At 38.1% G+C, this 257120-nt stretch overlaps 3 protein-coding genes and 1 pseudogene across 8 annotated transcripts; 2 read left to right on the forward strand and 2 right to left on the reverse strand.

The window, feature by feature from the left end:
• Positions 1 to 19157: 19157 nt before the first annotated feature.
• On the reverse strand, positions 19158 to 23355 carry LOC105260596 (annotated as a pseudogene).
• A 23668-nt stretch (positions 23356 to 47023) lies between these two features.
• ARG1 (arginase 1) lies at positions 47024 to 58268 on the forward strand. Its single transcript, XM_003986549.6, has 8 exons — positions 47024 to 47176; positions 50691 to 50763; positions 53264 to 53438; positions 54999 to 55158; positions 56352 to 56446; positions 56768 to 56872; positions 57313 to 57449; positions 57671 to 58268. The coding sequence occupies exons 1-8, from the start codon at positions 47120 to 47122 to the stop codon at positions 57835 to 57837; spliced, it is 969 nt and encodes a 322-aa protein (XP_003986598.1). The 5' UTR covers positions 47024 to 47119; the 3' UTR covers positions 57838 to 58268.
• Positions 58269 to 59769: 1501 nt separating this feature from the next.
• MED23 (mediator complex subunit 23) lies at positions 59770 to 104319 on the reverse strand. Of its 2 annotated transcripts, XM_011282608.4 has the most exons (30): positions 104074 to 104319; positions 103698 to 103729; positions 103450 to 103537; positions 100367 to 100491; positions 99251 to 99362; positions 97416 to 97514; positions 96714 to 96815; positions 96061 to 96130; positions 94471 to 94583; positions 92908 to 93003; positions 92346 to 92363; positions 87059 to 87259; positions 85332 to 85475; positions 83124 to 83269; positions 81880 to 82125; positions 79945 to 80087; positions 78754 to 78928; positions 77249 to 77412; positions 74469 to 74593; positions 73231 to 73436; positions 72961 to 73141; positions 71281 to 71451; positions 70628 to 70844; positions 68832 to 69068; positions 67352 to 67517; positions 66460 to 66532; positions 65244 to 65458; positions 64161 to 64281; positions 63285 to 63416; positions 59770 to 61441 (listed from the first exon to the last, which is right to left on the reverse strand). In XM_011282608.4, the coding sequence occupies exons 1-30, from the start codon at positions 104119 to 104121 to the stop codon at positions 61274 to 61276; spliced, it is 4134 nt and encodes a 1377-aa protein (XP_011280910.1). In that variant the 5' UTR covers positions 104122 to 104319; the 3' UTR covers positions 59770 to 61273. The 2 variants fall into 2 exon arrangements, with proteins under 2 accessions (XP_011280910.1, XP_011280911.1); XM_011282609.4 differs by lacking the exon at positions 92346 to 92363.
• Positions 104320 to 104438: 119 nt separating this feature from the next.
• ENPP3 (ectonucleotide pyrophosphatase/phosphodiesterase 3) lies at positions 104439 to 194320 on the forward strand. 5 transcript variants are annotated; one of them, XM_019831231.3, is made up of 26 exons: positions 104439 to 104670; positions 114788 to 114980; positions 122895 to 122970; positions 128793 to 128915; positions 130664 to 130789; positions 133772 to 133832; positions 135300 to 135397; positions 143937 to 144016; positions 146881 to 147000; positions 147520 to 147629; positions 149099 to 149164; positions 149868 to 149940; positions 157421 to 157529; positions 158585 to 158713; positions 159457 to 159488; positions 162082 to 162209; positions 168005 to 168071; positions 170728 to 170815; positions 172367 to 172545; positions 174036 to 174087; positions 175420 to 175574; positions 182434 to 182569; positions 185078 to 185155; positions 185775 to 185907; positions 187522 to 187678; positions 194066 to 194320. In XM_019831231.3, the coding sequence occupies exons 4-26, from the start codon at positions 128855 to 128857 to the stop codon at positions 194234 to 194236; spliced, it is 2409 nt and encodes an 802-aa protein (XP_019686790.2). In that variant the 5' UTR covers positions 104439 to 104670; positions 114788 to 114980; positions 122895 to 122970; positions 128793 to 128854; the 3' UTR covers positions 194237 to 194320. The 5 variants fall into 5 exon arrangements, with proteins under 5 accessions (XP_019686790.2, XP_044913983.1, XP_044913984.1 ...); XM_045058048.1 differs by lacking the exons at positions 104439 to 104670; positions 114788 to 114980 and adding an exon at positions 115001 to 115363; XM_045058049.1 differs by lacking the exons at positions 104439 to 104670; positions 114788 to 114980 and adding an exon at positions 116901 to 117508.
• Positions 194321 to 257120: the final 62800 nt, after the last annotated feature.

Raw genomic sequence — 257120 nt, forward strand, 5'->3', positions numbered from 1 at the left:
CTGGAAGCGAAGCTGGAAGTCCAAGATCAAGGTGTCAGCTGGATTGGTTTCTTCTGAGCTTCCTCTCCTTGGCTTGTAAATGGCCATCTTGTCATCCCTTTTTCTTCATGTGGCTCTCCCTCTACATGTATCTGTCCCAATTTCCTTATTTTCTAAGGGTACCAGTCATACTGGGCTAGGACCCACCCTGATGACCATTGCAACTTAACGACCCCTTTAAAGACCCCAACTCCAAATACGCTCACCTTCAAAAGCTCTGCAGGTTCGACTTCAATGTATAAATTTGTGGGGAGTTGGGGTGGGGGGTGGAAAGACACAGTTCAGCCCATAAGACTCTTCTACTCTTTCTCTTTTACTCTGCTACTTCTGACTTGTCCAGGATCAGATCAGGGGAAAGGGATGAGGGTTGAAGAGCAAATGCCTTTTTATTTAGCTGGTGCTATTGTTCCTTCTCATGAAGCTGACGAATGCCTCCTTCCAGGACAGACTTTGAACTGTTGATTTCTCTAGAAGTAATATTATCGTTTCTTTGGACACCACCTCTCCAGGAATGGCCTCCACCCTGTACCTTGACACTGGTGACACACTCTCTAACTGATCGCTCCTTTTCAGCTCTTGCCCGGCCAGTGGTACCTTCCAGCCAGTTTTCTTGCTATCCTTTGGCCCAACAGGCAGTCCTCTGGGGTCAGGTCCTTTCTAGCTGACTGAAGACTGGCTACCCTCCTGAGGATGACAAGCACAAACACAAAGGTCACACATCTTATTCCATGTCCATGGAATTGTAGTTGTTTCCCTCCACTGCAATTCACTCTCCTCCTGCTGCCATTTTCATGGGGACCCTCATTTTCATGGGGACACATGTCAGAGTCTTCCAAGGCCTTTTTATATTCCATTCTAGGAGCTACAAAGGAAGCAGGGACCATGTAGGCCATGCATTTCTGGTAAGACCAGGCTAACAGGTTTCTGTAGGACAACAAGCACTCTCTGGGGACTCCTAGCCAGAACATCCTCTCTGCAAAGACTTCTCTTGGGGCTCCCTCACTAGGCCTGAGGTGGGGATGGTAAGGAAAATGCTACAATGTTTTACTTCTACAATCTTGCTTCAAAGAATCCTCCCTCATCCTTTATATCCTAGAGGTGGCTGGTGACATTTGAGCAAAGATTTAAAGGAGGTGAACAGCAAGGGAAAAAGTGTGAGCCAGCAAAGTGTCTGACATTCCAGAGTGGGATGAGTAAGGAGAAGACAGGCAGGAGATGACATTTTTTAAGGTACTGTAAATGGTAATGCAAGATGATAACAGTAGAAAACTGGGTGAGGATTATGGTTAATTAAATTGCATCCTACCCCCACCGAATTCATATGTTGAAGATCTAACCCCATTGTGACTATATTTGGAGGTAGAGTCTTTAGAGATATCATTAAAGATAAATTAGATCATAAGTGGGGAGCCTTATCCCAATAGGACTATAATTAATGCCTTTATAAGGAGAAGAGACATCAGACTTCTCACCCTGCATGTGCACACGCGTGTATGTGTGTGCATGTGCACAGAGGAAAGGCTATGTGAAGACACAGTGAGAAGGTGCCTATCTACAAGCCAGGAAGAGAATCTTACCAGAAACCAAGCCTCAGCATCTTGATCTTGGACTTCTAGACTTCAAAACTGTGAAAAAATAAATGTCTGTTGTTTGGGTCACCCAATCTGTGCTATCTTATGGCAGCCCTCGCAGGCTGATACAGGTATATGGGAGCTGTCTACTGTCTGCAACTTTCTTATAAATCTATGATCATTTAAAAATAAAAAGCCTGGGTGTGCCTGGGTGGCTCAGTCTGTTAAGCATCAGACTCTTGATTTTGGCTCAGGTCATGATCTCATGGTTCATGAGTTCGAGCCCTGTGTTGGGCTCTGAACTGCCAGCATGGAGCCTGCTTGGGATTCTCTCTCCTGCTCTTTCTGCCCCTCCCCTGCTCATTCTCTCTCTCTCTTTCTTTCTCTAAATAAATAAATAAATAGCCTTAAAAAGTGAATAGAGAAGAAAAAATGCCCTAGAAGATAACATATCATCAGAGCGCAGAAATACAACAATAGGCTTATTTTAGGAAAAGATTCTTTTCCATCTCATTGTTTTAAGTCAACCACTGCTATTTTCTTTTTTTTTTAATTAAAACATTTTTAATGTTTATTTATTTTTGAGAGAGAGAGAGAGAGAGAGAGACAGAGAGAGAGACAGAGAGAGAGAGAGAGAGTGTGAGCTGGGGAGGAGCAGAGAGAGAGGGAGACACAGGCTCCAGGCTCTGAGCTGTCAGTACAGAGCCCAATGTGGGGCTTAAACTCATGAACTGTGAGATCATGACCTGAGCTGAAGTCGGACACTTAACTGACTGAGCCACCCAGGCACCCCAACCACTGCTATTTTCTAGTTTCATTCTTCTACATTCCTGCATTACCTCTCCTGCCTTTTTCATTGTGCTTCCATATGAATAGTTCTCCACTTTGTGAGCCCTCCTACTTCCCTCACCCGTTGTATCAGTATATTGAATGTCCTTGGTTTGTTGAACAATAGATGTTATCAGAGTGAAGCAAGGATTCTGGATCCAATATATTTTGAAAATTCTAGGTGAAGCAACATTAAGCAGGTGTGTCTCCAGTTTAAAAAAAAACAAACAAGTTAATATAAAGATCCTGGTTGTGGAACCAATCTTGCCCACCTTTAGTAGTAGGTCCTTAGGATGATGTAGCTCCTTTGTTTCAATGGGAGGGTGCCGTCACCTATTGTTCTCACCTTTGAGATCTACTCTGAAACCTAAAACATTAAAATCAAACTTCACATCCTCTGACACTTCCACTGCTTTGTGCTTTGAATGTATATTTTCTTGCCACATGTTCCCACTTTGCTACCACTGATACCTACTCATTCTTGGCCTAGCTTCCCTGTAAAGCCTTTAAATGTTCCCTCAACTAGAGTTTTAGATTAATTGCTTAATTCTCCTGTGTCAAGGGTCTGATTTATATTATAGATAATTGCGTGCTTTCTTTATTAGATTGCAAGTTCTTGTTGGCAGAGAGTTGAGGAGGCGTGAAAATATGGGGAAGGAGGAGAGATACTGAAATTAAATCAAGATGAGCTGTACTGAGCATCCCACTACAAGGGCAATGAATTTTTCCCCATCGTGTAACTGAAGGGATCTTTTCATGGCTTTTTGTGCTCTCTGTATTCTTTCAAATCGTGACTTTGGATAATTACTTTTGTAGTAGTTGATATTGTCAAAATTATGGTAAAATGTTGGTGCTTTTGTAACGATACCTGAAATGCATGAATCCTGTCTTGCCAGAAGATCTTCGTCTCCAGGAGTTCCTGGCAGAATTAAACACTCAAATATCAATAATGGTTTGTGAGTTGAAGCACCCCTTATAAGCACTTGCACAGGGCCTACTGTCCCAAGGCAAGTGCTTTGATAAAGTCTGAGGTTGAAGCGTCCAGACCAGGCTGGAGATATGAGCAGGTCTTCTTCCTTTGTCCTGAAAGGGCGAAAAGCTGACATTTAATGAGATGGGAAAGATTTCGGATGGAAACAGTTTTGGGAGGAAGAGCAGGAGTTCAGTTGTGAATGTCTGAAGTTTGAGATACCTATTAGACACCTAATTGGAGGTGTTATTAAGCTCTTTGATAAGAAGCTGCTCTCAGGGAAGATATAGGCCAGAGAAAAATTCAGTGGTCCTTACTAAATGGTTAATATTTAAAGTCATGAAGTTGGATAAGTCATTAAAAGAGTCTAGGTAGAAAAGAAAAGAGGTCCCATGATCTCTTGTATTGTTCAATCACTGCTCTTTCAGATGTATTTGGGGTTGAATCTTTTGTAGATTATGATTGTGTCGCAGGTGTGGTTGGTTATGGTTTTTATTTCATGTTGAAAAAAGTTAAAGACCCAAGCCAATTCATATAATCAAATAAAAATAGAAATGATTGAAGAATAGCTTAAAGATTCAAATAAAATCCCAAATCTTCTATGTGTATTACATATTGTTGCTTACTCACCAACATCCATTCCATGCCAACTACTTAACCTAAACTGACCACAATAATCCCATTCCCCTGCCAATAAAGGTTTAACACAAGCAGGCCCAGGACAATTCCAAAGACAAGCAAGAAGAGGCTTACCAGAGTCATCCGAAATGAAGCTTTTAGACTGCTAAGAAAACACTATGGGAAAGACAGCTAGGTTTTCTGTCTTTCCCACTCAGTCTGAACAAGAAAATTCATACTACTGCAGATCTATGTCTTATAAACATGAGTGTAACCAACCTTGGGATGATTGGAGATTGCCCAGTAAGGACCTAGGTCCTTGTTGACATCACTAGACTGTGAAATTAACCAACACAGAAATCTGGCCAACAGTTGTGTAAGCTAATAAATATCCTTACAAAATCTTAAGCCAATTTCAAAAACTGCAGCTCAAAGTATCCTAATAAATGCATCCTGTGTGTGGCATAAAATGAATTGTCTCTAGGTTCTTGAAGATTGTAAATAAATGGTATAGCTAAGTTTGGACTAATTGCATTCTTCATAAAAGCTGTGATAGTCTGCCCAAAAGATAGTTGGCTTTTGTTTGACTTCGGAGCATAGTTCATACATCTCAGAGTTAAGTTTATTTCAAGAGAAAAAAAATCTCCATAAAGTTTTTTCTGTAGTTTAACACTACCATATAATGACAAGGGGCAAGAGGTGAAGGGCGATGTTTCTAAAATAGATAATATATACTTAAGAGTGAAAGAAAGTCAAAGAAAGTGATTGTCAGAATCCATTCAGGGCCCTCCCAGACTCCCTTTGTGTCTGGACTCCAACGGTCTTCAGAGTCTATGCCATTCACTTGGCATGTGTTACCGGTGACCTTGTACATTATAATAATCTGCATCATAATTATGAACACATGCTGCACAAAGTAGCTGTGATATATATCTTGTTTAATATGCAATAATTTAATATGCAGCATATATCTTGTTTAATTCTTTTGTATTCTCTGTTCTAGGTATAATGATGTAGGGAATGAGGAAGCTGAGATTCAAAGAAGTCAAGTCACTTTCTAATGTTATCCCTTGCTGCACATATGTGTACCCCTGAGATTTACATGTTGATGTATTAGGTCCTCAGGTGATGGTGTTAGGAGGTGGAGGTTAGGCCTTTGGGAGATGATTAGGTCCTGAGGGTGAAGCCCTCATGAATGGGATTAGTGCCTTTGTAAAGGGGCTCTGGAGAGCTCCTTCATACATTCTTCTGCCACGTAAGTATACAATGAGAAGTCTGTGATCCAGAAGGGGGTCCTTACCCAGCCATGCTGGAACCCTGATCTCAGGCCCCCAGCCTGCAGAACTGTAAGTGGTTAAATTTCTGTTGTTTATAAGCTACCCAGTCTTCAGCCCAAATGGACTAAGACACCCCTTTACTAATAGCAGTAAGTCAGTCGAGGTTAGTAGGGCATCCGAGGCATTTAGTCTCAAACCTAGACAGTGCCTGGCACACAGGGGCACTCATTAAATGTTTATTGAGTGAATGACTCAATGTCCTCTAATTGTTACATTGGGTTTCATAGTGTATCACCTTGAACTCAAATCCTGGCCACTTCACTACCTTATCACCATCCTTAGATGACGGTTGTTAGGACTTTTGAATAAGAGAAAAATAATTCAATATATTTCCAAATAATCTCCTTTTATACACTGACAATGTCTTTGTGCAGAACAGCCCCACATACTGTCACCATGACAACACAATGTCCTTAGTCCCATTCAGACCATTAGACACACTTTATAAATAGAATATTCAGCTACATTCCACCCAATTTTGCCTTAACTTCTTTTGTAATAAACCCAGAGAGAATAAACAACATATTAAGTTTTGCTTTAAAATGCAGAATATGCTGCTTTCGTGAGGTTTTTATTTAATAGTTCACACAGTCATGTGAGACTTGTCATGAGCATTTAACACTTAGAAACTATTTTGTTGCCTTAACAAGTAGCCGAGAACCTTCTACCTGGTAGGTGTAAAATTAGGTGCCAGAAACACAAAGATAAACCACCACAGTTTTCCTTCCCTCGGGACACTAACGACACAACACGGGATACATTCATGTGTATGACGCATAAACCTGTAAACTTAAATTAGAGATAATACGGTCAGATAGTGTTACCTTCACTTCCTCTAATGCAAAGACAACCTATTATCAATGTCTTCTTATCGTTGCAGTCAGGTGTAGGTTCTACTCTGAGAGTCTCAGCTTATGATGACACTGAACCGTTTATAACTTGTCAGATCACAAGACAACCAATTTAGGGAAGACGAGAGATAGCACATTAATTCCAAACAGTGAGTTGTCTCCTTGCTGCATTTCAAAATACATTTGGTGAAGAAGCATTGTCCTTTACCTCGGGCAATAAAATGTGCTCCAGGAAAGTTTCCAGAAAAGAAAAAAATTCCACTTTAATTATATTTTATAATTCGTCTTAACGGTCATCTTTCAGATGTTTCTAGGGATAGGAAAAGTGTTCAGAATTGCCTAGGATTGCTAATAATAAGGATGATGATAATAGCTATTCCTGAGCACTTAGTATGTGTTAGGCGCAGCAATCTGCCTATTTAGATTCATTGTTTCATTTAATTCTTTTTTTTTTTCAACGTTTATTTATTTTTGGAACAGAGAGAGACAGAGCATGAACGCGGGAGGGGCAGAGAGAGAGGGAGACACAGAATCGGAAACAGGCTCCAGGCTCTGAGCCATCAGCCCAGAGCCTGACGTGGGGCTCGAACTCACGGACCGCGAGATCGTGACCTGGCTGAAGTCGGACGCTTAACCGACTGCGCCACCCAGGCGCCCCTGTTTCGTTTAATTCTTACAATAATCTAGTGAGGTGTGTACTATCATCAGCCTTATTCTAAAAATGAGGCATCTGGGACTTGAAAGAGATTAAGTAGTTTGTTCAGCTCCTAAATGGTGAAAGTGAAGTATAGGAATTTCTAGACCTTATTCGCACTCATCTTCATTAGTAAGAGGTACATTTTCATTTGTTCTCAAGGCAAGTGTCACATAGAACATTTGTAGCAGGATTTTTACTACAAGTAAATATTTTAGTAAGCAGAGGCATTTCTAGTCCTTTGCCATATAGCTTATTAACTGGTCTGTTGTTATGAGTAAAACCTACTTCCTCTTGCTCTGCAATACCAAAATATCTCCAGCTAGACTCTGGAACCCACAACAGTACCCCTGAGGTCATTGTGATGTTGACGTTTCTATTTAATCTCCTTCTCCTGGAGCCCTGTTCTGTATCCCTGACTCACAGCACATGCTAATGGCTCCAGGTGGCAGTGATGTAAGGAGCCTTGGTTAATAAGCCCATTAGCAGTCAGCACTGCTGTGGGTGGAAGAGAAAACAATTCTCTGTTTGGGATGAAGTAAAAAAAAAAAAAACGCATTATACACTAAAGCAACAGAAAGAACTGGGCGTATGACTGTGAAAGGCATGGTTATTATTCCCTTCCCGACCCCATACTGTAAAATACTCATTAAAATATTTTATTCCCAGCTTTCCATGACTGAGAAGTATTTCTTAACATTGAAAACAGAAGAAAAAACCCTGAAGTGAAAACCTGAAAGTTAATGGGAAAAATAGGTTTCACACAGAGTCCTGTAAATGGGCCAAGAAGAAAAATCAAAGTTGAAAGGAAGGAAGGAAGAAAGAAAGAAAAAAAGAAGAAAGAAAGAGGAGCTACTTAGGATTTCAGAGTTCATGGGTAACCCTGCAAAGTGCTGGCCACTTGAAAGCAAGTTGAATATCCAGAAGTCTGAGACTACAGAGTAGCCTAATTGCTCAAATCCAAGATGACTGAGGAAAAAAGGAGGCTGTTCTGTAAGATTTTTGTCTTCTAGGGGTGATTAAAAATATGGTCCTAATTCCCAGACACAAGGTTGGATGAACCTAGACCCAAGTGTGTCGACCTCAGTGCCAGTGACACTTTGGGCCAGGGAATCCCTTGTTATGGGGGCTGTCTTGGGCACCATGGAGCATTTAGTAGCATCTTGACCTCTGCCCACTCTCCAGTAGGTGCTGGGAGCATACTCCCCGTCCTTCGGTCATAACAATCTAAAATGCATCTGAACATTGCCATGTATCCCATGTGGGGCAAAATTGTCCCCAGTTGAGAACCAGTGGCTTAGACACTTCATTTTCCAGTTCCTTTTATGTGCGGTGACCCAACTGACCCTCCTTCAGGAGACCTGATAACACAGTGTCAACCCAAGGACCTTTACAGTCCTTCAGGTGGCTTTGAATTTCAATTCTTTCACTTGGTAGCTATGGCCTTAGTCAAATTACAAAATAATAATATCAGTAGTTATTATTAAGTGCTTATGCATTCACTTTTCAATATGAATGCTTTCAGAATGCACTGAAGGAGCCAGGAAATCTACTAGGTTCTAGGGATACAACGTTGAAATCACAAAATAATAGTGACTCTGCTGTTGTGGAATTTACCAGCCTGGCCATGAGATGGATATTAATCAAACAACTGCCCACATAGTACACAACAACCAGGTCAGATGAGTGCTATGAGGTAAAGTACCTAGCATGAATATGTGCATAGGTCCTGTGGTTAGAGAAAACAGCAGGCATTCTGAAAGATCAGTATGGTTGAACCATAGGAACCATAGGTCAGCCACTCTTTCCCTGGAGGATAGCAGGGAGTGGGGTACATGTGGCATGACATGAACACTATTAATACTCTTATATATTACACGAGGGTCTATAATGTTGTCACTTATCAAGGTCAAATGACTTGAGAGTGGGGAAGCTGGAATTTAAGACCATATCTGTTGTACTTCAGAGCCTGTGTTCTTTCACTATTTAATTATTATTATTAATATTATTACTTATCATCACTGCCTCTTCATTACACTGTCATAGTTCTTCATTTGATTTATTTTTAATAATGGAACATTTTAGACTTCACAAAGATGTAGAAAATAATAGAATAAATATCTATGTATCTGTCATTCAACTTCAGAAATCAAATATTACCAACGTGATTGGAATCCCCTGTGGTCTGCTCTCAGAAGCCAGTTCCCTCCGACAAATCATGCTCACCAGTGGTAACTACCATCCCGAATCTGGTCTGTTTTTTTCCCCAAGCATATCTTTACACATTTACTACATATACATGTAGCTAGCCTAAAACATCTAAAGTATCATATAAAATATCAAGTTATGTGTACCTTTCAATAATTTACCCCAGTGTTTTCTTTTGAGGTTTATCCCTTTTCTTTTTTTTTTAAATGTTTATTTATTTTTGAGAGAGAGAAAGACAGAGACAGAGACAGAGACAGAGACAGAGGATCTGAAATGGGCTCCATGCTGACAGCACATAGCCTGCTTCAGGGCTTGAACTCACAAACTGGTGAGATCATGACATGAGTAAAAGTTAGACGCTTAAAGAGACTGAGCCCGCTAGGAGCCCTATCCATTTTCTTTTGTAGTGTATGCATGCAGATACACGAAGCTCTAGGTCATTCACTTTCATTGCTCTGTAGTATTCAATGTATGACTGTGCCACAATTTATTTATTCATTCTCCTATTGCTGAACTGGATTTTGTTTAACGTGGTTTTTTTTTTGCCATTATAAACCGTGCTGCAATAATATTCTCGTACATATCCTCTTGCACACAAGTCTAGGAATTTCTCTGAAGACTGTATCTAGAAATTGCTACAGTGAAAGTATAAGCATCTTCAATTTTACTAGACATTGTCAACTTGACTTTCAAAGTGATACCAATTTAAAAACCCTAAGCAAGTATGTGATTTTTGTTCCATATATTCTGCAAACTTAGTCCTCTGTCAGTTATACACTGTTAAGGATTTCTGTCTGTATCTTGTCACTTATTTATTATGTCTGTTGTTATGCAATAGTCAATTCTAACATAACCAAATCTATCAATCCTTTCATTCCTGTAGTGTAGTTTGAGGAAACCAAAGAAATGAATGAGTTATAGAAATTCTTTTCATATTTTGAAAAGCAATGGTGTGTTAGCAATACGCAAGGGTTTGCTTTTAATTTCCTTTTCATGCCTTTTGTTATTGGTTTGTCTGTAGTAGTTTCTCACTTGCAATTGAGTTACGTGGCGGGAAAGGCAGAACTTGGGCCATCCACTTTGTCATTGGAGATCATGGCAGAGGTGGCACATTTGTGTCAGCAGCTGTGGCAATCAGTGGCTTTCTGATTTGACAGCTTCCAACTGTGGACAAGGGAGCAGTTCCTGGAAGCTCAGCCCATTTCTGAAGTTATTCCAACAATTCTGTGAACTGCCTCTATCCCTTAAAAAATCTGTCTTACACTGGGTGGGAGTGGAATCTGTCGTCTATCACTAAAAACCTACCAAACACAGATGACTATGACAGATCATTGCATTCTCAGTAGAGCTGAAATTAACAACAGGAAAAGAATATAACCTTTGAAATACACATTCAAATATGGTTGATTCGCATAGTCTGCACCTGATGCTATGTAAAGTGTTTGCAGTACAGACGCCAAGGATTTCCCTGTGTGAGCTTATAAATCTAAGTGTGGGGTATGAGGTGACCACGGAGGATGCAAGAAGAGATTAACGGATAAAAATAATAAAATATTAAACATGGCGGTAAAAGCTACATATAAAGCTTGCTACTCTTTGAAGCCTGACACCTTTTGAAATCAAAGAAATTGGGAGGGGAGAAAGGAGGAGACTGGGGAAAGAAGAAAGGAAAAAAGGAAGAGGGAAAAAAAGCAAAGAATATCTGACACTTTATAAATATTATTTGACCCTCACGATGTACAAACATTATCTTATTGAAAATGTCATCACAATACAGCAAATATGTTGAGAATGTTGATCTCATTTTAGAGGTAGAAACCAAGGCTCTGGGATTTAAAGCCATGTACACGTATCCCCAGACCCCTCTCTTTTTTTAACTCAATGTATGTGATGGGGTGGGGAGAGACTTAGTAAGGTTTCTGGTTATTTTTTGCAAAGTTATCAGTTGAATACCTAGTCTGTAAAATAGATTAAGATTTTGCATTGTGAGCACTTTTTCCCCTTGAACTTTAATTAGAGTTTGCTGATCTTTTTCGGCTACATAAATTCAAAATTGTATACTTTGGACATTTCTTGGACAAATCTGAAATGAGGACATGCATGTTTCCAGATATTTCTTCTCACTCCTGAAAATTGTGCTGCTTTAGCCTGATAGTTTCTATAAGTAACTCTGTGGGATGGTTAAGGGTACAGTTAGGAGGAAGAAGCCTGCCAGAATGAACTGCACATTCACGACAACACAGAATTCCCTTGTAGATTTGAACTAAGCAACCATATAAATGAGCAACCTTCTCAAGGGCATGCTGCATCACCAATGGAGTTTACTTAATTTATTTTGACAACTACTTCTAATTACTTAATATAACACACATTACATGGGCGAGAAAAAATGCGTAATAATATAACACCCCATTGCCATTTCAGATCAAGTGAGAGGTGTATGTATGTATTTGCCAGGCATTTGTGGGTGTGTAAATGTGTGTGTGTGTGTGTGTGTGTGTGTGTGTATGTTTGGAGGTTTTATTCAAAAAACTTGGAATTTCAACAGTAAAGAGAGATTAAATTCTATGTTGAATGTGAAAAGACTCTTTCATTAGTAAATACTGCCAATTTTCAGCTCTGAAAAACTGATGGATAAAATTCACTTCAGGTTAAATTATATACTAAAGCTAACTTAAATGTCAGTCCTTTTTTTCAGACATTCTGTTATGTGTTAATCTAGCGCCCCCTTGTGTAATACATTTTAATAACGAACTTTGGGAGTCTATTTCTATACTGTTTTGATTTCTAATTCTAAAGGATAATAGTCATTGGATAATGGCATTATTTTATCTTCTTTGTGTTTTTTTCCCTTCGCCTTCAAAGACATACATAATAAAAACTATCAAAAGGAGCAAGACTGAAATTTGCAGGTTTTGTGCTATGCCTATGACTGTCAGTAAACAAAAAATATGTTTATGAATCAGGACATTTCTTTAGAAAACCAGGTGCACGATCAAGAGACCAAGGGAAAATAATTTTGCAAGACAGGAAAAATAATTTTGTAAAGCTGGACAATTAGTTCTCATAGATTCTTGGAATTTTAGGGCAAGAAGAAAATGTGGAGATCTAGTGAGGGACAGAATATGGCTGGCACTTGTTTTTCCTGTATAAAGGCTGCTGTCACTGTGTGGGACTGGAACAGGCTGATGGGCACTGTTAGTGCTCCAGACAGAGCACAGATTTCTTTTTTCCCTTCTTTTCAAGTTGTTAGTTAAGTTCCAACTAGTTAACATACAGTGCAATATTGGTTTCAGGTGTAGAATTTCGTGATTCATCACTTATGTACTACACCCGATGCTCATCACAAGTGCCCTCCTTAATGCCATCACCTATTTATCCCATCCCCCATCTGCCTCCCCTCTGGTAACCATCAGTTTGTCCTCTGTAGTTAAGAGTCTGTTTTCTTGCTTTGCCTCTCTTCCCCCCCCCCCCACCGCCACTATGTTCATCTGTTTTGTTTCTTAAATTTCATACATGAGTGAAATCATATGGCATTTGTCTTTCTCTGACTGACATATTTTGTTTAGCATAATACTCTCTAGCTCCGTTTACTTCATTGCAAATGGCAAGATTTCATTCTTTTTTATGGCTGATTAATATTCAAATATATATGTATACACACATATATAGTTGATAATGCTGCTATAACATGTGCATGTATCCCTTTGAATCAGTATTTTTTTTTTAGAGAAAGAGAGAGCATGAGCAGGGGAGAGGGGCAGAGGGAGAGAGAGAAAATCTTAAGCAGGCTCCTCATTCAACGTGGAGCGTGATGTGGGACTCCATCCCACAATCCTGAGATCATGACCTGAAATCAAGAGTTGGACACTCAACTGACTGAGCCACCCAGTCACCCCCAAATCAGTAGTTTTGTATCCTTTGGGTAAATACCTAGCAGTGAAATTGCTGGGTTGTAGGGTGGTTCTATTTTTAACTTTTTAAGGAACCTCCATACTGTTTTCCACAGTGGCTGCACCAGTTTGCATTCCCACCAACAGTATAAGAGGGTTCCCCTTTCTCCACACCCTTGCCAACACCTGTCGTTTCTTGTGTTGTTAAGTTTAGCCATTCTGACTGGTCAGAGCACGGTTTTCTGACAAATTTATTTTTTAAAGAAATTGTGGTAAAAACACGAGGCATAAAATACACCATCTTAACCATTTTTAAGTGTACAATAGTATTAACTATATGAGCACTGTTGTGCAACAGATTTCTAGAACTTTCTCATCTTGCAAAACGGAAACCCTGTACCCACTGAACAACAACTCCTCTTTTCTCCTTTCTGACAATTTTTATTTTTTCAGGAAATCTCATGTGCACATCAGTATGTGAAGAGATACAAACAGTGCTGTTCTAGTCAAAGGCTGGGTGGGTGGCACCCCGTCTATTGGGCTCTCCTCTGGGTCGCTACTCAGGCTGTGTATTCTCTGAATTCTTAGGCTTCTCAGAACTATGATGGTTTGACATCACAATTACAGATTTTGCTCTTCCCCACTATTAAGGGTTGAATTGTGTCCCCCCACATTCATATGTTGAAGCCCTTACCTCCAGTACTACAGAATATGACCTTATTTGGAGATAGGGTCTTCACAGAAATGATCAGGTTAACATGAAGTCATCGGGGTGGGTTCTAATCCAACATGACTGGTGTTCTTATAAAAAGGGGGATTTGTAAAGATGAAGGCAGAGATTAGAGTGATGCACCTGGAAGCCAGGGAACACCAGAGGTTTCTGGTAAACCACCAGAAGCTAGGGGAGAGAGCTGGAACAGATTCTCTCACAGCCTTCGAGAGAACTAACCCTACTGACCCCTTCGTCTTGTACTTCTAGCCTCCAGAATGAACACACTTCTGTGGTTGAAGCCACCTGTTTATTAGTGGAGCCCTAAAAAAACTAACAGCCCACATTCGCTGTCAGTGGCACTGGGGGTTGTTACCGCTGCCTGACGTAGCATCGATAACACAGACTTAAGAGTCAGCCTGAGCAATTACAAATCCCCACGATGCAGGCGGGCCAGATCCAGGGACTCCGAGGGGGTCTGGCAGAACCAGCCAAGAGAGTCTGTGGCCTTCACACAGGATGGAGATCAAACTTGGGCTGGCAGGGAGTGAGAGCAGAGTTTGTCGAAGAGATAGAGAAGATACAGGTGGAGGGTCTGGGAGACTCAGAAAGGAAAAGGAGGATGAGTCTTGTCTTTGTTTGGGATCTGGAGTTTTTACCGAGGACAGTGATCTGGTGGATGTGTCCTCTCAGACAACCAGGAACTGGTCGAACAAGGACGAGTGCTCAGGTGTCCTTCACAAGTCACTTACACCCGGGAGCCAAGGGTCTTGGGGTCAAGGTATTTGGAGTCAGTGGTCTTGAAAAACGTTCATGGCCACCTCACCCAGACACTCCTTAGATGTCACCTATTGTGCTGGAAGACTCCAAAGAAATCATTAACTTCTTGACCTTTACGAGATAGACACACATTGAGTCATGTGTAAGGTGGGGATGCAGGTCCTAGCTAGAAGCAGGAAAAGAAGCAAAGGAAAACAAAAAAGACAGTTTTTTCCCTTAGGTTTCCCTGTCTCGCCCAGAGATATGACAACTTTGAAATGCAATGCAATTAAATATTCTATCACGGAAAGTAATTAGCTCAGTGAAGAATGTGTTTTGAAATTGCCCCTGAAGGGGAGCAGAGGATGCCTCCCCAAAATATTCCTCTTTGGCCTAAGGATTATCTTCAGCTGGTTATTTTGAAGAAACAGACACAGGAATAGTTCTGAAAATGGAATAGAAGTTACCCTTTTGGAAGGGACGTTTACACTTCTGTCCCAGAAAGAGGATGATTACATTTCTACAAAGTCTCATCAATGTTAGGGTGCCTGGGTCACTCACTCAGTTAAGTGTCCCACTCTTGATTTTGGCTCAGGTCATGATCTCGCAGTTCCTGGATTTGAGCCCCGACAGGCTCTGTGCTGACCGTGCGGAGCTGGCTTCGGATTCTCTCTCTCCCTTCACTCTCTGCCCCTCTCCTGCTTGTGCGCTCGCTCTCTCTCTCTCTCTCTCTCTCTCCAAATAAGTAAATAAACTTAAAAAAAAAGTCTCATCAATGCAGCAGGCAAGGACTTAAATTGGCCACCATACCATGTTTACTGTGCTTTGCCTGATAACTTCCCATAAACTAGACTATTTTTCCTCCTCTATACCCAGAAGATTGCTGAATATTTATTTTTATGTGGAATTGTTTTATTTTTAATTTTTAAGTTTTTATTTAAATTCCAATTAGTTAACATACAGCGTTAACTGTATCTTAGTTTCAGGCCTACAATATAGTGATTCAACATTTCCAAACAATACCCTGTGCTCATCACTTCCTAGACATCAAGATATTCCACCACAAAATTTGCATCTTTCAAAAGTAAAAGCATTTTTCTACACAGGAAAATAACACTTTCTCATTTAAAACCATTGTTTTAAAATCTTTAGTATTATCAATCAACCAGTCTACATTTAAATATCCCTATATGCCCCCAAATCATATTTAACTCCAAAATAGGATCCAATTTGAGCTCAAGTATTGCAACTGATTGTTATTTCTTTAAATCTCTTAATATGACCAGTCACATTTTAATGGCATTTTCTTTCTGAAGGCAATGGCTCACAGTGAAAAAAATACCTCAAATTCTGAATTTATCTGATTGTTTCCTTGTGGTATCATTTACTTTTTCCCTATAAACTGGAGTTAGATAGAAAGGTTCAATTAGATCCAACCCTTTTTGGCAACAGTACATTCTAGATGGTGTGTTTTACTTCATATTGGATCTCATCAGGAGGTTCATGATATCTGGTTGCTCACCTGTGGGATGCTGAGTGAGGCCAAATGTGGTGGCAACATTTGGTCCATCCGTGGTGACCAGAACTAATCCTGTGTTGTTATTTGACCCCATACATGCGTCCAGTTTCCCATCGATCAGCCTCCTACTGAGGTCAGTTCCTTGCTTGAATCAATGATTTTATTAAGTGCTGCAAAATAATGATTTTTTTACTTTTATCATTTCCTATATGTTCTGTTTATTTTTCTCCTGTTAATACGTCTTTTATTACTGAGGGTTGGGGATGTCTCAGTTAGGAACTGAGAAGGATGGAGGGAAAATTCTTTTTTCTCACCTACAAGAGTTAGTTTAATAACGGTCTGGAATGGTGGAGAGATTTTTTTTTTCTTTCCCTTTTGTTAGGATCAATATAGACTTGTGGATTTTTACAAATTCAATGCATTTTAATAAACGACAATCATGGGGCAGGGGGGTTGTTCAAACTGTCAGAAATAGAACCAGTGGAAGACACTTTAAGCTGACTCCTGGGTCTTTTTGACATGAGTCCTTAATCTTTTTTTTTTTTTTTAATGCATATTTATTTTTGAAGGAGAGAGAGACAGAGCATGTGGGGGAAAGTAACTCCTTAATCTTTGAAAGTTTTCTTGCTTGCTTTTGGGCACTAAATCTGTGCCTTTGGTATGAAAGACCAAAATCACTGTTCTGAAATGGCAAGATGAGAATGCAGTGACATTACATCTTGGATTTTCAGTAATGAAAGTTTATATATATACATATACACACACACACACACACACACACACATATGTATATATAGTACATATAATACATGTATATATATATTTAAACTTTATATATATTTAAAAAGTGAGTTCATATTAGTATTTTCAATCGAATCATAGCAATACAGCATTTTTACCTAATTCTTTATCTCAGTCCCCTTATCTTTTATCTTACAATATAAAGAAATGCTTTTAAAAACAATACCAAAAAAAAAAAACAGTATTACTACTAAAAAATGTTTTGAAAAAACTTTTGTAGATTTTCTTCTTCTTTTTTTTTTCTTTATTAGAATGCATCCCAGTCAAGGTACATTATTTTAAAGTTTCTTAAAATACATCTTTCCTAGGGCGCCTGGGTGGCTCAGTCAGGTGAGCATCTGACTCTTGGTTTCGGCTCAGGTCATGATCTCACAGTTTGTGACATCGAGCCCTGCGTCATGCTCTGTGCTGACGCTGCAGAGCCTGCTTGGGACTTTCTCTCTCCCTCTCTGTCTGCCTTTCCCCTTGCTCTCTCTCTCTCTCAAAATAAATATTTTTTAAAAATTAAAAAAAAAATCCATCTTTCCTCTGTGGAGTGACTCTAGGAATTTAATATACAATTAGGTTCATTTGTTTTGCTTTGCTTTCCACTTCAGCCATCGGGATTTACAAGAAATGCTAATTTTAGTGGGTAGTGACTCAGAAATCAGACCCAGATGAGAAGCCTCACTTTCATCGTCCACCTTGTTCCTTGTCTCTCCCCACCCTAGGCGACCATTTTTAATGATTTCTTTTTTATCCTGCCAGTGTTCATTTTTGCAAGTGCATATTTTTTTCTTATTGCCCTCCTTTTCTACCCAAAATGTAGCATGTTTTTTATTTTTCTTCTCCCTTGCTTTTATAATAACTCTATATCCTGGGGATCTCCCCACAGTGCTGTATCTCTCCCTTTTTCTTTCTTCTTTTTCTTAGTTTCTGAACTTTATAATTTTAATGAAACAAAACAAAAAGCAGATCTCACAAACAGCAAAGAGGTTGTAGAATTTCCCCACAATTTTCACGTAAGACAGTGATTATGAAACCGGTGTCCAATGTAAACACAAAACACAGCTGATTTCCTTCTTGGCCATATGCATCCAGGTGGTTTGTTTTGGAGTTACTGAATACTAACTTTTTATAAGCACCAGTCATTTTTTTTTTTTTTTGAGAACCCAATTGGTTTGTCCAGTAAGTAAACACTGTTTGCTGTACAGCATTTTCCTTTTTTAAAAACCACTGAGCTAAAATACAGAATGTTTATGTGTCTGGATCTGAACCAAAACTTTTAAGATCCTAATTATCCTGAAGAATACTGAAGACATTAACAAGGCATATCAAATACTTGTTATATACCTCATAATGGCTAAGGCAACTATTATAAAGAAAACAGCATCTCATTCAGAGGCTGCCCAGAGTTTGAACTTCATCAAAGTTTTCACACTTTTTCTGATTTGGAGTAGTTTCCCCAAATAGGGTCATATTATTAGAACAAAGTTTTATGCTCATGCCAAACAGGCTCTGGCACTTCAGAGATACATTTTTGTAGAGCAAGACTTCTTGCTCTGGACCCTGGAGACCATTGAGAAATAGGGAGGCCATGCTTAATGGATGCAGAGAGGAAGAGGCATACTTAAGCTCACGTGACCTTGAGATAAGCACAAACAAAGCTGGAACTCGGTAGCGCTGTTCATGTACCACCTGTTCCAGAAACACATTTTGCTTAAAGAAGGGAATTATACGGGGTGCCTGGGTGGCGCAGTCGGTTAAGCGTCCGACTTCAGCCAGGTCAGGATCTCGCGGTCCGTGAGTTCGAGCCCCGCGTCGGGCTCTGGGCTGATGGCTCGGAGCCTGGAGCCTGTTTCCGATTCTGTGTCTCCCTCTCTCTCTGCCCCTCCCCCGTTCATGCTCTGTCTCTCTCTGTCCCAAAAATAAATAAACGTTGAAAAAAAAATTAAAAAAAAAAAGAAGGGAATTATGGTCCAGTTTTGCAATGTTAATAGCTACCAGTTTCTCAAAGATATTTTTGGTAAAGATCATTTCCTGGCTAGCAAGGAGTTAGGAAATTGGCCTCAAATTCAGATCAACTTTCTCACTGTTAGTCAAAAACAAAACAAAACACCTCAAAAAAATGCAAAACAAGCAACAACAACAACAAAAAACCCACCAGCCAACAGGGGTTAAAATTGCACGATTAAGCTGGAAGGCAAATTATATGACATACAGAGAGGAATACACATCACCAAAATAGTTTTGAGAGCATGAAACACTCACGTTGAAACGTTTCCTCTGTATTATCCCAATTTTCATGAAAGGAAAATTGATATGTAGTTTCCTTCTTTACAGATATGAAAAAAGAAGCAAGAAGGCAAAGCCGAGAGAAACATACTACACTGCCAAGGGCCACAGTGGCGTTTGGTTGTTTTGGTCTTTGTACCAGCAACTCCCACACCCACAGGAGAGACCCAGACCCTGCTGGACTACACGTTTTTCCTTGCAGTCCACACTCGAACAGTGGACCCCACTCCTCTGGCAGCAAGTGTCTTTCCATGCCATTGCAATAACACGGCACTGCCACTGTCCCAGGGCTCTGGAAGCCTTTGTAAATGTACTGCATTAAAAGATCCACACCATTCTTGTCCAGGGATTGAACAGCCTTTTCAATATCATTAGCTTTATTTATTTTTTTTTCAACGTTTATTTATTTTTGGGACAGAGAGAGACAGAGCATGAACGAGGGAGGGGCAGAGAGAGAGGGAGACACAGAATCGGAAACAGGCTCCAGGCTCTGAGCTATCATCAGCCCAGAGCCCGACGCGGGGCTCGAACTCCCGGACCGCGAGATCGTGACCTGGCTGAAGTCGGACGCTTAACCGACTGCGCCACCCAGGCGCCCCAATATCATTAGCTTTAAAAGAGGTGCGCCCCTTCAAGACGATGCTGCCTGCTCGAGCCTTCACCGCCTGACTCTTGGTGTTGATGGGGGGATATTTCAGGGCTGCCTGTAGGGTAGCTGTCATGTTTCCTGTGATGGAGGTTAAGGGCTCTGCCTTTTTCTAACTGTATTGAGTTCCCTAATCCATCTTTTGAACAGTTTCACCATATTCTAGTGACTCTGTATCCTCATAAGGGTAGATAGAGCCAGAAAAATGGATTCTCATGCCCCACTCCTCTTGCAAAATGGCATTGGCATACCTCCAATCAAGCTGAACTGGCAGACAGTGCTTGGGGAAGGAGTTCTGCATAATATCCCTTTTGATGGCAGGAGTGTGAGGCTTTTGAGCGCTTCAAAGATCAGTCTGTGGTGCAAAAGTGGCGTGGGTGACTATGTCATTTGCAGATTTGGTAAAGTCCACTTGGTGGCAACAGGGTGACTGGTAGCATCTGGTGCTCTGTGGGCGGTGGTCACAGGGAGGGTCCCTTCGTCAGGCCCCCTCTGCAGTGATGTTTGGGGCCGTGTGCCCAGAGCCTTGAGCCTGTTTTTCCAGCTCATCCAACGTTTCTCTGAGCTGCCTGGGAGTCTTTAACAAATTTCTTTTTCTGCTTAATTGGCCAGAGTATGTTTTTCATGCTTACAACTAAGAACTCTGACCTAAATACTCTTTATGAAAAAATAATGATTAAACAATACTAAATACAAAGAGTGAGGAAAAAGAATGTACCATCTGTCCTTACTTCATCAGTAATAAATTATCTTTGACCCACTCTCTCAGCCTGTCCTTGACATTTGTTTTATCCTCATTACTTTGCTTCAAAAAAAGAAAAGAAAGAAAAGGAAAAAAAGAAAAGAAAAGAAAAGAAAAGAAAAGAAAAGAAAAGAAAAAAGCAACCAAGTTTTGAATTCTCTGTTTTGCTCCTCCCTTGTACAGGATGGTAATTGCAGATATTCAACTCGATGGGGTGTAGCCTTCTACCCAATGTCAGAATTTCCTAGTCTCAATATCCTCCCCCCCACCCTTCATTCTGGCTGCAAAGATGGCTTTGGGTATAGGAGATAGGAATGGGACAAAGAGTCAAACTATTGACTTTGGGGTTCCTACTGAGATTCTTTAAACCCCTCAATAAGGGAGATGTTCATCTTCAAAACACAATTTTCAATTTCAAGATCCAGATATTTTAGGGTACCAAGAAATTCAGTGAGTTGTCTGTTAGAAGTCCAAAAATCTCATCTTTGAGTATCAAGAGCAAACTGGGAGAATGCACACACTAATGTTTCTGCCAAAACAGAACACGGAGGATGTCATTAGCAGAGGTGTGGGTTTTATTGTACTCTAGAGGAGACATAGCTAAGGAGGGAGTGCATCTGGAGAAGACTTGGGGTGACACAGGAGGACAGAATGAGCTTTGTAGACCTGGCTGCCCAAGAGCAGAAGCGGCCAAGAAACTAATGGAACAATGAATGTCAGCAGAAGTGACCACATGACAGACCCTTGCCTGCTTCTGATACCGTGATCCTTGTCACATATCACTTAGCTCACTGCTCAGAACATGGGAGCTGGACTAAGAAACATTGCTCCTATTGCCATCACCATTTATATGAATAGGCAGGAGCGCTCCTTGGTCACCACTGGAATCAAACTCCTGTCCAGTTATAATAGGTTATTGAAAGGAGGGGACGGCTGATTTCCAAGAGAACATCGGTGCACAGTGGCATCCTGGGCACACTCAGACTTCCAGGGAAGGTCAAAGTTGGGAAGGAAGCAGAACACTGGATTCTGGGAGGCTGGGAATGCCACGCCTTGCTGGTGCCTCTGAGGGGCGCCAGCACTGAAGGAGCTGCAGTCAGGCTGCATAGATTCAGGAAGAAGGAAAAGGAAGGTGGGGGTCTGGGGGCTCCTATGAGGCCTGTGGGGCAGAGAGAAGACAGTACTGAACCCTCAGACACAGATCTGGGGAGTTAAAGCATAATGTGACTGGGACAAGGCTGGTAACCAGAAGCTTAATTTTCTCCTCTTTCTCTTGTGCTCTTTTCCAGCAGAGGTGGTCTCAGATGCTCTCCGTGACTCCCTAACCATCCAGCTTATGCCTAACCATCCCCCTTGAGGCTGGGACCCCTTCCAACTGGCTCCATGAGCCTCGCTACCTTTGTTTTTCATCTCTTGATTCCCACCCACTAGTCTGTAATGCTCGGGCCACTTTTGAGGGTTAACATACAAGCTTAAAAATAAAAATATTTGGGAATTAATACCTTTCCCCCCACCCCACCCCCCACATAGATTGTAAGCTCCTTTGAGATACGAACCCACCTTCTACAAGATGCCTTATATTATGTACTACACAAACAGGATAGTCAAATATTAACTGACTGACATCTATTTCCCTTAATTCTGATGGGAATGTTCACGGCTCTGTCCTCAGCGTCACTGGTGACAATATCAAACAGCACTAGATGTTCCAAACGTGTTTGTTTTTCTTTCCCAAGAGGACTACCTTACACTCCCCAGAGTAGTTCACCTGGTGGCTTACCAAACCACAGCCTTGTCCAATAAAGTCATCTGGCAAATGACGTCATAGATACTGAAGCTAATAACCTTTAGGACAAGCCAAGATTTCTGGCTTGACTGCTGGCTTGAAGTATCTGCAGCCCTTGTTCATGTTTTCTTAACTTCGTTCCACATTTAATTTTATTAAAAACATTGTATTGATTGGCAAACTAATGAGGTTTAATCAAATACTATATGTAAACACTTGACCCAGCTTAGACACTAACCAAGCTCTCCCATCGTGAGCTATTCTTGTTACCGAATCTTCAGAGAAATGATTTTATTCATCATTCTCTCATGTAGCCATTTACCACACCAGATGAGAAAGCAAGGACTAGTTGTTGAACTTGGCTTGATTTGATATTTTTTTGCTTGATGCATTTTTAATGTATTCCCCCCTCTTCTTTTCTCTGCATTTTCTACCTTCTAAAGTGGTCACAAATATTAGCACGGTAAGAACTATATGAAAAGAAACTACCTTCTCTGTGCATTATTCATGGCCTTCATTACTCAGAAAGGACTGGCCTAGTTTTCCATTTCCACAGGGACATTTTGCACAGCTCACATGCAGTGTGACTGTTAGCAGTCATGACAGGTAATGCTTTATTCATCTAGATCCCGACATTCACACACCCTAAAACTTAATAAAAAGCTGAAGCTCCTCTTGGGAAATTGATTTACAAGAAATTTACTGTCTATTTGGGTATTATGCCTATTCTGTGATGGATCTCTCAGGACCCTGTGATGGGACTTAAGTCAGTAAAACAGGTAGGGGACACTTCCCTGTATTGAACTTGCTTCTCCTCTACTCAAAGAGGTAGTGTGACCCTTTCCTACCTGGGAGCTCTAAATGATGACTGCCGATGACAGTGTTAGCCTGGCCCAACGGTTCTAAATTTTCATCTGTCTCCCAATCACCTGGGAGGTTTGAGAAGAGTCATAATCCAGGTCTACTTCTGCCCTCACCTTTACACACAGGTTTTAATGCACTAGGCCAGGGAGATGGTCCCAGGGAGTAGTGCACCAGGTCACTCGCTGGCAGGCAGTGCCCAGAACAGTGTGAGGAGTGCTGGTAGATGCCGTTCACAGGTTTTTTCATTCAGTGAGCGTTTACTGAGTGTTCAGGGTAAAACTGGATATCATGAACGAAAACTATGCATTCCGTGTAGGAGACAAAAGATGCAAAATACTGATGAGTAGAGGGTCTGCAAAACATGTTCACCTCCATTTTTTCCCTTCCGTGCCACATATGTGAGAGGCAGTGATTGGTGTTTCCATTTTACAGAAGAAATAACAAAGTCATTTCTCCCAGGTTCTATGGCTGCTAGGTGATAGACATAGATAAGATCCAGGACTTTTGACCACTGGGGATAGAAGGAAGAAAACTTTAATGATAGGTACACTAACCCTCTGAAAGACAAGGGCATAAAGCTGTGCTTACACAAAGGTCCATTGCTATGTTTACCACAGGGAAAAATTGGAAACAGTCTAAATAAGGATTTGGTTAAAAGAATCCAAGTATTGTGTATTCACACAATGGAATACTCTGCAGTCTTTCAAAAGGAAAAGGTAGATCTTTACTAATGGAAAAAATGTTTGTGATGCATTGTAAAGTTTTAAAAGAAACCACAGAACTCCATGTACAGAATGATCAATTTTATGGATAAACTATGCATGTATTTAAAATTCTTTGAGGCCCACACCAATGTTTACAGCAGCACTATCAACAATAGCCAAATTATGGAAAGAGCCCAAATGTCCATCAAGTGATGAACGGATGAAGAAGATGTGGTATATATAATGGAATATTATTCAGAAATCAAAAAAAAAATGAAATCTTTCCATTTGCAACAATGTGGATGGAATTAGAATGTATCATGCTAAGCAAAATAAGTCAAAGAAAGGCAAATACCATATGATTTCACTCAAGTGTGTAATTTAAGAAACAAAATAGATGAACATAAGAGAAGGGAAAGAAAAAGAAGATAAAAACAGAGAGGGAGGCAAACCATAAGAGACTTAAACACAGAGGACAAACTGAGGGTTGCTGGAGGGGTGTTGGGTGGGGGGATGTGCTAAATGGGTGATGGGTACTAAGGAGGGCACATGTTGGGATGAGCACTGGATGTTATGTGTAAGTGATGAAACACTAATGCTGAAAACTAATGAAACACTAATACTGAAACCAACACTACACTGTATGTTAACTAACTTGAATTTAAATAAGTAAATTAAAAAAATAAAATTCTTTGAGGCCATTTCCATCTACACATTGAGAGAGAGAGAAAGTGAGAGAGAGAGCACTATGGAGAGAGAGCGAGTGAGCGAGAGCACTATGAAAGGTGCAGATTACTGCTATATTTTTTGGCACCCTGGTGAATAGTTGCCATTGTAAAAATACTAGTCAATAGAGCCTTCACTTGACCCTTTATGGAACAAGAGATAATTTCTCTAAGTTGTATGTAAATCTGAGAAATATTTGGTATAGAAAGAACTGCATTAGGGGTTTTGGCCATTGGTTAGGGTCTCTTCTCCTTAGAATCACAGCTCTGTGGGAGCCTGCGTGGCTCAATTAGTTAAGTGTCTGACTCTTGATTTTGGTTCGGGTCATGATCTCAAGGTTCTTGAGTTTGAGCCTCACATTGGTTTCCGCACTGACCATGTGGAGCTGGTTGGGATTCTCTCTCTCTCTCTCTCTCTCTCTCTCTCTGCCCTTCTCCTATTCTTGCTCTCTCAAAATAAATAAATAAATAAATAAATAAATAAATAAATAAATAACTTTAAAAAATCACTTTTTTAACATTTAAAACAATTTTTAATGTTTATTTTATTATTTTTGAGAGAGAGAGAGAGAGAGTGTGAGCGGGGGTTGGGGGGAGGGCAGAGAGCAAGAGAGAGACACAGAATCTGAAGCAGACTCCAGGCTCTAAGCTATCAAGCACAGAGCCCAATGTGGGACTCGAGCTCACAAACTGTGAGATCATAACCTGAGTCGAAATCGGACACTTAACCAACTGAGCCACCCAGGTGCCCCTCACAGCTTTTTTCTTAACTATAATTATAATGCTATTCTATTTCATATGCTATAACAGAGTAACATTAATGTATGTACCCAAAACAGCAATAAAATGAAGGTATTAGTTTCTAAGAGCCAAGCATTGTAAAAAAAAAAAAAATTAAAAATTGTCATATACTTTGCAAAGGGAAATGCATTTAGGAAGAAGATTGTCTTTTGAAGGTGAATCTTTGACTCTTGAAAGGCAAGTACTGGCTGGAAGAAAGGAAAAAAAAAATAAAAACACATATGTGAAAAATAGTCCAAGAAGTTTTCCAATTCACAACTACAGAGTGCAATAAGATGATACTTTATTGACGTTTCCTTGTATGCTTTTCCAGAATTGGGTAATGTGTATTATCATTATCATTCTGCTTTTAGCCCATCATGGTATGCCTTTCCTGGGCAGGTCCTAGGGGGACAAAGATGGCAAGATAATATCTCTGCCTTGGAGAGTCAAGAGTCTTACCCTTTATTTTTCAACCTGCAATAAATTCTGTTCCAGGTAAAACAAGCGTGGGCAGAACAAATGATGGGCAAAGGCTCTTAGGTGAAGAGTCTCATGCCTTTAGTGGCTGATTTATTATTTTTAACAAGATGAAATGATTTTTTGTGCTTGTGAATACTGAAGTTTGGTTTTATTTTTGAAAACAAAAGATTACTTTTTTTTTTTTTTTTTTTTACTCTTCATGAAAACAAAGCCTAAAGGAAAATAACACTTAATGCTCATTAGAGTGTCTTATCACATTTCTAGGTCATGGGCCCCCTATCCACGCCCCTGAAGAATCTGATGAAGATAAGGAACTGTCCTCGAACAAACCCATGAACTATTGCAGCTAGTTTTAGGAGCTCAAGAATGACCAAACCTATCCACGGACACCAGGAAATCAATTCTGTTCTAGAAGGCTGTTCTTTTCAAATGTAAATCTGATACTCTTCAGCTATTTTTTGAGCACCTATACTATGAAAAAGCACTATGTTAGATGTAGGGTAGTAATCTGCTTTAACAAGCCCTTCAAGTGATTCGTCAGAAGCGTCAGCATGCTGAAGTTTGGTATCCACTAGCCTAAACCAAAATATGCCGTACGGAGGCCCTGGCCCCTGGAGGTGAGTTTTTATCTATTTGGTCTGATGTGGGGAGCCAGTCATTGGTATTCCTAAAACATCTCCAGGAAATCCCCGTATGCAACATAGTTGAGACTTACTGGTTTAAATACTGGAATGTGCCTTCTGTTCCTGATAAACACCCATAGCCCCAAAAGGAAAAAAATCCATGGTCTACACTTGGTATGGCTCCCAGCATGCATGCACTGTGGCTCCAGGCTAGGAGCCTTAAAGGACTAGGCAGCCCTGCTTCCATCACAGGGCACTTTGGAAGCTGTGTCCCGACGCCCCACCTCCCCTGGACTAATTCACCCTTCAAGAGCAGGAGCTCCAAATCCCGTTTTCTAGTTAATTAATAAATATTAATTTCTCTTTTGGGTTTTTTTTTAATGAAAAAGATAAAAGACAATTTCTGAATTGTCTGTATGAAACTCGAGGATAGGAACTCTATTCTGTGGGTGGAGGCTCTTACCTTCCAATTGCTGTCCCTAGCAACAAATAGATCAATTTTTGTTACTGATCAGCCTCTCTGCTAACAGCTTCTGTTAAGACATCTATTTCACAATGAATGGAGAAATCTTTGCTTTGAAGAGATCGTAGGCTTTTGATTTACATGACAGGCAACTTTTGCAAGTCACTGCCCTCTGGAATATCTGCAAGGGGTCACAAACATCAGATAAAAGTCACTGCCCTTCCTATTAGAGTGATCTTTATTAAATAATGGGATATATCTATTATTATAAAATAATAATAGCCACCATTTTATTGAGCAATTAGTATAGATAGCCACTGCATTGGATATATTGCATACATTATTTAATATATTTTTCACAAGAATTACTCAGAGTTATTATTATTCCCATTTTGTAGATGTTGTTCAAGGTCAAACGTTCAGTATGCAAACCCAGACCTTTCTGATTCTAGAGTCTATGGACTTCTAACACCACGTTGTATGATCCTCTCTCTGATTGCAATGCACAGAGCCCTCACAGTCATATGCTTCCTAAATGACCCCGGGGAAAGACTCATATGACAGAACTCCAAACTCCTCTTGTAAGAGCACTCTTAAACTGTTTGACAAACTACTTGCACCACTGCTCACCTTCTCCCAGTTCTAGTTGCTGTGAGAGCTGCCTCCAATTTAAGCTGGGAAAACATTCTTATTTGATAGGAGATTTATCTTGGCATTTGTATGGAGAGCCTGTAGAATGGATGGACTCATACGGTCATCTAAGACTGCACTGAAGTCACATAGAATAAAATACCTCTCTAAGAATGACCTTTCTTTGGTAAGTTGAAGAAAAGTTAAACACGTTGTTTAAGCAACGAACTATCCATTTAGGGCCCGATGGATGTGATATGTCTTTATATTAAAGAGAATAAACATACATTTGCCAAATCTTCACTTGGCTTGGTTACATGATCCCGACATGACAGCCTGTGGGAAGAGTTTCAGGTGAAACAGAATTTTGGCACGTGCTTGCTATTTAACAACACCATGGTTCTTGCAAGTAATACAGATCCTAACGACTTACTTGCCTTAGAACAAAATCGTCACATTGTGTTCTGTAGGCAAAAGCAATAGGTGCAAAGTCTTTCTTTTACAGAATTTCACACTTACGCCTCTATTCTCTGTGAAGTCTGAAGGACCACTTGTAAAGCCTCCAGAAGCCCTTCGGTCCCACCAGGTTAATTACTGGTTCACATGTGGGAGACGCACAAACAGTTCTGCATTTCCCTCCCCAAGGCTGCTTCACTCCTGGTATGTTGCAAATCTGATTTATGAATGATAATTTTGAACCTCCAGCTTTATCATGTTGGATTATACAAGTGCATTTCATCAGAAAGGAAAATAGAAAATAATAAAATGACCATCTCAGGGGAAAGGGAAGGCTTCAAGGGAAAATGGTATAAATGACTTTAGCCCACATTGCTTATTTCATCACAACCATGGTCTCTAAATGCTCATGCTTCATGCTGGCCTGGAAATGCCAAATATTTAAGAAACAGATGATGTTGTGCTTGCTAGGAATATTGCTTTCTTCATCCACATGTGAATGTTGATTTACTACATCAACAAACATTTTCAGAAAATCAGAGTTTTTAATCCATGAAACATTTAATCCGTCAGGAACCAAAGTTCTTGGTACAAGTAAAAAGAGAAATGACTAAATTCAGCAGTTATTATATCAAATGCCACTGCCATTTTATTTAAATTTATTCATAGAAGATCAGATATTGAAATAACTTTTAATTCTCACAGTATTTTTTGTTTTTTGAGAGAGAGAGAGAGACAGCACGAGTAGGAGAGAAGGGCAGAGGGAGAGAGACAGAGTCTTGAGCAGGCTCCATGCTTCAGCATGGAGCCTGACTTGGGGTTTGATTCCACAACCCTGGGATCATGACCTGAGATGAAATCAAGAGTGGGATACTCAACTGGCTGAGCCCCTCAGAAGCCCTATCAGTATTTTTAACAGTAGCGAAGAGTGATATAATCTAAATAGTCATTATTCAAATTAATTATGGTATTTAATAAGTATTATTTGATAGAATATTCAAATATTTTTTAAAAATTCTTCCAATAATTTTTAATAATATGTGATATGTTCAGAAAATAAATCCATGAGGAAAAAAATCAAGGCATAAAATTGTTCCCAAAAGCAAAATTGTCCTCCCCAAACAAAAATATGTAAATATGCAAAATATTAGAATGTAATAGAGCAGAATATTAGGAGTATTTACCTATGAGAGCTAGGGTTGTGGGTAATGTTCATTTGCTTCATGTTTTCAATATTGTAGATATATTAAAATAAGCACATATCCATTTTTTTAATAAGAAGAAATATTATTTTGGTCTATCAGCAGGAGGAAAATTAAAATTCTGAGGAATTTCAGAAATCATCCAGTGAATAACTAAGAGTTAACTAACTCAAATGATAAATACCCCAGTCAGTCTCATTAAAGATATTCATATTTATACCTCAATACCAAAAGGCCATATATGAAAGACCCACAGCTAATATCATCCTCAATGGGGAAAAGCTCAAGGTTTCCCCCAAGGTCAAGAACATGACAGGAATGTCCACTCTCACCACTATTGTTCAACATAGTGTTGAAAGACCTAGCCTCGGCAATCAGACTACAAAAATAAATCAAAGACAAATCAGCAAGGAAGAAGTCAAACTTCCACTCTTTGCAGATGACATGATACTCTATGTGGAAAACCTTAAAGATTCCACCAAAACAAAAAACAAAAAACAAAACCGCTAGAACTGATACATGAATTCAGCAAAGTCACAGGATATAAAATCAACGTACAGAAATTGGTTGCATTTCTATACACCAATAATGAAGAAGCAGAAAGAGAAATTAAGGAATCTATCCCATTTACAATTGCACCCCAAACCACAAAATACCTAGGAATAAACCTAACCAAAGAGATAAAAGATCTGTATGCTGAAAACTGTAGAAGGCTTATGAAATAAATTGAAGAAGCCACAAAGAAATGGAAAAACATTCCATGCTCATGGATTGGAAGAACAAATATCATTAAGATGGTGATCCTATACAAAGCATTCTACACCCACCAGTATTCTTCACAGAGCTAGAATAAATAATTTTATTTTTCTAACATTTGTATGGAACCAGAAAAGACCCTGAAGAACCAAAGCAATCCTGAGAAAGAAAACCAAAGCTAGAGGCATCACAATTCCAGACTTCAAGCTGCACTACAAAGCTGTAATCATCAAGACAGTGTGGTACTGGCACAAAAACAGACACATAGATCAATGGAAAAGAAAAGAGAACCCAGAAATGGACCCACAAACGTACGGCCAATTAATCTTTGACAAAGCAGGAAAGAATATCCAACAGAAGTCTCTTTAGCAAATGGTGCTGGCAAAACTGGACAGCGACATGCAGAAGAATTCTTACACTGTACACAAAAATAAACTCAAAATGGATGAAAGACCTAAATATAAGACAAGAAACCATCAAAATCCTAGAGAGAAGAGTCAACAACCTTTTTCACCTTGCCCACAGCAACTTCCTACTAGACATTCTCCAGAGGCAAGGGAAACAAAAGCAAAAACAAACTATTGGGACCTTATCAAGATAAAAATATTCTGCACAGCAAAGGAAACAATCAACAAAACTAAACGGCAACCTATGAAATAGGAGAAGATATTTGCAAATGACATATCAGATAAAGGGTTAATATCCAAAATCTATAAAGAACTTATCAAACTCAATACCCAAAAAACAAATAATTGAGTGAAAAAAATGGGCAAAAGACATGAATAGACAGTTTTCCAAAGAAGACATCCAGATGGCCAACAGACACATGAAAAGATGCTCAACATCACGCATCATCAGGGAAATACAAATTAAAACCACAATGAGCTACCTCATACCTGTCAGAATGGCTAAAGTTAACAACTCAGGAAACAACAGATGTTGGTGAAGATGAGGAGAAAGGGGAACTCTTTTGTGCTGCTGGTGGGAATGCAAACTGGTGCAGCCACTCTGGAAGACAGTATGGAGCTTCCTCAAAAAATTAAAAGTAGAACTACCATACGACCCAGCAATTGCACTACTAGGTATTTATCCAAAGGATACAAAAATGCTGATTTGAAGGAGTACATGCACTCTAATGTTTATAGAAGCACTATAAACAGTAGCCAAATTATGGAAAGAGCCCAAATGTCCATCAACTGACAAATGGATAGAAAAGAAGTGGTATATACATACAATGGAATATTACTCAGCAATCAAAAAGAATGAAATCTTGCCATTTGCAACAAAGTGGATGGAACTAGAATTACAATGTTAAGCAAAATAAGTCAGTCAGAGAAAGATAAATATCATACAATTTCACTCATATGTGGAATTTAAGAAACAAAACAGATGAACATAGGGGAAGGGAAGGAAAAATAAGGTAAAAACAAAGAGGGAGAAAAACCATAAGAGACTCTTTTTTTAATTTTAATGTTTATTTATTTCTGAGAGAGAGAGAGAGAGAGAGAGCAGAAGTGGGGGGGTAAGGCAGAGAGACAGGGAGACACAGAATCTGAAGCAAGCTCCAGACTCTGAGCTGTCAGCACAGAACCTGAAGCGGGGCTCGAACCCATGAACCATGAAATCATGACCTGAGTCAAAGTAGGATGCCTAACGGACTGAGCCACCTAGGCGCCCCAACAAACCATAAGAGACTCTTAAACACAGAGAACAAACTGAGGGCTTCTGGATGGGTGTTGGGTGAGGGGATGGGCTAAATGGGTGATGGGTATTAAGGAGGGCACTTGTTGGGATGAGCACTGGGTGTTATATGTAAGTGATAAATCACTAAATTCGACTCCTGAAACCATTATTACACTGTATGTTAACTAACTTGGATTTAAATGAAATAATAATAATAATAATAATAATAAAAGATATTCATGTTTAGATGTAAAACTTTTATGAAAGTGTGTCTATTTTATAGATACCACCGTTACCTAACACCTTCGTTGGGAGTTTAGTTTGTAAATATCCACTGTTTTCATGCTGGAAAGAGAATAGAAGTTGCCTGTCACAAAGAATGTTGTCAATAAGTATTTGTTGGTTGGAGGAAGGAGTAGGAATGGTTACTCAGATTGTAATGAGTGAAGAGGTCACCATTTGCCCACTTTCTTTTATCACTGCAATCTTGTATTCTTTTTTATTTAATCAACCATCAAGTATGTTTATGAATATTTATCCTATAAATAGTTTAACCATAGTTTTCTCTAAGCCACCTCTAGAAGGATGAGCTTTACTATGCTTATAACAGCAATAGGAATTCAACTGATACTAAGACTACACACATCTTAATGAGGGTGTGACATCCTTCTGACAATATGGAAAAGAAAACATCAGATCTTAAACGTGCATATAGTTGTCTCAAAGTCTCGAAACGGTAGAAATGCCTCCCAATAGCACAAACCCTCCTGGGTGTTCACTTGTAGTGGTTTGGCAACCAAGTCCATAGACAGCAGAGTAAACACGACTCATAGCCCTGATGCCAAGTGCCTTGTTGGCAAACATCTTGTAATTCTGGAAGACCCATGTGCAGAAGCTGGACCCTAGTTGGAATGCAAAGCAATGGATATCCCTAAATCGGAGAAAAGAGATTAGATCCACCCAACTGAGAAACTGCTTGTCAAACAAAAGTTGTAGTTTTATACTCTCGGGGCTCTGTGGCTATTCATAACTCTCACAAACAGTTTAGGGTCTTTTTTTTTTTCCAACAGAGGCAAACAAATCAGCCAATGGCATTTTAAGAAAAAGAGTATATGAAAACATTTAAAATTTACAATTTAATTGGGGGTTTTGGTGGGGTTTTTTTCATGCTTTGAGAGTATAAAGAATTTGAGGGTGCTTTTAGGCAACACATAAACTGTAATAGTCAAAAATAAATTAAAAATCAGGACCAGATAAAATTAAAGTGTGGTGCAAACACACCCCCCCCACACACACAAATAGTTAGGAGACTATTTCAACATATAGTATAGTTCAACATAACTGGCTACAGGTGGGACACAAATTTGGCTTTGAGTTCTTGGAAAACATAGCCTAAGAGAAAAGTCAGTTGCATAGTATTTATTGCCCAAAAGAAGAAAATTCAGAGTTTCTCAGGCCAAGCAAAGACTGTATAGAACTCAGTTCTGAAAGAAATTACCCAGTGGACTGCATGTAGGGAACACTTAAAGACATAGTATATAATGACCTCAGTAATATCCCTGCAACAAATGTAGATCTTGATTTTATAAGGCTACTTGTTGTTGTGTCTTCCCCTCAAAGTCAGTTTCATGATAGTAGAAAGCAACTCAGGGAAACCAGTCTCCTGTGAATCTAAGTGATGCCCAAGGATGTTGCTTTCTTAGATTTTAGTTCAACCCCTGAATAAAACCTGCATAAAAAAATCAGAATTGATGACTTACTTCACCTTAGATCATTTCTGTGTCAGTAGATGCAGATATAAAGTTACATTAATTGAAGGAGGTTCCAGTCAAATACTTTAAGATCAACCAAATAGTTAGTGTTGATATTCTTTTATAAAATCAAGGGTTAAGCCAGTCTATCTTGATGATTCTACAAAGTTAGAATGTTATTCATTCTATTCTACAAAGTTAGAATGTTATTCAAACAACAATTTGGGGACTGCATTTGAGCCAAATTGTTGAAAATATAGCTTTAAGAGTGTCAACTAATAACTCTTGACAATTGTATAGGATAAACCTATAACCAAATGGGACAAAATATTTCAAAAGTATCCAGTGAATGATAGCATTTGGACCAAAATTAAGTCTGCGTAAAGTTAGCTTCACCAGTGACAATGAAGCCTTGGGCAAATTAACCAGTGTCTCTGAGTTTACTTCTATTTGGAAAAATGGGAATAGTTAATCAAAGATCAAAGATCAAATGACATAAATAACTTGAAAGGGCATTGTACATTGTAAAACACCAACAAAATGTCTAAGATTGTTGTTACATCTGTTAGCATTTTATTTAGGACCATTAGAAATTTGTTTGGACTAAAGGTTCCGATTATAACCCTAATAACTTCCTCTTAAAATTCTTTACCTATTCAGTTTAACAAGTATTTGAGTACCTATCAAATGCTATTGGTGGGACAAAATGGAAACATGGCCCCTTAATACAAAGGGGGTTAGAACGCTATTCCATGGTGCTGAGTGTCCCTTGACAATAACTTCTCTTCTTGTTGACAGCTAGCACAGCGGAGAGCATCAGGGATTGCCTGGGAGGCCTCTCAAAGAAAAGACAGCATGGGGTGTTTCTGCTTCTCCTCCTTATCAAGCCCTCTGTGATCTTGTCATAGAATTTTCATTAATAAGTAATTGACAACTGATAAAATGTTCAAAGAAGAACTTTTAAAAATTGCCCCAGGGTTGAAAGCTGTATTCCAGTTTCCATGTGAGATTAAATTTTATTGCCTGAGTTCAGATCTTAAAAGATAATGAAGTTTGATGAGTTCAGATGTTACATGCTATTCAAGAATGATCTTTTCACGTGTTTTCCAAAAGCAGCCATGCACAGCATAGATCATGTTAGGCATCTCCTAGTCCTCTGCCGTCGCCAGCAGAGCATTGGCCCCTACAGTCCTACTAATGCACAGGGCACTTCAAACCAGTTATTGCTTAACGCGTATTTAAAAAAAAAAACATTTTTATGTTTGTTTATTTTTGAGAGGGAGAGACACAGTGTGAATGGGGGAGGGGCAGAGAGAGAGGGTGACACAGAATCCGAAGCAGGCTCCAGACTCTGCACTGTCAGCACAGAGCCTGATGCAGGGCTCGAACTTACAAACTGTGAGATCACGACCTGAGCCGAAGTCGGACGCTTAACCAACTGAGCCACCCAGCTGCCCCTAAATTGCTTAATGCTTATTAATGCGTTTCACAACCATTGCACAATTGTTAACGTCAAATATAGTAAGTAGGAGTGTGTCATGTCATAACTCCAAAAAAATGTTTTTACATTCTTCTTTCTGCGACCAGCTCTCGCCTAAACAGCACCGAGGGAACAAAACCTCTAAACTCACAATGCAAAAGCCAAATAATAATTATAGTGACTGTTTATGTAAAGTCCATTACAACATTATGACAAGCTATTGATAATTAAAAACGAAAAGTGATGTTCAGTAAGCTGCTTTGAAAATCCAACCAGTACAATTAAATATACAGGTCATAAATCAGTGCATATAATAAATACATATGTAAACAATTTTATTCCCCACTTAACATCTGTAGTAATTTTCTGGGCTTGTTCACAGTTGAATAAAAGGTAGAAAAAAGGATCTGGCCAAACATCAACATCATAAGTAACATGCTATTTATGAGAATGTTTAACCTAGTTAAGATAATTTAAAACACAACACTAACAACATCATCTGATTGTATTTTCTTGTGTTTGATATGTCAATTATATATGTATAATTTTTAAAATTTCAGCTGTTTTAGTTACTATTTATGTGAAGGTAAGAAAGCAACACTAAAAAATTTTTTAATGCTTATGCAATTATTTTTGAAAGAGAGAGAGAGAGAAAGAGAGAGAGACAGAGCATGAACTGGGGAGGAGCAGAGAGGGAGACACAGAATCCAAAGCAGGCTCCAGGCTCTGAGTTGTCAACACAGAGCCTGACGGGGGGCTCAAACCCACTAACCACAGGATCATGACCTGCGCCAAAGTTGGGTGCTTAACTGACTAAATCACCCAGGCACCCCACAAAGCAACATTTTTTGGAATGATTTCATAATTCAGACTTTTCACTCAGACAGGTCTTCCTCCAAGTTAATGGGACTGGTGAGCTGTTACTGTATGTGGATTTTCCCATTTATATGACAGTTGCTTGTCCTAAGCCAAAGGGAGGAATTGAGTTTACACGGGAAGTGAAATCATGCTAAATTCAATACACCTGTAGGATAGGTAAAGCTGGTCAGTGCACATTGCTTTCCTCCCTTTTCTCAAGAATATACTTATTTATGAGAAAGTAAACACCAGTTAATGAATTTAATGTCTCAAAGAAAAGTATTTTTAACTACTCAAGCCGAAACATAAAAAGGTAAAGAAAAATATATACATTTGCAACACATTTGAGCAACAAAGGACTAATTAATAGTCTTAATATAAAAGAAGATTTTAAAAGTCATCAAGGAGAAAAAAGGAGAACAACAGATGAACAAAGAACTTGATGAATTTAAAGAATATAATAAATAAATTGGGGCGCCTGGGGGGTTCAGTTAGTTAAGCATCTGATTTTGGCTCAGGTCATGATCTCATGGTCCGTGGGTTGGAGCCCCACATCGGGCTCTGTACTGACGGCTCAGAGCCTGGAGCCGACTCTGTGTCTCCCTCTCTCTCTGCCCCTCCCCAACTCACCCTCTGTCTCTCTCTCTCCCTCAAAAATAAACATTAAAAAATTTAAAGAATAAAATAAACAAATGAATAAATAAATGAATACATCGTGGGTAACAAGAGCCGGGTGTCTTGCTGTCAGAAAGGGAGTTATGAATACAGAAAAACAGAAGGCTAGAATGAATCCTTGAAATTTATGGGATTGGATTGGAGTATCAGTACAATCCAATATATTTCAATCGGTAAAAACTTGTGATTTTTACAAAATCTTCAGATGGACAGATACAAGAATAGGATGTGTGTGTGTGTGTGTGTGTGTGTGCGTGTGATTGTGTGTACATGTGTATACACACATTTACTTTTTAGCTCAATGTGCTGAAAGAGCCCAGAGAGGGAATGATTTCTCAGTACCAATGGGCCCTTCTAGCACACATCTTGTTTTCATATACCATTCTAAAATAAAAGGACCTGGGACTCCTTGGACAAATGGCTAGCAGGATGATAGGAGGAAAAGTATAGAATGAAGTACAAGATGAGCCTGGAATATCTTGTGGTGCCAGAAAGCAAGCGCTCAATAAACGTGGTGGTCATATAAACAAAGGTATAGGAGTCAACCTAAAACATTGACTAAATCTGGAGTAGTCTGAGCAACAAAAAAAATAATGATGTCTTAGCTCTGGTAGCTATAACAAAATACCACAGACTGAGTGGCTTAAACAATAGAAAATTATTTCTCACAGTTCTGAAGTCCAAGCTCAAGGTGCTGCTGGCAAGAGAGTTTTCATTCAGAGGCCTCTCTTGGCTTATAGGTGGTTGCCATCCCACCGTGGTCACCTGACCTCTTTGTGCATGTGTGGAGAGAGAACAAGAGTATCTTCTTATAGGGGCAATCCCCTTCTGAGGGCCCCACCCTCATGACCTCTTCTAAACCTAGTTACTTCCCAAAGGCTCTTATCTCCCAAGACCATCAGATTGGGGATTGGGGCTTTAAAATATGAATTTTGGAGAGACCACAAACATTCAGTCCATAATGGATAATGAATTATAACCCACAGAGTAAAATAAGAATCCACAAGTCCATGGACATGTAAATAATTGAATAACTGAACAAGTGGGAGAGAAATAAAAGCTCTTTGGTAGAGCAGAATTCCAACTAAAGACTTAAAAAATAATGGAAGTAAACAATCACCACTTAGCAAATATCAGAGTAATAATTGTTTTAGTCAAGAATCTCCAATGGATACTAAACTTAGTGAGTCAAAGTATAATGAGAAACAGGATAAGTGCACAATATTAAAGTATCACCCCACAAGATTCTTATTAATCCTGAAGAGGAAAATGGTAACTTTATAGTGGAGAAACCTGGCAGATCCGACTTTAACCAAGTGATTAAAGCTAACATCAATAGTAATAGGACAGATTGCCATCACATGTTTTCTACTATTATATATTGAGAAGTATACACTATTGCTTTTGTGGTATTCTTACAAAAACACAGACTTGAATTCAATCAGAGGAAACCTTAGACAAACCTAAAATGAGAGACCCTAAAAGTCTGAAGTTCATGAAAGACAAAAACTGAAGAACGATACCAGATTAAGCAGAGGTGACAAGCTCGTGCAATCTGTGATCCTAGATCCATCTTGAGTTAAGGGTAGTGTCATATATGATACTTCTGGGTCTCACATAACAAAAAGCATAGAAGCAAGCACTAAGTACAGTGGTTTTTAGAAAATGCTTACCGATTGTTGGGGTGCCTGGGTGGCTCAGTCGGTTAAGCGTCCGACTTCAGCTCAGGTCATGATCTCTTGGTTTGTGAGTTCAAGCCCGGCGTCGGGTTCTGTGCTGACAGCTAGGTCAGAGCCTGGAGCCTGCTTTGGATTCTGTATCTTCCTCTCTCTCTGCCCCTCCCCTGTTCATGCTCTGTCTCTCTCTGTCTCAAAAAAAAAAAAAAAAAAAACAAACAAACAAAAAAAAACATTAAAAAAAGTGTACATTTAAAAAAAAAAGAAAGTACTTACTGATTGTTTACGAAAGAATCTAGATGACTAGAGTCCTTTGACTTAATTAGCTCCCCCTTCTCTGAGTAGAAGCATGTGCTCTGAACCATCCATAGAGGATAGGCATGCATTTAGGCTTGTCAGAGGAGCTCTGTCCTTCACCAGAGAATTTATAGTACATAGGCTAAAAAAAATTGAACAGTTGCCTTGAAACTGCTAGACTCTGCCAAGTAAAGATATTTTATGATCTCAGAGGTGACTCTGACTCATTTTTTCTTGGCTCTGGAGAACTAGAGAGCCAGGGCCCCTTGATCATGTTGTCTTTACTCCACATCTTAGAATGTCTACTGTTCTGTGAAAGGAAGGTGCATGCAAAATGACCTCCAAAACCTGAAGGAGCCATAAGACTGAAGAAAAAGGCCCTCAAGTCCAGCTTGACAAGAAATAGTTTATTAAAAGGACTTATGGACAGAAGCATGTCTTGGGTGGCTACAAGATTAATAGATCTCCATAATCCCACCTCCTGTAAGGCCTGCTTTTATAACTGTGAGACTGCCTGGGAGGAAATATTTGAGAATCATAGTCATATCTCCAAAATAGATCAAAGATATTGTGCCCCCAGGGTGTACTTAAGGGTGTAATTAAACAAAAAGAAATAATGGGGTGGGGGACTGTGTTCAAGAAGGTTGCAGGTCACAGAGTGGTCATCATGGCATGTTTGTCCAAGATGGCATTCTTCTGGTTCACGTATCTATCCTAAGGGTGGATACCTTTGCTATTTATTCTTCTGGGAAATGTCATTGGAAAGATAAAAAATTAAAATTCCCACTGTATTTTGCCTGAGTGCTCTAAAAAATCCACCTGTACACTTTCAGTTTTCAAGAATGGTAGGCTAGCTATTGAGGTCATCTCTTTTGATGAAAAAAACTAAAACTACTGGGCAAAAATCACTTAGAAGCAGTGATGACCTAACATGGCAGTAAAGAATTGTGAGGCCAAAATTAAAAAATAAAATGGGAACCTCAAGGAGTAAACTAGAACAGAAACTGCTTTTTTTTCTGGGGCATTTGACAATTTTTTTTTTTTTTTTTTTTTTTTTTTTTTTTTTTTTTTTTTTAGAGAGAGAGAGAGAGAGAGAGAGCAGCATGAGTTGGGGAGAGGGGCAGAGGGAGGGAGGGAGAGAGAATCTTAAGCATGTTCCATGCTCAGTGTGGAGCATCCTGCTGAGCATGGAGCCTGATGCACAGCTCCATCCATAACCCTGGGATCATGACCTGAGCCGAAATCAAGAATCTGACATTCAACTGACTGAGCCACCCAGGAGTGAGGAATTTGACAATTCCGGTCAATTGTAACTTTTGTTTTGGTAGCCTCAGACATAAATCAAAGCTCAGGACATATAAAAGTTCAGAACTGAAGAGGAGAGCTAAAAATAATAGACACATGAGAAAAACTTGTGACTTTAAGGAACTAGATTTTTAGAGTAAGATGAATAAGAAGTTAACCAACTTTCACAAAGATTTACATCCAAATTTTAATTCACCTGGGAGGTACAGGGAACATCAGCCCGTGAATTTGATTTAAGGTGGTCCTTGACTCATTTTGCCCCCATGTACCTTGAAACTATGCAAATCTCTGGAGAAGGATACCTTCATCATATTCTCACATTATTCCTGAAAGTATTTTCATGAACGATGATCAGTACAGAAACAAAGATGACTGGGTAACAAAAAAAAAGTCACCCTAAGAAAGAAACAGTAAGAACAAAAATAGACTTACAAAGATTTCAAATACTAAAATCAGCAGATTCTGGGGCACCTGGATGACTCAGTCGGTTAAGCATCTGACTGTCGATTTGGGTTCAGGTCATGATCTTGTGGTTCATGAAACTGAGCCCCACATTGGGCTTCATGCTGACGGCACTGATCCTGCTTGGGATTATCTCTCTCCCTCTCTCTCTGTCCCTCCCCCACTCACAGATGCTCTCTCTCTCTATCCCAAAATAAATAAATACACTTTAAAAATAAATACAGAAAAATAAAATCACCAGATACAGGCTACAATCTGACTACATTTAATATGTTTAAGGAAATAAAAGAAGATTTGAAAATAAGTGCAGAAAAAAAGAAACCATACCAAAAAAAAAAAGAATAAAATAACTGAAATTGAGAATTCATTGAACAGATTTAGCTGAAGAAAGAATTATTGAACCAGGGAACAGGTCAGCAGATATTCTCCAGAATGTAACGTGGAAAGGCAGCAAGAACAAGAGATAAGAGAATAAAGTTTGAAGGCCTAACATACCTTTGACTTTAATCCCAGAAGGAGAGGAGAGAGAATATGAGGTACAGAATATGAGACATGAGCACATAAAAATGACTATGAATTTTTTTATTATTATTTTATTATTTTTTTGGCTATGAATTTTTTTAATGCTTATTTATTTTTGAGACAGAGAGAGACAGAGCATGAACGGGGGAGGGGCAGAGAGAGAGGGAGACACAGAACTGGAAGCAGGCTCCAGGCTCTGAGCCATCAGCCCAGAGCCCGACGCAGGGCTCGAACTGACGGACGTGAGATCATGACCTGACCTGAAGTCAGACGCTTAACCGACTGAGCCACCCAGGCGCCCCTTGGCTATGAATTTTTAAAAATTTATACTATTAACCCACAGATTCAAGAAGCCTAACAAATTCAAGAAAGATGTATAGAAATCCACAGCTAGATACAGCACACTAAAATTACAGAAAACCAAAGTCGAAGAGAAGAATCTTAAAAACTAAACAAAAACACACTTTCCGTCAGAAATGCCTCAGTGGAAACTTACATAAGTTAGTTCTCAGAGCTTTAGCCCAGATATTTTATTTTACAAAAACAAAAACACAAAAACAAAGACAAAACAAAAGCAAAAACAAAAAAGGAAGACAAACAAAAACAAAAACAAAGCAAAAACCAACTTACCATCTCTTAAATTAACACACTTCTGATTTCCTTTAACAATTATAAGAAATTGATATTCAGTGCCAATTAATATGAGGACACACTAAAATTTCTTAGCAAAGAAAGAATTTTGCTTTTAATTTCTGTTAAATTTCCAGAGAAGTTGGATTTCGAAGGTATGCACCGTTTAATAGAACCAATCAAAAGAAAGAAAATACAGAAACATAAAATATAAATTTGGCTTGACTCTTTGGATTTGGGTACAGGACATGATGAATTTTCTGGAGATTTTTTGGCAAATTTTTGAGACTATGTTTTTTTGCTACTCACCAGGTTTAGTGTCTGAGAGATTCTGAAAATCCATTTGATATTTTAAAAGCTATAGGATGACTGTCTCATTTATAAGAACAAAGAAGTCTCACAGGTGGAGAGGTGGCCCAAGGAAGTAGGAATAGCGTTAGCAGGATCCAAAAGATGCGGATTCCAGTCTCAGTTTAGACTCAAATAGTTGTGTGATTTGGACAAGCCACTCTACTTCAGGGGCGACAGTTATTTTGTGTCTACCATCCTATGTTCTGGGTTTCTCTACATTTACCTCAGAGTAAATCTAGATTAAAATAACGGTGTCTTGTTCTCTGGTTCTAATCTTTACCCATTAGTGCAGGACATTAAGTCCCCATACTACTTCCAGATGTCACCCAGACCTGACTCATGTGCTCCTGAACCTAGTGATCTTTTTTAAAAAGTTTATTTGTTTATTTTGAGGAAGAGAGGGAGAGACGATGTGCGTGCATGAGTTGGAGAAGGGCAGAGAAAGGGGGAGAGAGAATCCCAAGCAGGCTCTGTACTGACAGTGCAGAGTCACATGTGGGATTCGATCACATGAACAGTGGCATCATGACCTGAGCCCAAACCAAGAGTTGGATGCTTAATTGACTGAGCCATCCAGATGCCCCTGAACTTAGTGATTTTAATTTCCTATTATTTCTCTCTTCTTTCTCCCTATTTTAGACTCTCTTTAATATGTAGCTGCAGCTTCCAAAATGGAACTTAAATATCTTCTCTTGACACCAAGGCCCATTGGACCCTGTGTGATATCTCTGGAGAACCCAGGGAACCAATGTGGGTGGAGCTCCCACTTTTGGGTTACCCTCTGTCACCTGGTGCAATGTGGTCTTGAGCTCCTTCTGCTCCTAGAGATATCAGTAATATTATTCTTTGGTATTTTATTTCCTGTAGTCTCCAAACTCCGAGGAAAGCTGTTTCAAGTCTGGCTGGGTAAGGAGAGAGGAAGGTGAAGACAGAGGAGGAGATTATAAACATATAATCATGAAGCAACATGAAGCAACATGAGCCAGACATTCAAAGTCAACCTTCTTTCGTGGCCACGCTCTCTGCTTAGGCTTCCGGTTTGCCTCAAAGGGTTGAGAGTCATTACCCAGAGATATGACTAAGTAACTTATCCAGGAATTATCCAGTGTAAACTTTTCCCAAAACTTGAAGTGTTCCAGAAGCAGCCCTATCTTTACTGCATTGGACTTAAAGAGTCTGGACAATGTGCCTTGAAATCACTCCATTAGAGATTTAGTTCTTTGGATTTTGTGTATTTTCCAGCCCTCCATAAAAGTGTTAGGAATCCTGGTCTTCATCTGAACAGAGCCTTATCTGTTAGCTGGCTGAGGAAAAGTTAATGCAAGAAATAAGTCACAGTTTAGAGCCTCAGAAGGAGAAAAAAAGTAGAGACTAAGAGATATGTCATTTTTGCTTCCTCTCATCATACAACTTATTTACCTTTTCTTTGTTACTGCAAAAATAATCATTGAGGGAAGTTAAGGGTTGAATTGTATTCCCCCAAAAGTTTTGTTAAAGTCCCAATCTCTAGTGCCTCAGAATGTGGCTCTATTTGAAAATAGTGTCACTGCAGTTGCCATTAGTGAAGATGAGGTTATCCTAGAGTAGGATGGACACTTAACACAATATGACCTGTGCTCTTATAAAAAGATGGGCATGTGAAAACACAGTGACACAGGGAGAATGCCACGGGAAGATTAGAGTGATGCATCTACAAAACAAGAATGGCAAAGATTGCTGAGAAATCACCAGAAGCTAGGAAGAGGCAAGGAAGACCTGGATTTCACACTTCTAGTTTCTGGAATGATGAGACAGTAGATTTATGCTGTCTTAGGTCATCCAGTTTGTGGCATTTTGCCTTAAGAAACTAGTACAAAGGCCCATGTGTCAAATCTCATCCTACTGGCTTTGGATCATAATCAAATAAGATGTGATCCCATTCTCAGGAAAATACCAGACAGGATTTAAAAAAGAGAGAGAGAAAGAGATTGGTTAAGAGGTTTGTATTGTTAGGAAAAGGGCTTTAACAACACTGTATATGTATATGTATATGTATAATGTATATGTATATGTATATGTATATCTATATCTATATCTATCTATATCTATCTATCTATATATCTATAGAGAGAGATATGCATGTATTATACACACACTCTACAATAAATAAAAGAGTTGGCCTGGAAAAAGTGGAGCCCTGATGGGATGACACAGTTAAGATAGCCTCTGTCTTCTTCCTTTGGAAGTCCTGAGATGACAACTTTGGAGACTGAAAACATGGTTCGTGTTTATGGGCAGAGGGAAGCAGGGATCACCAGATGTTGGCATATTTTCCAAGAACAGTATGCATCAAAGTCAATTCATTACTTTTGACTGGGAAGTCAGACTGGTAGATGACAAAAGGTAGCAGACAAAGCATAGCAAGAATTAGACACACTTGGCAGTTTTCCTTACGATGTCTTTATGGACAAGATGAAGTGGTTAAGTTGGGGATTTAGGACAGCTATACCTATGGATTGGTGATTAATTAATGGAGCTATGCCAGCCTGAGTTGAGGTTTCCAGTGGAATGTCAAGAAGCTCTTACGTAAGTGCTGCCATTTTCCACATTTTTATCAGTGACCTGGAAGATTCAAGCATTGCCATTTTTTTCTTTGATGGGCCAGATGACTCCATCTATATCTAGAGGTATGCATGTGGTTCTGGATGGAGCCACTTACTTAAGGAGGGCACAGGGAAGCCAGAAGATGTTTTGAAGAGTGACTAGGTTAGTAACCTGGAAAACAGTAGTAGTTATGTAACACACACACACACACACACACACACACACACACCCCAAGTGAGGTATTTGGGGATATTGGGGCTAAACAATGGAGGACCCAAGAAAGACATGGCAGTCAAGAGATAGTTTTACTTGGTTTGAAGGGTTGTGATCAATGGATCAAACAGTAGGAAGGCGACCTCCACTTGGCATAAAAGGAGCTTTCAGGATGTTAGAGTAAAATAAAAAATGCTTACAACAACATTTGAAAGAAAGCAAATCTCTATGGATTAATCTATAAATTTAGTAAAAACCCCAGGAGGGTTCTTTTTTAGGAATCTAATAACTTGGTCTAAATATGTAGAAGAATAGAGGCCTATAAGTAGCTAACTAATTTTTTTTAATTTATTTATTTTTGAGAGAGAAAGAGACAGAGTCCAAGTGGGGGAGAGGCAGAGAAAGAGAAACAGAATCTGAAGCAGGCTCCAGCCTCTGAGATGTCAGCACAGAGCCTGACATAGGGCTCAAACCCACGAGCTGTGAGATCATGATCTGAGCCTAAGTCAGATGCTCAACCGACTGAGCCACCCAGACACAGCAGTAGCTAAATCACCTTTGAAAAAGAAGAGCAAAAATGTTACTCTTGCCCAAAGAATGGTAAAGTATATCACACAGCCATGATAATAAAACAGGGGGGAGTCAGTGCGGCCACAGGGAAACAAGCCAATGGAAAAGAAGAACTCAGTGACAGACTTACGCCATTAGGGCAACCTAGTGCACGTTGGAGATACAACTCAGTGGCGAACAAATGGATTGTTCAATGGGTGTTGTTGAGGAAACTGGTGGACTGTGCGGGGAAAAATATAGATGGAAGAATTAGTGTAAAAGTGGATGTAGAACTAGATGTGAAGGAAACTCTTTAGCAAACAGAAAAAAAAAATAGAGATACATTTTGTGATTTTGGAGTAGGAAGGACTTAAATGAAATTGCCAAAACACAAAGCCCTAAGGGGGAGATATTCAACTGTCTATTTCAAAATGAAAGATTTTTTCAGTGATAACCTATGCAAAGTTATCAGAGTAAACAGTGATAGATTGGAAATAGCTATTTGCAACATGAACACCATGAGAAGTGAATACCTAGCTATGCAAAACACCACAAGTCAATATCTAGGATACATAGACCAATTCACAAGTGAAAGATAAGAAGCCTAGTTACGGGGCACCTGGCTGGCTCAGTCGGTCGAGCATCCAACTCTTGACTTCAGCTCAGGTCATGATCTCACAGTTTGTGAGATCAAGCCCTGCATCAGGTTCTGCACTGACAACACAGAGCCTGCTTGGGATTCTCTCCCTCTCTCTCGCCCTCCCCTGCATTCTCTCTCTCTCTCTCTCAAAAGAAATAAATAAACCTCTGAAAAAAAAGAAGCCTAATAAGAAAAGGTCCTATCAAGATAGACTTGTGAGACCTTGGTTTCCTCATCTGCTCATTCAATGAATACTCATTGAGTGGCTATCACATATCAGCACTGTTCCAGGCACTGGGGATACAGCTGACAACGCTTCCTGCCCTTATGGCATTTAAATACTCCACAATATTCTCCTCCTTTAATAGGAAAAAGACATTAGTTTCTACTAAATGAAATTTCCTTTTAAATGTCCATGGTATCAGTTTGAATTGTGAGGAATTTTTAGGGTGCATTTCTTTTAAATTCATACTTCTGCATGATGATAAATAACTTCCAGGGACACACAGGTTTGACAGGCACAGAAAGCTGGCGCTTCACCCGTGTTTGGAGTGTAAAGCCTAGTGTTTGGGTGGACCCAGAATGCCTAAGACTGAATCATGGCTCTTCCCTATCACCTATGCCTAGTATTTGGCAACTTCTCTGAGCTTCAGTGTCTTTATCATAAAATGGAACAGACTTGCTGTGAAATTGGTAAAGGATTAAATGATATAATATAAAACAGGACAGCATCTGGCACATGATAAAAACTTAATGTTGGCCCTTTTTACTTCTATGTCTTGATTAGGACCTTGCGCTTCCAAAAATTGTTATTTTCCTGCACACCGTATTTCAAAATGAGTACGGTAACATCTTCGGGTTATGAATCAGGTAATTCGTTTTCCTTTTAAGTAATGACCAGAAAAGCAAATCGTATGCTTTCCCTGCCTCTGTACCCTGGTGGTGTCTGAGGCGTGTCCCATGGGTTAAACATTAATCCTCCTGTGTGACACCTGAACTCAGCGTTGCAGGACTGGAGGGGAAGTGAGAGACCGACTCACCAGGCCCAGCCCTGTCCCACACAGGAGGATTCAAAGGCCTGGAGGAGGCAAGTGCCCTGCCCCGAGTTGCCACAGCTAGAACCGTGGTGCTACTTGTGTGGTTATGATTAATTGGTTGTGATTAAAAAAGATTATCATGATTAGGAAATCAAGGTTGTGGTCAGGAAAGAGTCCAGTCATTCAGCTGACTTTGTAAAATGGGATGAACCAGTGACATGAATAATCTCACTTAATTAGAGACCTGGACTCCAAAGACTCGTGGCGATTCCAGGTATGAAGAATTCGCAAGACATCCCGGTTTGCCTGTCATGCTTTGGTGCAGCGGGTGGAGCCAGTCTTCCTCATTAGAATAAGGTAAACAGATTCGACCCAGTTATAAATGGGGGGGAAAAATGTGTGTCCTCTGTCACTGAGGGTTGTAGAGAGCGGTGCCTGGCTGGAGAACTCAGTGCAGCGGAGAAAAGGGGCAGAGCATGAGTTCCAAGTCAAAATCCATTGGGATCATCGGAGTGCCTTTCTCAAAGGGCCAGGTGAGTAAAACACCCGGCTTTGAATAACTGGAATTTATCACAGAGTTTCAGACTTTAGAATTAGGAAAGTGTTCATGTCTGGTTAGTTCAGTTCCCTGGTGCAACTGGGCCTGAAATATATATTTTAAAGCCTTCTTACCCTTTTGCAACATTGTAGAATTATGATCACCATGTCACCTATCCTGGTGGTTCCTAATCTCAGCCACAGCCCGTTCTAGTTGAACCTACTAAGTTTTTCTTCTTATTGTTTAAGAGAACATATTTTTATTTGAATGGAAATGGACTATTTTTGTATTATAGCTATTCACTGAGATTTCCATGTTCTTGTGGTTTTGGGTTTTACAGTGCATACATAGAGGGCAAGAGGATTTTAAGAAAACACAGTGGTTTTAGGGATGTATTAATGCCTAGAGCCATTTCATAGATTGGCAGCAATTTTCAGACTTCTTGTAATTTGCATAACCTAAATGTTATTGCTTTATGCAACTTTGTGACTGATTCACATCATTTGAGGGCTTTAATGCTTCTGTGAAAGTGTTAGTTCATGGGCTGGGCAGAACCCTTTGTGTAGCCCTTTTTGAGGGAGGAAAAAAGAAAGAAAAGAAAATCCAACTGGAAGTTGGCAGTATTGAAAGGACCGATGCATTTATGAAATTCCCTGATGGCCAACACATGCCAGGAACATTTCATTACATGGTCTTTTCTTCTGCCTGGGCACACTCATTCTGGCAGATAGAATGTGATTATGGACACCTTAGGCTCCAGGATGCATCTCTGCTTAAAGGGGGAAATAAAGAACAAAAACAAAGGCAACCTGACAAAGCGAATTGAAACTCCTAGGGGTGAAACTTTGTCACTGTTGTTATTTCAAAAAGGGGTCTTCTTTGTCTCTTTGCCCATGTAGACCGTACTTCGCTCCTCTTAGTTTTGAACCTGCGCTTGGCACTCTGGCATTTTATTGCAAAACAGATTGGGAGAGGTCAGAGGGTAGAGACCCAAACTGCATTTGGACTGTCAGTAAATACGGCAGCACTTCCCTCCTAGTCCTTTAAAGCCCTCTCCCGAATCATGGGGACATTTGGCTGACGGAGAAATGTTTCTTCTAGTGCTGGGGTTAATCGCAAAACCCACAATGTACTCACCTATTCTTGGGACAGGTTTTAGCAAAAACAGAATTAAAATAGCTGACCAAAAGGAAGGAAAGGAGGGAGGAAAACAAAAAAATTCAGAAGGAAGGAAGGGAGGCCGAAGGGAGGGAGCGAGGGAGGGAGGTAACAGCCTGAGCATACTCTGGCCCCTGGACCTCAGCAGAGGACCTTATGCTGATAGGGATAGCCCTTCAAAGGGATAGTATTTTGAAATACAGCCTGATGCATTTTCCATTCTTGGTATTTCTTTTTTTTTGTTTTTCCCTACAGCTCTTCCCCTATTAATGGCCCCATGAGAATGAAGCTTACTGTCTCGTGGTAGTAAGGAGGCAGAGATATTTTTGCACTAAGCCATAGCATAGAGGGAAATGGTGGCCAGCATATTAGCATCTCTCCTCACCTAAAGGAGGTAGAAGTCTGACAAACAGGCAAAGGAGAGGATTAGAGGATTAGGATGAGGAGAAGGTTGAGTCTGAGAAAAGCCTCCGTCCCCTGCCTCATTCCCTCGCAAGGCAGTGAGGGGTGGGGGAGAGGCGATGGCAAAACATGAGGTATTATATTTATTTTATAGTTAACTGAGGATCAGAGAGGTTTAGTAATTTGCTAAGTTGCTAGCCTTGGCTGTGTGGTTCCAGACAGGATTGTATGATTCAAAGCCTATGCACCTGACTTGTGTTGATGCCTGTAGAGCCACAGCATACTTCACACTTGTGGACATTTAGGGATCTGGACCCAGCTTCAGAGTCAGTAGAGCTAACAAAACGATTTCCAAACTGGGCGGATAAACCAAGCAATGAGGAGATACCAATCGTGAGAAGCATTTTGAATCAAACAAATAAAGAATGATGGAAAGAGTCACTCTGGGAAATGTAACCACTGTGTTAGAGCAGATATAGTGTCAACCAAGGCATCTGTAAGACTTGTTCTAAAGCTTGAAAGGAAAGGGGAAAAGACCAGGGAGTTTTCTCAAGGTGACAATCTGTGAGCGCCTAGTAAGTGTCAGCCCTATACTACAACACGTAGTGCCGCAAGTGGAAAGAACATTGGACTGAAATCTAATAAGGAGGAAAGACTAAGCAAGCAAGTACAAAACCAAAGGCAAAACTTGAGCCAAGCAGCACTCTATTGAGTTTTAAAGAAAGGGAAATTATATCTGCTTGATGAAGGATATGTGTGTGGGGGCGGAGGGGGGGGAGGGTAGTCATTCAAGAAGGGAATGGAGAAAAGGAACAACATGTGTCAGGAACAGGAACTTGACATTGAGATTTGCCTAGCAGCCAGGGTGAGTCATCTGGAATTAGGTAGAAATATTTGCTTCATTTGGTGCCATAGCCCCAATCCCAGGGATATAGACACATGAGCCTTTTGGCACACCTCATGGGACAATGCAAAATAACGTTCTGTGTCTAAAAGCCTTGTTGGAAATTAGAATCAGAGAGGTGCATAAGAAAATTGTTTCTTTAGACTTCTATTCTGCCAGGAGTCTAGAGAGGATTTATTGCAAGAAGGAAGTGCGTTCGCTTTTCTGATGTAAAAACAGCAAGAGGAGAATTCTTGTCCATGGTGCCTAAGCAGGTCAAAACCTGAAATACCGGGCCGTCTTTGTGGATTCAGCTCCCAAGTGATGACATTCTGCTGCCTGCTTTCTCCCCAGGAGCTTTCTAACTCACTGCCATGAGGACATGCACGTAGGGCTCTCCTGCCTTGCTTTTTTTTTTTTTTTTCCTTTATGCTTTTACCCAAGTTTTCCCCTGGGTTTGCAGTATTTTTCCATCCCACCATCCATTTTCCTGAAAACCTACTTGTGTTGCAAGACTCTGCTGAAATGTCACCTACTGCATGTAGCCTTACCTGACACATGCTCTGTCCCCAGCTGAGCTAGGAGCAGCCTGTTTTTGTTGTTACGTACGGCATCTTGTATCTGCATTGAAGTAACTCTCCTAGTACCGTAATTGGGGTTCAATATACAAATTCCATATTAGCTTATGAGTTACCCCAAGAAAGAAGCCCTCTCTTTTTCATGATTTTCTATCAGAGTGCTTTCGCACAAAATACGTGCTCACCATGTTGATCACATGGTGTCTGTCATGGGGAGACGCGATGCAGGTTCTGGAATCCAAAGAACTTGGATGTGAAATAAGGCTCTGCCACTTGTTAGCTGTGTGCCCATAGGAGAACTCTATAACCTCTCTGATTCTAGATCCTCATTTTTAACATAGGACTAATTCAGTCTGCCTTGCGGTGATGATTAAATGAGATGGTGTAAATTCCCGGCTCTGTAGGAACTCAACTGATTAAATAATGAGAAGAGTTTCTATTGTGGGCAGCTGATCATATCTGAATTATTTTATTGTTTAATTGTTCAGCCACGAGGAGGCGTGGAAGAAGGCCCTACCGTATTGAGAAAGGCTGGCCTGCTTGAGAAACTTAAAGAACAAGGTAATTTTTCCATTGAAAGACGATTAGCCTGGGGTACCTGGGTGGCTTAGCTGGTTAAGTGCTGACTCTTGATTTCGCTCAGGTCATGATCCCAGAGTCGTGGGATCAAGACCCGAGTTGGGCTCCACGCTGAGTGTGCTGCCTGCTTACGATTCTCTCTCTCTCTTTCTCCCTCTAACCCCTCCCCAACTTGTGTGCTCATGTGCTCTCAAAAAAAAAAAAAAAGGTACAGGCTCCTGCTGGAATGGGGTATATCTGGAATGACATTTATCGCACAGAATTGCAGCACTAGTGATAACTTTAGAAGTACAATCATATATATATATACGTATATATATACACATATATATACGTATATATATACATATATACACACACACACACATATATATATATATATATATATATATATATATATATGACAGTGTGTGGAGAAAATGCTCAGTAAGTATTGTTGGGTGAATATCTTCACTCAGGTATTTTGTCTTTCCAGCCAAACTTTTTACTGTATAAGAGAATCTGTGTGCAAGAATTGGGGTTGGGTAGGTGGTAAGGGAGGTGGGGGATTTGCAAATGAAAAGTAAGGGGCAGCAGGAAGTACAATGCTAGCAAGAGGACGCCTGTTTGTAAGAGGAAATAAATGATGATGGTGAGGATGATGATGATGATGATGATAGTACCTGGTGTTTGCATAGTGTGTATGTGCGTATGCACGTACATATACATTCACATACACATACGTGAGCAGACAAAGGAAAAAATGATATAGAATTTAAAAGTACAGGCTAAAGCAGATGTTGTCTTTGCATATAGCATCCTGATGAAGTATCGGAGAGGACACAGGGCAACTGGAACCCTCCCGTTTCCAGTGGGAATGTATAATGATAGAGCCACTTTGGAAAGCAGTTTAGCAGTTTCTCCAAAAAACATACATTTGCCTTTTGACCCATCAAATCTACTCCTAGGTATTTATCCAAGAGAAGTGAAAACACATCCCCACAAAGACTTGCACTTGAATGTTTCTAGCAGCATTATTTATATAGCCAAAAAAAAAAAAAAAAAAAAAGAAAAGAAAATGCCCATCAACTGGTGAATGGATAAATGACAAGTAGTACATCCGTACTATAAGATAGTACCCAACAATAAAAAGGAACAGACCACTGACATAGGCAAGGACATGGATGAACTTCAAAGACAACATGCTAAGTGAAAAAGACCAGACACAAAAGACTACCTACTGTATGACCGCTTTTATGTGAAATTCTAGAAAAGACAAAAGCACAGCAACAGGAAGATGACCAGCAGGGGGGCCTACCTTGGGGTGGGCGTAGGGCATGGCTGCAAAGGGGCATGGGGGAGTTTGGGGGGCATAGGGGAAGTGTTCTAAATCTTGATTATGGTGCTGGTTACAAGACTATAGATTTCTAGAACTCGTTGACCTGTACACTTAAAATGAGTGAATTTTAGTAAATAATAAATAAGAATTAATTAAATAAGAATAAAATAGTAAATAAGAATTAAGAATAAAATAGTAAATAAGAATTACACCTCATGAAGCTGAAAAAAGGAGGGAGCTAGAGAACAGAAGTGTTGGGTAAATGGACTGGACTAGTGTCTCAGTAAACAAGCATCATTTGGTCAGATTTTATATCAAGTTAAATCTCTTAAAGGTGTTACTGAATCATGGATATGCGCAAGCGTAAAATAAATACAATATACAATGACTAGTTAGATCAGAACACTGAACTGGTCCCATGTCAGTTTTACATGAAGCTCTCTGTACCTTGAAGCTTAATGCAAGGCTTTCTAGCAAATGCACCCATGTCCTTAGGAACTTTGGGTTACCTGCAATTTCTCCCTATTATAAAAGTATAATAATAAAGCCTTTATTTCCTGAGTTCACTGAAGTGTTAGGCTCATTGCTGATAATATACTTATTGAATTTTGATACCACCACTGAGGCAGGTCCAATGCACAGAGGACAGAGCTGAGCTACTTCAGCAAGTGACAGATTGGATTGAAACCAAGGACTGTTAATTATAGAGTCAGGAAACTTAGAAAATACTAGTGTATTTCCTTCTGGGCATAAATGCACACACACACACACACACACACATATTCTTCTAAAAAACTATTTTTTATTATAAATACAAGACACGCTTGTTGCAAAGGTGGAAAGAACATAGGCAGAGAGAGGGCCACACAGAGATCAAGACAGAGAAGCCACTCGTTAAGCCCAAACCAGATTATCGCTGTCATACTTTAGCGTCCAGCCTAACTGGATTGATTCCACAAGTATTGACCGAGAACCCGGTGGACAGCTGAGGCGATGACGTCAGGCAAAAGTAGACGTGGATTCTTCTGCCTTTGCAACTTTTACAGCCCTTCCGGATGCTTTCTTTGCTTATAAAAGTGCACTGTTTTGTAAATTTGGAATCATCATACACAGACTGTCATCTTTTTTTATGTAGTAACCTGAAACTTTTGGTGTTAATTACAGGGTGTGATGTGAAAGATTACGGGGACCTGCCCTTTGTTGACGTCCCTAATGATCCTCCCTTTGAAATTGTGAAGAATCCAAGGTCTGTGGGAAAAGCGAATGAGCAGCTGGCTGGTGTGGTGGCAGAGGTGAAGAAGAATGGAAGGACCAGCCTGGTGCTGGGCGGAGACCACAGGTCTTGTTTACTGCTTTTCTCCATGAAGTCTGGCACAAATGCATTGAGGGAGGATGACCAAAACCATGAGGAGAGAGAAAATATGAAAGGGAAAGCACGGATCAATGCTTTATACCAAATTTTCTGCCTTTTTTCCTTTTAATTGCATTGGTTGCTACTTTCTTTTGGAAACACAGACTCCCCTCTATTTGAAGTCTTGCATTATCTTTATTACAGCAGAAAATACATGACATGGATGGATTTGCGTAAACAATTCCACACAAACTTACATTCCAAAATAAATAAGCATGAGGAAGTCACAGCCAGCTCATTGTACTTGATACAATAATAGGGTAATAGGAACAACTTATTAAAGTCAACATTTAAAGTCTATGCTGCCCATTATAAAGGTAATATTTTCAAATTCTTGAAACATACACACATGTAAATAAGACTGTAATAATTTTAGCTTCCTAACAACCATTTCAAATGAAACTGAAATTCTGGCATATTTCTTTCCTGCCATACTGTTTTTATTGTACCTGATTTTGTTTACCAAGTGCGTGTGTTATCCTATACGTTATTCTTAACCTAAAGCACAGATTTCCTTATGTTACTTCATGATATAGATAGGCATAATTTTTATTGTTGCATAATTTTTCATCAAGGTATTAAAAACCACTATACATATCCATATTGTCAGATACTCAGGTAATTTTCAAATTTTCACGATTATAAATGTGGCAAAAATATTTTTGTGCAACAACCTTCTTAACGTCTACCCTCAAGGTCGCTGGATACATTATCAGAAGTCTGATCAGATCAGAAAGTACAACATTACAATCACTCTTGATGTAAGAGTCAATCACCTCAGCTCCTTGGTTTCCCCTAAAACTCAGCTGAGAAACTGGGGTTCACTTTCTTTTTAAGTGGAAACATTTGTAAGTGGAAATTTTAAGAGTGGCAAATAGCCTCAACACAAGAAATCTGAAGGGAAAACAAACATCAAGCTGAGTAATCAATACTCAAACTTCAAGCAGAGGATCTGAGTGTTGAACAGTGAGTAAGCACCCAGGATATCCTGGCTGAAATGCATACAAGGATTTCTGAGTGATACTCTCCAATTGTAAAATAATTGGATTTTAGGAAAAATGGAAGGATTCTGTGGTAATTCACTTGAGAGAATGAAGTATTTACCAAAAGAATTGAGAGTACAGAAAATCAGCCTGATACAATATTGAGAATTAAATAGTGTCTCATGCTAAGGAATTCGTTGGTTAGTGTTTTATACAGATTTATTTTTTTTGGCTTAAATAATAATTTGCAATTTTATTAGAAGGTGGTTTCCAAAAAACAAAAAAATCACAAGTTTTTTAGCAAGGCCATTGATGCAAACATAACTTGCTAGCAATTAACATAAGCTATGATTTCTCTTTTAATTGGCAGCTCTAATTAAAAATCTGTCAGAAATAGCAGCCATTTTGACTTAAAGGAAAACCAAGTGAGAGCACTGAGTTAATAATATGATGGATGTCATAAACCGCAAAGCTGATGTTTACACAAACTTTTTTTCCTGTGTAGTATGGCGATTGGAAGCATCTCTGGCCATGCCAGGGTCCACCCAGATCTCTGCGTCATTTGGGTGGATGCTCACACTGATATCAACACTCCACTGACAACCACAAGTGGGAACTTGCACGGACAACCTGTGTCTTTCCTCCTGAAGGAACTAAAAGGAAAGGTAAAAGGCTGGTTGGTATTCTATTACAGAAGAATCATCGCTTTAGCAGAAGTTCGGGAGATAGAAAGGAAGGAAGAACCCTGTGCCATCTTATTTGTGGTGTGATCTCAATCCATTTTCTCAGCAGTCAATAAGCAAAGGGGGTGGCAGATAAGGGTAGTGAGGCTCTGTGCCTCTGCCGTACATGGTAGTTTGCAAACTGAGCTAACATATATCTTCCCTTTTGATTTTTAAACTACCCTTTTTAGTAGGTGGGGCAGAAAGTGATCCTTTATATAAGCAAGTTAGCAGAGGTTCAGAGGTTATAACTTGCTCAATATCACATGCCAAGTACATGGCAAGGCAAGGGCCAAAACCGGTCTCCGACAACCTACGTCTTCCTACTGCATGCCACACAGCCTCTCATTCTTACCGAGTGTCCCCTCCACGTCATGGGAATTTTCAAAAGTGTTTTGAAATGTGGGTTACAATGGCTTATTACTTAACATCTTTACTGTGAGAAGTTCATATCTACATCGCAAGAAGAACTACCACCTGTTCCCTATAAACTTCTTTTCTAACACATATGACATTCCAGATTTAACATTGTGGTTCATAATTTTCATTGATATTCTGTAGCATATCAATAAAACAATTTTTATTGATATAGCTGTAGTATGTTGGTCTTTATGATGATCCTTGGGGATGCAAATCCCCTTGTTAAAGGCTCAGAACTGATGACCAAGTGATAGGTTTATAAACTTACATGGGAACAGCCATCCCTGGCTCTGGGACATTTGGAAAGCAACCAAAGGGCTGCCCGAAAATTCCCCCAGTCACTCTAAGCCATCCTCTGGGATTAAGTCCTTACTGATGAGAGAAAGAAGGAAGCTACAAAAGTAATAAAAGCACACTGATTTCTTTATGGCAGAGTTTTGGGAAAACAGGGTCCAGTGGAATGGGGCACAGAGCAGGTAAATGCTGACAAATGATTCAGGTCAGGTCTGGGCCACAGGGTGAGGGTGGGTAAGCAAATCTAGAGTGCCACAAGGGGAGGCAGGCATTCTCTTCTGAATTTTGTACTGTCTTTAATGATTTCCTCGAAACTCGTGTTCTAAATGTAAGATATACGCAGTCCAATTAAGTGCCCTTTCTAAGGTAAGATCTGCTCAAGAATCATACATGTTAACCAAATGGAAACATTGCAATTTTAGATCCCTGATGTACCAGGATTCTCGTGGGTGACTCCCTGCATATCCGCCAAAGATATTGTGTATATTGGCCTGAGAGACGTGGATCCTGGGGAACAGTAAGTTTAATTCCTTGATGTGATTTACCTTTGCTTTCTCCCTTTTGCATTCATGCTGGTCAAACCTGTGACACAAAAATTGTTTTAAGTACCAAGCATTATATCGATATCTATATATCCATATAAGTATTTATGTATATAACTCAGGTGAATTTTATATTGGCTTGCTGTTAAAAATACATTGATATATACATATAGGTCACAGAACTCAAATATTTTATGTATCATACCACAACGATCTTTTCTTTAAAAGGAAACAGTAGTGCATAGAACTAGACTCTTTATTAATTGTAGGTTATATTAATATCTCCTCTTTCATAGCTATATTTTGAAAACTCTGGGTATTAAGTATTTTTCAATGACTGAAGTGGATAAACTGGGCATTGGCAAGGTGATGGAAGAAGCACTCAGCTACCTACTAGGAAGGTAGGTATGATCCTTGTAAATATTACTAAAAAGACTTACTACTGATGTTAATAGATGTTAAGTTATTAATAAGGACTCTATATAAAATCATAGAACTTCACTGGATTGTTACTTTTGATGAAACAAGGTAAGAACTGTATTTATGTACTACATATTAAACCACTAACTTTAAACTGAGTTTCCTGGGGTGCCTTGGGTGGCTCAGTTGGTTAAGCGTCCGACTTCAGCTCAGGTTACGGTCTCATGGTTCATAGTTCGAGCCCCACATCGGGCTCTGTGCTGACAGCTCAGAGCCTGCAGCCTGCTTCAGATTCTGTGGCTCCCTCTCTCTCTCTGCCCCTCCCCCACTCACACTCTGTCTCTCTCTCTCTCAAAAAATAAGTAAACATTAAAAAATTAAAAAAAAAATTAAGCTGAGTGTCCTTCCCACCTCTTAAAAGAAAGAAAAGGCCAATTCATTTGAGCTTCGATGTTGATGGACTGGACCCATCCTTCACACCAGCTACTGGCACACCAGTCCCGGGAGGTCTGACTTACAGAGAAGGTCTCTACATTACAGAAGAAATTTACAAAACAGGTAGGTAAAAACTGGTGTGAATAAAGAAGCAAGTGTACACATGGCCAATATAGATTTATACCCCCTGATCTCAAAGTCAAGGCCCATTGGACACTTCCAGAATGCCCATCGCATGATGCAATCCCCACCTCTTTACACTCCTGGATAATATTTCAAGTCAGGTTACGAACTAAAAACGTCAACTATTTAACAAATTACATTATTTTCATTTGTTATTACAGGGCTACTCTCAGGATTAGATATAATGGAAGTGAACCCATCTCTGGGGAAGACACCGGAAGAAGTAACTCGAACAGTGAACACAGCAGTAACAGTAACCTTGGCTTGCTTTGGAGTTGCTCGGGAGGGTAATCATAAGCCTATTGACTACCTTAACCCACCTAAGTAAATGTGGACATGCCATGTAAAAATCTCATAGCTAATGTCATAATTAGCCAATCTAATAACTTACTTAAGCTTACAGCTATTGCCCCAATGATTTGATCTTTCCAAAAAATCTTCTGCCTTGGTAATTATTATTAAAATTAGTATAAACTATCAATTCCCTCTGGTATGAAATTCAAGACTTGGACATTCTAACTTCTGTGAAATTGAAGTTTGTATTTCCCATTTTGGCAAAAGACATCCTTAGAGAAAGATACGTTAACTTCCAAATAAAATTTGCTGGCATTAAAAACAAACACACACCTGTTTAAGCCCACACATGTAGAATGGGACTCCTGATGTCAGCAGATTAAGCTCACCCCACCTGAAAGGGATCATATTCTTATGTTGTTCAAAAGATGTGATTTTTATAATAAACTCTCTATATTAAGGTTCTCTCATGTCTACATGTTTCTAAATACATGGAATTGCTAAGGATTTAAAAAGCCACAGTGAAATCATCATCCTCAAAATTCTGTAAGCCTGGTGAAATGAAACTCTGGCTCTGGTTTCTTCAACTGCAAAATGGCCAATGATAGGGCCTGGGGAATCTCCACATTCATTATTAATGTTTGACGATCATGTTTTACTTTTGTAAAAACCTCAGACATGGTGTTGGTTTATATTTTAAGCAAAGCTTCTATTCACGTAGGCTTTCTGGAGGCCTACCCTGGAGGTAGAAAAAAGAAATCAAATTGCTATTGTTTCTAAGATCTAACTCGGCTAGGAATTTCACTTAAAATGATCTGTGGCTTCCAAACTTCTCACTTTTACTCATTGCAATTAGAGTGTATCTCATTAGCTGAAATCCTTAAACACCCTGAAAACTCATCTTGGCTATGGAATATAGTGAGGAAAGTGGAGAAAATAAATGAGAGTAAACTACAGTTGACCCTTGAACAACATGGGTTTGAACTGCATGGGTCCACTTATACACAATTTTTTGATACATACGGTACTGTAAATGTATTTTCTTGTCCTTAGGATTTTCTTAATAACATTTTCTTCTCTCTAGCTTCATTGTAAGAGTTCAGTATATTATATACATAACAGACAAAATGTGTGTTAATTGACTGCTAATGTTATCCGTAAGGCTTCTAGTCAACAGTAAACTATCAGTGGTTAAGCTCTTGGGAAGTCAAAAGTTACAAACTTTCGACTATGTGTGGGGGTCAGCACCCCTAACCCCTGTGTTGTTCAAGGGTCAGGTATATAATTAAAACCAGGGAAGCAAACTCTTCCCCCTCTCCCCAACTTACATAGAAACTCAAATGGACTCTGTGATGAAGTAGGTCCTATGAAAGGATTTTTATTGTTGTTGTAACAGCTATGTGTTAAAGAGCCCCTATCACCTGATTTTTCACAAGCAATCCAGAATTTTAAATCTAACTGTTGACATTATAGACTCTGTCAGATACGTATTTTACTAAATTACTTTTAGGTCAAAGCAATTATGATACATCTTACTGTAAAGTATAATGTTCAATACAATAGCCACGTGGGGTTATTTAAATTATTTAAAGCTTAATAAAATTAAAAATTCAGCTCTACACTTCAAGTGTTCAGTACACGGACCTTCTGACTCTTGTACTGGACAGCACAGATACAGAATATTCCCACCACTGCAGAAAGTCCTATGGGACAGAGCCACTCTAGATTACTATTCATTTTCAGAAAGAAAAACTTTGAGGATGAAATGAATATAAAGGCGATGTTTTTCCCTCAGGTGCATTCTAAACCCAAATAAAGCTTCTATCTTCTTCTAATGTCTCTGATTAACAATTCTTTTAAAAGCCTATTTTGGGAAAATCATATCCCCTTATTTTTAGCTAGAGAGGAAACAAATGGAATTTTTAATAAATTAACTGGAATGTATTTGTCCTTGAGACAGTCACACTGATTTTCACTTCCTTTATTCTGTTTGTGTAACACCAGAGTCACAATTATTCCATTCTAGGATCTCAAAGCAATATATTCTTCAAGTCAGTAAGAGTAAGTGAAACTATGCCAAAAGGAACACTTGAAATCATTTCTAGCATAACATTTCTGGAGAATTTTAAGGAAATTATTAACCTAGAAAAATTACTTATACCATTACATACATTTTAAGCCAGACTTGCATGGCAAATAAAGATTTAGTGATTACAATCATATGAACCAAAGGAGAGATCTAAGAGAAATGTATTCAGAAATAAAAATCTAAAATACAGTTGGCCACATTTCTGATTCTTTAAAAAAAAGGTCAGTAACTCTTAGTTCCTAGGTCAATGTCAGGAAAGTGGAGAAAATAAATGAGAGTAAACTACAGTTTATTAGGTCAGTGTCAGTCACCAAATGCAGTGTACAACCCGTAGAAACAGCCCGGTTCTCTTGCTACAACCTAGTCAGCATACTGCCTGGAACACAGCAGACACCCGTTCAGACTGAGTAATTAATCAGACAGTTTACTCATTCAACAGATTTTACTAATTATTTTCAAATCTTACAATCTTAATGCCATTGCCCCACCCTCCCCAAATTAACAGTTTGCCTCTTAAAATCTGATAAACCATAAAGAACCACAATGTATGCTATAATTAAAAATACATTAACTTAAGAATTTCAAGAGTATAAAAACTTAAAGAATCACATCATTGGCCAGGTGAGAGTGTCAACCTGGAAAAGCAATTAATTTACTTTTAGAAACAGAGATTGGAGAATCACCATTTAAGTATTATTTTATTAAGTTTATGCCTTTCTGTGTTATTTTTTTACATGGCTTTGAAACTCATTTCATACAGTAAGTTCAAGTCCATAGCCAAAGCAAAAACTTGCCAATCTGCCTTAATAGAAATATTAGCCCATTTCTTTGGAAATCTATGGTAAAAATTTTAAGCCATTTTTAAAAGAATAGGAAACTGTGTTTGCTCCTGCAATGAAGTGAAAATTCGAGTCCTTTACTTGACAAAAATCTCCTATCCCAAAGATACACGAAGAGAGATTTATGTATAAAATGATTTGTAGTAACTATTTCACATGTGTGTTGCCTTTAAAACAATGTATTTGAAAGCAGAAGTCATTAATAATAAAAATTAAAAAACCGGGGACTAGATAGGAAAGATTGAAAGTATCTAGTAAGAGTCATTTGATCATAGATACCTCAGTATTCCTAGGTAGCTCTAATAAATTGTGATGGATATGAGCAACATGCAGTTTATCTCTTAGAGACAAAAATACAGGTAGGGAGATGGGAGTTGTAAAGTATCAACAGATTCATCATTTGAATCAAAATAAAACAATCTGAACATCACTGCTTCTACTGTATCTCTCTCTATGTAGCAGGATCATGTTCAGATTTAATAGACTTGAGTCCACTTCCAGAGACAGATGTGTTTTCCTTTTCACCGCGGTACACCCTGCCCTCACTGAGTGACCGGTAAGGACACTGGCACCTGATTAGACTGAGGTGCTGGAGACCCACTATTTATGGCTTGTGGGGGTACTGCAGCTGGTTCCATCTTGCTAATGTGTGTGATGAATCGAAGACGAAGTTTTAAAGCTGGTTTTAAGTTACAGATAATCTTCTCTACCTGCGAAATAAACACATTAAAAAATACTTTAAGCAGAGAACTTCAATTTCCCACCTTGAAAGAAGTGACTTATACATATCTGGAGATGATAAACTAGGGAGTAGAGTGGGCTGGATGAGGAGTTTCTTATGTGTTTCAGGTTTTAACAAAAGCAAATAAAATTCTCGTACACGAGGAAAAAACTGCATTCTCCCTCACACACATTATATGTTATATATGCGTGTATATGTGTGTGTGCATATACCTATACATGCATACACTTACAAAAACATACCCACTTACCTAGCTAGCCAGTCATCTCACTGTCAAAAGCTAGTATAGTGTACATTACGCGTTCTTCATCCTTTTAAAATGCCACCATCACAGAAGCGTGAAGCATGATTATACTTTGAAGTTCTTTGAATAACTTATATCTGTAACATTTATCAACACAGCTAATTTTTTGGTTTTGATTTATACTTGGAATTGAAACAAAATAACATTATATCTGCTTTTACTTAGGGGCCTCCAACTTTGGTTTTGCCTCAGGTCATGATCTCACGGTTTGTGGGATCAAGCCCCACCATCGGGCTCTGAGCTGACAGCATGGGGCCTACTTGGGATTCTCTCTCTCTGTGTCTCTGCCCCTCCCGTGCTCACACCCTCTCTCAAAATAAATAAATAAATAAATAAATAAATAAATAAATAAATAAATAAATAAATAAACTAAAAAAAAAAAAATCTACTTTTACTTAGAAATAAAAACATCAAGCAGTTCCATGGCTTTCTTAGCTTCATTCAAATGCTCTTTGATCTTACCAGGAAAAATCAGCCCATTAATAATTTTTCCTTTCTGTATTCCCTGGTGTCCCAAATATACATATTTTTCAGGCCTAAATATAAAGGATATGCTAAATAAAACATTTCTGTATTGGTTCCCACTCAAATCTCCTTGACAATCTTGCTGAGGCATAAAGGAATCAACATCCTCCCTACCTCATGTCCCTAGGTCCAAGGAAACAATCCAGTAGACGAGGATTCATGTGTTTATATATCAACTTACCTTCCTTTCCTACCAGAGAAAGAATAATATTAAGGTATGGAGAGGAGTTCACCTGCCTTCACCTACCTGCCCTACCTCCATCCTTCTAAAAGAGCCAAGATTCTGTTTCCTACAGATAAGGAAACTCAGTTATGATTCAAGGACGTCCTTGCCACTTTCCAGTGACTTTACTAGAAAGTAGCTCTTTATATGTTGACTCAGAACGTGCTTCCCTTTAACTTCACTGGAGTTTGTGTGCCCTTTGAAGTTACAGAACAAATCTAATGCCTATTCCAAATGGCAATCCTCCAAATAGTGAGAACATGAACAATTCCCTGGGACTTTGACAATTCATGTTAAGTTCCTCCAGTTCCTTCAAATACCCTTTCCGAATTATTCTCGTGATCCCCCTGGCTTCAGTTTTCTAGTCATGCTGCAATACGTCCAATGTCCCCAGAGTGTACCCTAATCACTGTGGGGGAAAAGCAGGACCTCCTTTACTCTTTACACCACACCTCCCTGGTCTTTTCAAAAAGTAGTCATACCATACTGTTTCTAATGAGACTACTATTAATCAACAACCTCGGTCTTTTTCAGATGCCCTGCTGCAAATATCAAGGGGAGAAAGTTTGAGAAATGATAACATGTATTCACTATTACTTTATACGTGCAGAATAATGTGTTCATATAGCCTAAAAAAGGTCTAATAACATCAGCCTTCTCCTCTTAAAAGAAAAAAGTTTAAAAATCCCAAACAAAAGTATACCATCACATAGTCAAGTTGTCTAAACTAAACATCATTAAAAGATAAAGTTAACTTACTTGTTCTTTTACGCTGTCACCAGTAAACATATACTTCATATGATACAGGAAGTCACAGATGGGGTCCATGTAATTTAAGTGGGCGCTACACTGGTCTACATTCAGCAACATGTCATAAAATGCCACACCGATCTATTTAACAAATAATATAAAATTATTTAAATGGGCAAAAATGTTCAGTAATTTAGAATGATGCAGCTGGACTCCATTACAAGACAAACACAGAGGGATAACATGTTTGTTGAAGAATTGTCGCTGATCATACAAACCTCTATGTGCATGGGATATATATGGTCTGCATTAATAATGGAATCCAGAGTGCTACAAAACTCCCCCCCAATAGGGCTTAAACGTAGTTTCTCTTCGTAACTCAGGAATGTCGCTTAAAATTAAGAGGTAGACAATCTCCTTTGTAGAAACCACTTCTCAGTGTCTGAGATAACCAGTCTCAGAGATACTTCAGATTGTACCTTCTTAGTTCCATTTGGTGGCTCATACATTAAGGTTCTATTCCTGTCTCATTTTCTTTTCTCTATACTCTTGTAAGACTGACTGACTTCATCCATTTCCATGATTTTAATCAATTCCTCTGCACTATAGTGCAGGCTCTCAAATGCACTTCTCCATCTTAACTTTCTTCTCAAGCTTGATAATGGTTATTTCCCCTATATTTCCAATTCAGTACATCCCGCACCAAATTCATTATAGGCATTCTAAGTTACAGGCACGCTAAATCCTCTAAAATTGCTTTTAGAGCCTATTAAACTAATTTCACTACTAATGGTTACGATATGCAGGTTGGAAAACACTGGGAAATAAACTTACAGAGATCTTTTAGGACTTAATCTTATCACAGAAAAGCCAGATTTTTTTTACCTCTATCATACATCGAGTTCTCTCTTGCTGAAATCTTTGTAAAAATGGTCCCACAAGATGATACACATAAAGCAACTGGAATTCAGTTTTCACTATAGGAAGAAGGACTTCAGTGAGAAACCTAAAATTCGAAGATTAAAAATAAAAATTTCCTGTGACTTTAAATCATTTGAATTATTTGAACTTTGTTGATGTAGCCTACCCAAGCATTTGTAAAATTTGTAATATTTTTTAAAGTTTCTCTTTCTAATTAATCTTACATTTCTCACTGGCTATTATTTTCATTTGATTATCAAAATAAATTACTTCAGATTTAGGAGTCATTCTCAACAGTACAATTACTGAGTGACAGAGGGGAATTACAGGTACCCCCGGATCCCCTGAGTGCTTTCTGAAAGTTTGCATCATGCCACTTTGCTTTTGCAAAAGACCTACATTATTATAGCGATGGTTTTTTTTTTTTTTTTTTTTTTTTTTTTTTGTAAAAGCAAAAATTCTCTTTGGTCTTCTTTTGGTTTGCAAAAATAGGTACTAATATAGGTCTTCCATAAAAGCGAAGTGGCGTAACATGAACTTTTAGAAAGAGTGGGATATGCTTCACTTTACGCCATTTTGGCTTATGGAAGGTTTCACAGCAATGTTCTACTTTTGAATAGTAGGAAAAACATGTATCTGAAACAAAAAGAGAATGGCCAATCTAATATAAATGCCATACTCAAGAAATGTGAATTTAAGTAATACCAATTGTATAGTCAAGAAAAAATAATCAGAAAACAGGCTAATATGAGTTATTCAGTTCAAAATACAACTTGTGAGATATATTCCAGAAAAAGCATGTATTTGACAAAGTCTCCTGAAATTGTGATGGAAAACTAGATATCAGATTATCTATTGCATATACAAATTAATTTTTACAGACAATTCTGAAATTAAAGAGCTTCCTCATTATTTAGAAACTCTATGCAATTAAAATTCACTTTGCAAGTTGTCCTACTGAATGAGATGCATACCTCATGTGTAAATGAGTTAAAAAACACAGAAAACAAAAAAAGTCCAATTTATTTAAGAAATCATAATACCTACTTGGGAATGAGAGAAAGTTGCCCAATGCTGGAATGGTGCCACACAGCATGTGCGAGAGCTAATGTATAGCTGCAGCTCATCTCGGAGTAGGACTGATGACAAGCAGTGAAATCAAAGAGGCGGAATGGATAGCCAACCCACTCTGACTCAGATGTCAAGCTGGGACTGCTGATAACACTCACAATTCGATCATGAAGGACAATCCAATATGGCTCCTTTAAAATGAGAGGAAAGCCTGATGAAAATGATCACTTATCAAGTATTCAATCCCATTTCTAATATTCCACTCCAAAGCCTAACATAATGGAGCACTCTCATTCTTTAAAATTTTTTACTTATCTAGCTTGTGTTTTTGTGTAATGGAGATTTTGAAATCAAAAGTGAGTGGTTTCACAGTAAGTCAAATACAGTTACTAAGAACCTGGGGATAAGTGTCTGTGAGTTAGAGGGCTAGTATCTGATATTAGTGTATGGAAAATTGCCCTTACCAATACCTATTATACAGACAACACAGGTACACATATATAACTCACAGATAAATATAGATATTTTGGAGGTGTGCAAGGAAAAAAATGATTGATTCATAGAGGTGCATAATCAAACAAGTTTGGAGAGCAGAGTTAGATAATGTCATTGACATCGAAAAATATCACAATAGACAACTGAATAGTGCTAAGTAGACACATGTGAGGTCACAGAAGGGAGACTTCACATGAGGGGAGGTCCAGGAAGGGTTCACTGAAGAAGCAGAACCTAAGCTGGCAAAGAATGAACAGGCTTTAGAGAAGCTGACAGAAGGAAGATGGGCTCTGCATAATGTCTCATTCTATAACACATCAGAAGTACCTCAAACATATCTCAACAAGTGTTATTTGCATGAGTGAAAGGCTCTAGATATGTAACATGTTAAGTGGTCAAAAGCAGATCAGAACTAAGGTTGGATAGATAATGTAAGAACTAAAGTTGGTCAAAGGATACCGAGACCCATTGGTCAGGCAGATTTTTAGATCTGAAGAAGGCAAACAAAATAGTCACTGTAGGTGTCTGAAGCAATAATGATATGAAAACTTGAAAAATAGGAACCACTTCCTTAATTGCATGACGTCCTTATACAAGGGCATCTTACATGCATCTTTTTTTTTTTTTTCATGCATCTTATTCTTTTGGCTGACAGGGAACAACTGTGTTCTGGTACAAATCAAAATGATTAACTCACTGGCAGTGCAGTGATGATGAGTCCAATTGCATTCATCCATGCTGTAATATTCTCTCTTGGCACTAAAGGCTGACTATAAGTGAAGAAAACAGAAGAAAAATATGAAAAAATGTGAAATTACAAAAACACCTTTATACGGTTAATAATGGATCTTATTTTGACAACATATACAAATTGGGGCTAACAACTGATCTACTCCAATAAAACTACAATGGATTTTCATTGAGTAAAAATTTAAATATCCAAAAGCTTTGTTTTTTGGTTGTCTCCTTTAACAGCGGTTGCTGGGATGTTAAGACTATTGCCACTTATTTCCACTTCTCCAATCATTATCCCCCACTTCACGCTGATCTTCAAGAAAGGAACCTTGAAAGATTATCTTTAGTGAGATGATAACCTTATTCCTAACTTAAATGTCAAACAGCTACTAAAGAGTAGAGGTTGGGGGGGGGGGGGGGCGACTGAGTGGCTCAGTTGGTTAAGCGTCCGACTTTGGCTCAGGTCAAGATCTCGCGGTCTGTGAGTTCGAACCCTGTGTCAGGTTCTGTGCTGACAGCTCGGAGCCCGGAGCCTGCTTCAGATTCTGTGTCTCCCTCTCTCTGCCCTTCCCCCACTTGTGCTCTGTCTCTCTAGAAAATGAATAAATGTTAAAAAAATTTTTTGTTTTTAATTAAAAAAAAATAGGAGACGTGGGAACAAACCCAGGTCTTCTGACCCTGTCCAGGGCTCCCTCAATTATATCTATATCACAAAGACAAAATCTGGACCAAAAGACAGTTACTGTCCCAAGTGCATCAGCCTTGGGACAACAGATTTGTCTAACAGCTCCTAATAAAATATCATTCTCTTTACAAAAAACAATGAATCTTACTGCATGAAACAGGATACACACCTTTTCAGGACGACATTTAGAAGAGCATTTCCAACATCTTCGCCTGAAACGGCCAAGGCCATGAGCTCCACACAAGTAACATGCAGTGCATGGGCAGCTGGGTTGGGAAACTCATTGAATCTCCAGTCGCAGTTTGGGAATGGACCGGGAGATTTGCCAGCCATCGGTGCAGATGATTAAAGCAATAACTGTTTGCTTGTTTTGAAATTAATGGCTCATATTTGTAGAGTGCTTTACAGTTTTCCAATGTTTCACATGTAAACATCTCATTTGATTATCAATTTATGATTATGAGGCCTCAATAAGTGAGCAGAAATTAAGAGGCAAATACCATGAACCAAATACACTAATACGTTTGACATAACTGAAAGGTATAATCACAAGGTATAAATAGCTGGTCTTCTATAGGTGTGCTTTTATAACTGTGACATGACAGCCATAGAGGCAACCAAAGTAGCCCTAGGCTTCATCTACCTATTTCTTTCAACAGTTGTAAGGCAGGTAATAAGAACATTATAATGAGTAATTCTTTTACTTCAGGAAATAAATCTCTTTGTGTAAGAAAATAAATCATGCCCATTTACGTAAAATTGCTCTACCTAGTAAATAGTGATATGGTATACAAACACATTAAACATAGTGTGCTTATAACTTAAAACATGAAATCAAAAAAAGAAATCAAAATATAAGTAAATCAGCTTTTTCATTAAAAAGGAAGGAAAAACAAGTTTTATTATTATCTATTAGTATATTTTAAAAGCATCCAAGGATTTGTTTAAAGCAACAAAATTCTAGGGGTGGGAGGGGAAAGTGGGTGATGGGCACTGAGGAGGGGACCTGTTGGGATGAGCACTGGGTGTTGTACAGAAACCAATTTGACAATATATTTCATATTAAAAAAAATAATAAAGTAAAGTAACAAAATTCTATATTCTCCAGTAGCAAACAGATGCATTTACTACAATACATAGTATATTTTTTTGGAGATCAATTTTTTTTCTTTGAAACAAACCTTGTAAGGTCTGTTTTTAAGATTTAAATTTTAATGGAGTGAATTTCTGCCTATTTGGCAGCTAAGTTGATGTTGCTAATTTAAGATGTCAAAACCTTTACAAAAGTAAAAACAAAAATAATCTTAAAAGAATTGAAGCCTTGGCATGTATAAAAATATTACCTTGAGGGGTGCCTGGGTGGCTCAGTCATAAAGCATCCGACTCTTGGTTTTGGCTTGGGTCATGATCTCACAGTTTGTGAGTTTGAGCCCCATGTTGGGCTCTGTGCTGACAGCGGGGCACCTGCTTGGGATTCTCTCAGTCCCTCTCTCTCTGCCCCTCTCCAGCTCATGCTGTCTATGTCTCTCTCAAAATGAATAAATAAACTTAAAAAAATATATATTACCTTGAGAAGGTAGTATGTGTCCTCACAAATCAACATATAGTTATTTCTGAAAGGTCTGGAAAAATCACAATGAAAAGGATATTATCTACTAGTCTGCCAATCAATCTGCAATAGTAGGAGTCATCAGGGATCCAAGGATTTTCTTCTCGTGCATTCATGCCACACTTCAGGTACGTGTCACTTAGACACCAGCCTTGGGGTCGATTATCCTTGAGTGAGCCAATGATGGCATGCACAAGTTTTCGCTTGAGATGTGGGCGGTCTCTCAGGTGCATTTCATAGTAGTGCAGAGTATTATACAAATAAGTCACTGGCCGATCTGCCAAGAAGAAAACAATCATCACGAAGTTTATCCAGTTACCAACAACTGTGAAAAACTAACCCTCTGTGTTCAAGATTACCAAAAGATAGCTCAGAAGCCAATGAAACTATTTCACATGCTGGGAAGTTGCGTACGATGAATATTTTTATTTCAAAACAAGGCAGAAGGCTTCGAATAATATATACATGGTATGTAAATGAATAACTGCTGTGGCGCTGTTGATACTAGCAAAAAGATCAGAAGAGCCTCAATGGTCAAAAACAGGGTAAATCATGGCATGTATGGATTAATGGGCTTTTTATGCACTGATAAAAATAATCCATCCTAACACACTATACAGGTATTAAAACAAGGTGCAGAACAGTGTATTATATATTATTTGTGGGGGAAAAAAAACAACAACCCTAACGACACAATAGCTAAGGAAGGAAGCACAAGGAACTGGTAACAGTCGTTGCCCACAGAGAAAGAAACTGGCTAGCTGGAGATCAGGGATGGGACTAACTATTCTTCCCTGCATACCCTTCTCTACTATGTGCATGTTACCTAATCCAAAAAAACAAAAACAAAAACAAAAACAAAATGTTTTTACAGGAATGCTCACTTGAACTTCATACTTACTCTGTAATGCTAACATGCAATTCAGGCTTCTGGTTAGGAGGAAAACATCTTAGATAAAGGACTAAGAAGAACTGCCCCCCACCCCGTCACCCCAGAGAAATATACTTTGTTCCCACAGTGGCTGCTCTAGGACTTTCATGCTCCTGTCACTGACTCCACCATTCTCTAGTCCCATGGTTTCAAACTTTGTAGTTCTCTTCTTTTCTTTCTATATTCTCCCTACAAGCAGCAGTCAAGGCCTGTTCCTTCTTCCTGGACTATCTGTCCCTTCTTTCGCATTCCCAGTGCCATCACAGTTGTTTAGATACTAATCCTACACCTCAAATTTTTTGACGTTAAGTTTTTGAAATGGCTTCCTCCTTCCAAAACATGCTACTGACTACAACTAGATTTAACTTTCTAAAATAATGCTCTCTATGCCATGACCTTAATAACATCTAGTTGACTCTTGATTATCTGCATGTTATAAAATCAAAACTTCTGAGCCTGGCACTTAAAGGTGATCTACATTGTCGGGTACAATGTTTAAATTCTCAAGTTAGCCAATGAGGACACTGTTGTTAAAATGCTGTGATTTTTCCAAAAGATTCCTTCTGCCTAGAATGTTCTCTTCCTCCTGTTTAGATAAATCACATACATCACAGCTCAAATCCTATCATCCAGGAAGCCTGCCAAGACCCTTTAGTTCACAGTAACATCAGTCTGCTCTGAACTCATAACGCTTCTCTTTCTCTACACATTTGGCAATTAATCACACACTATGTAAAAGGGGGCCTCTCCTGCATGTCACTTTTATTTCTGCTATTTAGTACATCTGCTATGATCTACCTATTCATATTTTTATGTCACCTACTTTATACTTCATGGCATCACTATATAGCACTTACTCCCAAAACATTTTTATTGAAAAACAATTAAAATTTGAAAAAGCTCACCATGAAATTTATATAAGCCACCAAGGTGATCTAGTAGAGTCTCCAGTGACTTGGAAACTGGAAGCAGCTCTAAAAACCTGTGGATTACTATATCAAATACTGGGAGAAATCGAAGACACACATTTCCAAAATAGATGGGGAGGTAGGGAGACTGAATCTGCACAGGAGGGTCGACCTGCTCCGCGAGGCCCTCAAAATACAGTTTCTCGGGGTACTTCTGTGGAAGTGAGAAAATGGGAAATGTTTAGGACATCTTTTTTTAAATTCTCTTAAAAAATAGAGCTAAATAAACTTGTCATTTTTAAAAGAATATGAAAACATATTTGTTTTGCAGTGCAATGAAATCTAGAGTCCTTCACTTGACAAAAAGCTCTATTATCCCAAAGGTATATCGAAAAAGATTTATGTATAGAAAATTTGTGATAACCCTTTCATTTTGTATGTAAGTACTCACATCTACTAAAATTGCAGTTTCAATATATTCTTAACGGTAGAGATATTCTAGAACCTCGAGGAAGTTTAGAGAGCTAATTTACTTCTGTACAGATTAGAGAGAAAACAGTGGAACCACAGAGAAAACAGCCAAATCAATTAGCCAAATACCTAAGTCTGGCTTAAGAAGGAGTCACAGAAGCACTGATTTGAATGAGTACCTTGTGATAATTCATGTGCTTGGTGTGCCAGTCGTTCTGTAGCCAGTGCTCTGGAGAATTTTCCTTCACGAAGTCACTCACTCGATTTCTAAAATCATTTGGTTTGAGTAACAGCAACTGAATTATGAAATAACAAACCTGGGCTTCATTTCCTTCATGACTACGCATGGCCTTTGGAGAAAAACAGAAAAATGATATTAAAATGTCTGACCTGTGCAAAAGCATGGCCCCTCCACTAGAGAGTCTAAATTGGAATACAGTAATACCTCACTATCATTACAGTTTCAATATATGTGGAGTCTACCCCTAGCCAACTGTTCAGAATTCCCTAAGCAGATTTAACTTTCTTACTCATTTTTGGATCTCACCATTCCTTCTGTCTCAAGTATCACTCTTTTTTCTTTTGTTGAAATTTAACCCATTTTTCAAGATATATCACCTGGGTAGATGTGCTCTCATTACTGCCTGGCGATATTTTCCTCACTCACACCTCTGTCTGATCCTTCTATCTTATTGATTTATAGACTTAGCTTACTTCCCCTACTATATCATAACCATATTTATGTTCTGCAGCTAAGAGGTTAATGTTAACCAACTAAGCCACCCCAATATCAACACTACAGTATTTTTTTAAATGTTTATTTATTTTTGAGACAGGGAGAGAGAGAGAGAGAGAGAGAGAGAGAGAGAGAGAGAGAGAGAGAGAGAGATTGATTGATTGATTGAGGGACAGGCGGAGAGAGATGGAGACACAGAATCCGAAGCAGGCTCTAAGCTCTGAGCTGTCAGCACAGAGCCCGACGTGGGGCTTAAACTCATGAAGCATGAGATCATGACCTGAGCCGAAGTCAGACACAACCAACTGAGCCACCCAGGTGACCCAACACTACAGTGTTAAAAAAAATAAGTATTTTCCGGCCTTGTTCAGTGTCTTCTCTTAAAATCTTGCCGAAATAGGGGTGCCTGCATGGCTTAGTCAATTAAACATCCAACTTCAGCTCAGCTCATGATCTCACGGTTCGTGAGTTTGAGTCCCGCATAGGGCTCTGTGCTGACAGCTCAGAGCCTGGAGCCTGCTCCGGATTCTGTGTCTCCCTCTCCCTCTGCCCCTTCCCTGCTCACGCCCTGTCTCTCTCTCTCAAAAATAAATAAATAAATGTTAAAAAAAATTTTTAAAAGTTGTTTGCTGAAATAGACATCAAAGATGAGAAAAAAAGAATTTGAGGAATATTGGGTGGCTATGAGAAACATTCAGTTCTGACTGTGGCCACCAAAGTGTTCAGAAATGATTATTAACACTCTGCAAAGAAATATGATGGCTTTTTACCACTCCTGCCTCTAGTGGGAGCCTTTGGGAATCAACTCAGGGTTTAACTAACTGTTTATACTTTCACAGCATCACAAGATCAGGACCATGTCTGTCTTACTTACTTCTATACTTTCTGTGCATCAAACATAGCAGATATTCGATACATGCTTACTGAATGAATGAATGAATAAATACACTGGGAAATCTCTAGTTCCTTAGGGAATTGATAGTAATACTTGATTATAGTATAATTTCATTAAATCCTTAGAAGCAATATAGTTAGATCAGCACAAGGTCTATCAGTCACACACACTGATCCAAAACAGAATGAGGCGGCTTAGAAACTTATTCCTAAGTGAGCATATTCTTACCAGGCAGAGAATTAATCTGTCCAATGTAACAATGTTGTACTTCCATACCATGTCATTAAGAATTTCAATGCATTTGTTGAGTTGCTGACCCCCAGCTGATGTAGAGAACTCATATACTAGGAAATCTGCAAATGTTCTCACATGGGCAACCAAGGCCCTGGCTCCAATTCTTTCTAATACTCTGGAAATCAGAGAGTAAAAAATAAGTTATATTGCTGTATGGTAATAATGGATTGTCAAATGGAATGCAGATCTAGGTTTTTGGCTTACCTATAGCCAATCTGATTTATATGATCTGTTTCCAAGAGCATTTTCCAGAGAAGACAAAGGAAGAGAGGAGGAGAGCCTTGCATAGAAAAGTGGGTAATGATGTCATTTTCATTGGTCATTGACTTCCACTTCCTATACTCCTCTTCCACATTTTTTTTCAGATTAAAACGGCTTTCCTGAGGTACGTTATTTTGTTTGAAGAATGCCTTAAAGGAAGATGAGAAGTTTACTTCAAGGGTTATACTAGAAAGAACACTGGCTACAGAGTTCAGAAGCCAGTTCTAGGCTTGATTATGACACTAATAAACTCTAGGCAACCTCAAGCAACTTAGTAATCAAGCCTTGAATGTCTATAATGGGAAAATACACAGGCTTAATTTGGTATCTCTAAGATTCCCTTTCTAGATTTCCTAAACAGAAATTCCAAGTAAGCCTGAATTCAAAGCTTCTTCAATCATCTGTTGATACTTCTGTTCATCATTAAAAAGAAAAAAAAAAAAAGAAATTTATGTATCCTTTGGTTACATATTTTAGCATCTCTGTAAGGAAAATCTATTACACAGCCAAATGGGTCTCAGACCATCAGTATTGACACCATCTGGGACCTGTAAGAAATGCAGTCTTGGACCCCATTCCAGACCTACTGAATTGGAAGTTCTGCACCTAGGGCCCAGCAGTCTGTATCCGAACAAGCCCTCTAGGTGATCCTGGTAAAGTTGAGAACTACTGCTTTAGCCCTATTAGAAGTTATAGAAAGCAGATGTTCATTATGCTTAAACTTTTCTTTGCAAAGTAGAGGACAGATGAAGTTTTCTTTTCTCCATATTATAAAAGCCAAGCTTATAGTTTTTCTCTCTGTGTGATTAAGAAAAAATTCAGTCAAGTGCACCAATGTGTATTCTGTGCAGCTCCATTAACTTGTATTTCTCCCCATTTCAGTTCTAAGAGAAAGAATTTTTTAGGTAACGTGTTAATTCTCACAAGATTCTAAAACTGTTAATAATATGAGATCATAATTAAATTTTTAGGAATATATACAGTCCTAGAGTACGACAAGGAACAAGTCAAGACACTTGGAATAGCAAAGATTTTTTGAAAAAGAAATAAAAGCTAATTTCCTTTGGATATCACTAAAACAAAGTCTCTAGTATAACACTAAATGGGAAAGAATGACTTTATATATATTAAATGGAAGAATGATTTTTACATATTCAACATGTAATTCAAGACCAGATTACCTGTAGTGGGCCTGGAAAACAGCTAAGAGTGTGTGATGCCCAATTATGAGGAGTAAAACTCATGATGGTCTGAAGTATATCTTTACACCAAGTTCCCTGAATTGAATCAGAGCCTGTAAAAAAATCTAAACATAAACAAAAAATGTAATCCAGATATAAATGATCATACCCACAATTCTTAAATATCACAGAGAAAGCAACAAACAATTATGCACACCCAAGGAATTTCACGGCAATACACTCACTGCTTCACTAGTTATATTCAGCTTAGGACTAAGTTTTTTTAGTTTATGTGAGTGATTTGAATGATCGCGTTAGTAAGTAAGAACACAATTAGTGGAAAGAAGACAAAAGACATTGCAATCTACTTTTTTTTAAGGTTACAGAGCACCAATGATACAACAGTGATACAGGCCCACCACGAATGCTCATGTAGTTGACTCTGACAATAAGGAGTCAGCACTTCACTGAGCCAAGGAAATATAATTACAAAAGCAGCTATCTTTTCTAGTGATTGAAACAGCTATAGACTATAACTCTCTAAATCAAGAAGGTTAATTTATATAAAATAAGATAGTTCACACAGATGTTATTTCAGGCTGCTAAATCCAGTAACTATTTCTTTAAAACAGCAGTTTTCCAAGTGTGGTCTGTGGAGTCTGTGGGTCCCCAATATCCTTTCACGGATTTGATGAGGTAAAAACTACTAAAATAATTATAATAAGACAGCATTGACTTTTTTACTGTGTTAACATGTGCACCAATAGTGCAAAGGTAATGATAGGGAAAACTGCTGGCCCGTAGAACAAATCAAACTGTGGCACCAAACTATACTAACAGCCGTTGTAATCTTCACTATGCTCTTGGCTGGGGGTTGCGGGTGGGGAGAAGGAGCCAGTTTTACTTAAGAATATCCTTGAAGTAGTGAAAAAGACTGTATCTCAGCCCTTAAGTACAGCTCATTTTAATATTCTGTGTGATAAAAACGGAGGTATGAATAGTGTTCTAGCTACTATTATACATCAAAGTATGATGGGTATCTTAAGGAAAAGTACTTGTGCAATTGTTTGAATACTGAGTGAAATTAGCTCTTTTTTTAAAAATGGAATTCCATTTTTACTTAAAAGAACATCTGACAGAAAACTACAGTTATTCAGACTTGGCCACTAAGCACACATTTTCTTGAAAATTAACAAAGGGAGCCTGTTACTTCAAGGAAAACAAATGACCACATCTTTTGCCAGTGATAAAATTTGACACTTCAAGTGAAACATCAAAATTTTGGAAAACTTGTATCTACTACTATAAACCTAATAGTTTTATAAAACTTAAAGATTTTCCTAAAGAAATTTGTAGTGATATAAACAAATGTAATTTTATGATACTGTATAATGAAGTGTGCGAACATTTATAAGATCTATATAATTCACTGAACCAATGTCTTCCAAAACACTAATTCATGAAGTTACAAAATATGGATTAAAAAAATCCATTAAATGTGCAAAACAGACCAATGGGTTATAATGTAATAGAGTAAAAAAAGTTCACTGATAGAGTTTTGGATTGCATTCTACATTGCACCAAACATTTAAGAAACCATCTCTTGTCCAATTTTGTGTGACATCAAAGAGTATTCACAATTATTGGAAAGGCTATTAAAATACTCCTCTCCTTTCCAACCTATTACCTGGGTGAGGCCATATTTTCTTCATTTCTAAAATAACACATTGAGATAGATGAAATGCAGAAGTAAATATGAGAATCTAGCAAAGCTTTCTTTACATCAGATATTAGAGATGTAAAAAATGTGAAAAAATGGCACCTCTTCTCACTAAAGTTTTGTTTTGGAGAATATATAGTTTATTTTTCATAAAAAATGAGAATGTTAATATACGTTTATTATTTTTAAGGGAATCAAACAAATACTAAAAAAGCATCTATCTTAATATCTATAAGGTAAATATTGATAAAATAATAAATATTGATAAAATCCATATAAATGGAAAATCTTTGGGAATTTGTATGTTTTTAAGAATGTTAAGTGGTCCTGGGGTGCCTGGATGGCTCAGTTGGTTGAACATTCCACCTTGGCTCTGGTCATGATCTCATAGTCCACGAGTTCAAGCTCTGCCCCAGGCTCTGTGCTGACAGCTCAGAGTCTGGAGCCTGCTTCAGATTGTGTGTCTCCCTCTCTCTCTGCCCCTCCTCCCCCTTCCCCACTCACGCTCTGTCTCCCTCTCTCTCTGAAAAGGTAAACATTAAAAAAAATTTACAAATGTTAAGTGGTCCTGAGACCAAAAAGGTCATGAACCACTACTTAAAAATGATGTAAAATGGCTGGAAACTGAAGCTCAACCTAGTTAAAAAATGATAGTACACAAAAGAACCTACAGTAATGATTGAAATGGTGAAGGTATTAAAACAACTTTTTTTTTTTTTTTTTTTAATTTTTTTTCAACGTTTATTTATTTTTTGGGACAGAGAGAGACAGAGCATGAACGGGGGAGGGGCAGAGAGAGAGGGAGACACAGAATCAGAAACAGGCTCCAGGCTCTGAGCCATCAGCCAGCCCGATGCGGGGCTCGAACTCCCGGACCGCGAGATCGTGACCTGGCTGAAGTCGGACGCTTAACCGACTGCGCCACCCAGGCGCCCCAAAACAACTTTTTTTTTAAACATATGAAAAGGGTCTTTTCACGATGCTTCTTTAATAATCACTAAGGACACAGCATGCTCTAATTCATTTGTTTTCCTTATTGATGGTGGCACATTCACTGTACCTGTTACATGAGTTGCTCTAGCTAAGGTCAGTATCAAGGCTCGGTTCAGCTCCTCAGATTCCGCGGACAGCACCGTTTTGGGATCACTCAGGAAGCGTGTGAACTGTGGCTGTACCTCCGAACTACCTAATGCTGTTATAAGCCTAAGTGCGGTACTCTCAACACTAAAAGGTGAGAGAACAAAAAGAAATGTGAAAAAGTTAAGTGGCACATAAAATTTCAGAATTATAGAATTGAATCTAGTTCTAGGTTAATTACAATTGAAAAATATGGAAACTCTGAATTCCTCTTCTTTGATTAAAAAAAAAAAAAAAAACCTTCCTCCATTGAGTAAGATTGAACTTTGTCTTAAAAACCTGAGATACCAAATGTTATAGCAAACACCATCTGAAATTTTTTTACATATTTGAAAAAGATAGCCTGCAGCTTATAGGACTAAACAATTTCACCTGGATATATAGGATTTCAAAAATTACATTTTTTAGGGGTGTGTGGGTGGCTCAGTCACTTAAGCATCCAACTCTTGATTTCCGCTCAGGTCACGATCTCACAGTTTGTGGGTTCAAGCTCCACGTTGGGCTCTGTACTGTATGGAGCCCATTTGGGATTCTCTCTCCCTCTCTCTCTGCCCCTCCCCTGCTTGTACTCTCTCTCTCAAAATAAATAAACGTTAAAGTAGCCTCTTATTTAAAAAAATTTTATTTTATTTTATTAATGTTTATTCATTCAGAGAACACACACGCACAAAGGCATGGGAGGGGCAGAGAGACAGGGGGACAAAGGATCTAAAGCAGGGTGGGTGCTGACAGCAGAGTGGCCAATGCAGGGCTGGAACTCACAAACTGAACGATGATCATGACCTGAACTGAAGTTGGACGCTCAACCAACCATTCTAAAGGGCTAAATTAGAACCCAGGTGCCCCTTAAAAAAAATTTATATTTTTAAATCTCAAATATATTTTCACTTAAAACAAAATCAAAGTGACATGATAATTTAACCATAATCTAAAGTATATTTAAATCCAATATTCTAAATATTTTTAATGTTTAATTTTTGAGAGAGAGAGCGAGAGAGAGGGAGGGAGGGAGGGGTAGAGAGGGAGACAAAGAACTCAAGCAGGCTCCAGGCTCTGCGCCATCAGCACAGAGTCCAGTGCGGGGCTCCAACCCACGAACTGTGAGATCATGACATGAGCCCAAGTCTGACGCTTAACCGACTGAGCCACCCAAGCGCCCCTAAATCCAATATTCTAAAGGGCTAAATTAGAACATATCATCAAAGGCCTTGAAAGTACTTTTTCTCAGTCCAAAGATCACTAGGCAAGGACTCAACTATCTTAATAACTTTCTATTTAAAAGCTGTACTCTACTTCTATATTGGAAATAAGATGCTCTAGAAGAAGAGTTTTATGACAAATGAATACAAATACTATTAAGGATTAAGTTCCCATCTCCAACAAAGTTTCTAATAAATCTTAAGGGAAGACAGTCATCAAAGAACTCACCAGAGATGGAGCTGGTTCTGGTTTGTTTGTGCGACTGCAGCTAAAGTATGAAGATGGCTCAGGAGCTGCACTCGGTAATGAGGCTGAATGTGGTGCATCCGGTAGCTGAACATCTCGAGAAGTGTGTGCAAGATCCCCCAGGCATGTGACTTGAAAACAGTTGGCAAAAGTTGACCTTGAGGAATAAGACAATTTAAGGCACCAATTACAAAAGTTATGAATTAAAAACATTTCAAGAGCCACATGGAGTAAAATCTACGTAAAGATTTGATCATGAACGGACACACACACACACACACACACACACACACACTTTCCAAATTTTCTCCATAATTTCTCCTTTAATGGTAACGAAAAAAGTCCAGATCCTAATTATAATACCAAGTTTGCCCCTTTTTTCCCCTTGGAATTTGACAAATGAGACTCAAGTTCATCTAGAAAAATAAGAGACAATAAATGAAAAAAAAATTACCCTTCCTCACTTCTCAGTTCTTTCAAATTACTTTTATAAAGTTAATGTTTCCAGTCTTTTGAAGCATGAGGATCACTTTTTAATATACAGATTGCATTACACCCACCCCTATTCCCTCCTCTCTCCCCAAAAAGTTTTATTGAACCCTTGATTATCTGGGAAGAAGAGTAATTATGGTTAAAACTAAAATTACACCATATTAGTGAAAAGTTACAATTACCATGAATCAGAAAAAAACTTCTATATTACAAAGTATATATTATTTAGAACTATGTAACAACTAATAAACATTACAAGCTGTCTTCTAAAATGCAGGAAAACTCCTTTCCTATTGCCAGACTTAGCCCCAGGGGCAAACTAGCAAAAGAAGCATATGAGACCACAGATTCTTGCATGAGTACAGGGACCATGTCTGTTTAGCTCATTGTATCCCAAGCACTTAACATAATACCCCTTTCTTATCATAACTTTACTTAAAAATGCAGCTTACTCTCCTGATTCTCACACTTCCTACCCCCCTTTTTTGCTTTATTTTTCTCCATAAGACATATCATCTGACATATTCTATACTTCATTTATTTACTTGTCTCCCTCATTAGCAGGTAATCTCTATGATGGCAGTGACATCTTTACGCTGTTGTATCCCCAGCACCTAAAAGAATACCTGTTGAATGAATGAATGGGTTAATGGGTACAAACACCAGAAAGTCCCGTCTTACTGATAAATCCTTTGATGCCCAAAGACTCTATTTCCATATAGACCAATAAACGACTGTACGTTTCCACTAGGGCTGGAGCCAAGGCCACACTGGATTTTGCATGAGCAAGTTTTATCACTCTGGTAGCAATGCTATGGATAAGGCTGAGGAGAAACAAAAGAAAAGAAAAATCCATATTTTTGACATAAACATAGGATTAGTGTATTTATAGGAAACTTGGTATAAATCTAAGTTCAAAAATGAATGAGCTCCATTTTAATTATTTCAGCCATGCAGGACACCTGGTAGTGATGCACTGTATAACCCGAGACGAATTCTGGTTTGCATGGTGTTTTCAATGTGCATCAGGATCCCTCTGCTCATGCAAAAAGCAAAATTTGGGTACAACTCATAATACACTTGAATTGAAAAAAAAATAAATAAAAAGACCAGGGGTAGCTGGGTGGCTCAGTTGGTTAAGCGTCCAACTCGATATTGGCTCAGGTCATGCTCTCACGGTTCATAAGATCAAACACTGCGTCAGGTTCTGCACTGACGGCTTACAGCCCACTTGGGATTCTCTCTCTCCCTCTCTCTCTGCCCCTCCCCTGTGCACTCTCAAAATACATATTTTTTTTTTAAAAAAGACTGAAACAAAAACTAAAACACAAAAAGAAACCCAAACCTCAAAAATAATTTTAATAAAAGAACATGCATGAATGGCTTTAGTCTGTTTTTCTCTTTCAAATATGTAACTAAAACTGTTTGAGAAAGTAAACAACTTTTATTATGGAATTACTTAAAAAAAAATCACTGCTAAGATCCAAATGTTGGGTTCTAACAGGGCTTCCCTCAACTCTGTCACCCAAGCAGGTAAAGCACATGTATAATTTTATGACAACGTTTACCATGAGAAAAAGAGCATGGCTTTTCTAGAACTGATGTCCCACAGATACATTCTCTTTCACCCACAGTGTCTGATGTTTGAGCCAGTACTTAACAGCTGAAAGACTAGAAATAAAATTCTGGATTTCTACCCCTTCTCAAAAAAAATTTAGAAGATTTAGTTACATTAGCTTATGTTCTTACATTATAGAAATTACCTAAAATGGCAGCACCATGAGGAAAGTTTCAGTCAGCCTCAATTCCTTCTATATACACACACTTCCATGTGCACTAATATCTGACTCTCTTCCACTCAGCAGAATGTGTCACTCATTTACATTATCAGCTTGGCTCTTAAGGGGTACTTAAGGTTCAAGAATCACACCCAACAGAGCATTTTCTGTCTTTTGGAAACCATAATGTCAATTCTAAGAGCATCCTATTTGTAATCAATACAGCAAAGGCATTATAATTTTCACATTCCTGGACTCAGCTATTTCCAGCAAATTACTTGATAAAAATGTACTATGGGTAGATGTAAAGACATAAAAATAATCTTCTAGCCATCATTATAATAGTAAGACACCATGAATAACTCATGCCCAACAATGCAGAACTGGCTAAATAATTATATATGGCCACACCAAAGACTTCTTTGTAGCAATTAAAACAGATGTTTCTGAAAAACACTAAACCTAAAGAGGTGTTTGACAGATTATTATGGGGAAAAGGTCGTTATAACAAAGTGTTACTGTAAGAACACATTTTATTAAAAAAAAAAAACAAAAAACCTAGCCCATAAATTCATATATTTATACATAGAAAAAAAGACTCAGAACATATACCAAAAAATTTTACAAGGCTTATTTGTTATGATGAGATTATAGCAGTTATTTTCTTCAGGTTTATTTTATATTCTAGAATTCCTATAATAAATAACTTTTATAATAAACCAAATCATGAAAAAAATGCAACTGACCATAAAAAACACACACATAATCATGAAATCATGCCTGTACTACACCGATATCAATTCCCCAACACAGGACCAAATAAATAAAAAGAACATACCTCATTTTGGCATGAACCGTCAGTGAGTCCAGGAGGTTCATGGGTAAGGGAGTAATAGATGCGGAAGCCAGGCAGCTCGTTCCAGGAAGAGGTACTCTCATAATTCCATTCCCATAAATAGTTTCTACCAGAGCTCCCATGGGTAAGGTAAAACATTCGGAATTTGTAGAGTATGCATTACACAGCAGGGCGATCTTATAGTCATTCATCTGTAAACTTTTATTTCTAAGACTCTGCTGTAGGAACCTACAATTTCAAGTACCATCAAACAGTAAAAAACGCAAGTAACTTCCAGAAAGTTAGCTTTGTGTTTTAAAAAACATTTACTTTCATGAAATGATTTACCAATACTATCTTTATTCCTACAGGTATAATAGTTTCTGCTCAAAATATAGAGTGGTTAACGTACAAAAGTTTAAGTAGCATATCAATAAGAACTTAAATAATAATAAGCTACCAGTTAATGAATATGTGTTAAGTATTACTACATACACAGCACTAAGATTCAAACAATGAACAAGTAACTCACAAATTCTATTTATTATCCATCTGGCTAAGTATAACAATGTGCCTTCATTATAGATGTCACTGTGAAAAGATGATTGAGGAATGTCTCATAAAGGGACAGCCAAATGGAATGTGAAGTCTGACTCCCCTACAGTCTCCTATGAAGAGATCTGGAGATCCTTTCCAGAAGTTCTAGGTGGGAAGTTCAGATATTCCTAATATCCGTGACTATCTAAAGCCAAGTCCTATGCTCTTTTTAAGAGCATCTTCTTTGAGTTATCACAGCTCTGGAAATGATGTAAGGGAGCACACCAGCCAGAAAAGCTCAAACAGTCCTGGCAGCCAGGGAGTGAAAGAGATCTGTCAGATCACGCTCAAATCCTGAGTGCTTAGGAAATTTGGAAACATTTTCACATACTTCTGGAAATTAAGAACTTTAATTAAGGTAAAACATGTAAAAGCAAAGATTAGACCTGGACATTAAAAATTATATATCTGCATACATATAAACAGAATTAATTTTCTAATTGTTTTCTGATGCAGGTTACTGGTCAGTCTCTCTTGGCAGGACATGCAATTAAATATTCACCTTTACCTCCAGTGGGTGTGGGGAGATTTCTATACTTCATACAAATACCGAGACTGACATTAGCCTATAATGACATTAGGCTAATGTCATTGTCGTTTTTTAAAACAGTAATTTTAAAAAATGAACTGTTAAGCTACAAATTACTTACTCATGGTGAAGCTTTAGAGAATGAGGTATTGGAATCTGTAGCTTGGAGTTGTCATTTTGGGCTTTTCTATTGAGATGAATCCAAATGCAAGTCATTGCAAAGGCATGAGTTGACTGGGGTTTGTTAATATCAGGAACTGGGATATACTGGAAAACAATTTGCATATTATAAGAAAGAGAAGAATTAACAAATTGTAAATATTTTAATAAATATGTATTCTAATAATCCATTGTTGATATAACTCTTTTTAAAATACTCTGTATTAATTCAGCTTCAATTGTTCTTTGACTCTTTAATAATATAAATCAGAAGATCTAACAGCTATAAAAAATTAAAACTATTACAAGATTGTTTACTTGCCAAGGAATTAACAGAAATTCACAGGTGCTGTCACAGAGCATTCACAATCATTCAAAAATTTACATTCTTTAAAAAAACAGACACATTATGAAATTTTACTGAATGTGATAAATATACTATAAACTCTGAATTTCTAAAGGTCACATATATGGTTTTCAAGAACACAGAAAAATTAAGAAATATGCAATCTAAATAAGTACTGTATTCAATATATATTATCACACACACTATACATATTGTATACTGATGGGGGAAATGATATGGACATGTGGAATTTGCTTTAAAATTGTCTAGTATTAACAAAAAAAGATGAGTGTAAAGATGAAGCAAGGACGTTTCTTAAAACTACAATGATGTATCACCTCACACCTGTCAGAATGGCCAAAATAGAAAACACAAGAAACAAGTGTTGGTGAGGATGTGGAGAAAAAGGAACCCTAGTGCACTGTTGGTGGGAATGCAAACTGTGCAAGACAGCATGGAGGTTCCTCAAAAAGTTCCTTAAAAGTTAGAACTACTCTACAATCCAGTAATCACACTACTAGGTATTTACCCCCAAAACAGAAAAAAAACATGAATTCAAAGAGATACACACACCCCTGTGCTTACTGCAACATTATTTACAACAGCCAAATTATGGAAGCAGCCCAAGTGTACACTGATGAACGAATGAAGATATGGCGTGCGCACACACACACACACACACACACACACACACACACACACGATGGAATATTATTCAGTCACAAAAAAGAATGAAATCTTGTCATTTGCAACATGGTTGGAGCTAAAGAGCATGTTAAGTGAAATAAGGCAGTTAGGGAAAGACAAATATCATATGATTTCACTCATATGTGGAATTTAAGAAACAAAACAAATGAGCAAAGAAAAAAAAAAGGGAGAGACAAACCAAGAAATAGACTTTTAATTATAGAGAACAAAGTAATGGCTACCAGAGGGGAGGTGGGTGGGTGGGGGGATGGGTAAAATAGGTGATGGGGATAAGAGTACGCTTATCTTGATGAGCACTAACATACAGAATTGTTGAATCACTATATTGTATACCTGAGACTAATGAAAAACTTAGAAAGTATTTTTTGGTGATGAGTACACAGGGGTTTATTTTTTTATTCACCCTACCTTTTTTGTGCACTTAAAAATTTCCATAATAACATGTGTTTAAAGAAATGGCAATCGTCAATATATACCATATTTTACCCAAATACCTCATCTAACAGAACAATGGGGAAACATACTAAACTCACAAACAAACAAAAACAGACATTAACAGACACTGATGTTATTTGATCATTCAATGATTTGTATAGATCAAAACAGCTTAATGCTTTTAAAAAATTGTAAACCTACTTAGAATACAGAGAAATACACCTGGCTGGCTCAGTTGGTTAAGTATACCACTTTTGATTTCGTTTCAGGTCATGATCTCATGACTGTGAGATCGAGTCCCATGTTGGACTCCATGCTGGGCATAGAGCCTGTTGAAGATACTTGCTCTTCCTCTCCCTCCTCCCCTCCCCTGCTCATGTGCTCCCTCTCAAAAAAAAAAAAAAAAAAAAAGAATATAGAGAAAGAGCTTGCTATAGATGTTCAATTTAATTTAAGATAAGCTTCAGAACTAATCTAGTTCAATTTCTTCACTTTCCATGAGTAAACTAATATCAAGAGAGACTCATGTACCATCTCATGATTTTTAGTCACAGAATTGGGAAAGAACCCAGGTTTTCAGCTTCCAAATCCGGTAACCTGTTCACAAAATCACACAAAAATCCTTACACATAAATTAGACATACTCCCCTCATCACACTGTTAACAATTTGTAAAACTTACTTCTTTTTCTGGGTACAGAAGGTCAAAGAGCTTCATGACAGGGAGAAAATCAGCGAGTGCATTTTTCTGAATACTTCCAGAAATGAATTGCAGGAGAACCCACATTAGATGATCTCTGCCTTTAATCAGTCCTCTCCCTGCTAACTGTAAAAGATGTTTAAATACACATCTACACAGCTGGTTAAAGAGATGGATGTAGTAAAGTTTAAAGGGAAAAAAACAAAAACAAAACCCCCACAAAAAACAGGAGAAACCCTGTTCTCCGAAAGTTAGCATCCACCTTTGGCATTTACAATACTTAATCTCAACTTAAGACACACCAAGCAAAGCCTTTTAAATTATTTTAATATTATATATAGAGTTCCTTCCTGATCCCCAAACAACTATACATATCAAAAGTTCAATGTTTTAGAGCATAACTAAGTTGATCATGTATGCAAGAGAATCAAGTTTAATATAATTGCTAAAAATCTTTCATCAAAACACAAGGAATACTTCATTATACAAAAAGGATTTTTTTTCTTTAATTTAAAATCCTTGAGGAGTGGGTATCAAAAAACACTTTTCCTGGTTTCCTGTAGATTAGAACAGAAATCAATGGTGGTGGGGGTGGCAGTGGGGGGAACTGGTGGTTAGAAGGATTTTAACAATGCTTACGAAAAATTTTCCCCCCAAAAATCATGCTGTAGAGATGCTATAACAACATTTATTTGCATTCAACATGTCTAAAACATTATGATAAAACCAACTCTTCTACAAATTTACTCGTCCATTTGTGTTCCCTGTTTTGGATTCATTGTCCCACTTTTTCATTCACTGCCAAAGCAGAAACCAGTGAGTGATGCCAGACTCCTGTTACTCCCTCTGTTACCTACCCATTACCAAGTCCTATTCACCTCTCAGCTTTTCTGGTCTTGGGCTCCTCCTCTCTTTTCTGGCTGAGGCCGTCAGCATCTCCCACCCAGATCACTGCAAAGGTTCCCTTACCAACATCCTTGCCTCTGACTTTGGACCTGTCCATTTTTATGTCCCCATCTTCCTACATGTGGCAATTAGCAGTAATTATTCCGACGTATATATGATGAGGTCATTCCCCTCCTCATTTGCCGCCCAAAGAGAATCTAAACTCATTAGAACAAATATGTTTGTCCATGTAAAGCTTTCCACGTCTGGTCTTGCCTTACTGCCTTTCTGTTCTCACCAACACTTCCCCATTTATATTTTTCTCTCCAATTCTCACACACTTTTGTCCTTTCCAAAATGATCATCTTATTGCTATGGAAACACTTTCCTATCTTTTCCTCTTGGCAAATTTCTATTTGTCTTCAATATCTCTTTGCTAAAGCCATTCCTGATGTCTTTAATAGGGATTATTCTCCTTTGTTTCCATTGCAGGAAAACATGCTTCCATTATGCAAACTATTATTGTAATCAAATTGTTTATATCTGTATCTTCCCATAAGTAAGGAGCTCCTTGAGGGTACTGTAGTGCCCTTTCATTTTGTATCCCCTGGTCCTCGCACTATGAATATGTGGAATGAATGACTGAAACCAATATTTACAGTGACAAGAAAGTGGAAAGTTTAGAAGCCATAAAGGCACTGAACAAAACGGCCATCAGGGCTCAGAGCTTCGGCCACTGCCGAAACCACTAGGCAGCGTCGATACCAGTCTAAAGCCGACCAATCGACAGGTGAAGTGGCTCCGACAGGACAGTTGGTACTCACCTTCTGATGAAGAGAAAGGACCATATGTGGGAAACTTGCAAACTGGAAAAGCACAAAGAAAATGAGCTGACTCGAGAGGTGCTGCCACAGGAGTTGGCTCGTTCCCCCATCGTCAAACTTCTCCTCGGTCTCGGACCGCTCCATGGCATAGACCACCAGATCCACCAACTGGTCCTCCAGCACAGGGCAACGCTGCTTGTGCTGTAGGGCAGAGATTAGATACAGTATTCCAAAAGCCTCCCGGTTAGTTTCAGAAGTTTACCGGTTAATGGGCATTAATTGTAACAAGAGGCTGAGAAGCATGGAATGAAGTTGAACTTAGAAAGTTAAGGTTAGGTTTAGTCTATTAAAGCTGCATCACGTTACATTATCATAGAGGATGAGTTCCATTACAAAGATTATTTTTCAGATCTCACACAAAACAGACTTCCTATTCACTTTTAACTTTTACTACAGACATCAGACATCACTGCTTCAGTTTGACAAAGGGTACTGCACAGCAGAAAATTTAGTTATTTATCCTTTGAAAAAAAGATAATTTAAAAGGCATAGGAAATGAGGATAGTAGTATTAATTTTCTATTCTAACTCAAAATATAAGAACCCCGAATTTCCAAGAATCAAATATTGTGAGGAGAACAAACAAGGCAGTGAGAATCTATGTATTTTAAAGCAACCACCACAAGTTTACACTACCTTCACACACAGAGATAAGATATATCTAAATAGCTGCCAGATTATACTCAGTATCTGTTTTTCGGTGTGTGGTATTGATCCTGACATTGAAATGGAAACTTCCTCTACTGAATAACTGACCTCAAAGTTAATCTCTGCTCTTCCTTCTTAAAAGCCAAACATAATGCAGCTTTAATTTTAAATTAGACTATTTTAAAATCTAAAACAAGAAAAAGAATTGAATTTAAACACTAAAATGAAAATGCAACTTCCCTTTCTAGAGGCAAAAAGATTTATGCTTTTAAAGAGATTTAAAAAATATGCTTTTACCAAAAGAAATATGTTAAGCCATATTTTAAGCCATTTTCATATTTCTTTCATAAAATATGTTATATGACTTAATAGCCAGGCAGTTGGAAGCCTTTCTAGTGAATACAATTACTAATACAGATGCTTTCCTTCTAAGCTTTAGATGTGATTATTAGTCTTTTGCCATGAAAAAGGGATATGATTTCTTTAAATTTAGGGAAAAAATGCAAAATGGGGACGGATTTGGGAAAAAAACAAAACATAATGAATAGCATCCCCTCTTTTGCATGCTCTTTGCCAGCTCCAAACTTGTAAAGCTCCAATATAGCTGCACTTTCTTAAAGCATGCAAATAAAACAAACATCTATCCGAAACAGTAAGCATCAATGGTTGTTTCATATTTTTTCCAAAACACAATGCCATGATCACAGTTCAACCACATTACAGGTTTACAAATAGCAATATTAACACCACCAGTTGGGACTACAGTACTTTCCCTCCAAATGTAATTATCATTATGAAGCAGAGCAAAGTGCAACAGACAACACTACGAACTATTTCTTAAATCAGCATGCAAAACTACTGTGTACAGGGCTTGAAATTCACTAGTTCTGCCAACCACCAACAACCTAAGGAATGTGTCAGACAACACAAATTTAGAGTGAAATCATTCAAAGTATACAAGAGTCAGAAAAATTTGTGAAAAGAAGTAAAGCCAGGATTTCCAGTAGGAATTTTTCATTACTGATGGGAATTTCCTTCTAGTTTGGAAACTAACCAATTTGTCATCTACTCCTCCATCCATGATGGTCTTCCATCAGTCTGCTTCGGGGAAAAAAGAGCAAACTAAATAAAATTGGTTTTTAGCACCTGAGTCATTTTGGAGTTTCCCTTTTTAGTATTAGCTGTGTGTCTTTAAAAAACCAGACTTTTACCTACATATTTTTGGGGTGTAGGAATAGTCATACAGTTAATGACTCAAAGAGGAAAACCAAAAATATTAAGATTTTGACAAAGTAAGAACAACTAGGAAATTTACAGTTAAAGCTGACGATCTTTCAATACATACCACAATTCAAATTCCCTCTAAGTTTTCTGTTAAGAATTAAATCAGCCTGGAATCTCTATGACATCTAATGCCCTGGTGTCTGAGTGTGCCAGAACATTTATCAGGATTAACTCTGTGTTTCCCAGGTGTTTTGATGAAAGCCAAGGATATTTCTCAAACCAAGTTTCAAGATAGGTTAGTTCCTCTGTTTATTTGCCAATTTTATTAATAGAAAAAAAAAAAAACCCTGTTGAAATATAAAATGATCTACGCTAACTACTTTAGAATAGTAAGTTTGGCTTTAGTTTTCATTACTAAAAAATAAGTACATTAAAATTAATACTCTCCACCATGTACATTATTTTACAAAGTGGAACAAATGAGAATTTGTAAAGCAGTTTAATGATCTGATAAAGATTATCAATCACTAGGCTATGATACTTCTGTAAGCCAATGGATGCTCTATGGCTATTCACAACATGCTTTCTGAAAGCTTCTGTAAATTTAATCCTTCGAGATCTAGGCATTTAGTTGAATTAGCTAGTTTATATCATATTTACATGAATATTTAGTTAAATCTTGTTTTAACATTAAGAATCTAAGTTCAATATTTTACCATTTCAATTTCTGCATGATAGCTCAAACTGCATTGTAAACTTATTTAAAATTTTCAGCTTTGGTAAAAGCTAAAAAGAAGGCACAAGGCATTAATAGAAATACTAACATTGACCTCCACTCATGCCCCTGATTCTTTCCCACCACTATTTCAAGTGGCAAATGATAATGTTTTTCAGTCCAAGTAACCATATCCTAGATTAAGTGGCCCCTGACCCTTTTGACGTAACAGTTCTGGTACTGCTTTTGTGGCAAAATTTTAACATACTGTACTTAGGTGGGCTTAAGTTAATTTCAAACCATTATTTCAGTGCTAGAAATCAATTTTAGAGCAATACCTATTCAGGACAAGTTGGGAAGAAAAATCCCTTTGTACGTCATTTATCATATTCTCTGCCAATCAGCCCTATGCCAGTTAATACCACTTTCAATGGTGCCTTTCAAAGATAATTGAGTGATTGGTCTATCACTGTCTCAGGGTAGCCAGAGTTCACACACCACCACATAAGAGCTTGAGGGGTGTATCTGTTATATAATGTTCTTCTTGGGCAGAAAGAACATGAAGCTGTGTGAACATATAAAACAGGATTCTTCCACTGGGAACACTCCACCTTGCTGGTCACAGAACTGGGCTATTTATGACTTTTTGAATGTGACCAACTTTAGGATAAAATATAGCCCAATTCCTACTGGAAAATGCAATATGGACAGCTCTTAAAAAGTTTCAAGCTTTGAGTAAATTATTGCATTGCTAGAGAAAGGACAAGAAAGTATAGTGCAGGATATAGTTCTGTAATGATAAAAGATGTGATAAGATAACTTGTTTATTTTTAATCATATGCCTTATACTTTGTATTCTCACTTTCTACTCTACTTTCCAGGTGGTAAAATTAATATATCAAGTCAGTTCAGCATATATCTTCCATCTACAAGTCCATTCACTACAGAGTTTTGTACCAAACAATTACTGATGAATTGTGAACTTTTGACAATGTTTACAGTGGCACCAATACTAATAATGTTCTGTCAGCATTTCCATTATAAACTTTATTTTTTACGGATTTATGTCTTAGTCATAAACTTTTTTTAGGTTGAAACTTGTTATTAAAATAATCAAATCAGAAATACTCTTCTATGAATTGTTTTGTCAATTTCTAGTCTGAGAAGAGCTGCATCCCAAGAGAAAAAAGCTAATGATAGCTAAGGCTATCTGGGGGAAGGTACTCGCAGCTCAAATGACCATGGGTACATTTATCCACCAAACTGTAAAAAAAAAAAAAAAAATTGAGTCAAGTATGACTTAAAGTTCATTGCAAAAATTAGTTTTAAGACATAGCATGAAGCATTCTTTCAAAGTTGGCTGAATACTTACCTCTAACTCAAGTGAAAGCTGATCAGAAATAATGACTTGCTATTTAAGATGTTAAATTGACAGATTGTGTGAAGTGACTGTCAGGTACTGTAGTGTGAGGCAGTTCAGTTTCACATGAACATAGGCTTGTCCAAACAAGGAAACTTGGTAAATTTTTCAGAAGAAAAAACTTAAAATAATAAAAGAGATACTGCTACTAGGGTGAGGTTTGGCATGCAAAGTTTCAACACTGAGCAAGTTTTATGGCCAAGCTATATGTCCTTAAAAATAGGGCTTTATAAATGGAAGCACTGGCACAACCTTCACTATAGTATTGCAAACAGTAACGCTATTTTATGTAACCTAGACAAGAACGTCTTTTTAAAATCAAAAAGCTGGTCTATTTTAATATGTTGGGCTCAAAAATTTTTAACAAAAATAATTGGAACCACTATTTTGCTTAAAATCTCAAAGGTGAAAAGTCCTGGAACAGACTTGGGACTGTATAAGAGTTTGGTTCATAAAGTTTGGCCATAGTGTTTTTCTCCCACCCCAGGTGAGCTTCAATTGCAAGGAGCCCACTCTAGGAGGAGGACACTTCTGGCAAAGACTGACAAAGAAGGGTGTTTGTCAAGCAGGTGTGGGGTCACCTAAGAGTGTGACATTTCTTAGTCAATCCCCATGTTTCCAAAAAAACCTTCCCTGCATAAAGTTTACCACTCCAACTTTTAAAATAACGTATCTCTAGTAAAGTGCTTTTCCCTCTTTTTTGTTTTGTTTTTAATTTGTTTTTGTTTTAAGGCAAAGCAATGTAAATAGTTTTATAGATGTTATTTATTTATGTTTTAATAATCCGGAAAGATAAAGGCCACCACAAATCTTTCCATGTCTGAAAATTCCACAAGGCGAGCTTTAGCCCTAAAGTATAAAAAAAGAAAAAAAAAAAAAAAGGAAAATGGAGTGGGAAGGAAAAACCACCCATCAAAAAGTGACAGGTGTTATTGTGTGCCAGGTGTTGTCTCTTTTTGTTAAAAAAAAAAAAAAAGGAAAAAAGAAAAAAGAAAAAAAAAAAGAATATAAAAAAACAAACACCAAAAACCAAAACCAAAAACAATCCACCAAAAACAACTCTCATATCCCAAGAAGAAATTCGTTTTAGTGGCCTTGGTCTCAGCATGGTCCTGCCAATTTCAAGCCCCGACCATACATGTATTCTCTAAATGGAATCAGTGGCTACAAAGCGGCCAGCGTATCGTTAGTCACAATACAACAGTAAGGTTGTGAACATACCTGAGCAATGTTCAAGGTCTAGAGCATTGGAGGATGGGCAGGACAAGACAGGACAGAACAAAAATAAAGGAAGAAAAAAAGAAAAGACAAAACAGTGACTATGAGGCCAGCCTCAAGGAACCCAGAGTCAGCACAAACCCTCCCACATGTTAAACCACCAAAAACAAACATACACCAAAAAGGGGGGAAAAAATCAGCAGCCAGGCCACGCTGAAGATACCAAGGGTTATAAAAATAGGCACCCAAACAACAAAAAAGTCAAAAATTATGGTTAAGTCATGTGTAGGTTTCTCTGGCAAAAGGTATACTTGAAACTGGCCTTATAGAAAAAAAAGCAATGCAAAATAAACCAACTTTTAAAATATCTCCTTTTTAATTTAAACATTTTTAAAGCAATATATAAATGATAGGAACAATTCATTGTTTAATAAACCACATATTAAAAAAAAAAATCACCAAATAGTTCTTAACTGTTTTGCTCAGTTAGCTCTAGCAAAGAAAAGAGAAAAGAATAGTGCAGATTCTATGCAGAATTTACTAGGTTTCCAGCATAGTACAGTACCTGCTTATTTAAACCTAGCATATTGCAGACCATATCCCTGGAATAAGGCTGCTCCAATACATATCTCAACAAAGCAGTCTGTGGTTCAAACAGATCCTTTAAAGAAAATAAAAAAAATTATTGCTTCAAGATCAAAGTAAATGTTAATTCAAATAATTTGAAATTGGGATAAAAAAAATCCACTAAAGGCACTTGTTACCTTCATACAGTAGGCAGTATCTAGTGGAAAAAAATCATAGGATTTTAGTGCTTACAGTTAATCTGACCCCACCCCTCATTTGATAGGTGATAAAACTGAGATGAAGGGACTTGCCCAAGGTCATACAGAGGCTAAATTTTGAAATGACTTCAGTTACGGTCACATGAAAGTCTTAAGCATCACTGTAAGGAAAGAATCTTCTGCTCAGAAATCTAACCAAAGGAATGGAGGCAGTTTCCAATCACTTTCATAGTGTTAATATAAACACTACTTCCAAATTTGGAGGAAAATGACTTGATAGTAAAGGGGTCAAGAGTGTATATTCTGGAATCAGATTGTCTGAGTTCAAATACTGACTCTACCATTTCCTAAACAAGGGGCCTTAGCCAAACTGCTACCCCACTCTGTCTCAGTTGCATCATATGTATAATGGAGACACTAAGACGATAGTCGAGAATAAGGGTTATTGCAAAAAAGTTCCTAGAGTAGTGCTGGGCATACAGTAAGTGCATAATTTATTTATCTATTTTCAATATCATTGCTATCATGGTAACTATAAATTCCATGTAGTTTACCACTCTTTCACATTCCAAAGTTTGCTGACTAATAATATGCCGAGAACTCAGAATTGTGACCTTAGTTTCACTATTCACTCTCCTCACTTCTGAGCAAGTTTCCTAATAGCTCTGTACATCATTTTTGACACGAAACATTTACATGAAAAATATCCAGTCTTCCCCATACCCTGCTCTGTAACCATTTCAACCATACTGTAATGAATCTATCAAATTTCAGTCTAGTGTTGTATCTGTATGCCATGCTTCATTTTATTGATACTTATAGATTTTTTTCCTTTGGGAATACTCTATTCCACTTTTGTCCTTTCCATCCCCTCTTTAAAAAATCTAACAAAAGTCAGGGCACTTGGCTGGCTCAGTCAGAAGAGCATGTGACTCTTGATCTTGGGGTTGTGAGTTCAAGCCCCATGTTGGGTGTAGAGATTACTTAAAGAAACTTAAAAAAATAAAAAATCTAACAAAGGAGAGGCTCACTCTTCAAATTTTAAGAACCACACAACTTCATTTTTGGTCCTCACTTTGTAAAGGAAGAATAAAAACAAGGATTCTACTTAAAGATTCAGTTTTCTTAGTCTATGTGCTTTGTCCACTGGAGCATAAACATCCACAATATCACAAACCACAGGGAATAATTGGATACTAGAATCACATGATAAATCACAAACCATTTTTCATTAAATATGTACTTCGTCAGCCTATGAAGAGATAATTTAGCACAACACATCAAATAATCCAGGATGAAGGCTGTTAGATGGATTGAAAATTCCATTATATTTATCTACATACCTTATCATATGGCAAGAGGCCTTTCAAGGGAAAACGAAGAGTTGCAGGATCCAATTTCCACGAGTTACAAATGGCTCCCGAGTTATTTACAACTGGCAGAAGGCTGCAGCGGCCTGTATGTATTACAAAAAAAATGTTTTTAAGTAAACATGAACACAGAAATGCCTGGTCCTTTGACCATTCTGTGAATATTTAATAAATATCTGGGCTGAATCAGACACTGATTGTAAAAAGCTTGTAGTTAAATTTCGGGAATTTTCTTTGATTATATTTAGTCCAGATGGTCGAAGACCAATTGTACAGACATTCCAAATTCAAAAATGTTACATTTGTCCAAGTATCTAGGTTAGAGATAGCAAACTATAATCCGTGGGCCAGATGCAGCTTGCCACCTGTTTTTGTAAAGTCTTACTGGAACACTGATGCTTTTGCACCACAATGACAGAGCTGAGTAGTTCCAACAGATTGAATGGCTCCTAAAGCCTAAAATATTTACTATATCACCATTTATAGAAAAAGTTTACAGATCTCTAGTCTAGGGTCAACATGATTCACTTTACACATGATGTTCCTAGAGGCCTTAGGTGTAGCATATGACCATCAACTCAGATACCCAACTGCCTAATGAATATTGTCACTTGGATGTCCCACAGGCACCTCAAGCTTAACACATCTTAAGTTGAACTCATCATGCTTCTCAAATCTGCACCACTTCTAGAATTCATTAAATGATACCAATATCCACTCAGTTACAAAAGCTAGACGTCTGAGAACTGTCTGTCTAGTGTCTGTTTGCTTTATTTTTGTATTTCCAATCTAGAATAGCACCTGACTCACAAGAAGTACTGAAAATTTGGTCATCAACTAAATAATGGTCTATATACCCAAACACTGCTGCACACTGCACAAATTGCCAAATCACATGATTATTTTTAAAAGAAAATTCTGAGGGGTGCTTGGGTGGCTAAGTCAGTTAAATGTCCTACTCCTGATTTCAGCTTAGGTCATGATCTCAGGGTTGTGAGATCAAGTCCTGCATCAGGCTCAGTGCTGATAGTGGAGACTGCTTCAGATTCTCTTTCTCTGCCCCTCCCCTGCTCTCTCTCTTTTTCTCAAAAAGAACAATCTAAGGAAAAAATAAATAAAAAAATTCCGAGAGTCTAACAAAACATGAAAAAATGAAAAACAAAAGAAGTGAAGTATAGAACAAAAGTGGAATTGGAATGGGCTGAAAGAACCTGACAGTCTTGTGTACTATGGCCTCAGAGGGACAGATCGGTTGAGACTTCTAGTTGCCTGGAGATCCCATGGGGCTTTACTAGCTCTAATAAAAGTTCCCTCTTTTCACCAGGAAAAACATCTTCTAGAATGATTCCACCTGAAACTTAGACCTAGTCCAGACACCTGTTTTTTCCTCCCTACACTCAACACAAAAAGTACCTGAAAACAAGGAAATGGCTATTATTAAGCTTCTACAGAATTATCAAAATAACAAACCACTAGGACATGTGTAAGGTACATCTGCAAATTTCGTTCAGTAGCTGACTAAAAACCAGGTATTATTTAGTGTATTTTAAATTATAATCCTACCACAAATGGAGTTTATCCTTGCTGTGGGCCTGAAGGTATCCACAAAGTCTGATACCAAGTTTCCAAGTAACTAAAAACAAAACAAAAACAAGTACAAAAATAAAATCAAGACTGCTCTGAATATAACCATCGTTTATATAAAATGAGACAATATGTTAAGATTTAATACAATACCTAGCATATAAAAATGACTCAAAAGTTAGTCCTCTTATACTTCCTTACAAAGAATTACTTCCCAGTTCATCTGTCCCTGAATTAAGCCAAATCATACCACCATGTCCTTAGCTATTTGATGAAGCTGGTATATTTTAACACATGACATAGAAACTGTCTCAAGAAGATAGCAGAAAAATAAAACAAACACATTATAATGATAAAAAAAAGCACATTTTATCTCAGGATAAAAGTGACCATTTTGAAAATAAGCACACAAAAATTAGATTAATATAACGGGAGGGGTTGTGGGAGGGGGGATGGGCTAAATGGGTAAGGGCACTAAGGAATCTACTCTTGAAATCATTGTTGCACTATATGCTAACTAATTTGGATGTAAATTAAAAAAAAATAAGTAAAAAAAACCACACAAAAATTAGATTAATATAACTATTTTTGATTAAAATTTCTATTAAAAATATAGAAAATATCAGATTTACCCAGTGTGGAAGTTTTCCCTCAGGATATAGTTTCCTGATCTCTGTGACGGCAAAATAGGCTGGTAATAGACAGGCATTTCTTTCCAAGATATATGCTATAACCTAAGAAAAATAAAAGAGTAATGTTATTGTTCTTGATTAGTTCCACAGATAAGCCCTTTAAATGCAACAGTGGCAACAAGAACAAAGATATTAAAAGCAAAGATATGATATTATGGATTTAATGGGCTTACACTATAGCATAAAAGAATTCATTTATATGTGAAGAATCTCTCAAAATGAAGATTAATGGACAATGAAATGGATGTTAGTAAATAACCTTGCTTTAAATATTGGTAGCCTCTAAGAGGAAAGCAACAGATCAAAGTAACAACTCTTGCAACATTAGTTACTAAGCACAAAGATCTTTCAGTGGTCCACAGGCTATGGTCTTGTAACAGCTGAAAATACTTTAAGTCTATATTGTTTTCATAATTAAAAGCTATGACTTAATTAAAATTTTCATTAGAAATACAATAAAAGTAAAATACATTTTAATCATATCATAAAAATATAATAAACAGTAAAACTAGAAGTGATTTTTGTAGAAGTACCCAAATGGAACAGTTCACAAACTACCATGTATTTTAAAGGCACACATCTATATAAACATAGACTTTTTTGAGATTATGATCAATGAATTGCAAACATGTCCTAAATTACCTCTCTTGCTGCTAGAAGCTGCTGTACAACAGCTGAGCTCACTGTATTGGGAATTGTCAAGATTTTCTCCAAAATCACTTTTAAGAGATCTCGAACACCCTGATATAAGAAAAAACTCATAGGTTAAAACTAAGTAGTGCCCCCTGTGCTAGTTAAAACACCTAAAAATTTCAACATCACATAATCAGAAAAAAATGTTACCTTCAATGTCACATTTTCAATTTTTCTGAATCAGAGCTAACATTTAAGTCCCTAACATTAACCCAAGAGAAGAGTCATGTTGCAAAACAGAATTCTAAAGAATGTCCTACAATATGAATGAACAAAGAAAGTCACTTATAAATAAAAATCAGTCCACACTCTGCTAAGTTTTTCGGACCCTCACAACATTACTACACTTTCTATTGTTATGAGAGTCCAAAAAGTTTAATTTGAGCTTACAAAAATATATTTAAATAGAACTCGAAAACACTCTGAGACATGGGCCATAATATTAAATTTTCTGGCAGGTGATCCCTTCTGCTTACTCGCTTTGTCGTATTCTAACTTTACTCCCCCTTCTCATCCATCACATACCTAATCACTCAAACTTATCCAATAAGGCTATTCTGTTAATTGGTCATCTCCTATCTATTACTAGTTGCCTTATTTCAGAGCAGAATCAGATATATAGAGAAAAAATTTCATTTAACATGCATTTATTGAGTATGAACTGTGTGATCAGTCTTGCAAAAAAGAGACAAAACATACACATGAAAGAAATTAGAAAAAAAAATTATAAGGCATCCTACAAATTAGAAAGCAAAAACTCCATCGCTTCTCGGCTTTTTGGCTGAGATCAAGTGAAGAAAGCAAAAACTCCAAGTAAACCTGCTAAGGAAAGTGAAGTGTAAGTAAAGAGAAAATTTAAAAAAGAAAGAAAGAAAGAAAAAAGTTTCTTAGAATTAATTTTGTATGAAATCATGATTCAGATCAATAATTAAGCAGTTTAAGTCATTTCTGATTAGAGAAAATACAGATAATACAGATAAAGCCTAGGGTCAGACAATGGCAATCCTTTCAAAAAGGACAATAACAAAGGTAGTCTGAATGAAGGAGAATGGTGTTTGCAGCAAGGGAGACCCTGATTTGTATTACAAGACACAGTGAGAGTGTGTGCTGTTATTCTGGGTCAAGAGAAGAGCGCTGAAGCATATGTGGTCAAAGGAGGTCAAAGCAGAGGTGAAACAGGGCTTGCTCCCTTTAGCAGCTGATGACTACATCCCTTCATGGTTTCACATGCCCCTGCTCTGTGCTCTTTCATTTGAAAGGGGCGCAACATTGTAAGATCTGTGACATGAAAAGGCAACAGAGTCTGCTGGTGACTTCCCTACTCATCATATGTATTAGGACTGGAATTTTTAAGAATGCTGGGAGGAGAGGGGTGCCTGGGTGGCTCAGTCGGTTGAGAGTCCGACTTCGGCTCAGGTCATGATCTCATGGTCTGTGAGTTCCAGCCCCGTGTCAAGCTCTGTGCTGACAGCTCAGAGCCTGGAGCCTGCTTCAGATTCTGTGTCTCCCTCTCTCTCTCTGGCCCTCCCCTGCTCATGCTCTGTCTCTCTCTCTGTCAAAAATAAATAACATTAAAAAAAAATTTTTTTTAATTTAAAAATAAAAAGAATGTTGGGAGGAGAGCAGAGAAGCTATGGGAAACACTGAGCAATTTTAAGTTCCTTTAGGAAATACAACAAAAAATAAATGCTTCCATTTCATTTATTCCATCTGAAATTAAGATCTACACACTAAAAATCAATCATGTCTGAAAGTGATTACTTTTTATAATTAGGAAAAAATACCTTGTAATCCACTCCCCCAATTATTTTCCGAACTAGTTTAAATGTTAAGGCCCAAAGCTGCGTTCTTTCCCATTCCAGTGTGTCAGAGTTTATCAGGGATTCACAAACCATCCTAGAAAATAAGAATACCCATTCCAGTTACACAACAGAATTTTTCAAATTCTCTAACAGCCAAGGTCTGTGTATTCTGTGTATTTATCATAGCGTTTCTGAGAAAGGAACATTACTTTTCAAATGTACTTTAAAAAATTAGGTACATTTTTTTCACTTAAGTGAAAGAACAAAAAACAGAACACGATAATATTGTGTATATTCTTACTAGACAGAAATCTACCAGAAACTATAGATGAAATGCTTACCATCTATCAGTTTGCGGTAGATTGTATTTTTCCAAGATGGCTGAAACAAGATTTTCAATCCCACACGCTCTTTTAAAGTGTGACACTGACACTACTCCCATGAAGAGGTGGGAGAAGGGTCTACACTCTCTTCCCTAAAATCTGGGCAGGCCTAAGATTATGGCAAAAGGGGCGCTTATGACATCCAAGGCAAGATAATGTAGCTTCTGTCTAGCCTTCTTTCGAATGCTTGTGTTGGGTGCCATCATGCTGTGAGAAAGTCCAGATCACGAGGAGAGGGCATGTATAGATTCCAGATGATAGCCCCAGCTAGAGTCTCAGATGACAGCCAGGCATCAACCACCAGACATGAATGGGGAAACCTTTGTGGTAACTATAGCCATAGCTACCATCTGACTGCAATCTCAAGATCCTGAGAAAAACTGCCTACTGAACTCAGTCAATCATTGCAACCATGAGTGTTAATAAGAGGATTATTATTGTTTTAAGTCACAATGTGTTCATGTAGTTCATTGTTCAGGAAAAGTTAAGTGATCCTAGCTCCTGAGTTAAAAGGCAAAGCCCGCCTGGTTTTGAGCTTTTATGTACACAATTCTAAGAATACTATATCCTAGAAACTAAAACCTGACGTTTTATGAAGGATTACTTGTTGAGCCTAACCTCCTTTTTCATTCTTTTACTCTATTATAACAACCTGGATCAATTTCCAAATATTAATAAAAAAAACCTCTTTGGATTGCTCTATCAGTAAACATACCTGGGTGGAAGGAGACCAGTCTCCACTGCCATCGCTAAGCAGTCATAAAGAAAAGAAATTCTTTTAGGACTATGCTGGCCATGAATAAATTTAACAATCCACTGGATGCACTGTTCATGAGATTCCTGGAAAATTAAAAAATGATTATATTTTAGGTCCAAAGTGATATTTTATATATAGCCATATACATAGCTAACAAATAGCTAAAATACCTGGGAGTATATCAAGACTATGAATGAAATACTCCACTATAAACATTCATGAATGAAAACAATTAAAAAAAAAAAGACAAAATGAAAAAATTCAGATTTAGTGTTTCAGTCATATTAAGCTTAAAATCAATACAATTCTATAGATTAAATTCCCACTATTTTTATTACATGAGACTGCCAGAAGGAGTAAGATTTTCTTAGTATTTTCATGGTCAGTAGAAAGCGCTAACAAAGACTGTGTACTGTGTAAGAAATTGTAAGCAATGCCCTTAATGGCAGATATAAACATTCCTGTCACTGGGCTGGGGCGAGGTGGGGGGGGAGGGGGGGGATCCACTGTGAGTCAGTATATCAGCCTCATGAGAATTGTGTGAAATCTAATCCCTAAGAGCCTAATTATGAATCCAATGACATATCAAATTTCTAGACTTGTATAACCTGATACCAAAATGTAGTACCCATATCAGTTTGTCTTCTGGGATACCCTCAAGAGGGACCTACATGTCCTCCTCTTCTGTACTACTACTGTCCCTCAAACACACTTCTATTGTTGAAAATATAATGCTGATTTAGAAATATCTATTTTCTGGGGCGCCTGGGTGGCTCAGTCAGTTAAGCGTCCGACTTCGGCTCAGGTCATGATCTCGCAGTCCATGAGTTCGAGCCCCGCATCGGGCTCTGTGCTGACAGCTCAGAGCCTGGAGCCTGTTTCAGATTCTGTGTCTCCCTCTCTCTGACCCTCCCCCGTTCATGCTCTGTCTCTGTCTCAAACATAAATTAAAAAAAAAAAAATTAAAAAAAAAAAAAAAAGAAATATCTATTTTCTTCCTGGCTCCCCCATTAGAATATAAACTTCTTGAACACACAGGCCATCCTTAACCCATAAAATGTTTAATAAATTATTTAAAAATTAAAATATGTTGAAAAGATGTTTGATATTAGAGAAATGCAAAATAAACCATGATGAGATATAATTTCTCCTGTTTTAGATTGGTAAACATCAAGAAACATTCATTAACACCCTACTGTGAGGCTGGGAACAGGTACGCTTATTCTCCCCTTGCCTGGTATGACCCTTAGGAAAAGCTATTAGGCAATCTGTATAAAAATTATAAATAGACATACCCTCTAACCTACCAATACTACTTTCAGGAAATTATTCTGCACAGTGTCCTATGCAGAATATTATTCATTTTAGTACTGTTTAAAGTATTGTTATTCATTTAGTATTGTTTAAATAACCTAAGAAATAACCTAAATGTCACTCAGTAGGAGACTGGTTAAATAAAGGAAAGTACAGTCATATAATGGATTATGCTACTGTATGAAGGCAGAAGTAACTTTCAATGGATTAATGTAGAATTGCTTTCAGGATTTAATAGTAAGAGGAAAAAAGGTGCTAATGAACAGTGTACACATTATATGAATGTTTTATAAAAATTGATTCTACATGTGTAAAATACTTCCAGAAGGCAACAAACTGGGGATACTGGCTGCTGACATGAAAAAGTAGGTGATTAAGTTAAGAAAGATAGAAGGCAGACTATTCGTAGGGTCCCCCGTTTTGGTACCTTTTGCATTTGGAGTCATATGAATATATCACCTATTAGAAAGTAATTAAAACATTTTTTTTATCAACGTTTTTTATTTATTTATTTATTTATTTATTTATTTATTTATTTATTTATTTATTTTTGGGACAGAGAGAGACAGAGCATGAACAGGGGAGGGGCAGAGAGAGAGGGAGACACAGAATCGGAAACAGGCTCCAGGCTCTGAGCCATCAGCCCAGAGCCTGACGCGGGGCTCGAACTCACGGACCGCGAGATCGTGACCTGGCTGAAGTCGGACGCTTAACTGACTGCGCCACCCAGGCGCCCCTTTTATTTTTTTTTTTTCCAACGTTTTTTTTTTTTTTTTTTTTAATTTTTGGGACAGAGAGAGACAAACATTTTTTTTTTTTTTTAAATGAATATATGCCGGGGCGCCTGGGTGGCTCAGTCAGTTGAGCATCCGACTCTTGATTTTGGCTCAGGTCATGATCTCAGGGTCAAGTAATCAAGTTTAGCATCGGGCTGTGTGCTGAGCATGGAGCCTGCTTAAGACACTCTCTCTCTGTCTCTTTCTCCCCCTCTGTCCCTCTGCCCCTCTCCTCTCAGGGTCTCTAATAAAAAATAAATAAATAAAAAAAAGAGAATATATGCCATTATGTAACCCATGTTTGAGCAGCAAGTCTTATCACCAGTGGCTTAAATGGGAACAGTTCTCATTTTCCTACAAATAATGCACCATGAGAAGATAATACACTACTGGAACAGCAGCTCTTTAAGGATCACACATTTTGTCTTTTTCATGAACATATTTTCTGGTGACTGTTCTTTGTTACCAAGTTTTACTGTTCCTTTCCTTGTTTTTATTGTAATATCTTAGTATCTTTATTATAGTATCCTTATTGTGGCATTTTTTTGTACCTTTACTTTAGTATCTTTGATCATAGTATCTTTGTATCAATGCTTTGTAGCTCCTTTGTGGAGAAAATGAATTAAATTTGTATCTTTTACACTTCTACCACAGCTCTTTTCCCTTGCACCAAATAAATCAAAATAGAATGAAAATGGTTTTATATAATCTAACATGGGGGAGATTTTTAAAGACATCTCACACTGTGCTGTTATCAACTTGACTTCTCAGTACTGGTTCTCCACTAGAAGAATACAAATGGAAACAAATGGAAGCCCGAATATACAAATAAAAAATATTGACAAACTTATTTCTCCCTTTCCAGAAATACCTTAACAGCAACAACAAAATAATGTAAAAAAGAAGGCATCAAAAATCATCAGCTGAATGTCGTAAAAATGCAGTGCTCACCTGAGAAAGACCACCCCAAAACTGTCTGAAGGCCCCCAAACAGCTAATTAGTTTTGTTTTTTCATCTTCAGGGGTGTCCATAAACATTCTAAAACACAAAAGTCAGATTATTGGCTACTAGTTCTAAAACGGTAATTCAACATAACCAGAATCTTATGGATCTTATATATCTCCAAGACAAACCAAAGTAAAATCTTACAAAAATACACTCGTAAAAACACAAAAATCTGCCATGCATATATACTCACCCAGGAAAAGCCTCTTCTATAATTTCCGTTTTCTGTAAAAAACGAAAAGTAAACGATGTAAAACAAACAAAAGAAGAAGAAAAAAGGAGGGACCTCTTCGAGAAAAACACTACAATGTAACATAGGACAAATCAACTCAATCAGAGACACACACAAAATAACAATCCCGGCCTGGTCTGTCACGAAGGGTATTGTGGATTTCAAAGGCGACTCTGAAGTTGACAGCTGTTGGAGATTCCTAAACCCTTGCGGACATGCACGGTGTCACAACAAAGGAGAGGAAGGGGACAGGTTGCCTGGACCGGGTTCCTTGAGTCAGCCACAGAGTGTCCCCCTCGCCCGGCCACTGCCCTTTATCCCTGGTGGCTCCACTCACCACCACGTCCTCAAAAATGCTCTGCAGTTGCGTCTCCATTTGGACCATCGCCCCTGCCTTCCTAGGACGCCCAGCGAGCGGCCCGGGTTAGACCCAAGCTCCGGGAATTGAGGGGCAGAGGGGCGGAGACGCCCGCCGGAAACCTGGGCTCTCAGAAGTCGCTTTCTCTAGCGCTCAGCGGAAAGGATCCCCTTTCGAGGCCCAGCAAACCGCAGGAGTCTGCCCGGAAGCCCGGAAGTGCCGGGTGCGTGCGGATTATGAAACCTGCAGAAACCAGAGACCCAGCCAAATGTTCCGCCGGTGGAGAAGGGCGGCCTGCGAGCCAGACGAGAGCGCCCCCAAGTGGAGCTTTGAACCTAAGTACCCCGAGGCGTCGTCGGCTGCAGGTCGCCACCTCCCGGCTGGAGCGGGAGATGCTTCCGGCTCAGATGCTTTTGCCTCCTGGGAAGGAAAAAAGCTTGGAGCCCGGGGAATGGCAGCCAGCGAGAAATGCTCCTCCTGCAACCTAGGTGAACATGACGTCTGTCACCTGCTGACTTTCTGGAGGCTGGATTTGAAACCACACCTTTCTTGACGACAGGGACCATACCTTCTCAAGTACGGTAACTTCAGTGCCTTGCACAGTGCGTGACACATAGCAGGCTTTCAAAAAAGGTTGAAAAAATAAATGAACGCATTATTACTGATTTTTAATTAGAATAATCAAATAATAATATCTACCATTTTTAGTTATAATCATATAAAATAATAAATGTTATTTATTACCTATTACTGAATACCTAGCCTCTTTGGTGAGGGTAGTGGTGGAGAAGGGTTGGCAAATAGGAAGGCTGATCTACTGGCATGGTCAAATCAGTGGCTAAGTGCACTGTGGAGTGTACCCCTCACTCACCACTTTATTTTTTCAAGCATCAGTTTGACATATTCCTGGAAGCCTGCCCTCGTCAGTTAAGCTGATTTAGGGTCTCTTCTTTATCTTCATTTAACACCTTGGTGCATAAGTAGTGGAGTACTTCATTTATGAAATATTTGTTCACCTTTTGCTCAGAGCTAGACACAATGTTAGGTACTTAATGAACCATAATGCAGTAATCAATTTTGTAAAATATCCAAGCTAGAAGAAGGACAGACCAGAGTTATTTTTGTGTGCTAAACAGACTATCTTATTTTGGACTATCTTTGATCAGATGCACCTTTTCTTAAGTTTGTTTGGGGTGAGGAGGAGCAGAGACAAGGAGAAGGGTGGAGAGAGAGAATCCCAAGCAGGTTCCCGCTGTCAGCCTGTCAGCACAGCCAATGCAGGACTTGATGTCAAGAACCTTGAGATCATGACCTGACCCGAAATCAAGAGTCGGACCCTTAACTGACTGAGCCACCCAGATGGCCCCAGATACACTTTTAAGACAGTTTTCAGTTACTGTCTAGCAGATTTCCAGGATTTCACTCTGTTTCCAAATGAGTGTGTTCTTAGCAAATGCTTGAAATCTCAATATTGGCCAGGGCTTGTATAGTTAAAAAGGAAGAATGGTCAAGAAAGAATTATATATTTTTTGTAACCAAATACAAATTAATTTTTATAACATGCTTGCTGATGTTCCATCCATTGAATAAAAATTGACCATCTATTCCTATACCTTCATGTGTTTCCCCTGATATTAATTTCTTCATTTGATGTGTAAGCTATAAACAATGAAATACATACATTTTGCATGTACAGATCCATGAATCTTGACAAATGTTTACACTGGTCCAACTGCCAATTCAGTGAAGAAATGGAGTATATTTATCACACCAGGAAGTTCCTGGTGTTCCTTTGCAGCCAAACCCCCAAACACTGTTTTAACTTATGTAACCATGAATTAATTTGCATGTTCTTGAAGTTTATATAACTGGAATCACACAGTATGTATTCTTTTGTGCCTAGCTTCTTTCACATAACTGTATATTTGGAGGACCATCCATGTATGTCAATCTGTAGTATACTACAGATTATTTATCAATTCACCTGTTAGGAGGCATTTAGATTATTCTCAGTTTTTGAATAATTTGATTAAAGTTGCTATAAACATTCTTGAGCAAGTCTTCAAGCAGACGTATGTTATCTTTTCTCTTAGGTAAATGCCTAGGAACACAATTTTGGGGTCATATGGGAAGTATATGTTTAATTTTATAATAAATTGCCAAACAGTTCCCCAAAATGGTTTTTACCATTTTTATATTCTAATACTACAAATGTGTGAGGGTTCCAACTGTTATGCCAGTATCATATTGTCTCAATTGCTGTAGCTTATTAGCAAGTCTCAAAATAGGGTAGCCTAAGTTCTCCAGTTTTATTATTTTTTTCAAGCTTATTTTGGTTATTCTAGGTCCTTTGCTCATTTCTTTTTTAATTTTTTTGTTGAGAGACAGAGGGGGGAAGAGAAAGGGGGGGGGAGAGAGAGAGAGAGAGAGAGAGAGAGAGAGAGAGAGAGAGTATCTTAAGCAGGCTTCATGCTCAGCGAGGAGCCAGAGGAGGGCCTGGAATCCAGGATCCTTGGATCATGACCTGAACCTAAATCAAGAGTTGGATGCTCAATGGACTGAGCCACCCAGGAACCCCAAATATATTATTCATTTCTCATTCTGAATTAAAAAAAATTTTTTTAATTATTTATTTTTGAGAGAGAGAGAGAGAGTACATGCATGTGAGTGGGGGAAAGGCAGAAGGAGGGAGAGAGAAAATCTCAATATAGGCTCTGTGCCCAGCACTCCCAAAGCGGGGCTCTATCTCTGGACCCTGGGATCATGGTCTGAGTGGAAACCAAGAGTTGGTTGTTTTACCAACTGAGCCACTCAGGCGCCCCTATGTCTTTGCATTTCCATATAAATTTTAGAATCAGCTTCTCAATTTGACCAAAAAAAAAACAACCTAGAATTTTTATTGGGATTAAATTGAATCTATAGAATAATTTTGGGATAATTGATACCTAAATAATATTGAGTCTTTTAGTTCACAAACACAGTGGATCTCTCCATTTATTTAGGTCTTTTACTTTTTCAGCAGTATTTAATGATACCAGTCCTCAGTGACAGAGTGGTTTTGTTAATTCTGTATGCCATAACCAAGAGTCAGTCCATTCAATTAAAATATTCCTCTAAATCCTTAGCTTGAAATTTCTATAAAATGGCATATAATTTCCTTAGCAGAAAATGTCAAATCACTAAACGTTCACTAGAAGGGGGGAAAAAAAGCATACAAGGAAAGGACTGGCTGGAGGTATGCTTGAATGAGTAATGCACCAACTGTCTTAGTTTTCCTCAAAGATGACCAAGCCTTCAGCAGGAAGGAAATTACTGGGATCAGTTCAAAACAGACTGAGTGAAAGTGCAAATGCAAAACTGCACCTAGGGAAATGTGCTAATGGTCAAACCAGTGCAACTAGATTGGTTCAAGGTGGAGGGTTGGTGCTGGGAACAGTCACTAAGTCAGGAAACAAATAAAGGCAGAAATGAAAATAGAGGTGACCAGCAAGACTGGAACAAACTGAGAACAGCCAGGACATCTCTGAAAAAAAAGCTGGTACATTCAGATCATTGTTAGTGCTGGACTCAAGATAAACAGTTTGATCAGCCCCGAGAGTGAGGCCAGGGTAGACACCTTTCAGAATTGGAGGGCCCTGAAAGCCACAGTGTGGAGTCTGAGTCAGCAGCTGATGAGATGACTGCTTTGGGTTTATAAATTATAAGAAAGACACAAAAAATAATAATAAGCATATGGTTTAGAAGAAATACTGGGCTAGATTTGAGGGTCTGGAGGTACACCTACCTCCCTAAGGAATGGAGATAGCAAATGTAATGGGGAGTGGGAAACCCTACATGTTGAGGGTAGAGATGAAGTCGTTTAGGACCTTGGGAGGAAGGAAGTAGAGAGGAGGAATACTCCATAAGTCTGTGAGCAACATAAAGGCATCATCTGTATAGTCATGTTTTCTATTCCAAATTGTAGTATAATGTCATAAAATGAATGAATGAATAAATTATGAATGAAAGACTATTGATGTTGTAAAGGAAGGTGTGGAGAGTAGGCTGAGTTCCAGGTTCCAATCAGATAAATAATCTCACGGAGTCATCAATGAAATGAAAATCCCATTAGCTTACCCATAAAAATCCCATTGGTGAGGAATCAGCATTTGGTGGTTTTTGAGGCGGGCAACTTTGATCTACTTCTGGGGAATGAACCATTGCACATGGATGACAGGAGCAGGGTAGAGGATGCTAGACCAGGAATGCTGGAAGCCTGTTCTTTCTAGATTCTGGAGCGAGAAGTAAAGTTAATTAACCTGAGAACAGTCTCCCCAATGCAAAGGCTAGGGATGGGGTTTTCACATGGAATGGAGATGACACGAAGACTGGAAGAGTCTGTTAAGCTCCCGTGTCAATCTTTCTGAGTGACCTGAGTCTACATATATAGTTGTAGTTACACACACACTCACTCAAGACAAATGGACTCTGGCGTTAGATAGTCTAGGTTCACATCCTGACACATCCCACTTAACTAAACAAGTAGCAAACCCCTTAATTTCTTGAAGCTTCAATTTTACTATCTGCAAAACACCTAAGTCCTGTGGGTAAGAAAAGTGAATGTGTTCAAAGGATTCAGTCTAGCATCAGGCATACGGTAAGCTATCAAGCATCGATAGCTCTTGGGAATTTATGCGCTTTTTAGAACTCCTTCACTCCAAGATGGCTGGGACCATTAGCAGTGTTCAAGTTGTGTAGGAAAACTATAATATAAATTTAAAAGATGGGAGAGGTGCTTGGGTAACTCAGTCGGTTAAGTGTCCGGCTCTTGGTTTTCGATCGGGTCACGATCTCACAGTTTTGTGGGTTGGAGCCTGTATCTGGCTCTGCACTGTCAGTGCAGAATCCCTGCTAGGGATTCTCTGTCTCCCTCTCTCTGTGACCCTCCACCATTCATACTGTCTCTGTCTCTCTCAAAATAAATAAATAAACTTAAAAAAGAAAGGTGGGAGCAAATCCTTATCTTATGGATAAGACCTTTGGTGGAGACATTGAATCTTTGCTTAATGCGTGGATAGTTAAAGAGGAAATTATCCTGTTGTTATAAGACTGGAAGGATATCACTGGAGAGCTGTTCTGGGAAATCTTATAAAGGAACATCATCTAACCATCTCAGTGTAGGTTTTTGTGATGTAATGCAGGAGTGGGGACAGAAGACATTGTGCAGTAATGAGGATTATATGATCCTCAATAGGAAAAGAATTTAACTTTGACCAAAAAGAGATCTGGCCTTTGCCCTTGAATTCTGAAGGATAAGGTTTAATCCCTTTGAATGTCATGCCTGATAGAAGTGTTTTGGTTTTCCTGGGGCCCTTGGGTTACCCCAAACAGTCTGACAGTGTGATTTGGAGTGAGGAAGGTTGGCTCATGAGGTCAACCTCTGGAGGCACTGGAGGTTGAGTTTGGCTACATGGGTGTCAGCCATACCTGCATGATGGATCCCCAATAATCTCTGGACACTGGGCTCAAGCAAACTTTACTGGTCAGTAATGTTTCATGTATGTTGTCATGTATTGATGCCAGGAAAGTAATGCTGTCCACAACTTCATGGGAGGAGAACAACTGGAACTTCCCTGGACCCTGTGCTATGTGCCTTTTTCCCTTGGCTGATCTCCATCTGTATCTTTTAGTTATAATAAACCATACCCATGGGTATAACATGAGTCTTTCTAGAAAATTATCAAACCTAAGTGTTGTCTTAGGGACTCCCAAACTTGGAATGGGTGTCAAAAGTGAGGATAATCTTGATGACTGCTCTTTTTAACTACACACACCACAATTCCACTTCTCTTGGGAAGGAAAGAAGGGAGGAGAGAAGGGAGAAAGCCTGGGAGGGGAGGAAGGAAGAAGGGAAGGAGGGAGGAAGAGAAGAAGGGAGGAAGGGAAGAAAGAAAACGTCAACCACTACCTATCTGTATAGACATGTGTTCGCATGTATCAGGAGAAAGTATGGAAGTATTTTTGCCTCTGATGGGCAAAATAATTGCCCCCCACGGATTTCCATGTCCCAATCCCCAGAGCCTGAAAAGATGTTAGATTTCATGGCACAGGGGAATTAAAGTTGCATATGGAATTAAGATTGCTAATCACCTGACCATAAACAAGGGGGATTACCCTGGATTATCTGAATAGATCCAATGTAATCAAAAGGATCCTTAAAAGTAGAATAGGGAGTTGGAGAATCAGAAGATGTGACTAAGAAAGAATAGTCAAAGCGATATGAGATTTCTGGCTTAGAATATGCAGAAAGGAAACCATTAGCCAAGGACTGTGAGTGGCTTCCAGAAGCTAGAAAAGTTAATGAACCCGATTCTCCCCTGAGAGCCTCCAGAAGGGAACCCAGCTCTGTTGACACTTTGGTTTTAGCCCAGTGAGACCTGTATCACACTTGTAACAAACAGAACTTTAAAATAAATTTGTGTTCGGGGCGCCTGGGTGGCGCAGTCGGTTAAGCGTCCGACTTCAGCCAGGTCACGATCTCGCGGTCCGTGAGTTCGAGCCCCGCGTCAGGCTCTGGGCTGATGGCTCAGAGCCTGGAGCCTGTTACCGATTCGGTGTCTCCCTCTCTCTCTGCCCCTCCCCCGTTCATGCTCTGTCTCTCTCTGTCCCAAAAATAAATAAACGTTGAAAAAAAAATTTATAAAAAAAATAAATAAATAAAATAAAATAAATTTGTGTTGTACTAAGCCACTAAGTTTGTGGCAATTTGCTACAGCAGCCACAGAAAACTAATCTAAATGCCTAACTGTCAATATTGGCTACCTAAAGAGATAGAAGAGATTGACTATTTATTTTAAAGTGATACTTAGAAAAATAGAGTAGAGACTTCTTTCCTAGAAGGTAGTCTCTTCACTTTCGATGCTGAAGATTTCAACATGTATGTTCCCTAAAGAATTCAACCTTATTAGGTCCAAAACCTAACTTGTCATCTTTCTAGAACACTAGACACTTCTGGTGCCCCTCTCTGCCAAGGGCATCCCTCTTCTACTAGTTTAGAATTGGTCTCTAAGTTCAGAGGTGTTGCTGTCATATTTCTCAAACCCAACACCTCCCTGTTTCCATTGGTTTCATTGAGCTTGTCACTTCGCTCTAGGAATGCGACAGCCATACCTACGAGGTGCCTCTATTTTCATCTCTCCCCATTCCAGTCTACTCTATTCTCCAGATCCAGGTAAATATTCTGAAAGCACATCTTCCATCATGTAACTCTTTGACTTTAGATCCTTCTTTGGCTTTTCCTTTCCTACAGACTCACAGTTCAAATTTCTCCAATCCCAGCGACTTCTTTTTTCTTTCTTTTGAAAGAATGGATTTTTAACTCCAAATGTATCATTTTCTAAATCATACCACACAGATTTCACAGCCTAAAGGATTTTGATTTTTATCATTTATTTTTGCCATGTAAAAACGTCATTTTTCCTGGATCATTTTATTTCTATAGAGATGATTTGATTCAAACAGTACTTTGACTCATGCTAGTAGTGTTCACTGTGTTGTCCAGGATTAAAAACTTTAATTTTCTGGTTAAACACAGGGAAATCAATTTATAATACTATTAATATAATTCTTAACTCCTTTTTGCTGTTATTATTTTTCAAAATACTATCTGTAAATATTTAAAAAAATGAACAATTCTCCAAAGCTTATGTTAAAAAAATAAGTTTTCAACCAAACTCCTCCTCATCTTTAACTTCCCTTTCTCAGAAGTCAGTCACTTGCAATTCTTTTTCTAAATATCATGCTTCATTGCAACTATTTCTTGCTGTTTCAGTTTAGATATTATATTTCAACTTGTTACCGTGAAAGACAAACATTTAGTGTTCTTGGACACGACTCACATTTCCTCCTTCTCCAACCTACTCATATATCAGAATTTGTTGTGTAGATAATTGCAGACCATTCATACTGTTCTGACCCTGTAGCTATTATTTACAACTTAGCAACACAGTGCATTGTGATTGCATTTTCCTTTTCTGTACAATTTTTTGTTTTCTATTGGGAGTTAATAATTGTCTTGTGGGTTTTTTTGTTTGGTTTGGTTTGGTTTGGTTTGGTTTTCTTCTTTGCTTAGTTTTGGATTTGACTATTGCTAATTCATCCAGAAACCTCTGCCTGAGATGTAAATCTCCTCTCAGGAACTAGACACGTAAGGTATTTATAAACTTCATCTTCCTGTTAGGGACATCCTCCTGGGTCCTCTGCCTGTCTGGATTGGCTGTTGTCATACCTGCCACACGACTACTGTGTATGTGTGTGTGTTGGGGAAGGGGACAGATAGCATCCTGGTGATTCTCTTTCGCCTTCTCCTACATAACATCTTCCGTGTGCTCAGCTTCATGACTTCCTCTTCCTCAATATACTCTCTCGTTTGGAAGATGGAGGAGAGCAGATCCTCCATTAGCTTCCTCAAAAAACTATTCCTTTTCCCTGAAACTTTTATTTTGAAAAATTTAAAACATGGAGAAAATTTGAAGAATTTTTCAATCAACACATATTTTAAACATTTTACCACATTTACTATTTATCTGTCTCTTCCTCTCTCTCACTTTTCTCTGCCCCTCTCCCTCTCTCCACCAATCTAATTATCTCTCTGTGAACTATTTGAGAATTATTTACAGACTCATAACTTCAACCTGAAATATTTCACCACATGCCTTCTGAAAGTCATGCATGTAGGACCCAAATTTTCTAGCCACAATACACTCATCACACTCAGGAAATTATACATCAATATAATACTATTACCTGGAATGCATCCACACTCACATTTCCTCCATTATCTCCATACTGTCCTTCAATGATTTTTTTTTTTTCCATTTTATTCTTCCAGGATCCAATCAGGGATCTCATCTGGCATTTAGTTGTTAGATTTCTGTAGCCTCCTTTCAAATTACAATTCTGTAACCCCTCCCTGTCCCCACCTCATAAAATTGACGTTTTTGAGTATTCCAGGTAAATAGTTTTGCAGAATGTCCTTCAATTTGGTTTTGTCTCATTTCTCATGCCATGTTGGTCCTGTTATCTCCTTTAAAGTGTTTTCTACAAGGTTTAGCTCTTTGCCTGATGTAAGCTATAAAGAAAGCAAATACACACATATCCATATGCATACACATATTCACAAATTCAAGTTTGTGCATAATTTCAAGTGGCTCACTGACCTTCCCTTGAAGCCTACACATGCAGGTGCACAAAACCTGGGCAAAGACTGTTCTCTAAACATAAATGGCATGGGTGATGGGACTTATGATCCTGCTACTCAGCAATGGTGGTTGAGTTACTTTCTAAGTCAGATAATGTTTATTAGAAATGTTACCTCTTAAGTTATGGCATTATTTGTTTCCCTAAAATTCATATGTTGAAGTCCTAGTACTGTAGAATAGGACTGTATTTGGAAACAGAGTCTTTAAAAAGGTAATTGAGGGGCGCCTGGGTGGCGCAGTCGGTTAAGCGTCCGACTTCAGCCAGGTCACGATCTCGCGGTCCGTGAGTTCGAGCCCCGCGTCAGGCTCTGGGCTGATGGCTCAGAGCCTGGAGCCTGTTTCCGATTCTGTGTCTCCCTCTCTCTCTGCCCCTCCCCCGTTCATGCTCTGTCTCTCTCTGTCCCAAAAATAAATAAACGTTGAAAAAAAAATTTTTAAAAGGTAATTGAGTTAAAATGAGGTCAATAGGGTAGGCCCTAACCGATATGGCTAGTGTCCTTTGAAGGAGAGAAGATTGCAGACAGAGACATCAGACAGGTGCATGCACAGAGAGCCAGCCATGCAAAGTCATAGAGAGAAGGTGGTCATCTGTAAGCCAAGGAGAGGGGCCTTAGGAGAAGCCACCTCTACATCAACTTGATCTTGGACTTCCAGCTTCCAGACTTGTGAGAAAATAAATTTCTGTAGTTTAAGCCACCCAATCTGGGGTATTTTGTCATGGCAGTCCTAGCAAACTAATGTTGATACCTTTCTGAATTCTCTGAGAAAATTTAAAAAAAATTTTTTTTAACATTTTTATTTATTTTTGAGAGACAGAGAGAGACAGAGTGTGAGCAAAGGAGGGTCAGAGAGAGAGAGAGAGGGAGACACAGAATCTGAAGCAGACTCCAGGCTCTGAGCTGTCAGCACAGAGTCCGACACGGGGCTCACACCCACGAACCGTGAGATCATGACCTGAGCTAAAGTCTGATGCTTAATCAACTGAGTCACGCAGGCACCCTGTCTCTGAGAAAATTTCAATTATTTCCTCCTCCATTCCCGTAGCACTTCATTAATGCAACTAAGATAGCACATATCACACTGTATTATGGTTAAAATAGTCTCTTCTACCAGACAGAAGATCTTTAGAGTACATGCTAAACATTCTTGCATCACCTGGCATAAAATCTAGGGCTTGATGGTGCTCAGTTGTTATTTCTTACTCTGAATTAATCAAAGCATCCAAAGGGCTTTTATGTCATGGGCAAGTCTTACCTCTGAAGTGATAGCTATTTCTGAAATGCTATAGATGTAGGAAAAGATGTGGATCGCACACAAAGTTATATCTAATAAAGTTATCATAATTTATTATAATTTGGTTTATTAGACATTTATGAGAGTGGGCTTAGACCTCCCAGGTTGTTTCTGAAACCATTAATGATTTACTTAACAAGTGTCTATTGAATGTCTTCTAGGTGCTGGCCATTGTGACAGATAATGGACCAAATGGCAAGCCAAAACTGAACTTGTTCCTGCCTGCATGGAGCTGACATGCCAGAGAGATTCCAGAGTTTTGGGAAATAATTCAATTCCTTCCAGGCTTCAGAGAAGTAGAACAAACCCACAGCCTATACGTTCATAGACCTTGGATAGCCTTGGAGAACTCAGGTAGTATGATAGCCCTCTAGTTTTAGGATGTCTTTCTGGAGATGTCTCTAGAACTTCAGTCACAAATGAGGTCCACTCGAGAACATTGAAAACACGAAGAGCCTACTAAAGCTTGGAAAATTTTTGGAAGTAAAATTATTTCTGAGTTTTGAAGTGAATAGGAAAGAGTCTTAGAATTCTGACATTACTGGGCCATATATCTGCACTTGAGACAAAGTAAGAGAAATAGTGTTCCAGGACCTAGAGACGACCTTAGAAATGTTGATTATTCAGTAGAAAATAATTGCAATGCTTTAGGAGGCATCAGACCAGCTTCCTGACTTCTGAATCACAAGAGGTGGTAATTGGTGGTTCAAATGACAGGCTGGTGCATGTTTCTCTGGGTAAGTACGTTAGTGGCTGGGTAAGTAAGTGGCAGTCTTTGAAACTTGGGAGAATTTAGGGGTAGATTAGGGATTAGCAATACTGTAAAGGTCCAGTTAGTAAATATTTTAAACATTGTGAGCCAAAAAGCAAAACTAAAGATATTATGTAGTTATGTATATAAAATCAGAGATGTGTGCATATTTATATACTAAGTTAAATAAATTTTTGGAATTTTTTATTGATAAAATTCAAAACACAATAATTATAGAGAAAATGTTTTATTTACCCGAGGTTCAAAATTACTGTTCCCTATCTCTAAGTTGATTATAAATGTTCAACTGTGTTTATTGGCAATGAGATATTATGTGTTTTATGTTGGAAAATGTCATTTCACACACATAGTACTGCAAAATATTGATCTCAAGCTATGGGAATTGATTTTACTTTATTATAGTCATTGTTTGGATGTCTAGTAACCCAGACACTTTATTTATTTACTTATATTTCAGTTTTGAGAACTTGGGTCCTGAGGCCCACACTGAGCTTTTGACCTTCAGGTAAAAGGTTGCCTTCCAGCCCTGGTTCAGCATTGCTAACACCAGTCCCACCTGGACTGCCAGTCCTGGAATTAGCTCCAATACGGGATCTTCACTGGCCAAAGACTAGCATCTGCCTTTCCTATACTAAGGAACTGCCTATCAGGGTAGCTTTTTGCTTGCTAGGCATGCTCGTCAACCTCTCTGTAGGTTTTTTTTGCCTTTTCCTTAAAAGAGGCCCTCCTTGAAGTTGGCCACCTGCCCCTCTGTTATTGTGTTATTTGAAGTCTTTCAACCTTAACGGACTGCTTCCTACTGCTGGGCCTGAGCCCAGTATCTGCCTCAACTTCACCACCTCCCTCAGTGTATCCAGTTTCTCTGGGCCTTCCCAGTCTGGCTTGTCCAACTACCACCAAAGCTCTAGTGCTGGAACCAGGAAGGACAGGTTTATGAGCCTTAAGGAAGTTGATGTTGGCATGCCCCCCGGGGCTTTCCCAAGACAGCAGCATACTTGCTGTTTTTTTCTTTGATTTTAGAAAAGTTCTCAGTATTCTGTGGGCACAAGGACCTTGTAGAGTGTGAGAAATATTTATGATTGGTAGGAGATGTAATGATCGCTGCCTTTGAGAGCATAAGTGTTCTAGGCCATTAAGTATTACAGTCTGCACAGGGAAGCTTTCAGAGAACCCAGAAGGTGCAGATTGTTCTAGTTTTTACAAGGGTAAAGAATACAGTGGCTTACAAGGTTCAAGTAACTTAGAGAGTAATAGGATCAGATCCAGGTGACTGTACAGTGTATTCCAAAGTCTAAGTTGCATGGAAGGTGTGGATTTGTCCAGAGTCCAATGCTCAGGTGAACTGTTAGGAATAAGTTTTTCTTTTTAATGTTTATTTATTTTTGAGAGAGAGAGAGACAGAGACAGAGCATGAGTGGGGGCGGGGAGAGAGAGAGGGAGGCGCAGAGTCCGAAGCAAGCTCCAGGCACTGAGCTATCAGCACAGAGCCTGACATGGGGCTCAAATTCATGAACAGTGAGATGATGACCTGAGCCATAGTTGGATGCTTAACCAACTGAGCCACCCAGGTGCCCCTGTTGGGAATAAGTTTTAAGACTTGAGACACTCAAAAAAGGTTGGGGTTAGGGTTCATTTCGGGGAATTGCTAATAGCAGAAAATATGACTAGAGACTGGACAATCTAACGTCTCTACTACTCCTGCGTGTAAGTGTCTCAGGTAAATTCCCTGAGGTTTACTCACCTCAGGATCTGAAGGACTAAGATATTTTTCCATTAATTTAGTAATTTTGAGATAATTTGAGATCACCTTAAAATGTAGAATTTGGTGTTAAGAGTCAACCAGTAAGTGAGACAGGCAAGACTTTATCAGAGGCCGCTTGACTTTCTTATCTGGTGTTTTTGTGTTCTCAGGGTTGAAAAAAGATAGAGGATGAGGGTAGAAGCAGAGAGGAAGGAAGTTTGGGCAGTGGGGAGAGGTAATGAATATAGTAACAAAAAGACAGAGCCAGAGTCGGTGGTATTCTGGTGAACAAAGTTGGTATAGAATCAAGTGACATCATGGAGAGTACCAGCAAGGAGCATTTGAGTGCAACTGGGGTATCAGAACCAGGTAAGACTTCTGGAGTCAAGGTATACAAATTATTATAGAAAATACCAAGACTAAGAGTTAGAAATCAAGAAGACAAAAACCAAGATAATAGATCCTGGAGGGCCAAATAAGGAAGGGAGTTTAAAATAAGGTAAATTCTTAAAAAGAAGGAAAAATGTGAGATGTTCAAAGGATGTATCAGTCAAGATTCTCCAGAGAAACAGAACAAGGTGGAGGTGGGAGGGAGGGGGAGAGGGAGAGGGAGAGGGAGAAGGAGATGGACAGAGAAAGACACACACACACACACACACACAGAGAGAGAGAGAGAGAGAGAGAGAGAAGAGAGAGAAGAGAGAGAGAGAAAGGAATTGGCTCACTTGATTGTGGGGGCTAGCAAGTCTGAAACTTACAGGGCAGGGCGGGCTGACAGGCTGGAAACTTGGGCTGATGGTGTAATCTTGAGGCAAAATTTCTTGTTCTTTTAGTCTGAAACTGGATGGAAAGCCACCAACATTATTAAGGGTAATCTTCTTTCATTAAAAGACAAATGATTGTAGATATTACCACCTTTACAAAAAAAAACCATCATGGCAATATCCTCGATTAGCTTTTGGTTAAATAACTGGGTACCGTAGCTTAGCCAAACTGATGTGCAAAACTACCATCACAGAGAGGAAGGTAAAAGTAAGAGCACTGTTAATGAGAGTCAAGGCAGACTAGATAGATTGTCTTAAGTGCAAATAGAAAAATTTAAGCTATATGTCAGAAAACTAGATAAAAGCCATAATTCCTAGGAATCTCCTAATTTTGATACAAATTGTGGTGTAGACTGGATTTTTCTTTCTTACAATCTGTTTGCTACAACAGCAATGATGACAACAGTACCCCCTGAAGTGGCAGTTTCCACACCAGGCAGAATCTGACTTCTGAGATAGCACTAACCAAGGTGATCTTGGGCAAGTAGTCAAGCTCTAGAGGTCCTCTAGTCTTATCTTAAACCTAAAGTTTAAGTAGAATCCGTAGTAAATATTTGCAAAAGAGAATTCAAAAGTGCATGTGCTGCTCAAAACAAAGTGTTTACACTGAACTTGGTTACATATAAAATGGCTTGGAGGGATATTTTAGCCCCAAATCCAGAAGATTCTAATTCAGTTGAAGTGGACTGGGCTTCAGGATTTAAAAAATAAAAACGAAAATTAAAAAAAAAAAACTACTTGGGGTATTTCTAAGTCTATCGTGTGCAGAGAACCTTTTGCCAAAGGCATCCAAACATGTTTTTGTTTACCTCTTTGCTGTCCATGTAAAGAAGGCTTTGGACTTTGATTTAGGTTTAGGTTATCTCTATGGCATCTTCTTCTAAAACTCATTTCTTCTGTGTCAGCAACTCATGCGGGTACTTCCACTGGTTAGGCATGAAGGTAAAGTTGGGGGGGGGGGTATCCTGAGCTGAGAAAGAACAGCACAAACCCTTAAAAGGAAACATGGCTCTTATTCTGCAGTTTTCCTTAAGGGCATGGGCTCCAATAGTAGAAAAAGGGATTTTGACATGACTTTCAGAAATAATATTCATATTTATAAGTCATTGTATATTGGGATAGATTCTTTTCCTATTTCTTTTCACTGGTTTTAAGATTGTAATAATTTAGTGTTTTCCAAAGACTATACTGAGCCTACAGGATTTTTTTTTAATAATCTTTACATTAGAAAAGAGTTCTAAAGCTTTATGCAACCAAGGAGGTTTTCACAGGACTAGTGTTCCGGGGAATCACATTTTGAGAATTACTGCCTTAGGGTCATTTAAGCTGGAAGAGCTTATGCCCACCATTTACCATAACTCTCTGGCTACATTGCTGTTAATTTATTTCTTTCATCATAAACCTGTACTCCCCTTCTCAGCACGAAGTGCATGTATGAGGATGCTCTGGTCTATGTAAAGAAGAAAAGAGCGAGTTTAATTGCTCAGTGAAAGTTAACTTGAATTTGGGGAGTAGAAGACTTGGGTTTCAGTTCTACTTCTGGAATCTAGTAAATATGTGACTTGGGACAAGTAAGTCACAGACCTGACTTTGAATAATCAGACCTTTATTTGACTCAACTACAAAATAGGAATAAAATGTTTATAAGGGATGTTGTTAAGTTTGATATGAGATAATACGTATGAAAACATTTCAAACCGTGAACCCTTTAAAACAGAAGACATAATTCTTTTATAATTACGTACTTTATATAAATTGAACAGAGTTATGGGATTCCTATATGGTTAAAGCACATTTTTAGTATGTTGACTTTCAACTGTGAAATGAAGTGTATTACAAATGTAGAAACTCCCTGGAATTTCTATAACAAAACCATTTGTTTTGGGTTATTTTTGAAGAAAACAAATGATCAAATTGTATTAAAATTTGATTATTATTATTGTTACATATACTTTTATTAATATGTAGTATTTGTCTACAATGTCCTGGAAGAGGACTTTCATCTCATGACACTATTGTCATTACAGCCTTTTTCCTCCCTTTTGATTGTCCAATCATTAACGAGCTGTGACCTTCCAAAACATTGAAGTTACTCACAGCTGTGTAACTCATTCAGTTTCTCTTTGCTGGACTAGAAAAAGGAGGGAGTACTACTGTCTTCTAGTAAAACAGGTTTATACGGCTAATGGAGTCTATGCAGACTCTATCAATGGAAGAACCTGTCAAGAGGAGCACTGTTAGGACGTATAAAATAATTTGTATTGTAAGTACAGCTTTTAATTTCAGTCTTTGTAGCTTTGTGATAAATGTTAAGTGTATGACTCCCCATTTACATTGGTGTTGCTTTTTGAGTGTAAAGTTTTAAGTGATTGCATTCACTTTGGCCCTTGTGACAGCTCCAATGCCACGTTAATATTTTGAATACCATTTTGCCTAAGAAATTTGAATAACAAGTTAATATCTGATCCATCCTAAAAAGTTGGCATCTTGTGGCAAAACACTTTGCAGCATTGATTTTAGCACGATTATAATCCCATCCCAAATCACCATTTTATTGCGTGAATATTTTTAAGACCACAGTGTAAAAAATCAAAGATCACTGTATGTCATATTCTTTGTTGGACTGTTGCTTTTATCTAGTTTTCTTTACTCCTAAAGACAGTCTCTTTTACCTTTTTTCTCTTTGCTTTTTTTTTTTTATATGTTAAGATCTTCCCTGTTCTGAAAAATAAAGCTTTCCTTGATTTGATTACTCTCTCAAATGTTTGGGGAAGGGGAGCTCCATCCACTGCCCCGGTTTTCTCACCACTCACCCATTCATTCCCTGTTCCCTTGCTTGTTTTCACTCTCCTGAAGTCATCTCCTTGAAAATCTTTCCTTCTCCTCTGTCCTCCTGCTGTGTCTCCATAACAACAATATGTGGATATTGTTCTGTTCTCATCTTGAATTATTCTCTCCCCATGCTTCTGTGATGGCATTGATATCCCCATTTTTATGACTTTTCTCTTTATCTGCATTCTTGGCTGACTTTCTTCTTTCTTGCACATAGCATTCCACCAAACCTTGTCTAAATATCTTTCCTTTAGGCAATCTCATCTTTTCATGGTTGTAAAAGTCATATTGTCAACCAAGAATTTCAAGTAGGCCGGTAGGTCTGACTTCTTGCTGAGTTTCTGGCACAAGACTTCAAATGCCTGCTTGCTGGCTCTCATCCAGTTCTCCCCTGCCCATTTTGTAGCTCGCATAAATAGTTTAAGATGCATATGCACCTAAATATCGAGAAGCTAACTCAGAATTACTCATTTAGAGGAAGTGATTATAGGAGATTAAAAATGAAGCTTCTTTGGGACACCTCAGTGGCTCAGTCGGTTGAGTGTCCGACTTCAGCTCAGGTCATGATCTCATGGTTTGTGAGTTGGAGCTCCACATCGGCTCACTGCTGTCAGCCTGTCAGATCCTCTGTCCCCCTCTCTCTGCCCCTTTAAACAAAATTTTTTAAAAAATGAAGCTTCTTCTCAGGGAATTTACAGAATAATGTGAGAGCAAGCCAAAAATACACAGAACAAGTAGAGTCGTGAGGAAACAGACACTAAGATTTAACAGGAAAAAGTTCTAGAGCATCCTAGGGACAGCTAGATGCTGTTTATTTTCCCATCAAGTTTGAATGGTAAAAGGACTAATGATAAGATGTAAACCAAAATATACCAATTTTTAAATCTATGATTTACATAGATTTTGTAAATCTATGAGGTTTACCATAGGACTATATCCCAGTGTTTCCCTGCTTTGTATTCCTAGTCCTGGTCACGTGTGGCTTTTTAGCATCATAATAAGGGACTCAGTGCTAGTGATGCTATTTAGTAACTATTTATGTTCACTTTTTCCCTCTCCATTCTTTCCACTGAATGCTGGAAGGTCACTGAAACTTGGGCTAAGTTTCAGACTTTATGTAAGAATTGTTTTCATAGGGGGTGCCTGGGTGGCTCAGTCCATAGAGCATGTGACTCTCCATCTCGGGGTTGTGAGTTTGAGCCCCACGTTGGGTATAGAGATTACTTAAAATAAAATATTAAAAAAAAAGAATTGTTTACATAGTATTTTCACATATTTTCCCAGTCCCTGAATCCACTGCTGTTCTAAAGTTAGATATGTTAATTTTCCAGTTGATTTTCAGAGTGAAAACAAAATCAGTGGTTTACAGTATTATCGAAGCAAATTTTGTTATTGTGTTTTTTATGAAAGTGATTTTTTAAAAAGCTATAACAAAGGTTATTGGAGTTGTAAAATACATTCCTAAGTAATTCATGTGTCTGTTGTGTTCATATTCTATGGCAATATATATTTTTCAAGCTCTGTCATCCAGCATGCTTATCATTGGACTTACTGGGTGGGGAAAAAGGTGAGTGGGAATAATTCTCTGCAATTACATCACAGTTTAATTCTAGTCATTGCATAAAGTCCACTACACTGAAGAGCCTTGTCAGCAGTAGTGATAATGAGTGACACACACAATCTTTGGTCATAGAGCTTCCACATCGTTGTCTGTGCTAGAGATCAAAGCGATCATTTGCCAGTTAATTATTTGAATGCTGTATTTTCACACGTATTAACTATTCTCATCCCCTCCATAGGACAGAGCTGGGAGGGAAACCCCTGCTCCCTAGGAATGAGGTAGTTAACGATTTCACAACTCAGGAATGCTCTTAGATAAGTCATCTCCAAACAGGTACCTAGTGAAGAATGAGAAGTGGGCAAAGGTAAATGGCCCTCGTAGTTTCATCCATACTTTAACTCAATCTGGGGTTACACTAACCAGGACTCATACATTGGAATTAAAAGATCTGTAGATTCACTGACGGAGGGCGGGATCTTTGTACCTTTGTACATTTTTTAAAAATTGTAAAGGTCACTTTTCCTTATTTTAAATATAGGTTCTCCTTGCTTTGTTGGTGATTGTGTCACTTGGACTGGGCCTGGGGCTTGGACTCAGGCGACAAGAGGAGCAAGGTAACCCCTCAGTGTTTTCTCAACACATTTCCTGATTCCTCCTTTCTCCCCACCTTTACCGTTGAAACTTGTCCCCTCTCTTGAGCCCCCTCTCTCTTGCGTGGAGCAGTCTCATCCAAGGTTTCTTCTTCTCCCACACTGCACTTATCGGGAGCCCACATCTGTGGTTAGCATTATCCAATGTCATTTCTGGACTTCACTCTTTTACCCCCACCCCTTACTCCTTTGAGAGTCATATCATTCCTGTATTTTCCCCTCATTTGTTCTCACCTTCATAGAGTATTTGATAACTGGATCAAAGACTCCTTCTGTCTCAGCATCTACTCTAGTCATTCCTACCTGCTGATAAACTTGGCCTCAAAAGTCTTGGTTACTCCCCTCCCAGGACCTCCTGGGAGAAGGTATCACTTTCTTCTTGAAATCTCACCATTTCTTGGCTAGGCAATGACACATTCTTGAAATGTAGTGCAGACTAAAAGCTTCATGTTTCTTTATTTTTCCTCCTGAGAAGCAAAGAAAAAAATAGGAGAAAGATGCTGCAACATATCAAAATACATCTTTTTTTTGCAATATCTGGTCAATATGAACAATAAATAAATCATTTACAAGCATTGTCTAAGTCTTGTTATGTATTGTTTGGGTACTTTTATTAAGGGGAAGTAGGAGGTCGGACATGAGATCATTTGTTCTCCTTTTTTTTTTTTTTTAATTTTTTTTTTTTAACGTTTATTTATTTTTGAGACAGAGAGAGACAGAGCATGAACGGGGGAGGGGCAGAGAGAGAGGGAGACACAGAATCGGAAACAGGCTCCAGGCTCTGAGCCGTCAGCCCAGAGCCCGATGCGGGGCTCGAACTCACGGACTGTGAGATCGTGACCTGGGCTGAAGTCGGACGCTTAACCGACTGAGCCACCCAGGCGCCCCATTTGTTCTCCTTTTTAATTGGGCCGATTAACTTTTAGTTTGACTCCCTTGGGGAAGGTCTTTTTGCTTCTTCATTAGGGAGACTCTTGGTGAGACTGATAAACAATTTTTCAGTTATGTCTTCACTTAAAAATTAACAAACACTCAGTGCTCCCAGGATAGCATGGGAACATGGCAGAACTGAAAAGGTGGACCTTACCTGGAAAATTACTATCTTTTTTGAGTCACTTGGCTCAAAATTATATGTACTGAATTATAGTACAGAGCTACAGGTTGTGTTTCTGAACTACAGAGCCCTAGGCCTAGATCTAACAAGTGTTGCTGGGCCACTTTAGTAGTAGTATTCTGATGTAAGTGTGCACAGCAGTACATCACTTCTTGGTTCTCTTATCCTTGCATCACGTAAATTAATTGCAAGAGACACATACTAATCTCTGAACAAAATCTCTGATTATTTTGACTGTTTCTCTCACTTCCTTATTTTATTGCACCTACTGGCTGGCTTCCCAGTGTCATTGTTCCTTATTCTTGTCCTTTTATCTCCATCTGTCAACCCTCATGTGGCACCACCCCCTCCAGGACTTTGGTATTTAACTCCTGCCCCTCCTTTGCCAGCACTCTTGAAATATTCACCTCCTCATTCTTTTACCACTGATTCCTAATCCCCAACCCTGGACCATTTTCACCATTCTCCATTCCAGTTAACCTGCTTTTCATAGGCAGTGTGAATTTTAAAAGTAGTTCTTCTAGTTTGAGTTTGTATGTATTCTTACAAATGTGTTCTTTTGGGGCTCCTAGGTGGCTCAGTCGGTTGAGCATCCGACTTCGGCTCAGGTCATGATCTCGCGGTCTGTGAGTTTGAGCCCCGTGTCGGGCTCTGTGCTGACAGCTCAGAGCCTGGAGCCTCCTTCAGGTTCTATGTCTCCCTCTCTCTCTGCTCCTCCCCCACTCATGCTCTGTCTCTCTGTCTGTCTGTCTGTCTCTCTCTCTCTCTCTCTCTGTCAAAAATAAATAAAACATTAAAAAATGTGTTCTTTTATGTGCACATGCTTTTTACTTACTCTTCAATAATTGAACACTGACTGTATGCTAGGTACTATTCTAATTACTGGGAAACTTCAAAGAGTTTACATTCTAGCATGGAAGGGAGACACTAAAAAAATAAATAAGTCATATATATATATACATATATATATATGATAAAGTGCTAGGGAGTAAGTAAAACTGAAAAGGGGATTATAAAATATTGAGTTGGGGTAGGATTGGGGGTGTATGTGAAATAACTTTTGTAAAGAGCTGAAGAAGTAAGGGAGAAACAGGGATATTTGTGGAGGGACATTCCAGGCAAGAGGAAAAAAAACAAGTGCAAAGGCTTAAGGCAGGAGCTTGCCTGGCAAGTTCATTTAACAAGTAACAAGATCAGTGAGTTTGAACTAAGAGGACAAGAAGGAGGTTGGTCATAAAATGAGATGGACCAAAGGACTGAAGAGAAGCCAAATCAGTGAGGCTGATAGATTGAATATGGCCACAGGCTTTCATTCTGAGAGTGCTGGGAAGTGATTGGAGCAGAGAAATGACATGCTGTGGTTTGCTTTCGGTACACTCATTCAGGCTACTGTGTTTGAATAAATGGCAGAGTGAAACGAGGAGACGTGGGGACACCAATTAGGAAATTATTGCCATAATCCATACAAGTTTTATGTCTTGAACTACAGCAGTGATTGTAACTGGTGAGACATGTTTAGGTCCTGGATATCTTTGATGTGGTAGATAGATTTTATTGACAGAATGGATACAGAGAAAGAGAGAAGAATGACCTCAAGATTTTTGATAGGAACAGCTGGAAATACAGAAATTCCCTAACTGAGATGGGAAACACTGTAGAAGAAGCTGGTTTGGGGAGTATAATCGGGAGCTTGTTTTTGGACATGTTAAATTTGAAATATCTACTAGATGTCCAAGAGGAAAAACCACGAAGGCAGTTGGATATATGAGGCTGTCTTTTGAAGGGAAGTTCTAGATGGACATACAGTGAGGCGGTTATCAGCATCATACGTGGGACTTAAAGCAATGTGACCGGAACACACTAACCTTACAGAATTGGGAACATGCAGTGGGGGGAAAAAACCCACAGATGAAGCCTCGGAAGAATTTGTCAGGAATGTGGGAGGAAAGCCAGGTGATTGTTGTTTCCTAGAAACCATGTGCAGAAAATGTTTCAAAGCAGGTGAGTGAATATAAAAATGTAAAGGCCTTTTATATAAATGGTATAACACTTTTTTGGTTACTTTTTCACTGGATGTTTCTTAAGATCGATCTACATTGTTATCATGCATCTATTCTTATGCATCTATCTACTTACTAGTTAATACTCTTTAGCATGTATCTAATGTACTATTTAACCTATGCCCTCCCCCCGGTGCCTGACTGACTTTAGTTCCTTTACACCACATATATCCTGCAGGTTCCTTATGGACTTGTGTGAGATTGCTTCATCATCTACCAGGGATAGAATTCCTGGGTCTTAGTGATGAAATTTTGGGGTGATGGAGGGTTTGTGGGGTCTGGAGCTGATGGCCAAGAAAGAATTCTTGAAGATGTCTTTGGTGCAAAAAGGTGATTTTATTAAAGCATGGGGATAGGACCCATGGGCAGGAAGAACTTCACTGGGGTCCTGACCAGTAACTCATTACATACCCTCAGATTGGGAGAGGGTCAAGGATAGAGTAAGTCTCTAAGGAATTTTGGAAGCAGGGTTTCCAGGACCTTGAGGGGCTAGCTGTTACTAGGGAAATGCCATTTATTACCATTTAATAAAACCTCAGTCATGAGACCCTTTAGATGTATATCGGGGGGCCGTAAGCTTGGAGTATGATTGCCAGCATATATCTTGGGGCAATTGGGATAAAGGAAGCAGACTTACGGGATCCTCAAGGTTGGGATAACGTTATGCCGAGATTCCTTTTTGCCCCTAGCAAAGCGTTATCCAACAGCTGAGCTCCTAGAGGGAGGTCACTCTGCCTGTCTCAAGGACTTGTCAATGGGCTGTAGGCAGTAAGGGAATTTAATTTTTCATTTGCTTTAATTTCCCGTATTACCATGGCAAGCGCTTAAACCCCTTTCCTTTGTTCTTGGGTAGCCAGGAGTGTCCGAGGAATATCACACATATTCCACCTGGGTGTGTGTGTGTGTGTACCAACCTATATTTTGCCTTCAGCTTGCCCCAAGGTCCTTCATAATTTGGGTTTGTATTTTAACTCAGTTGAGTAGCCCCAGATTGCTTCCTAGAATGGCTGCTACAGCCTACTCTGTCTTTACCATGTATCCCCACCAACTCTTGGCATTCTCTGGCTCTCTCATTTTTGGCAGTGTAAAGTTAGGTATAGAGTGATATCTTTTATTTTAATTTTTGTTCCTCTGTCCTGCTGCTCTGATCTGTGTTGTTTGCTCTCTTAGTTTGCTCTCTTTGTTTGCTCTCATATACCTATGGTTGTTATTTCCCTAGACTCTCCATTGTGTTGGATCTCATAGTTTTTGGATCTCTTTGTGTTACTTCCTCATTTTGCTAAAGAACATCTTTAGTAGTTTCCTAAAATAGGATGCATATGAGATTTAACTTGAGTTCTTACCTATATAAAGATATCTTCATCACCCTAACTTAACACTTAATGGTTTGGCTAGATACTGAATTCTGAGATGAACATAATTTTCCCTTAAAAAAAAATGAAGACATTGCTTTCCTATCTTCTAGGTTCCAGTATTGCTTTTAAGAAATTTGATACCATTCTGACTTGTGATCTTTTACATATTGCTTATGATTTTTCTCCATGAGCTTTCAAGATCACTTTATTCCTGTTGACCTCTTGGTGTGAGTTTTGCCCTGCGAAATGTTGATGTGATAATTTAAGCTTTTCAGTTCTGGTGAATTTTATAATGCAAATTCTTTAATAATATCATCTCCACTTTCTTTGTTTTCACTTTTAGGTACCACATTCCTGTTTTAAGGTCAACTAAGTAATAGCCTTAATTACATCTGCAGTGTCTCTTTGCTGTGTAAAACAGCATAGCATATTCAGTCTTGGGGATTAGGGGAACAAATCATGTTGGGAACCATGATTCTGCCTACCACAACCCCTCTACTGAATTTTTCATTACCGCTCTTATGTTTTTATTTCTCATGTTTTTATTCCCAGGATGTTATTTCTCTTTTTTAAATTATAGCTTTCTTTCTTATTTCATGGATACAATGTTGTCTCTTCACAGGATCTCACCACTAGCTGTGCGTGTGTATATTTGTGTTTAACTCTTCCATTCCTTGCATTGTTTCCTTTTCAATCAAGCTTTTCTTTTTCCTTTTCTTTCTTTCTCTCTTTCTTTCTTTCTTTTTCTTCTTATTTGTTTTGGTCTATGTTTTTATGTTGGATATTATCTTGCTATCCTCAAATGTCTGGTAACCATCTGTTCACGTTTGTGAATATGGCGTGTTCCTCTTTTCTCCTCGTAGCTATCCTCTGTGTCTGCCTCTGTGAGGAAAGCTACTTTTCCTAAATTTCTCCAGATTATGAGCCTTCAATGTGAATACAGAGTGGGGTGGATAGTTGCTGTTCCGGCTCCAGACTTTCACCCAATTCCACTACATTTAGCCTCTGCCTGTCCCCCCTACCTTCACCTAATGCTGCCTGGTATTTCTGAGTCTGGGACCTCTCTGGAGTCCTAGGGGAAAATCGCTTATTATTTATCACTTTGCACGGATGAATCATACAGCGCAATAGCAAAATACCTGTTTGACCTACAGATGTCAGAGGTCCGCACTAGGTACCTCTTCTGTGTGCTTCATCCAGCTCTGAGATACCGGATAACTCCTAAGCACTGTTTTTCTCATTTCCTCCACTCTGCAGGAAGTTGCAGGAAGAAATGCTTTGATTCTTCATTCAGAGGACTGGAGAGCTGCCGGTGTGATATGGAATGTAAACAGCGGGGTGACTGTTGCTGGGATTTTGAAGACACCTGTGTGAAATCAAGTATGGACTCTGAGGTTAAGTTCATTGTAACATGTTGGTTGTGCTTTCACGAATGCACATCCGATGTATATTAGTTTTCTAGGGCTGCCATAACACAGAAACTGGGGAGGGGGAGACTTAACCCACAGAAATTCATTTTCTCACAGTCCCAGAGGCTAGAAAGCCAGGATATAGCTGTTTTGAAGGTTGGTTCTTTCTAAGGGCTACGAGGGAGAATCTGTCCCTTGCCCCTCTCCTAGCTGGTGGGTTGCTGGCAGTCACTGGCAGTTGTTGGTTTGTGATAGCGTAACCCCAAACTCTGCCTCCGTCTTCACGGAGAGTTCTCTTGTGTCTTCGCAGTCTTCCCTGTGTGTGTGAGTTCATGTCCAACTTTCCCCTTTTTATAAAAATACCAGTCGCACTGGATAGGGCCCACACTAAGGACCTCATTTTAACTTGAGTGTCTACAGAGATCTTTTTCTAAGCAAGGTCACATTCATGACATTGGGGGCTAGGACTCCAACATTTTATGGGGACATTATTTAACTCATAACGGCTTGTGTATGGGATCTATGATTACCATTCCCCCCTTTACAGTACTAAACATAGAGTCCACACTTGATTTGATTGAGGTTGAGGAGTACTAGTCTCTAGCAGACAAGATGCTGTGTATGTTGCATGGAGTACAGATGTCACAATGGAGTTTCACTATGACTCAAGTTAATCATCTTATTTAGTTTCATTGGCAGTGGCTCTCAGATTTTAGGATGCGTAAGATTCACTTGGAAAGCTGGTGATTCTTGGTGATTCTGATGCCAGTGCTCCACAGAACGCAACTTGAAAAACACTATTCTCTGGGGAGAAGAGACCATTCACAATGTTTAATTTTTTAAGAAACCAGCGATGGCATGTGTGTACGGGGGTGGCTAGTGATTCAAGGAGAGTAAGACTAGAATAACAGAACTCCTCATATTACGCTTTCTGAAAAGGACAAGAGGGAAGGGATAACGTACTGTAGATAAGATGTGTATTCCCTTTACTAAACCTTTCCCAGTATGTTCTAAGTAAATAATAAGTGAAGGGCAATGAAGAACTTTGTGCACAATGGAAGCACACAGCAGTTACCTGTTCAATGCATTTGTCTCCGCACAGGGCTGATGTTGATTTTAGACACTGACTCCTGGCAGGTGGCACTAGGGAACAACAGCGGTGCAGTCTCTTGCTGTTTTTAGCACAGATGTTTATTTACACTGATGTCATAACTGAGCACACAGCCTGGGAGAATAGCAAGGGCATGGTGGAGGCTCATCCACCAGTTCTGTCACCCTCAGCTGCGAGGTGCCCTGACCTCCCTACATCCTTACCCACCTGACCGTGTTCCTGCTACTTCTGTTGTCACTCCCTCTTCCTTGCTGCCTGTCCTTAGACAAAACTGCTCTTGGGTGGCAACAATCACTCAGGCATAACGGTTCATCGCTGTTGGGAACTCCTACTTTTGGGTGGGGACAGAGCCAGTGTTCAGAGTTTCTCCAAACTCAGAGGTGTACCTGCTAGGTGGATCAGAGCTGCTGCTTGAAAGACTGCACCCGTGCCAAATGAAGAAAAGCGGTGGATAGCCCCTTGTTTGTCTTACATATTCTCATTTATTAGTGCGATAAGCCAAGACTTTGACTGCCCAGTAATACAGGGATAAACGCATGGAATTCATGTTTGATATTGGATACTTACAAGAAGTTAAATGCGGGCAACCGAACTGTGTGATTTTACAGCTCGAATATGGACATGCAATAGATTTCGTTGTGGGGAGACCAGACTAGATTCCAGCCTCTGCTCTTGTTCAGATGATTGTCTGCAGAGGAAAGACTGCTGTGCTGACTATAACAGTGTCTGTCAAGGTAAGCAGAGGAGATTGAACCATTTGCCTCCGCGGGTTCAGTGACCCCAGAGCTGACTGGTCTAGGCTGCATAAACGAAAACGAGTCAGAGAATCTTGAGCTACTCCACGTAGAAGAAATGGCCAGTGTGTTTACCGTGGGAAGAAATGCGGCTTGTGTGCTGTAGAGAGAGGGAGCTCATAACATAGGGACTACAGAAAAGAAGAGAAAGATGAAAGTTCTGTATTTCTTGGTAAGGCAAGGTTTCTCTAGTCCAATGACTATGATAGAAATACTTGTGGTTTGAGACACCAGATGGCAGATCCTAAAGTTAAAACATGAGGAAAGAGATTATCTGGCTTGTGTATCAGTCTGTTAAACCAATGTTACTGTTGAAACAGCTGTGTCCTGACTGGTTAAATTACTGATTAAGGACTGTGAGAGAGTTAATGCAGAGCCTGATTAGGATACAGGTTCAACTCCTGATTCCAGCTCTAAGTGAGATACTGTAGATTTTTTTTTTTTTTAATTACTAATCCCTCTGAACACCTAATGAAATTTATGAAAAATGAGCATAAACACACAGCAACAAAATTGCTTCAAGCTATCAACCTTTTTTTCATAATGCCACACCCAATAAGAGGAATAGGAGGAACATGTTATAGAAGAAACATTAACTGTCATCTCTTAGTAGAAAATAGGTTTTGCACTAATGGATGAATCAGTTTTTATTACAAAATGTAATTGAAAACCAACTAAAAAGAGCTATCAAAAAAGAAAAATAAAAGCCTAAAATGGTAACTTCTTTTTCAAATAATTATTGCTTGACATTTAGTATTGTATCATTAAAAATTCTGCTACATTCACGAAGGCAAGCATAATTTCTTGCTTGCTTATTTCTATAAGTTCACTGACCACACTGCCTCTGACCTCTATATTTTCCCAGCTTTTACCCCAAATATATAACTTTTAACTTTTTATCTCAAGACTGATCCTCAGGTCATATGGTAAAATTTCCTGCTGAATTCCTTGCACAATATTGTTCAAACTTAATAGATACAAAAATAATTGTTTAGCAGTGTAGAAGTTTACTACCACCACTAACTGGGCACTTTGATGGAGTTAATTTCATCATTTCAGCTTATTTTTCAAAATAAATGTAAATGTGTTCTTACTGTAAGGATTCAACGGTTTGTTTAAAGAGGATACATGATTTTTGCCAAAATTAAATCTTTAAGCAGTAGCTTGAAGGCATTTGAATAATTTTGGAAGAAACCAGCCAGTTACTCTTACATTTTAAATTTAGAATTTTAAAGATTCTATGATAAACTTCTAACACACGTACAGAAGAGAGTAGTATGGTCCAGCACCTAGCCCCAGCAATTATCAACTAATGGCCAGTCTTGTCTCATCTTGACAAAGTATAATTTTCAAAAGATAAAAACACAACTCTCATATAAATGTAACGTGACCATGTCAAAGAGTAATTGGCTCATTCATGAGATAACCAACTGGAATGTTCAGTTGGCTTAAAGAGAATGAAAGAGACTAAGTATATATAGTATGGAAAGAATGTTAGAATGAGGTAAAAAGTACTGTAACTTTTGGCGGGATAGAAATGATTTGCATTTCTACAGGAAAATTTCTTTGCTATCAGACGAGAATCAGTTGTGTTGCTATCACTTTTCTACCAATTAACTGCTATTGTTACTGTGAGGTAAAATAAATGGTAAAGAATAAGCTAAACAAAGGTATACATTCCTAGGTAATTAGATAATCCATTTGATTAGATAACGTCCATTTTAGATAATTCCCAGAATGACATTAAAATGAAGTTTGGTGATCAGTCCTCCTTTTGCTTATCTTCAAGTTTTGGATTTTGTCTTTCTTAAAAAAAAATGTAATTTTATTCACCCCAGCTTTTCTCCCTAAATTTTAGATTATTTCTAAGTAAATCCTACAGTTAATATTCATCTGTAAATATTTTCAGGACATATCTAAAAAAATGTAAGTATTTAACAAAATTGTAGTACCATTAATAGATCTAAAAACATCAATTGTTGTTTGTTGTCATCAAATATCCACTGTTCTGATTTTTCTGCTTGTTTCATAACATTTTTTAAAAAGATTGTCTGAAGTAGGATCCAAATAGATTCCATACATTACAAGTGGCCGATGTATTTCAAGTCCTTTAAAAGTAGGTTCTCTTTCTTTTTTTCCCCTTGCAATTTACATGTTGGAGTAAAAGGGCCATTTGTTCTACGGTTTTCCGGTCTGAGCTTTGTAGACTGCATCCCCTGTAACTTAAGCAGTTTGTCATCTCATTTCCTGAAAATTGGTAGTTGCAATTAGAATCAGACGACTGTTCAGATTCAGGTGCTATTTATTTATTTTTTTATTTTGCAAGTATACTCCGTAGATGGTGGTATTACTTCCATCAAGAGGCACATCTTGACTGCTTGTCACCTTTTCTGGGATGTTAGCCATTGATGATCATTGTGTATATCCATCAAGGGGTGCAAGTGATGACATTTATGCTCTATCATTTCTACTTCATTAATCAGCTGGAATGTTCTATAAACAGAAACATTTATGAAGTCAAATTTTTTTAGTTAAGATCTTTGTTCAGGTTTTCCCAGTTGATATCAATTATTCTCATTGGCTGCTTCTGCCCACCCCCCACCCCCCACCATGATTTCTTTCCTCCTTTCTTTAGATGGTGTATCTGTATTTGTTAAACTCCTTTTTTCTAATTGTCCCTTTCCAGTTAAATGAATCTCCTTTGTTTTTCTTGGTAAAGATGAGCTTCTTGATATTCGATCTGTGCAAATATCTGGATGCACTGACCTTTTCACCATGTGGAATAACACTTAACATGTTCTGGTAGATTTAAGTCATTGGAATAACATGAACTAAGTACTTGGGAAAGATCAAGGTCATTGAACATTTGTTCTTTTTTTTATGGTGTAGTTGTCTAAAGATTTTGATCTTACATTTTTTTAGGAGAAACCCCATGGGTGAAGGAAGAGTGTGGCACAGCCCAGCCGTCTCAGTGTCCAGAAGGGTGAGAATGAGGGCAGTTTTTATTCTCCTTTAACAGATGGCACATGGAATGTAGTTGAGACACAGGGTGGAATTTCCTCCACTATATTTATATTTCAAAACAATAAAGTTAAGAAACGATGAGGATTCTTCTGATTTCAAACTCAGAGTTTTGTCTACAAAGCATTTTTAAATTAATTTTTTTAGATTCATGTCTTACAACAATGACTTAAAAAGATTTGTTGAGCTATTACGTACTGACATTCCCAAGGTCCTATGATCAGGACTGGAATTTAGATCTGAATTACTCCAGCCAGAACTCTTCTCTATTCACATCCTGGTACCTCGAATTTATACTTACTGAGGGAAGGGGAAGAAGTTTGCCCATGGAAGGCCTCACAAGGAAAGGTAGGCCTTGAAGGATGAGGAGGACTCATTACGTGTACATGCGTGATGAACATGTGAGGTAGAACCCCTCGCTGACCCCTCCTATGCATCTCCTCCACACGTTTGTGGTGGCTGCTACTGGACTTTTCCCAATCCTGGAAACATGCCCACATCATGTCCCAGTGAGGATGGATTTCTTCTCCAGTGGCCCCTTATGCCCGTTCCCTACTTCATTCTGGCCCAAGCAGTGGGAGGAAGATGATGAGGTAGAAGAAAAAAGGAATACCTGGTATAGGAAGAGTTAGTGCAGTCATTTTTAGATAGCATTATTTTATATAAAAAATGTGTGGATAATGTCTGTTTTTGTACCATGCCACTTTGGTTTACCCCAGTCCTCAGATCCAGTTGCCCAGTTCAGCAGCATCCAGGAGGAAGAGCCAAGAATTTAGAATAAAAAGGATACTTGAGTTTGACTCCTGGTCTTGCCCCTGAGACTCTGCACTAGTCACTTCTCTGAACTTCATCTATAAAATTGTAGTAGAGGGGCGCCTGAGTGACTCAGTCAGTTAAGCGTCCAACTTTGGCTCAGGTCATGATCTCACAGTTTGTGGGTTTGAGCTCTGCATCAGGCTGTGTGCTGACAGCTCAGAGCCTGGAGCCTGCTTGGGATTCTCTGTCTCCCTCCCTCACTCGCGTTCCGTCTCTGTCTCTGCCTCTGTCTCTCTCTCTCTGTCTCTTTCAAAAAATAAACATTAAAAAATTTAAAGTAGTAGTAGTAGTAATAATAATAACAATAATAATGCCAAGTTCAGAAGATTTCATGTGAGAATTAAGTCAACATCATCATCAGTGTGGATCCTGCTTAGGATTTTCTCTCTCTCCTCTCTTTCCATCCCTCCTCCACTCATGCTCTCTCTCTTTCTCAAAATAAATAACATCAAAAAATAAATCTTTAAAAAGGGAAAGAAAAAAAACATGATAATTGTCTTAATGTGCTTTCTAAGGATTTTCTAATTTAGAGAATTGTAAGTAGTACAGACGTCTTTGTTTTTGTTTTTCTTTTACAATAAAAACATGTACTAATTCTGTTTTCCACTTTCAGATTTGAATTGCCACCAGTTATTTTGTTTTCCATGGATGGATTTAGAGCTGAATATTTGCAGACCTGGGATACTCTCCTACCTAATATTCATAAACTGAGTAAGTCTCCACAACCACAGGCACACAAACGATGAGGACACCTAGTTAGCTATCCTGTAGATGTGCACCTTTCTTCCTGACCTTCCATATTAGTAGTTTGTCTTCTCCCAGGACCTCTGGAGATCCTGAGGACTTCACCACTCAGGATACCTAGTTTCATGCTTTTGGCTCCTCGTCTTTTTTGAAGCATGCTCATCTTTTTGTTTGTTTCTTGTGATTCGTTTTGTATTTGAATATAACTTCATCCTATGGAAATCTGTTCACATATAATGTCTCAAAAGTCGTGTTTGTCAGACTTGGGTTCTGGGTCTTAGCAACAAGAATATGACCAGCAAGGACATGATCCTGAAGGAGTCTGAATGGCAGAGCAGAGTCAGCACATCATACGCTCCAGAAGGCAAAAAGTCTAGTATCTCTCTCTGGTTCTGGAATGAAACTGCCTGGAACCTGGCTTCACCGCTTATTAGCTGTGAGACCTTGGGCAAACTTATCTCACCTATTGGCGCTCTTTCTCTCCAGTTGTAAAATGGTCACTTCCTACCTGATGCAAATACTGTGAGAATGTATATGTGGTACACACTGAATGGTTTTAAGCTGTGATTGTAATTATTGTTTCTGTTATCATCTTTATCAGGATGTGACGCTTCTTTTTAGGACACTTGGCCTTCATACAGTTTTATAAAGTTATTAATAAGGAGAAATTAAGTACCTATGGATACAGAGCCAAGAAGTATATCAGAGCATGGTTGGAACCAGAGGGTTGGTTCCAGAGTCTGTATTCTTCACTGCCTGACAATTCCTTTCTTTCTTCCCCCTTCCACTAGGCCTTCTTTTGCCTCTAAGGTTCTCAAAGTTTATCACAATTTTACTGGAATCCTGTTTTTATTTTTCTCCAAATTATTAAAAAAGAGCTGTTTGAGCCTGAGTAAGTCAATTACCTCATCTGGGCCTTCGTTTCTTCATTTGTAAAATGAGAGGATTAACTTTATGGAATTCTACTGTTAATTCCAGCTCTAAAATTCCATGACTCTAGAGAGATGAACTGCGTCCCTACAACACAAGATACTTTGTCTCTTCAGCTTTTTTCTTATTCCCTGAGGCAGAACTACAGCAAAGACATTGAGAGTTTGGGGCTCTGACCGAATTAGCTTCAAATTCAGGATTTGTCATTTAACTGCTGAGTTACTTTGGCCTGGAAAGTTGATTAACACTTCCCAGTTGGTATTTCCTCATCTGAATTTTCCTTGACAATCGGGATATCCAATTCTGTATCCAAAAGGGAATTTAGCTAGCCAGGCTGAACCGAACCCCTTCTGAAGGGGAATTATTTGATTTGCTCATCCCACTCAGGGTTGGAAATGACACCAATGAAACATTGGGCCATTGAGAATGTTCCCTTTTTAAAGTTTAATATGTATTTTTTAAGTCATGCAGACAACATTTGATTCTTTAATGTGTAGACATCACTAACTAGGTCTACCAAGGCAAAATGGGCTGTTAGTTTCCAGGAGGCCTGATTAAGAATAGATGTGAATGAGACTTAGGATTAGGACTTCCTGGGAAAAGTAGGCTTGAGGTGAGGTGTGTGACAACAGACATCACTTTAAGGAAGTCTAGAACCCCATCTCCAGTATCCCAAGAAGCTGCCTGAGTTGGGTGACAGCGGTCTGGGAAGCTGAGCATGAACTAATACCACAGCACAGTGAGTCATATTGGTGGCTTAAAAGGACTCAGACTCAACTCTAGTGAGACGACAAGGTCATTATCTTGTCTTAGTGTGGGTGGGGACAGAAAAACAAGGGTCAGGCCCAAGAACAGCAGACTGTCAGGTGAGATGGAAGTAATTCGACTTGCACCACAAGTCAGGCTTCCTGGAAAGTTAGGTAGGAAATTGGGGATTGATTAAGACTAGTAGTAACAGGTGTATCTGGCAGGCAACATTTGTAGATTTTTGAAGATCAGAGTTAGTTAGCAAAGTTTACTTTCACAAACAATAGAATTCTTAACTTCTCCACAGCAGATGCCGTTTGCTGTCTGCTGCCTCTTCCTCCTCCCCCTCTTCCTCTTTCTTTCTTCTTTTTAATTTTATTGTGGTAAAAATACTTAGGAGATATAACCACTTAACAGCCTTTTAAGTGTATAATGAAATATTGTTATCTATAGGCCCAATGTTGTATAGCAGATCTCTAGAATTTATTCATCTTGCGTAAATGAAATTTTATACCCATTGATTAGCAACTCTCCATTTTTTTCCTCCCCACAGACCCTGGAAATCACCATTCTATTCTTTGTTTTAAGACCTTGACTCTTTTAGATCTCATATAAGTGGAATTATTTGTATTCGTCTTTCTGTAACAGGCTTATTTCATTTAATGTCCTCAAGATTCATTTATATGGTTTCATTTTTTTAAGGCCAAATCAAGTTCCGTTGCATATATACACCACTTAAAAATCCATTTATCTATTGATGGACATTTAGGTTGTTTCCACATCTTGGTTATTGTGAATAGTATTGCATTGAACATGGGAATGTTAATATCTCTTCAAGAACTTGATCTCAATTATTTTGGATAAATATCCAGAAGTAGGATTGCTGGATCATATGATAGTTGTATAACTTTTTTATTCTCACTGTCAGTGCACAAGGGTTGCACTTTCTCCACACCCTCACTAACACATGTCTTTTGTGTTTCTGATAATAGCCATCCTAACAGGTGTGCAGTGATATCTCATTGTGGTTTTGACTTGCATTTTCCTGATGTTTAATGACATTGATCATCTTGTATGTATTGGTCATTTGTAGGTCTTCTTCAGAGAAGTATCTATTCAAATCCTTAGCCTATTTTTTAATTGGGTTATTAGGTTTTTTTCTATTGAATTGTAAGAATTTATTATCTATTTTAGAAGTCAATTCCTTACCACATATATGGTTTGTAAGTATTTTCTTCCATTCCATATGTTGTTTCTGTCGATGGTTTCCTTTGCTATGCAGAAGCTTGTTAGTTTGATGCAGTCCCATTAGTTTATTTTTGCTTTTGTTGCTTGTGTTTTTGGTGTCATATTCATGAGATCATTACTAAAACCAATATCACAAATCTCTCCTCCTCTTTTCTTGTAAGATTCTTGAGTCTTTAGTTCATTTTGAGTTAGATATTGTTTATGGTATATGAAAGGGTCCTTGCCTAGTTCCTAATTTTACTGAGAAAGCTCTCAGTTTTTCATTGTTGAGTATAATCTTACTTGTGGGCTTTCCATACATGACCTTTACCATGTTGAGGTAATTTCCCTCCATTTCTAGTATGTTGAGAGTCTTTATCATGAAAGAGTATTGAACTTTATCAGATGCTTTTTCTGCATCTGTTTAGATGATCATGTGATTTTTATCCTGTATTTTATTAATGTGGTATATCACATTAATTGATTTTCCTATGTTGAGCCATCTTTTATCACAGGGATAAATCCCACTTGGTAATGGTGTGTGATTCCTTTAATGTACTGTTGAATCCAGTTTCCTGGTATTTTGTTGAAGATTTTTTCATCTATGTTCATCGGGGATATTGTCCTGTAGTTTCCTTTTCTTGTGGTGTCTTTGTCTGGTTTTGGTATCAGGATAAATGCTGTCTTCATAAAATGAGTTTGGGACAGTTTTCTTCTCTTCAGTTTTTTGGAAGAGTTTAAGAATGATCGCCATTGATTCTTCTTTGTTTCATTTGAATGTTTATTTTTGAGAGAGACAGAGACAGAGCATGTGAGGGGGAAAAGCAGAGAGAGAGGGAGACAGGATCCAAAGTGGGCTCTATGCTGATAGCAGAGAGCCTGATGAAGGACTCAAACCCACGAACCATGAGATCATGACCTGAGCTGAAATTGGACCCTTAACTGACAGCTACCTAGGAGCCCCGTGCATTAATTTGTCTTTAAATACTTGAGAGAATTCATCAGTAAAGCCTTCTAATCCTAGACTTTTCTCTGGAGGAGGTGTAGTCTAGCTAAAGGTTTGTTAATTTTATCTTTTCAAAAAACCAACTTTAATTTTCTTGATTTTTACAAGTATTTTTCTACTCTTTGTTTCCTTTATGTCTGCTATAATCTTTATTGTTTCCTTCCTTGAGCTAACTTTGGATGTAGTTTGTTCCTTTTCTTCTTTGAGTTGTAAAGTTAGGTTGTTTATGTAAAATTTCTTTTTTAATGTAGCTGTTTGTTGCTATACACTTCCATCCTCGTACTGTTTTTGCTGTATCTGTCAGCTGTTTCACCTACTACGCATTTAGTTTTCTGCTCTTTCTTAGAGTTTATAGTTTCTTTTTTTTTTAAATTTTTTAATGTTTATTTATTTTTGAGAGGGACAGAGACAGAATGAGAGTGGGTTAGGGGCGGAGAGAGAGGGAGACATAGAATCCGAAGCAGGCTCCAGGCTCTGAGCTGTCAGTACCAGAGCCCAACGCAGGGCTGGAACTCACTGAGCTGTGAGATCATGACCTGAGCCGAAGTCGGACACTCAACCGACTGAGCCACCCAGGTGCCCCAAGTTTATAGTTTCTAAGGATATGTGTTTATTCTATTTATGTTTCCAGATTTTTGGGGGGTTGGTACTTCCTTTTTGAAAAAGTTCTTTAAAGAGTAAAATACACAAATTATAAACTTTTAAAAATGATATTAAAATGTATATAGTAGAATAACAACAACCAACTAACAAACAAAAAAACTCTTTCCAGATCTTTCTAGCTTTATCTCTGCGGAAGCATCTACTCTTGTTGGTTTCTTGTGTATCCTTCCTTCTTTTATGATTTAGATTATTAAGTTCTAGAAGAAACAATTATAGAATATTTTGCTTTCTGTGAACTGTTCTACAACAGCTCTTGTTCAAAGGCAGGTGATCCAAAATTGTAGCATGAATCATGGATAGTCCACAGGTGTGCCCTATTTGGGACATCCCAACTAATGTCATGTTTTTACATTACTGGTAGCTTAGTTTGTGTTTTATTTTATACTCCATGGCTTTAGGCATTTAAGAATTTGATTACATCACCCATGTTTGAAGGAAATAAAAGAAAAACTGACTTTAATATTTCTGTTTATTGTATGTTCCTCCCCCCCCCCACTTAAATTCTTTTAATTATATAAGCGAATTGGATCTCATTTTATTTTCTTATTGTATGACTTCTTAAAAATAATAAATGTTGTCTTTCTCTGGTTAAGTATGAGACTTATGGTAGTATTGACTGGAAAAAAAAGGTTATTTTAATCGTTAATTATACTTAGAAATCAAATCCTCAGGCAGGCCTCAAACTTAGGTACATCAGAACCACTTTGGGTGGCTTGCCACAAATGTTGATTTTTTTTCCAGATCTCTTTTCTTCATATTCTACTTACCCCTCCATTCCTACTAGAGTCCTATTTAGTAAACTTGATATGGAGCCCAAGAAGGTTCTGAAGGAAATAATCCCTAGGTCATATTAGAGACACTGCATATTGGACCAACTCCAAGCCTATTGGAGAAAACTTTCATTGTTTCCAACTATAAACTTTGTAACTTTCTGGACAAAAATCATTTTTGCTTTTTGTTTTAACCTAAATAAAATCAATAATGGTGAAGCTTTCTTTTAGAATTTGAGTTGACAGTATTTTGAAATGGAAAATTTCTTATTCTTCACTGTTGGAGAGGAAATAGCAATGCTGGAGTGGTTCTGACCTTGAGTGGCATTATTGCACAGATTGAAAACAGCAGAACATTTGAAAGCAAAGTTGATGCCACACTTTGTGGAAAACAGATCACAGGAAACTTCACTGATCAAATGGAAACTGTACTGAAAATAATAAGTAGTAAAGTTATTTACTACTTATTTTATAAATGTTACTACGTGACATAGGCTTATGCTCATATATAGGCCAAATTCCTTTTCAGTTACCTAGATAGTTGTGTTGACTTTTGTTATATTGGACGCTGTCACATAAGAACTATTAGCTGGGATGAAAATGTTATATAGAAATTCTCATCATAATGACCTGAGTCAGAAAGAGAGGAGCAACACAAACATACAAAGCTGGTGGCAGTGTGTAATTTGGGGTATGCTTAGCTGAATGATCCCCAAGATGTGGCTCATGGACAAAATGTGGCCCACTCTATTTTTGTGTGGCCTAGTAAATGCTAAGAATTGTTTTACATTATTAACTGGTTGAGAAATAAAGAAGAGAATATTTAGTGATATGTACAAATTACATGGAATTCAAATTTCAATGTCCATAAATAAAGATTTATTGGAGGACAGCCATGCTTATTTGTTGGTGTAGCATCTATGGATGCTTTTGGCCTCAATAGCTGAATTCAGCTGCTATAACAAGGAACATATGGACTTACAAAGCCTAACATTTATGATCTGGCCTTTATAGAGAAATGTTGTAGAGTCTTTCACTTCTCTATTAAAAACTGACATTACTTAGAATGTAGGAATTGTAGGCATCAGAATTTCAACCTTTTTGAAATCAAGGAATCGATCCCATTTATAGTTGCACAAAAAACCATAAAATACCTAGGAATAAATCTAACCAAAGAGGTGAAAAATCTATACACTGAAAACTGTAGAAAGCTTATGAAAGAAATTGAAGAAGACACAAAAAAATGGAAAAAAGTCCATACTCCTGGATAGGAAGAACAAATATTGTTAAAATATCGATACTACCCAAAGCAGTCTACATATTCAATGCAATCCCTATCAAAGTAACGACAACATTCTTCACAGAGCTAGAACAAATAATCCTAAAATTTGTATGGAACCTGAAAAGACCCCGAATAGCCAAAGCAATCTTGAAAAAGAAAACCAAAGCAGGAGGCATCACAATCCCAGACTTCAAGCTATACTGCAAAGCTGTAATCATCAAGACAGTATGGTACTGGCACAAGAGCAGACACTCAAATCAATGGAACAGAATAGAGAACCCAGAAATGGACCCACAAACGTATGGGTAGCTAATCTTTGACAAAGCAGGAAAGAATATCCAATGGAATAAAGACAGTCTCTTCAGCAAGTGGTGCTGGGAAAACTGGACAGCGACATGCAGAAGAATGTACCTGGGCCACTTTCTTACACCATACACAAAAATAAACTCAAAACAGATGAAAGACCTAAATGTATGACCGGGAGTCATCAAAATCCTTAAGGAGAAAGCGGGCAAAAACCTCTTTGATCTTGGCCTCAGCAACTTCTTACTCAACACGTCTCTGGAGGCAAGGGAAACAAAAGTAAAAATGAACTACTGGGACCTCATCAAAATAAAAAGCTTCTGCGCAGTGAAGGAAACAATCAGCAAAACTAAAAGGCAACCAACAGAATGGGAGAAGATATTTGCAAATAACATATCAGATAAAGGGTTAGTATCCAATACTATAAAGAACTTATCAAACACCCAAAAAACACCCCAAAAAAACCAAATAATCCAGTGAAGAAGTGGGCAAAAAACATGAATAGACACTTATCCAAAGAAGACATCCAGATGGCCAACCGACACATGAAAAAATGCCCCACATCACTCATCATCAGGGAAATACAAATCAAAGTACAATGAGATACCACCTTACACCTGTCAGAATGGCTAACATTAACAACTCAGGCAACAACGGATGTTGGCGAGGATGCGGAGAAAAAGGATCTCTTTTGCATTGTTGGTGGGAATGCAAGCTGGTGCAGCCACTCTGGAAAACAGTATGGAGGTTCCTCAAGCAACTAAAAATAGAACTACCCTACGACCCAGCAATTGCACTACTAGGCATTTATCCAAGTGATACAGGTGTGCTGTTTCGAAGGGACACATGCACCCCCATGTTTATAGCAGCACTATCAACAATAGCTGAAGTATGGAAAGAGCCCAAATGTCCATCGATGGATGAATGGATAAAGAAGATGTGGTATGTATGTATATATATATATATATATATATATATATATATATGTGTGTGTGTGTGTGTGTGTATATATATATACACACACACACACACACACACACACACACACACACACAATGGAATATTACTCGGCAATCAAAAAGAATGAAATCTTGCCATTTGCAATTACGTGGATGGAACTGGAGGGTATTATGCTAAGTGAAATTAGTCAGAGAAAGACAAAAAACATATGACTTCACTCATATGAGGACTTTAAGAGACAAAACAGATGAACATAAGGGAAGGGAAACAAAAATAATATAAAACCAGGGAGGGGGACAAAACATAAGAGACTCATAAATATGAAGAACAAACTGAGGGTTGCTGGAGGGGTTGTGGGAGGGGAGACAGGCTAAATGGGTAAGGGGCACTAAGGAATCTACTCCTGAAATCATTGTTGCACTATATGCTAATTTGGATGTAAATTTTTAAAAATAAAAAATTAAATAAAAAAGAAAAGAATTTCAACCTCTTTCCATCTTCAATCCACTCTTTAGTTAGCTTTTTATTTCTCTGTAAAAACTTTATGTTTAGATTTTTACTTAAAAAAACTTACCAGGAAAAAACAACTTCTTAATTTCTCACTATGTTTTGTTGCAGAAACATGTGGAATTCATTCAAAATACATGAGAGCTGTCTATCCAACCAAAACCTTCCCAAATCATTACACTATTGTCACGGTAAGTGTTTGGCCCAGTGGCAAGACTGACAGGCCATAGACAGGCAACTGACCATGACAGACATGCTTACACAGGAAGTGGCTGAGTCCCATGTCACACACACATTTCAGAAGCACATGTGGCTTCATTCAGGCTAGGAGGTAGCATCTCATTGTGAGGCCATCCAGTGCTCTGAGGTCTTACGTATGAATGAATGTCCCAGCAATAGGCTAATTCACCTGTGTGACAGGCCAGGATAGCTTCTTGGATGTGAGAAATACCATTCTCCTCTGATCTTTTGATTTGCCTCCACTTTTCTGAGTCTGCTGGGAATTGTAGGTTATGTGTGAAGACAGCCACTTTGATGTAGGAAATGTCTTTTTTCCCTAATCTTTTCATTGTATTTAATTTGACAAAGACTTCTGTTTCATAAATAAATGCATGCTGGCTATAAGTCTTTAGATAAAGGAAATAAACCAAGTGAATTCTCCTTAATGTGTAATAAGACGTAAGTGAAATGATCAAAATGAACTCAAGGGCAAATTAAATTTTTTAACATTTATAGATTTACAACACATCTTAAGGAGTCCTCTACCTCAGACTTTATTACCAAAGGATATTATGTCTTTACCACTTTGCATTTACTCTTTTATTACTATAGGACAGTAACTATAACTTATTTACATTTTAACTCTAAAGTAACAATGTCTAATGTATGCAATGTACATATATATTATGTGTGTAATATATATATAATATATATAACATGTAATATATATATATATATATATATATATATATATATATATATTTGCAGATTTTACCTAAATATTTGAGTTGCCCAGCTCACATATTCCCAGTTGAGGTCTAAAAGGTGACACTCTGCCTTTCTTGTTTTAACTCTCATATAGTAAACAAACGTTTTCACAGTGTACTGACTATATGTGTGTTAAATAAGCTTTACTCAGGCATGAGTTATAGTGAACCAACAATATATATTAAATGATAATTTTTAAACAGAAATAGACAAAAACACGATTATGTATTGATCAGCAGTTAAACTGTTGTGACTACAGGCTTGCACCTTATTTTCCCTAGGAGCAATGGTTCAGTATTCACTAATTCAGTGTTTGTAGCAACTTTATGGAACATAATTACCACAGATAACAAGAATTGACTACTAATCATTAGGGAAATGCAAATAAAACCACAATAAGATATCACCTTACACCTATAAGGATGGATAGTATGGAAAAGACAACAAATAACAAGTATGGGCAAGGATGTGGAGAAAAAGGAACCTTCACGCACTGTTGGCGGGAATGTGAATTGGTACAACCACTGTGGAAAGCAATGTGGAGGTTCCTCAAACAATTAAAAATAAAATTCTATAAGATACAGTAATTCCACTATTGGATATTTACCCAAAGAAAATGAAAAGACATATAAAAACGAGCATTATTTGCAATAGCCAAGATATAGAAGCAACCTAAGTGTCCATTGATAGATGAATGTATAAAGAAGATGAGTTATATATGGCATATTACCATCTGTAAAAAAGAATGATATCTTGCAATGTGACAACATGGAGGGACCTAGAGGGTATTATGCTAAGTGAAATAAGTCAGACGGAGAAAGACAAATGCCCTATGATTTCACTTATATGTGGAATCTGAAAGCCAAAACGAATGAACAAACAAGCACAAAACAAAATAACAGAAACAAATCATAAGTACAGAGAACAAACTGGTAGTTGCCAGAGGGTAGGGAGTTGGGGAGAATCCGCAAAATATATGAAAGGTATTAAGAGGTATAAACTTCCAGTTATAAAATAAATAAGTCCCAGGGATGAAGAGTACAGCATAAGGAATACAGTCAATAATTATGTCATAGTGTTGTAAGGTGACAGATGGTAACTACACTTACCATGGTGAGCATAGTGTAATGTATAGAAGTGTCAAATCACTGTGTTGTACACCTGGAACTGCTGAAACACTGTATGTCAACTATACTTCAATAAAAAAAGAATTGACTATATGTGTGCATATATACATAAATATACACACATTATATATAACACATATGTATGTATATATGAATAAGGTGTTATACATAAGTGCTATTAATTTACTGTGTATGTGTATATGTATCCATATAGTGATGTTCTGAAATAAGGACCCTAAAATCTATCTAGAAATAGTTACAAATGCATGGGATATCATAGGCATTCAATAAAATGTGTGGAATAATTGAATAAATATGTGTTATTGGATTGAAAAAAATGATTGGATTGATGGATAAGTGGAAGGGAAGATGGAGAGAAATTTGGCAGGCTCCCTTCTAAAGTGCTGGTAACACACTTTAACCCCTTTAGCCAAGATATTTGATACTTAAAAGCTTCTAAGTAGTGCATTTCTTGCTATTATTGCCAGTATAACCAGTGGCTGATCATTATCATAATATAAGAAACTTTAATTAACAGTTATTAATCACATAAGAGTTATATTAATGTCATTAGCACAAGCCATCTGCCTAATATCATTCATTTCCTGCTCTAGACCATGGTGGAACCATGCCTATACTTACACCTATACCTACACTTACACCTACCTATACCTATACCTATACCTATACCTATACCTATACCTATCTACATACATACCTGTACCTATATCTGCACTTATACATACCAATACCTACACTTGCACCTATACCTGCATATATACATATACATGTATATATATTTGGTATAGGTTCAGACCCAGGGGTTTTGTACTGAAAAGTATATGACGTCTTTCTAAGATATGAGTTATAGATCTTATGATATTTTAACTTAAAAGTGATTGATATATTCTTTTAAATCTTTTTTGAAATTATCATTTTAGGGATTATATCCAGAATCCCATGGCATCATTGATAATAATATGTATGATGTAAACCTCAACAAGAATTTTTCACTTTCATCAAAGGAGAAAAACAATCCAGCTTGGTGGCAAGGGCAACCAGTATGTAGCATCTACGTGTGGCATCGAAATAATCTCCATTTTTCAGTGTGATAGTGGATCACTTTCCTTTCTGCACTTTTACATGATCTTTCTAATTTCTAAGTGTGGGGAGTAGTGGGAAGGTGTTTCACCATTTATAATTATAATTTAAATCATGTAAATATTCATAATTGTTCACTTAACTTGCCTTCTGTTGAAACTTGGATGTAGTATTCTAAACATAACAATCTAGAGGTTTCTCAGAAGGGTTTTCTGTTAATTTCCTCCCCCCCCCTTTCTGTTTTATACTTCTTTAAAAGCAAAAGAGGAACTATACAGTTTTACCAATTTGAAAAAAGAGTGATCTTTCTTACTACCTTACTATGTTCTTGACTTTTGGGGTGGATCCCTACGTAATTAAATTTTGTGAATGTTAATTAATATTGTTTAGTTGCTAAAAAATGGCACCATTTCTGCAAGTTCTACCCAAACAGATTATTCTTTTGACTTCCACTTACCTTAAGTTTTCTCTTCTTATAGATCTGGCTGACAGCAACGTATCAAGGTTTAAAAGCTGGTAGCTTCTTTTGGCCTGGATCAGATGTCGCTATCAATGGCTCCTTTCCTTCTATATATATGAGTTATAACAGGTAGTCGTGAAGATATGATTGCTCCTAGGCAGGCATGATTACTAACCTTGGTAGTAATTCTATTTTTCCAGTCGTTTGGGTCAAAAATCTTTTTTTTTTTTAATTTTTTTATTGTTTATTATTTTTGAGCAAGAGAGACAGAGACAGAGAGACAGAGAGCAAGCAGGGAAGGGGCAGAGAGAGAGAGCGAGACACAGAATCTGAAGCAGGCTCCAGGCTCTGAGCATTCAGAACAGAGACTGACGGCGGGGGGGCTTAAACTCATAGACCGCGAGATCATGACCTGAGCGGTAGTCAGCGGCCCAACCGACTGAGACACCCGGGCGCCCCTGGGTCAAAAATCTTGAAGTTATCATTGATTCCTCTCTCTTACATCCCTCACCTGGTCTGTCAGTAAATGCTTGTGACTCTAATTCAAAATGTATGCCATCTATGAACTTTTGTTATTTCCAGCATTACTGCTGTGGTTGGAGCAACCATCATCTTTTGCCTATATTATTTTGCCTATATTATTGCACTTTCCCCATCTCCCTGCTTCTATTCTTGTCTCCTACCATCTATTCTCTATCTACCAACCAGAATGTTAACTTTAAAAAACAAGTCCAATTACGACGTTCTTTTGCACTAAAAACTTTAATGGCTCCCTGTTTCACTCACAGTAAAAGCCTTCAGGGTCCTATTGGTATGACCCCAACCACCTCACTGTGTCTCAGACCTTGTCTCCCATTATCCCACCTGGTGCTGACCTCCTGAGTAGGCCTTAACACACCAGAATTGTGCCTTTGTGTGGGCTGTTCCCTCTGCCTGAGATAACTCACTCCATGTATCTCCATAGCCTGCTCCGTCACCCTCTTCAGGCTGTTGCTCGAAAATTACTTTCTCAATATTGTCTTAGCCTGATTAAACTAAGATTTCAAATTCCAACCCATCCCCCACCCTGAATTCTCACCTTACTGTGCTCTGGTGTTTCTTTTATCCCTAGCATTTGTCACCTTGTGATGCACAATATAATTTATTTATGTATCAGATCTATTGTTTATGGTTTGTCTTCACTAGAATGTCATCTCTAGGAAGGAAAGCATCTTTGGTTTTCCCACTGATAAATACTGTTTAAAATGAACAAATAGGTGCCCAATATACACAAATGTATAAATAAATGAAATAAAAATAAACCGAATGGATAGTAATTAATGTTCTTTATTTCAGTTGGGGGAAAATTGGAAGATGGAAGGATGAGAAAGAAAGAAAACAATATATATTTAATTTACACTGAGACGAACGTATCTCTATATAAGTATTGAAAACAGGAATCCCATTGAGTAATATTGAATCCCCTTCAGTATTCTGATCGTGTATGAACACAAAATGGACATCTGAAAATATTAACTGTCTTTCTGAGTAGGAATATAGTGGAGTTATTTTTTTTATTTGAGTAGTTTTTGAAAATTATTTTTTTCTCTCCTTTTCAGAAGTATCCCATATGAAGAGAGGATCTTTACATTGTTGAAATGGCTGGACCTGCCCAAAGCTGAAAGGTATTACTTAGAATCAGAGAAGTGCTGGCACGCTGGGATATCTGCGAGTATAAAATGCAATTATTTCTTTACTTTAAATGACCACTTCTGAAAGAAACTTGGCATTTTCTTTTTTAAGAAATTTTCAAGAATTATTCCTGAGAGCAGTTGAGTTGAGTTTTTGCTCTTGAGAATGTGACTGGCACTATGGGGCAACACAGAACCTGATGTAGACCGGAGGCAGAATGGCGAAAGGGTCTGAAACTTCATTATGAGGATTGATTCATGGAGCTAGAGGTGCCAGAGCAAGGCCCTGCCAACAGTCCTGAGTCAGAGCATCCTGAAAGAGAGCAACATGTCAACAGTGCCTCAGAAACCAGCCATCTAAAGAAAGAATTCAAATGGCAGAACAAAGAGTGGGTGGAAAGTCAGAGACTGGGAACTATAGAAGGCTGAGGCACACCAAGAGAGGTCTTAGCAGAAAGAATAAGGGAGATTTTCATAAGTGAGTCAGACCAACGCTCATGCCCAGGAAGGTCTTACTTCCTGTTAGGAGTACCTCCCCTCTGGGCCAAGTGGAATGACTGGGCCTAGATGAAGACAAGGAGGCCAGAGAAAAGGAAGGAAACTGCCACCAAGTTCTAAACCTATGCACTTGCCAAATCCAACCCGTAGGTTTATTCCAAGTTGATAATGTCTTTCTCTGCTTCAATTTTACCCCTAGACCTGCTTTTTATACCATCTATGTGGAAGAGCCTGATTCTGCAGGACATAAAAATGGGCCAGTCAGTGCTGGAGTAAGTTGGTTTTATTGAACAAATATAAAGTCATCTAGCCCTAACCCACAAAGTAAAATATTCTTTAATTCTCACTGAATACAAATGTATCTGATATGAACATGAAGACATTAAAATAGCGAACAGTCTAAAAGTATCTCTACCTTATTAAAAATTTTAAAAATTACCAAAAAAATTAAAAGTCTAAAAGATATACCTGGTTTATGACTACATCTTGATTCATTTGATAAACATTCATTGAAAACTTAGATGTAGCACTGTTATTTCATACAGTGGAACCATCAAGGCTAGATACTGCATGCCAATTCAACATGTTAATGTAGCTCATTCCAAATTAAGTCACTTGCAAGTCTGTTGTGAACTATCCAGCTGTCTATTCACACACTATGTTCCATTCATAAGATCCTTATAATTGGACTCTATATGCTGGTGCCCCCAGCAGAGTCCTTCCTCTCCTGGGCCTCCATTAAAATTGAAGTAGACTTTTATATATTAGTTTTGCCATTATCTAAACCATCATGTTACATTTTTACTACAGAAATAAAGACCTTAAATATTACTTAAAAAAAGAAAGTCATCTCCTTTATTGCTGTTATTATTGTTACACTGAAGCCTGTATTGTCCTGGACATAATGGAAAGCTATGAAGGCCTCCATGAGTATGGAGGCATTTTCCTGCTTCATGGAAACTTATTTAACAGTTATCCTCCATTGGAAAACAAAGCATATTTCTTCTGGTACCCTGATTTTGTGGTTTATCAGAAATGCCCTTCTTTTTTCTCATTAAACCAAAATGATTCCTGATACAAGGCCTTGCTCAAGTCCTACCATTTTTAACCCATTAGTTCTCCGTATTCCAACACCACTTTGGTGATATCCCAGAATTTAACATTTTAATCAGGCTATTTTAAGGGTGAGTGGCATAGTAACTATCTGAAGTACATTCACCACTTCTTTTCTGTTTTAATTCTTATCCACGCTTGATATGGTTAATTGTTTTGAGAGGGGACACTATAATCTGTATTTGTCTGACCCATACAGCTGAGTTAATATTAGGCACCATATCTTTTTTTCTAATCAATGCTCTAGTTTAGCTCCCAAATAAATTTTAAGTGTAATGTTGAAAAGTGCCGCAAAGGAAAAGATCAAGGTGCTCTGAGGGGTGATTGAGGAGGTCCTAAGTAGTCTGAGGAGAGGCAGGGACTGTGACTGGTTAGAAAGTTCTCTGAATAAGAAAAAGGAAAAAAGTTCACAAACAGCCTGGTTGAGGGAGGAGGTGAGCATGGTAGAGGAATGCACAGAATGAACAAAGGGACAGACAGGCAAAGGGACAAATAGACATGGTGATAATGGTAAGAATGGTAATGGCAGTTAACTCTTCTTGTGTGCTCCTCTGTGCCAAGTATTGTTTGGAACGCTATGAGGATTATCTCCCTCCCATGTCTGGAGCACTGTGACCCAGGGGCAATGGCTAGAAAGAAGCCTAGAGAAGGAGGCAGGCACCAAATCATGCAGATCCTTGTTGGCCATGTAATGTGCAAGGGAAGCACTGAGGCATTTTAATCAAGAAAGCAACATGACCAGATCGGGTTGTATCTAAAGATCAGTTTTACTATGCAAGAGGAGTGGGTTAAAGGGAACAGAGGAAGGCGGGGAGAGATGGGTTAGCTTTGCAACATTCCTGAAAAGAGATAATTGCACCTTGAACTAGGATAGTGGCAACTATCATGGGAGGAGGGAGTTGCATTTGAGATTCATTTGGGAGATAGACCTGGCACAGCTTGGTAGGATTTGGGTGGTGGAGTGGAGGATCAAGGACAGTTGTCAGATTGCTATCATTAGCTGGCAGGTGTTTCCATTTACATCAATGAGGCGACTAAAGGGGGTCAATTTTGAAGGAGAAAATCTTGTCATGGTTAAGGGGCTTGTGGTGTCCAAATGAAGATGCCCAGAAGGCAATTGAATATGGATTGAAAGCTCCAAGGGGATGAAATCAGGAAGCTTGGCAGCATGTGGATGGTGCATGGAAGTGAAGATGTCCTAAGGAGAGAGTGAAAAGTGAAAATAGAAGGATTAAGACCATGCCTCATTTAAAACTTTAGAAGAGGCAAAATGGATGGAGAACCTGGAAAGCTTTATGGCTTTATTGCTGTTATTATTGTTAGTCATATACTTTAGTTTGGAGTGAATGTGACATAATTTGAAAGCAAAAGGCTACTTTAGTTTGTTCACTCACTCTTTTTCAAGCTTATTAACTTCTACATTTTTCAGTCATCGATACTCTCTTGCTCTTGCTCTGCTATCCTTTTAATGTCTACTTTTAAGAGTTTCTGGTGGGTGTGATGTTGTGCTAGGCATTCTTAGGGGTTGAAGAAAATGAAGCCATTACCCAGAAACTATGTTGAAAGGACAAATAAGTAATGACTTAATGTATAGCAAGTTTTATTTTAAGAAACCTTTAAAATTTTGGTAGCTGAAACAGTGTTTAGGGGTGCCTGGCTCAGTTGGTTGAGAATCTGACTCTTGACTTCAGCTCAGGTCATGATCTCATGGTCATGAGGTCAGGTTTTGTGTTGGGATCTGTGCTGGGTGTGGAGCCTGGTTAAGATTCTCTCTATCCCTCACCCTCCACCCCTCCCCAACTTGCATGCTAGTAGTCCTGTGCACGTGTGCTTTCTCTCTAGAAAAAATGAATTAAAACAACAAGTATTTATTTTTTTCTCACACCTACATTTTTTTTAAAATTTAGGGGTGCCTGAGTGGCTCAGTCCGTTAAGCCTCTGACTTTGGCTCAGGTCATGATCTCACAGTTTGTGAGTTGGAGCCTCGCATGGGGCTCTGTGCTGACAGCAAGGAGCCTGGAGCCCACTTCCAGTTCTGTGTCTCTCCCTCTCTCTGCCCCTCCCCTGCTCACACTCTGTCTCTGTCTGTGTCTCTGTCTGTCTCTGTTTCTGTCTCTGTCTCTCTCTCTCAAAAATAAACAAACATTAAAAAAAATTAAAAGTGCAAATCCAAGTTGGTTAGCATACAGTGTAGTCTTGGTTTCAGGAGTAGAACACAGTGATTCATCAGTTAGATGCAACACCCAGTGCTCATCCCAACAAGTGACCTCCTTAATGCCCATCACCCACTTAGCCCATCCCCTCACCCAACACCCCTCCAGCAATCCTCAGTTTGTTCTCTGTATTTAGTAGTTTCTTATGGTTTGCCTCCCTCTCTGTTTTTATGTTATTTTTCCTTCCCTTCCTCTATGTTCATTTGTTGTGTTTCTTAAATTCTACATGAGTGAAATCATACGATATTTGTCTTTCTCTGAGTGGCTTATTTTGCTTAGCATAATACACTCTAGTTCTTTCCATGTTGTTGCAAATGGCAAGATTTCATTCTTTTTGATTGCCGAGTAGTATTCCATCGTGTATACATACCACATCTTCTTTACCCATTTGTTAGTCAGTAGACATTTGGGCCCTTTACATAACTTGACTATTGTTGATAATTCTGCTGTAAACATTGGGGTGCATGTGCCCCTTCAAATCAGCATTTTTGTACCCTTTGGATAAATACCTAGTAGTGCAATTGCTGGGTCATAGGGTAGCTCTATTTTTAATTTTTTGAGGAACCTCCAGACTGTTCCCCAGAGTGGCTGCACCAGTTTGCATTCCCACCAACAATGCAAAAGTGTTCCCCCTTTCTCTGCATCCTTGCCAACATCTGTTGTTTCCTGAGCTAAAAACAACAGTGTTAAAATGGGAAGAGTATTGTGGCCTGGTATAGCTGGAGAAGGCTTTATGAATTAGGGATGTAGAAGGTGGTGGAGAGATTTAAAGTCTTGTGAAACCAGGAACTTCTTCTTTTTTTTTAAATGTTTATTTATTTTTGAGAGAGAGAGAGAGGGAGACAGAGAGAGACAGACAGACAGAGTGTGAGCAGGGGAGGGGCAGAGAGAGAGGGAGACACAGAATCCGAAGCAGGATCCAGACTCCGAGCTGTCAGCACAGAGCCTGACGTGGGGCTCAAACTCACTAACTGACCTGAGCTCAAGATCTTGATCTGAGCCAAAGTTGGACGCTTAACCAACTGAGGCACCCCAGAAACTTCTTGATACCAAATTTGTTTCAATGATTCTCTAGTATTGAAGTTGAATTAGGCACAGAATGTCCTTATGGGTCTTGAATAACCTTAAGTAATGTTCTAATACTTTAACAAGTTTCACCTGTTAACTCCTGATTGAAAAACAAGTTATTACATGTTAGATGGAAAGAAAAGTTAGGAAGAAAAATTCAATTTGGAAAGAAAATTGAAGTGAACAACAGATCGACTTAATTCTTGATAATGCTCATGTACATGGTAGAATGATTCTACAGCACTGAGGACCTCCACTTTTGAGAAAGTGTCATAGACTTTGGGTCTAAAGTTCTCTCTTGTCTAGTAAAAGAGCGGGATGCAGGATTGAAAGCGAGAGATGGCTAGTGTTCGGGAAAAGACAAGAGCCCAGAATAAGGGTCCTTGCCCTGTATTTATTCAGCTCACAAGGCTTACAAAAGTGATGGATGTATACAAAGAGACAAAGAAACTGGTAACATTAACTTGGGGCGTGAGGGAAAAGGGGATTTTTGAAGATATACAGTGTTTGGGGGGTTGGGTCAATATAAGACAAAATCTGGGCGCTGGGCAGTCGGGAGTAAGGTTGGTGGCAGGGGACATGAGGCAGCACCTCTGTTTATCTTTGCCAGCCTAGGGGATGAGACAGATAGGGGAAATAACCTCAGGGTTAATAAGGCATCTTTTTTCTTTTGTTAACCATCTCCGCTCTGGGCTGCTTTGCCTGCAGCACAGGGGTCCAAAGTCCAGTTCGCCAATTTTTACCTAACCTGGCCCTATCCTCCTGTGAAAGCAGCTTTCCTGCATAGTACTTCGACCCTGAACATCTAATCTTGTTTATTTCATACACCTATGTATTGGGCACCTTTGTGCCATTTCTATTTCAGGCCTTTGCCTCTCCCTCTCTATTTTGGGGGCTCTGCACCCCCTCTCTACTTTGGGGTGCCTCTGCACCCCCTATTCTTGGGGTGCCTATCTGGTTTACCCAAACTCGGGTGTGAGCATTTCATGACTTTGTATTTCTTTATGCCTTGTCAACCCATTGGTGCAAACCCGGGGGATCCCTAAGCTTATCCCCCACAAGAAAGCATGTGGAGGTAGAATACACAGGAAGGATGTTGTACCTATTGAAAAGCCCACTATGTTCATGCTGCATAGAGCTTCCTACTAGCAGGATCCTCTGCAGTCTTGAATTTCATTTTACAAAAGGGAATGTTTGGATCCAAAAAGCAACTGTTTCTTGAGGGTCTTAGCATTGAACTCATTTTATCAGGATTGATTTTACTGTTTCCACAATATCCACTGTGAATGTGAAGGATCATGATTCCATGTGAAACAAGCAAGGTTTTCTACCCAGACTTGGTTTACCCCAAAGCTGCAGACATTTCTATTCCTATTTATTATCTTACCACCCCCCAAAATGCTCACTTGTGGTCTGTCACAGGGATTTCTCTTCTTTCCTTTGTCTGGGTTAGAGTAAGGGGCTGGCATCTAGTCATTTTACATTCAGCAATATGTGCCATCTGTGGAGTGGATATTGTGTGAAAAACCCTATGCTTGGAAAGCGTGTGGTGAGTTAGGTTGCCCGGTTCCTTCCCTGCAGGAGCTCACACTCTTCTTGGGAGGCAGACATACGCACAGATGATTTCAAATCTGTGGAGAGTCCAATGGTAACAGATGCCAGGGTGCTGGGAGAGGACAGAGAAGGAGCTATTACTGCAGTTGGGAGGAGTGAGTAAGGTGACTGTGAAAAGGGACATAATTATGCCATGACAACGGGCGGGAACCATAACTCATGCTCGTACACCAGAGTGCATGGTCACCGTAAGAATGAGAGTCAGGAAAGTTATCTCCGAGTTGATGGATTTTAGCAGTAGATAGAGCTGGTTTGAAGTCAATTCTGTTCTATCCCTTGTTAACTGTAGGACCATAAACATGTTATTTAAAATTTTTAAGCCTCAAGTTTCCTGGTATTTCCAACTGGAAATTCCAGATGGTGGAAGTAGCACCAACCATGCATGTTTGCCATGACAATTTCATGAGATAATGTACTAAAGCTCTTAACAATAATTAGCTTGTAAAATTCCTTCTCAAAAAATAAAAAAAGTGATAATTTTTATAATAGTACTATAAGAGATTACACATTTTCCCCCAATCCATTTGCTATTACAGTTTCCTCTTCACTGAAACAAATAATGAACAGTTAGTCAATTAAAAGTTATTCATTTAAGGGACACCTGGGTGGCTCAGTCAGTTAATCATCTGACTCTTGATCTCGGTTCAGGTCATGATCTCGCAGTTTGTGGGATTGAGCCCCATATCAGGCTCCCTGCTTGGGATTCTTTCTCTCCCCCTCTCTCTGCCCCTTCCCTGCTCATTCTCTCTCCCTCTTTCTCTCTCAAAGTAAATAAACTTAAAAAAAAGTTACACACTTAAAATAGTTTAATGTACTATGCTGATAAGGTGTAGAAAAATTTAAAAACACAAAAGAATATAAACAATAAAATAAAATCAACTCCAATTCACTATACAGAGACAACCATTGTTAATAGTCCCTTGATATATTTCTTTTTCGTTTTCTGTGCATGTGTGTTTACTAAGGAGTGCTAAATATATTTAAACATGAAAGGATTATGAAATATCTATGGGTACATACAGTTTAGTTTTAATATTTTATGTTTAGCATTGTATTTATGAGCAGTTCCCCATGTCATGGTTTTTTTAAATACATTTTGAAATGTTTGTAAGCATGTGTGGCATATTTATTTTTATATTGAAATTGAAATTTATTGAAATTTTATATTTTAAATTGAAATTAGAAATGAATGAATGAATGAATAATAAATAAATAAATAAATAAATAAATAAAGTGATGAATTAGTCCTAGGTGTAAATAGCCATTTGTACTATAAGTGTTTATGAGGACAAATTTCCAGAAATAGAATTGTTAGGTTATAGGGTAGGTCCTTTTTTTAACGCTCTGGTTAGGCATTGTCACATAATCCCTCAGCACCCAAATAACCATGTGGACTTCTATAGAAGTGTCTGTGGACTCCCCTCTCCAGCATTGGGTATTATGATGAAAGCCTTTGCAGCTGAATATTTGTTGAGGCAGAACATTTTTCTCAGATACTAATTGGACAGTAATCTATATTCCTTTGTGGAAAACATGGTTTACTTTTATTTGCTTATAGAAATTCAGGGAATTGGTATTTGGTAAATGTGGTAGCACAGTGCTGGGCTCTGATGTCCTATTTCAAAATCCAGAAATTTCAGAGAAGGAAATGTGTTTAGTTTATACTCACTCCATTGGATAATGATTTCATCAATTAAATTTTAATTTATGAAGACAGTCTTAACTCCATTTTTTTTTCCCTCAGGTAATTCAAGCCTTACAGTTGGTAGATAAGACTTTTGGAATGTTGATGGAAGGCCTAAAACAGCGGAACTTAGACAATTGTGTCAATATAATCCTTTTGGCCGACCATGGTATGCTTTTTTAAAAAATTATATTTTATCATTGATGATATCTTCTCACTTCAAGGAGCATGCAAAAAGCATAGTGATATTTTAAAGTCTATACTTCTAGACCTAAAGGTTCTCGAACAAGCAAAGAATACGTTTTGTGGTAGGCTGTGATGAATACAATACGAAAACTAAAATTTCTACTTTAATTATTTTAACATTCATTAAGAAAACCCATCCTTATACTTACTTTTTTGTGAAAATGGAGGTCATAGTACTTAACAGAGATATGGTTGGGTTGTTAGTCAACCAAATATTTTTTGAGTGCCTACTCAATGTCAAGTGCTTTCCTAGATACGGTGTGTTTGGAGGTATGTAAAGCAGAAATAGGCCTTTTCTAGATGGGGTGATACTTTCTACATTAGTCAAGCTAAGCTCCAAAGGCTTTAAAGGAACCAGTCAAGGAAGAGAGGAGGAAAAGGACCATGCCTACAGAACTCTTGTTTTTATTTTAGGACATCAAGATAATGAGAAACAGTAATTTATTTAAAAATTTCTGAAATGTTTTCTTAACACATTGACCTATTGTTTCAAAATTAAAGGGAACCATTTTAATGTGCATTTTGATAAAAGATATTATAAAACATGGAATAAATTTATAAATAAATATGAAAATAAAAATTTAAGGGCAGTCTGAAGAATCTACAAATAGAAGAGGTTTTAACTACCAAATCTTTTTTTTAAGCACATGCTACTTATATAAAGTTAAATAATACATCTAAGATCTAATGAGCTTTCTACAGAGGATTTTCTTCTTTGAAATTAATTGATTTATGTTGAGCAAATGATCTGTTTATAATTCTTGTTTATTCTTCTCTGATCAATGCAACCCTTCTCCTCCACTGCCAGGATTTTTAAGATCTGCCATTTAGAGTGAAATAATAGGTTAAATTAATATAGATTCTCAGTGAAACTTAGTTTGAGATCTGCCACATAAAATATCTCTGATTTGACATCACGAAAGACAACTAATTGTTACCATCTATATGCATTCAGTGGATTTTTTTTTTTTAATTCAGGAATGGATAAGACTTACTGTGACAAGATGGAATATATGACTAATTATTTTCATCGAATAAACTTCTACATGTATGAAGGGCCTGCCCCTCGTATCAGGTCTCGTAATATACCTCAGGACTTTTACACTTGTAAGTATGAAGACACCCATGTGAAAAACGGGGTAAAATTGAAAGTGTGTAACCATAACTTCCTGATTCTGAGGATATAGGGATTGCCAGGCCCCCTCTTCTGTCTTCTTGGGAAGACCACACAGAAGCAAATAAGAAATCCCCGTCCTTGTTTAAATATCATCAGCCTATAAAGTCTATGGTAATATCAAATATCGTTAGGTAAAAGTATACTCTACTTAACTATATTAATACCAATAAAATATTAATTAATACAATCAAATGTTACTATTAATAAAATATTGATATTTCCACGTAATTATTAGGTTATAATTAAAACATCAATTAAACATTAATATTACAAAAATATTAATATATTCTACTTAATCATTAGGTTAAAACATATTCTACTTATACGTTAAATTCTAAAATAATTCTTTGCTGAAAATAATTTCCTATTTAGGGACACCTGGGTGGCTCAGCCTGTTATGTGTCTGACTCTTGATCTTGGCTCAGGTCATGATCTCAGTTTGTGAGATGGAGCCTGGAGCTTGGGACTTTTCTCTCTCCTCTCTCTGCCTCTCCCTGGTTCATGCTCCCTTTCTCTCTCTCTCTCTCTCTCTCAAAACAAATCAATAAATTTTAAAAGAATTTCTTATTAATTTTACCAGGTCATTGTCATTAATAAATGTATGTGTGAAATTCATCTGATATGTTCACATTTGTAATGTGGTTTATTTATTTATTTTTTTCTTTTGAAACAGTTAATTCTGAAGAAATTGTTAGGAACCTCAGTGTAAGTATACAGTGTCCTAATACATATATCTAAGTTAATATAATGTCCTTAAAATCTGGATTTGAGGAAATTTATGTTCCATATTTCTGAGTCCAATCCACTTGAAATTTATTTCTTAAACCCTCCGTTGATAGTATTTTACCTGCAGATCAGCTGCTTTTGTCTTAGGTGTTTTCATTTACAGTCGCTACCACTAGAGATTAGTTTGTGACAACAGTGGCCCTGACTCCTGGCTTTTACTGAGTGGGTTGCTGTCCCATTCAAAAGGGCCATGCCAGTCACATGTGTTGTGTGACTTAACATAAGAAAATAGTGAATCATGAACTCTTACACATCTTTTCATAGAGGTCAGAAAAATCATGTCTTTACCCTCTAAGTCTAATTCCAATTTCTTTTGACTGGTTCCCACATTCCAGGTTGTGAGTAAACTTAGTGGGGCAAATTTGAGATACAGATCATAAAGCAAACTGGGCTTTTCAGAGTAGAATTCCCTACTCCTAGAGAGACCTGAAATGTTCTTGCATGTAGTTTTAATACTTCTGTATTTAAGGTATATTCACAAGCGTATTATCTATTATATGGAATTCATGAGTTTATCATTGCTTGGGGTGGAGCTAGGTTTATTTAAGTATATAGGTCATGTGCAATTATAGAAGAAAACTGTTAGGATGAACTGGGAATGATTGAAGGTAAGAAAACACCGCATGAAGAATGTTACTGTCACCTAGGACCCACTGCAAGTCTGATGCAGAAATGACCATTAGAGCAGCAATTCTTTAGAGTGTTAATCACTTCTTTTTTCTCTTATACTTTGATATTTTGGTCATGAGTAAACATGGTGGACAATGTCTCCCTCTGCTGGCGAAGGGCATACAGGCAGTGTGTTCATGCTGATTGGATGGGTACTTCAGAATTTTCAACAGATGGACTCTCTAAAACCACATATTGTTGTCCTTTTCCCCATCACCTCACGAGCCATATAGCAGAAGCCCTGTTGCTGAGGAAGGGAAAATCTCTAATAATCCTGTAGTGGAGGAGGATTGGATACCACGGGCTTTGGAAACCATTAATGGTATCACAAATAAAGACTGGGCCTAGAGCTATAGAACCCCAAAGAAATGGACCATCATTTCCTGAATAGTCCATTATTCCCAGGAAATTTTCCATGTGGGGGTACAGTATTCCCCGTTGGCCTGTTTTGAGCTTATATTAGACAAACGTAATCAAACATGAACGGATGACTCTTTAAGTTCAACAACATTCTGGTTGCGTGACAGACAATGGCATCCTTGTTCTTAGATAAAATGACCACAGTCTTCCCAACTCTAAGGTCTTCATCCTAAATTCTCAAATGCAAAGTATAACCCCGTCCTGCTTCGGAAATTGGCAGTGTGCCTCCACTTTCCTCTGGATTTACTCTGGCTACACACCAGCTAGGAAAGTGTGACTTGTCAGATGATCTGTGGTCCTCAAGGGCACATTCTAGTTCTTTGTATCTTTGACGAAGCTTCATAACCAACTGCTGCCATCATGTACTTGCCTGGATGTTACAAAAATATTGACTTCAACAGGAAGTAATGATAAATTAAAAAGAAAAAGAAGCCCGGTAGAGATACCAAAATAAGCAAAGAAAAACTGGCCGAAATATCTGTGCAATAAATAATTTCTCTTCCCCTTTTCATTCTGTTACTCTCCTTGCTCTGTTGTCCATACTTCCTTTTAAATTTTTTTTTCAATTTCATAGTATCTTTCTTCTTATATAAATTGAGCCCAAAACAGCAATGACACAGACTTAAAATATTTGTGTGATTATCAAGGCTTAAAATAAATAAGAAAATGAGAAAGTAGAAAAAAATTATTTTCCCATATGCTTACCTGTATTTTTTTCCTCTTGTTTCTCAAAAAAAGTTCACGAGGGAGAAAAAATTCCTTTGTAGTTCTGTTTCTCATTTCCTCACTTCTTTTTTTAGATGACTGAGTTGCATCTTTACACAGTTTTAAAATATGCCGTCTAGTGACAGCAGTAATTATGAAAGACACAAAATTTCACTCCAGTTTGTGAGAAATCCATGAATTGTTCACAAATAAGGAGCCTGTACTAGGTTTTGACTTGACTTGAGAATTAAGCAAATGTATTTCAAGGGTAAATTGAATCGACTGTAAAAGGATTTCGGTGCAATTAAATTGGTTTTTAAAATTTTTACTGATATCTACTAATGTGTTATATAATATGCATACATAATTTAAATTCAGAAATTGTAATTGCCACTTGAAATCCAGACATATCTATTGTCTGTCAAAAAAGGAGGGGAGGGTTATGGTGGCTAAAGATATAAAAACCTAGAACATCAGACACCAAATCATAATTTAAATCATATATTTTAATTGCAATTTAAGTATTGTTGCAACAATAAAAGCAACCTAATTGGGGAATTTGGCCACACTGAGAATAGGGTTAATAGCCTTATTTTATTAGCCATGCTTAAATCTTCTTACTTTTTAAAGAGCGCTTAATTGTCTTAGCAAATGAAATTGTTAAATTAGCTTGCATATTTTATAACTTACACAAACAAATAATCTACCTATTATTTAGTGCCGAAAACCTGATCAGCATTTCAAACCCTATTTGACTCCTGATTTGCCAAAACGACTACACTTTGCCAAAAATGTCAGAATTGACAAAGTTCATCTTTTGGTGGACCGACAGTGGCTGGCTGTGAGGTATGTGCATCTATTTACTTGTTTCATAATACTTTTAACCACCATCTTTCATTATAAATTGCCTTAATTTTACCGGTCTATTATGATCATGCAACTTTTCGTGAACATTGGTATTTCCTTGACTTTTTTCAATATGTATCTTTTTAAGTTTATTTCTCTTGAGAGAGAGAGAGTGAGCGTTTGGTGCACTTGAGCAGGGGAGGGGCAGAGAGAAAGGGAGAGAGAGTATCCCAAGCAGGCTCCACACTGCCAGCGCAGAGCCCAACCTGGGGCTTGCTTGATCTCACGAACAGCGAGACCATGCCCTCAGCTGAAATCAAGACTCAGACGCTCAACCAACTGAGCCATCCAGGTGCCTCAATCCTTGACTTTCTATATGCTACCTAGCATTTCTGCATTTGAAATATTAGGGGCCAATCTTAGCATCGTGATCCTCACAATATAGATGCACAGAAGGAAGAAGGTTAGCACTGTTTATTGGCCATTCCAGAAACCACAAGTACCAGCACATTCTTAACCCCCAGTTAGATCTTTTTTCAGGTAGTTGACAGGATGTAAAGATGACATCAGTTGTCTTCCAGGTTGGCAGTAAGTAATTGATTAGATAGGTCATTGAAATCTTTGTCATCTTTGTGGTTTTTAGGAAAGAGCACATTGTGGCTAAGCTAACCAATTAGGTGAACATTTTTTTTTTTCTAGTTCTAATCCATGTTGATTGTTGAGCATCTGCAAGTTACAATTGCATTTAGGGAAGATAAAAACCATTCTGGATCGCTTCATCCCAAGATAACCAATGAATTCGTTGGTTTCACAACATTTTATTGATGCTTGTTATTGTGTATGCCAGGCTTTGTTCCAGGCATTTGGGATACAGACAGGATTCCTGCCTTCCTTGTCAAATGAAGAAGACTAATAATAAGCCAGAAAACCAAAAAATATACACTTTCTGATAGTTTAGCTAATATTTCCTTTTTGTGTGTGTGTGTGTATTTTATTCCAGTGTTTTGTTTTTTTTTTTTTTTTTTTTTCCCTGTGCGTAAGTGGTTTTAAATGGAATCAGGGTCACATTGTTTTCTGGCCTTATTTGCATGCTACGTCATGTCGGGGGATACAGAGGACAATGGGATTACAGATACTGGAAGATATATTTAATAAAGAGGAGACAAAAAAGATGAGGGAGTTGGGAGAGCCTGTTCTGTGAGGTAACCAGGAAACCCAAGCAATACACCGCGAGGCCAGAGAGTGTGCATGTTCACATCTGGCCACTAGATGGCACTGGCCTCTCTTCTTGGGATAAGAAGTTTCATAACCCTTTGTGAAGGTCCTTGGCTATATGCTGTGTGGCTCAACATAGCATTCTCCAGGAGATTTTAAAAGACTAAGCTTTACTTATATTAAGTATATCGGGTTTTAAATAATGTATGTGGGTAATATGTAAGCAGATATAGTCCCAAATGTGGGTAAATTCTCCAAATACTTACTGTTGAGAGTATGAGATCAAAGAAGTTAGGAGGCCACTGGTACGAAACAAGAAAGGGCCCATCCATCCTGTAACATGCCCTGTGGGTTATAGAAGGAGAGTCCAGCTGCCAGGGTACCTCTGGGTATTACATAACACCCAGTCTCAAATTATGAGCTTTTTATATTTAATAGCTAGCAGTGAGATGTAAAAAGAGCAGCAGGCTGGGGCGCCTGGGTGGTGCAGTCGGTTGGGCGTCCGACTTCAGCCAGGTCACCATCTCGCGGTCTGTGAGTTCCAGCCCCGCGTCAGGCTCTGGGCTGATGGCTCGGAGCCTGGAGACTGTTTCCGATTCTGTGTCTCCCTCTCTCTCTGCCCCTCCCCCATTCATGCTCTGTCTCTCTCTGTCCCAAAAATAAAAATAAACGTTGAAAAAAAAATTTTAAAAAAATAAAAATAAAAAAATAAAAAAAATAAAAAAAAGAGCAGCAGGCTGAGTTCCAGACCCGCCTTCACGCCTAGCGTGGGGGAAATGTAAACAAATTAATGTCTTGGGGCTTCATTTTCATCATCTGTAACACAAGATTAGCCTGGTTTTATTATTCTCTTGATGTTAAAGGAAACTGACTTACCTCAAAAGAAATGTTGATTATAGCCCTAACCAGAGCAACCAAGTTCTCATCTGGTTAAGTCACCCTACCTCCAATTCTTAACACATGAGCGTCAGGCTACCTAGTTTCTATGGCAAAGTATGTTGTCTTTAGTTATAGTGTCAAATGTTTGATAACTAGATTGTATTCCCTTCCCAGAGTTATAGCAAACTTTGTCATTTAGTACAACCTATCATCATCATCATCATCACTATCCTCATTTTGCCTAAAACGTGTTGGATTTCACTAATTTGGGGAAACCCAATTATTTGAAACTACAGCTGAAGTATTGCCCCCTTAGAGAACATGAATAATAGCTTTTTATTTTATGATTGGAAAGTGACAAATACTTTCCAGGCACGTTTCTACGAAATGGGGATAGACCCAGTCCTCACCCTAAGGATCTTTGCCCAGGCAGGGAGGAAGACAACAATTATAATCAGGTATAACAATGGCCACACTAGGATCAAGTGCAAGGTACAAGGAAACAATAAGAGTGATTACACAGACTAGATGTGGATGTCACAGAACATCCAGAGGATGCTTCCTGGTAGGTGTGATTCCTGCTCTGGGCTTTGAAAATTAAGGATGAGATCGGCTAAATGCCATCACATACAACAGGTCTGCCCCAGGCTGTTGGGCAGTCTGTGCGTTGTACAGAGGCACCCAGACAAGAAGATGAGAGGCAGTGGAAAAGTAACCCTTGCTCAGCTCACTGAGCCCTGATGGGGGGCCTGTCTGCAGGAGGCCATGGACTACTTTTCTTTTGCTGGAAGGCATCCATATTCTTGCCAAGCCTTGAGTACTGCCAGCCTGTGTCTTCTCAGGGGTGCTTCTTTCTCTAAATATTGTGTCCAGAGCAATGGGGCACCTTTTTAAAGCCAGCAGCTGCTCTGGAGGCAAGGGAAGGTCTGCAGGCAGATGGGCTAGATGCCCTCGATTGCACTGGTTCTGTGTTGCCAGAGCACCAGGTAAATGAAGCCACTCTCCGCCTGACAGACCTTACCTGTCATGACTGAAAAGTGTGACTTTGCCTGGGAAGAAAATAGACCATTGGTAGATACAAGGTGGCTGCAGGTGAATATGTGGTTGTGTGGATTTGCATTTCTGAGAGCTCACCGTGTTCAATGTGATTAGGTGTGTGTGTGCATGTGCGTGTGTGCGTGTGTGCATGTGTGTGCGTGTGTGTGTGTGTGTGTTTTATGTGGGAAGATTCTGAAGTTCAGAGTCAGGATAACCAATTAGGAACTTCATGCAGGTCAGAAGTAATAAGGGTCTAGCTTAGAATGGTGGCAGAGTAGGAAAGCAAGGGAAGATGTGAAAGGTACTACACAGGCAGATACTTGGCAACTGCCTGGAGGGGCGGGGGGAGGTCAGGAAAGAAGTCTTACTCGTCTCCCATCTGTGTCATTACCCGACTGTGGCAGAGACACTGGCCTTGATTTTGACTTTATGAATTAGACATGGAGAAGATAAAAGAGAGTTTGTTCCAGAAGATTTCATATGGTACTTGGAAGTTGAGCTAAATCATGACAGATAAAATCAACTCATCTTTTCCAAATGGCAGCTTCCATTTTTCCATATGGATTTCCAGAGCCAAATTAATGGCTGGAGAGCATAAACACGAGCAGTTAGAAGAGCAAATTTGTAACATTTTCACTTGAGAAGAGAAAATAGAGCTTTTTCAAACACTAATTTTTATCTTTTACTTCTGAATAAAGCTTTGCAATATTGACTAAAGTTTTCTGATTGAGTTGGGTTAGGAGTTGAAAATATTGTAAAAAGAGATATTTCTGAAAATAGAGAGATATATAACAGACCAAATTTCAGAGAATTTTACCAATGACTTGGTTCTAAAGACCTTTTTGTTCTTTCATTAATGAATACTCTAGCCTCCCACACAGAATTTAAAACTGAATTATCCCCAAATGGTTACGGTAATCTTTTTTTAATGTTTATTTATTTATTTTTGAGAGAGAGAGAGAGAGAGAGAGAGAGAGAGAGAGAGAGAACACAACAGAGGAGGGGAAGAGAGAGAGGGAGACACAGAATCTGAAGCAGGTTCTGACAGCTCAGAGCCTAACATGGGGCTTGAACCCACGAACGGGCAGATCATGACCTAAGCCGAAGTTGGACACCCAGCTGACTGAGCCACTCAGGCACCCTAGTTCCAGTAATCTTGAAGGAAGCAAATATGTATGCAAGAAGGATAAAAATATTTTTAAAACAACTCTTACCTTAAGCCCCACATTTTATTGGAATTAACTAAGGTAATGAGCTGGCATCTTAGGGTAATTGAATTTAAACGCCTTATAAATAGGACTCCCTTTCTTTCCCCATTCCAGCTAGTAAGTCAATACTTAGCCTCTCCTTTCTTCCCTCTATTGGGTAGTGTTGAGTGTAGCTGAGTGTAGCCTGCTCAGTGTGATGATTTATTTTTTATTTTGTGATTTGTTTTTATTTAAGCTGAGACTCAGTTATGAATGTTTTAGAAGCTGATCTTTTAGGACACTAAAGTCCTGCCTGCAACATAAAAACAAAAACATTGTGTGTGTGTGTTTTCCCCGAGGAGTTGGAGGTAGGGGGTGGGAAAGCAAATGAGACAAATCTCTTAGGGAATAAGAGTCTCTTTTTCCATCAGAGACCTAATTTGAACCAGTATGGCATTGTTGTTTAAAAAAAAATCTAGGTTTATTTATTGCCAGTTTGGACTGCTAAAATTGCTCAATTCAAATACTAAAATAGGAGAAGGTGGGTAAAAGGCAAATTAAATTTGAAAAGTCATTCAAGTAACAGAACACAACAGCCTATAGAAGAAAAGCCCAAAAGTTAAAAATAAGTTCTGAATTTACAAGAATGTACTAGCTTCTTCTTACCGAGTGTTATAATGAACTTTCCTTCAGTATTCTTTATACTTTTACATTATTTCCCTACATATCTCTACTGTAAAATAGGAATCAATATTTTTCCCAGTTTCAAAGACTTATTTCTAAAGCACTGAAATGCTTAAAGTAGTATATTAATTAAACTGTTCTTTTTTGTAAACTTTTTTTTTAATTTTTTTTAACGTTTATTTATTTTTGAGACAGAGAGAGACAGAGCATGAACGGGGGAGGGTCAGAGAGAGGGAGACACAGAATCTGAAACAGGCTCCAGGCTCTAAGCTGTCAGCATAGAGCCCGACACGGGGCTCGAACTCACTAGCCGTGAGATCATGACCTGAGCTGAAGCCGGCCGCTCAACCGACTGAGCCACCCAGGCGCCCCTAATTAAACTATTCTTAACCACACAGACATTAATGTGTAAAGATACAGATAAGCTTGAAGACAATTTTTTACATTTTTAAATTAATAAATAGATTTTTATTGACATAGAGCTGACATGAAGTTATATTCAATTTTTTTTTTTAACCTATGCCTTTGTTATCTTGTCAATGTCTAAGAGTCAAAGGCTTTTGAATTCTACTTCTGGTTCTGGAATTCTCCTTCCTGCCACCATTCTGCTACCATTCTGTTTGTTCCTCTGTGGTTATGAACTTGAGCATGAAAATAACTATATTTATGCTGTTGTTGACAGAAAATTTACTTATATAAAAGCATAAGCTGCATAAAAATCCGTTAAAGGTCAGTTTACAATAAGGTCTCATATTAATGTATTAATTGCAATGTAATATCATTTCTTTAAAGGAGTAAAGCATATTCATCCTGTGGAGGAGGCAACCACGGTTATAACAATGAGTTTAAGAGCATGGAGGTAACTTACTGCTTTATTTTATTTTTGTTAACAAATATTTATTGAGCGCCTACTTTGTCATAGGCAGTCTTTAGGGCCCTTGAATACACCTGTGAACAACACAGATAAGGATCCCTGCCCTCATGAAGCTTTCATTCTAACAGAGGGATATAGACAATTAGCATAATAAGGAAATACATTATTTGGTATGTTAGGGGATAAATGCCATGGGAAATAAAGGTAACACAGAGTAGGTGGAAATTGGGCATGTCCCAGGGTATCATGGGGGCAGTATGCAACTTTACATAAAGTGGAGAGGGTAAGATTCATTGAGATGACATTTGAACAGAGACTTGAAGAAGGTGAAAGAATCAGCCTTTCAAATGTTCAGGGGATAGGTGTACCCAACAGAGGAAACAGCCAAGTACAAAGGCCCAAAGGTAGGATTGTGCCTGATGCGTTGGGGGCAGGAGAGCCTTCATCGGCTATTGGAAGGATGTAAGACTGCGTGGCTGATTGGAGAAGAAGGAGTGAAGGTTCAGTTGGTCATGTTAAGTTGAAAATATTTATCAGACATGTAAGTAGAGATGCTTTATAGGCACCTAAAGGGAATCTACCCAGAGATAAAAAAAAAATTGATTTTTAGGTATATCGATTATTTAAAAGATATGCAGCTAGACAAGATCCTTAGAAAGTGAGTATAGGTAGAGAGGAAGACCAAGTCCTGAGCTCTAAGCACTTCTACTTGAAGAGGTTGGAAGAAAAAGAGTCACTAGCAAAGACACCTAGAAGTATAGCCAGTGAGCAAAGAAGAAAACCTGGAGCGGAGTATGTCCTGGAACCCCAGGGAAGAGACTATTTGGAAGAGTCCATGAGAGAAGTGTAGCTGATAGGCCCACATAGGTAAACTTCATGATTTTTTGCAACCTCATTATCTTTTTAAAAAATTTATTTCTTTAAATTCAAGTTAGCTAACACACAGTGGAGTCTTGGCTTCAGGAGTAGAACCCAGCGATCCGTCTCTTACATACAACAGCCAGTGCTCATCCCAGCAAGTGCCTCCTTAATACCCATCACCCATTTAGCCCATCCCTCTACCCACCTCTCCTCCAGCAACCCTCGGTTTGTTCTCTGTATTTAATAGTCTCTTATGTTTGCCCCTCTCTCTGTTTTTATCTTATGTTTTCCTTCTCTTCCCCTATGTTCATCTTAGTATGCTTCTTAAATTCAGGTGAGTGAAGTCATGTTATTTGTCTTTGTCTGACTGACTTATTTCGCTTAGCATAATTCCCTCTAGTTCCATCCACACTGTTGCAAATGGCAAGATTTCATCGCCATTCTTTTTCATCGCCAAGGAGTCTTATTCCACATCTTCTTTATCCATTTGTCAGTCAGTGGACATTTGGACTCTTTCCATACTTTGGCTATCGTTGATAGTGCTGCTATAAACATTGGGGTGCGTGTTCCCCTTCAAATCGGCATTTTTTGTATCCTTTGGATAAACACCTACTAGTACAATTGCTGGGTTGTAGGGTAGCTCTATTTTTAATTTTTTGAGGAACCTCAATACTGTTCTTCACCGTGCCTGCACCAGCTTGCATTCCCATTAGCGGTGCAAAAGTGTTCCCCCTTTCTCCACATCTTCGCCAACGTCTGTTATTTCCTGAATTGTTAATTTTAGCCATTCTAACAGGCAACCTCATTGTCTTTCCTATTTCCATTAATAACACACACACAAACACACACACACACACACACACACACACACACACACATCCCTTCTCAAATAAAGAAAATGTGTTGGGCTCATTATGAATATACTGCCTTTTAATATTGCTGTGATGCATTATATCCCCTTGTAAACATTTGAAAAGTCTCTAGAGACAGAGTGCCTCTCTATCAAATAGAGTACTATTTGATTATTAAGTTAATTGCTAGAAAGAAAACCTATGTCTCCATTTATTTGCTATCTTGGAAAAAAAGGGTATATACATATTATATAGTCCTATTACCAAAAAGTAATTATGATTGACACTTTTCTTCTAGTTATTTGCAATCTGAAAGAATTAGATTGTTATGAATAACATAATTAACTTAACATTAATTATTTAAATATAAATAAAAAGTATTTAGAATTCTTCATCCGAAAGGTAAAGGGGAGATATTTGAGGGGAGGTACATCCGAAAGGTAAAGGGGAGATATTTGAGAAATCGGTGGGTTAGTCTAAGCCGTGAAAAAACTTTAGTGTTTAGAAACTTCAGCATGTTTTGGTCATGTATTAACATATTTGAACAATGATATGAAAAGACAGCCAAAAGAATTCCTGATGTTATATTATGAATTTGTAATTTATACTGTCCAGATATTGTAGAATTGTGCTGACATTGATTGTCCATTGTTGCTTGTTTTCTCCTCGTCTGTTGACACGCAAGGTACTGTGGAATCAGGTACATTTAGAAAAAAATAAATACAATATGCATTATATTTGATTGGGATTTGTGGAATCCCAGTCACGGGTGGAAGTGACATACAAGTCATTTTCAAATCTGAAAAGAAATCCTTATAATAGCAGGAGACACAGCTAGGAGAGCTGTGACAGAAGGCAATTGTGTCTCTTCCACCATTTGTTTTTGAGTTTAGATGGCATCTAGTAACAGTAGGACTGTCATCACCTAGGCTATCTTTTTGGCACATGGACCCAGTTTTAAAGAGAAGACTGAAATTGAACCATTCGAAAATATTGAAGTCTATAACCTAATATGTGGTGAGTATATCTATATAAATTTAACATCAAAATGTGGATGTAGTTTTTAAAATACATAGTTTGAAATTGGCAATAAATTGAATCCCAGAGGGGGCTGCTCTGCACTAAGAAGACAGAAAGTAGAAAAGATAAGAACGAATCACCATTCTGAATTATTCAGCCATAGTAGTTTATGAAATTATTGTTTCTGATTGCTGGTAATGACAAAGATTAGATCTCAGGAGATGAGCCTTTCTATCAGTTAGTTACTACTTGAAAACTTAATAAAGCTTAGGTGAGTAAAATTACATTTCCAACTTTTCAGAGTAGGAAAAGAACCTCTAAAACACAAGTATTTTCTTGTAATTACAGAGAAAAAGCTTCTGGCATAAAAGGATGATAGAAATCCTATTTGTATAGGTGCTTATTATTATACTCAGTGTTAAAAAAAAACCTTAAATAATTAGAGTTTTAGGGGATTTCCCCTACCTTTATGCCTACATGCTTACTTCAAACCATTGTATTAACAAATCGTTTAGGCAAGGTAATGGGTAAGTTGCAATTTCACCTTGAGCTTTAGAATTCTGACATAAATATCCTCACCATTGTCACTCTTAATCTTGCCAAAGGCGTGTGGTGATTGAATATGACTTAGAAACCAAAGAGTATCCATTTGAAAATACTGTGTTGTAGTCTTAACAACTTCGATTCTTGGTTCCCCAGCTGGATGTGTGGTCAGAGATGCTGGCCCTTTGTGGGGAAGCTTAGAAGGAACCAGATAGGATTTAAGTTCTGGAAGAGATCTATTAGGCGGTATTCAGCAGGGGCCACTTAAAAGGCTATGTTCATAAAATATTTGTATATTGTATTGTTATAGAACAAAATAGAAAAAGTTACCTGAATATTAAGCAAAATCTATGAGTTTAACTTTTTAAAGGTATCTGTCCTTAGAGAAGTTTCATATAACTAAATAAATATACTACCAATAAGATTGTAAATTATTTAACTTCTTCAAAATTGTTTTTTGATAAAACTATAGCTTTTTATGCTAGAAAGACCATGATATGCTTAAAGAACAAAGTGATCCTTTAAGCAATAATGCTTTTCTCTAGAGGAGCAGACACAGTTCCTGAAAATTCCTATAGCTCTTACAGCAACGGTCCCCATTCTCTAGAAAGAGGAGGTGGTGAAACCATGGGGCAAGAGTCAGTAAACCCAATGGCACATGCAGTCCAAGACTGTTTTACGGCAGAATTTATTTATCTATTAATTAATTAATTAATTAATTAATTAATTATTTTTTGGGAGAGCACAAGCTGGGAAGGGGCAGACAGAGGGGGACAGAGGATCTGAAGCGGGCTGTCAGCCTGACAGCACAGAGCCCGATGTGGGGCTCGAACTCACGAATCACGAGATCATGACCTGGGCTGAAATCAGATGCTCAATGGACCGAGCCACCCAGGTGCCCCTTACCGCGGAATTTATTAATGGAAATTTTGTTTTCTTCCATCTCCTAGACAGATATTGTTGCCTTTTAATTTAAAACTACTTTGAACTTATTTTTAAAAACAGATCTTCTACACATTCAACCAGCACCAAATAATGGCACCCATGGTAGTTTAAACCATCTTCTGAAGGTCCCTTTTTATGAGCCATCCCATGCAGAGGAAGTGTCGAAGTTTTCTGTTTGTGGCTTTACTGTCCCACTGCCCGTAGATACTCTCCATTGTTCGTGTCCTGTACTACAAAGCGTAAGTAATAACTTCATATATTCATAAGAATATAAAGGGGCAAACTAATTTCCATAACCAGGGTTATAGTCAGGGTAGCTGACAACCAGGTTTGTGTTCTAGTTAGGATCTTTACTAAGTAAATGTATGTGGTTTCTCTGAACCTTGTCTGGGGATGAGAGATGCATTGTAAATTAAGTACGTGACTATGCTTTGTAAATTGGAAAGCACTATTTGGAAATTATTAATTCCCTTGTGAGCTAAGTGTCCTTAACCATTCAAAATAGTAGAATCTTGGAGCTCTTTTTTATTTCATTGGTAAACCATCCCTCTTACAGCTACAAGACCTCTTACAGGTCTTTTTAGTGCGTCAGGCACTTGGCTGAGTTCAGGAGCTTGACTTCAGATCCCAGGAGACTGTCAGTAAGGTGAGATTCCAGTGCTAGGAACCCCCACCCCCACCCCAAAAAGGCAAGGAGTCAGAACAGGAGCTCAAAATGCAAGTTCTCCTTGTGAGAACTAGAGCACATGGATGGGGCTTGGGGTTTCAGAATGGAATCAGAGCCCAGTTATCAGGAATCCATCAAGTTAAAACCAATGTCAACGTGCATTTGACACCAAGTTCAAAATGTGGTTGTAGAGTTCAATAAGCACCTGCTGCCTCCGCCAAGAATTATTCCTTATAACAAGGAGTCAGCAAAGACTTCTATAATCCTCCAAATACCATTACACCACACAGATCAAAAAGTATATAGATAGATGCCAACCAAAAGAGGCTTTAAAGGGTAAAAGTCCAGTCAAGCTTCCCAATAAAAATCAAATCCACAGTCAAGATCAAAGTATGGATGCGGGTTTCTTACCTACAGACAACTTTGATGGAAGTGCCATTTAAAATAATGGTAATAATAATAAACATCACAATGTGGGTGTTTTAGTCTACATTTTAGGAACGAAGAAGGGTCAGAGAAGTCAGGTAAATTGTCTCAGGTCATGGGTGTTTGGTCTACCTCCTGACTGCCAGCTTCCAAATTCTTCTCTGTAAAGAATGCCCTTTGCTATTCGGTGTGGTCACAGGATCAACATCTGCCTCACTTGCAAGCTGCTCAGAGATCTAGAATCTCAGGCCCCACTGAGCTCAGGTTTACTAATCAGAATCTGCATTTTAACAAGACCCTCAAGTGAGTTGTACTCCTATTAAAGCCCTAGAAGCCCAGGGATGTTGTTATTTCAGTTTAGCAGTTGATTCTAGCTGTGATCAAAATGCTTTGCCCCAACACCAATTGTATCTTTGCGAACTCCCACACAAAGTCTTTTAATGAGTAATAGTATCTCTGTATTTCTGAGTAAGTGGCAGAATTGGAATTTAAACTCAAGTTAGTCTGGCTTCTTTGTTGAGTAGTAAAATATTCATGTGATTACCGCAATCCTGATCAGGAAATAATCCTGATCACCTTTTACAACATGTGTTATCACTTTGACTTACTTTCTCCCTTCCCCACATTGTTTTACAGAATGCTGCTTTAGAACACGTGAATCTAATGCTAAATCTCTCCCAAAATGAAAGTAAGTCAGTAGAAAACATGTCAAGTCTTTGATGTTTAGACCCAACAAAACACAATATTGCCTTTTTGGGGGTACTTTAAAATAAACTCACAGAGGCTTTTGAACATAAAGATTGTATTGCCAATGTATAGGAGGGGGAAAAAAACAGAACTAGATCTGGTAAGATCAGTTGCAAGCCTGGGTAGTTATAGTGGTTCCAGGAACACAACAAATTCCTTGAAATGGTTGTGCCTTCTCTACGGTCCCCTGTTCCCTTTCTTAGATGTGAACAGGGTTCACTGCCTGGGTTGGAGTCCTACCTCTACTGCTTCTTGGCTGTGTAACCTGAGCCAAATCACTTAACGTCTCTGTGCCTCTGTCTACTCATCTATAATAATGGTACCCACCTCATGTGGTTGTAAAGACTGAAAGAATTAATCCATGGAAAGAATTTAGAACAGTGCCTGGCCTGTAGCGACATTATTAATATCCGTTATCTTTAAAGTATTCTTGTGTTAAACTCATTGGGCTTGTTTCATCATTTATAAAATGGGGATACCGTCTTTATAGAGTTTTTATGAAGATTAAATGAGTTAATCTATGTGCGCACTTAAAATAGTGCCTGATGCACAGTAAAAGTTCAGTCAATGTCTTGGTTGGTTTATAATCTTTTTATAATCTATTGAGTGTTATTTCATGGCATGAATACCTTGCAGGTTTTTAAAGTATCAATAATTGATGGAGTTTTAGAATATACTAACAGGCAAATAAAAATAAATACATTAGGACATACTTTTCTTTATAAAATTGCAACATTGTTCCTATGATAATTATTAATGTAGGTCATCTTTGTTACAAAGTATGTCCTTTTGGTTTTGAGGTTTTCCCTCTTCAAATATGTCCTGTGAGCTGTTAGCTGCTTGGCTAAATAACTTATCTAAGCTTTTGTAATATATAGTTTTGTAATATATAGAGTGGGATAATAACACTTCAGAGTTGTAAGAATTAAGAGGTTAAGTATGTAAAATATTTATGAGAGTAACTGGCATATAATAAACCACCAGAGAATGATGGTTTTTTAAAAGTTTTTATTTATTTGAGAGAGTGAGAGAGAGCAAGTGGGGGAGGGGCAGAGAGAGAGGGAGAGAGCGAGAATTCCCACCAGGCTCTGTGCTGTCAGCATAGAGCGCCCATGCAGGGCTCGAACCCACATGAACGGAGATCATGAACGGAGCTGAAACCAAGAGTCAGACACTTAACCAACTAAGCCACCCAGGCACCCTGAGAATGATAGCGTTATGCATAGAAGCATTTGCTAATTTTACAACCATTTTTATGTTATTGTCATTTTAGTAACAGCCACAGAGAAACTGAATGTGCCATTTGGGAGGCCCAGGGTAATGCAGAAGAACAAGGAGCACTGTCTTCTCTATCACAGGGAATATGTCAGTGGATTTGGAAAAGCTATCAGGATGCCCATGTGGAGCTCATATACAGTACTCAAGCCAGTAAGTTTCTGTGTCCATTGATCCCCAAAGACTGGGAAAAAAACATTTGTAGCTCTCTAATATTCTAAGAATTGAATTTTGATTTTCAGTAGAGATCCCAAAGTGAGTTTGTCTTGTAAGACAATAGCCCAGATATTGTTTAAAGGTATTTATAGGTGCTGTATGGGTGCAAAAGAGGAACACACTGAGTTTTGCCTGGAGAAATTAGAAGGTGCTTACAGGCCAATTGGTAAGGCAGGTAGGAAAGATTTCAAAAAGAAGCAACAGGAATACAGAGGCACACCGTTTATTTTGTATATCCTACATACACAGTGGGTGCACCTGGAAGGTGATGGTAACTAGATTATAAAGGGCTTTATATTTATTTGATTATTTAACAAATACCTTACTATCTGCTGTGTATATTATGGCAGGCACAAGGAACACAATGTGAATAAAAAGTAATCCTTCCCTGAAGGATACAGTATTCTAATAAGTCAGGCTAGACTTACATGTATAGATGTGCCTTGTCATAGAGCTCTCCAGACTGAAGTTGAGAATCCAATTGTTTATATTCTCTTCCTTTCTCACTGTCTGGAAAACACCTTTTGGGTAAGTGACCCTGGGACATGTGGCTAGCAAAATAAAGAAAATGTCAGATCTCTAACTCACACCGTATACAAAATTAAATTGCTGGTAGATTTATAGACTTAAACGTGAACAGCAAATATGTTTTCCTTTGTGTATATCCTTATGACCTTGGGATAGAAAAGGATTTCTTAGGACCCAAGAATAAAAAAAAAATTATTAATTTGACCATATTAACATTAATGTGTGACAAAAAGACAAAGTTATGGATGAGACAATATATTTGCATTGCATATAAGAAACAAGAGATGAGTAGTATCCAGAATGGTAATTAGGATCTAGAATAGCTAATAAATTTCTTCCAATAAACAAGAGAACAAGAGAATGATAAACTTCTTAGTTAATAAATGGACAAAGACTATGAGCCATGCAATTGAACTTCATTAGCAATCAGGGAAATGTAAATGAAAGCAAAAATCAGTCTGCCAGAAACCAGTCAAAACCCCCCTTCAGGGCATGGATGGTCCTGTTTAACGTATCTGCACAATAGAGCTGCCCTGTCAATGCTTCCTGAATGACTGTGTTGGCTAGATTAATCCCAACCATTATTTTTAAAGGCTTTAGGACAATGCAGTACTTTCAACCAGCAGGGTAAATAAATAATCAGGAAGCTGTTTTGTAAAGAAAATCTTGATATCTTAGATCCAAAGATTCTGATGACAAACGTCAACCTATACAGTTCTTCCTAAGGGCACAGATATTCCACCCCTTTTAATGGCAAGGAAGTGATTGGTTTATTTACTTTTCTGTTCCAATTTAAGATTTCTGGAGAAAAATAAGCATATTTTCCCACTATTAATTGAAGCTTTGTGTGTTCTGAACACCAGCTCTGCTGCTGACAATGGTTTAATTGTGGTCAGTGGTAGGAGAGCCCTGATATTTCCCAATGTGGGCAAATATTTTACCAACAGTTACCTGAGTTCATGTGTATGGTTAAAGGCAACATCACTTTCTTAATACACAACATGGTGTTTGTGATTTTCTTCAGCATACTGTGGAACAACAATATGAAGTTGTTTATTCCTTGAAATAATTTCTATTCGTTTTTGTTTTTGAGAAGGGCAGTATATTTAAGGCCAGTCTTATTATTCAGTTCTCTATTTTGAAAAGTCCAGGTTATCAGGGACTCTGTGGAGTTAAGGGGAATGTTGATGTTTTTAATACTTTCCCCTGCTGTCTTGCATTCCTGAATTTATATGAGCTTTAGCGGAAATCAGAGGCAGAGAGATTTTAAGTGGGCTCAGACCAGGCGTTTAGTACAATTCTTTTTTGTTATTGTTTTAAAACTGGCTTCATTGTTACCAAAAGTTCCTGCCCTTTCACTGATCCCACAGACCTACTTGTATATTTCTCCCTCCATGTGACAGGATGGAATTCTAGCAATTTTCTGCTTTCTAATTCAGAAATTACTCTGTTAGTATGTTGTGGTTCAAGAAAATTACATACAAGGATGTTTTGAGATTCACATAAAAATGTTGTAAATCAGCCCTGTGTTTGAAAAAAAAAAAAAATCAGACTTTAAATAAGCACTTTTTGGAGCATGGGCCCAATTGGCTTGTGCCTTTAAGTTTTATGGAGCTTTTGTTTTTCTGTGGTTTTGGTGGGTTTTCTAATTTTTGTTGTTGTTATTATCTCAGAAGAGTTCTGGAGAAGTAGCTGTGATTTGAAATCATGGTCCTAACAACAACTGCTTCAAAACCATTAGAGTTGATTAGACTGTATATGCATTTTGCTTCTGGGCCTGCTCAGTAGGGCCAGATGAATGGCTTTTTCTGTTGCTAGGTGAAAAATTGAAATTAAGAGCAAGATCTATGATTATGTTTTAGAATGTATGCCTTATAAATTTAAAATAAATCAAAGAACTTTTTCAGAGAAGAAAATCTAGCACACTTGCCAAGCACTTCTCTCTCTCTTGATCTATATTCGTACATACCTTGCTTATCACTGGATTTTGGCCGGGGCGGGGTGGGGGGGGGGAGGTAGACGGGGAGGAGGGGCTCAATCTCACTACCTTGAGATCATGACCTGAGCCAAAATCAAGAGTCGGACACTCAACTGACTAAGCCACCCAGACATTCCTTCGCTGGATTTTTAAATAGCCTTGTTTTGTTTCCAAAGTTTCCTAGCGCTAATATTATAAATTATGACTTAATCATGTTTTGTGACTCTTTAAAAAACTAGGAACGTTATTATGTATTGCAAACATTTTTTTTAACTATAAGAAATATTTTTCCCTATAGAAAAAAGCCACATGCCCAGAAGAATAATTTAAAAAGTATACAGTTAGTATTCTTACCATAAGTTCAGATGGTAACAATCCAATCTTCAAATAAATAACTAGCTTTTATGATCAGCCTACAGGTAAAGAGAGTCTGTAGCTTCAATAAAAATACTTTTATCTCCTGTTCAAGTTTTATTTTAACCCCATGCCAGACTAGAAATGAAAGTATCTTGCTTTCCTGTCTGTGCTCATCACCTACTTCTCTTGAAGAATTTTGAGAGCTAGGGAGTTCAGATTTTATCTGAGTGTCTGAGTTCTATTTATTCTTTTCCTGACTTTTATCCCCTGGCTTAAAAAACTCTAAGGAACTCTGAAAAGCTAGCAGGGCTGAACCTGTTTCTGTGTGTGGAGGTGGGGGGGGGGCGGGGGCGATGGTTCACTGTATCTTCTCTCAGGAACCCAGGACTCAGAAATGACGTGACCACACCTCCCCTCTATCCTTTTAAAGGGCTGCCTAATGCATAACCTCATGTTCATACAGGAGGCCACATCCTGTCTTTCCTAGTCTTGATGCACTTATATTTGGGGTTCAAGTTTGATATGTAAGAAACAGGATTTTCAGTACACAAAAGAAGTGTAACTTTTTTTTAGTACTTTCTGACTAAACCCATTTTGATCCATGTGCCCCAAAGTCTATGCTACTTAGAGAAAATAGCAAATATTTTTGCCCGTTATTTGAGTACAACTTCTACAGCTGCAGTCTCATTAAAAATTACAATACACTTCCCTCCTTAACATTTTTATTATTTACCTGTTGAATGCAGGCATTTCACCTTGCTTACATTACGGAAAATGTGACCGTGGCTACATTCATGTAATGCACACTTCAAGTAAAGCTTACAAAGCATGTGAAGATTTAGAGAAAAGCGATAGGGATGTGTGATAGGAACCATCAACTCACAATATTCTGGTTGTCTACGCAGCTGACAGTCAATATTGTTGGTTCTCCCATTTTGCAACATCTTCACGTGCCCCTTTATGTCAAGTGGAGAAACCTGGTCATTGAGAACTGTTTGCTAGGGTGTGTTTTTGAAAGAATATAAACAGATGTTTTTAGCTTTCCAGTGTCTGCACCAGGAGAGTGAAATAAATGGTGAGAGCTAATCCATTGCCTCTAACACAAAAATCTTCATGTTTCTTGGTTTACTTTTTGGTTTGGTAGATTATATCACTCAGGAACTTCCTGAGAAAGGAAGACGGAAAGGTACATTTTTGAGACTTTGTGCATCTTTTTTTTTTTTTTTAACGTTTATTTATTCTTGAGACAGAGAGAGACAGAGCATGAACAGGGGAGGGGCAGAGAGAGGGAGAGACACAGAATCTGAAACAGGCTTCAGGGTCTGAGCTGTCAGCACAGAGCCTGACTCGGGGCTCGAGCTCATGGACCGTGAGATCATGACCTGAGCCGAAGTCGGACACTTAACTGACCAAGCCACCCAGGCGCCCCAACGACTTTGTGCATCTTAACAAATTCTTATTCTATCTACACACTTACTTGATGGGTTACGTTTAGATTTTAGAGGTGATTTTTCTTCAAATTAATAAGACTTCCTGGACTGATTCTCTAATGTTTTTGTATGTTCTCTAATTTTTTTTCCATCTTTTGTTAAATTCTACTTTTTGAGAGAGATTTGCAACTTTATCTTATAACTCTTATTGAATATTTTGTTTCTGCTGTCATAACTTTTTATATCCAAGAGCTCTTTCTGCCTTTTTTTTTTTTTTTTTAGCATTTATTTATTTTGAGAGACGGAGACAAAGCATGACTCAGGGAGGGGCAGAGAGAAGGAGACACAGACTCTGAAGCAGGCTCCAGGCTCTGAACTGTCAGCACAGAGCCCGACGTGGGGCTGGAGCTCACAGACTGCAAGATCATGACCTGAGCTGAAGTCAGATGCTTAACCAACTGAGCCACCCAGGCGCCCCTCTTTCTTCTTTTCTATTGTGTTCTCTTCTTTCTGTATGGATGCCATACATACTCTCATCTCTCTAAGGAGTGAGTTTTCTTCTCTCTCCGCATTGTCTCTTTTTTGTCTTGGTTCCTCCCCCACCCTGACAAAACGCCTGATGATCCTTGGCTGTAATTTTATATGTTAAGGGAGAGGAACTAAGCTATGTGGCTGGGGCTTGCAAGATGATAGACTTCGCTATAGGTTGATCAGGATGAGAACCAGCCATTTTGTTGGGGATTCCCAATGGTAAGCATCTAGGTTTCCTTTCAGGCTGGCTTTTGTTTCCCTGAAAAGGGACACTTTTAATCTGATCCAGCATATATAATTGGTAGCCTTCATGGTAGCAATGAGACTGACAGGAGTCTTATCCTTCAGTATATAGATTTTTATTTAATCCCATTACTTTCAATATGGTGCACCTGCTCTCTGGGCAGGTGTCCTTTAGTCCGGACGTCCCTCTGGTTCAACCTCTCTAGTGAGTAGATGTTTTATCTAGCCTCTTTTACAGACTTTCAACCTATACTCTTCTTTCTGGCCCTATGTACATTATCTGTCTTTAGGAAACTCCCAAGTTCTACCCTTGGGGTTTGGCAGTAGGAATCAGCTTCTTTGTGCTTTCCCCAATCACAGGCTTTTGGTTGTCAGTGTTTACTGCTCTATCAAGTCATGTTACAATAGTAAACAAATAGGATTTCCAGCTTCTGAAAATTTCTTATCCATTATGCGTCTTCATCATTAATGTTCTTTTCAAGGGATTTCAGAAGGGAACAGAGATAAATGTGTTCAATCAAGTTGACAAGTCTATTCAATTTCTGTGTAAGTGTTTTACAACCAAAGTGTTGTAGTATGTTAGAGGGTACATTCTCTGGGTGACTTTCCCCAGACTTCCCTCATCTTTATCTCCTACCTATTCCATGTCTATTCAATGTCTATTCTCCTACCTATTCTTCATCGTCCTCTCTTGCCTATGAATGTAGTGCACAGTGTTTTTTGCCTTTTTCTTTGTGAATTGAGCTTATGCATATTATTTTTCTCCCACTTTATTGACATAGAATTGACACATAACATTGTATAAGTTTAAAGTATACAACATGATTTGTATATTGTAAAATGATTGTCATATACATTTTAGACATCATAGCTTATTTTTGCTTTTAGCACATGCAGTGAATAAAGGATATCTTAAATTAATTTAACCATTTTTTATAAATTATTTAAAAAATTTTGTTAAGAAATATATACATTGTGGGCAGTAGTGGGCATATGAATCAAAATCTGAAAAAAAATGAATAACAAAATGTTTACTCACTCATGGTTACAACCTAATTGAAATATGATGATGATTTAATACTGTATTACCTTAAGTGCTTGGGTTAGGCAGCATATTTATAGGATGCTTGCTAGTGGATAAATTATTGTATTAGTCTTTAAATAGAGTTACAAAGAAAATTATAAAAAACTTGTTCCTATATTTCATGATAAATTAAACAGGGCTACAATTTTTTTTAAATCCCCAAATAAGTAAGATCAGACAACCATAGCTTCTTTGAATTAATCTCAGGTTGCCCAGTTGAAGAATAACAACATCCTTAGTTCATATGTGTATTTTTGAAATAAATTGTTTGTTATTTATTTTCAAAATTTACTTGCAGGTACAATATATTTCACCACCTAAAAGTTAGATCCTAAAAAGAATTTTGGTTTTTAGCAGTAACTCCCATTATTCCTTTTTTACTCCCAGTTCAGGATTTTATTCTGTAAATATTCCTTTCCAAGATGTATTTGATTTGCCCTCGCAGTGTCCCTAACCAGAAGGGAACCACAGAAGAAAACATTGCTGAAGACATCCATTTCCATTGCTTACGTAGACCTGATTCACTAAGAAAATAGGAAAAGGTTAAATGAAAAACATTCTAGGGAAGTTACAAACCATATAAGGTGATGGGTTAGCCACAACTGTGGGTGTAACTTTTTTTTTTCTTTTTCTCTCTTTCAACAGGGAGACACATCGCCTCTTCCTCCCACTGTCCCAGACTGTCTGCGGGCTGATGTTAGGGTTGCTCCTTCTGAAAGCCAAAACTGTTCCTTTTATTTAGCAGACGAGAATATCACCCACGGCTTCCTCTATCCTCCTGGTTAGTATAACTCTTTTTTAGGGCAACAACTTAGAAAGCCCTCATCAGCTGGATGTGGGCATGTGCCTTAAACATATGCTCCCCACCTAAACTACCTGCTTGGGCTAAACTAGCTGCCCAGAGGCTTCCAGTGGTTGTGGGCTGACCTGATACAGTGTAACAGCTATAATAAAGACTAATAAATTTTGCAGTGGGAACCACACATCGGCTCTAATCTGGCCCAGATGTTCAGAGAGTTCGTCAGGTTTAAGTTTAATTTTAAAACGGAAGATTCTTTGGAGATGGATGCAAAGCGTCTAAAAAAATATTTTTTCTGGCGCCACCCCAGCTAAGGCCTGCACCGAGAGTGCAGCTGTGTCTGTGGCGAGAAATCAGGCTGGAATTCTGGCCTGTCACACATGGGGCAAGCTCATGTCTGACAATTTCACACCGTGGATTAAATAGCTGAATGAACTTTATGTTTTTCATTTGTTTGTTTTAGAAAACGTCTCTTCTCTTGGGAACATACAAAAGCCAGTGTCATTTTTCCTTTTTTTTTTTAAATGTTTATTTTTTATTTCTGAGAGAGAGAAAGAGAGAGCACAAGTAGGATAGGGGCGGGGGGGTGTAGAACAGAGCACCCCAAGAGGGCTCCACGCCCATAGCAGAGAACCCGACGCGGCCGAACTCATGAACTGTGAGATCATGACCAGAGTTGAAGTCAGATGCTCAACTGACAGCCACCCAGGTGCCCCACCCATGTCATTTTTCTAAACTCAAATCTTTTCCCTATTCAGCAGGAAATGTCATTTTTGTTAACTCACTCATGAGATTTTCAACAATTTCAGCTTCTGGGAATGGGTTTGCTTCTGCTGTTTGGCTTCATTTTTCTGGAAGCCATGACCTACGAGGTCAGTTTAGTGATTTATAATTTAGGGATTCTTACAGTAAGGAAAGAAAGGCTTAATGAAACCAAGTAGCATGTCAGTTTAAATTCCTAACGCTGAATTAGGACAAATAAGCTGATATATCTTATTAAAATATCTTCAGACAAAGCTCCGAAACTTATGCACACCATAGGATAAACCTTACATAGTTGCAACATTTTATTAATAAAATTTTTAAATTGGCATATAATATTGTATCTGTTGAGCCATAAGGCATTTGTTGATATATAAATGTTTGCCTTGACAAAGAGATGAAATTAATAAGTAAACAACTTGTCTCAAAAAATATTAAGGATGAAATGAAACTCTGCTAACTCTCCACTACTCTGTTTGTTAAAAAGTCCATTGTAAGTTAATCTTATTTTTCTCTGAAAAGGAGGTAATGCTATATTGATGGCTATCCCAACTTTCAGGGCTTAGTTTAAAAAGTAGAAAAGGCTTCTAGGGGTTCTGAGGACTGTGAATAACATGTGAAATTTTAAAGAAAAAACCCAACAACTTGTTTTTCCTTGCCTTTTGGTGCCCTCTCATTAGCCTTTCATTTAAATATTAGTTAACACACCCAAATGTATGTTTAAACACAAAGAGCATTATAATTACAATAAACATTTACAGGCTTGCAGCTTTTTTAATCCTCAGGATATTTATATGACATAGATGCCATGAGACAAATGAAATGCAGAGGGACATAGCATTTTGCTCTAGTGGTTCAGCTGGTAGGTGATGGAGCTGGGGTTCCAACCGAGGTAGTCTTGGTTCTAGAACATACTATGCCCAGCACTCACTGTGCTAGACAGCACATCCATGAGTCCTCAGAACCAATCCTGTGTGGTGTCATTAGCAGTCTTCATTGAGTTAAAACTAGCTCTCCGAAGAAAATTTGACTTTAGAATGGTTACTTATAATAGCATTATTATTTTGTGCACATTCAATAACTATGCATTCACGTTGGTATAGTGTTTGTTTTCTAGGGCTGTTGTAACAGATTACCACAAACCCACTAGCTTAAAACAATAGAAACGTATCTCTCACAGATCTAGACACCAGAAATCTAAATCAAGGTGTTGGCAGGGCCAGGCCTTCTCTGAAGGAGAGAATCTGGGGGAGAATCCTTTTTTTACCACTTCCTGCTGCTGGGGGCTCCGGGCATCATTTGATACATGGCTCATCACTCCTAATCTTTGCCTCCATCTTCCCAGTGCCTTCTCGCCTGACTCTCTCCTGTTCTCAACGCACTCTCTTTTTATAAAAAACACCAGCCCTCTCTAAGTCCAGGATAATCTTATCTTGAGACCCGTAACTCAGTTCTATCTGTGAAGACCCAATTTTCCTGTATATCACATTCACAGGTACAGTGGGATTAGGACTTGGACGTATCTTTTTGAGGGTCACCATTCAACCTACAGGCATCAAATGCATAAAACTGCTGGCATTATTGATAATGTCTGCTGGAGAGTACTTAGTATCCCTATGTTTTGACTGCTAATGAATTTTCATTAGTATGTAATTGTATTTTGCTTAGTATGGAGTATGATATATTTTCTCTTCTAGTTTGATTTAATCAAATTCATTTGTTTTGCAGCAAACAATAGAACTTCTGATAGTCAATATGATGCTTTAATCACAAGTAACTTGGTCCCTATGTATAAAGCATTTAAAAGTAAGTATACATTTAGATTATTAATTTAAGTACCTAAGTGACTTTGTGAACTTACAAACTAAACACCGTCTTTTATGGCAATTTCTCCATGATATTGGGTCATTATGTTCTACTGCTTTAAATTTAGGAATAGGAAGGACCTCTGGCATAATTTTTTTTTCTTACTCCAACTTTCGGTGCCTTGTGACTAGAGCTTCAATAATTTATTTTTAATCCTAATTTAGCTGTAAATGGCTGTTCACAAAACAAAATTTTACTGACACTTACCGTAAGTAAATGTTAGGTGGTTTGTCCCTAGAATCATAATCAATACAGCAGTCTGTAGGTTCTGACCATTATTTAGTATCACTGTTCCCAAAGCAACTCAGCACTAGGGAGGAATTTGGAAACAAATTTTACTGTAATTTCACAACGGCAACTACATCGGCAACAAGAAATATCATCAATGTGGCTATTTATTTAATTGTGTTGTATGGACTGTTTTGCAGAATTACCTAATCACCATGGACAATTACCGAAGCAGTCTCTGATGCTATTTAAATGTACCTGTCTGTAATATAAAATATTTCCATATGCAGTAAGGGTTAATATTTTTAACATCTTATTCTATTATTTTTAGAAATGTGGGATTACTTCCACAGTGTTCTTCTTGTAAAACATGCCATGGAGAGAAATGGAGTAAATGTGGTTAGTGGGCCAGTATTTGATTATAATTATGATGGTCATTTTGATGCTCCAAATGAAATTACAGAGTAAGTAATTTGAAAACAAATGGACTTTTTGATTTAGCAGTGGGATATCATGAGGGGAAACCTCAGTACTCTAAATAAAAGCTTAGTATTTGAAATATTACACAATATATTTATATAGAGATGTTATCATTGACCATTTTCAACCGTCTAAATATATAGCAAAACTTTTATACAGCAAACGTTTAAACTAATAGGCAAGGAAAAAATGTCCAAGAAGAGTTCAGCAAAATTTTTATTTGGAAAATTTCTAAACAAATGGGCACAGGGAAAATGTGATTTTGTAAAAGTTAAAGAGATAAGGAAGACTCACTGTATATCAGTAAACATAGAAGCATTCCAGCAAAAAATAAATAAATAAATAAAATGTCAAGTAGTGACGATTCACAATGTTGTCCAATAGTGAGTGATCCATAAAATACCTTCCAGGAGAGGGTATAGGCTTCCCCTAGAAAACCAGTCCTGGTAATCTGTACATTTTTGTACTAAACCTGGTCATAATATGTTGCTAAGAACTACCTTTGAGTGCAGTATACAGGCATACAGAGTTTTAGAATTTTTACCTTTATTATCAAAATGTGTGAAAGGCAAACTAAATCATTGTGCTGTCTAAGCCTACGTTGTGTAACACAACAATTTCTACCTATACCTTCTGATTAACATTTTTGATGACTCAGTGTGTGGCCTTTTTCTATTTTCATTTGCCTTGTTCTTATTTTAGTGTTTATTAATCCTATATTTCACCAGTTAATAATTCTAACAAACACTTTGATAGCACTTTACTATATCCCAAGTATTTTTCTGTACACATATACTTCATTTAGTCCACAAAACATTCTTAGGTTAGATTCTTTTAGCCCCCATTTAGAGAGGAGGAAACTGAGGCACAGAGAGGTTGAGTATCTTGTCTATGTTACACAGCTGCTAAGTGGCAAAGCCAGATACCAACCCAGAAGTCTAGCTCTGGTTCATGTAAAAATCCTAAAATCCCAGTAATATCGCTCCTTGTAGCAGCTCATATTTTTTTTTTTTTACCAGGCTCATAATAATAGCTTTCCTTTATCGTGCTCTTAAATTTTTTTTTTAAATACTTTCATGTTCATTATCTAAAAGACTGTCATCTGTTGTATGGATTTATTTCCATATCCGCACTGCGAAGTAGGTAGCACAGGATCACCTCCATGTTAAAGTTGAGGAAACTTACTAAGTCATAGAAAGTTAGAGGATCAGAACCCGCCAAAATATCTAGTGGAAATGCACGGCTAGGGTTGGAATTGGGGCTTCTGTGTCCCAGTCCCTGCTCCCCTGGAAAATGTCTCTGTGAAGTATAAAGTCAACAAAGCTGGGAAACACAGGAGGCAAAATGTCATGGTCTGCTTTTCTTTGGATTCTAATATTCTTCATTTATGCTAAAATGACCAAGTTTGGACTTCTATAAATTTCTGTTCTGGCTCATGGAAGTCTAAAAATATGTGATAAGATTTTGTACTTTCTATTCACGTACTTTTTTCTTGGACTATATTTTTACCTTGGCATTTAAAATATTTATATAATGACATTTATAAATTTTAGAAGCAAAAGTATAACAACATTCAATCTTTTCCATTGTGTTTTTAGATATATAAAGAACACTAGTGTTCCCATCCCAACTCATTACTTTGTGGTGCTGAGCAGTTGCAAAAATAAGAGCCACACCCCCAATGCCTGTCCTGGGTGGTTGGATGTCCTGCCCTTTATTATCCCTCACCGACCTACCAACGTGGAGAGCTGCCCTGTGAGTATCTCCTGGAGAGTCCTCAGGACCTGAGAAAATGATTAGTCAGATCTCCTCCAGGCTTTTATAAAAGTGGCTTTGGCTACAACATGGGCAGGGTTGTACTAAAAATTACCACATTTTTAAGCTTTTCCTTAGACTATTGATCTTTATGTAATAGATATCAATTTAAATATGGATATGCCTACATGAACATGTTTTAGATATGCGTATCTTATGTATTTTATTCATACACATTTTATTCACGCTCACTCAGAAGGGAAGGGGTGGTACCTTATTAATATTTTGATTCTTAATATAGAAATTTAAGGTGCTCTGCCAAAGTTGGCACTAAATTAATGTTTCATGAAGGAATACGTAAAAAAAAACTCCATCAACTTGAAACGTGAGGTCTGAAATTAATTACATATACATACGTACAATGAGTTAAAGTAACTCTTTTTTTAAACATCATGTGTTAGTCTACTTCAGCATCTTTCTGGATCAAGGAAAATTGTATGTAACTAGTTACTTAAATTTGCCTGAATTTTTTTAGAAAAAAATATGTATTCTTGTAATTTGGTTTCACTAGTCATTCAACAAATATATTTTCACAGTGTACAGTACTGTGAAAGAAACTTTTTAGAATGCACCAAGGAGAAACACATAGTCTCTGCCCTCACAGAGTACATCTATAACTTTGATATGTAAATGAGACATAAAAATGAAATATAAATAAGGATAAATTAAATATGGACATGTAGATGGGTCAGTTGATAATATAAAAATTATTTTAAAAATATAAAAATAAGAGATGTCACAAAGTTGTTATTAATTGCTAAATACTGCTATAAGGATTTAGTGTTTCAAATTTGAAACACATTTGGCAGGAATAATCAATAAAGGAAGGTTACGTAAAATGAGAATGGAGTAGGGCTGGGCCCTGAGAATGGGCAGAATTTGTACACATTGAGAGGATTAAGAAGAACCTTCAGTGGAGAAAAGATTTGGTAGTCGGTTGGATGCAAGAGCCAAAGAAAAAAGGAGACTGGAAGATGAATCAGAGATTTTAAATGTAGGTAATTAGAAAAAAAAAAAAACATAGAGGGAAGTTAGGAATGAGAACTATTTTGGCAGGTAGATAAGATAGTTAAGTTTAGGCATGTCTGTTGTAGAAATAGGCGTTCACATGGAAAATCCCATAGGCTAGTAGAGACTGGAAAAAGCATAGATTCTAGGCCAGACTGGGATTCATCTTTATTCTTTTAGATGTTCAACACATAACTGCCTTCATCATACTATGTATTGTGGAAGATACACAGATGAAATAGACATGAATTCTATCAAAAGTGCTCATAGGCTAGCCCATAGATACCTAGTAAAATAGAAGAAAGAAAAGAAAAGTGGCACAAAGAAGGACAGATAAAATTGTTATAGGACTTCAAAGGAGAAATATTTCCTGGTAGGGAAGGCGACATTCTAACTGGGTCTTGAAGATAGGATGTGAACTTGAATGTTTGAATGGTTTTTCAATGACTAAAGATGGAGGGCATAGGTTAGAGGCTAAACTGTGGGTCTCTCATAGTCCTAGAGTGGGGAAAGGTTTCCAAAAACAGGGAAGCCATCATTCTTCACTTACTCTTCCAGTGGCAGACAGTGGTAACTAATACAGTATGCTGCTGGCTACCACTGAATCAGAATTAAATAGTTCTTTACAATGGGTTCTAGGTAGAAGAAACTATTGGATATCCCTGATCTAGGTCCTTATTACCTTTTATCAGGACTTTTGAAAATGAATCTTAAGTAGCTTCATTGTCTCTTGTCCTCCTCCCCTTCACCTCTGTAGTATACCAGTTTACCTTAAACCTTAGGTTTTCATTATGACATACTTTTTCATCCCAAAACGTTATCTACCCAGAATAAAAAATGAAAACAAGCAAACAAAAAACTCCTAGCCTGCACTTAAGACTCTTCACAATTTATCTTTGGTTAGACCTGCAAACCCAAGTTGTGGGCTAACTGAAGTCCTTGAAACTACTTGACATATCTTGGGTTTCCCTACCTCAGCATCACTGCTCCTACTTTTCTCTCCTATAGTGCCCTTGTTTTCCATCTGCTAAAAATTCTACCTACGCTTCAAGGTAAAGAACAAATGCTATAAAGCCTCTGACATCCCAAGTAAAGATGATCTTGGAATTAATAGGGAGTCATCTCCATGGAATAAGACATCAACACTAATGAACATTATCTAAGATTTTAAGGAATTTGAAGTATACTAATAAGGGTATGGCATTTATAAAGGTAATTATGAGACATAATATGATGAGTGTAAAGCAAATTTAAGCCAAGCTATGAGAGAGATTGTGAACAAGATGTGGCTGTCAGACATGAGGGAGGTGAGAGGCAGTATGGAAAGGGTCAAATGTAACTGAAAACTTAGGCATAACTGACTAGGACACATATAAGACAATCAGTTGTTTTGGGAAGGATGAATTCGCTCTTTTTAGTCTTCAGATTGAGAGGCTAGTTGATTATCTAGGAGGATACATGAGAAGCAGCATAGGATAGATCTTAAATGCACGGATTTGGGAGTTGGACATCTTGTGTTCAGTTATTGATATGGCTTCTTTGGGTAAATAATTGAATGTTCATCTCCTCAACTGTATAAAAACATCACCTTCCCTAATAAAATTGCTGTGAGCATTAGATAAGTTTTAAAGAAATCACATCTTATGTTGGAGCTACAGTCAACATAAAGTGAAATTGCATACAAGCAAAATCCTCTACATATCAAATCACCCAATAAGTACCAGTACATATACAAACTATATCCTAATATGGCTAAATCAACCAATATTTCCACTAGCATTAGAAAAGGTACGAGTGCTTTAAGCTCCCAATGAAATAGTTGTCTTGCTTTCAGGGGTATGTTGTAAGGAAACTGCACTTTTAACCAATCACTCCACCACTGGAAGAGGGTTGAGGCAACTAACACCATTTTGTAGAAACGATAGATTCATGATTCCACCCCACACTTGGTCTAGGGAATTAGATTCATGCTGCCTCATTTATTTTCTTCCGTATCTTGTCCTTTCCATATTTTCTGCCTTTTTTTCCCCTTTTTATTTTTTTTCCCTCAGCTTTGTATTGTTAAATCCCTGTCAGTTAAAAGAGAATGTTGTCATGAGTCCAAGTGACTGTCATTATTGTAGCTTGCTCAGCAGATATTGGAAAATGCAGGCATGGAACTTGGAAGAGAAACCAGAACTGTAGAAATAGATCTGATATTAAATCATGGGAGTGAAGTAAAGTTGCCAAAGGAAAGGAAGTGGAAAGAAGAGATCCAAAGTTCAAATTGAGGGAAATGTCTATCTGCTAGGATGGAAATCACTAGAATCAGTTGAAGAGATAGTGTTCACTGAACAAGTCATCAGTTAGAGCTATGTGAGAAAAAAGGAAATTTTAGAAGCCTGTAGTGATCAACTAAGTGAAAGTTCAAAAAACAAAAATCCACTCAGCTGGGTTATCCTTGCCAAAGCAATTTCATTAGTGTGGTAGCAGCAATAACCAAACTGTATGTGGTTAAGGGGAGAAGATAAAGAAGTAGGGTAGAAAAATACTGAAACTGATATTGCCTGAAAAACCCAACAGAGGGCATTGTATTTTAGGGGTATGTAATACTTCTGTTTATGTAACAATTTGAACACATACACAGTTGACTCTTGAACAATATGGGGGGGGTTAAGGGTGCCAACCGCCACACAGTTGAAAATCCACGTATACCTTTTAACTCCCAAATCTAGCTACTAATAGCCTACTATTGGCTGGAAGCCTTACAATAGCATTAGTAGCCCATTTAACACATATTTTATTACATGTATACTGTATTCTTACAATAAAGTAAGCTAGGGAAAAGAAAAGGTTATTAAGAAAAGCACAAGGAAGAGAAAATACAATGACAGTTCTGTATTGTATTTATTGAAACAAATTGCATATATGTGCATCCCCACAGTTCAAGCCGATGTTGTTCAAGGGTCAGTTGTTTTTAAATATAGCTCATAATCACTCTATGTTTGCAAGGCTGCTCTTCCGTTGGATGCATTAGTACAGTAAGAGTTGTCTATTGCTGGCTTCTGTTCAGATTGCTTGGTGCAGGTGAACTACCCGGTATTAAAGAACTTGAGTATTACCCCTGACTAGATAGAGTTAGGTGGCCTGCTTTAGGTTTATTTCATTGCAGTTTTAAAAGAGGGTAGACCTAGTCAGGTGTTGAGTGAACATTTAGTTGGATGGGTACCAAATAAGCCATGAGGGAGCAGAGTAATATAAATCAAGTGGGAGAAAACTTTGTGAAAAAAGTGATAAAAAATAGTGAATGCTGCTGAAATGGGAAATAAGGGCAGAAAAAAAAAAGAATCAATTAGATTCTCGTTGGAAATAGGCTCAAATTAGTACACTGCGTATTTACTTAAAAAATTAATGCACATCGTGAATCTCACAGAGAAATGCTTTAGTGGTTAGAAACAAGAAGCAGTTTCCTCTTACACTTCCTCTGGCTCAAATAATAGCTCCTATTTTAAGCTTGCATATTAAAAAAAACAAGTAAACCAGGGGCACCTGGGTGGCTCAGTCGGTTAAGCATCCCACTCTTGGTTTGGGCTCAGGTCATGATTTCATGGCTTCGTGAGTTCGAGCCCCATGTCGGCTCTGCATTGACAGTGCAGAGCCTGTTTGGGATATTCTCTCTCTCTCTCTCTCTCTCTCTCTCTCTCTCTCTCTCTCTCTCCCTCTCTCTGCCTCTCCTTCACTCATGCTGTCTCTGTCTCTCTCAAAAAAATGAATAAACAAAAAAATTAAAAAAAAGTTACTATGCTGAAGTCAAATGAGAGTTATTAAAACACATTCATCTTGGGGCGCCTGGGTGGCGCAGTTGGTTAAGCGTCCGACTTCAGCCAGGTCACGATCTCGTGGTCCGTGAGTTCGAGCCCCGCATCAGGCTCTGGGCTGATGGCTCAGAGCCTGGAGCCTGTTTCCAATTCTGTGTCTCCCTCTCTCTCTGCCCCTCCCCCGTTCATGCTCTGTCTCTCTCTGTCCCAAAAATAAATAAACGTTGAAAAAAAAATTTAAAAAAAACCACATTCATCTAAACAAACCTTTAAATTTTCTTACTTTTAAAAAAATCTAAATGGAAATTAGCAGTACCATATGAATATCAGAAAATTAATATATAAAAAATAAGAAATTTTATAGAAATCCATAGCTCTAAAGGATCGAACTAATTTTTATATAGTAAAAAACCCATTAAAAGTCAGATGGCCAAGAAATATGTGAAAAGATACTCAACTCTGATGATACTCGGGGTAATAAAATCAAACAGATAAAACACTATTTCACACTGTGATTTGGCAAGGATGTGGGGAAGTAGGTATTCTCTTCCACTATCAATGCAATTGTAAATTGGTATAAATAACCTGAGGAGTGTGAGGTTTAATATCTGGGAAAATTAAGTTGCATGTACTCTATGATCCAGCAATTCCATTTATGTATCCTAGAAACTCATATTCTTGGATACGGGAGGCATGTGCCAAGTTATTCATTACAGGATTATTTACAATGCCAAAAATACTATCAATATGGCAATAAAAAGAAAATAAACTATGCTACCACAAACCACAGCTAAAAACAACTGATTTAACTGGCTCTGGATATATCTCTATGGATAGATTGCACACATAATTCTTTTTTTTTAATTTTTTTAATGTTCATTTATTCTGAGAGAGAGAGAGACAGAGCATGAGCAGGGGAGGGGCAAAGAGACAGGGAGACAGAGGATCTGAAGCAGGCTTCAAGCTCTGAGTTGTTAGCATAGAGCCCAACATGGGGCTCAAACCCATGAAATGTGAGATCATGACCTAAGCTGAAGTCAGAGGCTCAACTGACTGAGCCGCCCAGGTACCCCTGCACATGTAATACTGATTGAGAAAGTAATTATAGAATACCACTTATAATACCGCTTATATAAATTGGAACACTCATAACTCATGATATATATTGTAGAGTGATGTGCTGTAAAAATTTTAAAACATGGACTCGTGCTAATTATTAGTTCTGAGTAGAAGGACATTGGGGATTTAACTTCATCTGTAATATCTTATTTCTTTTATATCTGAAGTAAATACTAAAATAGCTAAGCTTTATGACTTTGTGGTGGTCTGTATTTGTTATAACATACTTTTTGGACTTCTGTTTTCCTTTTATTTTAGTAAACAACAAAATTTAGCTGTATCAAGTTAAGATTTAAGGCAATAAAAAGCACAGGGAAAAGGAAAACCTCTAAATAATAGAAGATCCCTCTGTTAATGAAAAATAATGCCCTATGAAAAACAGGCTTTTGTTTCGCTTTTACAGGAAAATAAACCAGAAGCTGTTTGGATTGAAGAGAGATGGAAAGCCCACGTTGCCCGGGTCCGCGATGTGGAACTTCTTACTGGGCTGGACTTTTACCAGGAAAAAGTACAGCCTGTCTCTGAAATTTTGCAACTTAAGACATATTTACCCACATTTGAAACCGTTATTTAACTTAATGTATAAATGAATTGGGGCAGAATGTAAATGATTTTTCTGTTAAATAATCACAAAATAAAGTGTTCTGTTTTTCCTTAACCCTTCTAAAAAGCCATGCCACAGAATTTTCATTATTCCCTTCTCTTTTTCATCTCTACAAACGTGTGTTATTTTAAAGTTCCTCTTTTTTTTTTCTTTTTGCACAGAGATTGTGCTGTGGTATACCTACCATATTATATTTATTATCTTATTTATAATCTTTGGCCATATTTTCTGCCCAGCATTATCTAAAGAGAAAGGAGACCAGGTTAAGTGTCACTTTGGTGAAGGTTATACAAGAAATGTTGCATTTGACAATTAGACAATATTTATTAAAAGAAGCACATTACCTCATTCAGTAATTTCACTTGTAAAACCTGCCAACAGGGGTGCCTGGGTGGCTCAGTTGGTTAAGGGTCCAACTTCGGTTCAGGTCATGGTTTCACGGTTCCTGAGTTCGAGCCCCGCATTGGCTCTGTCTGTGCTGACAGCTCAGAGCCTGGAGCCTGCTTCAGATTCTGTGTCTCCCTCTCTCTCTACCCCTCCTCCATTCGCACTCTGTCTCTCTCTCTCTCTCTCTCTCTCTCTCTCTCTCTCTCTCTCTCGAAAATAAATAAACATTAAAAAAATTTTAATAAAAAAAAAACCCATGCCAGTATATGTTTTACTGTAGGAAAGACTAGGAAACAAACTAAAAGACTGGTTGAACAAATTCTGGAATTTGTTTATACAAACAATATGAGTGCAATGCTATTCCAATACTATGAAGAAAGAAGTAGATCTATATATTGAATGTATGTCTATTGTTAAATAAAGAACAAGGTAGAATAGCATTCTACCATTTTTTAGGGGTCAGCAAACTTTTTCTTTAAAGGGCCAGATGATAAAAATTTTTAGGCCATATAGTCTCTTTTGCAACTACTCAACTCTGCCATTACATCAAGGAAGTAGTCATAGATAATATTTTTAAAAAGGGGGAGAGTTGCTGTGTTCCAAGAAAACTTTATTTACAAAACCAGACAAACAACCAAACAAAAACAAAAACAAAAGACACCATGGAGGGCTAGATTTGGCTTCAAGAAAACTTTATTTGCAAAAAAACCCCAAAAAAACAAAAAAACAAAAACAAAAAAAACAAAAGCCAGAACAAAAACAAAAAAACCCAAACCCTTGGATGGGCTATACTCTGTCAACCCCTGATTTGCATAATAAAGCTGGGGTGGGGAGAGGTAGGAATTAATAGTAAAGAGAAATAGGGAAATAAAATTTTTATTTTGTGACCTTCGGGATTATCTAAAATTTAAAAAAATTACTTTGTATATGTTTATCTTTAATTTTTCAAAATATAGTTATTAATCAAAGAGATCCCATACTTATTTGAAGAGCAATGCCATTAGTCAGATCTTTGGATTACTAGACTAGCAATGTTCCAGATTATTTTCTGATATAAAGACCAGTTCATTCAGGGGACAAAGGCTTTGCTAGTGATGAAAAATCCTGTGACATGAGCTTCAAAAAAATAAATAAACTATTTCTATTAGGAGGTCAATCGAAGTATGATCATTAACTACAACTAATTGAAATGATAGTTTAAATGCCATTGGATTTTCTAAAACATATTTTCTCCACTTGTAGGATTTAGTTTAAAAAATTGTGCAGTGAAGAATGTAAGACACAAATTGAAAACTATTCCCAGCTACATGGCAAAAATTAATATAGTCAGAATTCCTCCAATTCATGTTCCTCTGCCCACCACAGTGTGGAAATTAGATAAGATCACCTGAATTTAGGGGTGCTTGGGTGGTTCAGTTTGGTTAAGGGTCCAACTTCGGCTCAAGTCAGGATCTCAAAGTTCATGGGTTTGAGCCCTGCATGGGGCTTGCTGCTGTCAGCTCAGAGCCCACTTCCGATCCCTCTGTTCCCCCCTCTCTCTCTGTCCCTTCCCCACTTGTGCTTTCTCTCTCAAAAATAAATAAGGTTGGGGCACCTGGGTTGCTCAGTTGGTTAAGCGTCCAACTTTGGCTCAGGTCATGATCTCACAGTTTTTGAGTTCAAGCCCAGCATCGCGCTCTGTGCTGACAGCTCAGAGCTTGACAAGTGCTTTGGATCCTGTGTATCCCTCTCTCTCTGCCCCTCTCCCACTTGCACTCTCTCAAGAATAAATAAACATTTAAAAAATAAATAAATAAGGTTATAATTTTCTATAACCTTCACCCAACTTTACCAATTGTTAATATTCTCATGATATAATTTATATACATCTTTATTTTCTTCCCTGAACTTTCTGAGAGTACATGGTAGTCATCGCACTCATTTATGCCCAAAACTTCAATGTGTATTTCCTTAGGATCAAGGACATTAACTCATACAACTGCAGTGGGAGGTTTAATGTTGGTACAATACTATAATTTATAGGCCTAATTCAAATTTTCTCATATTTTCAGTAATGTCCTTTATAATATTTTCTTTTCTGGGATCCAGAAGGGAATCACTCATTGCATCAAGTTTTCTTTCCACTTTGTTCTCTTATAATGTACAACTGTTCCTCAGCCTTTACCAAATAATGTTGACATTTTTGATGAGTCCAGATCATTTATTTTGTAGACTGTTCCTCAAACTGTGTTTTCTGGCATTTCCTCATAATTGGATCCATGTTTTGCATTTTTATAAGAACAATACTACATCAGTGATAGTGTGTTCTCAGCACTTCATATCAGGAAGCACAAAATGTTCAATTGTGCCATTATTACTGATGCCAAATTTGATCAGTTGGTGAAGTCGGTATTTACCTGGCTTCCTTTCTATAAAGGTAGTATTTCCCCCTTCATAACTTATAAGATATTTTGGGGGTATACCTGAGACCCTATAAACTTCCTGTTTTTCATTAAATCATCCACTGTCTTTAGTATCCATTAATAATTCTTCCCTGATTAAATTTTTACTATGATAGTTAGCAAAAGGGTGATTTTTTTTAAATTCCATTAGTCCTTCTACATTTATTAGCATTCCACTGTAAGGAAAAGTTTTCCTTTCTTATGTGTTCATTTGTTTATGATTTATATAGACTCACGGATTCTTTTTATCCTAATGAAATAAAATACACTATTATTATTTGTTCTGGTACTCAAATCGCTCCAGATTTGGCCTGTGGGAGCTCCTTTAAGTGGACTCTGTGTCCTTTGACATATCCTTATCATTTTTAGAGCACCTCCTTACTTTGTGGTATAAAAAATGTTTAGGTTCATCTTATACTTTCCCTATATTAACTCTGGAATCAGCTATTTCTCCAAGGAGCCCTGGTTCTATTTAGTGGGCACTGGTGCCCTCATTACTTCTGGAGTATCATTGAAACTGTTCCACTTGAGTCAACGAAAGTACAATTGATGTCTACATCTTTTTGTCTAGGATATTTTCATTTGTATCTCTACTCGTATTTATAACTATGTGTACAAAAAACCATGAGTCCATTGTCTGGATATACTCATTTATTTATTCATTCACCTACTGAAAAACATCTTGGTTGCTTCTAAGTTTTGGCAATCATGAATAAAGGTACTATAAATGTTCATGTATAGGTTTTTGTATGGGCATGAGTTTTCAGTTCCTTTGGGTAAATACCAAGGAGAAAAATTGTTGGAGCATATGGTAAGGGTGTATTTAGTTTTGTGCAAAATTGCCAAGTTGTCTTTCAAAACAGCTCTACCATTTTGCATTCCCACCAAAAATAAATCAAAGTTCCTTTTGCTTCACATCCTTGCTAGCATTTGGTGTTGTCAGTGTTCTGGATTTGGGCCATTCCAAGTGGTGTGTAGTTGTATATCATTTTATATATATATATATATATATATATATATATATATATGTGTGTGTGTATATATATATACACGCACACACACAGACACTGTATTGTATATATGTATATATGTATATATGCATATACATTGTGTATATATATATATGTGTGCATAAGTATATCTCTATATCTATATCTATATCTATATCTATATCTATATTAGAGAAAGCACATGTGTGTGCCAGTGGGGGAGTGCAGAGGGAGAGAGGGAGAAGGAGAGAGAGAATACTAAGCAAGTTCCACACCCAGCTTGGAGCCTGACAGGAAGCTCCATCTCACGATTGTGAGAGATCATGACCTGAGTCAAAATCAAGAGTCAGATACTTAACCAACTAAGCCACCCAGGCACCTCTCATTATTGTCTTAATTTCCATTTTTCTGATGATATATGATATGGAGAAGCTTCATATGTTTATTTGTTATGTTCTTTGGTTTCATGTCTGTTAAGGTCTACAGCCCATTTTTTAATCAGATTGTTTTCTTATTGTTGAGTTTTAAGAGTTCTTTGTATACTTTGAATAACAGTCCTTTATCAAGTGTATATTTTGCAAATATTTTCTCCTAGTCTGTGGCTTGTTTTCTAATATTGTCTTTTTGCAGAGAAAAAGTTCATAATTTTAATGAAATCCAGCTTATTATTTCTTCTATGGATTATGCATTTGGTGTTATATCCAAAAAGTCATCACCAAATTTAAGAACATCTAGATTTTCTCTTAAGTTATCTTCTAAGAGTTTTATAGTTTTGCATTTTACATATATGTCCATTTTGAGTTACTTTTTTAAGGGTGTAAGATCTGTGTCTAGTTTCATTTTTCTGCATGTGGATTTTCTCCACTTGCTTCAGGACTGTTTATTGAAAAGACTATCTTTGCTCCATTGTATTGCCTTTGCTCCTTTGTCAAAGATCACTTGACTATATTTATTTGGGTCTATTTCTGTGCTCTCTATTTTATTCCATTGATCTTTTTGTCTGTTTTTTCACCAATACTACTCTCTTGATTAGTCTAGCTTCATAGTAAGTCTTGAAGTCAACTAGCATCAGTCCTCCAACTCTGTTCTTCTCTTTCAATATCATGATAGCTCTTCTGGGCCTTTTACCTCTTTATAAACTTGGAACCAGTTTGTTGATATCCATAAAATAATTTACTGGAATGTGGATTGAAATTGCATTGAATCTATAGATCAAGTAAAGAACTAACATCCTGACAATAGTGAATCCTCCTATCCATGAACATGGGATATATCTCCATTTATTTAGTTATTTGTTTTGTTTACCACTTTTATAGTTTTCTTCATTTAGATCTTATACGTATTTTGTTAGATTTATGCCTAAGTATGTCATTTGGGGAGCTGCTAATATAAATGGTATTGTGTTTTTAATTTCTAATTTCACTTGTTCATTGCAAGCATAAAGCAAAATGATTGACTTTTATAAATTTTTCTTGTATCTTAAAACTTAACTAAAGTCACTTATTAGTTCCAAGAGTTTTTGTTGTTTTTATTGTTGATTTTTTTTGGATGTTCTACATAGACGATCATATCATCTGAGAAACAAGACAGTTTTATTTCTTCCTTCCCAATCTGTATACCTTTTGTATCTTTTTCCTGTCTAATTACATCAGCTAGAACCTCCAGCATGATGTTGAAAAGGAGAGGTAAGAGGGAACATCCTTGCCTTGTGCTTGACCTTAGTGGGAAAGTTTGAGTCTCTTATCATTATGTATGATGTTAGTGGTAGTTTTTTGGTAGATATTCTTTATCAAGTTTAGGAAGTTCTCTATTCCTAGTTTACTGAGACTTATTTATCATGAATTGGACCTGGATTTTGTTAAATGTTCTTGTCTATTCTATTCTAGTCTTTTTTCTATTTATATCTATCTATTGATAAGACTATTAACATTTCCTTTTTTAGCCTTTTGGTGTGATGGATTATATTAATTGTTTTTCAAATGTTTAACTAGCCTTGCATACCTAGATAAATTCCACTTGGTCATGTAGTACAATTAGTTTCATACATTATTGAATTCAATTTGCTAATATTTTGTTGAGGATTTTTGAATTTATGTCCACGTGAGATATTGGTCTTTAGCTTTCTTTTCTTATAATGTCTTTCTCTGGTTTTGGTATTAAGGTGATGTTAACCTCATGAAATGAGGTAGGAAGTATGCCATCCACTCCTATCATCTGAAAAAGATTGTAGAGAATTGGTATAATTTCTTCTTTAAGTAGAATTTACCAGTGAACTCTCTAGGCCTGGTTTTTTTATGTTTTAGAAGTTCATTAATGATTGAGTCAATTTTTAAAAAGATACAGGTCTATTCAAATAATCTATTCCTTCTTGTGATAGATTATGTCTTTCAAAGACTTGGTCTGTTTCATCGAGGTTATCAAACCTGTGGGCTACCGTAGTTTATTAAGTCAATTTTCTATGTAAGGGCAGTTAGGTTTTCCAATATTTTATAGTTACAAATATACACCAGTGTATAACCGTATGCATATGCAGTTTTGTTGGAAGAATATCTCTTGTCAATATTCCTAGAAGTGGGCAAACATATATATGGTAGTTTTATTTACTAAAACTGTAAGTACTATATTGATACAACTTTAATTTCTAAATTGGTGTATTCAAAATCTGAATTTAATGAAATAAAGTCCTTCCCCACCAAAAATGGAAATAATTTATGCTTTCTGAATCATAAAAGTAACACATACTCACTGTAACACTACACAAACTATATATGTATATATATATATATGTTGTTATTTTATAGATAGATAAATAGATAGATAGATAGATAGATAGATAGATGTAGCTATTTTTTACTTTTGAACAAGAGAACTATGTCATCTCAGATGATGTGATTATCTTTTCTTTTATTCTGCTAACATAGGAATATGTGATCAACTAAATTTTGACAAGTGCTTTTTATATAAATTATAATTTAATACAATAGAATTACTTGCCTTTAAATAGAAGAACCACATAGCACTACTATTTTAAGTTATATGTATTTTGGTAGACAGGCATATAAAAGGAAGATTTTATGAGTTCCAATATTACTGAATCAAGGATTATAGTTAATTTTGTTTGTAGAAAGAGAACTTTCTAATCCAACTGAGGTCACCTAAGGTCTTGGGAGTAGACTTGGAAAGAAGGAAAATTCTAAATGTTGACTTATTTTCCAGATTTAGTTAAAATTCTGGAAGTTTATTTTCTCAGTGCATTTGTTTCTTTTTCCTTCTATTTTCTACTTATTTTCTTTTTTTAACCTTTCAGAGTTTTTAGTGCCATAGTTGGAATTAAGAGAATTCAGGGTCCATTCTTCTAGAAATTCTGAGAAATAAATGAGTTTTCTGGACAAATAGAAGTGGAAGAGTGGGATGAATGGAAGAAAGGGGTATACCTTCTGATGTGCCAAAGATTCATCTTTAGCCACTAATTTAGCTGGAGTTTAGTATAAGAGTGCCCATCAGTATTTGGTCATTTTCAAATAAGTAAATGGAACTTCTAGGAGTCTGTTTTTATGCTTATAGATTGGGCTGATCTTGTTGGTATAAATCCCATCTGGTTTGGCACTTGAGTTCATTTCCAAATTACATTTGGGTTCTTTGAAAATCCTCTTGCCCTGGGGACATCTCTTTCCTTCCTCCACCTCCATCCCCACCCCTGCATCACCGCTATCCCACCACCACTACTTGTCATCTGTTTACTTTGGGAGGGCTGGGCATGGGAATGGAAACAGAACATAAACTGAAACAGTTTTTGAAAACACAAACAAGGCTGTTGGGAGAAACAACTTCCTTTTTACACAGCACCCTTGGCAGACCACAATCATTCCCTCAATCAGTGGACTCACGCTTGAACAAACTTCCAGACAGGAACAAACCTCAGTCTTCCAGTGACAGAGAATTCATGCAGTTTTGACTCCCAAATCCACAGTATCGAGATGGTTGATTGATGACTAGTAAAGCAGGATTGGCACTTAGAACTATACTATTTCCATTCTCCTATGATACTATGTTTGTTAATGTGTAAGTTAAAGACTCATAGGTCTAGAAGAAATCTGGAGAGGCCATCTAGTCTCTCTCTTAAGGCTAATCAATTAAGGAATAATGTCTATATCTCTAAGAGATGAACAAAGATCTAAAAATGTTCTCCTATTTCTTGAAATTAAGAAATTTGCTTAATGATTACAATAGTATCTTGTCTATTTAATGTGATACTTATGAGATTTGTTTATGATAGTCTCCTAAGGAATATAGAAAGCACTCATTTTGAGCTAACCAGGCAATTGCTACTGCTTCACTTGGGTTTAGGCACAGTCTTAGTGACTCAGATTTGTGGATTGTGTCAAGTTGATCTTTGTCCTGTGATTTGTAGGTTTGACTCCTATATTTCCTGCCAGGACGAGTTAGTCACATTAATAGCATCCTCCATCATGGTTTGTGGTTGCCCTGATCTTTAAATTTGGCCTGCCTCTATTACAATCCTTATCCATTAGTTAGGTCCAAGAATATTTTATAAGTTATGGCCACATAAGCAATTTAAGGGTGCAGGGGGAGGGGGGAAAAGGAATCATGGCATGGTTAATCCTGTTACTCTGGGATATTGGAAAGAAAGAAAGAAAAAAAAAAAAACGGAAATGGATTGACCACAGTGGCTCAGATCAACTGGCCTTGGCAGTAGTTTCATGAGTTTCTTCCAGATTTGTGTGGATCTCATCTCAGAAAATAAGCTTATTCTGCAGAGATTTCACCATCACTTCAGATTCCAACTTTGGCCTCTTAAAGCATTTAAGCAATTTTTTTAAATGAAAATAAGAAATTTAGAATCAAATCTTAATAATCTTAATTAATCCACTGATCTTTTTAAAAATTATTTTGATACTAAATACCTTCTTCTCTTGCTCTCCCTTCGAATCTGGAACCAACTACCTTTTCCTAGCCATTCAGCAACATATCTTGCCTATTCAAGATCTTCTCATTAAATCTATTTATTCAACCAATGTTTATTGAGTTCCTATATCCCAGGCACTGTTCCAGGAGCTTAGGCTAATCAATGAACAAACTTGACAAAGATCCCTGCCCTTGAGAAGCTTATATTCTAGCAAGGCAGACAAGCAATAAATAATAAATACAACAGATAAGAAAATTAAATTATATGTGTAAGAAAGTGATAGGTGCTATCGAAAGAGAAAGAAAGAAAGAAATGGTAGAAAGCATCAGGAAAATGGGTTGTGAGGGCAGTTTGCTGAACATATAAAATAGAGTGGTCAGGGTAGCCTTCCTTGAGAAGGCGAGATATGAGCAGACTAGAAGATGAGGTATTAACCAGGCAGATTCGTGGGGGAAGCTATAAAGGCACATGACTGGTATGTTCAGGGAGCTGTAGAAAGCCAGAATGGCTGTTAGAAAAAATTTCTTGTCTTCTCAGACTTATAACCATTTCCTGGGATCCACCTTACAAAATAGATAAGGGAGATTATTTTCAAAGTTGCAACCAACTCAGGAAAGTGATCGTTTTTTGTTTTTTTTTCCTTTTTGTTGTGTTTAATAGGTACTCTGAGTCACCCTGTTCCAGACTAAAATCTCCTTGTGGGCAAAGACAATAATGAATAGGGTATATCAAGTTCTAGTTTGCAATAACAAGTCTGTTAGCAATAACCTCAAGTATTATAACTCTGCATTTTATGCTCTATTCATGTTATAGCATCAAAAAAAAGTCGTACGAAACTACAAATATGCTAAACATTGACAATTTCCTATGGTTTAACCGATACCACGTTTTGGTGACATTGAAATAAAATGAAGCATTTTGATTTTCAGAGATGTACTTTGACATTGCCATATTTTCACATAGTCTTTTGTCATGGAGTTATCATTGTTTGCTTTATGAAACGTTTCAATTCATAAAATGCACCACACACTTTCACATATCTCCTCATTTAATTCCACAATCTTTTGACACAGTTATTATTGTTCCCATTTCACATATAACAAACCTGATAAGAATGGAGTTTGAATTATCTACTCAAGACCTCAAAGTTCCTGGAACGTTAAGCCAGGATTGGTCTCCAGGTTTTTTAACTCCAAGTTCAGTGCTCATTCCATTTTACCATAATTACAGTCTATTACTATCAATCAATGATAATATTGAAGGATACAAGAATCTTAAAACTCAGGTCTTGCCTTCAAGGAGCTAACAATTCAACCAAGGCAGTGTTTTCTAAGATGATATCTTTGGAATCCTGATCTTCAGGTATAATGTCTCATTGTGTGTGTTAACTTGGATGGATATATTCTGGATGTTTCTGAGAAAATGTTTTTGGATAAAATTTGAATTACATAGGTGGACTTTGAGAAAAGTGCACTGCCCTCCATAATGTGGGTGGCCTCATCCAATTATCTGAAAGTTTGACTTCAAACAAGAGGGGATTCTCCAGAAGACTATCTTCAGACTTCATCTGCAGCATTATCTCTTTGGAGTTGAACTGCAAATTGGCTCCTCCCCAGGTTTCCAGCATTCTGGAGCACCCTGTAGATTTTGAATTCTCTGGCCTCCATTACTGTGTAAGTCGGTTTATTATTAAAATAAATCTTATTATTTATATAGATGTATGTGTATATATATGTATGTGTGTGTGTGTGTGTGTGTGTGTGTGCATATCTAATTAGTTCTGTTTCTCTAGAGAAACCTAACAAACCTGGAATGCTCAATTACCCAGTAGTCTATATGTTTGGGAAGCATTAAACACTATTGTGTCCTTCAGAAGTATATACAGTGCACATTCATATATCAAAGGCTCCAAGGACTTTTTTCAGTTAAAAAAGAAAAACAAAAGCTTTGTAACTAAAAACAAAAGGCACCGGTAAGCTGTGCATATAGTGCTAGTGTTCTGAGGAATATACTTGTAAATATGGAGCAGTGGAGCCAATTTGTAAGCCTAGTACTACATGGAAGGGCCTGCCAAGTGCTTTAGGGAAAGCACAGGGAACCGTTAAGTACAGCACAATGGTTAAAAGGTGGGGCTCTGGTATCATACTGCATGAACTCTGTGTGGATAGTTCAGTACCTGTTGTAAAGATTAAGTGAGTTAACACAGGACACATGCTCTGAAAAGTGAAAATTGCTGTTATTATAATCTACTTGCCCTGAGAATTAACCTTGGGATTATAGATTCCAATGTGGAAGAATTTAGCTTAAAAGTTGGATTGCAGGAAAATAATGCATTTTTTTGGAAAATATAAAACAATCTACAATTTTTAAAATATGATCCTTTGAACCACTATAGATGGTACTATTACTAGACACATTATTGATTCAATGACATTGCTGGATAGAGTCTTAGCGAAAAGCTGGCTGATGGAACTTTGTTTCCTCCATAACTTCAGAACTTCTGCTGATACCATTACTCTTGAAAGTAATTTTAGTGTATATATTCATTATATCATAATTATTTATTTATATGCTTGTGAGCACTTTGTGAGTAGAAATCTTATCTCATTCATCTTTGTCCCAGCAACCACCAGGGTGTCTGATCGGGAAGCAGTTCAGAAAATATAAGTAAACCTATCTGCGCCCATTTAAACTGCGCCCATTTAAACTTTAAATTAGAAAAGTGCTAAGAGCTTCAGCTATACTAAACTATGCTCAGAGAGACTTTACTTGTGACAATGCAATAACATGATTTGTCCTGACATATATTCAAATCTAAGTGAGTATAAACTCTGCTCAATTTTAATCTTTCTTCTTTTCTTTAGCTTCCCAGGTACACTGAAGAGTGCCCGTAACTTATAACACACATACACAGCAGACTAAAAGAATCTCTCATCCTAGAGTGTCTGAATACTACCCAACACAATTGTTTACATTATAAGGCCACAGTAGGCTTTAAACAGGACTAGACTTGGGTTCAAGTCTTCTGTGCTTAGAGGTAAATTCCCCTCTGCCTTGCCATGGAAGTGCCCTACTGGTCTCCAGCGTTGAAATCTACCAGTCTGAACTCAAGGTCCATCTATTTGGCTAAGGCACCTCAGCATCATCTTTTCTATCCAGCTGGCCTCGAAATCCAATCCTATCCCCAAATGTGGGATTTCTTCTCACACAAGCTGGCTCCAAACCAGGATCCATGCCACAGGGAAACAGTAACTTTAGAAAATGAGATTCAGGGGCCTCATCTGCTCCATGCCTCCATGACCGTGCCCCGTCTCCCTGCGTTGGCTCCAGGCAGCTTGCTCCCAAAGTCCACAATGCAGGGCCACCTCCCCTGTATCCTCATAAGTTATTTCCTCACAAACCTACCACATTTGGTCTGCAGCCCAGGGATGTAAAAACTGACAGGGACAACTAATTGCTGCCATTTTCTTTTTTCTCCTTCTTTCCACAGTCCAACGAGGCCAAAAAGGAGCAGCCTCTTCTCCTTCTGGATCTGCTGCACTGAAAGCTCTGTGTTTTGGCAGTCAAGTCCGTTTCTGAATATTTTGAAGAGGAGACCAAGGAATTCACATAATCATTTCCCCAAATAATAATCTGTGGTGAAAGGTTAATGTCTCTGGGCAAAGTCCTAGTTTTGACTATCAGAACACCAGTGTTTTTTATGTGATATTTGCTAAAGAATGAAAAACATATTAATTTTCCCTACTTCACCCTTATCCACCTTTGGGCAAGTCAGGATGAATAACTGTGCTCAAAATAGGCACAAGAGAAAAATTACAATAATGCTTTTCAAAAACAATTTTTTTTTGAGAACTGAAGATGCTTCTTGTTTATGAGTTATACTGAGGGGATAATGTTGCTCTTCAGGACACAGAAGATAATTGGAAATGAGACATAAGATTTTAATATTATTTCTTCAGTGCACTGTACCTTTCTAGGAAGACTCTAAAATCCTTTCTCATCTTTTTAAAAAGTATTTTTGAAATAATATAGACTCACAGGAAGTTGAAAAAACAGTACAGAGTCCAGTATACCCTTCCCCCAGCCTCCCCCGGTAGTAACATCTTACGTGCCTACGGTGAAATATCAAAACTGGGAAATGCCATTGTATAATACTGTTAACTAGACTATTGGCCTTATTCAGACCTCACCACTCTTTACATGTTTCACACAATATTGTTTATTTCTTTTGACACAATCTCATTTTCTACACAATCCTGAGAGTAGGTTAGAGATGCAGCAAATGAGGGTCAGAAAATTTAGAGTACTGTTCCTATCCCAGTGTGATGCCCCCCCCCTCTGAAAAGTATGTCCTGACATGTTTTCCTTTGTAGTTTTAACTATTCCCACCAGAAATTTGCTAAATTCATCCTAAATATGTATGCCTTATTTTGAGTTGTATGTATCCCTAAGAGATTAACTCACTCAATTCTTTATTATTGTTTTATTATTATTATTATTAAAGGTATCTAGAGATGATAGTTGCCTGAGAGCTCTGGGTAAAACTTGGAGGATAGATGCTGATAATGAGAAAGGATCCACAAAAGGAGAGCTTGGGGCAACCCAGGGCAAATAAATCCTCCTTCACGCTTGCTGCCGGAAAGCCGTATTCCGTATTCATCAGGTATGTCTGGGACGACCATGGAATGTAGCCACTTTGGACAAGCGGATGACTTTGGTTTTGAGGAGCAATACCAAATGAAGAAGTGCAGTATTAAAATCTAAAGTGGCAATTATCTTTATTTCAAAATAAGAATGACCTGGATAACACACAAACATAAATTTTGAAACCTCAAAACAGCAAAGAAGAGAATGGAAGAGTTAGACTCTCTTACGTTTCAAGAGGCAATTAGGGAAAAACAGCACAGCACTCCATAAGGCTGGAAACCAGTTGTCTGGAGGTTTTAGCGGTGCCAATGAGTAGAAAAAGTTTCCATATAATTTCAATAACCAAGTAGACTCAGAGTGACTCAAGACATGTCTGGAGTTCAGACTTATTTGATGGAAACTTTGTAGGCTGGGTTTTCCTTTTTTCCCACTCCGACTTTACAAGCCAGAGCCTACATACTTGGAAACAGTAACTAGGCAATTACTAACTGGTTGCTGAGTGATGGCGTCAATAGTTGGAAAAACGCTTGAATGTGGATTCGTGACAGCTATCAAGGTAAGATTTCTTATTCTTATGTTATAGATAACTTTATATACCAACAAGACCCTTGACTATTGAAGCAAAGTAGAGGTTTGCTTGGTATTTCCAATTAAAACTCATCTTGATCAGTCAAGTGTGTTATATAAAAGTATAGAGAAAAAATTTTTTTTAAGTTTTCTTAAAAACTGCTTGCACTGGGTGGGGGAGGGGGCATGTGGGTGGCTCAGTCAGTTGAGCAACCGACTTCGGCCCAGGTCATGATCCTGTGCTTCATGGGTTTGAGCCCCGTGCCAGGCTCTGTGCTGACAGGCTAGGAGCCTAGAGCCTGTGTCGGATTCTGTGTCTCCCTTTTTCTCTGCCCTTCCCCCACTCTGTCAGTCTGTCTCCCAAAATAAACATTTGAAAAAAAATTATTGAAAAACTACTTGTACTGCGAGGTTCCATGTGTCCTCAAAAGCCACTGCTCTGTGCTTTCTGAGAGGGCATATAGATGGCTCCCACATACAGGGGACTTAAAGTCAAAGAGTCCTTGTCATTTTCCTGTTGTATATTTATCTATACGTGTATAAATACGTGTATATTTATCTATACATATACAGATATATGACAATATTGCATATTTGTCTATCTGGCGAAAATAATACTCTCTCAGCTGCAGAATTTCACTCCCACCACCAACACATACACCTGCTTTGGTGGGTGAATACTTTGATAAACTGCTTGAGATGAAGCATGAAACACCCATGGGCCAGACTTAACTAACACTAAATATCAACTGATCTGTTTTTTTCACTGTGGTGGTGATGATGGCTGTCTGTGGACGGCATTGCCGGTCACCTGCCTGGGTTTCTTTTTGATAACTGAGGAACTCAAGTCAAAGCCTGGATTTGAATGTAAATATAATAGAAAGATTTTGTTTGCTTGCTTGTTTGTTTGTTTTTTGTTTTTTGATGAGAGACGGGAATGTGGGGACAAACAGTGAAGATCAACTTTCATTAAGTTTTTCTGGGTGATATGTGATGTGATTTCTTTTCCTCACTTCCCCCGAGAAAGCATCAGTAAAATTGGCTATTACTTATGAATGCATTGTAGTGTTGGATTTATTTGGGAGATGTGGCAAAAAGCTGAGTTTGGCTTCAGAGTCGGCACAGGAGGGGAATGGGAGCACATCTGGTTCCTCAAACTTCCAGGCAGTGATCTTCATGGAAAATGCTGTTATGATTATCATGTTATCTGCCATTAATACTTTTCCTCCAAATTTAGCATGTTGAAGCCAAAGAGGGTGACTACTTTTTTAGGCAAGAAAAATTTCCTTTCATTTATGCCTTATAATTTATGTTACTAACAAAAATTTGAACATATGAAACTCTTTTTTTTTAATTTTTTAAACGTTTACTTATTTTTGAGAGAGAGAGTAGGGGAGGGAGGGACGGAGAGAGAGGGAGACACAGAATTTGAAGCAGGCTACAAGTTCTGATCTGTCAGCACAGAGCCCAACACAGAGCTCGAACTCACGAACCGTGAGATCATGACCTGAGCCAAAGTCGGACGCTTAAGCAACTGAGCTACCCAGGTACCCCTAAACACATGAAATTCTTAATGGGGAAATAGGGCCCATTGTGCAAATGGGTAGTTTGGACTATGCGATTAACAGGGGAATTTCAGCTGTAAAAAGAGATGAATAAATAAACACTTGCGCTGAATTTAAAATATTATCTTAAAAACTAAACATCACCTATGAATCTTGTTACAAAGCTGTACATGCTTTCTATAAACAGAGAAGTCAGATAGGAAAAAGAAATAACACCCAAAATATGACCAAGTAGAGCAAATCACTACTAATATCTGGATGCATATCCTTCTAAGTGCTGCTTGTATAAGGTCATATTCTGGGTATTGGTTATTCTGTCTCCTACATATAATAGTACTGTGCTAAATGCTCGGCACAAAGTATTTTACTAAACCTCTTTTTACACCAAAAGATAAATGCTATCTCATTTGTGTGGATATACATGACTGTCTAAAGAAGTAGAAATTAACTGCTTTGAGAGTTCTACAAGGGCACTCTTTTTATTATTTATGGCTTTGGTGCCTTGAAAAGGTAAGGTCCATTGTTACTTTGGTCCAGACACTGGCCTAAATTGAAAAAGTCCACAAGGAGATTTCAGGAATATAAAGAAATCCAGACCAAAACCAAACTATCTAATCTACAGAAGAAAGAATTCAGGAATATCCAACGTACAGAGTTCTCTTTTTGTTGATTGAAATTTAATAGGAAGTGCCCTCATAGTCAGCTTATTTTCAAATATACAAGTGGTAGGATTGCCAAGATAGAGCTGAGTTGTCCAAAATAAAATATTCAAGGTGGTTGTGTCGAACAGAAACCTGATTTTGGTCATGTATTCGCCAAAACAATTAGCATTACCATGATCAATACAATTATTGATTGTAGTTATGCTTAGAAACATGAGTGTAGAAGGTGACAAGATGAAGCGAAAATATGCTACAAAAAGCACATAACACTTTCCAGCTTTACCAAGCCATGAATTATTTTTTCATGTTTAATTTTTTTAACAGACACACTGTATATTTGGGAAATGTGAAGACTTTTTTCCAAATGAAATTGTTTAAGACAAAATCTATGAAATATGAGTCACCTGCCAGACTTCCAAGAAACCAATGCTCCTGAGTTTCCTTAACACATGGTGATTCACTCTTCCAGGATGTTCTAGAAGGTGGGTGGCAAAGGAGAAATTAAGGGCAAACATAAAAATTAAACGCCAGAATGTATCTTATTTTACACATGGTATTTCTCACCTGAATGCATATTCCTGGTATTTTAACCCATTTGGGGGAACAACTTGATATGTTGGTTTTTCATTTCTACTCTATGATCTATGGTAATTTATTTCAAAATTGGAGCTATTAGAAACCATTGGGACCACTGGAGGGCTGAGTAATGAATTTTTTCATGTGTCTGGATGTTCATCTCAAGAAGCTATATTTAGAAGTACTTAACCTTACTTGAAGGATCACTTTATAAAATGTATCACAGCCTTTCCTGCCCCTTTAAACAGGCCATTCTGAACATAACCAAGTATTATCCTACAGGCTCTGTTTATTATACAGCAGTACACTCTGCTTTTTGGTCAGCCGTGTGTGTGTGTGTGTGTGTGTGTGTGTGTGTGTGTATGCATGCGCGTGCACTTGCTTTTCACTGTGTTCTCCTCTGCATCCCATGCCCACCATGTTCCGTCCCTTGGTTTCAGGTGACTGTTTATCATTTCTTTCTCTGCAGTTAGGTGGCTGCTTAGACAGGCCTTGTCTTCCACTTTTCTCATTTGCATAATGGAGATTACATTATGGGCTGAATTGTGTTCTCCCCCAAATTTATGTTTTGAAGTTCTAACCCCAATACTTCAGAATGTAATTCTACTTGGAAGTAGAGTCTTTGAAAGTATAATCAAGTTAATATGAGGTCATTAGGGTAAGCCTTAATCCTATATGAGTAGGGTCCTTATAAGAAGAGAAAATTTGAACACAGACACTTACAGAGGGAAGATGATGTGAAGACACAGGGAGGAGATGGCCATTTATAAGCCAAGGAGTAAGTCAGAAACAGATCCCTCCCTCACAGCCCTCAGAAGTAGCCAACCAAGCCAAACTCCTTATTGAGGATTTCTAATTTTCAAAACTATGAGAAAATAAATTTCTGTTGATTAAGCCACCCAGTCTGTGGTACTTTGTTATGGCAGTCTCAGCAAACTAATACAGATTCATTTGAAAATCATGTAACCAAATTAATGAATACCATGAAAAATAACTATAAATAGGCTTTGAAATAGTCCAGGAATGTATCTTCTAGGAGTAGCTTTTACGAGCTACATAATATGAATATTGGCTGCTCAAATCCTCGTCATTTTATATTGACTTCTTAGATGCTAGTATTCATTCATCCAATTATCTATGCAGTTAATGAATATGGGTTGGACTGTATTAAACCTTGTGAATATAGTTCCAGACATCATGCCAGACATGGCACAGAGAGGTGTTGGTACAGCCCTCAAGGAACTTACAGTCTCAGAGGGGGAGACAGTTGTGTAAAAAACTCATTACAGTAAGTACAACAGGTACATACGATGTTGGTGAGGTTCAAAGGAAGAAGTGATTTATTTTACCTGGAATCTCTATATAGAGATTCTTGAGCACTCAGAAGGGAAAAGAGGGCAATACACTTGGAGCATCCTATGGACTGAACTGTGTGTGCCTCAAACTCAGATATTGTAACCCTCACCCCCAGTGTGATGGTATTTGGACATGGGATCTTTGGGAGATCTTTAGATTTAGATGAGGTCATGAAGGTAAGGCCTTTATGATGGGATTGGTGTCTTTATAAAAAGAGATACCAGAGAGCTTGCTCACTCTGTCTCTCCCTACTATGTGAGGATTCAGTGAGAAGGCAACCATGGAAAAGCCAAAGAGTCCTTATCAGAAGTTGACCATGCTAACACCTTGACCTTGGACTTCTAGCCTCCAGGACTGTGAGAATATAAATGTCTATTGTTTAAACCACCATATTGTGTTATGGCAGCCCAAACTGACAAAGATAGGCTGAAAGCATAAAGTGTAAGCAAGGACTCAGAAGGAACTCATGGGCTTAAATATTCAATCATTTGTTCATTCATTCATTACTTCACCTGTTCATTTGTTCTATAAATACTTATTGGATACCACCTATGTGTTAGGAACTGTATTAAGCCTGAGGAGTACAGTGGTGAACAAGTTAAGTGTTTGATCTCATAGGACTTATGTTCTGATGAAAAGATAGATAATAAACTGATGAGCAAATAAGCAAAATTCTGTCAGATTATGAAAGTGTTATCAAGAAAAGAAACAAGAATGAGACGAAGAGTAACCAGGAACTACGATAGATAGTATGCCCAAAGAAGGTTTCTCTGAAGAAGTAACAGTTCACTAAGTTTGGAGAAATGAGAATCAGTCAGCCATATAAAGATCTGAGGGTCAGTGATCCGGGTAGGTGGGTCTGCAAGTTCTAAGACAGAAAACAGCTCCAGGCATTCCAGGACTAAGGCTAGTGTGGTGGGAACACAGTGAATGAGGGGATAGATATGTGAGGAAAATTGGAGAGGTATAGAGTGGCCAGGTCATGGAAGGTTTTGTGTCCCAGGTGAAGATTTGTCCAAAGACAGTCTTGTGGGCAACGGGGAAATTGGACGACATGAAGCTGGAAACACCATGGTAAAATTTTTTGCTCCCTTTGGTGGCAATATTAAAGGTGTGTTTGTAGGGCTGCCAGATAAATTATAGGTTCCCATCAATATTTGAGGTATATTTCCACTAAAATAATATTGTTTTCCTGAAATTCAAATTTAACTGACAATTCGGTATTTTTATTTCCTAAATTTGGCAACTGTAGTTGGAAAACACAAGAGCAAAGTGACTCTTGTGATTGCTCAAAGAGAGATGACAAAGACCTCAAAAAGTTAAAAAAAAAAAAAAGCCGGGGGTGGGAGGACTGAATAGAGGAGAAGGCAGGTGGACCTGAATGGATGTGGTAGTTAATGACTCTGGGATACAGAAAGCCAAGGTCTGATTGAAAGGGAGGGAGGAGTATAGAGTGACTTCAAGTTTTCTGACTTGGGTGGATGACATTAGAAATATAAGACAAAGAGAAAATTGTGGGGAAGGAATGGGTTAAGTTTTAGAAGTGCTGAATTTAAAGTGCCAGTGGCCCATTCAGGTGGAAATAAACAGGAGATAATTGGATATACAGAGCACAAAGTGAGGAAGATTCTGGTCAGAGAATTCTGGGCTCCTGATTGGTGAGTCATCAGCATGCTGTAGTCAGTTATGTCTACGAAAATGATCACCCAGGAAGTACTCATTAGAGCGAGAAGGGTTAAGACAAACCCTGTGATAATTTTGATATTTAAAAGGCAAGAGATGGGAAGAGGAGCAAAAAGGGAGAGAAGCAACAGAATGTGGTGACACCAACAAAAAGGAAAGTTTAGAAAAGAAAGTAGTAACGTTCCCATTTCAGGTGGTAAGAAGGATCTGCTAACCAGAAAACATCCTTGCTAAGTAACACTTACTATGTTGGATAAAATATGGCAAACATACTTTAAATGTGTAGCTGAATTTGCAAAAAGTAAGAGATATCCCCAGGGCCCATACACAAAGGAATAACTTCACCCCCACGCAGTGAGCAGCCTGTGGGGAATGTACCAGTATTGGTGCTGAGAGCTTCGTTTCCATGAAGGAGCAGGAGATGGGATCTTGTAATTAAAAAAAAAAAATTAGAAATAACCTACATATTCATAAAGAGGTAACAGTATAAACAAATGGTAACATGTACTTACAGAAGCTCACTACTAAAATGCAGTTGCAATTAACTGACGACATGTATTGTTGCAGATAAGTTTCAAAAGCAATATTGGAGGAATGAAGAGAGTTTCAGAATGATACTTCAATGTTCCATTTAAAGGAAATTTTAAGAGTATGAAAGATTAGTGTTAACTAATACATATATAAATAATAAAAGATGTAACCTCTGTATGATAAGTCATGTTGGTGGTTACCTTCGGTGAGGAAGAGAAAGAAAAGAGGTCAAGGAGAGGCATATGAGAGCTCCTATGGTATTTATAATGTTGTATTCCTTTAATAAAAGGAAAAATTAGGTAAAATGTTAAAATGTTAAGATTTGTCAAACCTAGGTGATTAGTATGGTCCTTGGGGTATGCTTGAAATAATATAATGTTTAATGACTAAAAGGAGAATTTGAGATCATATCTGTAAGCTACTGAAACCAGAGAGATTTCAGGATTGCAGAATGTAGGTGCGTGCATGTATGTGTTTGTGTGTGTGTGTTTATGTTGAAAGACACTGAGGATGTTTTTATAAGTTTCGTAGAAGGTTCCAGGGCGGTTTCATGCATATGAGTAAACATATGAATAAATGAATTAAAGATGGGCCTTAACTTTCTCTGTCAACTGCAGAGAGAAAAGAAGCCAGAGGGCTTGGGGTGTGAAATTTAAGAATCAATTCTGTGGTCACCTCACACCTGTCAACACAACAAGCAACAAGTGCTGGTCAGGATGTGAGGAAAAAGGAACCCTTTTGCACTGTTGGTGGGAATGCAAACTGATGCAGCCACTGTGGAAGACAGATTGGAGGTTCCTCAAAACTTAAACATGAAACCACCCTATGATCCAGCAATCGCACTACTGGGTATTTACCAAAAATATGTAAAGACATTAATTCAAAAGGATACATGCATCCCAATGTTTTAGTGCATTTACAATAGCCAAACTATAGAAGTAGCCCAAATATCCATTGTCCATTGACAGGTAAACGGATAAAGAAGGTGTGTGTGTGTGTGTGTGTGTGTGTGTGTGTGTGTAATGGGATATTATTCAGCCATAAAGAAGAATGAAATCTTGCCATTTGCAACAATGTACTTGGAGCTAGACAGTATTACGCTAAGCAAAATAAGTCAATCAGAGAAAGACAAATACCATATGATCTCACTCATCTGTGGAATTTAAGAAACAAAGCAAACAAACAAAGAGGAAAAATGAAAGAGACAAACCAAGATAGAAACTCTTAACTATAGAGAGCAAACTGATGGTTACCAGAGGAAAAGGTGGGTGGGGGCATGGGTGAAATGGGTGATGGGACTTAAAGAGTACACTTACCATAATTTTTACCATAATGAAAAAAAAAACCCACAATCAGTTCTGTGGGATATGCAAGAGATTTGCTGACCAAAGGTGAGCAAATACATACATATTATATATATACATCAATGCATGCATGCATACATAAAATGAATAGGTGATCTTGAGTTCTGGGAGATGAATTCATCAGATGGTTGAATTCAATATGCATGAAATAGCATATGTATGAATCTAGATATTTATTTGTCTATCTAATTACCTATGTCTGTTAATATATCAGCATATTTCAGTACATTTTTGCTTGAAATCATGCCTGTTGTAAGGTTTTGGAGGCCAGGAGATATGATGGAGTGGGGAAGTCGTTGGAAGACATCTTCATGTCCTGCCTCTGTTACCACAAATAAATCACTCAGCCTTTCTAAGCTTCAGCACTTTCCCAAATAGTTGTTTGGGGGGATTCAATAAGATGAAATATGTCATAGGCCTCAGGGAAATTATGGCCTTAGGTAGTCCAATTATGATTTATTAAAGAAAAAAATGGAACCTTCCCTGGAAAAGAAAAAAATTAAATTAATAAATGACCGTTGAAACCAGGGCTGAATCAGGTACAGAGAACATGTTACTATCTAAAACCATTTTAGTTATTTTAGGTATTATGTGGCTTTTGGTGTCCAAATTTCCATTTTCATTGTTTTTACTTTTCCAATAACAGTTAAATGGTGCTTTCTGCTTGACTGGAAAATTGAATATTTGCTACCCTATATATGTGGGAGCAGTTGCGGATGCCTCGGTCTGATTGAAGATGCTCCCTGATGGGCATCATTTCTGTGTGGTTAGACACACACACTAAATTCTACTCCTGAAACCAATGTTACACTATATTTTAACTAACTAGAATTTAAATAGAAGCTTGAAACATTTAGTAAATTAATTAATTAATTAAAAGCAAAATAACTAAATAAATAGACAATTCTGCATCTCTGAAGCATCAGTTTTGACCACCTGCTGCAGACAGGCCTCTACACCAAATGTTGGCTCTTGCTCTGTTTTCTGAACAACACGGCACCCTGTGGCAATGCCTTCTCAGAAGGTCCCGGAGGACTCTTCATTGTTCTGGGATGTTCTGGGATGATAGCAGAACTCTGCTGCTGTCTCATTTTACAAGTTTGGGATGGGGGCCACAGAATGACAATCGTTTGCATTCTCTTAGTGAAGGGTGAGAGCCCCCACGGAGAGGCCTCCTGGCAAAACAGAAATGTGACTCTTCTTCCCTCTTCTGGCATCATTTAGGGGCTCGCTGGTTTGCTACGCTAAGGACTTTGGGGCACTTTCAAACATTGTTAGTGAAATTGTTGTCGGATACCATGTTTCTGGAGGACAGTGTCTCGGAACTGTGTCCTAACACAGTTAGGACCTAACAACTGCGGTGGTTTCAGCTTGAGCAGTTTATTGTCAGATAATTGGCAAGTGCTCAAAAAATGTGTGAGCGATGCTGTGTTGTTGCTTAAAGTAAGGGTGATAAGTAAGGAGCTACCTAAATGTTGAACTGATTAGTAAATGATGGTGGGCTTATATATAGTGATCTATCCAGCAACACAATAAGAAAAAAAGCAAGTTACTAAACCATGTGTAGGATTTGATCCCCTTTTTTTTAAAGAAGTAATTTATGTTCATACTTAAATAGAAAAAGTTTGGAAGAATCTGCACAAAGGTATTCATGGTAATTATCTCTGCATAGTGGTATTTTGGGTGGTTTTAATTTACCTATTTTTTGTTTATATTTTCTAAATTTTCATCAATGATTGTGTACAGAATGCCTAAGAATGAAAAAGGAGAAAAAATATTTCAAAGAGGCATTTCATCAGTTTGGCTAGTTTTTGTCATCAAGTTACTTGGAAAAATCTTTTCTGTGAGTTCCAAGAGGGCTCTCAGCTGGGGGAGGGGGGGGGCAGCTTCCCACCACCCTAGAAGGTTCTGTGGCTGAGCCTAAGAAGTAAACTGACAGAGGTAGGTTAACAGGGGAAAAGCATACAAATTTTATTTAATATTTTTATTGTGTACATGTGAGTCTTCAAAAGGAAAATGGTGACCAGAAGAAGCCATTAGGCCCCAAAGTCTACATATCTTTTAAAATAATGAATGACAGGGGCAATTTTTATTATTTAAAAAAATATATAATAATTAATGATAAATTTTGGAGATGTGATAAGACAAAAGGGTTTGGGCTCAAGACAGTTAATTGTGTGTTAATTGTGGCAGTTAATTTAGTTTGCTTGTATACTCATTTCTGGTCATAAGAATGTTCTCTTCCTGGTGCAGGGATGGCATATTTCTCATGGCATATTTTATGACATGTTTTTACGTACAAAGCGGGGTTGGTGGGGGGGGGGGGCTTCCTGCATCTGCTGTTTCTCAAGGGCCTTCAACTTAAAATAATCAATATGCCAAAGCAACATATCTTGGGTTGGCTTCTTCTGAACCCTTCAGGGCTGTGGCTGGTCTTAGACATGCTATGTTTTTCTTCTGATTCTACTGGTGAGGGCCACATGCCTGTGGGGAAAGTGAAGGCTGATGGCATAAACTTGAGTGCTGAGAAGTCATACAATGAATGTTGACTTCTTCCCACCTCTTCCCCTTCCTCCCTACATAATTCCCAACGGGAAAGAGAATCTTTATTGCACAAGGTCAAAAGTACTTTACTATCTGAGGTCTCAGGAGGGAAAAAGGAGAAAACAGTCCTTATCTTGACCTAGTAATCAATGGTGAGCTCTCTCAACCACAATGGCTCCCTTTTGCTAAGCTAATTATCTTGGTTGAAAGATTATCTTTGGGCTACTCCCAACAGACATGTCTCAGTGATGAAGAGAAGAGTTTGCAGCTTTTGGCCAACAACTCCTAGGGACACTGCCAACAGTTCTGCTCAGGCTGTTTTCAGGCTTTTCTGGCAGATTTCCAAACCCCACAAATCTTGAAAAGTTAAAATAAAAAAGAACAATAAAGAATTAGAGTCTCTCCTCTGTGCTTACATGGCCAGCCTTGACCTCTTCTTCCAGGCTGAGGCTGTGGCCACGGCTGTGGCTGAACCAGCCAAAATAACTGATCTCACACCCAATGTTCACTGTTGTTTTTGCCAGGGACATCTTTTTGGTTCTAGTGGCCAGAGATTCTATATCCCACCAACTTGTTTTCTACCTGGGATTTTTCTTTTCATTAGAATGCTTCAGATTAAATTTAGGCATTTATAGACCCATCCTACGTGGAAGGAACTTGACTGAGAAAAGCATTTCAGTGCAGCAGTGAAGAACCAGGGCTCCGAGCCCGCATCCCCACCTACCCTACCAGCCAATTGTTTAAGCAAATTTTTTTTTTTTAATTTTTTTTCAACGTTTATTTATTTTTGGGACAGAGAGAGACAGAGCATGAACGGGGGAGGGGCAGAGAGAGAGGGAGACACAGAATCGGAAACAGGCTCCAGGCTCTGAGCCATCAGCCCAGAGCCCGACGCGGGGCTCGAACTCACGGACCGCGAGATCATGACCTGGCTGAAGTCGGACGCTTAACCGACTGTGCCACCCAGGCGCCCCAAGCAAATTTTTAAGCTTCAGTCTCTGCCTTTGTAAAATGGGAATAAAAATGGTACCCACTTCAAGACGTTACTGTGAAAATTAAATTCAGTTGTGTTCTTTGTCAACCTAAAATTGCCAGAAGGCAATAATTAACTTGGTATTAATTATCCCATTAATTAATAATCCCAAACATTCACTTGGGATCAAAGAATCACAATTCAGGGTAAAAGTGTCCCATATTGGGCAGCAAAGTCAGGGTAGTTTTTAAAGACAAAAAGGGAATACTTGTATACATTGTTTACAAGGAATTTGGATTGGTGCTGGTGACAGAAAACTAAATTTGGTTATACATAATTGGTTGCTACGGCTGTCACTAAGCAGAAATCCATTACTGTAGCAAGTTGCATATGTTCAGAGCAGAGTTCCAACCAGAATATTTGCCATTTGGCTCAGTTCAAAAGTGCAGGGTTCCCACTGGAGAAGACATGCATGAGGCCCAGTTTCTAAATGGTCTCCTGACTCCATTTTAACATCCATTAACATAAGTGACTCTCTTTTATTTCACCTTTCACACCTGCACTGCTTGGCATATAATAAGTATTTTTAAAAAGTTAACCTGAGCACAGAACAGTTCAGGGGAGCTAAGGATTGACCTGATCTGAGAGGCAGTGGAAAGACATACTGGACGGAGTTTATAACGAGAATCCGCCATGTTGGGGAGGTGACCCTCACCCATGCGGAGTCATCTAGGCTGCTATTTCTTTCTGCTCCTAAACCCCAAAACATAGTATTTAAAAGAGTACTACCATTTTATGAAGGTGATGTTTTGGATGTCTGTTTTCCTGAATAGTTCTTAAATTTATGTTTATAGATGTATGCCCATTAACCATAGTACATCTGCGGTGCAGAAATCTCCTGGGGACATTTACCAGAGAAAAAGAATGCTTCTTCTTATGCTGTCTGTCAATTTGCTTGTTAAGGGCACACAGGAAAGCTCAGAATATTTAGGTTATTTGAGAATAGTAGGAAAAAGTGAACTATTAGATACTAAAAATAAAGAAAAGCCATTGAATCTACTTGAACTGATCCCTGCAGCTGGCAGTAGCTCATTGAAAGTCAGTTTCAAATGTGATAGCTTTCAAAGACCCTTTTCATATATTTTCTGACGTCTCCCTGAAAGGATCCCTTTCTTTGTGAGCAACGCTGGTAAAGATGGCCTCTATAAACCAAAATGGATTTGAAGGTAAGCATGGTTCTTGAAGGAATAGAAGCCAGATTCAGAAATGTTTGTTGAACTGGAGAAATCCAACTGACTTTGCCATCCCGGCATACCAATTTTGCTCATTTTCAAAGTGGACATGACATTCTTTTTTTTTTTAATACTTTTTTTTTAAGTTTATTTATTTTGAGAGAGAGTGTGTGAGTGGAGGAAGGGAAGAGAGAGAAGGAGAGAGAGAAAGAGAGTGAGAAAGAGAGAGAGAGCAGAATCACAAGCAGGCTCCACACTGTCAGCACGGAGCCCGATGCTGGGCTCTAACATACAAACTGCGACATGACCTGGGTGGAACTCAAGAGTTGGACGCTTAACTGACTCAGCCACCCAGATGCCCCTGGACACCACATTCTAAAGGTCCAACAGCCCATTTAGGAAATCAGTGAGCAGCTGTGTCTCACTTTTCTATGGGATTGGGCTGCTGTGGCATTTCATGTTGTGTTCCCTGTGTCCTTTCAGCTCGTACAGTCATTTATGATCCCTGGAGTGGTTTCTCCACTTCCATCTGCCCCTAAAGTCAAATACTTTTTTTCTTTTCTGAATCTTCACTGATGTTAACTGCTTGGAAGTTTTGTTTTGTTTTGTTTTGTTTTGTTTTGTTTTGTTTTTTTTTGAGAGAAAGAGGGTGGGGGGTGGAGAGAATGAGAGAGAGAGAGAGAGAGAGAGAGAGAGAGAGAGAGTCCTATGCAGGCCCCACACCCAGTGTGGAGCCCAATGCAAGCCTCGATCCCACAACCTTGGGATCATGACCTGAGTCAAAATCAAGAGTTGGACACTTAACTGATTGAGTCACCCAGGTGACCCCAGCTGCTTGGAACTTTTGCAAACAATGGGAATCAATTAATACAAAAGCAACAATTCAGAGCCTGGGAAGATGGGACTGGCCAGCCAGAAGGGATGTCTTTCAGTGTTCCTCTTGTTCTTGGGGACAGACATTAGGTGCTTGTGTCCCTCAGGGATCAAGCACATAAAGCTAAACATGAGGGTTAAATGAGATAATGCCCCAGAGGAGTGCCCAACTCCAAGGTGGTCCATACTCCTCAACTCCACCCACCTCGCATCACCCTTTCTAGAAGGGAGGCAGCTGTTATGTATTCTTTGAATCTTTTCTCTCAGGGCAAACACCTGTGTGTTTTGTTTTGTTTTGTTTTGTTTTGTTTTGTTTTGTTTTGTTTCCTTTTCAGTGTTCTTCATGCAATCAGGCCTGTGCACCTCCTCAACATATTTGTATTGTCCTTGACTTAACACTATTTCTTTTCATTTCAATTGTGGTACTGAACTCAGTGCTCCGGGGCAGGCCACCTCCACAGAAGGGAGTGGCCTTTATACCCTCTCTGAACATGATTCCTCTCTCCTATCAGACCCAATTCACTTCTTGGTTCACTCATTGTGCCTCTGATCCATAACAAAATGAAGATCCAGCTGTGCTCTGACTACAGCATGGCATTCATTGACTGGTTACCAAAAACAAACAAATGAACAAACAAAAAATCCATGGTGTTATTTTCCATGAGGGTGGGAATTTCTTTCATTCAGAAGACATTTACTGATGTCACTGGTAGGCATTGGTTTATTTTTGAATAAATAGATGAATGAATCAGTACTTCATGAATTAATTGGTTCCTGTTACTCCCTTGGACTGGTTTTAACACGTGTTTTAAAGCCAAACTATGGCTTGTGCAATTTACTTTAGGGAATTGTAATGACAGCAGCCCTACTGTCATCTTCTGTCCCTCAGCAAGTATATTTCAGTTCCCTTCTCAGAAGGAACTGTCAATGGCTAAGAAATCTTAAGAGCCCACCACTTTAACTTGTGGGGATGAACTGGTTCCAAGAAGTGTCCCTTTCTCTCACAATCTTACATATTCAGATATTTATGCTTCTGTATCCTCTCATTAATGTTTATTCTATTGTTCTTGGTCTGAAGTCTCTTCTTCGTGAAAGAAAACCAAAAAGCAAAATCGAACACATTTCTATTCCTGCTTTCTTTTGGTCATTGGTCAATATTACACTATTTGCTACAAGAAATGAACCTGTCCCTTCTGGTCTTCTAACTTTGTATAGTATTAATGGGGCCATTGTTTATGACTTAAGAAACCTAGGCTTGGACAATTGTGTCTTTCAGCTACTGATACCTCCCAGTAACTAACTGACCTGCTGAAGTTCTCACAGAGAAACTCAGAAGAGCTCGTGCTATTGATGAGCTTTTGGGTAGTGTCTAGGGTGCCAAAGTGAGCAAATACTTCTGAGCGCTCAAACTGTATTTATGGCTTATAGAAGCTTGTTTGAAAAAATATAGCATTTATATGTTTTGTTCACTATTTCCTATACAAATATTGTGATGATATCAGTGATAACTACATGTATGTCACACTGGGTGCTTCGTGTGTAATGCTCACAATGCTACTCTTCATTTTCTTGCCTTGTTTTTTGTTTGTTTTTGTTTTTGTTTTTTTGTTTTTTGGTAAGGATAGTGACAATCTCTGTTCTGCATCCTGGGATTATAAAGGAACTTGAGATCTGGAGTTCCATAAACCCTAGTTTGAATTCCACTTCTTCCATTTATTAGCCATATGACCATAAGAAGTTGTAACCGCCTCTCTGCAACCTCAGTTTCCTCATCTATGAAGTGGGTGCACTGACAGCATCCTGCAGAGTTGTCATGAGGATCAAGTGAGATAATGTGTCTACCGTGAGCCTGGTTAGAGGATCCTGTGATATCATGAGAGGAAGCCACGTTGTGACTCCGTGCAAATCAGGTTATTGTCATTAAGTGACTTGGCCAAGATCACATAGGAGGGGATGAACACCAAATAGTGTCCAGAGGTGTCCAAATGTCCCCAGACATGCAGCACTCAGAAGCGAGCCAGCAGCTTCTCTGATGGCTTGGATGGAGGGTGGGGAAGAGAAGGGTGGAAGGTAGAAGGTGGGGCTGGAAACGAGGCCACGTGTCCATGTCTTGCATGCTGACAACAATGATGTTATGGTTTACATTTTCACAGTTGGAGTTGCTGAAGCTTCAGAGTGTGTAGTAACTCATGCAAGCTCACCCAGCTAGAACATGCGGAGTTGTAGTAGAATTCAGGTTTGCATACTTGAAGCCTGCACTTCTTCCACTACATTACCTTGCTAACTAACTTCTATTCTTCTATTTGAAAAATATATATTAAATGCCAGACACTGTTCTAAATGCTTAGGATATGTGAATGAAAAAAGGCAAAGCTTCCTGCCCTTATGAATTTTTTTTTTCAAGACAGAGAGAGAAAGAGAGAATGTTGGTTGGGGGGGGGCAGGGAGGAGCAGAGGAAGAGGGAGAGAGAGAATTGTAATCAGGCTCCAAGCCCAGCACAGAGCCCAACACATGGGCTCTCACAACCTGAGAGATCAATCATGACCTGAGCTGAAATCAAGAGTCAGATGCTTAACCAACTGAGCCGCCCAGGTGCCCCAAAATTTTAGACTCCAGCGGGAAAGACAAAGAAACAATATAATTTATGTAAAATTTATATACTTGTTTACAGGGGACAGAGAAAAGGAGAACAGAATTAAAGGAGTCTGGAAAGCAGTGGGGCCCAGGACAGGTTGCCTTATTAGATGGATGTCATTTGAAAAAAGACTTGAAGGAAGTGAGGGAGTGAGTGAGCCATGCAGATCTCTGAGGAGAGACATTCCAGGCAGGAGGAATTGGGGGAGGAAAGGCTCTAGAAAGAGAATGGTCCCTGGCTAGTCCAGGGACCAACAAGAGATCAGGAGAGTCGAGTATAGGGAGTGAAAGGCAAAGGAACAGGAGAGGAGGTCAGAATGGAAATAGGCCCCAGTAGGGCTGTGAATTTAATGGGTAGGTAGTGTGGACTGGAACATTTTGAGCGGTGAAGTGACTTAACCCTCAGCGGGGTCACTACATCACCCACATTGAGAATTAACTGTCAGTAGGGAAAATGTAGAAGACAGGCCATTTAAGAGGTATTTGTAAAAATCCAGGCAAGATTCGATATCACTTGTGTTCTGATAATCCAGACCTCAGTGGGAGCAGAGGTGGGACTGGGAAGTGGTCAGATTCGACATGTATTTTGAAGGTAGAGCCACAGATTTGCTGAAGGAGCGGGTAAAAGAATTGAAAGAGAAAGAAAAGTCAAGATGACACCAAGGTTTTGTCCTAAGCAACTGACAGAATAAACATGGTGTCAACTCAAACAGAAAGTCTGGGGTGAAGATAAGGAGCTTACTTTTGTTGTATTGTGGTTTAGGTGCTGGTTAGATACCGAAATGCAGTTGGGAGTAACCAGGCGGAAACTTCCCAAACAATTTATGTGCATCCTCATGTAGTGTATTGATAAAATTATTTGTCCTATAAATGGTTTGAATAATTGGTAAGTCCTAAACATCTTGCCTTCATCTTCATTTGCTTATAACCATATTTGTTGGTGTGATTCGTTGAGCACCGTCATTAGACTCTAAACTGCATGAGGACAGGGATCACCTTTGCTAGTGCTCATTTCTTCTTTATGTTTCCATCGTCTAGCAAATGTGCCTGTGAGGTGGTAGGTGCTCAAGGCAGGTATCAGCCACTCAATTCGTATTTATTAAGTAAATTGATATTTGTTAAAAGAGTGGAATAAAAAAATAAATAAAAGAGTGGATTTTTTTTCAAGTTTAGAAGAAGGATACTGATTTGAAAATATTTAGAGATAAAAAATTTTTCAAATTTTTTCCAGTGTTACTACCATGCTGTTTTGCAACAGGTATCCACCAACTTTAATTCAGAATTTAAAAAATGATTTGATCAGAAATTATAGTCTTCTTAAATATGACATTTCAAAAAGTCTGAGGCATCATGACATGTGACTATTAATGTAGCTCGTGAAAAAATAGATATTTATTAAATATATATAAATATGTAAATTTAAACTGTATATACAGATGTATAAGTTGTGCTCCTCAAGTGAGATGGAATGTCTGAAATGACAATGTGCCCAAGGGAAAGCATTAATAAGGTTTATAAACATTGCAAAAAAGTAAGTCAGAACTTTTCTAGAATGCCTCAAACTTGTAAAGAGAGACTCACTTAATATAAATGCTATGGATGGCAGTGGAAGGAGAGCAAGAAAATGGTGGGGTGACAGTGGGTGGAATATCTTGATGCAAAAACCATCAGAAGTCTGGATTTTGAGACACTTGGGACTCTGTGCTCCTGAGTGACCCAACCTCAAGGAAAGTAAACCATCATGTGTCCTTGGATTGATTCATCCGTGTCCTCAGTAAAGAGCTTTTCTTGAGTCTTAGAGCCACCACCTCCTCTGTCTGATGTGGTTAAAAAAAGGAATGACCAAGGCCCTTCACATACATCCTACTTCATTCATTTCTTGGAGATCTTCTGGATTTCTCATCCCGAGATAAGGAAGGGACACACAGAGAGGAACGTGCTGCATGAGCTCTGGAAGAACTGATGGTGTCTAGTTAGTTGATTTCTATGATTTTCCCAAAACACATAATTCTGACTTCTTCAGTTGAAACTGGACACAGATATGGAAAAAGTGAGATAATGTGTCTATATCTATTTTTACAATGTTTTCAGACCAGTTGGCAAGCCTGCACAATCTGAACAAGCCAAGATTTCCTATGGCTTTCTCAACCTAAAGCAGCTCATTCATCAGAGTGTATATCACTCATTCATCAGAGAAATCCATCAAGGAATAAACTAGATTAAATATCACAGCCAGAGCCAGTGATATCAGTCTGCTTATTTCTTCTTACGGCTTGAATATATTTTACCAGTTCCTCATACTTCCCTCTGCAGAGTAAATGAAAATATGTGCCTTTGGCAGCCACACAAAGCAACGCTGTGCAAATTTTTAAAACTCTAAGCATCAAATTTTTAAATATATAAAATGGTTTACTAAGTGAGTACATCAGAAACTTTTTATGGGCTAATACATGTAGAGTTAACACATGCTTATGATAGCATCTGGTACAGATATCATCTGGTACAGAAGTGTTGTAAATAATCGCTTCGAATACAGACAATTTGTATGAAACATCATTGTGGTTATAAATAAAGTAGGGTGGGGTTAGAATCCAGAGTCAATTCACCTTAATTTGCTGTTGAATGCTTCCTACCCTTGGATTCAATCTTGGGCTTTTCTTAAAAGTCTTCTCCTCATTAAAAAATTACAATGCCATCCGGGTACTATGAAACATAATACTAAATAGTTTAAAATAGTTCAAAAGATAGCAAGTCTTAACTCACAACTTATTACTAGCTTGTTGAAAAACAGGCATTTTGAGGCACCTGGGTGGCTCAGTCAGTCAAACACCCAACTCTTGGTTTCAGCTCAGGTTATGATCCCAGGGTCATGGGATTGAACCCCATGTCAGGCTCTGAGCTGACAGTTCAGAGCTTGCTCAGGATTCTCTCTTCCTGCCTCTCCCCTGTTCACACTCTCAAAACGAATAAATAAACACAAAAAGAAGAAGAAGAAAAGCAGGCATTCATTCAGCAGAAAGGACAATGAACTAGGGGTGCCTGGGTGGCTCAGTCGGTTGAGCGGCTGGCTTCGGCTCAGGTCATGATCTCACGGTCTGTGAGTTCAAGCCCCGCGTTGGGCTCTGTGCTGACAGCTCAGAGCCTGAAGCCTGTTTCAGACTCTGTGTCTCCCTCTCTCTGACCCTCCCCCGTTCATGCTCTGTCTCTCTCTGTCTCAAAAATAAATAAACATTAAAAAAAAAAAAAGGACAATGAACTCACCTGGGCAGTAGAGATGGACACACCTTGCAACAGGTGACCAATGTGTCCCCTTCAGAATTCATAACTGCCTCTCCCACCTTCTGCAGGTCATTATCTTATCACCACATTCTTACTGTCACAGCTCAGGAATGCCTACATTCCTGATTGTGAATCCTCCCATATACTTTCTCTGCTCTTGACTTAATTGGAAGAAGTCAACAGCAAAAAAAAAAAAAAAAAAAAAAAAAAAAAAAGAAATATTTGCAGATTTAGATCTCTGTAGAAACTGAGAGCAAATACAATTCCAAATGAAAACCTGTCAACATAACTGCCATCGAGGGAACAAGGAAATACGTGAGGATCTTGCCTTAAATTGGCAGAGGCTCGAAACAAAGGGCAGAACATCAAGACAGTAAATCCTCTGGCTGCACTTGGATAAAGGTATGAAGTCCCAGAAGATACTCTCTAGGGGGGCCTCCCATGGTGGTAGTTAGTTCAGTGCTTGTGGGACTTGGGGATGGTCAGCGTTATTTCTTACCTCCAAGGCCCAGCCTCCTCCCCTTTTTCACTTCATCTGCTCTCATCTTCCCTCTCCAACTCTGCTGCAGCAACACTGGACCCCTGGGCATTCCTCAGAAAGGCCAGGCAGGCACCAGCCTCAGAGCTGTGCACCTGCCAGGTCCCTATTCCTGCAACACTCCTTCCCCAGATGCCCTTCCTTACCTCCTTCAGGTCTTAGATGACACCTTCTCAGTAAGGCCTTCCCTGGCCACTATGCTTAAACTTGTAACCATCCCTCCCTAACACTCCTCTTCTCCTCCCACTTATTTTTCTCCATAGAACTTACCATTTGCTGATACACTATGTGTTTTATTTACTTATTTTCCTTGTCATTTGCATCCCCCCAGTAAAACATAAGTGTCAGAAAGGCAGGGATTTGTGTCTCTTTCTTCATTGCTACCTTACCAGTGCCAGCCATGTGTCGGGGATAAGCTTGGGAATCCCCCAGTCTTATTCCAATGAGTTGACAAGGCATAAAGAAATACACAATCATAAAATGCTCACACCCAAGTTTGGGTAAACCAGATTGGCACCCCAAGAATAGGGGGGGGTGCAACGGTGCCAGAAATAGGAAGGTGCAAAGGCACCCCAAAATAGAGAAGGGTTGCTGAGCCCCCAAAATAGAGATGGAGAGGCAAAGGCCTGAAATAGAAACGGCACAAAGGTGCCCAATACATAGGTATATGAAATAAATAAGATTAGATGTTCAGGGTGGAAGCACCCCAATTCAGTACTAAAGCAGAAAAGCTGCTTTCACAGGAGGATATGGCCATGTTAGGTAAATTGGTGAATTGGACTATGGATTGCTGCCCTGCAGGCAAAGCAGCCCAGAGTGAGATGGTTAACAAAAGAAAAGGTGCCTTATTAACCCTGAGGTTATCTCCCCTGTCTCATCCCCGAGGCTAGCTAAGATAAACAGAGGTGCTGCTTCATGTCCCCTGTAAACAACCTTCCTCCCTACTGCCTGGCACCCAGATTTGGTTTTGTATTAACCCAAACCCCTAACCACAAATATCCCAAGACCCCCTTTTCCTCACGTCCACAAGTTAATATTCACAGATTCATTATGTCTTTATGCACGTCCATCACTATGTTTGTAAGCCTTCTGATCCTAATAAAAACGGGCAAGGACCCTTATTCGGGGCTCTCGTCTTTTCGTGGACATTAGCCATCTCTCACTTTCAATACTGCATCCCTCTCTTTTGCTAGACAAGAGAGAAATTTAGACCCAGAGTCTATGACAGCCATGTAATAGGCTCTCAGTATCTTTCTGTCACACACACAGATGGATGTCCATAAAAAATGGGTGGAAGGGCCTTGATGGTGGTAGCAATGGTGGTAGTGAAGGTTAAAGCAGCTCAAGATAGCAAGGTGGACAGATTGAGGGCTGGAGAGGATTTGATAGGCCTGCTGAGGTTAAACTTATTAACTTATTTTCTTTCTTTCTTTCTTTCTTTCTTCCTTTCTTTCTTTCTTTCTTTCTTTCTTTCTTTCTTTCTTTCTTTCTCTCGAGATAGAGTGAGCCACCCATGCATGCATGAGCAGGGGAGGGGCAGAGGGAGAGGGAGAAAGAGAATCCATGCTGGGCATGGAGCCCAGTGTGGGCCCCGATCTCACAATCATGAGATCATTACCTGAGCCGAAATCAAGTATCAGACACTTAACCAACTGAGCTACCCAGGCACCCCAAACCTATTTCTGACCTGCTAGCTCTACATTAGAAGTAGATTAGACCACTGGTGAGGACTTCCAGGCAACTATGTCATTGATACTGTTTAAGAGTACAGTTTTCTGGAAACAGGACTCTGAAGAGAACAACCTGGGAACCCAATGGTCAGTAGGGTGGAGCATATCATAGGCTGTTAGGGAGTGGATGGGACAGACCTAGGATGGTGAGGAGCAGAAAGGACACTAGGAAGCAGCAGAAACCAGGGCAACTGGAATATTTTGGGAATACAGAACATGAATTCATACCAAGGTTATATGTGTTCTTAGAGCTTTTCCACACCTGTTTTCTGGAAACCCTTCTCCAGATGTGCCTAGCCACTTATTGTGGATTTTTAAATTTCCTCTTAGCCAAGGGATGTTCCATCTTGTTCCACTTGCCTCATTAGGTATGAAATCCTGATTTATCTTATTCACTAGTTTCTCCTTCTTTCTTTTATCCAGATAACCTACACTACCTCAAGTGGGGGAATGCCGTCAGGAGTAAGGTTCAATAAAACAAGGTTAGAAAATGAATAAGCTGATTTCAGAGTGCACGGTGCCCTTTGTGTGCATTTTTATTGTCATAGTCATTTCAGATGCTCCGTGCCCTCATCCTCTCTCTCTTCCTTCCCTATCAGAACCAGCTCCCAGTTGTCATTAACTTTTCTCCACTGAGATATAAATGCTAGATAAAATATTCTATCATCCATCTCAACAATATTTGCATTTTGGTAAATAAAGTGTTAATGTAAGTAAATAAAGCATTAAGCTAATGAAAACATTCCCAACATAGTTATTGTGTAATTTCAGCATCTTGTGGTTAATGAGGGAATACTGGAACCTGAAGGTTGTGGCTTCTGAAATGAAAGTCTATGTCCGTGAATGCAAGTATGAGATACACCCAGCCATCCCACCACCTTCAGATTGGTGCTTCCTCTGTCTGGTTATCTTTGGGATCCTAGAGAGACTGATCTATGCACAATAAGTGCTTCATTTTTTTTAATTCATTAAAATTTTTTTAACGTTTATTTATTTTTGACAGAGAGAGAGCATGAGCAGAGGAGGAGCAGAGAGAGAAAGAGACACAAAATCCAAAGTAGGCTCCAGACTCCGAGCTGTCAGCAAAGAGCCCGACACAGGGCTGGAACTCACAAACCCTAAGATCACGACCTGAGCCGAAGTCAGACGCTTAACTGACAGAGCCATGCAGGTGCCCCAGTGCTTCATTTCTGATTTTAGATTGTAGAGACCACAAAAACTTTAGACTTTATTCCTCTGGAGTCATCACTGATCAAGAAGGCTAGTCAATTATCACTGGTTACTCTGTATGGTAAGACTTCGATCTTTATTTCTCTATAAGAAATCATCAACACAGCAACATGTGTTAATATTTCCTGATAATTCCAGCATATGTTATTTTAACTTTGCTCGTGGGTTTGAGAACTAGTAGTGCGTTCTCATTAGCAGAGCTCTATTCCAGGAGTTGGAAATTAAGAAGCAATAAATCATGAAAAATACTTTCTGATTGTAGTAATAAGTCTGGCTGTTTCAGTGTATTTTTCTATGTTTACTTAGGAAAAGGCTTAAGTAAGCCCACACTGAATAAATATGGGTCAGGGTTCCCTTCCCTCTCTTCCATTCTACTTCTCTCCAAGGAAATTGGTGTGGAAGAAAATCGCTCTGTCTGAAATGGTGACCCTCCTTGGAACCGGACTCTCATCCAGATCTCCATCAGCTCACTCTCAAGGCATTTAACTCAAGCTTCATACAGAACCCTTGGGCATTACGCTTATAGTTTCTACAGGAAGGCTTATTGAGAAGGAGAAGAGAGAGGGCAAATATGGAACATCGGTGCCCAGGGAGCTGATGGAGGCTGGAATTCTCTTTCTTGCACCCTGGGAAAGTGGTGGTCTCATTGACACTCACTCTCAGTACAGATCTTGGTTCTGGCATGAGAAGTCAGGCAAATTCCCACAAGAAGAAGAAAGGAGGAAAAGGTATGGACAGGATTCAAAGTTTCAAACTCCCTCTTGGAAAACCAAATTAATAATAAATGATTTGAAATTTTAGAATAAAAAATTTTATTTAGTGTTCTAAATATAAAATTGTATCATAATAGTATTTACCCCCAAATACACAAGCCTCACTGAAAGTCTAATATACTCCACAGAAGATCTTTGGTCTGAAGTATGGGTATTTCACCAGGGGTCCTGGTCACCCTGGGGTTTGGGGCTTGGGAGTCGAGGTTGGGGTGGGGGCTAGAGAAACACTGGAATTTCTTAGTTCTCCTCCCTATAGGGGGTTTACCTTTCTAAACACTCCTGGTATTTTGGTTGTATTAGGAGCATGTGGCATACCACCCAAAGAATGGATTTGGCAGTCATTCTGGTGATTTGATTAAAAAAACCCAGCCAACTGGAATAATTCAATTTGATGAGCATATTTTCTTTCTTCCCTTCTAGTTTGCCTGCTGTTTATAAAGTCATGATTCCCTAATTTTTTTAATGATTCCCAAATTTAAAACTTGTGCACAGACTGGTCCTAATACTGGTGGAAAATTTAGAACCTAGGATTCGATGCAAGCCAAGTAATTATTTTTTATGAGCTTAATTATTTTCCATTGTAAGATTGTTCTCTTTGCAGTAGAATCATTTAAAAGTGCTGTTTCTCAAGAATTGAGAGCCCAGAAATAAACCTATGCACCTTTGAGCAATTAATCTACGACAAAGCAGACAAGAATACACAATGGGGAAAAGACAGTCTCTTTAATAACTGATGTTGGGAAAACTGGACAGCTACATTCAAAAGAATGAAACTAGATCATTTCCTTACACCATATCCAAATATTGACACAAAAGGGATAAAATACTTGAATGTAAGACCTGAAAACACAAAACTCCTAGAAGAAAATATAGGCTATAAACTTCTTGATATTGCTCTTAGTGGTATTTTTTCTACCTGAATCCACAGGCAAGGGCAACAAAAGCAAAAATAAACAAATGGGACTACAGCAAACTAAAAAGCTTTACACAGCAAAGGAAACTATCAACAAGATGAAAAGGCAACCTACTGAATGGGAGAAACTATTTGCAAATCATCTATCGATAATATCCAAAAAATATGAAGAACTCTTATAATTCAAGAGGAAAAAACAACAAATCTAATTCAGAAGATCTGTACAGATGTTTTTCCAAAGAAGGCATGCAAATTACCAACAGGCACATGAAAAGATGCTTAACATTACTAATCATTGGAAAAATGCAAATCAAAACCATAACAAGATATCACCTCATACTTGTCAGAATGGCTATTATCAAAAAAGCAACAAACAAAAAAGAAAAGATAAGTCTTGGTGAAGATGTAAAGAAAAGGAATTCTCATGTACTATTGGTGGGAATGCAAATTGGGCAGCCACTATGGAAAACAGTATGGAGTTTCCTCAAAAAATTAAAAATAGAATTACCATATAACCCAGCAATTCCACTTTTGGGTATTTATCTGAATAAAAACACTAACTTGAAAAGAGGCATACAGCCCTACCTTCATGGCAGTGTTATTTATAATAGTCAAGATATGGAAGCTACATGTGTCCATTAATAGATAAATGGATAAGAAAATGGTACATACACACACACACACACACACACACACACACACACACAATGGAATATTACTCAACCATAAAAAGAATGAAACATTACCACTTTTGACAACATGGATGGACCTGGAGGATATTATGCTAAGTGAAATATGTAAGATGTAGAAAAAGACAAATATACGATTTCACTTAAATGTGGAATCTACAAAACAAAACAAATGAACAAACAAAATAAAACAAAACCCGGCTCAGAGTTACAGAGAACAGACTGATGGTTGCCAGAGGAAAGGGCATTTGGGGGTGGGCAAAATGCATAAAGGGGGGATCAAGAGGCACAAATTTTCAGTTACAAAATAAAATCATAGGAATGTAATGTCCAGCACAGAGAATATAGGCAATAATATTGTATTAACTCTGTATTGTGGCAGATGGTAACTAGAACTTGTTATGGTGATCATTTTTGTAGTGTATATATATAAATATTGAATCGCTACGTTGAACACCTAAAACTAATATAATATTGTATGCCAATTATACTTCAATAAAAAAGAAAACAAAACAAAGGGCTGTTTCTTTTAGCAGTATGGTATCTTTCAAATACTTCTTTTTACTATTAGCCAAAGAGTAATTTAAAATCAGCAGAACTATTGTATGATGTACAAATTACATTATATGCATCATATGATAATAATACATCTTTGGGGAAAAAAACCACATGGGATATTGACGATTGGGCAACAGGATCAAGGAACATCCAGAATCTTCCTTATGAAAGGGTATTTGAATATTGCATTTTACCTGGAGCTGATGACGTCTTGGAATAAGAGGCTCAAAGGGAGTGAAAATAGGCCAGGATCGTGTCAAAAAGAAGTGATATTAAGTGGCAAAGAAGTCTTAAGTGATTTTTTTTAGGAATGAAAGTCATTATAGTCAGGAGAGGGGAAAGGGAGGGCAGGTCTGTTTATCTTATCACAGATCTTATAAAAAAACACTCTGACTTTTATTTTTAAACTCCCATTTTACCTTGAAACAAAGGGTTAGTTTCTTGCATAGAGTTCTGTGTGTTTAGAAATTTACTTTGGATCCTCAGACAGGTCTGTAAATTTACACAATGATCACCTCAGGATAGAAGGTCCTTTGGAGCAATTAAGAAAAACCAGTTTGCCTCCTTTGTGGTTTTTAACCTGAAAAGTTTTTTTCAAGGTAAAAACACCTTTTTGTGTTCCAGTAGTCGTGGTCTGAAATTAAAAATGAGCATTAATTTAAAGCATAATGTTAACAAGTTATGTTTGCCAATGCTTCGTTTGAAACAAACAAAAAAAATAAAATCCTAGGAAGTTGAGAGTAAACAAACCACTACTCCAAAGTGGCAGGTTCACTCTTTAGGAATAAATGGTTGGCTTCAATTTGCGCCTGCTCCACAGTGACTATAACAGGAACACCATCACCAATTCTAAGGGTCCCTTAAAATTTACAAAGTGCTTTCAACGTCCAGAATCTTAATTATCTTTCAAACAGCCTTTCGAGATGAGCAGAACAGATAGTATTATATTATCCTTATTTTTATAATGTGGAAACCAGGGATGCCTGGGTGGCTCAGTCGGTTGAGTGTCCGACTTTAGCTCAGGTCATGATCTCGTGGTTCAGGAGTTCAAGCCCCGTCCCGGGCTCTGTGCTGACAGCTCAGAGCCTGGAGCCTGCTTCAGATTCTGTGTCTCCCTCTCTCTCTCTCTGCCCCTCCCCTACTTGTGCTCAGTCTCTTGTTCTCTCTCTCTCTCTGTCTCAAAAATAAATAAAAACATTAAAAAATAAGTAAAAAAAACGTGGAAACCAAAGCAGAAAGAAGTTAGGTAATTTGGATAGGTCATTCAACCATGAAATAGAGAAACTAGGACTTCCACAAAGGTATTCTGATTACAAAACCTTTTCTCACCACAAAATGATACTTCTTTAACTACCTTAACAAATAGTTGCAGATCCTTCAAAATAGTATATTTGGGTGCAGTCCAGTTGGGATCCATGGATATCAGGCACAACCTAATCATGTGCTTCCCTTCCTGCTCTCACTGTCCCTTCTCTTCAAAGAGAATCTTGGCTCTTCAAAAAAGAATCCCCAAGGAAAATATCTGCAACTAATGGAAAAAGTTGTATGAGTAAATACATTTAGGAGGCAGATTTACCAAACACGTTGGAGGCCTAGAAAGAGTATTTTTATATAGGTTTTTATGACTGCCCCGGGATTCCACCCAACAGATGGGCAAGTAAGTACTTAGGATGTTTTTAGTACATCACAGAATTGATGTAATGAAAACAATGAAAAAATATGTGAAATATGGATTTTTATTGAACTTATGCAAATAACTATATTGTCAGAAAAATATAAAAATATTCAGTGCCAAATTTGGAGGGATCAGGTAGGGGGAAAAAAAGATGTTTTTTCTTTGCCCTAAGTCACAGAAAGCTTAAGAAAAAAAGAAAAAAGCTTTATTTATATCTAGCAAACCAAACATTACAAAATTAGCAATGTTTCGGGGCACGTGAGCAGCTCAGCTGGTTAAGTGTCCGACTCTTGATTTTGGCTCAGGTCATGATCTTGTGGTTTGGAGATTGAGCCCCACGTCAAGCGCAGGTCACTGCCGCCTGCTTGGAACTTTCTCTCTCCCTCTGTCTGACCCTCCCTCCTTCAAAAATAAATAAATAACCTTAAAAAAATAGCAACGTTTCAAATAAAAAGTCATAAAAATTATAGGCATTATTCTCAATTCATTCAGTCCCGTGTAATTACCTCTTGTTGATCTTTTATTATGAAGCCAGCAGTGTCTCCACCAAGGGTTCTATAAATTCTTACTTAGTTGAGTGATATTTGAAAGTTATCAGAAATCTGTACTCTGAAGTACCCGTTAGATTCCTTTCATGAATTTCACTGAAGATGAAACACGTTTTCAGGAAGCTTTTGTAAAAAGATCCAAATAAAACGGTAACCATCTATACATAACAAAAGACTTAAAATAGCCATAGTTAAACATCTGATGAGAGTTCATTATAATGCAAAAAAAAATTGACAAGATCATTTATTTCTGTGACACATGACATTTTAAGATAATAATAAATGGAATTATGGTTGATAATAGGACATATCACATTCTAGGAATGTTATATAATTCTTAGAATGCTTATATTATTAACATTCATTTATATCATACAACCTGATAAAGTTTACCATGGCTTATTTGACAATGCTTCTATGTAATTTAATATATTAAATAAGCCTAATTTGTGTAATATTTCTTTTATAAAAAGAGAGAATAAATCTTTTGAGATATCCCAGGGACCCTGTTAAGATTCTCAACATTTGTTTGAGGTCAAAAGACTTTATTTAGAATTTGATTTGGGGGAAGTTTGTCAAAAATACTGAAAAGGTTTTAAAACACTTGGTGAAATAGGATCATAGGTCACTGTGAAACAATACTTAGTTATCTATTTAACCAAAGTGATAATTATAGACCTTATAGGCAAACATAGATGGTTACATAGTTCTGAGCAAAACTTAGCTCTTTTAATATCAAGAGGGTTTAATTTAGTAATCAAAGACTTGATAACACAGGAAATTGTATTGGAAAAGCATAGAATCCTTGTTTTCTAAGCAGATTTCTTTAAAAACATAAAAAACCTTTATTATCTCTTATGAAAAGCATAAATTTATGTGAGAAGCAGACCAATAGTCCAAGCAAATTTATTTGTTCTTTTAACAGATGAAAGAAAACTGAATTCCATTTTGATATAAGTACACTATTGATACTCAAGCTTATTTTTTTTAATGTTTATTTATTCATTTTTGAAAGAGAGAGAGAAAAAAAGAAGGCTTGAGCATGGGGGGTGCAGAGAGAGAGAGAGTGAGAGAGAGAATCTCAAGCAGGCTCCTCACTGTCAGCACAGAGCCCCGATGCAGGGCTTGATCTCATGAACTACAAGATCATGACCTGAGCCAAAACCAAGAGTCGGACATTTAACCCACTGAGCCACTCAGGCATCCCTCAAGCTTATCTTTTCAATACTAATAACAACTCAATTCAATCCCATCCAGCTAAATCACATAAAAATTCTTTCCCCACCATAAACCCTCTACAACTTTCTATGTCCATTTTAGTTTTTCTCTTGTTATCTTTCCCATTCAGAAATAATCAGCTTTATTTTGGGACAAAATTACTTTTTGTCTCTCAACAAAAATGCATCTTTATTCCACATTCAATTGCTTGCTAAAAACATATATCCTACTGTTTTTGCATACAGAGTTATCTCTCTTATTTCTAGTAGTTTTAATTACATATATTAGTTAGAATTCTTAACTGTTAGAAACTTTAATTTCTAGTGAAAATTAAAAAGTAAGCAATTATGAACTGTTATATCAGTATTACTAGATTGGCAAAATTATTAATACACTTCATAATTTCTGGAAGTATATATCTCCTTATAGCACAATTTATTTAACATAACACAAGATATGTTTACTCATACACCCAAATCTCTTTAGTTTCTTTATTTAAAAAAAAGGTCAAAAGTAGGTAAACCTAGACTTGCTTAGCAATTAATGTTTTGGTATTTTATCTTATTTGGAAATGATCTAGATATTCAATAAGTTCCCATAATTTAATTTAACTTAACAAAATCCTAAGGGCAGAAGTTCTGCAGGTTACCAAATAGATTTGGAAAACTTTTTAAGTACACCTATCATAATGCAATCATTGCTAAAAAGCTCACCTAAAAACTCTTCTGTTTGAAGATGAGTAAGTACTCATCATCATCATCAACATCATTGTTGTTATTATTTAACTCATTTATTCTTAACAATCATAGACTACTCATGAGAATTTCTTGAGACATTAAAGCAGTTAGTCATTACCTTAGGTTTTTCCTTGTGGACAAATTTTGTGACAGAGATAACATGAGCTTATTTTAATTTTAGTAAACCTAGGTGGAATAAAAGTATCATATTTAATGCTGAGAACTCTAAAGACATGTCTATATTCATTAAGCCATAAACTTAAACTTGCTTTAATAACAACTGTTTTCCCAAGGCATGTAATTTTGAAGAGCAATAGAGTTAGTTTCTATTACCCTTTTTTGAGAATTGGAAATACTTAATTTATAAGCACTTAATTTTAACCCGATTAAATAGAGCTCTTTTATGAATTAATTTTGGTGATACTGTCCAGAGGTAGAAAAGTACCATATTTTAATGTACATATTATAGACATACATAGAGGAGAAACATATATAGAGATCTTATGGCTTTAATTTTAAAATTTTAGTTATGAATGAGGTATAACAATATAAAACTCACTAGGTTATCAATAACATTCGGAATAAGTGTATCCATTCAGATAGCTAAAGCCTTTTACTATTTGCAAAGAAGATTTTTTTTTTTTAGTTTATTTATTTTGAAAGAGAGAGAGAGAGGTGGGGGTGAGAAAACAGATAGAAAGGGAGAGAGAGGGGGCACAGAGCCTGATGCAAGTCTCCATCTCACGAAGTGTGAGATCTTGACCTGGGCCAAAATCAAGAGTTTAATGCTGAACTGACTGAGTCACCCAGGCAACTCTGTGGAGAAGACTTTAAAGATTTGTATTTGTCACTGGAAGTGATCTTCAGAAAGCTGTGATATGGAGTTTGGGCAAGGGAGCCTTTTTAGTATTTGTATTTTTTAAAAAGCCCTCTTTCTCTTTTTCCCCCTTAGTATCAAGCCTCAGTGGGTTGTATTTCCATTTCAAAGACACGATAAGATTTACAGCCTCAAGGAATAGAGGAAGAATACAAGTGTTCTCCTCAGAGTTTGGGGGTATATTTGCCTATTACTGGAAGTAAGCCTGAAGTAACTACTATTTAAATTTTCATTCTTTTTCTCAGGTACAGAACAATTTTGTTTTCAGTATCTTGGTTTCTTTATAATATCTGCAAATGTCTGAAGGCAAATAGAAAAGGGTCTGAGTGAATTTTGAGCTGCTTTCAGAATTCTGCTTTTGCGTTTCTCAAGTCATTATAAATTAAGAATCATTGATTTTAACTTCTTTTAAAATCTGAGCTTCCACAAGCTGTCTTAAAGAGTTGGGTAGCCTTTGCCCTTAGAATACTTAGAGGTTGATTTGCCCACTCTACCACTTTATTTTGAATTTGCCTTTTTATATCTATTGGAAAATTCCGAGCTAAGATGGAAATCAAAAGATTTCTATGTTCTGCTGTCTAGGGAAGATGAATTTTTTGGGGAGGGCATTTTGGATACCACAAAGGACCTTGCATAGGAAGACCTGAAGCCGGCAAAGTCTGATTATAGAACCCAGCAAAAGGAGCCTGATTGCTCTTACTGGGTATTTGTGCTAAATTTATTTCTGGCCTTTTTATTTAGCATTTACATGAGTAACTTGCAGACTTTGGGCCTAGAGATTAGGCTGGCGTGCTCTCTGTAAATCTTATAGGGAAAAGGAAGTTAAAACAAGCAGCTGAGTGTTGAAGGGATTTTCTGGGGGAGGGTGGAGGGGTTTGAGGTGTTAAGAAAATTTGGGGAGATGAGACCAGATTTTAAGAAGGGGAATTTATGTTGGATGTGGACTTTAATTTTGTTTAAAGTTTATTCTGTTCTTTCATCTTGTTCATGGAGTCCCTAAGGCTGGCCGTCATATTTTTTGTATTGACTTTTTAATTTGGTCTTTCTATAGGTACCAATAAGACAATTGTTTAGGATGATGGCCGTCTAAAATGTAGAAGTTTTTTTTCAATTCAAAGGATCCATTGTATGACCATTGATGAATAGGATCTTATACTAATATAACTAGTGACTCAAACCGGCAGGTTTTTTGTTTTTGTTTTGTTTTAATGACTCAACCTGTTGGAAAAATGAATAAAGCACTGCACCAAAGATGGCTGATGGGACTAAAACAAGCTCTTGTCTCTCGCTTAGAGACCTCTCTTCCAGGTCCTTTTTGCCCTGTTTGCCATGCACAGAAAACCCGCCATGGATATGGAAGCTGACAACTGTAAATTACCCTTCCCACTTGCACTCGGGGCTCAGATCCTTAGAGAAATGGTCTCCTCTGAGCCCGCCGTTGTTAAATAAATCTCCAATCCACCAAGATCTCCAAGTGCCGCTTGGTTTTTCCGCCAGCATTCCAGCCTGGTTCCGTAACAAACCAAGGATGCAAGAGGCATCCCACAAGAGAGTGCAAGAGCTACAACCCTCATAGATCCAGACAGCTTAAAAGGACGGTGAAGTGAAAATGGTTTTTCTGGTCTCTCATAGGAACATGAGATGCCTCCAGTTGTAGGCCCACTAATCTGTGACATTGGGCAGGTGCTACTAAATTGAGACTTTTGTAGCATCAATGGACAACAAGGCTGAGATGACAAAGGTCCTTATGGACTGGGACCTGTTTTGACCAATTTCCCTGAGAGCTGCACATCCAGACAAAGAGAATGCTGCTTGTAAGTTGGTATCTTGAAATCCCAGTCCATTCAACTGGCCACCAAAGTGGACACTGGTGAGTGCATCTTCTGGATGGTGGAGACCAGAGAGAATATTCTCGTTGGTCATAAAGTCACACTCTCAGGACATAGAACAGGACAAAAGGTAAAGCCTCATTTAGCTTTCACACAGGGGACCCACAGCAAAGTCTGTTGTAAACTGACACTGGTCTGGTAAGAACTGTGAACTCCCCAGTCTGTGAGGCTAGCTTGAACAGCAGGGCTTACAAGGTCTATGCCTGTGTTTTTCCCTGTGGTTCTTCCTCCTTATAAATGATAGACAGAAACAAAGAGAAATAGTGGCCATGTTTGGGAGGAAAAGGATCAATACAAACTGAGGGTACTCATACAAAATCTTTACCAGAGACATTATATCCAAGGAACTAGTGGGGCACCTGGGTGGCTCAGTCAGTTAAGCATACGACTTTGGCTCAGATCATGATCTCACAGTTCCTGAGTTCGAGCCTGGCATTGGGCTCTGTCCTGACAGCCCAGACCCTGGAGCCTGCTTCGGATTCTGTGTCTCCTCTATCTTTGCCCCTCCCCCACTCACGCTCTGTCTGTCTCTCTCAAAAATAAATAAACATTAAAAAAAAAATTATCCAAGGAACTAGTTCCACAAATATTTTCTCCTGATAATCCAAATTTCATAAAAGAGCAAAAGGATTTTCACCACTTACACTTCTGTTGAATTCTGTAGATAGAGATCTGGGAGGCTGACTGGTAAGAATTCTTACTTGCTGCTGGTGCTTATCAGAGGCCCTGGGATCTTCCAGTTGTAGCCCCAGAACACATGGTGTCCAGCCAGTGAAGTATCCTGCCCACTGTGCCAAAACCGTTAGGGAAGGGACAGTTTCCCCAACCCCTCTTGGTTCTTTTGACTGGCCTAATACCTAAATTAACATAGCACAGATTAACAGAAGAAAAATAAATTTAATTTTGTATGTACTGAGCCTCATAAGAAAATGAGATCCAAAGAAATGACCAAAGGAGGGAGCTTTTATACCTTTGACACAAAGAAACAATAAATTTGTGAAGAAGTGATAAGACAAGGAAACTTAGATTTGTGTGCTAACTGATGAGGAAACTAAGCAGTCCTACTTGACTTTGAATTCCCTATCTTTAGCAATAAGGATGTCTCTATATCCTGGTGCAGGGAGGGTGCCTTTCGCATGGGACACTCATTTTCTGCTGTCGGAGAGAAAGAGTCAGAGTGTTCTTTTTGTACTGGCTCTTCTCAAGTAAGTTTAATTCTAGAGATACCATTGGCATTAAGCCTTGGCTCGAAAAAAGCAACTTCATGTTTCAGCTGCTCACCAGATGCGTCTGTCACCAACAGCTGTTTTCCAGACAATCTCAAACATGGCTTGCTTCTAGTGAGCAGAAGAACATGACTGAGTGAAACCTTAAAGTCCTTCTGCCTCTCCTGGGAATTACTTCACTTGTGTTTACAATTTTCAGCAATTGCTAGAGAGGGGGCCTAGGCCTCCAGGTCACGTGGCAGTCTCACCTCTGAGCTGGGAAGCCGATTTCTTCTTTATGCACAAAGGCCCAACGTTGTGACCCATGGAGTCCACGTCCTTCTATCTTGAAAGACACGTAATAATCTACTGAAATAAAATTTTGATACCTTTTACGATTTGTGATTTATAAAGCTCAAACATCTCTATTCTGAACAAAACGTAAAAAAAAAAACCAGAATAAATCTTTATGTTACATTTTTTTTTCTCAGTCAAGCATTCATTCCTATGAAGTGTCTTTGAAAGTTTAACTTCATATGATTGAGGAGAAAAAGCACAAGACATTCAATTTCCTGTGACAACCGCCTCTAGGTCACTTGTTGCAGTGCCTCAGGACTCAAATTAATTTAAAACAAAAAAATATCTTTACTGATCTCCTTCCTTGACATCATTCTGCGACTTGCTTTCTTTTCAAATCTCCTTTTTGATGTATAACTTTTCTTATTTATGTGACTCCCCTTATTTTCAAAATGCATATTTGAATCTATTTTCAAATGTATATTTTATCTAATTTACTATTTCTCTTCCTATTTTCAGAATGCATATACCCTAATCCCATTTCAAATGTGTATTATTGTCATCATCTTTATGAAGTTTCTTTTTTTTTCCACTTGTAAATTCAAGTGCCCCCCTGCTATCTGGATCCGAAAAATATTTCTGTCAATGTTGGGAGTATCTTGAATTGTTCTCAGGTATAAAAGGGAACCCGTAAAATTGGCAGATAAGAAACTGATATGTGAATGGTCTCCAGTTTATGACCCATGATTCATTTATCTCATTTCTTCCTCTCTACAGATGTTACACAATCAGCAAAGGTCAGTTTTCAAAATCATTGGGTCTGTGGTCTTATTTTTACTTCCTCTCGTTAAACCCTACTTATCTTTCAAAGTTTGGTCCAAGCATCACTTCCTCAGGGAATCCTTCTTTGACCACATCCTACCACTGGATAGGATTCCATCCTAATCCTATAGAATTATTTTCTCCACAGAATAAACATCCAGTTTTGTGCTGACAAAGAAGGAAGAGACAAGCCAACTGTATGGAGCTGGGAGAGAATTTGTCTCTCTAAATACTTCTTAAACAGACTTTTAACCAATTATCCTGTTTTTAAGTCCAACTCCTCTGCCCTCTAACAGAGGTAACAGGTGCAGCCCATTCTACATATAAATCTAGTTGCGTCTTGGTTGTTTTGCTTCTGGTTTAGGATTAAACTTTCTTTGGTCTCCTAAAGCAGTTACCAAGGGTCCATCTGTTTTTCCACCCAAAGTTATATATTTTTGGTCATCTCTTCTCCACTTCTCTTTGCCCTTGTGGATTTATGCCTTTAAAAACCAAACATTCTGTTATTTTAGTTTGGTTTGGGAGAAAGAGAAAGAAAATATATATGCTTTGATCCATCACCATTTCCCAGAAGTCCCTGTTCATATTACTTCATTGTTTAATTTTTAAAAATCAGCTTTATTGAGGCACTTTTTGTATACAGTGAAATTCTTTGCTTTTAGGTGTGTTGTTTCATGAGTTTTGACATGTGTGTACATGGAGTCATGAACCACCACGATCATGAAATAGAGCATTTCTATCACTCCCAAAAGCCTCCTTGTGCCCGTTTATAGTCAACGCTGACATGCTTTCCGGCACTATAGTTTTGTTCTTCTAGAATTTCCCATAAAATTGTGTATAATATTATCCTTTTAATGTTTGGAGGACTCATAGTCTCTGTGTCACCTGTTTCAATATGGGGAATCTCTCTCTCTTTTTTTTTTCTTGGTAAGCCTAACTAGAGGTTTATAAATCTTATAAACTTTTCAAAGAAACATTTTCGGTGTCATTGGTTTTCTTCCCTTTTTTCTGTTCTCAATTTCATTAATTTCTATTCTTCTCTTCACTATTTGCTTCCCTCAGCTTATCTAAATTTAATTTGTTCATTTCATTCTAAGTCATTGATTGGAAACTTCTTTGCTGATACCAGTTTAAACATCATAAAAATTTCCAGTGTGTATTGATTTAGCTGCTTATAACAAATTTTGATTCATTATGTTTTCATTTTCAATAAATTAAAATTCTTTCCATTTTCTCCTGTGATTTTTTTTTTTTGACCCAAGGGTTATTTACAAGTATGCTATTTAAGGGGCACCTGGGTGGCTCAGTCGGTTAAGTGTCCGACTTTGGCATTGGTCATGATCTCGTGGTCCATGAGTTCCAGCCCCGCATCAGGCTCTGTACTGACAGCTCGGAGCCTGGATCCTGCTTCGGATTCTGTGTCTCCCTCTCTCTCTGCCTCTCCCCTGCTCACAGTCTGTCTCTGTCTCTTTCCAAAATAGACATGAAAAAAATGTTTTAAAAAAGGAGTATGCTACTTAAGTGCCAAATATTTGGGAATGTTTTAATTTTTAGGTTAAATCTGTTGTGTTCAGAGAACATACTTTGTATGATTTCCATCCTCTTAAAAATATTGTGGCTTATCTTATGATCTATATTGTTTTTTTGTTCCATAAGCACATAAAAAAAAAGGTGTATTTGGCTGTTGGGTGGAGTTTTTTATATATATGCCCACTATGTCATTTTGGTTGATATTGCTATTTAATTCTTCTGTATCTTTACTGATTTTCTATTTGTTCTATCAATTACTGAGAGAAGTGTTGAAATCTTCAAGTATTATTGTAGATTTATTTTTTCAAGTTTATAAGGTTTTGCATATATACTCTGATTAAGTGCATTCACATTTAGGATTGTTACATTTTCTTGATAAACTGGCCCCTTTATCATAAGAAAATGTCTGATATCCTTGGTAAGTTCTTTGTTTTTTGTTTGTTTTTAAACTTCTTTGTTGAATACTATTATAACATGCTCACATTTTTAAAATGTTTATTTATTTATTTTTGAGAGAGAGAGAGAGAGAGAGAGAGAGAGAGAGAGAGAGAGAGAACAAGCAGGGGAGGGGCAGAGAGAGGGAAACACAGAATCCAAAGCAGGCTCCAGGCTCTGAGGTGTCAGCACAGAGCCTGATGTGGGGCTCAAACTCAAAAACCATGAGATTATGACTTGAGCTGAAGTTGGACACTTAACCTACTGAGCCACTAAGTTGCCCCAACTAGCTTTCTTTTGATTAATGTTGCATGGTATATCTTTTTCAATCCTTTTCGTCTATCCTATCTGTCTTTACATTTAAGGTGAGTATCTTATGCATAGCATGAAATCGGGTTTTGCATTTTTATTCAATATGGAAACTAATTAAGGTAGCTTTAATCCATTTAAAAAAGTTTTTTTTTAAAAATTTATTTTTTTTTCAACGTTTTTTTATTTATTTTTGGGACAGAGAGAGACAGAGCATGAACGGGGGAGGGGCAGAGAGAGAGGGAGACACAGAATCGGAAACAGGCTCCAGGCTCTGAGCCATCAGCCCAGAGCCCGACGTGGGGCTCGAACTCACGACCGCGAGATCGTGACCTGGCTGAAGTCGGACGCTTAACCAACTGCGCCACCCAGGCGCCCCAAAAAGTTTTTTTTTTAATCTTTATTTACTTTTGAGAGAGAAAGAGAGAGAGAGAGCGCGCGCACAAGCAGGGGAGGAACAGAGAGAGAAGGAGACACAGAATCTGAAGCAGGCTCCAGGCTGTGAGCTGTCAGCACAGAGCCCGATGCAGGGCTAGAACTCAAGAACCTTGAGATCATGTCCTGAGCCAAAGTTGGATGCTTAACTGACTGAGCCACCCAGGTGCCCCATTTTTAGTCCATTTATTATTATTATTTTTTTCAGGGGTAGAATTTAGTGATTCATTACTTACATATAATACCCTGTGCTCACCCCAACAAGTGCCCTTCTTAGTACCTATCTCCCATTTAGCCCATTCCCCCATCCACTTCCCCTCCAGCAACCCTCAGTTTGTTCTCTCTATTTAGAGTATCTTATGGTTTGCCTCGCTGCCTGTTTTTTATCTTATTTTTCCTTCCCTTCCCATACATTCATCAGTTTTATTTTTTTTTGAATTCCACATATGAGTGACATTATATGGTATTTGGCTTTCTCTGACTGATTTATTTCACTTAACATAATACACTCTAGTTCCATCCACATTGTTGCAAATGGCAAGATTTCATTCTTTTTGATGGCTGACTAATATTCCATTGTACCTGTATACCACATCTTCTTTATCTGTTCATCAGTCGATAGACATTTGGGTTCTTTCCATAATTTGGCTATTGTTGATAGTGCCGCTATAAACATTAGGGTGCATGTGCCCCTTGGAAACAGGATTTTTGTAGCCTTTGTATAAATACCAAGTAGTACAATTACTGGTTTGTAGGGAGCTCTATTTTTTTTTTTTTGAGGAAAAAATGGCTCAAAAGTTTTTGCAAATGGTTGCAACAGTTTGCATTCCCACCAACAATACCAAAGTGTTCCCCTTTCTCCACATCCTTGCCAACATCTGTCGTTTCCTGAGTTGTTACTTTTAGCCATTCTGACAGGTGTGAGATGGTATCTCATTGTGGTTTTGATTTGGATTTCCCTGATGATGAGCGATGTTGAGCATCTTTTAGTGTGTCTGTTAGCCATCTGGACGTCTTGTTTTTAAGGCTATTGTCAATATACGTAGATTTAAATCTACCATATTATTTATTTTTTCTATTCCCATCTTTTGTTTTTTTCCTGTTTCCTCTTTTCCTATTTTTTGGATTAATTTGAATAATTAACTATGATTCTATTTTATCTCCATTATTGGCATATTAGCTCTTTGTTTTGTTTTATTTTACAAATAGTTTACTTGAAGTTTGCATTATACATCTTTGAACATGTCCTAACTTATCCTCCAATAATTTTGTAACACTTCACCCATAGGGTATGAACTTTATAATGGTAAATTTCCATTTCATTCTCCCATGTTGCATGTTATTGTTGCCATGTCTTTGACTTCTATGTATGTTATTATTAATTTTGCTGCAGTGAATTCTACTTTAAAGATATTAAGAGAAAAATCCCTGTATTTATCTAAACATTTACAATTTCCCATACTCTTTATGCCTTTGTATAGATTTAAATTTTGGTCTGATACCATTTTCCTTCTTCTGAAGAACTTCCTTTGATATTTTTTTACAGTACAATTCTGCTGGGGATATATTCTTTCAGCTTAGTTTGTCTGAATATGTTTTTATTTTACCTTTGTTTTTCAAAGATATTTTTCACTGGGTAAAGAAATCTAGTTTGACAAGTGTTTTTTCTCTCCTTTGAAGATGTCTCTCCATATCTTATTCCTGCAAAAGATTCCAACAAGTCTGTTGTGATTCTTATCTTCCCTCTAACCCCCTCTGCATATAATACAGCTTTAAAAGACTTTTTAAAAGTGTTTATTTATTTATTTTTCACAGACAGAGAGCGTGAGTGGGAGAGGGTCAGAGACAGAGTGGGAGGTAGAGAATCCCAAGCAGTGTGCACTGTCTGCACAAAGCCTGACAAGGGTCTCAAACTCATGAGCCGCGAGGTCAGAGTCACGGCTCACTTGAGCCAGAATCAAGTGTCAGATGCTTAACCAACTGAACAATCCAGGCGCTCCTAAAAATTTTTTTTAATGCTAGTTTTCAGCAATCTGACTACGATGTGCCTTGATACAGTTATGTGTGTGTGTGTGTGTGTGTGTGTGTGTGTGTGTGTGTGTGTGTCTGTTCTGCTTGGCATTTGTTCAAATTCTGAAACCTATGAGTTGATAGATGCCTTAAAAATTGGAAAATTTTGGGGCGCCTGGGTGGCGCAGTCGGTTAAGCGTCCGACTTCAGCCAGGTCACGATCTCGCGGTCCGTGAGTTCGAGCCCCGCGTCAGGCTCTGGGCTGATGGCTCAGAGCCTGGAGCCTGTTTCCGATTCTGTGTCTCCCTCTCTCTCTCTGCCTCTCCCCCGTTCATGCTCTGTCTCTCTCTGTCCCAAAAATAAATAAAAACGTTGAAAAAAAATGGAAAATTTTGATCCATTTATTCAATTACTTTGTTCCATTATTTCTTCAAATATTTTTTTTCCTAAACTCCCGCCCCCACCTCCACCCCCAAAATCTTTTTCTGAGGTTCTAATTACATTTGTGCTCCTCAAATGTCCTTCAGGTCCCTGATGGTTTGCTCATTACTTTTTAGTCATATTTTTTTCTTTGTGTGCTTATTTTGGATAGATTATATTGCTGTGTCTTCAACTCCACTGTTCTTTCTATATACTGTTTTTAATATGCTCTTAAATCTATCCAGTGTATTTTTCTTTATAAATATTGCATTTTTCATCTCAAGAAGTTACATTTTTTTAACATCTTTCATTTCTTTCTTCATCATGCTACTGTTTTGCCTGTAACTTCTTTAATATTTAAGAATATTTATAATATGTATATAAATGTAATATGTATATAAGTGTATTATATTTATAATATGCTTTGTTATTTCTCCTAAGTCACTACTAAAAAAAAAAAAAAAGAATTGGGCTGTTTGTTACATTTTATTAAGCCCTTATCTGCAGTTTCATCATCCCTGTCATTTCTGGGTCTCTTTCTATTGATTAGCGTTTCTCATAGTAAAAATCATATTTTTCAGCCTCCTTAAATGTCTGGAAAGTTTTGACTGGACACTTGACATGGTGTGTTTTATGTTGTCCGTTGCTAAGTTTTATTGTATTCCTTTAAATTGTGTTGGATTTTGCTTTAACACATAGTTAGTTGGTTACTTGGAATCAAGGCTACTTTTAAGCTTTTGTATGGTGGATCCAGACCAGCTTTGGCTGGGTCTATTTCAACTTCATCGTCAAGGTAATAATCTTCTGAGGAATCTATAGTGACCTGTGTTTTCTAAGGCTTTTCCACTCTGGCCAGTAAGAACACAAATGATCCCCAATGTCTTTTTTTTCCCCCTAAATGTCATCTGGACATAATTCTGGCCAGATTTTAAATTTTTTTAATGTTTACTTATTTTTGAGACAGATAGAGACAGAGCATGAGAGGGGGAGGGGCAGAGAGAGAGAGAGGGAGACACAGAATCTGAAACAGGCTCCAGGCTCTGAGCTGTCAGCACAGAGCCTGACACGGGGCTCAAACCTAGGAACTGTGAGATCATGACCAGAGCCGAAGTTGGATCCTTAACCGACTGAGCCATCCAGGTAACCCATGATCCCCAAAATCTTAAAGGCACCTCTACAGATGCTCAGAGTAACCCTCTCCCCACTTTCCCTTCTCTCTCTCTTTTAGTTATTTCCTATTTGATAATTTTTCCCATAGATCATGGCTGTTTTGACTTCTCTGAATATCAATATTTGACGCTTCGATTTAGTGACACCATAGGGTTTGTTTGGATTTGTCTTCCCTGTGGCCTCAAAGTTGCCTTTCGGTTATAAGCTGATCAAATATAAAGATCACTCTGTTTTACTTATATAAAGGATAGCAGTTCTTACCTGCCTGTACTCAGTATGAAAAAGCGTTTTTAAATGTTTTGTCTAATTTTATTGCATTGGCAATTCAGCATTTCTTTGAAAATTCTCCTATTATTAGTGAAGACATTGCTTTCAATGTTTTCTTGGCCATATGCTTTTCTATTTCCATTAAGTGGCTATCTTAAAAAAAATTGGGTCATTTATCATTTTTTCTTAAGTACAAAACTTTTTAAATTGTCATTAAATAATTATAAATTTCATTGCCTATTGATAAAAATAATACTTTATCTCTCATATTCATTTATTCTTTCAAAAAATATTTGTTTGAAAGGTCAAGAATTATGAGGTAATTTTTAAAAAATCATCTACATTTTCTTTATATGCATTTGTGAGTTTCTTTTTGTTTTTGTTTTTTTGTGTGTATGTGTATGTTTACATTTTATTTTTTGAAAGTTTATTTTGAAATAAAATGTGATATATCCCTTTTTTATTCTGTTTCTCCAATGTTTTCCTTTCAGGTGGCTTAAGGATAGAGACATACAGAACTTCCCTCTGCCCCACTATTCTCCATATTATAAGAATTAAAAACTCTGTCTTACACTAGGCCAGACCTCAGCCTCTGCTGCCCTGGATAATGTCACCAGCACAGTGAGGAAGAGTACATTCTTATTCTTTGGGACCCACAGCTGCAACATTCTTACCTTCTCCCAAGACTTCAGACTAACCTACAATTATGGCATCTTTGTAACAAATGTTCTTTCCCATGGGTGAGAAGAAAGGCCACGTGGTCCTTTGGGTGGGCCCTTTGGGTCCCATGCTCATTCGTGACCAGCTTTCATGACCATATGGATAGAAAAAAAGGGATGCCCCAGATTGGTGAATTTTAAAAAAGTCAGACCTTTTATATATGCATATCAAATGTGGTTATATACTTGGAGGCATATAAATGGATAATAATTTTGAAAAGAATAATGAGTTTTCATTTTTCTGCCTTCATTTCTTTCTTTCTCCTTCTTTCCCTTCCCTATTTCTTTCTGTCTGTCTTTCTCTTGTGTGAGTGATCTGATTCCTGATCAACTAGAATTATCCACCTGCCTCAGAGCTGGGTGAGGAAGGTAAGGTAGGGATCCTTAGCTTCATTATTCCAAATATACAAAGATACAAAGATAAAGGAATTGTTATTACAATCTTTCATCTAAAAGATATAATTTGAATACTTAGCAAGGCAGTAGTCTTCAAAGCCAGGTGTTGTCAAGAATGAAAAGGGTTTCTAAATTTCTCAAATTTCCACAAACATTTAAGAGCGAGGCCTGAAAGAGTTGAATATTAATTTTGCTTTAAATCATGGGAATACAGAACTTAGAATGTGATATATAAGTCCCTTTTATGCCAGAAAGAGAGAAAGTTGACTTTGATGCTATGGAGTGTGGACAGGAGAAGTGACAGCATTAATGAAAGCCCTCAGTTAGACACTTTTATGATGACTTTACCTTTTATGAGCTGAAATCCTGGATTGGGGTAAGCATTAGCAGGTTATATAGAAAGCATAAAGTACAGATGCTTTTACTCCACTTCCTGATGAGCCCCCTGGAGGAACCATTGACAGAATGCTCCCCTGACTAATATAGTTAGGCAGAATATGAGTAGCACTCTGAGCTCTCTTTGGCTTTCCTGTACAAAGGGAACGATTCACAAGTTCCTGCATGCATTTTGGGGATATGGAAAGTGCTGAGTTGAGAGCCAATGGAGTTATGACATAAACCTTACAGTTAAAGATGAGGTGACCCTAACTCCGAGAGCATAACATGAAGAGCTTGGACCATGGTTGGATGGAGGAAGTGGCTGTAATGAGAAGTATCTGTAGCCCTACCATGGGTTGAGGTAGAGTTTAATCAAATGTAAAGAGTTTCTGAGCTCTGTTGGAGCCAAGAAAACAAGTCAGACATTTACCAACCGCATTTCAGAAAACACAAGTGAATGTGCCCAGAGGCTAGATCAGACCTGACACTGCCCACATAAGATCAGCAAGAGTCTAAAGACAAACCTCCAAAGAAGCAAGCCAATGCAAGCCTCTTCCACACTACTTAATAAGCGGTCTTTCTGTCCAACCCCTGCCAACAAACACCCTGGGGAGCAGAGGTATGGGAGCAAACAGAAAGAAGGGGCACAATTATCCCCCAAACACTGAGTTACTCCAAAGATACTGAAAGGGACTGAGAGAATATGCCCCACGATCACCTCAATCCCTAGTTATCCTGTGAGATGAAGGCTTAGAAGGCAAGATCATTTAATATATGCTGTGCATCTGAATACTAACATATACGTTTGTGTCTTTTCTACACATATTTCCTAACATATCAAGAGGCTTCTAAAGAGCATGCATAATGCCCACAATCTTTTAGTAGCAATTTGTTACCTTGTATGGAACTGCCCATGGAGACCTCACAATGCTTAGAGAGTTCCAATAGTAAATAAAGCTCTGAAGAGGTTGTAGGGGATGTTTGTTGTTTGGCTATCTAGCATCCAATTGTCTTTCTTCTGGAACAACATTATATATTGGGGCATCAGTCCCTTCACACCTTAACTCAGCTCAACAAACATTCAACTTTTTTTTAATGTTTATTTATTCTTGAAGGGGGGGGCAATGAATTGGAGAGGGGCAGAGAGAGAGGGAGACACAGAATCTGAAGCAGGCTCCAGGCCCTGAGCTGTCAGCACAGAGCCTGACACGGGGTTTGAACCTAGGAACTGTGAGATCATGACTCACAGTCAGGTACTCAAGTCAGGTACTCAACCAACTGAGCCACCCAGGTGCCCCCACATTGTACTTTTTATATATTACCCCCATCACTGAGCTACCCCAAAGAAATATAAAGGGATTGAGATACTGCGATTTAGTGTCTATGGAGTGGACATGGGCACAGATAGGGAATTCCTAGGCTGGGGTTATAATGAAAACTGAAGGAGAACTTCAATGCTTTGCAGGCTTACTTGGCATACTCAGGATAGAGTGCAAATTGAGAGCCTATGCATCAACGAATCTTTCAGGTACATTTTGTTGGCTTCCATGGCATCTTTAAAAATATTGACTCAGTTGCCAATATTTAAAATTTTAAATAAATATCAAAATTTCTGGCATTAATTAAAAAATCTGAAATGGATTTCCAGCTATGTCAGTGTAAAAGGATTTGCATATTCTCTCTACAAAATAGAAGTATAAAAATGGACAGATCTCTCAATAACAATAATTTCAGGGTTCTGTAAGTTGACCGATGGCAGACAAGTTGAGAAATATTTATTCTTGAAAAGCTGCTAGGGTTTTGGATAAGAACAGTGAGAATTTGAGGCTTTCAGCCACCAGAGGGGTGGACTTAATTTGGTGGGGTAGTGGTGAGGTATGAAAATGGCAAAGGTAGAAAACAGCAGGACAAATCTGAAGCTATAAGTCCAGGGGAGTATTAAAAAAGGTCAGAAAAAAAATAATCAGAATCCAGAGTTGCCAGAACACATTACCTGACAGCTCAGTTTTCAACCCAAAATTATAATACATGCACAGAAACAAGAAAAAGTGATTCATATTCAAGGGGGAAAAAATCTGTGTGTGTGTGTATGTGTGTGTGTGCATGTACTCTGTTCTCTTAATTTCTCTAAAAACACATAAGGTTTAAATTTTTTTTTTCAACGTTTATTTATTTTTGGGACAGAGAGAGACAGAGCATGAATGGGGGAGGGGCAGAGAGAGAGGGAGACACAGAATCAGAAACAGGCTCCGGGCTCTGAGCCATCAGCCCAGAGCCCGACGCGGGGCTCGAACTCACAGACCGCGAGATCGTGACCTGGCTGAAGTCGGACGCTTAACCGACTGCGCCACCCAGGCGCCCCATAAAAACACATAAGGTTTAAAATAATAACACTGCATCATTGGCTTTATAACACATGTAGACTAACATTAAGAGCGAAAGAAAAGGATGAGGAAAGGAGATGTATTACAAAAAAAAACAAAACAAAAAAAAACAAAAAACCACTGTATTTTCCCAGAATTAAGTCCGTATTAATCTGAAGCAGGTGGTAAGTTAAAGAGTCATGTTATATAGAGTAACTGCTAAGAAAAACTCCTTTTGTTTTTTAATGTTTATTTACTTTTGAGACAGAGAGAGACAGGGCATGAACGGGGGAGGGTCAGAGAGAGAGAGGGAGACACAGAATCTGAAACAGGCTCCAGGCTCTGAGCTGTCAGCACAGAGCCCGACGCGGGGCTCGAACTCACAAGCCGTGAGATCATGACCTGAGCCGAAGTCGGACACTTACCCGACTGAGCCACCCAGGCGCCCCGAAAAACTCCTTTAAAAAAGCTGAAATATAACAGAGGAATTAGCCCAGTATAATAAAAAAAAAAAAAAATTAACACAAATGTAAACAAGTGAAGGAAGAGCAGAGGGGGGAAAAAGACATGAGGCACCTAGAAAGCAAATAGCAAAGTGGCAGACGTGAATTCAGATTGTTGGCACCTTGAGGTTTTGCTGGACATGAGGTATGAGAGATGACGGAAGTGGCAGAGATTGCGGCCAACCGGAAAGTGAAGGAGTGGGCTGACAGCAGCTCCCTCTAGACGGGGTACGTGTTTTCCATCTTTCCACAGTGTCTATTACTCTCAGTTACAGTTTACACTTCACTCAATTTTCTGTCTGCTTGATGACAAACCATGGCTCCTCCACCCCCCCAGGGGCAAGCATCCCTTCCGGACCCCACAGGCTCTCCTTTTATAGATGCATTTTCAATGGCACCTCTCAAACCTTTCCAGGAATTAAGTGTAACTCATGCATTATTTTTTAAACATTTTTAACTGTTTATTCATTTTTGAGAGAGAGAGAGAAAGAGAGAGAGAGTGAACGGGGGAGAGACAGAGAGAGAGGGAGACACAGAATCTGAAGCAGGCTCCAGGATCTGAGCTGTCAGCACAGAGCCTGACGCAGGGCTGCAACTCAAGGACCGAGAGATCATGACCTGGACTGGGGTCAGACACTTAAGAAACTGAGCCACCCAGGTGCCCCTAAATCATGCATTATTTATGTGGAAATTAAATTGCTTTATTCTGTTAGGGATGTCAGTTGAGTGATTTAAATATGGAAAGGATACACTTATGTTTTAATTATTTTTTATTTTTTTATTCTTTGAGACAGCATGAGTGGGGGAGGGGCAGAGAGAGAGCGAGAGAGCGGGGGACAGAGGATCCGAAGCTGGCTCTATGCTGACAGCAGAGAGCCCCATGTAGGGCTCAAACTCATGAACCCCGAGATCATGACCTGAACCAAAGTCAGATACTTAACCGACTGAGCCACCCAGGCAGCCCTAAACATGGAAAGAATACATTTAAACTTTTATGTAAGTTGGGGAAATATTAACATTTTGTTGGCATTTGGAAATAATGGTGTAGTTTTATGGTATTATTTGTAATACCAGTTTATAAACGAGGAAGCCAAGACTCAGAGGTCCTGCAATCTATCTGGACAAGGTCACATAGTTAGGCAAGCTTCTCCCAGAGAGTGTATTTTTGTGCTTACAAAAAAGAAAGAGAAAGGATGTCATACAAAATCTTAATAATAAGTGAACACTATGGAAAACATTTTTTTCCAAGTCTTACAAAGATGAAAGAGACATGTAGTTTTTTAGACTGGGCTAGATGTCTTTGGTGTTTTACTGGAGAATTGGAGAAAGCTGGAGAAGGTGTGGGGCAGCTGGTAAAAGAATTACTCTACAGCATATTTCCGTTTCTAAAAGCCGAGAAGAGCTGTTCCTCACTGTTGAGAAGTCACAGTTCAAACATAGATAAGTCAGTTTTATCTGGTGTTTTGGTCTTATCTGTGTCTCAAGTTTCAGGCAGCAAGGGAGAAACGTTTACATATGTCTGTAGAGTAAAACTTAAGGAATCTCATAAAATCTTAAACTCTCATCTTTACTGTTATACTAGATTAGAGTCTTCAATCATTAAAGCAAAGTGGTTTAGGACCAAGGATGAAATATTCAATACTATTTTTTTAAGTTTATATATTTATTTTGAGAGAGAGAGAGAGGGAGAGAGAGAGAGAGAACGAACCAGCCGGGGAGGGGCAGGGGCGGGGGGCACAGGATCCAAAATGGGCCCAGAGAGCTCCATGCAGGGCTTGAACTCACAAATCGTGAGCTCATGACCTGAGACATTTAATCGACTGAGCCACCTAGGGGCCCTGAAACGTTCGTATTAACCTTGCCCTAACCAAGAAAGTTGTGTTGCAGATTTATGTTTCGTGGTTCTGTTGTACTTAGGAGTATAAAGCCATCTCTCAGACTATTTGGAATTTAAACAAGACTGAGGCAAATCTTTGCTACAGGCATCGTGATGTCTGTAGCTAAATAATCTGAGTGGCATACTTGATCCATTCTTATTCCTTTGATTTCACAATTTCAATTAGACTTTTATAGTTACCCATAGATGTTCTGACCGGCACAGGAGAGGCCTGAGCAATGTCAGAGGCCACATCCTGGTGGCCTGTTTGCCGGGCCCACCCTGCAGATGTGTTACATTTTGTTTGGCCTTTCAAGTGTTTAAAGAAATTGTTTTTCTGAGTTTTGTAGACAAAATTTTGCAATCTGGAGAACTCACACAAACATCTAAATTTCCTGTTTCTCTTGAGAAATCTATCTGGCCACAATGGGCACACAATCCTGCTGAGTAAATGCCTCACCCCTATAACAGGGCACACGGTTCACCCACAGTGGGGCTGCCTCTCTAATTTAGGGCATTTGAGTTTGTGACTGCAGACTATGCTGACGGTTCCCGTGGGCGAAGCCTTCAAAGTGATGCTACAGTGAAGACACTGATTCCTTGTGTTTTGTTAGGTTCAAAGCCACTTTGGACGTCTCTGTTGAGTTTCTTTTAGATTTGATACTCATTTGACCAGCCTCCGTGGCACAGATCTTTGTCCTTGAATCTGATTTTTGGCAGCAGTTAAAGGAAAATTTGGAGCCAAGTTTGGGGTAAAAAATATGTGTGAGTATGAAATAGTGAAAACCTGTTTCTCTTGGGTGGTTTGTAAAGCTGACTCAAAGGTAATTAAAAAAAAAAAGAGCTCAATAATGTTTTGAGGGATGGCTTTTACTTCTTCCAGATGTCAGTTACCTTCCCACTAAACTTTCAAAATATCCTATTTGTGACTCTATGATGCACATATGACTTGGGTTTTATATTATTTTGTTTATTTTCTTTACCTACTTCGACCAGACTGAGAGCTATTTGAGAAATATGTACTTTTATTCATCTTCGATATGGTATATATAGTTGGAGGTGAAAAGATTGAGTTGAAAAATTCATTATTGAATGAATGAATGAGTCAGTATA

Source organism: Felis catus, chromosome B2, assembly GCF_018350175.1.
Source record: "Felis catus isolate Fca126 chromosome B2, F.catus_Fca126_mat1.0, whole genome shotgun sequence".
Taxonomy (NCBI): Eukaryota; Metazoa; Chordata; class Mammalia; order Carnivora; family Felidae; genus Felis; species Felis catus.

What these genes read in the sequence shown, in the direction of transcription:
- ARG1 (XM_003986549.6), top strand. Translation starts at nt 47,120, where the DNA reads ATGAGTTCCAAGTCAAAATCCATTGGGATCATCGGAGTGCCTTTCTCA. An exon ending in TGCCTTTCTCAAAGGGCCAG is followed by an intron (nt 47,177 to 50,690) that starts GTGAGTAAAACA and finishes TTAATTGTTCAG; the next exon opens with CCACGAGGAGGCGTGGAAGA. An exon ending in TGAAGGAACTAAAAGGAAAG is followed by an intron (nt 55,159 to 56,351) that starts GTAAAAGGCTGG and finishes TTGCAATTTTAG; the next exon opens with ATCCCTGATGTACCAGGATT.
- MED23 (XM_011282608.4), bottom strand. Translation starts at nt 104,121, where the DNA reads ATGGTCCAAATGGAGACGCAACTGCAGAGCATTTTTGAGGACGTGGTG. An exon ending in AGCTTCTAGCAGCAAGAGAG is followed by an intron (nt 96,816 to 97,415) that starts GTAATTTAGGAC and finishes TATTTTTCTTAG; the next exon opens with GTTATAGCATATATCTTGGA. An exon ending in AAGGATAAACTCCATTTGTG is followed by an intron (nt 94,584 to 96,060) that starts GTAGGATTATAA and finishes TAATACATACAG; the next exon opens with GCCGCTGCAGCCTTCTGCCA.
- ENPP3 (XM_006932012.4), top strand. Translation starts at nt 120,149, where the DNA reads ATGGAGTCTATGCAGACTCTATCAATGGAAGAACCTGTCAAGAGGAGC. An exon ending in CTATAACAGTGTCTGTCAAG is followed by an intron (nt 130,790 to 133,771) that starts GTAAGCAGAGGA and finishes ACATTTTTTTAG; the next exon opens with GAGAAACCCCATGGGTGAAG. An exon ending in CTTGGTGGCAAGGGCAACCA is followed by an intron (nt 147,001 to 147,519) that starts GTATGTAGCATC and finishes CTCTTCTTATAG; the next exon opens with ATCTGGCTGACAGCAACGTA.